This window comes from Schistocerca cancellata, chromosome 8 (genome assembly GCF_023864275.1).
Source record: "Schistocerca cancellata isolate TAMUIC-IGC-003103 chromosome 8, iqSchCanc2.1, whole genome shotgun sequence".
Taxonomy (NCBI): Eukaryota; Metazoa; Arthropoda; class Insecta; order Orthoptera; family Acrididae; genus Schistocerca; species Schistocerca cancellata.
Window position 1 is genome coordinate 111369020 of NC_064633.1, and position 271629 is coordinate 111640648.

Genomic DNA, 271629 nt, shown 5'->3' on the forward strand with positions numbered 1-271629 from the left:
TGCATTACACTATTTACATCTTTGTTGTACTTTAAACTCTTTGTCTGTCAGAGTACTGAGACCTTTATTCATCGCCAAGTTTACCTCGTTTACTCCTGGAACGTGTCATTGAGTAAAATATATATCTAATTTTGTTTAATGTGCACTTCACAAATCAAACAATGCAAACTCCAGGTAGGAAAATCTACAACGTAGGAAACGGCAGATTGCTACTTACCGCAAAGAAGACACGTCAAGTTACAGACAGGAACAATTAAACGACACTCACGTCAAACTTTCGGCCACAGCCCTGGTCAGTAAAAGAGGAACACACACACACCATTTACACATACACACAATTAAGCACACCTCATACACACACGTGACCATCCCCATTCCTTTACCTCCTGTATCCCAACTTATCGCTGTTGACGGCACCTCATTCCACATTCCTCATGCACCTTACTACCTTTATCCTAAGTCACAGCTACTTCTCATTTGAAGGGAAGCTATACAAACAAATCCGCAGCACAGCCATAGGCACCTGCATAGCACCCTGTTGTGCCAATCTTTTTATGGGTCATCTAGAGGACACCTTCCTAGCCTCCGAAAACATCAAAATCCTAGTCTGGTTCAGGTACACTGATGATAGCTTCATAATCTGGACTCAGGGCCAAGACACCCTACCTTCTTTCCTTCACAACCTCAACACATTGTCACCCATCTGCTTCACATGGTCCTCCTCAACCCAGTGCGCCACCTTCCTAAATGTTGACCTTTTCCTCTCTAATGGCTCCATCTGCACCCATGTCCATATTAAACCCATCAACCACCAACAGTACCTGCATTTTGACATCTTTCATCCCTTTCACACCAAGAAATTTCTCCCATATAGACTGACTACAAGGGGACAACATATCTGCAGTGACAAAAACTCCATTGCTCAGAATACAGAGAGTCTCCTCAAGGCATTCACAGACAGGCACTGTCCTTCAGAAACAGTCCACAAACAGATCTCCTGCACCATTTTCCCTCACTCCCCCCATCCTCCCCCCCCTCAAGAACCAGCCACAAAGGAATGTTGCCTTCATCACCCAATACCACCCCAGACTGGAAAAAATGAACCACATCCTTCACCAGGGCTTTGATTACCTATAATCGTATCGTGAAATAAAGGACATCCTACCTGACATACTTCCCATGTCTTCTAAAGTCACCCACCCAATCTTCACAACGTCCTAGTCCATCCCTATGCCACTTCAAATCCCAACCCCTTGCCACAAAGATCATATCTCTGTGGAAGACCCAGATACAAAACCTGCCCAATCCACCCACCCAACACTTTCTCGTCCAGTCACGTCCCAAATTTATTGTGCCCCATCAGAGGCCAGGCCATATGAGAAGCCAGCCATGTCATTTATCAGCTGTGCTGCAATCATTATACAGCTTTTTATATAGGTATGACTACCAACCATCTGTCCACCAGGTTGAACAGCCACTGCCAAATTTTGGCCAAGAGCAAAGTAAACCACCCTGTGGCACAACATGCACCTGAATGTAACACACTTGATTTCAACCTGAGGCATCTGGATCCTTCCTTCCACCACCAGCTTCTCTGAGCTGTGCATTTGGGATATATCCTTACAACACATTCTTCATTCCCATAATTATCTCAGCCTCAACCTGTGGTAACATATGACCCCCCCCCCCCACATGCTCCCCCCAACAGTTTCCACCCCCCCCCGTCCTATCATCTCCTTCCCTTTTACATCTCCCATCCTGTTTATTTGCAGCCCTTTAACGACGCATCTGCCCCTCTTTCCCCACTCCTCTCCTTTTCTATTCCTTTCTTCCCCACTCCATTGCCACACAACGTCCTGATGCTGCGCCTGTTGGCAGTCTAGTCCCTGAACATCCCACCAGACAGCGTTCACATCCCCCCCCCCCACCTACATGACTATCCCTTCCCCTTTCTCTTTCCTGTTCCCTTCCCCATTCTCTGCACATTGCTGCTTGCATCCCAAGTGATGCTGCATTCTGGCCCGAGATGCTGGAGTTCGTAGTCGTGTGTGCATGAGGTGTGTGTGTGTGTGTGTGTGTGTGTGTGTCCTTTACTGACGAAGGCTGTGGCTGAAAGCTTTATGTGGGTGTCTAGTAATTGTGCCTGTCTGCAACTTGACTGCAGGCTGTCGTAGCCGAGCAGTTCTAGGCACTTCAGTCCGGAACTGTGCTGCTGCTATAGTCGGAGGTTCGAATCCTGCCTCGGGCATTGGTGTGTGTGATGTCCTTAGGTTAGTTACGTTTAAGTAGTTCTAAGTCTAGGGGACTGATGACCTCAGATGTTAAGTCCCACAGTGCTTAGAGAGCCATTTTTTGTGACTTGAAAAAAAAAATGGTTCAAATGGCTCTGAGCACTATGGGACTTAACATCTGAGGTCATCAGTCCCCTAGAACTTAGAACTACTTAAACCTAACTAACCTATGGACATCACACACATCCATGCCCGAGGCAGGATTCGAACCTGTAACCGTAGTGGTCGCGCCCTTCCAGACTGAAGCGCCTAGAACCGCTCGGTCACGACGGCCGGCTTTGCAACTTGAGTTTACAAATTTATACTGCTGCTATTTATAATTTTTTTAAGGGTTTGATTATTGGAATCTAACCTCTGCTACTGCGCCGTTGTCCAGCGTGCTGCACCTCACGTGACGTATGCTGCACGAGTTTGTTAACTGTAGTTAAGCTGGGCTGTCCATGAGTGTGCTACAATTTCACTTATTTACCCAAAGTCACAAAAGTGTTCATGCCATTGCTGCAATGTTGTGTACTGAGGCCATTGATGCTGTGGCAAGGCTGTTTATCATCTACGGCCCAGACATTTGTTCCTGTCGTAATAAATGTGTTTTAGTGGTTGGACCTGGCTCACACTACCAGAATCCCGAAGACACTTGAATGGATTCAAAGTAAGTCTCCAGTGCCTTTATTCGTTTCCATACCCTCTCTAAGGTAGAATGCCTTGTCGATACCCCATCCCACAGAGGATATAAATATTCGTTATTGCCCAGCACTGGCACATGTAGGTTTTTTTTTATGGGAACACATAGAGTTATGGGTTTTAAACCTTCGCAAAATGTTTGTAGCACAGTTACAGTTATTAGTTCACTTATGCAGTCCTGGAAAACATATTCAACCTTACACTGAGTTATGTTCGTAGTTTATACATTTATACATCATTGTTACATTTTAAAATATATTGACACGCCGGTTTTGTGTATTTCTTACTCCGTAGATATATATTTTCATAAGGCATTTACATTTCTTTACATAAATATAGTAAAAAAATTTACAAAAACACTGTAAAGAAATTATACATATAAGACGTACATTTCTTGTGATTTTGTGTCACGTAACATCTTTCAGTTTTTACATTATAATTTTTATCACATTTTGCTCGCTGGCATTATCCTTTTCAGTGTTCATTTGTGAACAATCTGTATTCATATCTTTAACATTAGACATGTTGTCATTTTTTCAGTCACATATTCCAGTACTGACAAAATATTTGCATACAATATTACCACATGATGTGCATGGGTTTTCTGTCCATACATCGCACCTGACGCGAGTACCAATCGTTACAGATGATGAGGAAAGAAAGCTTCATAACATGAAATCGCGATAAGCCTACTTAACTAAGTTTAGCTACCACGCATGTGACAAGTTTACTAGGATGTGCCTACTGGTCTACAGGAAATTCATTTCTGCTCTACTACTGCAATCCTTCGTTCGTCACGAGAGAACTATCGAGTACATCATTTCATGACTATATACTAGTGTTAATCTCCGTACTTCGTGTTTTGCTATCTACTGATATATTCTGGGAGTACAGTATTATGTTATACAAGTGTCTTCATCGACTGGAAACAGTGTACTTCAGTGTCGGAGATTTATATTTCCTCTTGCTACGTGATATCACTGTTGTGTATTCTGTCGTGCATGAAAATGCCTCTTCGAGAATTATGCCAATGAGCAAGTGTAAAACAATGTTGCAACAAGTTGTTTTCGTGTGCAAATTTGCTGTCATAACTCTTGTTTGGTGCTGTTCTATCACAAGAATTTGTTCTGACCCCTTTCATTTGGTAACACAAGACCTAAGTTCAGCCTTTTTATATGTCGTAGCTTTTTCATGCACACATTCAAACCATCATGCTCACAAATATTTTTATACAAACAATTGTTTATTGTCGGTGCAGCGCTTATGCTTTGGTAACAAACACCTAACTACTGCGTTCCCTACTGCATCCAAGACGGGACTCCGCATCCCTCCTGGAAGGGCACTTAAATACTAACTTAATACTAAAAGCATAGTTGCTCGCTGGCTACTAATGCATCTCACTTTCAGTGTTAATATATTCAATTTCTACCAGTATGCATTTAATTCTTAATCAGGTTTTTATGAGTTGTAAGAGCGCACATGTTCGTATTGCGATTGTCATTCTGACTTACGTTTTTGCGCTTGCAATGAAAAGTGTGGGCGGGGCACAATCCTATCTCTCCTAGTATATTCAAGACGTATTTCATATTGCTTCATTCCTCATGTAGATATACCCTTTCGTGTAGTGTGTAAACAGCTACTTGTATAAATGTGAATGGCTTATACACAGTTCTTGTATCATAGTGGGTAGCTAGTTTCCTGTAGATAGCGTTTATTTCGTCCTTTGTATATACAGGGTGTCCCATTAATCTTGACCACCCTAAATAACTGTTTGTCCAGATACAAAATGGAAATTGTTTCAAGCAAATTTTCTTTAGCCGTCAGGGGGACATCAATGAGCATGATTGCCTTCGTTGTAGTTTTGTTTTTTACAAAGATATGAACAGCGGTATGACTTTTTTAAATGGAACCTTGTATTTTTTATTCGGTTATTCATTTCCTCTCCTAAAGACCCATTCAAAAATGTATCACAGTGTACGATTCTGAAACACAACGTTATTAATTACATAACACAACATTGACGTTGACGCTGGCTGGTTCAAATGGCTCTGAGCACTATGGGACTCAACATCTTAGGTCATAAGTCCCCTAGAACTTAGAACTACTTAAACCTAACTAACCTAAGGACATCACACACACCCATGCCCGAGGCAGGATTCGAACCTGCGACCGTAGCAGTCCTGCGGTTCCGGACTGCAGCGCCAGAATCGCTAGACCACCGCGGCCGGCACGTTGACGCACGCAGCGCTTAGTGCAGGTACTCGGGGTAATGGAACACATCCACGTGCTGACGTTGACAGAGGACAAATGTAAACATAAGTAGAATGTACACCCGTCATTCCGTCAAACATCGTCAGTAGAAGAGTTGTATGAGTAGGATGTACACCAACGGAGAGAAGGTAGATATGCTACTTATCTCTGGGGAATGTAAGTTACGGCTCAATTTAGGACAGTAGTTTAGTCCTTCACTGTTGTGTAGAGTAGACATACAGTAAACGCTATCCTTCCTACAAACTGCATCGACATAACGTTTCTTTTATTGTTGTTGTTGGAGGTAGATGAAATGCTATGCAGGCAGCAGAACTGTACAGATAGCGAAATCCTGACATGAACTCACCTTGCCGAAGGATGTTTTCTCGTTGCGACGCTTTAGGAAACCCACGACAACGCAATCGTCGTAGCACTAGCACAGACAAAGCTGCCGAAGTTACTGTTCCCGCTTCCGTTGCTATGAATTCACGTTTGAGCACACGACAGCTTGAACACGAGATTGGCATTCCTAAAACTAGTGTGCATCGTATTCTTACACGTCACCGGTTCCATCCTTACCACGTACACTTACATCAAGAACTGCATGGGAATGATTTCCAGAATCATGTACAGTTCTGTCAGTGGGCAGAGCAGCAAATCCACGCCAATCCGAACTTTTCGACTTCTCAAACAAAGGACAGGTAAACACAAGGAACATGCATAATTGGTCCAGCGACAACCCACTATGGCTTAGACAGGTGGTACATCAGCGTCAATGGAGAGTTAACGTCTGGTGTGGGGTGCTTGCTACTACAATTATTGGCCCTTATTTCATCAATGGTAGTCTAAAGGGCACAGCGTATGTCAAGTTCCTCAGACGAATTCTTCCTCCTCTCCTGGATGAAGTACAGCTAAGAACCAAGAATGCTTATGTGGTGTCAACACGATGGACGTCCAGAACATAATGCCTTGCGTGCACGTCGTGTTCTGAACCGAAGGTATCCCGCCAGATGGATTGGTCGAGGAGGAACAGTTACTTGGCCTCCTAGGTATCCTGATTTAAATCCTCTGGACTCTTTTCTTTGGGGATTGATTAAAGACGTTGTCTATTGCGATATTCCAACAACTCCAGACGACATACAGGAATGTATCGTGCTCGCTTGTAATTATCTTCAGCACGAAACACTGGAAGCAGTAAATAATTCTTTCATTCAACGAGTGCACCAGTATATCGGTGTCCAGGGCCACCACTTTGAGCAATTTGAATGTTCTACTCCTACGGAATGGTACAGCAGAGTCAAAATCAATTTTGTATTATGTTTTTACTTGGTTTTCATTTGTTTTCTGACAACTCCAGCAAGTGGACGAGATTGTAATCCCGGGCTCAAAGTCAATGTTGTGTTATATGATTAATAACGTTCTGTTTCAGCGAATGGTACACTGTGATACATTTTTGAATAGGTCCTTAGGAGAGGAAATGAATTACCAAATAAAAAAATACAGGGTGCCATTTAAAAAAGTCACAAAGCTACAACGAAGGCAATCATGCTGATTGATGTCTCCCTGACTGATAAAAACATTTTCTTGAAACATTTTGTAATTTGCATCTGGACAAAGAGTTATTTAGGGTGGTCAAGATAAATGAGACACCCTGTATATTCCTTAGGTTAGTTCTCCCTAATTTCTTACCCTTAATTTAATTTTATAATGTAGGCGTTTTATTTCCTTAGTAGTCAACTCATATTATAACGTTTTCTCTAAGTGTATATCGCTTGGCGTTTCTGATGGCCATCAGTCGGCTTACGTTATGCAGAGCGCATGCGCGGATATTGTCAACCTAAAAGCTAGCTATTGCGCTTGCTTCGTTCTGTCCTCACTCCACTTCGCCTCTTCCATACGCTGCATCTCAATCGCACGCCTGATTGTGTGTTTAAACAGTACAGTTTCAGATTGAATACTTTCCCGCACTCTGCAAGGGTAATGTTTTATGAGCTTCTCTGGTTCGTAAACATACAATGAAAATTTTGCATATCTAAAACTTACATCCAAATAAGGCAACGCACATGAAAAAATCAAAATGAAATCTTTCCTTGACACTAGTTATCAATTGTAATAAGTATATCCGAGTGGACAGTGCGACATCTCTTATACAAACTTATATACATTATTGATCAGTATCAAATTCTGTTTAGTGCACAAATTCACTTAAATCTTTGTGTGGGTAGAGTCCATTTTCCTTACTACTGTTTAAGTATACTAACTTATAAATTCCTGGGTTAGGGACTTTTATATAACCAATGGCCCTGCGTACAGCAGTTGCCACTTCCAGTTCAATTTACCCTACTTTGTCGATTTTGGATGAGTCCTGAGGAGTGCTAGTTGTCCCACCTTGTACTCACCAGTAATACGTCACCAACATACACAGTGACTCTACTTAACAATTCATGTCCTAAGACCAATCTAAAGCAGAAATAAATACGCCTGCACTGACGTTTAAACCAAAAGGGAGAACACTGAACTCGTAGCTTCTGCCCCCACGTAAAAGGCTATCTCCATGCAGTGCAATTTGCCAGTACGTCTCGGAGATCTATTATGGTGAGGTACTAAACGTTACGGAGTTTTAGAAGCTGTTCTTCCAGGTTGTCGGGCCACGTCCTGACCGCCACAATAATTTTATTTATTCCTCATGCATCGAGAACGAGGCGGACACTATGTCTGACTTGCTAACTGTAAAATGGAGCTACAGTTTGAAGATAAGAAGTATTATTTCCAAGTTTAGCATTCTATTGATCTCTTTCCTCACAACCTAATTCTAGACCCGTGGGATGGGGGACCAAAAGCATAAGTTTTTGAGTGGGTACACCTCCCATCGTATTTACACCCTTCGATTAAGCCAGGGCGTCGTTCAAAAATGTATTAGAAGCTCATGCAGTTCTTCCTTCCGTTCTTCTGTAAGACACGCTGACCCATTTACCTTGGCGTGCACTTTCTCATGACCTATTTCCTCTTCCTGTGATTGCTCAGTTCCCTCTGTGTTTACAAACGTGAAGAAGATAGAAGAATTGTTTTCGAACGTCAGCAGTGTGTTTTCGTTTGCTGCGTTTGACATAACTAGGTCCACTGAATATTGTTGGTCGTTCACAACAAAATGATACTTCCTCTTACCAAAGTCAATTTGTGATTGGTACTTCCGAAAGGTGTCCATGCCGAGGCAGTTAACTATTAGCCTTTCAACCAAAAGAGAAAAGCGTTGTAAAGAGAAGCTGTCAGTTTGGGTAGGAATCCATGCCTGCAATTTTATGCCTTTTGACTTACGTCCTACAGCTGTTCGAATTTTACAGTTTTCAACTGGAAGCGTCGGTATGTGTCCTCGTTTTTGTGATTGATGAAACAGACCCTGTGAAATTACACTCCTGGAAATTGAAATAAGAACACCGTGAATTCATTGTCCCAGGAAGGGGAAACTTTATTGACACATTCCTGGGGTCAGATACATCACATGATCACACTGACAGAACCACAGGCACATAGACACAGGCAACAGAGCATGCACAATGTCGGCACTAGTACAGTGTATATCCACCTTTCGCAGCAATGCAGGCTGCTATTCTCCCATGGAGACGATAGTAGAGATGCTGGATGTAGTCCTGTGAAACGGTTTGCCATGCCATTTCCACCTGGCGCCTCAGTTGGACCAGCGTTCGTGCTGGACGTGCAGACCGCGTGAGACGACGCTTCATCCAGTCCCAAACATGCTCAATGGGGGACAGATCCGGAGATCTTGCTGGCCAGGGTAGTTGACTTACACCTTCTAGAGCATGTTGGGTGGCACGGGATACATGCGGACGTGCATTGTCCTGTTGGAACAGCAAGTTCCCTTGCCGGTCTAGGAATGGTAGAACGATGGGTTCGATGACGGTTTGGATGTACCGTGCACTATTCAGTGTCCCCTCGACGATCACCAGTGGTGTACGGCCAGTGTAGGAGATCGCTCCCCACACCATGATGCCGGGTGTTGGCCCTGTGTGCCTCGGTCGTATGCAGTCCTGATTGTGGCGCTCACCTGCACGGCGCCAAACACGCATACGACCATCATTGGCACCAAGGCAGAAGCGACTCTCATCGCTGAAGACGACACGTCTCCATTCGTCCCTCCATTCACGCCTGTCGCGACACCACTGGAGGCGGGCTGCACGATGTTGGGGCGTGAGCGGAAGATGGCCTAACGGTGTGCGGGACCGTAGCCCAGCTTCATGGAGACGGTTGCGAATGGTCCTCGCCGATACCCCAGGAGCAACAGTGTCCCTAATTTGCTGGGAAGTGGCGGTGCGGTCCCCTACGGCACTGCGTAGGATCCTACGGTCTTGGCGTGCATCCGTGCGTCGCTGCGGTCCGGTCCCAGGTCGACGGGCACGTGCACCTTCCGCCGACCACTGGCGACAACATCGATGTACTGTGGAGACCTCACGCCCCACGTGTTGAGCAATTCGGCAGTACGTCCACCCGGCCTCCCGCATGCCCACTATACGCCCTCGCTCAAAGTCCGTCAACTGCACATACGGTTCACGTCCACGCTGTCGCGGCATGCTACCAGTGTCAAAGACTGCGATGGAGCTCCGTATGCCACGGCAAACTGGCTGACACTGACGGCGGCGGTGCACAAATGCTGCGCAGCTAGCGCCATTCGACGGCCAACACCGCGGTTCCTGGTGTGTCCGCTGTGCCGTGCGTGTGATCATTGCTTGTACAGCCCTCTCGCAGTGTCCGGAGCAAGTATGGTGGGTCTGACACACCGGTGTCAATGTGTTCTTTTTTCCATTTCCAGGAGTGTATATACGTGGTACCTCCAGTATCCAGTATTATTTGTACCCTTAAACAAAAATGGTTCAAATGGCTCTGAGCGCTATGGGACTTAACATCTATGGTCATCAGTCCCCTAGAACTTAGAACTACTTAAACCTAACTAACCTAAGGACATCACACAACATCCAGTCATCACGAGGCAGAGAAAATCCCTGACCCCGCAGGGAATCGAACCCGGGAACCCGGGCGCGGGAAGCGAGAACGCTACCGCACGACCACGAGCTGCGGACGTACCCTTGAACCAAATAGTTGTGCACTGGGTACTGCCTGTACTGTGTCTTCATTTTCATCCACGCACTTGGTAATGTCTTTGATATCACCACCGCTGTCGTATCTAAAAGTCAGCTTTTCATTAGTTCAGTTCCACCACCCCTCATCGAACGGGCTGCTATCGAGACCGGTTCGAGTTTTCCGAATTACCCTGGGCACTGACACCCTTTTTAGGGGTAACCTCAACTATGTGCACATTATGTGTCTGGTTTCGCCAGTTAGTATCTTGCGCAGCTCTCGATTCACAATTTAGTTGACCCTGGCCGCTGTTCGATACATAATTTTAATTGTACTGATAATAGTCAAGCGGCTGATTATTTTTTGGCCCGTTTGCGCTCTGCCCTTGCCAGTGGCCGTTCGGGTCATTGTCCCCGGTCGGCGGCGCATTGTACGATTGCTGACGATAGCCTCCCTGGCCATTAAATTCTCTCCGATTGAGATTGTGTCCTTGTTTGTTCTCATATCCTCGCTTGAACTTTTGTTCCATTTTGTAACCAAATTGGTTCCTGCTGGTACTGCTGTAAGGGGATATGGCTGCCAACCGTGTTGGTTGTTATTGTCATTCCCGCCTTGTTGTTCGTAGTTCGTGTGGGGTCTGCTTGTGCGCTATTACTTTGTGCTTGAGCAGGTCTCTCTTCGTAGATAAGACCATGGAATCAAGAACTGAGGGGAAATTCTCTGTATCGTGCTGGGGAGTGATTAATTTCTCACGTACGTTAGCCGGTAGTCGGCTTTTCAAAATTTTTACGTCATCTAAGTGTGATATCTGTTTGTCCAGTAACGGGTTTTATTTAGAAGCTTCTCGAAGTATCTTCCGATCCCTCCGTGTTTACTGCTGAGTAGCGCCGAGTTAAATACTTGGCGCCTCCCTCTCTTTTGTACTGCGATCGACCAGAAATTCTCTAGGTATGCCCTATCAAACTGTTCGTAGGTGTGACATTTTTCCGCGATGGCAGTGGCTTCGTATAACCTATCACAAAGCGTATCTTTTGCGCTTCGGTCCAATTCCTTGGCGAAATGTTCAGGAAGGCTATTACGAACACGACTGAGTTAACTTTGGAAGAACATAATCGAAAACTATGTCGTATCAAATAATGTAGTTCATGAAATAAGTTCGTGGCTTGTGGAAAATAATTTGATGCTAAATCACAGTAAGACTCAGTTTTTACAGTTTCTAACTCACAATTCAACAAGAATGTGGCTCTGAGCACTATGGGACTTAACATCTATGGTCATCAGTCCCCTAGAACTTAGAACTACTTAAACCTAACTAACCTAAGGACATCACACACATCCATGCCCGAGGCAGGATTCGAACCTGCGACCGTAGCAGTCGCGCGGTTTCGGACTGCGCGCCTAGAACCGCTAGACCACCGCGGCCGGCAATTCAACAAGAACCGATATTTTGACCAGACAGAATGGGCATATTATAAGCGAGACGGAAGAGTTCAAGTTCCTGTGCGTTCGTGTAGGTAGTAAGCTGTTGTGGAAAACCACGTCCAGGATCTTGTTCAGAAACTAAATGCTGCTTTATTTACCATTAGAACAGTATCCGAAATAAGTGACAGTTCAACACGAAAAGTAGTCTACTTCGCATATTTTCATACACTTACGTCGTATGGTATTATTTTTTGGGGTAATTCTTCTGATTCAAAAAGGGTATTTTTGGCTCAAAAACGGGCTGTTCGAGCTATATGTGGTGTTAAGTTCGAGAACCTCTTGTCGACCCCTATTCAATAGTCTGGGAATTCTGACATTGCCCTCACAGTATATATTTTCTTTGATGTCGTTTGCTGTTAGCAATATTAGCCTATTCCCAAGAGTTAGCAGATTTCACTCAGTCAATACTAGGCAGAAATCAAATTTGCATGTGGAATGAACTTCCTTGACTCTTGTGCAGAAAGGAGTGCAGTATTTTGCTGCATCCATTTTCAATAAGGTACTACAAGAACTCAAAAATCTTAGCAATAGCCCAAACTCTTTTAAGTCTAAACTGAAGAGTTTCCTCATGGCTCACTCCTTCTATTCCGTCGAGGAGCTCCTGGAAGAGCTAAAAAATTAAGCAAATTCAAGTGTTACATTGTTGATTTTCTTTATTTAAACTTAAGACTTATCGCCTGAATATGTTTTTTATATTTCATTTTATCTGTTTCTACTATCGTGTTATAATTCCATGTATTGACTCGTTCCATGACCATGGAGACTTCTTTTTAATTTGGTCCCACCGAACAATAAATAAATAAATAAATAGTAAGCCTTCATCCGCGAGCAAAGTAGGAAGCATGCAACCCTGTCCGTTGCCGGCGTGACATTGTTTTTATGTATCGGATCGTGTTGCGAATACCTTTGCGCGGCAGGGACACAAGTCGGCCGCACCTGCTGCATGCTATAGTTGTGATCTGTTTCACCTGACAGGTTAGCGTTCAAGTGCGGATAGTTCTTCGGATTATCTGTCCTGTCTGTTGACACCTGATAGCTTGGGGTTGAGTGTTCCCATCCCTTTTCAGTGTTACTAATGATACCAGTCCGCGACTTTTCCTACACAGCTTTTAGCGTCTGAGCCATTCCCGCTCTTAGTTCTGTCTTCTGTACCTTCATCGCTTCCTCGATCACGTCTACAGAACCTTCGTGTTCCTGGACTACCTTCTGTGCCAGGGTACTGCGTTGGTCTAGCGTACTAGCGTTGGCTCTGTCCTTTCTTCTTTATTGTCTTTATCTACACTTTCTTGCTCCTTTCTCATAAACTATTTAATCTTACGCTACCTAGTTGCAATGACGGGTCTTACACCTCTTCAGGTGTACTTTCGTAAGCTATTTGGAACTCGTCAACGATATCTGCGAGTGTATTAGTATTCTTGCACACTTGTGACTGCTCCTGCTGCATTTTTGTCCGAGCCTCTGATGCTTGCTTCACCTTTTCTGCGAACTGTTCTTGTGTCTCATCTACTGATTACACTTTTTGACTCAAATTATTTACCAGGTGATCAAAAAGTCAGTATAAATTTGAAGAGTGAATAAATCACGGAATAATGTAGATAGAGAGCTACAAATTGGCACACATGCTTGGAATGACATGGGGTTTTATTAGAACCAAAAAATACAAACGTTCAAAAAATGTCCGACGGATAGCGCTTCATCTGATCAGAATAGCAATAATTAGCATAACACAGTAAGACAAAGCAAAGATGGTGTTCTTTACAGGAAATGCTCAATATTGCCACCATCATTCCTCAACAATAGCTGTAGTCGGGGAATAATGTTATGAACAGCACTGTAAAGCATGTCCGGAGTTATCGTGAGGCATTGGCGTCGGATGTTGTCTTTAAGCATCCCTAGAGATGTCGGTCGATCACGATACACTTGCGACTTCAGGTAACCCCGAAGCCAATAATCGCACGGACTGAGGTCTGGGGGCCTGGGAGGTCAAGCATGACGAAAATGGCGGCTGAGCACACGGTCATCACCAAACGACGCGCAAGAGATCTTTCACGCGTCCGCGTCTAGCATATGAGGGTTTTTTTTTTTTGTTCTAATAAAACCCCATGTCATTACAAGCATGTGTGCCAATGTTTACCTCACTATCTACATTATTCCGTGATTTATTAAGTTTTCAAATTTATACTGACTTTTTGATGACCTGGTATATCTTGTGAGAAATCAGTGAGCAATTTTTTTTATATCTTTCCCCTTAGTTACAAGTTTACCCGAAAGTTCATTTGAAAAATCAGAATGTAAATCTTTTGCCAAGTCATTGAACTGTTGTGTTTTGTCAGTTTTGAAAGCATCAAGAGTTTGCTTTTGCTATTCAAGTAACTCCTTTTGTGTGTCGTCTGTTGTTTTGTAAAATCATCAAATTTTTCTTCGCTGGTTTGTTTAAGTGCTTGATTTTGCTCATTGTTATTACTAAATGTTTGTTTTTGCTCTTCCTTAAACTCGTTCTTGAAATCATTGAAGCTTTGTTTAAATAAGTGTTATAACACTTACATCGTGATAGGGGTTTCCGGTGTGCGCAATTCGCCCTGTGCAATCACGTTTACATTAGGCGTAAGTGTGGCAGGCAACGCGCGTTCCATTTTCAGCAGAGGAAAAAATACTCCCTGGAGAAAATTGTGACCTTGTTTTAGTTACTTTCATCATCGCATTATTTTGAATGATAATGTTACTATCATCTGTGTCCACGTAATTCAAAAATGAAATTGATCGTCGTCATTGCGAGCGACATGTTCAGTTACGATTTCATTTGTTACCACATCCATGTCGGCGGGGTGACATCTTGTGCCTGGCTATCCGGCAATGGGCTTGCAACGATGTGCCTATCTTGTGTACTCATTTTTTGATAATATTACAAAAGAACAAAATAAATGAATACTTTTTAAATGAAATATTACGTTTGTAATAGTGAAGATACCACTACGAAATCTGTTCAGTGCTGCCTTACTAAAATGTATCAAAATACATCGTCGGTGTAACTCAATTGCATGCACGCATTTCTCTCCCTAAAATCAACTTTCTGTCCAAATGTCTACGTATTTTACGAGGATTCTTCAATTTGGGAACTGGTTTAGGAAAGGTACTACGACCAGTATTGGCAGAGCCCAGTCATGCACGCAATGCATCGTGAATTTTCCTATCTTTTCGTTGGCTTTTTCGCTCCTTCCGGAATTAATTCTCCAATTGATTATGTTTAATCTTTTGCGCATCGTGTGATTTCCATCCTCGTTGCGATAATATAATATTCCATTCATGAAACAGAGAAAGACAACAAATAATATAATAGAAAATTTACAAAATGGTGTAATTATTTTAAATTATATCAAACTACATAGGAAAACACAATCCCTCGATAACTCGCTGCAGTCGTGTCGACTGACGAAAGAAACGAACGAATAACGAGTGGGGTGACTGGCGTGGTCGGCGCGGTTGGCGTTGCGGGCGACCCAGCAAGCAGCGGGGGGGGGGGGGGCGCCCCCCCTCCCCCCCTCCATATGTATCCGCCACTGACCGAGCTACGTGCTAATCTCCACATCCCAATGCAACGAGGACTTTCATTTTGAAATGGATCTCTTCCGAGAAGAAGTCAAGACGAAGAAAGAATAGCAGACGCAACCACGCCGGCATTGTTGTACATCTTTGAGAAGACGAGGTAAATATCAAGCCACACACCGAAACTCAAAGGAATTAATCTTCAAATAATGAGCCAGAGTGGCCAATCGTTTCTTAATCCGCACGCATCCATACCTGCGTACATTTCTGGACTTACAACTTCTGGTGCGGATAAATGTGCATTAGCATATCTACATTTGCTCTGAACAATTCACATTATTTCTCTGCCTAACCGCTCTATTTAGCGAGCTATACTAGAAAGTCGCCAGCGAGAGAAGCAAGTGGACATAATGATATGCTTCGTCAGTGTAAGTCTGTCTACCTGTCCATTCCACCCTCACCCTCCCCCACAACTTTGTTACTACACGGTTGTGCTGTAGCGAAAAATGCAAATAGTTGTATCCTGCAAAGGCAAAAATACAATAATAAAATTCAGTCATGAGTAACGCATTTCGAACAAGGAGCTGTTTAACTCCATAATGATTATTGACGTTTCCGGTGCTTATAAAATCTGTACTCTTCAGAGGAAGTTGATAACACGGAGTGAAAAACTGCTCAGACGATTTATGAACAGCTTAAGTACCGGAAACATAAGCCCACGGTTGTGAAATATTATCAGCTGCCGTAAACGATGGTGTACTTTCTGATAAGGTTATCTGAAGACCAGGTGGCTTTCCGATGTTGTATAGCCCTCTGATCACGTAATTAAATATAATGTGTTTGAACTGTCATCATAGCTTCAAGGCAAAGATAACTGATTTGCTTTATATGCGTGCGTTGGAGACACAGCAGTCACTGACACCTTCTCCTGTCTTCAACCCACTTGGCACTCATCCAGCCATGATCGGATACGCTGCAGTGTTCGGACTTTTGACAGCCCTCTGCGTTTATGCGGTGAGCCAGAGAATGTTTATGTATTTACAAAATAAGATATCTGTACAAGTATGCGGTGAAATTTTTCGTTCAATCTCACAGAAACTATGTTTCATTGTTGTGTTTTACTTTGATGTATCTAAGGGTACGTTCTTTCACTACAGCCAGACTGTAAAGGTTAACGAAAAGTGTTCCAGAGAATAGTGCTACAGGTACCGCATTATCTGAACACTGTGTTACCAGGCCCGAAGTCTGTATCACTTATACTGGACCGATCACACAACTGCGGTCTGATAAAAGTTGTCAGCGTTTGTCCATGTATTACAGAAATTTAAAATGTATTTTGTGTCCAGCCTGAAGATAAATCCGTAGAATCATTGTATTCTAATTTTTTGTTTATCACAGTGGTGTCATTCTCCACAGGTATTTCATGTAAGAGTTCAAGGATTATGGAACTGGCAATGGACGCTCGTGTGCGACACATACTTGACGTTAGTATTTAAGTGCACTTCACTGCTGCCTGTGAACAACACTATCATGGCTACGTGCAGCTCAACTACCACTTTGACCCAAAGTCGTCATTTATATGTTGAATATTTTCAGCATCTGTCTTATCCTGCAGTTTTTAACCTCTACAGTTCCCTCTACTACAAAAGAAGTAATTCATTGACGTCTTAGCACCTCCTACCATACTGTCTATTCTTCTTGTCATTGTTTTCCACTTTTCTTCCATGACGATTCTCGTTCCTCATCTTACCAATCCATCTAACTTTGAACATCGTTCTATAGCACCACATCCCAAATGCTTCGATTATTTTCTCTTCTGCATTTTCCACAATTCATGATTCACTTACATCCAGTTTTGTGTCTTAAACATGTATTCCTAGAAATTTCTCCTTCAAACGAAGGCCTCTTATTGGTCCTAGCAGACTTTTTCTAGCGAGTAATGTCCCACAATGTTAATCTGCTTCTTATATTCTCCTTGATCAGTCCGTCACACGTAATTTATTTTCCCAGGTAGCAGAATTCCTTCAATTCATCCACTTCATGTTCCTCAATTTTGATGTTAAGTTTAAGGCTGATTTTATTTATGCATTTCCTCACTACTTTCGTCTTTCCTTAGTTTGCTCTCAGTCTGTATTTTGTGCTCATAAGACTATTCGTATCGTTCAACAGGTCCTGCAATTCTTCCTCCCACTCACTGAGAACAGCAAGTCTTATCATTAATTTCCTTTCATCCTGGGTTCTAAATCAACTCCTGCAATTTACTTTTATTACCGTCACTGTTTTTTCGATGTACAAGCTCAACAAGAGGGGCCAAAGATACAGTGTATTGCATACTTTTTCGTCCGCGCACTTCTTTCTTGGCCTTCTATCATTATTTTTTCATCTTGGTTCCCATAGATACTCGTATCGTACATGAACGGTCTTTCTCTGTAGCTTATCTTTATTTTTATGAAGACAAATACGTGGCACCATTATACATAGTGAAAAGCTTTCTCTAAGCCCACAAATTATACGAACGTGTCTTAACTTTTCTCAAGACACTAAGCCAAACTGAAGCCAGAACTGCCGGCTAGTGCATTTGTCTTTTCTAAAGTCAAACGTATCGTCATTGATAGATTCTCATATTTCTTTTCCATTCTTATGTATACTCTTTCTTCCAGAGTCTTGAAAGCATGATCTGTGAAGCTAATTGTACGACTGCTCGCTATCTTCGAGATCGAGTGATTGATGGTATGTCACTAATGTCTTCACACGCATATTAATCTATTCGTTCTGCTTGATTTGATCGCACGCCTGCCAAAGCTCTGTCAATATCTGATTCTCATACTGTAAAGGGTTGCTTTTGTCACTCAGATAATGTATCGTGGAAGTGTCAGCCAAATAAACGGTTCCTGTTATCTGTAAACCCTACAATACTGGGAAGTGGACACAATAAAAGTAAACAGTTACGATTAAAAAGCTATGATTCTGGCAAAAGTCACTAACCGATGCGCATCTACTCTGCAATGTGGTCATATATAACAACTAGTTTACTCTACTTTCATTAAGGTTCTTAAATTTCTTACTTACTTATTTGGTGTTCTGGCCCATGTAAGATTTGTCTCACAATGGCTCTTCAGAAAGAAAATGCAACAGATAACTTTGGTTTAATCAATTCATTCAACCAAAGAATCAAAATATGATGCACAATTTTGCTGGCAAATTTGTTTAGGGAACATGTCTGTAATATAAGAAACCATGATTCTTTTAAACCCTCGGTCCAAATGATTTTTAGATCAAGCAAGTTAGTTCGGACCCAACATACACAACGAAATGTTGTTGTTGTTGTGGTCTTCAGTCCTGAGACTGGTTTGATGCAGCTCTCCATGCTCCTCTCTCCTGTGCAAGCCTCTTCATCTCCCAGTACCTACTGCAGCCTACATCCTTCTGAATCTGCTTAGTGTATTCATCTCTTGGTCTCCCTCTACGATTTTTACCCTCCACGCTGTCCTCCAGTACTAAATTGGTGATCCCTTGATGCCTCAGAACATGTCCTACCAACCGATCCCTTCTTCTAGTCAAGTTGTTCCACAAACTCATCTTCTCCCCAATTATATTCAATACCTCCTCATTAGTTATGTGATCTACCCATCTAATCTACAGCATTCTTCTGCAGCACCACATTTCGAAAGCTTCTATTCTCTTCTTGTCTAAACTATTTATAGTCCATGTTTCACTTCCATACATGGCTACACTCCATACAAATACTTTCAGAAACGACTTCCTGAGACTGAAATCAATACTCTATGTTAACAAATTTCTCTTCTTCAGAAACGCTTTCCTTGCCATTGCCAGTCTACATTTTATATCCTCTCTACTTCGACCATCATCAGTTATTTTGCCCCCCAAATAGCAAAACTCCTTTACTACTTTAAGTGTCTCGTTTCCTAATCTAATTCACGCAGCATCACCCGACTTAATTCGACTACATTCCATTATCCTCGTTTTGCTTTTGTTGATGTTCATCTTATACACTCCTTTCAAGACACTGTCCATTCCGTTCAACTGCTCTTCCAAGTCCTTTGCTGTCTCTGACAGAATTACAATGTCATCGGCGAACCTCAAGGTTTTTATTTCTTCTCCATAGATTTTAATACCTACTCCGAACTTTTCTTTCATTTCCTTTACTGATTGCTCAATATACAGATTGAATAGCATCGGGGAGAGCCTACAGCCCTGTCTCACTCCCTTCCCAACCACTGCTTGCCTTTCATGTTCCTCGAATCTTATAACTGCCATCTGCTTTCTGTACAAATGGTAAATAGCCTATCGCTCCCTGTATTTTACCCCTGCCACCTTCAGAAATTGAAAGAGAGTATTCCATTCAATATTGTCAAAAGCTTTCTCTAAGTCTACAAATGCTAGAAACGTAGGTTTGCCTTCCCTTAATCTTTCTTTTAAGATAAGTCGTAGGGTCAGTATTGCCTCACGTGTTCCGACATTTCTACGGAATCCAAACTGATCTTTCCCGAGGTCGGCTTCTACCAGTTTTTCCATTCGTCTGTAAAGAATTCGCGTTTGTATTTTGCAGCTGTGACTTATTAAACTGATAATTCGGTAATTATCACATCTGTCAACACCTGCTTTCTTTGGGATTGGATATTCTCCTTGAGGTGTGTCTCATACATCTTGGTCACCAGATGGTAGAGTTTTGTCAGGACTGGCTCTCCCAAGGTCGTCAGTAGTTCTAATGGAATGTTGTCTAGTCCCTGGGCCTTGTTTCGACTTCGGTCTTTCAATGCTCTGTCAAACTCTTCACGCAGTATCATACTTCCCATTTCATCTACCTCCTCTTCCATTTCCATTATATTGTCCTCAAGAACATCGCCCCTGTGTAGACCCTCTATATACTCCTTCCACCTTTCTGCTTTCCCTTCTTTGCTTAGAATTGGGTTTCCATCTGAGCTCTTGATATTCATGCAAGTGGTTCTCTTTTCTCCAAAGGTCTCTTTAATTTTCCTGTAGGCAGTATCTATCTTACCCCTCATGAGATAAGCCTCTACATCCTTACATTTGTCCTCTAGCCATCCCTGCTTAGCCATTTTGCGATTCCTGTCGATCTCATTTTTGAGACGTTTGTACTCCTTTTTGCCTGCTTCACTTGCTGCATTTTTGTATTTTCTCCTTTCATCAATTAAATTCAGTATCTCTTCTGTTACCCATGGATTTCTACTAGCCCTCGTCTTTTTACCTACTTGATCCTCTGCTGCCTTCACTATTTCATTCCTCAAAGCTACCCTTTCTTCTTCTACTGTATTTCTTTCCCCCATTCCTGTCAATTGTTCCCTTATGCTCTCCCTGAAACTCTGCACAACCTCTGGTTCTTTCAGTTAATCCAGGCCCCACCTTTCTGCAGTTTCTTCAGTTTTAATCTACAGTTCATAACCAATAGACTGTGGTCAGAGTCCACATCTGCCCCTGGAAATGTCTTACAATTTAAAATCTGGTTCCTAAATCTCTGTCTTACCATTATATAATCTATCTGAAACCTTTTAGTACGGGGTTCTTCCATGTATACAACCTTCTTTCATGATTCTTGAACCAAGTGTTAGCTATGATTAAGTTATGCTCTGTGCAAAATTCTACCAGGCGGCTTCCTCTTTCATTTCTTAGCCCCAATCCATATTCACCTACTACGTTTCCTTCTCTTCCTTTTCCTACTGTCGAATTCCAGTCACCCATGACTATCAAAGTTTCATCTCCCTTCACTACCTGAATAATTTCTTTTATTCCATCATACATTTGATCAACTTCATCGTCTGCAGAGCTAGTTGGCATATAAACTGGTACTACTGTAGTAGGCGTGGGCTTCGTGTCTATCTTAGCCACAATAATGCGTTCACTACGCTGTTTGTAGTAGCTTACCCGCACTCCTATTTTTTTATTCATTATTAAACCTACTCCTACATTACCCCTATTTGATTTTGTATTCATAACCCTGTATTCACCTGACCAAAAGTCTTGTTCCTCCTGCCACCGAACTTCACTAATTCCCACTATATCTAACTTTAACCTATCCATTTAGCTTTTTAAATTTTCTAAACTACCTTCCCGATTAAGGGATCTGCCATTCTACGCTCCGATCCGTAGAATGCCAGTTTTCTTTCTCCTGATAACGATATCCTCTTGAGTAGTCCCCGCCCGGAGATCCGAATGGGGGACTATTTTACCTCCGGAATATTTTACCCAAGAGGACGCCATCATCATTTAATCATACACAACGAAAGCACACTCATAAACATACTATATTGGGTCAGTCCGTACTTCATATGAACATTAAATAAAATTTATCAGAGCACCAAACTGAGTAGTGATAGGGTTCAGCTGGGATAAAGAAAGCACGCTTGAATAAGGATGACAATCTCGTAATACGCAGTCGTTCATACCTGAAAAACCAGAAATAAACATCGTTTACCACCACTGACAACTACTACGAAGCCCAGAACATAATACAGGAGAGAAATATAGCACAACACTGAGCAGGTCGCGAACCACAGAAAAATTAATGAAATTCCACAAAGTAACCGTGATGAAACATAAACCCTTCCATGTCGTCATTCGTTGTGTTTCGGGAAAGAAACAACAGAGGACTGCAACTCTTTGTACCCTGCTCTGAGAGACACGTAGTCGAACACACTTCTATGCATACAAAGATGCCCTGTCGTTTCCTTTTCTTTTTGTCCCCAAGCCCCAAAATATCTATTAAGTTGCACAACTAGAATAGGATGAAATGATGATTCGGCCATGTAAGTGTACATTCCACTCCGCAAATTGAGACCTATCCAATGATTCATAAGGAACTGCAATACACTGTGCTATGAGTAACATGTGGTTGAGAACGCTGTGATTCACACGAAGAAAATCCATCTCTTTCCGAGAGAAAAATCACCTTACAGTTGGAAACTTCCCTAGACACCACTGTGCACTGAAGGTGCAAGCATTTACTGGAAGCTAATAAGGAATGGACATGAGCCTGCTATCGTCCAAGTGGCCTTGTACCTGAGCAAAGTCATGTGCTTATAACTCCATAAAACTCAGGAAAAACATAAAATTCTTCCTCATTCTTAAAGCAATTGTATTTATTGAATTTATCTTGCACATTGGGAAAGATTCTGTATCACTAACTATGTGGGAGAGTAAAATTTCTTTATACTGTGCCATACATGGTCCCAACTCACACAAACAGAAGGTGAAAATGGTGATCAATCCACACATGAAATTTCTCCTAGACTGATTAATATTGTTCCACCTTAACTTCTAAAAGACTGAAATAAAATAGTTACATGTTACACAACTAAATAGCTCCAATATCTCCACCCACAGACTGTCTCTTCTTACCCAGTTCTTACGGCAAAGTAATATCTAGCGCAGCCCCGGCGCTAACTAATTCTACTAATCCTATGTGTGTGTGTGTGTGTGTGTGTGTGTGTGTGTGTGTGCGTGCGTGCGTGTTTGAGGGGAGGAGGGGATCACTTCAGAAATGCGTATGTTACTCACTTGCCAACATAACTCTGCCTATCTGTTATATACCTGCTCTGATGGACATATGAAAAGGATAACAGGCGTCTGTAATTCATGTACATATAACTATTTTTCCGCGGCCCACATTGCTCACTCAAGACTACTACAATGAATGATAATTTGACTTTAAAAAGAAATTAAAATTAATCACAGGAAAGAAAATGTTAAAATTAACTGGAGCAGACGATCATTGTTGATAATGGATGCATCTTTGTTAGAGGCCCGATTTCTAGAAAAGAGCTATAAAACCTGCAACATATTACATATTTTAATAGCACCATCACTTTTGTGGAGCCGGTATCTGTTATTTATGAGCGAAACGGAATCATAGCTTGGAGACTGTGGTCAGATCATTTAAAGTTCCGCGACTACAGTCAAGTTTGCAAAACACTTTGCGATGACCGGCAGTTCATCTCAGGGACGCTGTAGCAACCTGCAAATGAGTAAATGGCTGAATACTTATTGTATACGGCCATTGCATCTTCACGTCACGACCCGTTAAGCTCGTATTGGTCGGTGGCTGTAACAATGATGGATTAAAACATTCCGCGTATCATACGTCTATTAGGAGAGCTGTTCAAATGAGAACTCACGTCACTTAACTAATTTATTATAATATTAATACATGATTATTATAATATTAATGCATGAAAATTACATCACATTTGCCTGCAGAAAACAAAGATTAATCAATGATAGACATGGAACGCAGCTGTAGTGCTTTCTATCAGTATAAGGTCTAACAGACCAAAGAGAGAGATCCGAGCACGACCGCTCTTCGATTACTTTCTAAAACAAAAAAATGTATTAGTCGATCGCAGTCAGCCAAAGGCTGGTTGCCGCTACGTCTTTGAAATATTATTTATGAAATAGTAATTATATTTCACAAAATTCATTTATGTAAGTTATTCAGGTTTGAAGTTATTTACAGTAAATAAATACATATGCACGTTTTTGTGTTTTCTGTCGTTTTTGCGACGTTAAATTTACATGATATTACGTGGTTCTGTCCATGTAATGCTTCAGACACTTATAAAATCATTTGTTGGACTATGGGTATGGTACTGTCTTTACTTCTGTAGCAGCACCAAATGCTGTGACTTAGCAGACATGTTATTTATTTCTTCACAGTTCTAAAAAGCACAACACACATACACATTATAATTGCGACATCAAAATAGATACTGTCAACCAAGAATATAACGGATCAGAAATCATGTCCAGCTGAGTTCAGTGAAACACCACTCAAATGTTGTACAGAACACATTATCAATCCTGTTCTGATGACCGCAAACAAATCTTTAATCACTAAGTTGACATTGCAGTGACAGTACATTGGTTGTTGTTGTTGTTGTTGTTGTTGTAGTCTTCAGTCCTGAGACTGGTTTGATGCAGCTCTCCATGCTACTCAATCCTGTGCAAGCTTCTTCATCTCCCAGTATCTACTGCAACCTACATCCTTCTGAATCTGCTTAGTGTATTCATCTCTTGGTCTCCCTCTACGATTGTTACCCTCCACGCTGCCCTCCAATACTAAATTGGCGATCCCTCGATGTCTCAGAACATGTCCTAACAATCGATCCTTTCTTCTAGTCAAGTTGTGCCACAAGCTCCTCTTCTTCCTAATTCTATTCAATGCCTCCTCATTAGTTATGTGATCTACCCATCTAATCTTCAGCATTCTTCTGTAGCACCACATTTCGAAAGCTTCTATTCTCTTCTTGTCTAAACTATTTATCGTCCACGTTTCACATCCATACATGGCTACACTCCATACAAATACTTTCAGAAACGAGTTCCTGACATTTAAATCTATACTCGATGTTAACAAATTTTTCTTCTACAGAAACGCTTTCCTTGCCATTGCCAGTCTACATTTTATATCCTCTCTACTTCGACCATCATCAGTTATTTTGCTCCCCAAATTGCAAAACTCCTTTACTGTTTTAAGTGTCTCATTTCCTAATCTAATTCCCTCAGCATTACCCGACTTAATTCGACTACATTCCATTATCCTCGTTTTGCTTTTGTTGATGTTCATCTTATACTCTCCTTTCAAGACACTGTACATTCCGTTCAACTGCTCTTCCAAGTCCTTTGCTGTCTCTAGGCAGACAACAAAGGACGAAATGGGAATGGCAGCAGGCAGTAAGGTATTTAAGCCTCAGAGCTGATAAAGATTGGTCAGAGCAACCAAAGTATGGCACAATTAAAGATGTTGATCAATGTGGAGAGAAATCGGTATATTCGGGTTCCTAACTAGCTGAGAACGACTCTAGTACCAAAACTGAAGCATTAAAAATGACAGCAGAAAAAATATTTGTTGAGAATTGGTCTCCAGGAATTTTTGACCATGTTAATTACTTATTTCATTTAAACATTGCAGAAGTCAAAACGATGAGTTTTGTATGGCGAAAACATCGAACTCATTACGAAACGTTTTCTGATGTATAACTGCTTCATTTGTTGATACTCTACTTTTCATAATTCAGTGTCAAAAATAAATATCACCTTCAGTACTGTCATGTTTGTCTGAAGACGCAAAATTAAGGGCTTTCTGTTTTCCAGAAGCGCGGAGAACCATTTGCGGAGCGCATTGAAGTTCATTTCGACAGATTTTCGACGTATATTCTTTCTTCTACGTTTTGAACAGTCGAATATTTCTCCAAATTATTTTTGAGACAACGCAACGATTTCATGTTTGGATAGGAATTGATGCCTTACTTTCCAATCAGTTATCGAATTTTTAAGAATGTAATCATATCCAGTCGATGTCTCGAGATCTATTGTCCGGCTCTACGATGGAACGAACACACTTAATTTTTTAAAGATTTTTGCAGATTGACAGAAATCAACTGCAATTTGCTACACAGTTGACTTTTAAGCAACACGGCAGTCACTTTCGTTGTGACCTTGACTGTGGTAGCAGATAAACAGGATTAATATACGTCACTATGTATGTTTATCTGTTGCTCTTCGTTTTCTCATTACTTCTTTTTGCTTTGGTTTAGTATTTATAGATAACAAAACACATGAAAAAGCCGTTCTCGTTTGCGTATTTACACTGTAGATATCTATTAACGCCGTAACTGTATAAATATAAATCAAATTTTACACTACTTGAGCTTAACGACATACTGTAGCTGCCATGCAAGTGTGGCGAATCACCATAATAATGACTAGAGGTTAAATTTTACAGGTTTTCACGAAACAAATTGGATCTACTTTATCAGATTGTTCGAAACATAACACTGAGAAAAGAGGGTGGTGATAAGACACTGAACTCGCGTTCGAGAGGATGGTTGTTCATATTCGCGTTCAGTCATGCAAATTAAGGTTCTCCGTGATTTCCCTAACTAGCCTGAATTATATCCTACGACGGTTGCTTTCAGGATTGCCAGACGATTTCTTTCTCCTTTCTTCCAATTTCCGAACGTGTTCGCAAGCTCTAATAGACACGTCGTCAGCGGGACACTTATCTCTAATATTCCTTCCTTCGAAACATATTGCTCTATCGTAAATAAGTCTTTCATTGTGCTCTTTAATTTTCTTATTCATTTTTCGATAAGTGCATTGATTAAAACAACAATAGTTAAGATTTGATTAAATAGTACTACAGGATTTGTATTCAGGTAGAGGAGGCCAGGGCAGTTATCGGTAAACCATTTTTAATAAATTCTTTTTGGAGACAGTTTGATATTCTTTGCATGTATTAAAATGATCTCTTATTGTATGATACATAGTTGAAAATTTTTTTGGCATAATAGAATCACAATTATTTTGATAATATTAGAAGGTAATATGAAAACGTCACCAAGTCCACTACCGAGGCAAGATTACTATAACTTCAGGGCAGGAAAACAACAGTACTTGTAAAAGTTCTGTTGTGTACATAGTTCCGCATAGTCAGCGCGTACACAACTTTCCCACTAGAGCGCGCCCCGCTAAACACAACAGCGCAGGTGCAGCGCTCGTCCGTCTCTGCACTATGAGATGGAGCTGTCTTAGAGACGGACCACATTCTGCTTCCGCCGATCCGCGTATTAATATGTAACGCAGCCAATGAGATTGCTGCTAACGTAGAACCTTTTCTCTCTGCAGATCACACTCGCGCAGTGATACCTGAATGCTCGAGGTATTATAACGAGTGTACAGACTTCCGATTAGTTAGTCTGCATTAGTCTGCATTTGCCTGTACCAGTCTATTGTCAAGTTTCAGTCTGCGCCTAATAAGATTACCATATTCCTGTACATAGCCATGAAGACATATGAATAGACACTTTGTCAAGCATCAGAGATATGTGAGAATAAGATTAATGTACCAAGATCAAAGGAACTTCAGATTGTCAGTTGTAAACAGCATCCAGAATCAAGTTACCTAATGTCTATATTTTTTATTATTTTAATAAATGTGTGTGAAAACTCATCAAGTTCTGTTTAAAGTGGGTCACCGTCAATCTGCTACTCTAAGTGTGCAAGTGGCATTTCTATCGTCTGACCTAACGGCAGAAGATACACACGCCACGATAAGACCACGATACATATTGCTGTCACTCGCCTACTTCGTTGGAGCGACAAGTCTAATAATCTGATGGTGTGTGTACCGAAGGTCTTACAGTATGCACACCACGAGTTCTATAATCTTTTATTGATGGAAAGTGTAAGACAGCATTTTAATTAATTAAGCATTGCTATATTTATTTTATTGAACAGTAAATATTGAAAGAATGATGAAAACTGATTTAACTCTACATCACTGTCTGCATCAACAGAGATCATACACAAAATTTCCTCCCTCATTTTCTCAGCCTTTCTCATCCCAACATGCGTGGTATTTTCACTCAATTCAGTCTTCTTGTTAAGGATCACAGAGCACTGAAGTACACTGTCTATGGATGTTTTAGTTGTTGTTTCAAGAGTTTTTGTTTCACATTGTGTGCCTCCTTATCATCCCACATCACGTTGTGAAAACATTTACATTCTGTGTTCTATGACTTTTTCGTTTTTTCACACATGGACTTTCTGCAGGTAATAACTTAAAATCTAAAATACTTCTGCAACGTTTTGCCTTAATGGAAGCAGGATTTGTTGGTTACGGTTCTTGATGTTGCTCTACCTGATGTTCACCAGAAGATCAATGAAAAGTTTCTGCGGGCTGGCCTTTAGTTGCTGCAGAATGTTGAAGGTCGTGGTTATTCAAATTGTTCCGACAAATTTTCATTAGAAGCTTAATCAGGACTTTCTGTGGGTTGGCCTTTAGGTGTTGCAATCTGAGGAGGAGCATTTTCAGTTTTGGCATTGTCGTAACCAGAACATGATCCGAGGTTTTCACTGCAACAAATAATTCCCATTAAACACAAAGCAATCATAGCGTTCGATTTCGCATTCGTTGCATTAGCGATCGTAGCTGCTTTGCAATAGTCAACTTTCCTATCGGCTACGTTAAAAGTAATTTTTGTAATAGGATTAACAGGAATAGACATAAATAAGCAGTGACTATGAAACACATATTGTCTGCTTTGTCATGTACAACAAAGAATAACCCAATACATTATTAGTTATTTCGCGAAATGTTATGTAGAATGTCTTCAAAGCCATAATACGTCCTGCAGTGTACACAAAAATTACTAAACGCACACTGAACTGATGACAGTAGTTTCTCTAAGCGAGTTTCTACTGCCTGACAGTGAAGCATTTGTATTGTCTGTACGATAGCGTTACATACGAGGGTCACTCCAAAAGAAATGCACACTATTTTTGTAAAAATAAAGTTTTCCTTCTGCATGTGTGAAAGTTCTACCGTGTGTAGATACATCCTTCCCGTTTGTTTTCAAACTTAGTTCAACCTGTTCTCGTGAGTGGCGCCGTCACAGCATTTCTTCAAGATGGTTGCTACACTTGACGTTCGTCAGAAGCAACGTGCTGGCATAGAATTCCGATGCTGTGAAAACGAGACAGTGAGAAACATCCACTAGAGGTTGAAAGAGGTGTATGGAGATGCTGCTGTCGATCCCAGTACGGTTAGTCAGTGGGCAAGCAGGTTACGTGATGAAAGTGGGCACGGCAATATTGAGGATTGTCCTCGCAGCGACAGGCCTAGTACTGCGCAATCTCCAGACAATGTGCAGAGAGTTAACGAATTGGTGACTGCTGACAGACGCATCACAGTGAACGAATTCTCATGCTACGATGGGATAGGGGAAGGAAGTATTTGCAGAATACTGAAAGTGTTGACGTTAAAAAAGGTTTGTGCCAGGTGGGTTCCCAGGATGTTGACAGTGGCTTCCAAGGAAACAAGAAAAACGGTATGCAGCAAACTTTTGGAACAATACGAGAATGGTGAAAATGAATTTCTTGGAAGAATTGTGACAGATGATGAAACATGGTCCATCATTTTTCACCAGAGGCGAAGAGGCAATCAATGGAGTGGCATCATGCAAATTCACCCAAGAAAAAATATTCAAAACCGCACCTTCTGCTGGAAAAGTTATGGCTTCAGTGTTTTTCGATTCCGAAGGACTATTGCTTGTGGACATCATGCCAAGTGAACCACCATAAATTCTGATGCATATGTGACGACACTGAAGAAACTCCAAGCACGACTGAGTCGTGTTGGACCACATCGGCAAAAGCAGGATGTTTTGCTGTTGCACGACAATGGACGGCCACATGTCAGTCAAAAAACCATGGAAGCGATCTCAAAACTCGGATGGACAACACTGAAACACCCGCCTTACAGTCCTGATCTGGCTCCATGTGACAATCATCTCTTTGGGAAACTGAAACACTCTCTTCGTGGAACAAGGTCTGAAGATGATGACTCCCTTGTGCACGCTGCCAAACAGTGGCTCCAACAGGTTGGTCCAGAATTTTACCATGCGGGTATACAGGCGCTGGTTCCAAGTTGAGAGGGATGGAAATTATGTGGTGAAATGAAAATATTGTTCCTAAAGGATGTATCTACACACTGTAAAACTTTCAAACATGTAGAATAAAAGATGGATTAAAAAAAATAGTGTGCATTTATTTTGGAGTGGCCCTCGTAAAGTACGAATTTAAACTGAGTGATCAGTCATCCCTCACGCTTGTTAACTTCCCCCGGTATTACGTACATACTTTTGCTGCACTTTCCGTTTCAGAATTTCATTACGTGCGCAAATTAAACATACTTCACGTAAAAAGAGAACTCTCTCCTCTCGCGACTAAGCGGGAACGGTAAGTTGGGCGTGAAGTACAACCCTCTATGAGCGGAACGTAAGAGTCCGAGCATTACTATAGCCAACCTACTAGCTCAAATTTGATGACTAGGTAACTTTTCTATTTTTTCCATTGCTTTGAAATTATGATCCACAGTACACTGGTGTATCTGACGTACGGAATTTCTTATCCATACATCCGCAGAGTTACCCAGATCGCTTTCCGCCCGGGTCATCACACAACGTCGCATAAATAGGTTTTAGGACACTTCCCATGGCCTGCCACGTAACAGACGTCGCTGATACATTTCACAACCTGAACAAGCATCAGAGCGTATACAGGCGCCCGAACCGAAAATGTTAATTCTTGTGGTTCACATATTTTACTCATGCCCCAGCTACTAGTCGGGTGAATAGGTGTCCTGAGAGAGTCAGCAGAACGACATTGTTTGCTGTCCTGGGTAGGTACCCATTGGTTGTACTTCACCAAGTTCGACACCGAACACTGTTCTCAAAATACACCCATACCGTGACTCAACATTTTAAACTTGTTTTAAATTTTTAGAAATTTAAAAATGTGCAGTTCACAAAGTGAAGAAACATAATATCCTACGACTGTCAATGAGTCACAGTTGGAATCGGTCAATTCATACACTACTGACCATTAAAATTGCTACACCACGAAGATGACGTGCTACAGACGCGAAATTTAACTGACAGGAAGAAGATGCTGTGATATGCAAATGATTAGTTTTTCAGAGCATTCACAACAAGGTTGGCGCCGGTGGCGACACCTACAACGTGCTGACATGAGGAAAGTTTCCAACCGATTTCTCATACACGAACAGCAGTTGGCGGGCGTTTCCTGGTGAAACGTTGTTGTGATGCCTCGTGTAAGGAGGAGAAATTCGTACCATCACTTTTCCGACTTCGATAAAGGTCGGATTGTAGCCTATCGCGATTTCGGTTTATCGTATCGCGACACTGCTGCTCGCGTTGGTCGAGATCCAATGACTGTTAGCATAATATGGAATCGGTGGGGTCAGGAGGGTAATGCGGAACGCCGTGCTGGATCCCAACGGCCTCGTATCACTAGCAGTCGAGATGACAGGCATCTTATCCGCATGGCTGTAACGGATCGTGCAGCCACGTCTCGATCCCTGAGTCAACATATGGGGACGTTTGCAAGACAACAACCATCTGCACGAACAGTTCGATGACGTTTGCAGCCACATGAACTATCAGCTCGGATAGATAGATGCGGCTACCCTTGACGCTGCATCACAGACAGGAGCGCCTGCTATGGTGTACTCAACGACGAACCTGGGTGCACGAATGGCAAAACGTCATTTTTTCAGATGAATCCAGGTTCTGTTTACAGCATCATGGTGGTCGCATCCGTGTTTGGCGACATTGCGGTGAACGCACATTGGAAGCGTGTATTCGTCATCGCCATACTGGCGTATCACCCGGCGTGATGGTATGGGGAGCCATTGGTTACACGTCTCGGTCACCTCTTGTTCACATTGACGGCACTTTGAACAGTGGACGTTACATTTCAGATGTGTTACGACCCGTGGCTCTAGCCTTCATTCGATCCATGTGAAACCCTACATTTCAGCACGTAATGCACGACCGCATGTTGCAGGTCCTATACGGGCCTTTCTGGATACAGAAAATGTTCGACTGCTGTCCTGGTAATCACATTCTCGAGATCTCTCACCATTTGAAAACGTCTGGTCAATGGTGGCCGAGCAACTGGCTCGTCACAATACGCCAGTCATTACTCTTGATGAACTGTGGTATTGTGTTGAAGCTGCATGGGCAGCTGTACCTGTATACGCCGTCCAAGCTCTGTTTGACTTAATGTCCAGGCGTATCAAGGCCGTTATTAAGGCCAGAGGTGGTAATTCTGGGTACTGATTTCTCAGGATCTATGCTCCCAAATTGCGTGAAAATGTAATCGCATGTCAGTTCTAGTATAATATAATTGTCTATGTAGAGATACGAAATGGAACGATCACATATCCTTAGTCGTAGGTATATCAGATGAGAGACTGCGGTTCATTGGTAGAATACTGGGGAAATGCAGTCAGTCTAAAAAGGAGATGCATATAAAACACTCGTGCGGAACACCCTGGAATGTTGCTCTAGTCTGGAGGCCCATATCAGGTAGGATTAACCAAGGATATTAAACAGATACCGAGAAGTACGGAACGAATAATGGCAGGTTTGTCCGACTCATGAGAGCGTGTCTCGATGACGTTGAGAGAAATGGACTGGCAGACGCTTGTAGGTAGACGCGGACTATCCGCTGAAAACATGAAGTTTCAGCAACTACCTTCAGGTGAATAATCTAGGAGCATATTACTCCCGCACGTATCTCTTTCACAAAAATCTTTAAGATAAAGTTTGACGAATTACGTTGTGCGTAGCAGTATTTAAACAATGCACAGCAGTATTTAAACAATCAGTCTTCCCGTTCCCCATACGTGGGTGTAAATGAAAAAAAAGCCTTATAATTGTTATTATGGGAAACACCCTCTGCGATGTAGCTGACTGTGGTTTTCAGAGTAAATGAAGATGCAGAAACGCTTATCTTTTGACTTTGAATTCACACGACTGAATCGACCAAGTTTGTGAGATGGCCGAAACTGGCCACGTGACAGCTATGATATATATTTGCAGAAGTAGATAATTATACTCGAACTGGGATACAAAAAGGGTCGTTGGGCCCACCGGTAGCAAGACTGCCCCAATTAAAGAAAACAGTGGAACAGTCTTCAAAGATCGTAACTGACAAATGCAGTGATGTGTGGAACACTATTTCAGCCTCTACTCACATCCGGTCAACATCAGCCTAAAAACAATGTATGGGCCATTCCCGTCTTCCACGACGCACACTACTTAGTGGGATAGCATAGGCCATGAGATCCCCTAGAAAACCTGTTTTGTGCTTTAGAGACGGCGTCAAGCGAGGTATGAAGGTATTTAATATTGACTGCTGCAATGAAAAATGGCAAAGCGATAGGTACAGATACAATACCGGGAGAAATACTAAAATGCTTGAACCACGATGGAATAAGAGAAATATTGAGGTTATGTAATAAAATGTATGACAGTGCTGAATGGCCTGAGGACTTTCTGACAACAGTAATGATTCCATTAACGAAAAAACTAGGAACCAAGGAATGCATCGAGCACAGGACAATCAGCCTCATTTCACATGCAGCCAAAATGATCTACATCTACATCCATACTCCGCAAGCCACCTGACGGTGTGTGGCCGAGGGTACCTCGAGTACCTCTATCAGTTCTCCCTTCTATTCCAGTCTCGTTAAGAATAATTAATAAAAGACTTGAAAAAGTAATGGAGGAGAATCTTGGCGAGGAGCACTTTGGCTTTAGACGGAATACGGGCACCAGAGATGCAATAGGGCTCCTACGAATCTTGGGAGAAAGGTTTATTGAAAAAGGAAGAGACCTATATATGTGCTTCATCGATCTAGAAAAGGCATTTGACAATGTGGTTTGGGACAAGCAGGCGACTATAATGAGGGAAAAGAGAGTGGACTGGAAAACCAGAAGACTTATAAACTCATTATATCTTAATCCAACAGTTTCAGTTAAAGTGACAGGAGAAAGTACAAACTGGATCAGACTAGGAAAAGGAGTAAGACAAGGATGCTGTTTATCACCTACTCTTTTCAACCTCTACTTGGAAAATATGATTGACCAATGCGCATTAGATGACAAAGGAGTAGAAATTGGAGGAAGAAGAGTAGGGTGTTTGAGATTTGCTGATGATATGGTCCTTCTAGCCACAGGGGAGAAAGAATTACAGGGTTTGGTGGACACCATTGCAACTAACGGAAAAAAATATGGAATGAAAATTAACACAAATAAAACAAAAGTATTGGCGCTAGGAGGAAATAAGGAAATAAAAATTGAGAAACACTAGAACAGGTGCAAAATTTTAAGTATCTTGGAAGCAGGATAGACACCGACTGGAAGTGCACCACAGAAATTAAAACAAGGATAGAAATGGCAAAAGAGGCGTTTTATAAGAAAAGAAGAATCTTCTGCAGCGGTCTGGACAGAGAACTCAGAAAGATTTTATGTCTTGTATGGAGGGTTCTTCTATATGGCGCTGGAACATGGACTATGAGGAAAAAAGACAGAGAAAGGCTGGAGGCTTTTGAGATCTGGACATGGCGGAAGATGGAAAGAATAAGTTGGATGGACAGAGTAAAAAATGAAGAGGTACTGAGAAGAGTGGGAGAGAAAAGACAGTTACTAGATGTAATAAAGAGAAGAAAAAGAAATTGGATTGGGCATATATTAAGAAAGAATGACGGACTGATAAAAACAGTTTTAGAAGGTTATGTAGAAGGGAAAAGGAAGCGAGGAAGGAAGAGATTCCAGATATTGGATGACATGATGGACGGTACAGCATACAGCATCCTTAAGAAGGAAGCAATGGACCGCAGAAAACGGAGAGGCAAAGGACCTGCTAATACATCAGATAACTGATGATGATGAATATTGACTGCGGCAAATGCCAGGAGCTCACCCAAGACCGCAGTAGATGGAAGAAACTCCTCGAGGACGGGAGCAAGTTGCACGACGCCAGCTTCCTCAACAACTTAGCTACGAAATGAACATATACACAAGCGCCTCTGACATGCCCCTGTGTGGTATACTATTGCCCTCCCTTTGGGCGCCAAGTGGGTCCTCGCATTGGACTCCTGAGTCACAAAAGAAAGTACCTGCATTACGCTACTTGAATTATTGCCAACTGATGAAGAGAATTGCAAAAATTATTTATACATCTAATGCTCTTCTACGCTATATATTATAGAAATTAAACTGAATATGCACTAGAATGTTTTTGAGGATCATATGACACTACACGCACCTAAAAGCTAAAGGCTATCTACTCCAGTTATCATCACTCATTTTGCTGCCCAAATAGTTTACATTGTCTACAACATTTAGTGTCTCATTTCCTAATCTAATTCCCTCAGCTACACAACATTTATGTCGATGACATCCATTACTTTTGTTTTACTTTTAAAGATGCTTTCCATACTGTTCAGTATTGCGCTTCCAAGCCCTTTTGCCGTCTCTGACAAAATTACAGTGTCAACAACATACCTCAAAATTTTATTTGTTGTGGTTGAACTTTCTATTTGGAAATATCTTCTTGATTTTCTTTATTGCTTGCTCAATCTTCTGTTTGAATAACATCGGGGACACACGACCACTTCTTTCACTACTAACACCTTTCATGCGCGACTCTTATAAGTACATTCCCGTTTCTGTGAAAATTGCAGATAACGTTTCGTTCCCTCTTGTATGTCGGCTACTTTCAAAATTTCGAAGACTCTAGTCAGTTAACAATGTCAAAAGCTTTCACTAAATCTATAGTTACCATTAAGGTAGGGATGGTTTCTTTTTTTACCAACCTGTCTTCTAAGGCGTAGGGTTAGTATTGCCCCGCGTGTTCCTATTTCTCTCTGGGATCCATAGCTGATCTTCCCCCGAAGCCACCGTATACCAGTTTTTCGATTTTTCTGTAAATAATTAGTTTTATTATTCGCAACCATCACGAATTAAATTAGAAAAATGTCATTATAAAAACGATATGGATAAAAATTTACGTCATGAACGAATTCTTAAACAATCCTGTGTCGTTGCTGTTATTATCATTTTTAAATTTCGAAACAGAAATTACGTTGTTGGACACAATCAGGTCCAATCCATGTTATTTTCAGCTCTCTCAAGAGTAGACCTTGTGAGTTAAGTGGTTTTACACTACTTTACGTATGTTAAGACCGGTTCCGAACAGTGTCATACTTGCAGTTCACTGAGTTTACTATACACTAAGGTGACATCGAGTATAGATTTAAGTGTCAGGAAGTCGTTTCTGAAAGTATTGGTATGGAGTGTAGTGAAACATTGACGATAAATAGTTTGGAAAAGAAGAGAATAGAAGCTTTCGAAATGTGATGCTACAGAAGAATGCTGAAGATTAGATGGGTAGATCACATAACTAATGAGGAGGTATTGAATAGGATTGGGGAGGAGTTTGTGGCACAACTTGACTAGAAGAAGGGATCGGTTGGTAGGACATGTTCTGAGGCATCAAGGGATCAACAATTTAGTATTGGACGGCAGCGTGGAGGGTAAAAATCGTAGAGGGAGACCAAGAGATGAATACACTAAGCAGATTCAGAAGGATGTAGGCTGCAGTAGGTACTGGGAGATGAAGCAGCTTGCAGAGGATAGAGTAGCATGGAGAGCTGCATCAAACAAGTCTCAGGACTGAAGAGCACAAAAATCATGGGATAGCGATATGTACATATACAGATGGCGGAAGTATCGCGTACACTAGGTATAAAAGTGCAGTGCATTGGCGGAGCAGCCATTTCTACTGAGATGCTTCGCTTGGAAAGGTTTCCGACTTGATTATGGCCTCACGACGGGAATTAAGAGACTTTGAACGCAGAATGGTACTTGGGTCTAGACGCATGAGACATTCAATTTCGTAAATCGTTAAGAGGACCCAGTGTTCCACGATTCGCAGTGTCAAGATTGTGCAGAGAATACCAGATTTCAGTCTTTGCTTCTCACAACAGTGACCTTCGGCCTTCACTTAACGACACGCAGCAGCGACGTTTGCGTAGAACTGTCAGTGCTAACATACAGGTACCACTGCGTGAAATAACCGAAGAAATTCATGTGGCGAAACGTCCCCTTAGAAAATTTATTAAATGACTGTGCTGGTAAACCTCTACGTTATTTGATTTTCAAAGAGCTGAGCAAAACTGAACGTACTCAGACAATTCTCTCTTTACTTATTCTGACTAAACTGACACACAATATTTTTCGCACCACGCAATCTGACTTTCAATAATCCCCACAAAAGAATGGCCCTAACTAACAATAATCTATACCTTTCATGAATCGCTTACCTCACAAAAATCTTCGTTACTCCAACTACTGCAATACAGCGAGCGCCAATACGAGTACCAGCTATATAAAAGGTTCTAACTACTCTAGGCATAGTTAGCAAATGAAAGATTTTGGTAGAGAACAAACAATGCATTTACCTTAATAGTGTTCAAAAGTCATTATATATATCAGTTCATGACATCCAGTCTTGCTCTCGTTATTCTTCCATCTCTCTCTCCCTTGCTCTCGTTATTCTTCCATCTCTCTCTCCCTCCCTACATCCACCAATGCTGGAGGCTCACCTCCAGCTGCGCAACGCTACGGGCTGTTCCCATCCAACTTTCCAACACTAAATAGCGAACATTCCAACAATGCCAACCAGTCACAGACTGCACACAGCACAGCCAGTGATTTTCATACAGAGTGCTACGTGGCGTTACCAACATAAAAACCTAAACAGCCTACTTACAGTGGGACTTACGACGAACGAATCCATTTGGACAGTGCGGCGAAATTTTGCGTTAACACCTGTGGCAGCAGACGACAGACGCGAGAGCCTTTGATAACAACACGACATTGCATGCAGCGTTCACCTTGGCTCGACACCATATCGACTGGACCATAGACGACTGAAAAACAGTGGCCTGGTGGGATGAGGCCCTAATTCTGTTAGTAAGAGCTGATAGTAGGTTTCGAGTGCGGCGCAGATCTTACGAAGCCATGGAACTAAATTGTGAACAAGACAGTGTGCAAGCTGCTGGTGGCCCCATAATGATGTGGGCTGTGCTTACAAGGAATGGACTGTATGCTCGGGTCCAGCAGCTGAACGCATCGTTAACTAGAAATGGTTATGTTCGGCTACTTGGAGACCATTTGCAGTTATATATATATACAGGGTGATTCAAAAAGAATACCACAACTTTAAAAATGTGTATTTAATGAAAGAAACATAATATAACCTTCTGTTATAAATCATTACAAAGAGTATTTAAAAAAAGTTTTTTTTCACTCAAAAACAAGTTCAGAGATGTTCAATATGGCCCCCTCCAGACACACGAGCAATATCAACCCGATACTCCAACTCGTTCCACACTCTCTGTAGCATATCAGGCGTAACAGTTTGGATAACCGCTGTTATTTCTCTTTTCAAATCATCAATGGTGGCTGGGAAAGGTGGCCGAAACACCATATCCTTAACATACCCACATAAGAAAAAATCGCAGGGGGTAAGATCAGGGCTTCTTGGAGGCCAGTGATGAAGTGCTCTGTCACGGGCTGCCTGGCGGCTGATCCATCGTCTCGGGTAGTTGACGTTCAGGTAGTTACGGACAGATAAGTGCCAATGTGGTGGCGCTCCATCCTGCTGAAATATGAATTGTTGTGCTTCTTGTTCGAGCTGAGGGAACAGCCAATTCTCTAACATCTCCAGATACTGTAGTCCAGTTACAGTAGCACCTTCGAAGAAAAAGGGACCAAAAACTTTATTGGCTGAAATGGCACAGAAAACGTTCACCTTAGGCGAGTCACGTTCATACTGAGTTGTTTCCCGCGGATTCTCGTCGATTCACTTCTGCTGTACTCAATAACACAAAAAGCTTTCTGTTGAGCGGTCTCCATCTTAGCATCAACTGACGCTGACGCCTAGTCAACAGCGCCTCAAGCGAACAAATGTACAACTAAATGAAACTTTATAGCTCCCTTAATTCGCCGACTGATAGTGCTTAGCTCTGCCTTTTGTCGTTGCAGTGTTTTAAATTCCTAAAGTTGTGGTATTCTTTTTGAATCACGCTGTATATATATATATATATATATATATATATATATATATATATATATATATATATATATATATGTATGAGTTTCATGGATGACAATGCGCCATGTGTCTGGGCCACAACTGTTCGCGATTGGTTTGTAGAACATTCTTAACATTTCGGGTGAATGATTTCGCTAAACGGCTCGCCCGACGCGAATCACATCGAACATTTATGGGACTAATCGAGAGGTCAGTTTGTGCACAAACTCCTGCACCGGCAGCACTTTCACAATTACGGACGGCTGTATAGGCAGCATGGCCCCAACGACTTGTTGAGTGCGTGCTACGTCGAGTTGCTGCACTCCGTCGGCTAAAGAAGGTCCGACACGATATCAGGATGTATTCCATGAATTTTGTCACCTCAGTTATCTTGAGATTGTAGAAAGAGCGCTCTTCGTGTTCTGCGATATTGTGCCCAGGGCACGGCAGATGCGGGATAGTATACCTAAACACACATGATGTTTCATGGTCGGTGTTGCAGTCTAGTGACCGATTTTAGAGTCACATGTACGAACGTGCAATACAGACAGCCATAAGCTGTTTCCGGCATTTTCTACAGTTTTTGTTGTTGTGAGGCATGAATTTGTCTTTTGTTGAGCATTTGTAAATATTATGAATACTGCATACTGAATTTAATACAGGGTGATTCAAAAAGAATACCACAACTTTAAAAATGTGTATTTAATGAAAGAAACATAATATAACCTTCTGTTATAAATCATTACAAAGAGTATTTAAAAAGGTTTTTTTTTCACTCAAAAACAAGTTCAGAGATGTTCAATATGGCCCCCTCCAGACACACGAGCAATATCAACCCGATACTCCAACTCGTTCCACACTCTCTGTAGCATATCAGGCGTAACAGTTTGGATAACCGCTGTTATTTCTCGTTTCAAATCATCAATGGTGGCTGGGAAAGGTGGCCGAAACACCATATCCTTAACATACCCACATAAGAAAAAATCGCAGGGGGTAAGATCAGGGCTTCTTGGAGGCCAGTGATGAAGTGCTCTGTCACGGGCTGCCTGGCGGCTGATCCATCGTCTCGGGTAGTTGACGTTCAGGTAGTTACGGACAGATAAGTGCCAATGTGGTGGCGCTCCATCCTGCTGAAATATGAATTGTTGTGCTTCTTGTTCGAGCTGAGGGAACAGCCAATTCTCTAACATCTCCAGATACTGTAGTCCAGTTACAGTAGCACCTTCGAAGAAAAAGGGACCAAATACTTTATTGGCTGAAATGGCACAGAAAACGTTCACCTTAGGCGAGTCACGTTCATACTGAGTTGTTTCCCGCGGATTCTCGTCGATTCACTTCTGCTGTACTCAATAACACAAAAAGCTTTCTGTTGAGCGGTCTCCATCTTAGCATCAACTGACGCTGACGCCTAGTCAACAGCGCCTCAAGCGAACAAATGTACAACTAAATGAAACTTTATAGCTCCCTTAATTCGCCGACTGATAGTGCTTAGCTCTGCCTTTTGTCGTTGCAGTGTTTTAAATTCCTAAAGTTGTGGTATTCTTTTTGAATCACGCTGTATATATATATATATATATATATATATATATATATATATATATATATATATGTATGAGTTTCATGGATGACAATGCGCCATGTGTCTGGGCCACAACTGTTCGCGATTGGTTTGTAGAACATTCTTACATTTCGGGTGAATGATTTCGCTAAACGGCTCGCCCGACGCGAATCACATCGAACATTTATGGGACTAATCGAGAGGTCAGTTTGTGCACAAACTCCTGCACCGGCAGCACTTTCACAATTACGGACGGCTGTATAGGCAGCATGGCCCCAACGACTTGTTGAGTGCGTGCTACGTCGAGTTGCTGCACTCCGTCGGCTAAAGAAGGTCCGACACGATATCAGGATGTATTCCATGAATTTTGTCACCTCAGTTATCTTGAGATTGTAGAAAGAGCGCTCTTCGTGTTCTGCGATATTGTGCCCAGGGCACGGCAGATGCGGGATAGTATACCTAAACACACATGATGTTTCATGGTCGGTGTTGCAGTCTAGTGACCGATTTTAGAGTCACATGTACGAACGTGCAATACAGACAGCCATAAGCTGTTTCCGGCATTTTCTACAGTTTTTGTTGTTGTGAGGCATGAATTTGTCTTTTGTTGAGCATTTGTAAATATTATGAATACTGCATACTGAATTTAATACAGGGTGATTCAAAAAGAATACCACAACTTTAAAAATGTGTATTTAATGAAAGAAACATAATATAACCTTCTGTTATAAATCATTACAAAGAGTATTTAAAAAGGTTTTTTTTCACTCAAAAACAAGTTCAGAGATGTTCAATATGGCCCCCTCCAGACACACGAGCAATATCAACCCGATACTCCAACTCGTTCCACACTCTCTGTAGCATATCAGGCGTAACAGTTTGGATAACCGCTGTTATTTCTCGTTTCAAATCATCAATGGTGGCTGGGAAAGGTGGCCGAAACACCATATCCTTAACATACCCACATAAGAAAAAATCGCAGGGGGTAAGATCAGGGCTTCTTGGAGGCCAGTGATGAAGTGCTCTGTCACGGGCTGCCTGGCGGCTGATCCATCGTCTCGGGTAGTTGACGTTCAGGTAGTTACGGACAGATAAGTGCCAATGTGGTGGCGCTCCATCCTGCTGAAATATGAATTGTTGTGCTTCTTGTTCGAGCTGAGGGAACAGCCAATTCTCTAACATCTCCAGATACTGTAGTCCAGTTACAGTAGCACCTTCGAAGAAAAAGGGACCAAATACTTTATTGGCTGAAATGGCACAGAAAACGTTCACCTTAGGCGAGTCACGTTCATACTGAGTTGTTTCCCGCGGATTCTCGTCGATTCACTTCTGCTGTACTCAATAACACAAAAAGCTTTCTGTTGAGCGGTCTCCATCTTAGCATCAACTGACGCTGACGCCTAGTCAACAGCGCCTCAAGCGAACAAATGTACAACTAAATGAAACTTTATAGCTCCCTTAATTCGCCGACTGATAGTGCTTAGCTCTGCCTTTTGTCGTTGCAGTGTTTTAAATTCCTAAAGTTGTGGTATTCTTTTTGAATCACGCTGTATATATATATATATATATATATATATATATATATATATATATATATATATATATGTATGAGTTTCATGGATGACAATGCGCCATGTGTCTGGGCCACAACTGTTCGCGATTGGTTTGTAGAACATTCTTAACATTTCGGGTGAATGATTTCGCTAAACGGCTCGCCCGACGCGAATCACATCGAACATTTATGGGACTAATCGAGAGGTCAGTTTGTGCACAAACTCCTGCACCGGCAGCACTTTCACAATTACGGACGGCTGTATAGGCAGCATGGCCCCAACGACTTGTTGAGTGCGTGCTACGTCGAGTTGCTGCACTCCGTCGGCTAAAGAAGGTCCGACACGATATCAGGATGTATTCCATGAATTTTGTCACCTCAGTTATCTTGAGATTGTAGAAAGAGCGCTCTTCGTGTTCTGCGATATTGTGCCCGGGGAACGGGAGATGCGGGATAGGATACCTAAACACACATGATGTTTCATGGTCGGTGTTGCAGTCTGGTGACCGATTTTAGAGTCACATGTACGAACGTGCAATACAGACAGCCATAAGCTATTTCCGGCATTTTCTACAGTTTTTGTTGTTGTGAGGCATGAATTTGTCTTTTGTTGAGCATTTGTAAATATTATGAATACTGCATATTGAATATAATACAGGGTGATTCAAAAAGAATACCACAACTTTAAAAATGTGTATTTAATGAAAGAAACATAATATAACCTTCTGTTATACATCATTACAAAGAGTATTTAAAAAGGTTTTTTTTTCACTCAAAAACAAGTTCAGAGATGTTCAATATGGCCCCCTCCAGACACTCGAGCAATATCAACCCGATACTCCAACTCGTTCCACACTCTCTGTAGCATATCAGGCGTAACAGTTTGGATAGCTGCTGTTATTTCTCGTTTTAAATCATCAATGGTGGCTGGGAGAGGTGGCCGAAACACCATATCCTTAACATATCCCCATAAGAAAAAATTGCAGGGGGTAAGATCAGGGCTTCTTGGAGGCCAGTGATGAAGTGCTCTGTCACGGGCTGCCTGGCGCCGATCCATCGCCTCGGGTAGTTGACGTTCAGGTTTCATAACTAACCTTTTTCGTAGGACTCTCCATACAGTTGATTGTGGAATTTGCAGCTCTCTGCTAGCTCTGCGAGTCGATTTTCCTGGGCTGCGAACAAATGCTTGCTGGATGCGTGCTACATTTTCATCACTCGTTCTCGGCCGTCCAGAACTTTTCCCTTTGCACAAACACCCATTCTCTGTGAACTGTTTATACCAACGTTTAATACACCACCTATCAGGAGGTTTAACACCATACTTCGTTCGAAATGCACGCTGAACAACTGACGTCGATTCACTTCTGCCGTACTCAATAACACAAAAAGCTTTCTGTTGAGCGGTCGCCATCTTAGCATCAACTGACGCTGACGCCTAGTCATCAGCGCCTCAAGCGAACAAATGTACAACTAAATGAAACTTTATAGCTCCCTTAATTCGCCGACAGATAGTGCTTAGCCCTGCCTTTAGTCGTTGCAGAGTTTTAAATTCCTAAAGTTGTGGTATTCTTTTTGAATCACCCTGTATATTACAGCTGCTTGGTGGATATGGTTAATGCTCCAAGTTCAGCTTTTAATCGTGAGTAAAATTCTGTATATTTTTAAATTCCGTTACATAACGTATGGACTCCTAAGGGACCACACTCTGCCTATCTAACACATGTTAATTTAGGCAAGTATTTGACCCATTTGTGAAAAAACTATTTGATGCAGGACCATAATGGTTCAAATGGATCTGAGCACTATGGGACTTAACATCTGAGGTCATCAGTCCCCTAGAACTTAGAACTACTTAAACCTAACTAACCTAGGGACATCACACACACCCACGCCCGAGGCAGGATTCTAACTTGCGACTGTAGCGGTCGCGTAGTTCCAGACTGAAGCGCCCAGAACCGCTCAGGAAACTGACTTTAAAAAAAAAATTGTAATTTGTTGCTTACAGTTAATTAAAACTGTCCTGCTGCATATGATGGCCCTTCTGTGGCCTCTAGCAGGTCTTACAGCTTCTTTTTCACCTTCCTGGATGTTTGTCTTGCTTTCTTGGCCATATTAGATGCAGACCTGTCTGCATCGGCTATCGACATTTTATCGCAATGTTGCAGCCCAGTGATCATATTTTCAACACGATTAATTCCCAGCTTTTTCAGTACCCAACACTCTCCAATATTACCACAACTGAATGTAATAACAGCATCATAAACTTCTAGTTTCATTGTATTCATGCCTACAAATACAGTTTTAGTAAGGCCGTTACAAATTATGTTGCTGAAACATTCATTTGGGTTCTGTGTCTGCCCATGCAGACATTTCCTTAGAAGGTCAGGATGAGCTAACTCTCTGAAAATAGGTTTAATTGCTGTAATAACAGCATCAGGAAGAGAATGCTGGTGAGAATAAGATTCTCCAATTGCCTATTGTATTTGCACCACAAATTTTGTCCTGATGGACACAATCCATGACATGGCTTATCATCAGTAGTGGACTTATGGAAGAATATGACCCAAACATCTCTCTTTATTACCTCCAGATTTTCTTTATTTCTCCTAATTGTCTGCCCATAGTATACCTGCAAGTTTTTTATTTCAGTTTTAGTTAACCGACCCTGTACAGTCAACAATTTTCCATCTTTTAATTTGTTTCCCTCTCATATCAACAGTTTGTTTTCTCAGCCTTGTTCCTAAACGCTTTTGAACATGGCCTACACATTCTATTTTGCTAATAACGCCATCTCCATATGGCTTAGAGTTGACAGTGGGATGGGTTGACAATGGGTGACAGAAAAGTGGGCGTGGCACATAAACACACGTGGTAGGAAAATGCACTTTAAATGCTCGAAAAAAATTTTTTTGAGCAAAATCTTTTTCAGAGTAAAATAAAACCTTCATGGAAATATGATGAAAGCCGAAAATCGATTTTTTTCGACCTGAACCATGGTGTCGTCCCCTTAAGCGATATTCCATCCATCGAACAACATGCTGTACACGGAAGATCTTGTACCATGGAAAGCGAAATATTCGCAAACGAATTAACAATTTTTTTTCTGTTAAAAATGGAAATTTGTTTTATTGGCCAATAGCTTCTGTTTCAATCATTTTTAAATGTTTAACTGGTTTTTCATAATACCTCCCCTTCATTTGACTTCGTTTACTTACGATTGGTGTGTAGTAGAGTAGTAATATAATATATAGGCTATTAAATACAGTACTAATAATAATTATTGTCCGCAACACTTTTAAATTTGAATAGAATATTAGGTTCTATTTACATGACTATGTTATACCTTGGAATAATTCATCTGGGAAAACTTACTTATTCGGAGCAATTTTTTTATTTCAGAAAAATACTACAGAACGGATAAAGTGAATGCTGTTACTTCAAAATGTAATAAGAAATTGTAACAAACTTCCGTTACAAAGTTGACTTGAGGAGAAAATCTGAAAAGGTTTTCAAGGTGCAGCCCTCTCCCCTACCAATGTTAATGGGGATGACATCAATTTTTAAATTCCATTCTTTACTGACATCGGTGCTCAGATTTATTCCTTATACAAAACGCTAATATTATTAATACTTTTTGCTCGTATTTGTGATATTATATTCATAACTTCAGCAGTGGCGACATTCCACGGCTTGCTTGTGCACCTAACCGCGCGCGCTTAACATACGTACAGGTATCGCATATAATGGAAATATATTTTTGCTATTTCCTGAGCTTCGATGTCAGTCGAATGTGGAATATAAAAGCTGATACTATCCTCGCCGTCACTTGTGTGCTGGGAAAACGCGTTCGTTCTAAAACCCCAGGGTACAGCAAACGCAGTGAAACACGAGATATAGTACTGCTACTGTTATTATTATTTGTATTTTTAAGTTATTGATACAATATTTTATACACTGTAATGGTACCGATAACTACTAATTCTAAGACAACAGTTTGTGAGATGTAAGTGCCTGCCTAAAGGCTCTGAACTATGACCGAGCGAGGTGGCGCAGCGGTTAGCACAATGGACTCGCATTCGGGAGGACGATGGTTCAATCCCGCGTCCGGCCATCCTGATCTAGGTTTTCCGTGATTTCAGTAAATCGCTCCAGGCAAATGCCGGGATGGTTCCTTTGAAAGGGCACGGCCGACTTTTTTTCCCATCCTTCCCTAATCCGATGAGACCAATGACCTCGCTGTTCGGTCTCTTCCCCCAAAACAACCCAACCCAAGTAAACTATGCAGGTGAAATAAAGGCATAAATAAACTTTTGCTGAGGTTCCTAACAGGTGGAATAATGACGTACCTCGACAGAGTATAAGTAGCTACCAGAGACGAATCACTTTATTTAGCCACCTTAATACTTCACGTACTAAAATATCCTCTGACGTTTATGTTTCAGCAGGACAGCCGCGTCACCATCTCGCTGTCACCGGAGTCGGCGTTGATCGGCCTGAATACGACAACAGTGAGGGGGATCCCCTACTACAGCTTCCGCGGGATTCCTTACGCAGTTCCTCCCGTGGGGCAGCTACGATACAAGGTAAGACTTGTAACACATGTATTACCAAGGACACTACAACCATTTCTTTATCGCTTCGACTGAATAACTATATCAGTTCTTTTGCATATTTTAGACACAGACTAATTCGGACTAGGCTTTTCTTTCCTAGCTGGGGCTTGAATATTGTAACATAAAGATTATTAGGGCATAAAGAGTATTACGGTACTTTCTGATCGTCTAGTTCTTGTCGAGCACTGTTAACCGTCATTATTGAGTTATTTATTTCTTCCCATTTAACTGTTCCAAGCAGGGGTGATTTGAAACTGGGACAGAGTATCCTAAACGAGTCTTGTGTGGGAACTTCTAGCTGCTCGTGAAAACATGAAAATGAGTACACGTCTTAAGTACTAAAATATACTCAATATAAACTTAACGTAAGGGTGGTATAATGGGGTGTAAGGGACTAGTATTTAATCTTCAGTCGGTCTGCGAATTTTGTCTGTCACATATCACTTCTCGCAACTCTGTGAAAAATTTGTATATATTTTAAGAGCTCCAAGTTTCAGTGTGGTTCAGAGTGCCTATATACCTTGCTGGGTAGGACATTTCTAAGGTAAATTTAGGTACAAGGGCATCCCATTTCCAGTAGAACCATATCTAGTAAGAAACCAACCATCGAACTGAGGACAGGTAGAAAAATTAGTGGAATAAATGAAGTGCACGGCTTGAATTTTATTAGTTTGCTCTGAGATCAGTGGCAACCCCACTATCATATTTTGTTCTTTCTAAGATTCAGCAAATAATTATAGAACGAAACACCCGTTTCCGGTTGATCAATGGAACTGCGTCTCTCCCCCTTTCACCACATCAATCCGCCCTCACTTACTTCAATGTCGATTTGATACCCGTAGGATCCGTTTTCGATCAGTCCCTCTAAACGCTCGAATGTCGTGCATTCCACCATGCATACTGCTGCCGCCTACCCAACTCTGCTGGAATGATTTAACAAAAAGACGAACACCGTCCAAACAGGTCTTGAAGCCCCAAAGTGTAATTCCTCAAATTCCTTATAGTTTTATCAACTGTAACGAATTTGAAGAATTACACGTTTGCAGTCAGCTGTACAACGAATATAAAATAAATGATCGTATGGGATTGATGGCTGAGAGTCCCCAACTAGAGAAGTTTGCAGCCGAGTTGCAAGTCATTTCAGTTGACGCCACGCTGGGCAGTTTAGTGTGAGGACAACACATAACCTAGTCCCTTAGCGGAGAAATCTCCGACCCGTCCGGAAATCGAACCCGGGTCCGCTGTATGACAGTCAGACTCCTGACTACTCAGCTAAGAAGGCGGACCACCTGAAAAAGTTTATTATTTAGTTTCTAAATGAGTTAGTGGTAGCGACCATTTTCATAGGAGGTACTATCAGTACGAGGTGTGTTAAAAAATTCCTGAACTTTGTCCACATAATATTTTTGCGCTTACCTTTTATCTATTGTGCGTTGTGTCCTTGGAAATACTCTCCTCCACAACTGATACACCGCTCCTAACGTAGTTTTCACTTCCGAAGGAAGTCTCGGTACGCCTTTTGCTGGATAGCGCGAACCGTCGCCTGCCAATTATCTTTTATCTCATCTATCGTTGTAAACATTCGTCTTTTCAACGGGGTTTGGAAATAAAAAATGTCATCCGGGGCCAGGCCTGGAGAGTACGGAGGATGAAGCGGCACAGTGATTTCGTTCTTTGTGCAATAGTCACACACAAGCAGGGATGAATGGGCGGATGCGTTATTGTGATGCAAGAGCCATAAACTGTCTCGCCACATTGCAGGCCGTTCCCTTCTCAGATTTTCTCGCAGGCTTCGCAACACGTCTCGATAGTGCCTTCAATTAGGAGTTTGTCCCTGTGGCACGAATTTTGGATGAACTAATCCTCCAAAGTCAAAGAAAACTATCAGCATCGTTTTATATTTGACCTGAACTGACGAGCTTTGTCTTGGAGAACCTTTACCGACTATTGTGTAGACTGAACTATGAGCCCAACATCGTAACAGTATACCCACATTTCATCACCAGTTGTGATTCTCTTAAGGAACATCTCATTCTCATTTGCACGATCTAAAAGCTCTTTACAGATTGTGAAGGTCTTTCTGTTCTTGACTCATGAGCCGTGGCACGAACTTGGCGGCAACGTGATGCATTCCAAGATGCTGTACTGGGATTTCATGACACCATCCAACTGAAATGTTACATTCTTCTGATTGGCACCTACAATTCCGTTGAAGTTCTTGACATGACCGTCGTCGTTAGACGTCGAGGGGGATCCTGCACGGGAGTCGTCTTTAACTACCGTCTGGCCATTTTTAATCCGTGTGAACATACTCGTAACGCCAGTATGGCTTAAGCCCTCATCAGCGTAGGTTTTCTGCGTCATTTGTAGTGTCTCTGTAAAATTTTTCTTGAGTTTCATGCAAAATTTAATACAGACGCGTTGCTGCTCTAACTCTGCATCTCGAAATTCACAAACCGTGCAATGCAACCAGGAACGTACCTACAGCTTTTGCATGGGGGTAGGAGGGGGGAGGGGGCCAAACACTATCATTTAGGAAGCTAAACCTGTCTTCGCCCACCACGTAAAAAAGTTTTGCTGTTAACGCCAATAGAGTCAATCAAGCAGAAATTAAAAAATCCACAAATACGTTAGCATCCATATTACATGCGGGTAAAACTGTAGAGAAACACTAATCGATCCAAGTGTCTTTAAATAAAACATATGTATTGTAACTATTGAGGTATTTATTTATGAAAAAGCAGCTAATTGTAAGCTAACATCGGAGGTAATCATATATTTTTCAATATCATTATTAATCATTTATATTAAGCAATATTATTATTATATTAGTCTTTGTATTTAAAATGTGACACTTCGGCATTTTGCTGTAACTTCAGGTCGTAAGTTAATTTAAAAATAAACATCAATTACTTAAATTTAAAGTATTATATTTAGCCTTTTACGTCTTGCTGCTAACGTACTAATAACTTCTTCACAATCTAGTTGCAAGGCCAGATCACGATGAACACGCATTAGAGCAAGACCAGTAAGTCTTTCACCTCCCATTTTATTTCTTATGTAAGTTTTTAGCCTCTCCATAGCCGAGAAACATCTTTCAGGGGTCGCCGTTGACGCTGGGAGAGTGGCTAATATGATAAGCTTTTTTATCGAAGAGAAAAGCAGTTCATCACACTGAGCAATAACTTCTATTGCAGTGACAGGTTTTTCCTCTAAAGATTTCCAGTGACTGTCCCATATCTCGTATTCACTCAAAATTGTTGTGCCTACATTATCATCAAGAAATATTTGCGCTATCTTCTTAAGATTTTCTTTTGTCCTGGAGTCATTATTAGTTTTCTCAGGCAGAAGCATCTGAATTCCTCCGATTTATTCTTCATGTGGTTTAAAACATCAAGTTCTGTGATCATATGTTCAATAAAAGGGTAAAATACAATTCGACGATAATATATTTCCGCAGTTTCTCCTGGTACATTGTTGCGCTGTGTTTGCCTTCCAGTCGTTCTTGTAACAGTAATGTCACTTGAGCTCATCTGCTTTGACTGCTCGAAAAGGACTGAGAAATCACTATCATTCGGAATATTTTAAGAGTAGTTTTCACTATTTTCCCATAACTGCAAGTGTTCATCAGGTCAACATTGACCTTCTGCATTGCTTTATTCAGGTTCGCTGTATATGAAAAAACTTTTCGTAATATAACAAGCGACATGATATATTGGCTATTTTCCATGGCAGTCTGCAGTTGGTATGCTTCAGCGACGACATCCCTACTAGCAGCGTCTTGAAGGGCCTGAAGTGTCGCGCGTACTACAGGAGGCATTTCTGCAAATCTCTCAACAGCCACATGCTTCTTGGTCCAGCGCGTCAGCGTTGAATGAGATGAGTCAGTTTGATCTGAAATTTTCTTCAAAAGGTTGTCCCAAAGTGGAGATTGTCGAAAAAAGTTTGCTATACTTTTTACTGTTCCAATGCAGTTCCATATCATAGGTATTTCACACGAATGAGCAAGAACTAAATTAAGAAAATGTGCCACGCAGTATACAAATTGCGCTCTCGGATATTGTTCTGCAATTATTGTTCTCACGCAATGTTCTACTCAATACAGCACTGAGCAATAACTAACAGACACGGAACAATGAGACTTCCCACAGTTTCATATCAAACACTGGCTTGTGCAGGGGTGCCAACGGTATTTCGCTCCAATACATTGTTGGCGCGAAATCACAAATGTTACGGTATTGTTTGAAAAGACGTCGTAGACACAGTAAACAAAAAAGCTGTCAAGTTGATCAACCTAAACCTGTTGAAGCACTTACAAAGAAGCTGTACCTTAGATGGTCATGCAGTTCAACATCCCATTGGGTATAATGAAAACGATCAGAGTCATAATGTGTTTATAGAGCAACGTATAACAGGTCGTGATTTCGATTATAACACAAACTTAACATTCTACATCTTTATTCTTCATGTATACATATTCATCTCTCAACATAGTCACTCTGGCGGCGAACACATTTCTCCCAACGAGAGAACAGATTGTTGATACCGTCACTGTAGAACGTCTGACTTTCTTGACGAAGCCACTCTTTCTGCGGTTGGAAACACGATTACAACACACTGTTTCTCACGCACCAGTATGGTTACTTTACACATCGCCATGCTGCACGGTACTACAAGGGTTGTAACTTAAGTAGTGGCAACTATTTATTCACAAGCGATACAAAAGAGTTACGTGCTTGCACCTGTTCCTGTCCACCAAACTAGTCGCCTGCGTTGTGTAGAACCCGTTGCCAGCGATGTGCAAGGCGTAGTATACCGTTAGCAGAGCCTGTCCTGTTGGTGCGAATGGAGCGGTCTAATGCCAGTCGAATCTCTGGAACAGTTCTGAAGCGAATGCCACGAAGTGGTTCCTTCATCTTCGGAATCAGATCAAAGTCACAAGGACTTAAGTCCGGGGAATATGATGGATGGTACAGTACTTCTCAGTCCCATCGGCAGTACAGAGCAACCAAAGCTTGCGCTGTATGCGCCCTCGCACTGTCGTGCAAACTCATGAGTGAGTTGCGCAGAAAGTGTCACCGCTTCTTTCGCAAAGCTGGTCGCAGGTGATGCTCCAAAAACGAACAGTAATACTATGCATTGACGGTCTGCCTTAATACATTATGATAACACCATCACAGTCGTACACGAGAATCACCATAACTTAAGACCGCTCCATCTACACCATCAACAAAACAGGCTCTGCTGACGGTATACTACGCCTTCCACATCACTGGCAACGGGTTCTACACAACGCTGGTGACTACTTTGAAGGACAGCAACAGGTGCAAACGTGTAACTCTTTTGTACCGGTTGTGAATAAATAGTTGCCACTATTTAAGTTCCAACCCTCTAACGTCAGAGGGTAGCAATTTGCGTCAGCCAAGCAGGAAAGTCGACAAAATAATATGCACGACATGTAATACCTCAAGAGAATAAAAGAATCGTAGGCATTACTTTTCAGAACACCCTCGTATTTACATTGCGTCTTTGTTGTTTACAATATGAAGTCATACAGTAACCATAAAAAACGATACAATGAAAATCTCTAATATGAATTGTCTCTTACATGTAATTATTTCATGTAGATACAAAAGATACATTTACCTATAGTCCAGAATTACGTGGGTCATAGAAACATCTCCATCAACATTTTCTGTTACAGTTGTCTATAGAAACGATTTTGTGGTTAGAACTTGTTACAATGTCTCGTTTAATTCGCTAATATAAAATAGGACAAATGACCGATCTCTCCTGATACGAGCACGTCACAGTACTTATGTCGACGGTCGTGCCGCGACGGATACATGAGTTCCAGTCAGATCAAAGTGTCTGCAATTAGGCATTGTCCGTCATGGCCGTGCTTGGATGGGTGACCATCCGGGTACGTCGCCACCTGTTGGTAATTTTTCCTTTGTCTTCACGGTAGAGGGCAGAGGAGGGATGGTGGCGTCAAGTCTGTGATCACCAGATTTTACACCCAGTGTCCTGGAATAAAGTCCAAAGCTCTCGACAGTCTCATGAGGTACGCACATGCGACAGTGTTAATGGCGATCTGTCCATCGGAAGGGGACCCTTAGGGCTGTTCGAGACGAGTACATTATGTACCGGCACCATCTTTCGCTCTATCCATTCTATTGTTAAACAACACGAACGTGGCACCAGATTACATAAGCACATTCATTAGTCACCATTATTAAATACTACACACTTCGCGAAGGAAAGGTGCATATTGATGCAAAGAATAGCAAATACCTTCCCAGTTCTGGAGGCGGGACCTGCCCTTAGAGGTATCCCAGCCATGCATGCCACCCGACTTTACTACACAGTACTTATTTATTTGTGTGAATTCTAGATACATCACATTGCGGAGATCATTTCCCAGTAAATGATTTGTGTTATACACAAAGGTAATATACTACTGGCCTTTAACATTGCTACACCACGAAGATAACGTGCTACAGACGCGAAATTTAACCGACTGGAAGAAGATGCTGTGATATGCAAATGATTAGCTTTTCAGAGCATTCACACAAGGTTGGCGCCGGTGACGACACCTACGACGTGCTGACATGAGGAAAGTTTCCAACCGATTTCTCATACACGAACAACAGTTGGCCGGCGTTGCACGGTGAAACATTGTTGTGATGCCTCGTGTAAGGAAGAGAAATGCATACCATTACGTTTCCGACTTTGATAAAGGTCGGATTGTAGCCTATCGCGATTGCGGTTTGTCGTATCGCTACATTGTTGCTCGCGTTGGTCGAACGCCGTGCTCGATCTCAATAGCCTCGTATCAATAGCATTCGAGATGACAGGCATCTTATCCGCATGGCTGTAACGGATCGTGCAGCCACGTCTCGATCCCTGAGTCAACAGATGGGGACGTATGCAAGACAACAACCATCTGCACGAACAGTTCGATGACGTTTGCAGCCACATGGACTATCAGCTCGGAGATCATAGCTGCAGTTACCCTTGACGCTGCATCAAAGACAGGAGCGCCTGCGATGGTGTACTCAATGACGAACCTGGGTGCACGAATGGCAAAACGTCATTTTTTCAGATGAATCCAGGTTCTGTTTACAGCATCACAATGGTCGCATCCGTGTTTGGCGACATGGCGGGGAACGCACATTGGAAACGTGTATTCGTCATCGCCATACTGGCGTATCACCTGGCGTGATGGTATGCGGTGCCATTGGTTACACATCTCGGTCACCTCTTGTTAGCATTGACGGCACTTTGAACAGTGGACGTTACATTTCATACGTGTTACGACCCGTGACTCTACCCTTCATTCGATCCCTGCGAAACCCTACATTTCAGCAGGATAACACACGACTGCCTTTCTGGATACAGAAAATGTTCGACTGCTGTCCTGGCCAGCACATTCTCCAGATCTCTCACCAATTGAAAACGTCTGGTCAATGGTGGCCGAGCAACTGGCTCGTCACAATACGCCAGTCACTACTATTGATGAACTGTGGTATCATGTTGAAGCTGCATGGGTAGCTGTATCTGTACATGCCATCCAATCTCTGTTTGACTCAATGCCCAGGCCTATCAAGGCCGTTATTACGGCCAGAGGTGGTTGTTCTGGGTACTGCTTTCTCAGGATCTATACACCCAAATTGCGTGAAAATGTAATCACATGTCAGTTCTAGTATAATATATTTGTCCAATGAATAACCGTTTATTATCTGCATTTCTTCTTGGTGTAGCAATTTTAATGGCCAGTAGTGTATCTTGTCACATCGATAACATGTAGACTATGAAGTTATGTCAAGAGTAAACTGTATTAGCCATCTAGCTGAATACAAGAAATTTTATCTATGTTTATATGAAACGAGATTGATGTAAAAAAATTGCAAGAGCTCTGAGTCCGCCATCTCGCTTAATATAGGATATCTATCTATACAGGTAAAACGGGATAAATTTATAAAAAATACAAGAAATCTATGTGAGCTCGAGTTATAGGACGTGTAATGCTTGGAGTGTATGCCATTTTGGAACTAGATGTCTGTGTAATATGTTACTTGGGGTGTAGGTGACCATTGCCTCAGGCCTTGTTGTGCGACAGCGGATGTCTAGATTGTGTGCTGTAGTATTTAGGGTACATTCAGAGATGGATATAATAATATAATTCTTGTAATTTTTATGCTTCTATGTTGTTTTTTTACATGTTTAGATAAAATGTCCTACAATCAGCGGGATGGCTGATGCAATTTGCTCTCGACGTAACTGCAAAGTTCACTTTTTACTGATGAGACATATTATCGTTGTATATAACACAAATCATTATTAAGAGATAATTACAATATAATGTATCTATATTTACCATTTATACATAGGTACTGTGACGTACACATATTAGTGTAAGTCAAGTATTTGTCCTATCTTATATTAGTAAATTAAATGTGCCATTGTAACAAGTCTCTCACATAATATTTTCTACAGACAGCTGTTAACAACAAACGTTAATGAAGAGTTACCATGACCTGCGTAAGTCTGGAGTGTAGGCGGGTGTATTCCTGTCTTTAGTATCTAAGTAAGATGATTATACATAAGAGGCGATCTTTGGTAGACATTTTCATTGTACTGCTTCTGATGGTTGCTATAAGTCTTTGTACTGTTAACAACATAAACTCAGTGTGAATGTTACGTACTTTCAGAGATTTTTTTAGTCTACATTTTATTGTTTATTGACAATATATATCTACGAATATAACATAAATCGATATATACACACATCAAAAAAAGTTTTGCATTGCCCAGCCCCAGGACTACTGAAGACAGACTTTGACTGTGGATTTTGTATAACAGACACAGTCCCTTTGACTGTTCATAGATGTCACTAAACTCGCCCAAAGATATAAACAACCATGCATGAACAGCACCTTTCAGATGGAGGGGTTCCGACAGCCGATCAGTTCCAGTCATTCCACCAGGAAGGTGGAACATGGCTCGTGTTGTCTGCAACTCAGTCATGCCTGGATGATCAATACCACGGTTCGATCGTGTCCGCATTGTACCAGGAAGGGCTCTCAACAAGGAAAGTGTCCAGGCATCTCGGAGTGAACCAAAGCGATGTTGTTCGGACATGGAGGAGATACTGAGAGACAGGTACTGTTGATGACATGCCTCGTTCAGGCTGCCCAAGGGTTACTACTGCAGTGGATGACCTCTACCTGCGGATTGTGGTTCAGAGGAACACTAACAACAACGCCACCATGTTGAATAATGCTTTTCGTGCAGCCACAGGACATCGTGTTACCAAACTGTGTGCAATAGACTGCCTGATGCGCAACTTTACTCCCGACGTCCGTGGCGAGGTTCATCATTGTAACCACGACACCATGCAGCACAATACAGATGGGCCCAATAACATTTCGAATGGACCGCTCAGGATTGGCATCACGTTCTCTTCACTGATGAGTGTCACGTATGCCATCAACCAGACAATTGTCGGAGACGTGTTTGGAGGCAACCCGGTCAGGCTGAATGCCTTAGACACACTGTCCAGCGAGCGCATAAAGGTGGAGGTTCCCTGATGTTTTGGGGTGGCATTATGTGGAGCTGACGTACCCCTCTTGTGGTCATGGAAGGCGTCGTAATAGCTGTACGATACGTGAATGCCATCCTCCGACTGATAGTGCAACCATTTCGGCAGCATATTGGCGAGGCATTCGTCTTCATGGACGGTAATTCGCGCCCCCATCATGCACATCTTGTGAATGATTTCCTTCAGGATAATGACATCGCTCGACTAGAGTGGCCAAAATGTTCTCCAGACGTGAACCCTATCGAACATCCCTCAGCTAGATTGAATAGGACTGTTTATGAACGACGTGACCCTCCAACCACTTGTAACCTCCCCCAGTTTCGCACTGAACTATATTATTCACATACATTGTAGGTGAAGTTATAATTCAATTATTTTAGCATATGTTGAGTCGTAAATCGCACGCAAACACGCAGGTTCACTACGCACTGGGCTGTGGCATCGATGACGCTGGGGATATACCACCACAATAACAATAACACTTTCACTGGTTACTCTGCTTTTTCACTGCGGCTCTCAACACATGTATTCGTAGCTTTTTATGAATTAAAGGGCTGTGGCATCGAAGCCGCCGGGGACTGTAGACTCGTCCCCTGCAAATTGGTGGAATTGTAGTAACAGCGTCATAACAGCGACTCCCGCGCCGTGAAGCTTGTTGTTGTTGTTGATCAACTGGCCGCTGACGACAGCATCCCATGGTTCCGCGTTCCACACAGCTCGCCAACCTGACAGGCTAGCACAGTGCTGGAACAGGCGACAGTCGCGCTGCGTGCTAGGTCCTCGTAGGGGTTGGTACATCCCTTCGACCATAGATACTAGTAGACTGGCCTTGCTGTGTAGAAGGTATAGGGCTGGTGTGGCTCCAACATAAACCACGTGACTGTTGGCAAAACGTGGCGGGATTTCAAATCAGCGGTCTGCCATCCTATGTTTGTATCGTATTTTACCCACATTTCTCAATTGACTGTCAAACGCTTCCAACAAAAATTACTTTTTTACTTGAGAAAAATTATGTCAGAACTACATTTGACCTGGATTTGCCCACAGTATCATTTATAAAATCTAACAAATACATCGAACGCCCCTCTGGTGGGCAGTGGGACGAAATTACTATAAACTATCAATTAAAGTAAAATGTCGTTAAAATTCTTTTAAACAGTTAAGAGTGGACTCGTTTCAAAACTTTAAACATTGGATTCGCCGCGTTTTGAGCTCTAGTTACTTATAAAAGGAAATGGGATATGGGAATTACGTCAACTACAAGTGCCAAAATTGTAGACTTAAGGAGCAGGTCCATTTTAGAGTATCAATTTTAGGTGCACTTCAAAGGTTCAGTTCCTAATATTTTTACAAAAGTTTAAACTATCAGTTTTAAAAAAAAAGATATTTTAGATGAAAGGTGAGACTTTGAAGTTTCAGAAAATAATTTTGGAGCCTACATTTATTTAATAGTATTAGAAGGTAGAAAAAAATTCTCTTCAAGTGTCGACTATAGGTGCTCTTACCTTATTATAATCTCACTTGTATATACAAAAAGGCGATGCCGATGGCTTAAAGTTTTTCCGTTTCAGGGCCTGTATCCAAAGCTGCCTTCGGTTTTCATCCTTAGGGAAACATATGAGTAGGAACGAGAAACAGTTATATTTACTTCTGTAACCGAATTATCACAGATAGTTTCCAAAATTTAATATGAGTCTGACTTTACAGGCATCACTTTCAACACTTTAATTTACGTGATACTCTATTTCAAGTGTAAAAAACGTATAAAAGTCACTTCAGCAGATTTCAATAAACACATCTGCACTGTCATAGAAACACACGTGAAATGTAATGCCATTTTCCCCTGAGTACAGCCATAAGCGCAACACGAAACAACGGTGTTTTGCCAACATTCACATGACTTTAGCCCAGAGATGTTGGAGCCACGAAAATGACGTCAGGGCCAGTCTATTATATTTATGGTCGAAGGTACATCCTCTACTGCAGTTGTAACATGTGACGACCGCGCTGCCCGCGCATCGCTTATTGCTAACAGACGTGTCTCTGACTCAAGGACTGCACAGTGTTTACGTGACGGCATAAAATGCTTAGAACTGATTGCATCTAGCTCACAGTAGCTACCTACTACTGTCCACTATAACTAACTCACAATAGCTACCGACTATTGTCCATTTATTTTCACACAGGCAAAATGATATGTACACAAATAACACAATTTTTTTTCCGAGGGTCTCTTGTCTTGCAACACTTCTTATAGATGATACGGTTTAATGTTTTCCACATGTTGTAGGCTATGGTACTGACCGGGCTGCACCATTTCAATTTCAACCGAATTAGGGTGAACAAGTTTTCTAATTTTGAATGGTCCTCTGTAGTAGTGATGAAACTTTTTTATCTCTTCATTTACACTTGATGATTTCGTATGAGTTCGAATAAGTACTAAATCACCGACTTTGTACGTAATGGGCTTCACTGTCTTGTCATGTGCCACCTTCCGTTCTTCTGCTCGTTTCTTCATCGTCTCCAACGCGATTTTAAAGCGCTCCTCTTGCGTAATTTCCTTTTCTTGCGGAAAGGAAATGTATTCATGAAAGATACTGTCAGGTTTCTTTCCAAAGAGAACTATACATGGCGGCAATCTCGTTGAATCATGCGACAAACTATGTATTACTGTTTCAAAATCAGTCCATCGTTCTATCCATCTTCTATATTTCTTCCGACAATGTGCACGAAATAAACGTCCAAGTTCACGCATTTGACGTTCAGTCGGGTTGGACGCGGGTCTGAAAGGCGAAATTGCAATGTGCCGAATACCTTCATCATTAATCAAATCTTTCCATAAGTGTGACCGAAATTGTGGAGCACTGTCCGATACAATGCACTCTGGTTTGACAGTATTTACGAAGTATTCTTCCCTGAGTTTCTCGATTATGATCTTACTGTTAGCTTTCCTGAGTGGGTAAAGGGGTACAAATTTCGAAAAGACACCCATCACAACCAAAATTTGAGTAAAATTCCCTTTTGATCTGGGTAGCGGTCCATAGAGATCGAGAGCTGAAATTTTAACCAGGATTTTGAGGTATAATGCTATGCATGAAACCTTTGTGCTGAATCGTAGACACATTAGTTTTTTGACAGAGATCGTAAGATTTTAGAATTGATCGTACTTTTCGTGCCGTGTTATCGAAGATGACGTTCTCTTGCAATTTTAGCATACATTTACGTGGCCCAAAATGAGCATAGCTCACGTGAACGTACAGGGTTATTACAAATGATTGGAGCGATTTCACAGCTCTACAACAACTTTATTATTTGAGATATTTTCACGATGCTTTGCACACACATACAGAAACTCAAAAAGTTTTTTTAGGCATTCACAAATGTTCGATATGTGCCCCTTTAGTGATTCGGCAGACATCAAGCCGATAATCAAGTTCCTCCCACACTCGGCGCAGCATGTCCCCATCAATGAGTTCGAAAGCATCGTTGATGCGAGCTCGCAGTTCTGGCACGTTTCTTGGTAGAGGAGGTTTAAACACTGAATCTTTCACATAACCCCACCGAAAGGAATCGCATGGGGTTAAGTCGGGAGAGCGTGGAGGTTATGACATGAATTGCTGATCATGGTCTCCACCACGACCGATCCATCGGTTTTCCAATCTCCTGTTTAAGAAATGCCGAACATCATGATGGAAGTGCGGTGGAGCACTATTCTGTTGAAAGATGAAGTCGGCACTGTCGGTCTCCAGTTGTGGCATGAGCCACACGTGACACTTGCCCACACACGTTCAACCGTTTCTTCGCTCACTGCAGGCCGACCCGTTGATTTCCCCTTACAGAGGCATCCAGAAGCTTTAAACTGCTCATACCATCGCCGAATGGAGTTAGCAGTTGGTGGATTTTTGTTGAACTTCGTCCTGAAGTGTCTTTGCACTGTTATGACTGATTGATGTGAGTGCATCTCAAGCACGACATACGCTTTCTCGGCTCCTGTCGCCATTTTGTCTCACTGCACTCTCGAGCGCTCTGGCGGCAGAAACCTGAAGTGCGGCTTCAGCGAACTAAACTTTATGAGTTTTTCTACGTATCTGTAGTGTGTCGTGACCATATGTCAATGAATGGAGCTACAGTGAATTTATGAAATCGCTTCAATCATTTGTAATAGCCCTGTATTTTATTAATTCATCCACTACATGTTTGGGTATACATAGCCTCCAATGATCAGAAATCAAGTTGCTTCGCCGGTAAAGGATACCATCTTGTTTTAAATAATATTGACGTATCTTGCCACTACTCTCGGCATTCGGATCATCATATTTTTGTTTAACCATCTTCAATATTTCGTCTGCGTCCTGTTCCTGTTTGACGTTCCGCTGAATCTTGCGTATATGACGCTCGCCTTCGACACCTCGCATAAAATGAATCCTTACATCTTTCTGGCGTGGATGCGCAACATTAACTGAATCTTGACCTTCTGGTAGCCTTGACAGCGCATCCGGTACGACGTTCTGCTTTCCTGATATGTACTGAATCTCAAAACTGTATTGCTGAAGCATTAACGACCGCTGGGTTAACCTATTGTGCATCAATTTGCAATTCATCAAGAATGATAATGCTTTGTGATCTGTCATTACGACAGTATGTAACCTCCCCCCAGTTTCGCACCGAACTATATTATTCACATACGCTGTAGGTGAAGTTATATTTTATTTATTTTAGCATAATGTATATCTTTCCTCCTTGTCATGAAGACTCGTTGTTGTCCACTTTCGTTATTGTGAAAACTACTAAATGATAACATCTCTTTTCTTAAATACTGGAATTTATTGATTAAATCACTCAATTTATAAACACTGTGTGCCATTCTGCCACTCATCTACGGCCTCGCTACCGAGCAACCTCTCTCTCTAGCCTCTCACACCCGACTTCCACCCACGGACCCCAACACTCGACGACTGCTTACCCACTCACACATTGCTGAATGCTGCAGTCTTTGCTTAAACCATGTATGATCTCTGCATAGTGCACTGTACCCTTACACACTCTGGGGAATCTACGCGGAATCGCCGTTGAGGAGTGATACAATCTGGACCAACAGTGCCTTGATGAACTTGTGGATAGTATGCCACACCGAATATGGGCATGCATCAATGCAACAGGACGTGCTACTGGATATTAGAGGTACCGGTGCGTACAGCAATCTAGACCACCACGTCCGAAGACCTCGCTGTATGGTGGTACAAGATGCAATGTGTAGTTTTCATGAGCAATAAAAATGGCGGAAATGATGTTTATGTTGATCTCTATTCCAATTTTTTGTACCGGTTCTGGGACTCTCGGAACCGAGGTGATGCAAAACATTTTTGATGTGTGCATCTTCGTATATAATATAAATTGATTACTAAAAGACGGTCTTTCCATCGTAAAGTATATAGGTTTCTCATAAATGCATTAGTTCTTTGATGCACTCGTATTAACAGAAGTCAGTCGCGTGTAACCACGTTAATGGTCCTACTGTTTAATCACAGTGAAGTCAGTTTTGAGTTGATATCGAAATTGTGGCCTGTTGTACATGGTTCTGTGAATCTATAAATGTTTTATGACCCTAAAGGTTATCAACTTATCCAGTAGAAAGCTGTCTTGCATGCCCATCTAAAGGACAGCTTTTAATAACCACTTCCACATGTTTACCTTAATCAACTTGACAACACATTTGTTTATCCTGTGTGTGTGTGTGTGTGTGTGTGTGTGTGTGTGTGTGATTGAGTGTTTGTGTGGTCTTCCTATGAAGATAGTCTCTAACCTGCAGAAAATAAATGATAAATTTGTCCAGATAATGACAAATATACAGTTTTTCAAAGTCTGAGCGTATTTAAGGATCTATATACAAAATTTTATCTCGAATACTTCAGTAGTGTCTTTCATTCACCCAGCGAAGTTCCCATAGTACCTACCGCCTGACGCGCTGGTGGCAGTCTCCCACGGCTGCGTGTTGAACTAAGCAAGCACAGCAACTGCTTGTGAAACTAACGTATCTAAATCACTGACGGTGGTTTCCGCTAACGGGTCCGCCCCTCAAACTACTCTGATTAACAGCTGTTGTCCGCTAAATTTCTTGGCTTAAGGCAGCTTGTCACCTTGGCATCAGCACCCTAACACACTTTCCGCCTTTGCTGACAAAACTGGCTATACATACCACCCTGGGAATCAATAGGGGACTTGAGAAATCGGTTACATGTGTGTTTGCTCCTGCGTCTTGAAGGGAAAAGCACACAGCATAGGCGCTCTCTGGTACTTCAACCTAAAGACACGACAGATAGCTTCACGCCATCTGCCTCTGTCCCGCTTGTCTCCCCTCTTTCCAACAGAGTAAGACGACTTAGACTCCATGTCGATGTCCCTGCTCTTCGGCACGGCCGCCAGCCAACTCGAACTTGAAACGCCTCGTCTCACATTTCTTATTTCTTTTATGTTATTCGACCTCCTAGAATGGCAGTCGTCCTTTAGTCCCGCCCAGGTGAGCCGAGCTATACTCCATATTGTCAGAATGCATTACAAAATTCAGTGTATTTCTCTCTTTTATTTCGAGACTCCCTCCCGGCGCCCATTCCCAACCATTCCGACCAGGCTCCGCTTCTTACGTTTGTGTTGTTGTGGGCTTCAGTCCGAAGTAGCATTACTAATGCATTGATTGACACAGACGCGTCGTTTAAATACACGGCCGTGACGTTGCAAAGTATTATGAAATGGAATGAGCATGTGAGGATTGTGGTAGGAAAAGCAAGTGGTCGATTTCGGTTTATTGGGAGAATTCCAGGGAAATGTGGTTCATTTGTAAAGGAGACCGCATATAGGACTAGTGCGATCTATTCTCGAGTACTGCTCGAGTGTCTGGGATCCGTACCCTGCCAGTTTAGAAGAAGACATGGAATCAATTCAGACCGTGGTTGTTACTGGTAAGTTCGAACAACACGAAAGTGTTCCGAAGATGCTTCGGAAACCCAAATGGGAATGACAGGAGGGAAGGTGACATTCTTTCATGGAACGCTATTGAGAAAATGTAGACAGCCGGCATTTGCAGCTGACTGCACAACGATTCTATTGCCTCCAACATACATTGCACGTAAGAACAACGAAGATAAGATACGAGAAATTAGGGTTTATATGGAGACATACAGACAGTCGTTTTTCCATCGTTCTATTTGTGAGTGGAACAGGAAAGAAAACAACCAGTAGTGGTATAGGGTATCGTACGCCACGCGGCATAAGGTGGATTGCGGGGTACCGATGTAGATGTAGATGTGAAGCCTGGTTTGATGCAGCTCTCCACGCTATCCCGCACGAGCCTCTTCTTCTTCGAATAACTACTGCAACTTCCATACTTCTGAATCTGCTTGCTCTATTTATCTCTTGGTCTCACTCTACGATTTTATACTCCACACTTCCTTCCAACACTAAATCAGTGATCCCTTGATGTCTCAGAATGAGTCTTATCAACCGATCCCTTCTTCTAGTCAAATTGTGCCACAAATTTCTTTTCGCCCTAGTTATATTCATTACATCCCATCAGTTGTGTAATCTATCCACATAATCTTCAACATCCTTCTCTAGAACCAGATTTCAAAAACATCTATTATCTTCTTGTCTAAACTTTTTATCGTTCATGTTTCACTTCCATACGTGGCTACACATACAAAAACTTTCGGAAAAGATTTCCTAATACATTATCTATACTTGATGTTAACAAATTTTTCTTCTTCAGAAACACTCTTCTTGCCATTGTCAGTCTACATTTTTATATCCTCTCTACTTCGGCCATTGTCAGTTATTTTACTGCCCGTATAGTAAAGCTCATGTACTACTTTAAGTATTAATTAATCTAACTCAATCAGCATCAACTGATATAATTCAAATTCATCTCATTATCCTTGTTTTGTTTTAGTTGAGGTTCATCTTATACCCATCTTTCAAGACACTGTCAATTCCATTTAATTGCTCTTCCAAGTCCTTTGCCGTTTCTGACGGAATTACAATTTCATCGCCAAACCTCAAAATTTTTATTTCTCCTCCCTGATCTTTTTCTCCAAATTTTTCTTTGGTTTACTTCACTGCTTTCTCAACGTACAGATCATGTAACATCGGGGATAGGCTACTGTCCTGTTTCACTCCTTTCTCAATCACTGCTTCCTTCTGTATAAGTCGTACATGGCCTTTCGCTTGCTGTATTTTACCCCTGCCACATTAAGAATTTTAAAGAGATTGTTGCAGTCCACAACACCAAAAGCTTTCTCTAAACCTGCCAATGCTATAAACGTATGTTTGCCTTCGCTTGACCTCTCCTCTAAGATAAGTAGCAGGGTGAGTACTGGCTCATCTGTGCTCAGATTGCTCCGGAATCCAAACTGGTCTTCCTCGAGATTGGATTCTACCAGTTTTTCCATTCTTCTGTAAATAATTTGTGTTAGGATTTTGCAACCATAACTTATTAAACTGATAGTTCGGTAATTTTAACAACTGTCAGCACTTGTTTTCTTTGGAATTGGAATTACTACATTCTTCTTGAAGTCTACGGTATTTCGCCTGTCTCATATATCTTGCGCGCCAGATGGAAGAGTTTTGACATGTCAGGTTTCCAAAGGTATCAGAAGTCTTGACTGTATCTGTACAGACGCAAAATTTGCTAACGGCATTCATGTAAATGATACAGGCGATGCAAATATCATAAAACTCAACATATATTTTTCAAATACCTGTACAGACACGACTGAGCTTTCAGATTTGCTTCCGCTCTACGTGACTCCCATAGGACGAGAGTGAGTGCTGCATTCATTTTTTTCTTTATATCACCTTTTATCAGTGACTAGTGGAAATTACTCGGACCCAGAGGTGTGTGTTGCTCAGCTGCGTCTCTAATGAAGTACAAAAGACACGAAATGTGGAAATGAAAGCGCAGAATTACTTTTGAAACGTCCCCTTAGAAAAATTATGAATTACTGTGCTGGTAAACTTCTTACGTTATTTGATTTTCAAACAGCTGAGCAAAACTGAACGTACTCAGACATTTCTCTCTTTACTTATTCTGATCAACATTAAACTGACACACAATATTTTTAGTGCAACGCAGTCTGACTTTCGATAAATCCCACAAAAGAAAGGCCCCGACTAACAATAATCTATACCTTTCATGAATCACTTACCTCACAAAAATCTTCGTTACTCTTAACTACTGCAATACAGAGAGCGCCAATACTGCCAGCTAAACAAAAGATTCTAATTACTGAAGGCATTAACTACTGATAGGTACAGTTAGCAAACGAAAGATTTTGATAGAGAATAAACAATTTATTTACCGTAATAATGTTCAAAAGGGTATAATATATGTAGCAGCTCATGACATCCAGTCTTACAAATTTCCTTTCTCCGACGAACACACGTCCAGATTGTCCGCTCTCAAAATTCTGCCATCTCTCTCCCCACATCCACCACTGCTGGCGGCTCACCTCCAATTGCACAATGCTAGGAGCTGTTCCCATCCAACTTCCCAACGCTACAATAGCGAATACTCCAACAATGCCAACCAGCCACAGACTGCACACAGCACAGTGATTTTCATACAGAGCGCTACGTGGCATTACCAACATAAAAACCTAAACAGCCTACTTACACTTTTAACCATGAAGCTAAATCGACTGTATAATGTGACAGCCAAGAAAGCTGAGTGATTACCATGTTCCCCATAGTTACCAATACTGGCACGCTGTTATGTCAATACCAACGCACCTAAACACCCTCCATAAACTTTCCCGATTCGGCTTCCACACCCTACCCCTAACAGAAGACGAAATTCACTCTGATATTTATACTTGCTTTCAGAAATCACTCGTTTCGTCGTATCGTATCGTATGTTTCCCACTCAGTCAGTTTCTTTAGTTTCCATAACTATGGCCTGACTTCCATCCAAGCCACCATCGCTATATCTCCTAACACCCACGGTCCCATCGTACATATCCCCATGTGACAACTTAACCTTCCGATGGTTCCATTGTCACCCAATAATCACATCACACAATTCTCTTCTTACTAATTTAACATTTACCGATATATGTCCCATAAGATAGTGCACAGTGAAGCAGAAGCAAAGACGTTCGTTTGAACTACTGACAAAAATCGATTAAAGTTTTAATATAAAAAAAACATACATTTGAAAAAATTCGTTTCTGCTGAAGACTATAAATGTTCCGCAGCGAGCCCAGTGGATGGAAAAAGAGGGAACTAGTGAACATGTGTTAAGACTACGTACTATGTCCCTCACCTGGTACCACGTCTGTATTATCACTTACCATCTTCCTGGCAACTCCAAACATTCCATATCCTTCGCACAGACAGTATAAACCGCCTTCCACTTCCAAAAATTGAGCGCTACATCCCACATTCTCTGCATATAATCTTTTCTCCATATGACACCCACTCGAAAATTTCCCTCGTCCAAACACCATCTTTCCATAAGTTCATCCGGTTCTAGGCGCTGCAGTCTGGAACCACATCCATCCTCGGATGTGCGTGATGTCCTTAGGTTAGTTTACAGTTTAAGTAGTTGTAAGCTCTAGAGGACTGATGACCTCAGATGTTAAGTCCCATAGTGGTCGGAGCCATTTGAACCATAAGTTCATAGCTATTTTATCGTACTAAAATTTCTTCTGCATTGTTTCTATTGTTAAGGAAAATGCTTAAGAGTTGTAGCTGAGCCACTGGCAACCCATTCCCTAAAGCGGGATCCAAATAATGAACAAATAGAGAGAAGCCACTCTTCTCCGTCCGTACCAGGAGACACTCGTTACCAGCAATTATAGACTCATCCCTGAACAATAATACGCTAGTACTTGCAACAGAAAAACACCAAACTCAGTACAACACTACTCTTAAGCTGAAGTAGGTACTAGACGCATTGCAGTTTTACGATATTTCTCCACGCTGTCCACTGTTTCGAACAAAACAAGCATCCCTCGCTTACTCCCAAATAAAGGGTACTATTAGCCAACTCCAAAGCACTTTCGTCAATTCTCATAACCATAATTTTTTCCACAAAATATCCCCATAGTCTAAAAGTGCATCAGCCGCTCCACCACTAACACATTTAAACTCACCAGTCACAACGCATGGAATAAATTCCGTGGTTGCAAAGAAGTAACAACACAACAGTAATGAATCAAACATTCATCATCGTTATCTTAAGAAATGTCTATAGTTTTTCTTCCAAAAATCGTAGATCATGTATAACATAGGGTAAGGTCGGGTAAGAGTACATGTCTGGTAAGATTTCGCTATGGCATTTTATGTACACTGCCATCACTGACCAACAGTGAAAAACTACATTTAATTGTTGCTTCTACAGCGACATCATAACACGTAATCTTGAAGAGCTCCGCCACATTCGTCGGTTAATGCAAGTAAATATAAGTTTTTATTCCAAATTATGTAATATTTATGTTGTATATCGTAAGCAATAAGCACTGTCTAAATGCACTCCGTCTTCAGTCCACGAGTGGCCTACCGGGACCATCCGACCGCCGTGTCATCCTCAAGGAGGATGCGGATAGGAGGGGCGTGGGGTCAGCACACCGTTCTCCCAGTCATATGATGGTATTCTTGACCGTAGCCGCTACTATTCGGCCGAGTAGCTCCTCAATTGGCATCACGAGGCTGAGTGCACCCCGAAAAATGGCAACAGTGTGTGGCGGCTGGATGGTCACCCATCCAAGGGCCGGCCACACCCAACAGCGCTTAACTTCGGTGATCTCACGGGAACCGGTAATCCACTGCGGCCAGACCGTTGCCTACTGTCTAAATACTCACTTGAAAATAAAATTATTTGCCAAAAGAATCACAGTTGTGTGAGGAACAAACCACGGCACGACAAACAGCGGAACCAAGCAGAGACTGTCATTTGTGATATTTTTTTGAACTGTTCGGCGCATAGTTTAAGAGTACTCTGTAAGACAGCGGAAAAGATAATGCGCGTACTCTGTGCTAACCACTACCTCCCTCTTTGTTTCTAACGGTTACTAATACAGGAACATCCATTAGGCACACAGATGTGAGTGTTCTATTTCGAGCTGCTTATTCTAGAGTAGCCGCAATCCAAACAGCTGAGAAATCCTTCGAATCAACGGGAATATTCGCGTTGAATCCGGATGTCTTCACAGCAGAAGACGTTGGTCTCTCAGAAATCAATGAGAGAGCCGAATTTCCAACAACCGAAGAAGGCAAAGGAGTTCAACAAGAGGCAAAGGAGTTCAACAGTAGCCCATGGACAAAAGTTGCTCGTATGTGACAGATGATTTGTCCGTGCAGTCATCAGAAAAAAAACCAAGAACGTGACACAAATGAAGTTCAGAGTGCTGATGTGTGAACAGGTGTAGAACAATCCAGTATTTATTCATTGCCAAAATATGATGGACCCATAACAAAACCGACAATGGCAAAAAAAACGAAATTTTGTCTGGGTGTCCGTACAAAAGTTAATTGTTGGGAGAACAAGATAAACCAGAGACAAACAAGAGACAAAATACCAGTACCGAACAATGTCAGAATCTCTAGGGCTCATCTGGACTCAACCGCTCCATCCTCCTCAGGAACAACCAGGTCCAAATCCAAGGAGGGGCCTGATGTTTTGAACTGCCCAGAGTATGGTGAAGCCTACAAGGAGCATACCATAGGAGACTGGTTTTCTTTCCCCTAACGCTTTGCACTGGCTGATACACCAAGCTGCAGGCCATCTGAAAAATTCTTCCTTTCTAAAACCTAACCTACTCTCTAACGATACGTTTTCCTTCTGATCCATTTGAACCCCATTCTTCAGAAATGCCATATAATTTGTCCTCTCTAAGCACATACACAAACATCTCGAATGCCACTTGCCTCTTCCCACCGGCCAGTATGACTTCCGTTCGAATTTTTCAGCAGACGATCATCATCTACCCGTGGTTTACCTCGTATGTCTACAGTGTCTTTCTGCACACTGCCACCAATCGCCCATTTTTTCCCCTTCATTGTGATTTTGACACCTTATACGAAGATAGGCCGGTAGCGGCAACACTACGCCGCTTTTCAGCTACAGATAATACATTTATTAAAAGTGGAGACGAAAAAAGAAACAACACAGTGGATAGACAACATTAGACACACAATTTTAAAATACATGAAGTCGTTAACAAGTGCAGCGTCCAAAGAAAAACGTTCAGCACTCGGGCACTAACAGAGACGATAGAAACGGCACAGGTGAACGAAGAAGGACAAATGACGAAACACTGAATCACTAACACGATGCCACACACAAAACACTGTCGACGATCTCCGGCGCCCGAATGTTCACTTTTCGTGTACAAGTCCGGGGACATGCCAAAAGGGGGAAAAGGTGGGGGAGGAGGGAGAGGGGAGGGTGTCGATGAAAGTGGCAGAGGAGATGGGAGGGGGGGAAATAAGGTAGGAAGGTAGGGGAGTAGGGGAAGCCTCGGGGGAGAGAGAAGGGATAGAAGAATGCCTTTGGGAAAAAACACGGGGTGTGGTAGGGGAGGACCAAAGTTGCTAGGAGGGGTAGATGGAGGGGATGAGGGCATCATCATGGAGAGGGAGTTGGTGGAAACCACCTTGCGCGAGGGTATCTCCATGGAGAGCAGGTGGGACGCGGGAATACAGGTGTGGCAGAGGACAGGGGTGGTAGAGGATGGGAGAGGCAAGCGGGTGAGAGAGATCAAGTTTACGAGAGGTTTACAGGATATGTATCCATTCGAGGAAAAGGAGGATGTGCAGGAACGAAATAAGGTCATACAGGATCCGTGTGGGGGAGGGGAGATGGATGCGATAGGTGAGGCAGAGCGCATGGCGTTCTAGGATGAGAAGGGATTTGTAAAATGTAGGAGGGGCGGAGATCCAGGCAGGGTGGGCGTAGCAGAGGATAGGGCGGATGAGGGGTTTATAGGTGTGGAGGATGGTGGAGGATTCCAGACCCCATGTGCAGCCAGAAAGGAGCTTGAGGAGATGGAGTCGGGAGCGTGCCTTGGCTTGGATTGTCCGGAGATGGGGGGTCCAGGGGAGGCGACGGTCAAGGGTGACGCCAAGGTACTTGAGGGTGGGGGTGAGGTCGATCCCAATCGCCCATGAATATCTGTAGTATTTAGATCCTCCTTCCACAAAACTCAAATCGTCCAGCGCTGCCCTTAATAATCACACTCAATGTCGTCTGCTCACATAATGACAGCAGTAATATCAATAACACAGCAAAAGTCTATCGTCTCCTGAAACACTCCGTGTATGTGGTTCCACTATGGTATTATTTCCCGTCTCCAGTAGAATGCGCGTTTCTAGTCACAGAACTGAAGCATAGATTTTCACAAGTTTTTAACTGTTCTTATATCTTTCCAATTTAGGTTTCTCGCCTGCTAATATTAGCGCTACTATCACGACAACGGATGAAATACTACCACTAGGATCGTTACGTATTGATTTACGCTTTAATTTTTCCCATCATTTATTGTACCCCATTCATTACAACTGCAAGTATGTACTGCTTTTAACAATAGGTGGCAGGACAATTACTAGAAGTGTAATCCCGGCATAGTACAGCCGAATTTTCCAACTGTTATCATGGAGTGTGATCAGAAATGACTGTGCTGGACGACAGGGTTTCCATCAAGGAGGGTGTTGTGGATTGGCAAAACAGCCAACCCACTATGAGGAAGCCGAAAGGCACGCGTTTAAGCTCACGCTGGCTGGCGTGAGGTCTGTAACAGGTCAAGGAATTTAGACCTCAGAAAAAAGGAGGTAACTGGTAGAATACTTAACTTTAATCCATTATTGGTGAACATCGCTCTTGACGGTACATGTGTTACAGCATCAATAGTAACTGGTAATGGCGCCTTGCTAGGTCGTAGCAAATGACGTAGTTGAAGGCTATGCTAACTATCGTCTCGGCAAATGAGAGCGTATTTTTTCAGTGAACCATCGCTAGCAAAGTCGGCTGTACAACTGGGGCGAGTGCTAGGAAGTCTCTCTAGACCTGCCGTGTGGCGGCGCTCGGTCTGCAATCACTGATAGTGGCGACACGCGGGACCGACGTATACTAACAGACCGCGGCCGATTTAAAGGCTACCACCTAGCAAGTGTGGTGTCTGGCGGTGACACCACAGAGGGTGTAAACACCGCAGATATTTACAGGTGACTGGTGGTAGTATGAGGAGAATGTGCACCGTGACGAAAAGTGCTTTTGCAGCAACAACGCTCATCCAGTTACGAATCTGAAAACACGGGTGACATTGCTGAAATGTAATGCCACATCCACCGTATTCTCCTGACTTGGCCCCTTTTAACTTCCGTAGGCCCTCTGAGAACCACTCTTCTGGTGTCTGTCGGACACACCGCTGTTCCTGGAAGTCTACGGAATGATATCCGTGCAGAGGAGTCTTCATAGCGCCAAATAGTTGATAATCAGACGGGGGCCACGTCAGGAGGACAGCATGGCTGTCACAGTACCTGGAATCCCATTTCAGCGATGGCAGCCGTGGTTTCCCGTCTCGTATGGAGAACATTGGCGTACTGCAAGAGGACTTTTCGTGACGACCCTCACTTTCTACACACGGCTACCAACCTCCTGTGAATATCCGCCGTGTGGACATCCTCCATTCTCAGAAGCCAATTCGTCCAGCGCTGACTTTGATGATCACAATCCATATTGTCCGCTCTCGTAATGACAGCAGCTGGGAAACCGGGCTCTACTGTGCAGAGATTACACTTATAGTAATTGTCCTGCCAGCTACGATTAGAGCAATGTAGTACATACTTGCAGCAGTAATGATGCGTCAAGTAGTGCACCAAGAGTAATGGGGAAAAACAAAGTGTAACACAATGTGGAAAATTCCTCGTATTGCCACTGCTGCTACTGCTGTTTATATCATTAGAGTTTATTCTGTCTTCGATCACTGGCCCTGGTATCACTATTGAGCGGCGTATTTACCTTCTCTTAGTTCTGCTGTTTGCTGATGACTTTACCCCGAGAAAAGGAACGTAACAGAACTGTTGCTTGTTTTCTGCATAATGGCCTTCGATTTATGCTGAAGACATCTACCAACTGCTGTAACAGCAGGTACGATTCAACTACTTTCGTCAGTAGATCATCATAAACCAGCAGTATTGGATCAAGTAAATGAGTAAAAATTATCTTAACCAATTTGACATCTATTAACATATAATAAGGTATTATGACGAAATATTTAGGGTTATTTGTCGTTGTATACGGTATAGATCAGAATTCAAAATATCATACTGGATGTTGTTGTACTCTTGACAGCTACAGTTCCAGCTTACAAGCCTGAATCACTCTTTCTAACGGACGAATGTACTTCCACACATGGAATAGTGCACTGTAACAAAGTGCCACGGAGTCTCAAATCACAAAAAACTTACGAATACATTGTAACGTACCATATCTTAACAGTGCTTATTACTGAGTAGATGATTTTTTCTTATTTTGCCAATCGTGTATAACAAATTAACGGGATGAAGTAGTGCATAACAGTACATGTAACACGCTGCCACATGGACTTCGCTTTGGTTCATGGTGCTGTGTATAATGTCTATTATATTTAATGATCATACACTATGTGATCGAAGATATCAGGATACTAGAGTGAAAATGACTTACAAGTTCGTGGGGCCCTCCGTCGGTAATGCTGGAATTCAATATGGTGTTAGCCCACCCTTAGCCTTGCCACTCTCACAGGGATACGTTCAATCAGGTGCTGGAAGGTTTCTTGGGAAATGGCAGCCCATTATTCACGGAGTGATTCACTGAGGAGAGGCATCGATGTCGGTCGGTGAGGCCTGGCACGAAGTCGGCGTTCCAAAACATCCCAGAAGTGTTCTATACGATTCAGGTCAGGACTCTACGCAGGCCATTTCATTACAGGGATGTTATTGTCGTGTAACCACTCCGCCACAGGCGGTGTATTATGAACAGGAGCTCGATCTCATTGAAAGATGCAGTCGCCATCACCGAATTGCTCTTCAACAGTGGGAACAAGAAGATGCTTAAAACATCAGTGTAGGCCTGTGCTGTGGTAATGCCATGCGAAACAACAAGGGTTGCAAGCCCATTCCATGAAAACATGACCACACCATAACACCACCGCCTCCCAATTTTACAGTTGACACTACACACGCTGGCAGATGACGTTCACCTGGCATTCGCCATACCCACATCCTGCCATCGGAGCGCCACATTGTGTACCGTGATTCGTCACTCCACACAACGTTTTTCCATTGTTCAATCGTCCAAGGTTTACGCTCCTTACACCAAGCGAGACGTCGTTTGGCAATTACCGGAGTGATGTGTGGCTTATGAGCAGCTGCTCGAACATGAAAACCAAGTTTTCTCACATTCCGTCTACTATTACAGTACTTCCAGTGGATCCTGATGCAATATGGAATTCCTGTGTGATAGTCTGGATAGATGTCTGCCTATTACCCATTACGAGCCTCTTCAACTGTCGGCAATCTCTCAGTCAACAGACGAGGTCGTCCTGTACGCTTTTGTGATGTACGTGTCCCTTGACATTTCCACTTCACTATCACATCGGAAACAGTGGACCTAGGGATGTTTAGGACTGTGGAACTAACGCCTACAGACGTAATATACAAGTGGTACCCAATCACCTGACCACGTTCGAAGTCCATGAGTTCCACGGAGCGATCCTTCTGCTCCCTCGCGATGTCTAATGACTACAGGTCGCTGATATGGAGTAACTGGCAGTAGGTGGCAGCACAATGCACCTAATATGAAAAACTTATGTTTTTGGGGCTGTCCGGATTCTTTTGATCACACAGTGTATTTGTTAACTATTGTGTGGGTTGGACCACTGTACAGTCAGAATTTTTTGGGTCACTATATTAGCGAAGTTCAGTCACTAACAAAAAGACGTATTTCCTCAAGAGCTAACGCAACCTACAGATATACTATAACAATTCTCTATCGCTGAAAGATCAATAGTAATTTTCATGAAACTTCCTGGCAGATTAAAACTGTGTGCCCGGCCGAGACTCGAACTCGGGACCTTTGCCTTGCGCGGGCAAGTGCTCTACCATCTGAGTTACCGAAGCACGACTCACGCCCGGTCCTCACAGCTTTACTTCTGCCAGTACCTCGTCTCCGATCTTCCAGACTTTACAGAAGCTCTCCTGCGAACCTTGCAGAACTAGCACTCCTGAAAGAAAGGATACTGCGGAGACATGGCTTAGCCACAGCCTGGAGGATGTTTCCAGAATGAGATTTTCACTCTGCAGCGGAGTGTGCGCTGATATGAAACTTCCTGGCAGATTAAAACTGTGTGCCCGACCGAGACTAGAACTCGGGACCTTTGCCTTTCGCGGGCAAGTGCAATACCATCTGAGCTACCGAAGCACGACTCACGCCCGGTCGTCACAGCTTTACTTCTGCCAGTATCTCGTCTCCTACCTTCCAAACTTTACAGAAGCTCTCCTGCGAACCTTGCAGAACTAGCACTCCTGAAAGAAAGGATACTGCGGAGACATGGCTGAGCTACAGCCTGGGGGATGTTTCCAGAATGAAATTTTCACTCTGCATCGGAGTGTGCGCTGATATGAAACTTCCTGGCAGATTAAAACAGTGTGCCCGACCGAGACTCGAACTCGCTAGTTCTGCAAGGTTCGCAGGAGAGCTTCTGTAAAGTTTGGAAGGTAGGAGACGAGATACTGGCAGAAGTAAAGCTGCGAGGACCTCACGTGAGTCGTGCTTCGGTAGCTCAGATGGCAGAGCACTTGCCCGCGCAAGGCAAAGGTCCCGAGTTCCAGTCTCGGTCGGGCACACAGTTTTAATCTGCCAGGAAGTTTCATATCAGCGCACACTCCGCTGCAGAGTGAAAATCTCATTCTAGTAATTTTCATGTTTACTGGATCTGACTGCAAATTCTTTCGGCCGTTTACTTCTGCACCGGTGGTAGGGGTTGTTCTAAGCAGAACTTAACTTTCTCCAGTCTGCAGTTACATATTACGCCTTAAGCCTCCAAAACGTATGGTGACGAGTTAGAGTGTATCACTTCACTTTCCACATTCTTTTGGATCGTGTTGAAATTTGTGCCCTCCACCCTCAACTGTTTCATTACTGGATCAAGCGTTCGTAGAAACAGACTGCTTTTTCCTTGCCCCTTACGATCGTCAACAACATCGTTTTTTTTATTTATACATCAAAACATCATTCACACACCCACGGGAGTACTAATCCTGTTACTTCTTTCGAGCCTGGACTTAATATTGTCCTCATGCGACTGCAGGCACATGCAAATTACGTAAGAACTTATATAATCTGTGATATTTTCTGTAAACAATAATTACTCAGTTTACTAACGTCATTTTGTGTTCTTTTTTTGTCGTTCAGGACCCGGTGCCGTACACGTGGAACGGCAGCGTGGAGGCGGTGGCTGACGCGCCGATGTGTTCGCAGGCGAGCGGCGGTCAAGAGGACTGCCTCTACCTCAACGTCTACTCGCGGCAGGTAGGCCACGGACTGCCGACGCTCCACTTCCCACTGCGTCCGATTCTACCGACAAATCTGACGCGAACTCCGTGCCATGCACTACTAATATGTTGATAGACAATATCTGTGCTCCTCAAGCCAACCGATGTATGTAACTCCCCTTTGCGGCGGCGCGGTTCCTTCCGTCCCTTTTACGACGAACGAACCTGCACCTACCTGCTAGCATTGTCTCAGCAGATCATCGGTAGGGATGCCGAGCGAAACACACTGTGCTTCGACGTGAACCAGGCTGTAATTTAAGTCACTAATCTACGTTTCGGGAGAAAGTTCTAACACGAAATGAGGAGTTGGAAATTTTGTCCTTAATTAATATATTCTGAAACTTAGGTGAACACGTATCACTGCCAAGCCCGTGCTAGTCCTTACACAGTCACTCACAATACCTTTCACTCACGTTAGCATGTTTATGTTGTTGCATTTCCCGAAAACGCAACAGCAACAAAAATACAGATTGTTTGTGATTGAGAATGCTCGCCAAATATTAAGTCTGTCGATATCTAATCCAGTCACAGTTTTTAGCCACCGACCTGCTCAATACGCCACGCGGGATTTATGTCTTTTCTCGTCACAAAATTCCGAAATTTCTACACACCCATCGGAATAATTATGCCGTCACTTTACAACACTTTTGATGTATGAAACACTGCTAGATCCGGCAACTTATCATTTCCATCGGAACTACTACTACACACGTTCGAACTGTTTCATGGCCAGGCTCCAACTCCTCTCTCGAATACTCTAAGTCTTCTCTACCAGCAGAGAAAGGCGTGCGAAGAATATTGCCTTGCCATTGGTCAGTTTACTCAACAGCCAACAGCAAAACAAGATTCTGCCGCGTCAGTCCGCGCTTTTCATCAATAACCAATCGCAAAATGGTAAACCTAACGACTGCACTTTTTACCGACGTAATTGCCTAATATGCTGAAGTTTTGCTTATGTATAAAGTTGTTTACTATTGTTATTTATACCTGAATTAACTTTCCCTTTACCATAAACTTACTTTACAAATATATTCTACAAAAATCCCCTTTGTCCACATCCACACTTCTTCGAAATGTTCCCACACTAAATCCCACTACATAACTAGTTAAACAATTATCTTCATATTAACCTTAAACCACACTCACGCATCTTTCTTATCTTCATATTACTTAAACCACACTCACGCATCTTTCATACTGCTAAAACACATTTATAACATTTTACATACACAAAAAGACATAACACTTTACGAAAATACTAGAACAGTTTATGAAAAACATTCTATTACTTTAGAGCACTCTAGTGGGCACAATCGAAACTAAATCACAGTCCCCTATCCAATACTGTCCTCTATCGGCTGGTACATAAACTACATGCGCGCCCAGTCTCGCATCACCAGTTGTCACTATCCAGCTGTGAGGTACATCTCCCACTTAACCGTCTCCAAGGCAGCATCGGTATACAGCGCTACGCCTTGTCATGGGAGGGGTATGGTGATTGTTGCTAAGCGTCACTGTGAGACTGAATCCAGCTCATTCTACTTTCATGGTCTTTTCTAGAGATAGCCGTAGAAGGAACCAATACATCGGTTCACCCCTCTAGAAACGTCCGATCTCACAATTTTAAAAGTAAAGCACTCCTTCGTGTACAACGCCCCCCTTGTAGTACCTGGCATTGGCGCTGAACGAACATCTCCGCCGGGCCTTTGCACCTACTGAACAAACGAATGTGAACCGTGAATTTACTCACCAAGGAAGCAAGTAGAATTTAACAAGTAAATGAAACAATCACTTAAATTCTAATAAACTGCCATTTCTGGCGAAGACCTGGCGTAGCACCCCCAACGCTCACCCGAACAGTCCGCTGCCAGCCGCTTCAACGGACGCAGGAAGGCGCGCCGATCTCCCGTCTCACGGCGTCACAGCTCGCCCCGGCCAGCCCGATGTCGTGGTTTCGCTCCTGTTGCTCTCGTGTGAACCGCGAAGCCACTATCCCTTTCTATACGGCGCTGCCCACTGGACTCATGTGGGGACCTGACATCCGCCGACGCTCAAGGAGGACAAGTCACCTCGTGTCTCCGTGCGCGACCGACCAATCGACCGTTGCCCGAGCAACTCGAGCAGACTGGCGGCGTAACGCGCAGACTCAGATGCAGGAACTCAGCCCCGACCGGGCGACCACTAGCTGAGTTCTGTTACTGGCGGAGTGGCAAGACTCTCATTTTCTGGCTTAAAGTTTGATCCAAACGACAGACATACTCGCACTCCGACGACAGACAGACACTAACTGCCGCACAAATGCGAACAAACCAGCAACTGGTGACGCGAGACTGACCTAGCCTCACTCCGACTGACCAACTGCTGAGCTGATAGCGCCCCTTACATGCACGTGAATAGGCAACCTTTCCGCTTTCCCACCAGAGGGAGACACCAAAACTGAAATTGCCCCAGCGGCGCCACCGCCAGAAACGGAGGGGCGACTGCTTCAAACAACTCGCTGCGGCGCACTCTTCAAAACAGCAATTTTTTTCCACGGCTCAGAATGTACTACACGTTTTTGGAACCTTTACATCTCCCGTAAGGAATTGCAGTTATGCCTATGTCTTTCATACGATTAGCTTTATGATGTTTCACTTTAAAGCTCTGAGTACGTGCACTCCACACGTTCAATGAATGTGGTTGCTTCCAGTGATTGGTGGTCAGTGGTGTAATACACAATAATGGGTCATCCCAACTATTTGCGTGCGAATCAGCAAAAATTTATATTTTTATATGTCAAACGTCGACTGCCAATCCCTGCACGAAGCGTCGATCCTCTGAAGGTCTTCCTGCATCTCACTACAGTTTTCTTGTGACAGTGACGTCTCTACGAATAACAGCGTCATCCGCGAACTGGCTCTAGGAGCTATTAACATTGAAACTTGCTGGCAGATTAAAACCTTTTACTGGACCGAAACGCGAACGCCGGACCTTTGCCTTTCGTGGCCAAGTGCTCTACAGACTGAGCTATCTAAGCACGAATCACGACTTTACTTCCGTCCGTGCCTCATCTCCAACCTTCAAACCGAAACTTCACAGAACATCTGCTGTGAAATTTGAAAGAATAGCCCTCCTGGAAGGAAAGATATTGCGGAGACATATATTAGCCTAAAAAAATGGCTCTGAGCACTATGGGACTCAACTGCTGAGGTCATTAGTCCCCTAGAACTTAGAACTAGTTAAACCTAACTAACCTAAGGACATCACAAACATCCATGCCTGAGGCAGGATTCGAACCTGCGACCGTAGCGGTCTTGCGGTTCCAGACTGCAGCGCCTTTAACCGCACGGCCACTTCGGCCGACCTATATGAGCCTCAGCCTGAGGAATATTCCAGTGTATTTGCCAGCGAAAGGCACAGTTCCCGTGTTCGAGTCTTGGTCAGGAACACAGTTTTAACCTGTCGCTAAGTTAGATATCAGCACGTTATCTGCAGCAGAGTGAAAATTTTATTTTGGGAACTTTTAACACTATTCGCTAGACCATTTACTTTTATTTATTAATTTTTTTAGTTATCTCCTATGCCAATCTTTTCATCTTAGAGTAGCACTTTTAACCTATGTGCTCAATTATTTGCGGGGCGTATCCTAATCTCTATTCACCTCTACAGTTTTTACCCTCTACAACTCCCTCTGGTACCATGGAAGTTACTCCCTGGTATCGTAATTGATATCATGCCATCCTGTCCCTTCTTCGTTCAGTGTTTCCCATATATTCTTTTCCTCGTCGATTCTGCGGAGACTCTCACCATTCCGTTCTTTATCCACATAATTTTCAACATTCTTCTGTGGCACCAAACCTTTCTTCTGTAGCACCACACCTTGAATGCTTCTATTCTCATGAAGAAACAAGTAATCTTTGTTGCAGTGGTAAATTTTTTAAAAATTATTTCCCAATGACGCGTTTCACCTTTACTTAGGCATCATCGGACTGACCGACAGAAGAAATACAAAATGTCATAACAGTGCCGTGACCCCATTTAGTGAGACTGGATTACCAAGAACATATAAGATATCTTACTAATATTTGGAAGCAATCGGTACATAGGATATCCCAGCAGGTAAATGCCCCTTGTCAAATGTTTAAAAACAATCCACGCTATCCTATAAAATAGAATAAAACAGAAGATAACCGAAAAGCATTTTGTAAAAAAAGTATGTTACCTGCTTTGTCCCTGAATTCACAACCCAAATTATAAATAGGAAGGAGGCAACAGATTACCTAATTACGGCATGTGGTGAAGTCCAATGCAGACCAAACGCCATCACACCTACAGTAAATCTTTACATCATAAACATGCCGGAAGTGTGCATATTTTGGCTGCTCACATTATACCGGATATGAAAACATACAAGGCTCCTAAGACTAGTGGACGCAACTCTCGGCAAATGATGCTTGCAGTCTGTGAGCTACTACAGTGTTCATTACAACAAACTATGACAATTATTATAGACGACTGGTGTTCTAAAAATTACTTATAAAATGCTTACATTAATATCTAGAATACAGGGTGAAGAAAAATGAAAAACTAAAGTACATAAAAATATATTGCTGTAATGGGGAAGCGGAACTCTGAATATCAGTTTTGAGTGTCCCAAATACTAATTATAGCCAACAACATTGCGCATACCCGAATCTCCCCAAAATCAGCATTTACGCCCCTTCCTACTTCTCGCCAATGCTCGAGATGTACCTGTCACTGCTGACAAACAATGCAATGTGTTGTTGTTGTTGTTGTTGTGGTCTTCAGTCCTGACACTGGTTTGGTGCAGCTCTCCATGCTACTCTATCCTGTGCAAGCTTCTTCATCTCCCAGTACTTACTGCAACCTACATCCTTCTGAAGCTGCTTAGTGTATTCATCTCTTGTCTCCCTCTACGATTTTTACCCTCCACGCTGCCCTCCAATGCTAAATTTGTGATCCCTTGATGCCTCAGAACATGTCCTACCAACCGGTCCCTTCTTCTTGTCAAGTTGTGCCACAAACTCCTCTTCTCCCCTATTCTATTCAATACCTCCTCATTAGGTATGTGATCTACCCATCTAATACTTCTGTAGCACCACATTTCGAAAGCTTCTATTCTCTTCTTGTCCTCCTGACAACTATGCCCTCTTGAGTAGTCCCCACCCGGAGAACCAAATGGGGGACTATTTTACCTCCGGAATATTTTACCCAAGAGGACGCCATCATCATTTAACCATACAGTAAAGCTGCATGCCCTGGGGAAAAATTACGACTGTAGTTTCCCATACCTTTCAGCCGTTCACAGTACCAGCACAGCAAGGCCGTTTTGGTTAGTGTTACAAGGCCAGATCAGTCAATCATCCAGCCTGTTGCCCCTGCAACTACTGAAAGGGTTGCTGCCCCTCTTCAGGAACCACACGTTTGTCTGGCCTCTCAACAGATACCCCTCCGTTGTCGTTGCACCTACGGTACGGCCATCTGTATCGCTGAGGCACGCAAGCCTCCCCACCAACGGCAAGTTCCATGGTTCATGTGGGATGCTGAAAAATGCAAAAACAAAAATTAAATATAATAATAGTTACATCAACGATAAAAACTGTCACGATTAGCTATATTTCACCCTATACGGAACACAGAGTCCCTCAATGCAAAAGCTGATAGCAAAAGTCAATCCCAAAAATCCCCCTTCCAGACGATAATGAACCTTCTTGTTAAAAACAGATTTACAACAGCGCAAGAGCGGCAGTGGCAGCTACATGTCACAGTGTGCGCAATATAGAGCACCCACAAATGAAAATCAGCAAACTCTAAAAATAAGAAATCGGAAAGATAACTGGCTCGATTCAGTTACTTAGCATCCAGGGCTTAGCTATTAACGTTAAACAATTGTCTCATAGTGTCAAAATACACTTGGTAAATTCTTGGTACATTCCAGCAGCTGGTCTTTTAGGAGCCGCCAATCTGCTTTCCGTGAGCACTTAGCTATTTCCATTTCTTCTACGATGTTGCGTTCTTTCCCTTCTGAGCATAGTGGAGGATTCTTAAATTTTGATCATGGGAGGGCGATGGCCACTGGACTTTATATATTCCGCGGAGGCCGAGTAAGGTTTAACTTCACTTCTTTTATTTAACTTCTTCAAATCTAGCTTTCAGTGTTCTGCCAGTTTGGCCAGTGCACTGAGCGTGATATTCGTCACATTCGAGCAAGTACACGCCTGAACTTAGGTGTTTATCACTGGCTCATTTCGTATTTACATATACAGAATATTAGTACCTCCAGAGAAACCTACATGAACGCCTATTCCCGGAAGACATTCGACTAGTTTTTGCGTCCCTATACTGAAATCTGAAACTTCTGTTGTCTCTGGACTTTGAAATTTCACGTAATGATCAATGTACCATCAGTCCAACCTGTAGCAGGCGGAGACGTCGACATTCAGAGGCCCACCACACTCAGTGCGTATAACGTCTACGACAGCCGGCCGCGGTGGTCTAGCGGTTCTAGGCGCTCCAGTCCGGAGCCGCGCTGCTGCTACGGTCGCAGGTTCGAATCCTGCCTCGGGCATGGGTGTGTGTGATGTCCTTAGGTTAGTTAGGTTTAAGTAGTTCTAAGTTCCAGGGGACTGATGACCATAGCAGTTGAGTCCCATAGTGCTCAGAGCCGTTTTGAACGTCTACGACAAAGAGAATTAAGCAGATAGTATCCGGCTTCAAGATTAAGGATGAACGTCTTGAAATTATATTGAATGACACGACCCCTTGCAGTCAGTACCATGGATGGACACTTGGATGATTAACATTTGGTTTAAGGTTTCTGACTAAGTGGAGAGCATCTGTAAAGGATATTGCAGGTGAGAAGCTACTGTGACCCGTTCTAGAGTAGTATTCCAGCTTTCGTAGTCCTAATCATGTAGAGATGATATGAGATATCGAATTCAGAAACATACGCTGCTAGGATTGGGCTGTCGCTACAGTCCAAATGGCTGTGTAACAGAGATATTGGGGAAATTTAAATGAGGATGACCAAGCCGGGACGTGAGGTAGCCGACACATTTGGCTAATGTGCGGGAGGACGTCTGCTCAAATCCCCGTCACGTTATCGAGATTTAGGATTTCTGTGGCTTCCCTTAATCACTGAAAGCAAATGCCCGGATGATTCCTTCGTTAAGGAGACGGCCAATTTCCTTCATCAACGTTCCCCTTGCCCGACCTAGTCCTCCGCCACTAACGACTTCGTCGTCAATGGGGAAGCAAACCAAAATCTTCTAGTACGGCAATATATATGTAAGGAAGTAGGTGTAGTTCTCCCGTAACACAGCCCACACCACTATGGAGCCATCACCAACCTGCACCGTGCCTTGTTGACGACTTGTGTCCGTAGCTTCTTGGGGACTGCGGCGCACTCCAGCCGTATGGTCAGCTCTTACCAACAGAAATCTGGACTCATCTGACCAGGCTACGGTTTTCCAGTCGTCTAGGGTCTTACCGATATGGTCAAGAGCCAAGGAGAGTCGCTGCAGGCAATAAGGAACTCGTGTCTGTCGTCTGCTGCTATAGCCCATTAACGCCACATTTCGCCCCACTGTACTTACGGAGACGTTCGTCGTACGTCCCACGTTGATTTTTGCTCTTACTTCACGCAGTGTTGCTTGTCTGTTAGTACTGACAAATCTACGCAAACGTCGCTGCTCTCGATCGTTACGTGAAGGCCATCGGCAACTGCGTTGTCCGCGTAAATGCCTGGCATTTGGTTATCTCAGCACTCTCTTGACACTGTGGAGCTCGGAATTTTTATTTCTCTAACGCCTTCAGAAATGAAACGTCCCATCCGTCTGGTTCCAACAGCCATTCCGCGATGAATGTCTGTTAATCCCGTCGGCGGCCATAATGACGTCGGAAACCTTTCCGTATGATAGCTTCAAATGGCTCTGAGCACTATGGGACTTAACGGCTGTGGTCATCAGTCCCCTAGAACTTAGAACTAATTAAACCTAACTAACCTAAGGACATCACAAACATCCATGCCCGAGGCAGGATTCGAACCTGCGACCGTAGCAGCAGCGCGGCTCCGGACTGGAGCGCCTAGAACCGCACGACCACCGCGGTCGACTTTCCGTATGAGTCACCTGAATACAGTTCACTGCTCCACTTATCAACTGTCCTTTTATAACCTGTGTACGCGGTACTACCGCCATATGTACACTACTGACCATTAAAATTGCTACACCAAGAAGAAATGCAGATGATAAACGGGTATTCATTGGACAAATACATTATACTAGAACTGACATGTGATTACATTTTCACGCAGTTTGGGTGCATAGATCCTGAGAAGTCAGTACCCAGAACAACCACCTCTGCCCGTAATAACGGCCTTGATACGCCTGGGCATTCGGTCACACACAGCTTGGATGGCGTGTATAGGTACAGGTGCCCATGCTTCTTCAACACGATACCACAGTTCATCAAGAGTAGTGACTGGCGTATTGTGACGAGCCAGTTGCTCGGCCACCATTGACGAGACGCTTTCAGTTGGTGAGAGCTCTGGAGAATGTGCTGGCCAGGGCAGAGGTCGAACATTTTCTGTATCCAGAAAGGCCCGTACAGGACCTGCAACATGCGGTCGTGCATTATCCTGCTGAAACATAGGGTTTCGCAGGGATCGAATGAAGGGTAGAGCCACGGATCGTAACACATCTGAAATGTAACGTCCACTATTCAAAGTGCCATCAATGCGAACAACAGATGACCGAGACGTGTAACCAGTGGCACCACATACCATCACGGTGGGTGATACGCCAGTATGGCGACAACGAATACACGCTTTTAATGTGCGTTCACCGTTATGTCGCCAAACACGGATGCGACCGTCATGATGCTGTAAACAGAACCTGGATTCATCCGGAAAAAAAGACGTTTAGCTATTCGTGCACCCAGGTTCGTCGTTGAGTACACCATCGCTGGCGCTCCTGTCTGTGATGCAGCGTCAAGGGTAACCGCAGCCATGGTCTCCGAGCTGATAGTGCATGCTGCTGCAAACGTCGTCGAACTGTTCGTGCGGATGGTTGTTGTCTTGCAAACGTCCCCATCCTTTGACTCAGGGATCGAGATGTGGCTGCACGATCCGTTACAGCCATGCCGATAATATACCTGTCATCTCGACTGCTAGTGATACGAGGCCGTTGGGATCCAGCACAGCGTTCCGTATTACCCTCCGGAACCCACCGATTCCATATTCTGCTAACAATCATTGGATCTCGACCAACGCGAGCAGCAATGTTGCGTTACGATAAACCGCAATCGCGATAGGCTACAGTCCGACCATTATCAAAGTTGGAAACTTGGTGGTACGCATTTCTCCTCCTTACACGAAGCATCACAACAACGTTTCACCAGACAACGCCAGTCAACTGCTGTTTGTGTATGAGAAATGGGATGGAAACTTTGCTCATGTCAGCACGTTGTAGGTGTCGCCACCGGCGCCAACCTTGTGTGAATGCTCTGAAAAGCCAATCATTTGCATATCACAGCATCTTCTTCCTGTCGCTTAAATTTCGCGTCTGTAGCACGTCACCTTCGTAGTGTAGCAATTTTAATGGCCAGTAGTGTATATGTGCATATCGCTATCCCATGACGTTAGTCACCTTAGCGTATACGTTAACGCCGTCAAATCGAGGTGTATTATTCATTTGATGTTTCATCCAATACTTGATGGTAATGAATCACGCTGAAAACGGCTGTAAATACTGAGTAACTTTACATGAAGGAACTGTTCGGCAGCTTCACCTTTTCTATTGACTTCTATGTCGGAGTGAATATCAAACTTACCTTCCGCCGTTATCTTCAGGTTCTTATCTTCAGGTGTTTGTATTCCCCTCGACATCTCAAGTGAGTGTTATCGCAAACGTTACAAGTCATGCCGCATCTGTGCATGCTTCATCTGTGCCTAACGCAACGATATCACGGCTGCAATTGTGATTATTATCGGCAAGAACACTCTCTATTATACTAAACGAATTACAATATTTCCTTACTTAAATATTAAATACATGCTACAGGTATATAAATTTTACATACACAGTTTTCAGAAATCATTTAAACTAAGTAGGTACTGAGCTCGGAAACCAAGTTACAGATGACGTCCCACACTAAGACAACTGCAAAGAATTGTGCTTCGTCAGAACAGAGTACATATTCTCGGTTTCCTACACACACAGTTTTCCTGTGGTATGGATAACAGGTGTGTCACAATGTCAGAGGGAAACGGAGCATTAACTCGAACGGTACTCTAAAGTTAAAACAGTCTTATGGCCAAAATCTATAAATTACACACAGATCCGCCGTGAAATGCTGGTGGTATGTGGACCACATGCCATGTCGCATCCAGCCGCAGTGGCACGGTGCAACAACTTCACCAAGGCCGCACAGACGTGGGTGACGCTGATCAACATCGACCACAGCTACAGTGTCAGGCAATCGAGGAACTGATTCGCAGTAATCGCTGGTTCACCGTCGATGAGGACTTTCACACAGCGGTTCTCCAACGGCTCCGCGACCAAGGAGAAGATTTCTACTGTCGAAGAATTGAGCGACTGGTACAACATTCCGACTGCTACAGAGACTTGGTGACTACGTCGCAAAATAGTGTCATATACAGGATGAGTAAGGAGGAAAGATACATGATTCGAGTGGTGGTTGTAATACGGAAGCTGAACATAAATCGTCATGTGGACATGTTCCCTATTCCGAATGATTTTTGAGTTAGAACATTTTTTTTTCTACAGTTTTTATCCCGCATTGCGCGCAGGGTTAAGTACGGATTTGGCAAGGTGAATCTTAAGGGGTGGCTGGATGCCCTTCCTGTCGCCACCCCATACCGCCCAGGACAGAATTAGTGTAGCCCAGCTGTCTGCGTCTAGTGTAAATCGTGAAATAGTGTGAATGTGTTTCAAATGTCTGCGAGTCGTGTAACTGAGGCGCGGGGCATGGGGACCAGCCCGGTATTCACCTAGCAGGATGTGAAAAACCGCCTAAAAACCACATCCAGGCTGGCCGGCACATCGGTCGTCGTCGTTAATCCGCCGGGTGGATTCGATCCGGGACCGGCACACCTACCCGAGTCCAGGAAGCAGCGCGTTAGCGCTGTTTTTTTTTTTTTTCTCTCTTTTGTTCGTTGAATCTGCTCGGGGCGGACGTCGTAAGACATCCGTTTGAGTTCGTTGTTGATCGATTAACTCAGTTTTTTTGTTACAGAGGGCTGCTAACCCTCTGACCGAACACGCTGAGCTACCATGCCGGCTGAGTTTTAAATTTTTTGCGGTCACTGAACGTAGTCACTTGACGTTTTGAGTTGTAGTCTAGGATGATACCCCTAGACTACGAGCTCAGACTGCTCTCGGCTATCCTGGCGGGTCTTAGAGCATATTTAATGTGATTATTCATTTTATGTGTTATTCAAACGCTATCATTGTTCACAGCGTACCACAGTAGTGTATAGGAGGACGAGACGAAGAATTTGATGCAGGACACTTGTGGCCTATGTGTCAAGAAACTACCTGAGATTGGCCTATAAAAAATGAATAGGACCTTTTTCGTAGGAAATTTAATGTACAGGGTGGTTATAATTTAAAATTAAACTTTCAAAACGCTGTAGAAATAACACCACTGGTTAGAATTTCGTAGGAAATTTAATGTACAGGGTGATTATAATTTAAAATTAAACTTTCAAAACGCTGTAGAAATAACACCACTGGTTAGAATTGCAACGGAATATTATCGGAGAAGGGGGAAAATGTATGGCAGAAAAAAAGAAATAGTGTGAAGATTCATCAAAAGATGGCGCTCTATGTGTCATAATACGTAAATGAAACACCTGTCATGCGCACGGCCCGTTGAAGTTGGTATAAACACGTCGGGTACACGACTTTTCCTCCTTTCGCGTCTGCGACGTTCCACTCGCGCATCGAACGAGGGAAAAACGACTACCTGAACGCCTCAGTACGAGCTCTAATTTCCATTATCTTTGAATGGATAACAGTGGCGACACGTTGTGGCATGGAAGCAATGAGGTCTCGATAGGTCGGTGGACGGAGTTGGCACCACATCTGCACACAAAAGTCAGCTAATTCCCGTAAATGCCGAGGAGTGGGGCGATGAGCTCTGATGCCACGTTAAATCACGTCCCAGATGTGTTCAATCGAGTTCATATCTGGTGAGCTGAGGAACCAGCATATCAACTAGGGCTCGCCACTGTGTTCCCCGAACCTCTCCACCACACTCATGGCCCTGTGACATGGTGCATTATCTTGTTGAAAGATGCCAGTGCCTTCGGGAAATATTATCGCTATGAAGGGGTGTACGATAATATTTGGCCGTCATGGTGCCTTGCACGACCTCCATTGGACCCATGGATACCCACGTGAATGTTCCCCAGAGCACAATGGAGCCCACAGTACAGTTGAAACTTCCTGGCAGATTAAAACTGTATACCGGATCGAGACTCGAACTCGGGACCCTTGACTTTCGCTGGCAAGTGCTCTACCAACTGAGCTACCCAATCGCGACTCACGCCCCGTCCTCACAGCTTTACTTCTGCCAGTACCTCGTTTCCTACCTTGCAAACTGTACAGATGCTCTCCTGCAAACGTTGCAGGACTAGCACTCCTGAAAGAAAGGATATTGCAGAGACATGGCTTAGCCACAGCCTGGGGGATGTTTCCAGAATGAGAATTTCCAATCAGTTGCGCGCGAAATGCAAAGGTCCCGAGTTCGAGTCTCGGTCCGGTGCACAGTTTTAATCTGCCAGGAAGTTTCGTATCAGCGCACACTCCGCTGCAGAATGAAAATTTCATTCTTTCCATAGTACAATTGTTAATGAGCTGTTCCCCTGGAAGAATACGGATTCGCGCCCTCCGATGGGCACGATGAAGAAGGTATCGTGATTCATCAGACCATGCAACGCTCTGCCACTGCGTGCCGACGGTCACGTGCCAATTTCAGTCGCAGTGCCATGTCGTCTGTTAACATTGGCTTACACATTGGTCGTCGGCTGCGGAGGCTCATCGTTAGGAGTTTTCGGTGCACTGTGTGTTCAGGGACACTTGCGCTCCGCTCAGGATTAAAGTTTGATGTTAGTTCCGTCACAGTTTTCCACCTGGCCTGTTTTACCGCTCTACGCAGACTATGACGTCCGACATCTGTAATGAGGGGTAGTCGCCCAACCCCATGACGTCTGGACATGGTTTCACCTTCGTTTCGCCACGTTTTGAAGACACTCACCAGAGTACACCTCGAACACTCGACAAGTCGTGCAGTTTCCGAAATGCTCGTGCCGAGCCTCCGGGCCATTAGAATGTGCCCTCGATCGCGCGCACTCCCCACTATGCACCGGCAGAACACACCCACTGATACTACGCGTTCCGTGCGCGTGTCTGGCTATCAGTCATTCCTCTCCAGATGACGTTGCTTTCGTCCGGACTTATTTACGTCGATAGGAAGTCGCTGATCATAATGTTCTGGTTGGTCAGTGAATTTCCAGTGCAAGCACAACAGACAACCCCATATCAGATAAGTGGGTCCACAGCTTTGTGAAACTTTTACACGAGATTACTTCCGCTTTTGGCTGTCAAAACATTATTTATTGCGATTGCAATTTCGACCTATTGTCATTTTCAAGCATTGTGGGATGTTGTAACCCACGCAGTAATACAAGACTAAGCCACGCTGTGTAAAAGTATTTGCATAAGGTGTTGTAAATTTATCAGCTGTTCCGCGAACAGTATGTGTTACATAGCTGGTGAAGTAGTCATATAAGCACTGAAGTTTAAATTTCGTGAAGTAAGGGTGCTAACTGGATCAGAAAAGCCTATTACTCGAAACTTAAACTTCAGTGTTTACATCATTAGTTCAAATGGGTCAAATGGCTCTGAGCACTACGGGACTTAACATCTATCTATGGTCATCAGTCCCCTAGAACTTAGGACTACTTAAACCTAACCAACCTAAGGACATCACACACATCCATGCCCGAGGCAGGATTCGAACCTGCAACCGTAGCAGTCGCGCGGCTCCGGACTGAGCGCCTAGAACCGCTAGACCACCGCGGCCGGCTACATCATTAGTTCGCCAGCTCTAATACGTATATGGCACTTGGAACAGATGATTAATTTACAACTCATCGTGTAAATGCTATTACATAGTATGGCACAGCTTCATATTATTAGGTTGCAACATACCACAATGACGAAAATGACAACATGTCGAAATTTAAAGCGTAATAAACAATGGTTTAACAGCCAAAAGTACAAATGAATTCATTTAAATAAAGTCCAATATCACGTCATTTAGTTCAAATGGTTCTGAGTGCTATGGGATTTAACTTCTGAGGTCATGAGTCCCCTAGAACTTTGAACTACTTGAACCTAACTAACCTAAGGACATCACACATCCATGCTCGAGGCAGGATTCGAACCTGCGAACGTAGCGGTCGCGCTTTTCCATCTGCAGCGCCTAGAACCGCTCGGCCACCGCTGCCGGCCGTCGTTTAGTGCTGTAACGCAGTTCATTTACGTTTTTTGCTCTTGCTGCATACGATGCATCTGCGTGTTGTTTTATTGACAATTCAACGGTGCCTGAGAAGTGCATTTCTTCATCTGGTCGACGATCTACTGATGCTTTCATGACTCGCATTCGGGAGGACGAGGGTTCAATCCCGTCTCCGGCCATCCTGATTTAGGTTTTCCGTGATTTCCCTAAATCGCTTCAGGCAAATGCCGGGATGGTTCCTTTGAAAGGGCATGGCCGATTTCCTTCCCCATCCTTCCCTCACCCGAGCTTGCGCTCCGTCTCTAATGACCTCGTTGTCGACGGGACTTTAAACACCAATACCCTCCTCCTCCTCCTGATGCTTTCTTTCCTTGGTCGTACGTCTCTGAAATTTCACGAATTAGGCTGAGATGAAATTCGGTGACTGAAGTACCTTTCAGGTGAACTTTGCAAATAACCTGACGATTTAGGAAACACATTTCTAAGGAGTGAAAAAAGAGTTTTGGGTGCCATTTCAATGTTTTATTAACATATTTCGTTGTGCAAGTAGCACGTCGTATTTATCCACATGTAACATGTATCTTACGAAATATTGTGAGATTCGCCTTACCACGAGTGTTGGCCAGAGATTATATAACGCTAGAGAGAAATCTCAGGTGCAGAGTATGAATCCTTACCAATACCGACAAGATTCGCTAGTCACTAAAGAACAACATAAAATTAATTACAGCCATTGTAAAAATCCATTCATTCGTAGTTTTTGGAGGAGTGAGTCGTCTTAACATAAAAATATCCATATAATTCATAGTAATGAAAATGATTATGAATTTAAATGAGAAATAGAGTACCGCTTTCTTATTAAATTACTTTCACTGTAGAGAATATGGCTAAATATGGGAAGTCACGGTCATTAACAGGAGTTCAGAATAAATTCAAAAGTAATGGTATATAATCAAATTACGCCTTATCTGGAACAGCAGTTATATGAGACGGAATTTAATGTTCATGTTAATTACTGCTCATTTATTTTATTCCAAAGATTAATTTTCATTGTGAAGGCATTCAAATTCCTGATCAGCTGTGTGCCACCAGACAGGGCGAGCGAAAGTTCTTTGGCAAGTGAATATTGTCGCTAGGAATTCGAAAGAATTCTGGAATTAACAAAAAGTCTGTATCCAGATTCCAGAAGTGTGCAAGAGGTCCCTTTTGTCTCCCTCGCGGACACCATGTCTCAATTCATAGGACTATGTGCAGTTATAATCAGATATAACGGAGTCAAGTGGAAGAGAACTAAAACGTCCTGGCAGGCTGAATCCGTGTGTCGGGCCGGGACTCGAACCTAGAATATTTGAAATTCTCAGGCTGCTGCTCTACCATTGAGTTACGCACGCATAAACCACCACACTTTTATGAAAGGAAAGCCATGAGGGCGGCGGTTCGCGAATCGTGCCTGGATAGTTCAGTCGGTGGAACGTTTGCCCGAGCAAAGCGGTCCGGCACACACTTTTAAATGTCAGGAAATTTCACGTTAGCGAACATTCTGTTTCAGAGACTGTTCATAAAGAGCATTCTTTAGCCTCGATTAATGTGTTCATTGAAGCAGCAAATTTTTCGGAGCGTTCGTTGCAGCACCCAAGACGTCGATATGGACTGTGTTCCAGATTCCTCAGCTTGACGGATCCACTGGAGGCGCTGCCGTGATGGTGTACATCCATGGAGGCTCGCTGACAAGTGGCTCTGGTGCTTCCAGCTCGTTAGGTCCGGACTTCTTCCTGGAGGTTGATGACATCGTATTCGTCACCATGAACTACAGGCTCGGTGCCCTTGGTAAGACCATCAGCATTCAGTCATTAAATACTGTCACACACAACTTCATCGCATATTCTGATATTTAACTCTCAAAAGTGCTTAGAAAACTCTCGATAAAGATAACATAGTGGCATGCTAAAAACCTTTTCGAAAATTGTGACCTCTCTACGTTACCCATCCTCGATGAACAGCTTCTCTGAGTTACAGAGACTTTGCAGATCCAATTTCAAGTCATATTTTCGCAACTCAGCGACGAGAAAAAGCGAATTGCATAACCGGACAACCGAATGGAGTGTCAATGGGTTATACTCGAAACCTCGATGTGCTTTCTAGGAAATTTTGGCTAGAGACACTGTTCATGCATGTATTTATCCTGGAGGATTAGTTTGGGCAAAAATCGGCGCTTTGCTATCATTTCTTCTATCATGTCTGTACTTCCAGATTAAACCTTAAAATATAGGATGTGCGAATACTGACGACTTACTTTGAATGGAACGCATAACTTTCGTTTCCTGGAAAATTATGTAATATCTGTGAAAGAGACCACCTATGAGACAATCGCATGAGTAATTTTAAAGTTTTGTTCGAATGCTCAGGATCCTCATGCAATTGCCCTAAAGGGATTCAGATTTTCGCTGCGTTCTAACCGATCTGAGTCCTCAGTACTTCACCCAGATGCTCAGTGATTTGTAATCTTTTAGTCTATTGGGTAAATTCAAAGAATTCTCTCTTAGCAGAACATGTAACATCAGTTTATAAACTCCATCGTCTATTCGGGATTAAAATCATTAGGAGACCGTAATGGAAATTAGTACGCATAACAGAGGTATGTGTTGCACTCACTTCGTTTGAGAGCATTAATGGAAATACACTCCTGGAAATGGAAAAAAGAACACATTGACACCGGTGTGTCAGACCCACCATACTTGCTCCGGACACTGCGAGAGGGCTGTACAAGCAATGATCACACGCACGGCACAGCGGACACACCAGGAACCGCGGTGTTGGCCGTCGAATGGCGCTAGCTGCGCAGCATTTGTGCACCGCCGCCGTCAGTGTCAGCCAGTTTGCCATGGCATACGGAGCTCCATCGCAGTCTTTAACACTGGTAGCATGCCGCGACAGCGTGGACGTGAACCGTATGTGCAGTTGACGGACTTTGAGCGAGGGCGTATAGTGGGCATGCGGGAGGCCGGGTGGACGTACCACCGAATTGCTCAACACGTAGGGCGTGAGGTCTCCACAGTACATCGATGTTGTTGCCAGTGGTCGGCGGAAGACGCACGTGCCCGTCGACCTGGGACCGGACCGCAGCGACGCACGGATGCACGCCAAGACCGTAGGATCCTACGCAGTGCCGTAGGGGACCGCACCGCCACTTCCCAGCAAATTAGGGACACTGTTGCTCCTGGGGTATCGGCGAGGACCATTCGCAACCGTCTCCATGAAGCTGGGCTACGGTCCCGCACACCGTTAGGCCGTCTTCCGCTCACGCCCCAACATCGTGCAGCCCGCCTCCAGTGGTGTCGCGACAGGCGTGAATGGAGGGACGAATGGAGACGTGTCGTCTTCAGCGATGAGAGTCGCTTCTGCCTTGGTGCCAATGATGGTCGTATGCGTGTTTGGCGCCGTGCAGGTGAGCGCCACAATCAGGACTGCATACGACCGAGGCACACAGGGCCAACATCCGGCATCATGGTGTGGGGAGCGATCTCCTACACTGGCCGTACACCACTGGTGATCGTCGAGGGGACACTGAATAGTGCACGGTACATCCAAACCGTCATCGAACCCATCGTTCTACCATTCCTAGACCGGCAAGGGAACTTGCTGTTCCAACAGGACAATGCACGTCCGCATGTATCCCGTGCCACCCAACGTGCTCTAGAAGGTGTAAGTCAACTACCCTGGCCAGCAAGATCCCCGGATCTGTCCCCCATTGAGCATGTTTGGGACTGGATGAAGCGTCGTCTCACGCGGTCTGCACGTCCAGCACGAACGCTGGTCCAACTGAGGCGCCAGGTGGAAATGGCATGGCAAGCCGTTCCACAGGACTAAATCCATCATCTCTACGATCGTCTCCATGGGAGAATAGCAGCCTGCATTGCTGCGAAAGGTGGATATACACTGTACTAGTGCCGACATTGTGCATGCTCTGTTGCCTGTGTCTATGTGCCTGTGGTTCTGTCAGTGTGATCATGTGATGTATCTGACCCCAGGAATGTGTCAATAAAGTTTCCCCTTCCTGGGACAATGAATTCACGGTGTTCTTATTTCAATTTCCAGGAGTGTAGAATGACTAATATACGCTTCATTATCTTGTGAAATCGTCACGAAATACGCAGTACGCATTTGCATGTGTTCCCTGCGTTATTCTCTTTTTGATAATCGTGTGTAAGAGATATCTCCCGTCCTCGATGTAGCTTTAGTACTCTTAAACAGTATGTAACAGAAAGGTATGATCAAACCTTCAGGAAGCATTCCTCACAGGTACAGGAAGGTAATATGTTGTATGGACATGGTTCCCCAAACGCTTTATTTCTGCATTAGAGGTCTGTTTCTACATATAGTACGGCTGTTGCAGGTTCTCATGTAGCAGTCTGCAGCGAACCATGTGGTCACCATTAATTGTTGCAGCTAATTGTCTTACGCTGTCTCTAGATTTGCTGTCGACTTACCCAAGAAGTGTCTCCTCCGACTGAGGTTTTCTCGTTCTTCGAGTGGTAATGTTCAAACGTCCCATGCACCCTAAAACGACGATCAGTTGCTTCAAACATTCTCCGGTCTGGTCGCTATCAGTCTAGAAATTTGCGAACGTTGAAATCCACGACCATAGCCAACGGCCAATCCGTACACCAAGGGAGCATTGGCATTTGAGTACACATCCCCTTCACTGAACCGGAAACCAAGTCCGCGATTAACACTAAACAATTGAGCCTACGTGCTTTTGGTGTCAGAGCTTTTGACATAGTCGCATGTCAACACAACAAATGAAGTGAGCAACATGTCAACATTATCTTTGTTCAATAGGAACAACTAACACTGGCGGTGAAGCTACGAATTAAAACTTACTGTAAATTTCAACAAAACGTAACCAAGAACGTCTTTTGAACGTTTCATGTAGTAAAACGTTTCTTGTAATGCTGATACGTTCTGTTTTTGTATGTTACCCATGATTAAGATGATTATGAAGAGGAGTAGAAAATGAGCTCTATCATGGAAGTAAGAGTTTCCGGACAGATGTCTACGTAACACTTTTTATTCCCGGACGTGTAATGAATGTTCCCTGAAAGTTTGGCCACACCGTTTTGTTTCACAGTTTATCAAAGGCCGGATGCAAGAAATAAGCATTAGGAGTGCCAAGGCTTCAATTGAGTAATTCCCAAACACAAAGTTATTTTGAAGAGGCTTCCGAAGGGTGTTCCAGATCGAAGGTCATGTACAATTAACATGCTTGTGTATTCTCAAAATACTCCTCTCCATGTGAGTCGAGTTTCCTCAAAAAAAATTTGCGGTAGTCAATAAAATATACAGAATAAACTAGTTGGTTCACTTCTAAATTACCTATAGCAGTAGGGATCAGTACGACAAACGTAGCTGCACGAAGGCGCATTGTTAATTTTAGGCACTAGATTTTACCAATTAAGTTTGTGATCTATGCGTAGTACCAAACTGTTAACCCTCCGTTACTCGCGCGAAAATTCGTGACATGGTCACACGCGCGGATAATAGCTGTCATCCACAAAGCAAGCGATCTATTTGAATATTTTGAACGGTCTTGATGACTGATTTTATGTTTTTTTTATTAAATATAAATATAATACATTTAATATTCGTACACAGTATAATATATTCTAACGTTTGAAACAGTTCGACCATTCGAAGAACAATATCTTCAGCTGAATTACTGGTATTACATGGTCCCTCTTGTTGCTTACCGACGTACGGTTCTAAATTCAAAGTGTAAGCTGTCTTTACATCTACCAAAGCAAGCACTTTTAACCCATACTTTGCTGGTTTGCTAGGGATTTATTGCCTGAACGGAATGGGCAGTTTCCTCTAAATGCCAAAAGCTATTCCTCAACAGTAAGATATTCACCAGGTGAAAAATATTTTTGGCAATTGTTCGTGAGTAGTTCAAGTACCTCCGTGATAGGACCCAACTTGTCAGTCTCTCTGCGAACAGCTCTGTCACGGATATTATCAAACCTAAGACATCTCAACAGAAACCTGAATCGGTTTTCACTTATGCATAAATAACATGATTCGAGTCCGTTTCCCTTTGAGGTATCCCACAATTTCGATATACTCTTCCTAGAACATCTCAAAGATCCACACAGATATAACAAACCAATGAAAGCTCTGATCTCTATCGCATCTGTATCTTTAGCATCCCTTTCCCTAGAGAAACTACCACGAACTTCACTGATGGATATATTAGCGCATGTTGCGATAATGCTTATTATGTTTTCATCCAAGAACAAATTCAGAATTTCTATTTCTGTCTTTTTTATACGAGCCTGATTTTTTTGTCCAGGCAAATGCGTAATAATATTACAAGATCTGCTTCTAACAATGGTAGGATATTTATTTTTCTTCCGTTTAGTTTTTCCATCTTTCCCTAAAAGAAATGCATCCTCTTGAGTTACTTCTTCCTGTGACTCATATTCATCATTCTCTGGCACTTCTTGTTCTGTTCCTGAATCATGACCGCTTTCATGAACACAGTCCTCAGTCTCTGAGTCAGCGCAATCGCTGTGAGCATCTTCATCACTCAGTTCATTGAACCATTCCAACCATACATTAGGATCTCTACTAAACTCTGTACGAGGTTTTTTTGCTTTTGACATTTCTTCCACTATCTAAAAATAAAGAGAATACTAGGTACCACGGAAGAAGTCGAAATTTACGCAGATATGAAAGATCGACTGAATCTAGGAAAGCAATAACGTAATACAGACTTACTTTGTTTCAGATTGAGGCAGCAGAGTTCGCGCTGATAACTGGTGTCCTCCAGACTATAATAATTTGAAAGTCTACCCCTAGTTTGTTATGCTGATTATTTTTCATATAAGAAGTATCTCTCTTTAATATAAGCGGACGCAGTGCTCCATGGTTCCCATTTCTGTCGCTATGTGTCTAATTCTTTCAATTAGGCCAGATAAATTGAGATATGGATAATCAAACCCGCTAGAAAAGATAGTATTCTAATTTAAAATGAAGCAACGGATAACACAACATCGATGAATGGCCATGGAACAATACGTGCACATCAGGGACTGAAAGACTTTCTTTTTTTGATACTATGAATTCAGTTAGTCGCATGAAGTGCATAATGCATACAATGGATTTTCCTGGATTGAAAATTCATAGAATATAGTCATTATCTCAGTGGTATGGATGAAGGATACTAAATAACGCTAAGAGAGAATTTCCCGATTTATTTCGATAATATTTAAGAAAACTATTACTCTCTGTGACAAAACATACATGAAATCTATTATATTTAAGAAAACTACCACTCTCAGTGACAAAACCTTCATGAAGCACTCACTATCTCTTGCATCTCGTCATACCGGAAACATAGACAACACTTCGTCGCCAGTTACATCTACTAATGATTAAAATGGGTAAAAATGAATGTTACTGAATGGTGGCCTCTTAACATCATTTAGTTATTGTCACACCTATTTAACGCGCGGAGTAGGGAAGGATACTACCTTTCACTCTCTCAGACATTACTTGTGTTACTACACATGCAGTACCATGCGGATAAGTTCATGTTGAAACCGCGTATTATGCAACCGCAATGCAACGTGAGCAAACCAGCCCAGGCGTCATGCCTCCACATCATTCATGCTATGATTAACGAAAGGCAAATCCAGTGACTACCGTTATGAATGCTGGCAGCACGTGGCCAAGTTCAACAACAAAGAAACGAGTAAAATAAATCGTTGAATCATGGAAAATTTATATTGCTTGTATCCGGAACTAAATTATGCAACAAATGAAACATTAATGAACCTATCTGCTACTGACCTAAGAACGAGAACCGTTTGTTCATGCCCTCAATCACCTCGCGCCCAAGTCCGCTAGTTGAAACACATTAATCTGAAAAATGTCTACAAATACAATATCGCTGAACGTTTCCCGGTATTAATTCACACCCGAACATGTTTCATAATCAATGTTACCCCAAAAAACGTACAGTATGGATAACTTTTCTCACCATCCATGACGAACACCGCACCCCTGCGTCCGTCTGTTCAATCGGCGGCCCCGGAGTGTGCTAACATGGCGCGTTCCAGGACCAACCACCAACCGTTCAGAAAAACTGGTGGTGGGGGTAGGACCTCAGTGAGAACCAACCTCACAAACTCTGCCCTGCTCATCCCTACTATCTTTGGAATCACGAACTCTCAGCCGAATCTGCTCACATTGTTATGTTGGTGCTAAACTACCCTACTGCTACCATGTTTGACTAACCCAGATTATTATATATTCCATGCATAATTACGTTTATCCATCCACATACATCACGGAATCAAAGGACGAGAGAGGAGGTGTGTCACCAACAGAAGAAAAAATATACACGGAAGCATTCTTGAATCCAGAGGTTAATTAGCTAGACGAAACATTGAAAGGACGCTCTCGGCGTAAAATGAATTATTAAACATGTAGAAATTAATCAGTTAGTTAAATGAAGCGTAAACCTTGAAAGTTTACAATCTAACCTCCTTGCCTAGGGACGCCAGATGAAAGTTGATGTCGTCAAGCCCTGAATCAAAATTGCGCAACGGATAACTGGGGAGGGGAGCTTGAGAGCGCTACCTAGAGAGCGTGCCCTTTCTGTACGATACTAGGCAAGGGGCTGGAGGGCTCACACGCTGATGTGTGGGTCCCTGCATCCTATATCTTTTATTTTAAATGAATTCCTTTAACTTGACTTCTTTGTGATTTTTTAAGGTATGTTAAAAGATTGATAACAATTGATTACCCATTTATTTTAAACATTATCACTCGATTTTACAGCGATTGCAGCAATTGTTCCAGTTTACAGATATTACAATTTTACAACTTATAGCTCGGGTATATTATATACTAATCTGCACGCACATTTCTACGGGCAAGACGGAATTGCGATGGCCAAATGTATACCACCAAAGTCTCCCAATATTTTACATAGGACATCCACTATGTGAGGAGGATAACGGACAAACTGGGGACCAGATACATTAGCACAGGGGGTCAAATTTCCTTACACAATCCGAAGCTGGAAATAAAACAATTAGTACAAATATTCATATACCTCTCTTGCACGCATGAACATTGAGACAGACGCACTGAGGGCACGTCTGCTGTTACGTCTTCTGTAACACTCCCAGAATATGGTGGGCACCCGGAGGTCTTCCTGGGCCCCGGCAGAGGGGGTGGTCGAACCACTTGGGAGTGACCAACCTCTCCACCCCAAATCTTGTGACACTGGAAAGTCTTCGACTTTTACCTGCCTGTGCTGTCTCTCTGATCCCCTACCCAGAAGTAAGGTTGGCACTACTATACTACAGAACTACTTCCCAACAAAGATTTGGCCACGCTTTACGGAAAGGTGTGAGGAGGATTAAGAAAGTTCATGTGCAGATTCACATTCACGTACAAGAAATGCATAATACACGACACATTTAAATACGTATTATGAAGCCTGACACATTTCTTTCCACCCGTCCACATGGGTTCTGTTGCACCCGCGGCCGGCCGCGTCGTGTAATAAAATTGGCTGCGGAGCCGCCTCTGTTTCTATTTCCCGGTGCGAGCGAGCAGCGAAACCTGCTGCTTATAGAGCGGAAACTACTGTACCGTTTCAACCTGTGACGTTTCAAATGTTTCATAAACAATGTATCTTCCGTAACTGAAAGCCAATGATGATTGGAGCTAACTGCTAGAGAGCTAACAGAGAGACACTGAAAATGGCGCGATCCCAGTCTCGCCCTGTCAGACAAAATTGAGCGGGAAAGTCATGTGGATGACGAGTGCCATCCGCGCGAGCGACGGAGGGTTAACTGTACATCTCCCATTTCATTGTTAGAGAACACTGTTTCTGCAGATTGTGGAGTTCTATGGCAAGTGCTGAATTGTATGTCAGAATTCTCTTACGTAACCGGCAGGATTCCTGAGCACGGAAGACGACGTCATCAGGGGCAACTACGGCTTCAAGGACCAGAACCTGGCCCTGCGCTGGGTGCGGAGCAACATCGCCGTCTTCGGGGGAGACGCCGGCAGGGTGACGCTGTTCGGGGAGAGCGCGGGCAGCGTCTCCACCTCCTACCACCTGCTGTCGCCGCTCTCTGCAGGTCACTCTGCTCTCCGTCTTGTCGTCTTTCCAAACTGCAGCAACTGTCTTGGGAAAGAGCACTGGCTTTCTTCACCTCCGATCGATCAGTTACCGGGTGCCTAAGTAGTCTGAATAAAGCTTAACGTGTGCGCTTACCGCTTTGCTGTAAGATGCAATTTCTAAATGGTGGCTCCACACTGACGTGGCAGAAATCATGGGATACCTCCTACTATGGTGTCTGACCTCCTTTTATCCGGCGTGGTGCAGCAACTCCATATGGTGTGGACTCAACAAGTTCCCTGCACAAATATTGAGCCATGCCGCCTCTACAGGGTGAAAAGTATTTAAGCCGACAAACTCTGGGAGGTTGTAGGGGACATCAAAACAAATATTTTTCCCTAATGTCATTTTTTTCCTATGAGGATTATTTAAACCGATGGAGGCCGTATTACGCTCTCAAATTGCTTTCTGTTGTCTGTGGTGGTATCATATGGGAGGCCAAACCTGAAGAAGCATGTGTGTACCAGTTCTTTCACCACTGACTCTGCCCATATATCGGCGAGTATTGTGACTTATAAAGTGATTCAACCATCATTAATAAATACCTTTGTCCTTTTGAGCTCCGCAACCGACCGACAGTGTCCATGTCGAGATGTGAAAACCTGCCAGCAGGTGCCAGAAATTGAGCAATCTGTGCGAATACATACCTTCCAATCTCGTTTTGTTGGCATTTTAAACATGCGCATGCCCATGCCTGACAATCTCTTTGAACCCACGACCACACCATTTTGGCAGTGACCATCTTAGCTGTAGCTCTCCGATCTGACTGTGTAAGATTGTGTAGTGCTTCAAAAACTTGCTAGTGATATGATTCTGGAATACAGGGCCATTGTTCACCTCTTGCCATGTCTCACCAAATTTCTTGTGAGACCTTTGGAAATGATACTCATATGAGTTGTCATCCCGTGCGTCCATCCTAGAGAAGGTTGCTTAGAAAAGGATCAACATGCTGCTCTACTGGTAACTTGTCCCAATGAACAGATCATAGATTGGCCCAATTGAGGTCCTGGAATACTGATTTGGCCTGAGTATCGAGAGATTGCAACAATGAAAAATTGTAATGAAATGCAGGAGGATCTGCAGCGAACTGACGCATGGTGCAGGGAATGGCATTTGAATCTCGATGTAGACAAGTGTAATGTGCTGTGAATACATAGAAAGAAAGATCCCTTGTCATTTAGCTACAATATAGCAGGTCATCAACTGGAAGCAGTTAATTCCATAAATTATCTGGGAGTACGCATTAGGAGTGATTTAAAATGGAATGATCATATAAAGTTGATCGTCGGTAAAGCAGATGCCAGACTGAGATTCATTGGAAGAATCCTAAGGAAATGCAATCCGAAAACAAAGGAAGTAGGTTACAGTACACTTGTTCGCCCACTGCTCGAATACTGCTCACCAGAGTGGGATCCGTACCAGATAGGGTTGATAGAAGAGATAGAGAAGGTCCAATGGAGAGCAGCGCGCTTCGTTACAGGATCATTTAGTAATCGCGAAAGCGTTACAGAGATGATAGATAAACTCCAGTGGAAGACTCTGCTGGAGAGACGCTCAGTAGCTCGGTACGGGCTTTTGTTGAAGTTTCGAGCACATACCTTCACCGAGGAGTCAAGCAGTACATTGCTCCCTTCCTTGTATATCTCGCGAAGAGACCATGAGGATAAAATCAGAGAGATTAGAGCCCACACAGAGGCATACCGACAATCCTTCTTTCCACGAACTATATGAGACTGGAATAGAAGGGAGAACCGAACGAGGTACTCAAGGTACCCTCCGCCACACACCGTCAGGTGGCTTGCAGAGTATGGATGTAGATGTAGATGTAGATTCAGTTGTTAAAGGCCGTATTACGATATTCAGTTGTTAGAGGGTGTATTACGCTCTTCAGTTGTGGGCAACTTCTGTCCACCAGTGTAGTAGTGCATTGACTCTAATGGAGCGATACACCTGGAGTGAGTACACTTACATGGTTGGTGCGTACTACATAGCGCACCACAACGGACGAGCTGCACAGCGGGTTTATCACCAACAATATCCTAAGACCTTTGCTGCAGTGTACCAACGTCTGCGTGAGACCGGGTCATTATCAGATTACCTGGACAGGGACGCCGTCGCACGGTAAGAACGCCGCAGTTTGAGGAAGCTGTCTTGCAGCATATGGAGCGGGATCCTTCAATCAGCACTCGTGCAACTGCACGTAACATGCGGACAAATCAGACGAATGTAAGAACAGTCCTTCGAGAGCAATTGTTACGTCCTTTACTTACAGCGTGTCCACAACCTGGAACCAGTTGATTATCCACCCAGAGCACAGTTTTCGCAGTGGTACCTGGAACAGTGTGAAATGCATCCTACATTTCCATCCTCTGTGTTGTTTACCGATGAAGCAACGTTCGGGCGTGATGGAGTCTTCAACATGCACAATTCGCATGTTTGGAGTGAGGATAATCCACATCCCACAGTTACTAGCGCTCATCAAGTGCGATGTTGTTGGGGACTGTTTAATTGGGCCGTATCTGCTACCTAGGCCATTAAATGGCAGGCAAAATTATAATTTTCTCGCCAGAGCATTGCCAGAATTGCTGGAAGACGTCCCGCTCCCTACAAGACAACGCATGTGGTTCCAACATGATGGGCGGCCCGCACATTTCAGTCGTCGTGTGCATCGATTCCCAGCAACGTGGATAGGCAGAGGTGGTTCTGTAACATGGCCTGCTTGATCCCCAGCTATGTCTCCTCTTTACTTTTTGTGTGGAGAGAGATGCGCAACCTTGTTTACGCAACATCTGTTGCCTCAGAAGAGGATCTGGTTGCCGCGATAGTAGCAGCAGCAGCATCAATTCAGGGTACTCCTAGATGTTTTGCCCGTGTCAGACAGAACATCATCCGACGGTGTAAGCTTTGTTTAAGTGTCAATGGAGGCATTATTGAAAATCTACTGTAATTGAAATTGGGTTGTTTTAATGTGTTGTGTTTTGGTCATACAAAAATGGAAAAGTGTTTCCTGGTTTAATTAATTTGCTGCCAGAGAAATCTTCCTCCACCGGTTTAAATACTCCTCATAGGAAAAAATGACATTGGGGAAAAATATTTGTTTTTATGTCCCCTACAACCTCCCAGAGTTTGTCGATTTAAATACTTTTCACCCTGTATAGTCGTCCATGAGTGAGCAAGTGCTGCCAGCGCATGCTTTTGTGCACCAACCGACCTCTCGATTATGCCCATAAATGTTCGATGGGCGGCCGAATTATTGGCTCGAATTGTCCACAATGTTTTTCAAACTAATCGTGAACAATGGTGACCCACTGACATGATGAAATTTCATCCATGAAAATTCAGTCGTTGGCTGAAAACGGTCTCCAGATAGCCGAACATAACCATTTCCAGCCTATGATCGGTTCGCTTGGACTCGAGGGCCCAGTCCATTTCGTGTAAACACAGCCCACATCATTACGGAGCTTCTACCAACATCCACAGTGCCTTGCTGAGAACTTGGGTGCAGGGCTTCGTGAGGTCTGCACCACACTCGAACCATACCATCAGCTCTTACCAACTTAAAACGGGACTCGTCCGACCGGGCTACGGTTTGCCAGTCGTCTGGTGTCCATTGGATATTGTCACGAGCCCAGAAGAGGCTCTACAGGCGGTGTCGTGCTGTTAGCAAACGCATTCGCGGCGGTTGTCTGCTACCATAGCGCATTAACATCAAATTTTGCCGCTCTATCCTAACGGATGCGCTCGCCTCAGTCCCATGTTGATTTCTGCGGTTATTTCGCGCTGTGTTGCTTGCCTGTGAGGCACTGACAACTTGTGTGGCGTCCAACTGATACTGTCGACGCCGTAGAGCTGCTACTGCCACAGCTCTCGCAGTGGAGTTGAGACACGATGCGCGATGACGTGGGTCCCCGTTGGTGAACAGGAGACAGAAATGCGAACTCGTACGATGGATGCTTGTTCTGATTTAAGATTGAATGATTCATTGCCTGGATATGCAGTAGTTGTTAAATCTTATCTCATCCGCATCGTACACGCCACCAATTGCGAGGAAATATTGTAATTATGTCTTCTCGTACGTTGTTGGCTCGTTGCTATGTACTAGTTGAACCTGTACGTAGCGAGATCCACAGATACTCTTTGATCACGTCTGAGTGAACCTACGCCGTAATCTTAAAAAAATATTCAAAAGTTCTCTTTTCAATTAATGAAGTAGGTATTTTGATATTCAGATTAAATTGTCCCTGCTCAATAGTCGTTGGTCAACTATCATTGATTAAATCACTTAATAATGTAGTCCACGATTGATATTTCACTTGGAACGAGCAGTTTATTGTTCCTTGGCCACTAAATACTTTATAACTTTCGCACCACACGCACACGCAGTTGGTTGGTAAAGTCAGTTCTATTAAAATTAAGTTTCTTGACAATTACGACAACTTTACTCTTCAGCGTAATTGTATTATCTTCGTGAAGTCATGTAATTGTGTCCTACTCGAGATTAATTGAGTGTAGTTCTTTGATATACTATCCACTCTTCTTTTAGTTCCAATTATTTGAAAGTTAAGTCCAATATTCACTAATTTCGTCAATAAAGTTCAATTAACACGTTATGCACGGTTAAACGCGTCTATCAGTTCCTGTCTCTGCTTAGAAAATCAGTTTCAGAACTTCGTGAATCACGTCGCGTTCCGTACTATCAATAACTAAGACAAGAATTGTTCTCGCACGTCTTTACAGGACGAGAGCCAGCAAGCGGCTTCTTCTGTGAAAGAGTATTGTAGGCGCATTGAATTACTTCGTTGCGCTGACAAATCTCTTCCACATAAAAGTTATCTCTGACTAACATCACCTTGAACTTAGCTTTCAAGATATTAATTTGCAATTATCACTTGGCAATTCGTCCATTAATTAAGTCTGAGGTTTCTTCCTCCTCTTTTCATAACAAAAACTCTCAGTGATGTATAATGTTGTTGTTATCAAAACTTCTTGGTGTTAGCTTATCGGCAAAGATGTCGTATAACTCCTCCCTACTTCATATTATGGTATTCTGTCTTAATTGACTTTAAGAGGGTCGTTTGGGTGTTATAAACTCTAGTCAAAAACCCCTGCGCTCGGTTGTTAAGTGAAGGCCGTCGGTCACTGCATTGCCCGTGGTGAGACGCAGTGCCTGAAATTTGGTATTCCCGGCACACTCTTCACACAGTGGATTTCGGAATATTGAATTTCCTAACGAGTTCCGAAATGAAATGTCCCATGCGTCTTGCTCCAATTACCATTCCAGTCGTACTGCCATAATGACGTCGGAAACCTTTTCATACAAATCAGCTGAGTACAAATGACACTTCCTCTAATGCTCTTGCCTTTCACGCCATGTACGAGGTACTACCGCCAGCTGTACATAGGCACATCGATATCTCACGAATTTAGTTGCCTCAATGTAGGAGGAACGTTTCAAGTGTGTGCTTGTGATAACAAAATATGCCGTCAGACTTATGGGTAACGCACTACCCATCAGTTTCTTGGTCATCCTCTGGCAATGGTGACATCGGATGTCATTGTGAATGGAGAATACTATTACTTCTCTCAGCCAGTGTGGCCAGCTTTCCCAACACGGAACCGTTACTTGCCTTTCAAATAGGTCGTCGAGCATTCTCACCGGTTTGAGTACACATCATTCCATTCCTCTAAAGAGGGAAGTCCTTGGCCGTACTGAGCATTGCAGATTTTCACGTGGCAGTTAGCGATGATAACCTTAAAGCTGCACGAGAAAACGTGTTTGTTTTTAGCACCATGTTCAGTCTTACAGTTGATTTTACCCAAACAAACTATTTATATAATTTTTCAGTTTCAAGAATTTGTTGACAGGAAACCAAAAACTTTATTAAATTTCTGAAAACAGTCAACAGTTACAGTATTTATATTATGCGACAATTTTCAAACCTTACAGGTTCATTTTCGAACCTGGTCAACTGAAGCTAAAAAAATAAAAAATAAAAAAATTTTTTGGCAGTGAACAGTGAATACAAAAGCGGAATTACGATAAACTACTAAAATGTAACAGAAATTAATTATCTGAAGGTGCGCGGAGTGGCCACGCGGTTAGAGGCGCCATGTCAAGGATTGTGAGGCCCCTCCCGCCGGAGACTCGCTTCCTCCCTCAGTCATGGGTGTGTGCTTTGTTCTTAGCATAAGTTAGTTTAAGTAATATGTGAGTGTAGGGACCGATGACCTCAGTAGTTTGGTCCCTTAAGAATTCACACACATTTGAACACAAACATTACCTAAACTTATTAATAAACATATAAAATGGCAACGCATGCTTGCCAAAATCTTCGCAGAATGACTCTCACAATCCACCCGTGCCTCTTACCAAGGTTGAATGAAACTGGAGGTCAACACAGCCAACAGCACCAGGAAACTTCTGATGGCTCTAGTGTCGCACCTCATACACATGCGCACGTCACGTTTTAAGTCTGGATGCGTCTAAGCTCTTTTATTGTACTTGGCATCAATACAGCGAATGACAACACCAAATCTACAATTATTACACAAATACAAATACTAGTGCTGCGTGTACACGTTACATATTCGAGCGTACGACACGCGTTTCATCTTCAGGTGGATGTCCACAGCCAATGGGCGCGGCGGATTAAAATAGGAGGCATCGTAGCGTCTTTATTAACCACTCACATTTAATATAAAACACAGTGGAACAAAAAAAATCACGTTGCAATACATATGTTCTTTTACAATTAATGGAGGCGTTTTCTAATCTCTGCTGTAATTAAAGTAATTGTGTTACTTTAATATTGTTGCGTCTTGGTAATACAGAATCAAAAATTGTTTGTGTTACGTTTTGTGTACTTAACATCTGATGTCCTCATAAAATGGTACCTCACAGAAAAACACATTATAAAAGTGTTTTCGATGCCCCATACATCCTCCCACAGTTTTTGGTGTAACTAATTTTCATCCAGAAGATACTACTTCTACAGATTCAAAAATACTCATTGAAAAACATGACATCAGATAAAAATATTTGTTTTGATGTCGCGTGCAAACTTCTAGAGTTTGTCAATTTAAATAATTTTCACCCTATATGCACCAGTCGGTTGCATAAGACTAGTGCAATAACGTGGGTCGACGTGGACACATGGTGTAATGACAGGAAGAAGCTATCGTGTTTGGACGTGTCCATGAGCTCACTTTGAATATAGCCACGTTATGTGTTGTTGTATGAACGTGGACTGTCCAACTTCACTATAAGAAATGATCCAATGCCGGTCCATCCTTCAATAATTTTTTAGTGAACGTTGCGGAAACAACTGAATGCAGTGGACATTTGGAGTCGATCACATCTAAGAAGTCATTTCTCACGGCGGGTCATAAATTTGCACGTCTTCAGTGGGCCAAACGACACAGAACCTGAACAGTAGCTGATTGTAGTCATGTGGTGTGGTCTAAGGAACTGACTGCTCCGACGACTCAATGATGCGTTTTTCGATAATATGTGTAGGGTGAAGTTCAGGCTGTGGGTAATTTTATCAAGTTTATGAAGTTTTGGGAACGTTTTTCGCAGCAAATGGTTCAAATGGCTCTGAGCACTATGGGACTCAACATCTGAGGTCATCAGTCCCCTAGAACTTAGAACTACTTAAACCTAACTAACCTAAGGACATCACACACATCCATGCCCGAGGCAGGATTCGAACCTGCGACCGTAGCGGTCGCGCGGTTCCAGACTGGAGCGCCTAGAACCGCTCGGCCACACCGGCCGGCTTTTCGCAGCATGACTTTTGCCCATTTATTCAAGTTATCATTAACATGAACTAGGATGTTCATTTCAACATTCTCGGTGACAAAGGGCTCCCCTTCCTCCTATGTCTTCATGGTGAATATATTTTGGTCTTTTCCTCCTCCCAAGGTGACCAAATCAGTGTTCACAGGGCTGCACACATTCGTCTCTGGTTTGACGAACACACCCCATCGTACTTTGGGCTACCCACCAAATAAAGCAGTCTTAATCCAATGTCGAGAACCTGGCGAAACACAGCAATCAACATACGCTCACTTTAATAGTTCTATGTGGCCTAATCATTAATGACTGTCTTCAGTTGGATATGACAGACCATTAAAAACTTGTGGAATCTCTTCGTTGCTGATGTGAGGCCATTTTCATGGATAGAGGTGATGTTATACGGTATTATCGAGCTGACTCCTCTTAGCTTAAGTAAGAAGCTGCACAGACGATGTCACACATCAACCCAAAACATACAGAGAAGCCAACAGGTCATAGCAATACGTGTATTGGTGCTTAGCTGATGTTAGTCGACAATGGAGTGGATAGTGGACTCAGATTCAGGAGCACTACACGCTGTCATTCTCTCTTTGTTGCATCCCCGGATATGACCACCTATGACTCACTGGACCAGGCAGCTTTGGACATGCCCCTTAAGGCCAGTGGTCTACCTGAAGAATTCAGGGGCTGCTATGAGGTGGATCCAACGGTTTTCTCAGGGTCCGGAATTCGTTGCATTTACTGACGTCAACCTGTGGGATTAGGCAGGGGACCCTCTCTCCCTTATCCTTCTTAATATTCTTTTGTCGTCGTTGACAGTTTAGAGTCTTGTTCCAGGGGAAAACCAGGGACAAATGGTTCAAATGGCTCTGAGCACTATGGGACTCAACTGCTGAGGTCATTAGTCCCCTAGAACTTAGAACTAGTTAAACCGAACTAACCTAAGGACATCACAAACATCCATGCCCGAGGCAGGATTCGAACCTGCGACCGTAGCGGTCTTGCGGTTCCAGACTGCAGCGCCTTTAACCGCGCGGCCACTTCGGCCTGCAAAACCAGGGACAGGGGGTTGTTTGGTGGATGGCATCCTCTTTCTACAACACAAGCTGCACTCGTGTATTAACAGGGTTCTTAAGCAGAACAGAAAGCTACTTATCTTTAAGCTGGTATATGTTTGTGGTACAAGTTCTTCCGTAATAGTCCACGTTAGCCTCACTGCTGGTGAAGTACAATTCCCGCTATGTACGCTGCTATGTACTGACTGACTCTGAGCTACAAACTGTGCTGACTGCGGCTGCGACTGCAACTACGACTGCCTGGGACTGACTGTCAGTGACGGGACTGTGCCCGTGACTCGACTGGACCCTCCAATCCACGGCGGCAATCTAAATACTGGCGGTCGAGAGGGCGTTGGCGGCACGTTGCTTGCGAATTTGTCTTTGGCCTCTCTCCTGATAGACGCACTTGATTCAGCGCCTATTATCGATCTTCTTGCAACCTCTTTGCCGACCAGTGTGCTGGTTAAAGGTTACGCCAGCACAAATATGTCCCTTGACTTTGTGGTTCCTAGGCTTCCAGACCACATTGGTGCATATATTGGTGGTCATCAGATGAATGAAGCCATCTTCATGAATGACACTCTCTTGTTTCCTGAGACAAAAGCTGGGTTGCAGGAACTAGGAGGTGTGGCAGCTTCTGCACTTCCATTTCAATGGAAGGAAATCTTTCTTCTTTGGTTGCTCTGGGTGGGGAGAAGACGGTGAAGGTTGATGGGGACATCGCATTTACTGCAGGCTATTCCACCATGCCAGCCTTGAATTGTGGGGAGCTGTTTCACGACCTGGGCCTGCAGTTGAACGCCAGTGAATGAAATTTGTTTAATCTATGTGAGGAGACAGCACTTCGCTTGGGCACCCTGATGTGGGCACCATCGAAGCCACAACAAAGGCTGTACACTCTTATGACTGGGTGCAGGTGGCTGATCACACCTGCAGATGCCAACAGATGCACCCTGTGATACTGTCATGCTCCTGTTAGTCGGGGCGGGGGGGGGGGGGGGGGGACTTGGGTGTGCTGGCAGTCTGCTGGCCTGGGCCCCATATTAGAAGGAACCACTTGTTCTGTTTGAGAGAGGGGGACTTGAAGTATGTAGAGTGTGAGATGCAGGGATGAACGAACAACTCCTGTATAATTAGTAAATCTTTGTCTTCTTTTTCATAACTGGGCAGAATGTGGGTCAGCTGCCTCGACTTGCCTGTGGATGGAGTGGCCATCAGACAGTGAACCAGAACACGAGGGCAGCATGGATGGGTATTGGAGCCTACCTGCTTCCTTGCCCTAAGTTTATCTTGGATTCCTTAGCTCTATTAAGTCGGATTTTGAGATGATTTCCGAGGAAACAACTTGGGTGATTCCCTTTCCCATTATGTCAGAACTTGTACTCGAACTGTATTGGGCTTGTCGTCGACGAGGCATTAAGAGTCCCCTCTGTCATTCCTATGTCTGGAGATGTTCTTAAAATATTGTAAATGCAGAGTCCTCTGCCATGTCGCCCACTTTTGGATGGGGGATAGGGGATGTGCACAGTCTTACAGTCGGGTTTGTCCCTGATCCATACACGAATGAAACAGAGCAGAGAATATTAGCATGCACTTCCTAATGGTGTGTGCAGTATTTGTAGATTCATACTGGTGTCACTGCTTGTCCAAGCAGTTCTGAATATGGTACTCAGCTGCGACGTTGACATTACTGCAGATATCATCGCCAAAACATCACATCAGCAGAGTGCATCTCAACAAACCACGTGCGGAGTTCTGTGCTACACGTGCTACGAAGTCATTCGTAGTGGAAAGCCACCATAACCTTTCTTTTGGCTAGATCACACTCACAAGAAATGCAGTAGTTCACTGATATGTTTGTGAAATGATTACTATTCAGCCATCAGTGCATTCCAAGTTGAATTAAGAAACATGCCAGTAAAGGTGATCCTTCCCTGTCCCAATCCGACTTTGCTTCTGAGCAATTAAGTCTATGTAAATACCTTTGTGTCACTAGTGCATTTCGCAGCAGAGAGCATCACATCTCTGACGCAGACTGTCCATAACTGAGACGTGGTCCACCACTGAGCCAGCACTGTAGATGAGTCTGTGCAATATGTTTCGACCATGAGTTTAAGATAGCAGGCTGCGATCATATTTAATAACCCTGTGACTTCCTGTCGCTTGTGACAGCGTTCACACGGCCATTGGTGTCATACATACGTCTCTGTTGAAACACCTCTATTGAAGCACCTACATTTCCTGTAGGTATTCAGAATGTCAGCGTACAACACACCATTGCTGCAGGTACAGGTCATTCTACCTTCCCCAAACTTACTGTCATTTTGTATTTCTTTTTATATTTATAATGCTTGGTACTTGATTACAACGTTTCCATTTTCTCTGATGTCTCTCCATTTATTCATTTTAGGTTGCCAGAATTATAACTACATTTGAGTGAAACTAGTGTAGACGCATTGCACTTCATTACTCAACACTTTGGTGACTGCATTTATGTATCCATTTATGGTTTCTGGACAATGCATGCCCACACAGAGGCATGTGAACCATTGTAGACTGCATCAGACTTCCAATGTAGATAGTTGAGTCCACATCAATTGCTGTGCTCCAGTGTTGAACGGACGATATGTATGAAGCTATAAGATTCTTATTGTGGTAGTCAAGGATTTTGGGGTCTTTCCCTTGGTTTAATCAAAATGCTGGAGCTGGGAATCCCCACCCAAGTATTCTCAATTGAGACTCCCTCTACCACACTGCCAGCTTGCCTGAAGTTTCAGAACTCCCTGACTCTACAATGCATCATTATTCGAGAAACCTGTTCTACCTACTGTACAGTCCATTTGTGAGACAGACTGTCACTTCGTGCTGTGGTTAAATTGCACGACCCACTGCGCATATGTCGCTACAGAAGATTCTCTTTTATTAGCTACCGGTACACAGGCAGCATTGTAGCGGGAGCATGTGCTATATGAGTCGAAGTTGTTGTTGTGGTCTTCAGTTCTGAGACTGGTTTGATGCATCTCTCCATGCTACTCTATCCTGTGCAAGCTTCTTCATCTCCCAGTACCTACTGCAACCTACATCCTTCTGAATCTGTTTAGTGTACTCATCTCTTGGTCTCCCTCTACGGTTTTTACGCTCCACGCTGCCCTCCAATACTAAATTGGTGATCCCTTGATGCCTCAGAATATGCCCTACCAACCGATCCCTTCTTCTAGTCACATTGTGCCACAAATTTCTCATCTCTCCATTTCTATTCAATACCTCCTCATTAGTTAGGTAATCTACCTACCCAATCTTCAGCATTCTTCTGTAGCACCACATCTCGAAACCTTCTATTCTCTTCTTGTCCAAACTATTTATCGTCCATGTTTCACTTCCATATATGGCTACACTCCATACAAATACTTTCAGAAACGACTTCCCGACACTTAAATCTATACTCGATGTTAACAAATTTATCTTCTTCAGAAACTCTTTCCTTGCCATTGCCAGTCTACATTTTATATCCTCTCTACTTCGACCATCATCAGTTATTTTGCTCCCCAAAGAGCAAAACTGATTTACTGCTTTAAGCGTCTCATTTCCTAATGTAATTCCCGCAGCATCACCTGATTTAATTCGACTACATTCCATTATCCTCGTTTTGCTTTTGCTGATGTACGTCTTATATCCTCCTTTCAAGACACTGACAATTTCGTTCAGCTGCTCTTCCAGGTCCTTTGCTCTCTCTGACACAATTCCAATGTCATCAGCGAACCTCAAAGTTTTTATTTCTTCTCCATGAATTTTAATACCTACTCCGAATTTTTCTTTTGTTTCCCTTACTGCTTGCTGAATATACAGATTGAATAACATAGGCTACAACCCTGTCTGACTCCCTTCCCAACTACAGCTTCCCTTTCATGCCCCTCGACTCTTATAACTACCATCTGGTTTTTGTGCAAATTGTAAATAGCCTTTCGCTCCCTGATTCGAAGTATAATGGTGTAAAAAACCCGTTTCTCACAGACTGATTATCTTCATCGATTGAGTTTGGCGTGAGGTTGATCTTCTCTGTCACACACCAGCAGGTCCTGTTGGTATCACACCTGAGACATATTCCCGAAATAATCCTAACACGTTTTTCCACAAGGTGTAGACAAAACTGCTAATTGTTAAATGAATCTTATCCATAGTGGATGCTGTCGAACTCCGTGACTGTTCCTTTATGGGGTTGTAGAAAAATATCCGCTATCAGTCACAATAAAAGGTTGCTTATTCGTCACACGCCCGGTTTCGGGCTTGCGCCCATCTTAAGGTGTTTATACATTCGTTTACATGTTTGTACTGTTGGAGATCACTGTATAAATACAAAAATTATTTTCTGGTGACTACACGAATACAAGTGGGACAATTGTAAGTGGCAAGGCAGCATTTGACGAAAATATATCTGTACTTACAACTTATACCATCGCTAGTCTCACTGTAATAATGGTGCTTCATCTTTTCGTAAGTACAGATATATCGTCGTGTGACGAATAAACAACCTTTTATTGTGACTGATAGCGGATATTTTTCTACAACCCCTGCTAATTATTATCTCTAAGAAAAGTTATGGTATTAATATTTTGTTTGTTTGCAGGTAAATGTCTATGACCCTGTTTACATTGGGAGCCACGTGCCACAGTACCGTAGCATGTAGCTAGAGCAGGCGAAAGAAAATGGCACAGTCAATCTCTACTTTGTCAACGTGCTGCGCCATTTTCTTTTGCCTCCTCTAACTACGCGCTACGGTACTGTGGCGCGAGGTTTCCAATCTATACGAGGGTTTTAAACGTGTACCTACAAACGAACAAAAAATTAATCATGTAACTTTTCTTCCATGTGATGATTAACACTTAATGACTGCCCCGCGTAAGATACGCTCGTAGTTTCGAGTCACTGACTGCGGGTGACGCAGCTTTTCACAAACAGACGCCACAGTGCGCCACTAACAGCAGGGCGGTGTGTGTGTGTGTGTGGGCAGGTCTGTTCCAGCAGGCCATCATGCAGTCGGGCAGCGCGCTCAGCCCCCGCGGCATGGCGTTCACGGCCCGTGACCGCGCCTTCCGGCTGGCGCGCTCCCTCGGCTACCAGGGCGGCGACGACTCGGCGGAGCTGCTGGACTTCCTGGCCGCCGCCGACGCGGCAGACCTCGTCAGCGACGACTCCCGCGCCCTCTCCGACCAGGTGAGTGAGTTCAGTCGCCTGCTAGAGGTATCGGGAAACCTATTCTGACTTCCCGCTCACTTATCGAGGAGAGAATGAAATAAAATCCGGCTGTAACAAAGTCGCATTCGGGAGGACGACGGTTCAGTCCCGTCTCCAGCCATCCTGATTTAGGTTTTCCGTGATTTCCCTAAATCGTTTCAGGCAAATGCCGGGATGGCCGATTTCCTTACCCATCCTTCCCTAACCCGAGCTAGCGCTCCGTCTCTAATGACCTCGTTGTCGACGGGACGTTAAACAACACTAACCTGTAACAAAGTCGCCTCTGCAGATTCTTAAACTATCGAATTTTGACTGTCAGTGTTCTTAAAAATTTAACTCGGAAACGTTCTAACATTCTGCGTGGTGTCTGTTTGTTCTAAGTCGTGTCTCCCTATCACTTTCGCGCAACGACGCTCTGAGCGTGTTTTTTAGGGATTTGACTACTTTGAACCTGGGACCTGTTGCTGGTAAGGAGACGCCAGACCACACATGACATGTAGAGTTCAGAATAGTTCAGTGAGACCAGCAATGATATAATCAAATACTTAATTACGAGGGCAGTTCAATAAGTAATGCAACACATTTTTTTTCTGAAACAGGGGTTGTTTTATTCAGCATTGAAATACACCAGGTTATTCCCCAATAGACACCACTTGTGTGAGGTCTATTTTTCAACGTAATCTCCATTCAATACTACGGCCTTACGCCACCTTGAAATGAGGGCCTGTATGCCTGCACGGTACCATTCCACTGGTCGATGTCGGAGCCAACGTCGTACTGCATCAATAACTTCATCATCCGCGTAGTGCCTCCCACGGATTGCGTCCTTCATTGGGCCAAACATATGGAAATCCGACGGTGCGAGATCGGGGCTGTAGGGTGCATGAGGAAGAACAGTCCACTGAAGTTTTGTGAGCTCCTCTCGGGTGCGAAGACTTGTGTGAGGTCTTGCGTTGTCATGGAGAAGGAGAAGTTCGTTCAGATTTTTGTGCCTACGAACACGCTGAAGTCGTTTCTTCAATTTCTAAAGAGTAGCACAATACACTTCAGAGCTGATCGTTTGACCATGGGGAAGGACATCGAACAGAATAACCCATTCAGCGTCCCAGAAGACTGTAACCATGACTTTACCGGCTGAGGGTATGGCTTTAAACTTTTTCTTGGTAGGGGAGTGGGTGTGGCGCCACTCCATTGATTGCCGTTTTGTTTCAGGTTCGAAGTGATGAACCCATGTTTCATCGCCTGTAACAATCTTTGACAAGAAATTGTCACCCTCAGCCACATGAGGAGCAAGCAATTCCGCACAGATGGTTCTCCTTTGCTCTTTATGGTGTTCTGTTAGACAACGAGGGACCCAGCGGGAACAAACCTTTGAATATCCCAACTGGTGAACGATTGTGACAGCACTACCAACAGAGATGTCAAGTTGAGCACTGAGTTGTTTGATGGTGATCCGTCGAACATCTCGAACGAGAGTGTTCGCACGCTCCGCCATTGCAGGAGTCACAGCTGTGCACGGCCGGCCCGCACGCGGGAGATCAGACAGTCTTGCTTGACCTTGCGGCGATGATGACACACGCTTTGCCCAACGACTCACCGTGCTTTTGTCCACTGCCAGATCACCGTAGACATTCTGCAAGCGCCTATGAATATCTGAGATGCCCTGGTTTTCCGCCAAAAGAAACTCGATCACTGCCCGTTGTTTGCAACGCACATCCGTTACAGAGGCCATTTTAACAGCTCCGTACAGCGCTGCCACCTGTCGGAAGTCAATGAAACTATACGAGACGAAGCGGGAATGTGTGAAAATATTCCACAAGAAATTTTCGGTTTTTTCAACCAAAACTGGCCGAGAAAAAAAATGTGTTGCATTACTTATTGAACTGCCCTCGTATTTCAGCGTCAGCTCCACTGCACTCCCTATAAAAGATTCTTAATACTAACTAAATTTAGTGGAGGGGGTTCAAGGCTTTCCTATTTTTAATTAGCTGGGAAAAAGCAGTTAAGTTTACCACTGGAGTTTTTATTCTACTCACAAAACATTGTTTATGAATTGCACTACTGATAAAAGGAAATATTTTGATACATAATGATATAAACCAACTAAGTTCAACAAAAATGTGAACGAATATTCCCTGAATGGGTTTCCAAGTTCTACAATGGATCGAACAATGATCTATGCCATATCACATCTATAATCTAGATTTAAGTTAAGTTTCATAAAGGAGAAAACTATCAAAATGGTATACAGTGACCCTCAATTATCTTTAATTACTTATTTAACTTGTCGTAAATTACTGTGGCTGATGTGGCTTCTCAATACTTATGTAACAGAAAAATGATCGCGTTTCAGATTTTAACTTCAAGTAGCAAATGTGAATACCATACCATGAGCTTTAATTGACGATCGACACTAGTATTACGCAAAAAGAGGGTGTAACAGATGAGACTTCTGCAGTTCTGAGTGAAGCCTTATGCGCTCTCATGCGGCAACACGTGCGTTCATTACCTTGTCGGTGGTTATTCAGCGTCAGGGGGCGGCGGGCGACGCAGCTCCACACACCTCGCCGTCTCGGAAGCAACTCTCCTCTAACTTCTCTTTACTACAATTTACCGAAGTTGGTTTAAGTAAAGCTATCAGGCTGTGTTTTCAACTGACCAATCAGGGTCTCAATGTTAACCCTAAGCTCCGCCTACAGAAATTCTGTTTATCCAATGAGAAACGTTATGCTTTTCGTGGTGGGTCAATGTTTTTAACGTTTGCAACGTAAGAGAGACGCGTATAGTCTCACGCTAAAACGTGCAGCTGGTGTGGCCCTTTTAGTGTTATCGTAAGATCTATACTGTTCTTCTGGAGGGCTCTATCTTTTATCATGGGCTGGGGGGTGGTCTTGGCGGTCGGCCGGCGATGTGGGTGTCCGTCCCTTATCGTAGGGCCTTCTAGCTTAACATTGTTCTGCTCTCGGCTTCTGTTCTCGTTTCTCCCCTCGAAACTGCGTCTGTTTCACGGTGGGAAGGTATGACATGCATTTAGGCGTTCTTGTGTTAGTCTGTGGTATTCCATTTGCTCACTCGCTGATCGTATTACTTTGGTTAATTTAATGTCAGGATTTATTCGGAGCTATGTGACATACTGCCGGATTTGCCATCATGTCAGGGTTTTCATGGAAGGTGTTGGATTTGCCTGACACCTTACAACGTAATGCAGTAAAATTTAATGATTTTGGAACTGGAAGAACCCGCTTGGATACCAAAGTTTCTGCAAAGACTTTTAGTTAGCATTTAGTGACCAAAACCCCAAAAGAGTACAAATTGTACAAACACTTTTGTACTAACGAGTCAAACAAATTTTGTAATTGCCCAGAGATAATTATACAAGTAATAAACACACTCACGACTTCGAGAATGCAAAATTATGACCTTTCGCAGAACAAAAACGTAAGTTACTGTCTTCATACAAGAGATGGGCAAAGCTGTTCTTTTCAGAGATAGAATCAGAACTGGTCACTCACTGAAAGGAACCAGTTGGTTTTCATGACTCATGACTCACCGTTCATTCACAAAAATAATAAAAACAAGGCACATTCCCCTTTTGATTCAGGACACTAAACCTGTATTTCTATCAGAATTGGTCCTATTCTGAATGATCGTACAAAGAGGACAAATAATGTTGTGTTATGTCCCTAGTAGTTTTGAGAGACAAAATTTAAATCTCGTTTGCTGTAAAAGTCCTAAATATTTTTTATCAAGTGTAAAAATTCTAGAAATGAAGACTGATTCTTGTTATATTTTGATACTTTTATTGGTAAAAATATAGTACAATATAAGAATTATGACTGTAACTAAAGTGTATCTGCAGTCATCATTTAAAGTCAGCATTACCATATATGTACCAAAAAAAGCAAAATTAATCAATATTGTCATTTATAAGTAAAATTTGACCCTTTTAGTCAGTGTTAGTCTCTTTCTCTTCTCAATGTGTATTTGTCCCACCTTTGGAAATATTTATTCACAGGGCAATGATTTGTTGTGGTACATAATACAGGGTCTGTCAAAAAGAATCATCCGATTTCGCATGTCTGAAACTAGCAAACATGTACAACGAATTTTGTTTTTTGATGAACAGGAAACTCAAAGTTTTTTTCATACCTTTTCATAGGTGTTCAACATGTCCTTCTTGAGATGAACGGCATATGTCACTGCGGTATTCAGACTGTTCCCACACTGCAGCGAGCATGTCTTGACTTACAGCTTCCACATCTGTTGTTACGTGATGTCTCGTTTCATTCATTGTTGCTGGCAACGGAGGCACACAAACAGAGTCTTTCATAAATCCCCACAAGAAATAACCACATACAGCCAGGTCCAAGGCCAGTAATGTAAGGCTGAATCTTTTGGTCTAGTGCGACCGATCCATTGGTCAGTAATCCTTTGATTTAAAAATTCGTGCACTTTCAGATGCCAGTGCGGCGGTGCCCCATCCTCTTGTTAAATGAAATCGTGCGAATGAGTCTCCAACTGTGGGAAAAGGAAGTTTTCAGACATATCAAGATATGAGCTTCTTGTAACAGTGTTCTCGGCAAAGAAACATGAACCATACACCTATTCCCATGAAACTGCATAAACCCCTTTAAATTTTGGAGAGTCCCTCTCATGTTGTACAGTTTCATATGGTTGTTCCGTTCCCCATATTCTCACATTGTGACGGTTCACCTTTTCATTTAAATGGAGTATTGACTCGTCTAAATACTAAGCGTGGAAGAAAACTGTCACCCCCCCCCCCCCCTTACCTGCCGCGCGGAGCAGCCGCGCTGTATTGGGCGCCTTGTCACGGTCGCGCGGCTCCCCCCCCCCCCCCCCCCCCCCGTCGGAGGTTCGAGTCCTCCCTCGGGCATCGGTATGTGTGTTGTACTTAGAGCGAGTTAGTTTAAGTTAGGTTAATTAGTGTGTAAGTCTAGGCACCGATGACCTCAGCATTTTGGTCTCATAGGAGCTTACCACAATTTTTTTTTTTTTAACAAAGTCATCCTCCATCTTATCAAGAATTTACAAAACTGCACTCATTGTTGTTTGTCATCTTCACGAAGAGCTTGCAGTAGCTGACTTTTGGGTGGTTCCATATGGAAACGTCGACACAACACTCGCCAAACGGATATCGAGGGCATGTTGAGCTGTAGAGCTGCACGGCGAACGTATTTCTGCGGACTCCTTGCGAAACTATGGCGGATGGTTTCGACGGCTGTTATCAGCACTCAGGGACGGCCCAGCGATTTGTCTTCACACAAACAACTCGTTTCTCGGAATTGTTCATGACATCATCTAATGCTCTGTGCTGTAGGAGGATCCACCTCATACCTAGAACGAAAGTCACGCTGAACAGTTATTACTGACCCGCACTGCGCAAAATGTAGAACACAAACGCTTTCTGTTCTCCCGACACCATTTATATTAGAACTCACCTGCTGCTACCTAGCGGGAACCATGTAAAACTCGAGAATTTGCTCTTTCCAACAGTATGTTGTTCACAGACGTATCTGAAATAACATAACAGTTATGTCTTTTTTTTAAATTGGATGATTCTTTATGATATATCCTGTACTTTTAGAGCCAAATTTTACGGCATTGCCCACAGAAATTTTCTTGTTTCCCACGTCTTTAAGCAATCGCTGTTTCTTGGAAAATATCCTTCCGCTGAATATTTGTTCAATTCGATAATTGCAGCAATTACCGGATCACGACTTGCTTAAAGCTGACTAACAGTTTCATCGAACCCCTCCCAGGTTGAAGAAGTCTCATGCATTATGGTGGTAACTGCTTGAGAAATGAGTTGTTCTTTTTTTCGTTGAACAACAAATGCTTTCATTTCTGCAGTGGCCTTCATGCAGCAGCTCTGAAATGGCTTGTCGAGTGAAAATCTTTGCCTTTTGAATCGAGGGTCCAGTGACATTGCCTGACCGATCAATTCGTTTCTGGTGATAACACCAAACCGTTCTGATAACCGTTTAAGCAAATTATCAGCCAATGACTATTTCTTGGCAAGATTTCCATTTTTGAAAGTGAGGGTGTTTTTGCAGAGAACACCTCTTTGGTTACGTTATCCAAACATTTCAAAATGTTACATTATCTTCCAGTATGTATCTTTCAAGTTTTGATACGTCCCCTTAGAAAAATTTATGAATTACTGTGCTGATAAACCTCTTACGTTATTTGACTTTCAAACAGCTGAGCAAAACTGAACGTACTCAGACATTTCTCTCTTTACTTATTCTGATAATCACTAAACTGACACACAATATTTTTAGCGCAACGCAATCTGACTTTCAATAATCCCTACAAAAGAATGGCCCTAACTAACAGTAACCAATACTGCCAGCTAAATAAAAGATTCTAACTACTGAAGTCACTAACTACTGATAGGCATAGTTAGCAAATGAAAGATTTTGATAGAGAACAAACAATGCATTTACCTTAATAGTGTTCAAAAGTCATCAGTTCATGACATCCAATCTTACAAATTTACTCTTTCTGATGGACACACATCCAGATCATCCGCTCTCAAAACTCCGCCATCTCCCTCCCCACATCCACCATTGCAGGTGGCTCACCTTCAACTGCGCAACGCTACTCGCTGTTCACATCCAACTGTCCAACACTACAATAGCAAATTTTCCAACAATGCAAACCAGCCACAGACTTCACACAGCACAGCCAGTGATTTTCATATAGAGCGCTACGTCGCGTTACCAACATAAAAACCTAAACAGCCTACTTAACAGTTTAAGATGATCGATTTTCCAGCTAAAACAGTGAGGCAAGAAATTATGGGATCTTTATTTAAAGTAAATATTTGCAACAATTCGTAAGTAGAGTTTGATCTAGTTGGGACATCTTGTTTCAGTTTCACTTGGTTTCTTACTTTGTCAAATCTTCTTGTTTTTCAGCAAGTTTGCTTAAAGCAAAGGGTCTCTCCTTAGAAAACGTAACAACTCCTTTAACCTCGTCAACAGTTTTCTGTGTGTGCTTCTGAATTGCGTGCTGCACAGCAAGGTTTAAAGAATACGCAAAGCATGGGATATGTGGAAGTTTCAGAAACGTGGTAGTTAATTTCACACTTGTTGCATTATCTGTTATTATGGAAGTGATTTTGAAATTGATATTGCATTTGGCGATAAAAGACTTTACCTATTTGAGACGTTTTCTGCAGTTTGTTTGTCTCCGAATTGTGAACACTAGAAAAGGTATGATTTTACTTCACTCTATTCATCCATAAAATCTGCAGTGAATGCATAGAAAGCAATGTTATTTAGGCTGGTCCACGCATCAAATCTGTGGCAGACTGCCTTTGCGGTGGCCAAATTGTTTTTAATTTTATCAAATGACTCATGATACAAACTGGGCATCAGCAAGTTTGACAACGTTTTTCGACTTGGTAAATTATAATTGGGCAAAGCATACAGTAAATAACTTTTTTTTTAATTCTGAGTCTTCAACTATAGAGAAAGGATGGTGTTCTCTGCACATCTTTTTTAAAAGCTGTACATCTAATGTCATACTTGTATTTAATGTGAACGGCTTTATAATATTAAAAAATTAACTTACTTGGTGTTGCCAATGAAAAGCAGTTGGTGGTGGGGGCATCACAAAAGGAAATAAAGCGGAACTTGGTCCAGATGGGTTGGATACAGTTTGAGACTCAATTTGCTTTTCTGAGTGGATACCTTCACAGCGGCGAAAGCAGGCGGCAGTGAGGACTGATGACGAGAAATGATTTCTCGACTTTCTATATCGATTGATGGCGATCTCGATCGGCCTGCTGACCCACATCGCTCAAGAGGTACTGTAAGACACTTCGATTTTAGATGCCTCTTCAGTTTTGATGATGAGCCAGAGGCCATGGAAATTATTTGCTGACGGCAGCGGCATTTTCGTTTTTCTTCCTTTTTGGTAAAATGGTACCACACATCGCTCGTAATTCTTCTAGGCAAAAACAATGTGGCTGACATATTGTTGTGCAGCCGTAAAAAGTACACTGGAAAAATTAAAATATTTACTTTTAACATAGACATTTTAAATTTTAAAAGCTTCAAGTGATAATAAATATGCATGCAACACATTCTGTAATCAGAAGTTATAAAATAGGATGTAGGACGTTATAATATGGGAAACCTAGCTCCACAATCGTGAAGTCTGTATAAATTCGAAAACTCCTGGAGCAGTCTTAGTGATTAAGAAACTCGCGAAGACAAGTCTCCTTTTTACTTCCCGCTTCCTTCGTCTGTCACACGTTATTTTGCTTCGAAGGCAGCAGATTTCCTTAATTTCATCTACTTCATGGTTACCAGTTTTTATATTAATTTTATCACTAATCTCATTTCTGCTACTCCTTATTATATTTGTCTTTCTTCGGCTTATCCTTAATCGATATTCTGTACTCCTCCATTTAATAGGCCCTGTAATCATACTTCAGTTTCACTGAGGATAGCTGTTTCAGTGATATTCTTTCCCTCTCAATTTTAATCTCGCTCGTGAACGTTTCTTTTATTTCCATGATTAGTTCTTCTATGTATAAACTGAACAGCAGGGGCGAAAGACTACATCCTTGTCTTACACCGCTTTTAATCCCAGCACTTCGTCCTTGCCCTTTCATTCCTATTGTTCCCCCTGTCTGCTCGTAAATATTGTATATTATTCGTCTCTTCGTGTACCTTACTTCAATTTTTTTCAGAATTTCAAACATCTTGCAGCATTTTACATTGTGGAACACTTTTTACAGGTCAACAAATCCTATAAATCTGTCTTGGTTTTTCTTGCTTCCATTCTCAATCACATCGTCAGAACAACCTCTTTGGTGTCCTTACATTTCCGGAAGCCACATTGGTCGTCATTTAACAGTTCCACAGTTTTCTTTTCCATTTGTTTCCATTATACTCGCCAGAAACTAAGAAGCATGAACTATTAACCTGATGGTACGTGGTATGGGTTAAGGATCTAAATTGAGTGGTAAGCATCTGGCCCATGAAGATTTTTAACAAAACTAAACAGTCTTTTTATTGATCCATGAGAATATTTAACCCGCCCAGCACAACTGAAGCAATGACCAAAGAGCGGAAAATCTCGTTACCAAATTTAGCATTTCACAACAGAAAGACCACGTCAAATATAATTTTACAGTGATGGAGTTCCGACCCACAGCGAACTAATTCACAGCTAGGCCCCTTGGACCGTTAAGGCACAACTAAAACAGAGAGAAGCTACATTGTAAAAGATGCAAAACATAAAATCTTAAAACATGCCAGAATCTACCACAAAGAACCTAGACACTGAAATTCGAAGGATTCCTTTTAACAGGTGAGGAAAAATACCTTAAATAATGAAACCTTCAAGGTCTTGATAATAAAAAAAAACTTTAAAACAAAGAACCTTAAAAAAAAGCAAGAAGTGAAATTTAAGAGTTTTAATCTTAACTGTATGTAATGAATTCTTCAAGACCATTTAAGTAACAGTGACCTGGGAACTTCAACTTCCTAAATTTAACTAACAAGAGGAGTACCAGGGTTGGGAAATGAAGTTCGGATGCGCGGCTACCTCTTCGCTCTCCAAGTTTGTCAAATGCCCCTCGTTTATAGAGGTCTCATGACACTGAAGTCGATCGTGTACCTGAACTAGTCGGATAGAAGCCGTACGCTCCTGTTCGACGGATGTTATGTATAATATACATGATATAAAATGAAATATTGTCAGTATACAATACAAACAAATATTTGAAGGAAATAATTTGGTTGGAAAAGTTTAAAAATGTTGAAAGAACATAAGTTTTGAATTTGAACGTCATTTTATTTTTTTAATAAGGAAAAGCAAATAGATACTTTGAAAATACGAAGCACGAATTGTTACCAATATTACATCGGCCACCTCGCCATTCGGTTCACTGAGCGGACGCATGGGTATTATATACTGTAGGACTGAAAGTTTAGGAGTGTTTTTCTCGTGAATGGCTGACCATCTGGCCGTATGGCTGGGGCATTGTAACTCTATGGGTTAGTGCTGCAAACACGCGCCGTCCCACTCCGAACTTCATTTCCCAACCCTGGCACTCCCCTTGTAAGCCAGACTTTACAGCAAACTCAATAACTCTCTTGCTGGACCACTGCAGACAAATGATTCATAGCAAACAGCCTACGTACTTGTGGCCGTAGACAACAGTTCACAATGATGAAAACAAGAAATTCGAGTTCCACAAGTTACAGTTGAAACGTCTCCTTAGAAAAATTTATACACGACTGTGCTTAAACTGACACACAATATTTTTTAGCGCAACGCAGTCTGACTTTCAAAAATCCCTACAAAAGAATGGCCCTGACTAACATTAACCTATACCTTTCAAAAATCACTTACCTCACAAAAATCTTCGTTACTCGAACTACCGCAATACGGCGAGCGCCACTACTGCCAGCTAAATAAAAGATTCAAACTACTGAAGACACTTAACTACTGATAGGCATAGATAGCAAATGAAAGATTTTAATAGAGAACAAACAATGTATTTACCTTAATAGTCATCAAAAGTCATAATATATACAGCAGCTCATGACATCCATTTTTACAAATTTCAAAACTCCGCCATCTCTCTCCCCACATCCACCACTGCTGGCGGCTCACCTCCAACTGCGCAACGCTACGCGCTGTTCACATCCAGCTGCCGCTGCCCAACACTACAATGGCAGACAACAATGCAAACTAGCCACAGACTGCACACAGCACAGCCAGTGATTTTCATACAGAGCGCTACGTAACGTTGCCAATAAGAAAACGTAAACAGCCTACTTACACAGTTCGTGGTAAGATTGATATTCAACAACTTAGAAGTTAATCAGAGAGGATATCGACATCATAAACTGGTAATGAAAACCACAATATAATATACAAATGGCATTCAAGGTGAATCCTTAGGACAATAACACACCCGCGAAAGTGGCCTAGCAGGCAAACGGCTAGTCTCCAAGGTATCTGCTCATACATCAAATACACGCGATTCTCACCTTTTTCAAACAGCACTCTGCCAAACTATGCGTCCAGCAGTTTAGGTTAACGCATTTCGCGAGCGGCCCCATCATCTGCATCCACCGTATTGCAGAATGTACCAGGTGATACCCCGTCCAAAAATAAGCAAGCCAACGAGTGATTCAGCTCCGCGAAGGCACCATCGCGTCACGTAGTTCACACGTGACAGCGGACACGAGGATACACAGGCTGCCGAAAGCTGAGTGAGAACGAGGTTTGGCCCTTGCACCTAGCAGACGGACATGAGCGTTACCGTGGCTGCGCCTACACTCCTTATAGACTCTGAGGCAACTGCGTAGATAAACATTAGCTGATGCCGATAACAAATGACACCCATGAGGCTGAACTTCACTGTTTCACCTCTCGTGAGCGCCCCACCTCGTCGCCAGAGGAAGCCTCGACAAAACCCGCAGCGGCCCCATAAGTACGACCATTGCCGACTTTAGGCGAATGACAGCACCCGTAAAATCTAATGGAGCTATCGCACTCGAGATACACTGGTAGCAGTTACTGCTGTAAAATATCTGGGAGTATGCGTACGGAACGATTTGAAGTGGAATGATCATACAAAATTAATTGTTGGTAAGGCGAGTAACAGGTTGAGATTCATTGGGAGAGTCCTTAGAAAATGTAGTCCATCAACAAAGGAGGTGGCTCACAAAACACTCGTTCGACCTATACTTGAGTATGGCCCATCAGTGTGGGATCCGTACCAGATCGAGTTGACGGGAGGACGACGGTTCAATCCCGTCTCCAGCCATCCTGATTTAGATTTTCCGTGATTTCCCTAAATCGCTTCAGGCAAATGCTGGGATGGTTCCTTTGAAAGGGCACGGCCGATTTCCTTCCCCATCCTTCCCTCACCCGAGCTTGTGCTCCGTCTCTAATGACCTCGTTGTCGACGGGACGTTAAACACTAATCTCCTCCTCCTCCTCCTCGAGTTGACGGAGGAGATAGAGAAGATCCAGAGAAGAGCGGCGCGTTTCGTCACAGGGTTATTTGGTAACCGTGATGGCGTTACGGAGATGTTTAACAAACTCAAGTGGCAGACTCTGCAAGAGAGGCGCTCTGCATCGCGGCGTAGCTTGCTCGCCAGGTTTCGAGAGGGTGCGTTTCTGGATGTGGTATCGAATATATTGCTTCCCCCTACTTATACCTCCCGAGGTGATCACGCATGTAAAATTAGAGAGATTCGAGCGCGCACGGAGGCTTTCCGACAGTCGTTCTTCCCGCTAACGATACGCGACTGGAACAGAAAAGGGAGGTAATGACAGTGGCACGTAAAGTGCCCTCCGCCGCACACCGTTGGGTGGCTTGCGTAGTATAAATGTAGATGTAGATGTAGAGATCGAGCCAGCACCAAGCTGGCTCAGTACGATACTTTTCCGAGCGGCTCAAGGCGCTTCAGTCTGGAACCGCGCGACCGCTACGGTTGCAGGTTCGAATCCTGCCTCGGGCATGGATGTGTGTGATGGCCTTAGGTTTAAGTAGTTCTAAGTTCTAGGGGACTGATGACCTCAGATGTTAAGTCCCATAGTGCTCAGAGCCATTGAACGATAGTTTTCGCACTTACGTACCGTCAGCTTCCACACTTTATATACAAGAGAACGAACCTTTCCCTTTCATTATGACACTTAACAACTGAAAGACAAAATGATATCGGTATGCATAAATAGGCAGTGACTTATATTTCAACTTTGGTCCAGGACATCGGTGATGTACCAGAACAATTACTTATATTCTCATAGACACTGTTAGGTCAATGTTGCCATACTTCTTCAAATGAGATACTTATAATTCCTGAGTACTGATGATCATGGGGATTGTAGTATAATACTTAGGAATTTTATGTACGATACTTAGATGCTATTCTGATATTTGCCAATATAAGGCACTTATGGTCAATACTACATTTTTTTCCCCTCCCGTGGAAGATGTCCACTGCCATAACTTACAAATTTGTACATCATTTTCTAACCCTTTTGGATTACTGTACTGTTCAACTAGCGTTGCACTCTTGAGTTGCCACTTAACCAGCTTTATAATTGATGCAACATTGCAATCCCTGACACTCGGCTAATGGGTATAAATACGTTATTGTCTGACTTTAACTAGCCAAATAGTTTGACCAGTTTTTAGGTCCCGTGACATTTCCACCCATGCAGATAGTTTCTGACTCATTAAGGTCATTACACAGAATATGATGACACTGGATGATGTACTTAAGATCCGGATAATCATCTCATATGCTACTAGACCTGCCCTTAATGCAACCTCAGAATGATTTGACATGGTTATACGTCATACCCTTAGTCTTAGGGACTGTACACATTTCATTTTGAGATTTATCTTCAAACATATAGGCGGCCTTCTATAGTTCTCTTTTTCTTCCTTTCCTTTTTATTCAATCGATTCCACTTGGTATAATCCTGCATAATTGTGTAGGACTTATATGTAGGGAGGTAGACATTTCTTGATGTACAGAGATTGAGAAACTTCTTTGTAACCATGACTACATAGGCAGCTACTGGCATTGCATTAATCCACTCAGCGCAATGTGGGGTTGTCTTATATAAGGGTCCTAATGAAGTGTCTACGATGACCAGGTGTTTGATGATTTGATAGTACAATTGCATTGTTTTACATTGGGGATGCAACTGGTTTTTAAGACAAACTATTTTATGCTTTTTACCGTTAATATTGCGGCAGCTGTTTGTCGTACTACACATAATGCTACCTAGACTACACATAAGTAACTATGTATTCTGACATGGTTGTCACATTTTCTTGTATTTTAATTTATTTTATTGCTTTTTATACTAGTTAATTTTTATTAAAAAGCTTCTTCCACTGTTCCACTGGACATACGATTGTATGCAGTACATTTGATGTGTTGCATGGCCTATTACAACTGTGTGTTACGGTTATATGAATAATAGCGCACACATATATTCATATATCATGCGTTATTTGAGTAAAACAGGGAAAACTATTAACAACAGCTTGACATAGGCAGAAGCATATGTGCCCTAATGTTACATATAGTTTTAATGATATACAATATATCTCTTTGAGCCACTTACATAGTTAACATGATACCTGTCAATTGTTAACGTATGTTCTATATTTTTTATAATTTTTTTATAATAGTACATTTCTTCTACTCATTGTACAGGGGTCTGAAGATGGCATCAATGTAATCCAGAAACTGGTAGCACATACACTCCTGGAAATTGAAATAAGAACACCGTGAATTCATTGTCCCAGGAAGGGGAAACTTTATTGACACATTCCTGGGGTCAGATACATCACATGATCACACTGACAGAACCACAGGCACATAGACACAGGCAACAGAGCATGCACAATGTCGGCACTAGTACAGTGTATATCCACCTTTCGCAGCAATGCAGGCTGCTATTCTCCCATGGAGACGATCGTAGAGATGCTGGATGTAGTCCTGTGGAACGGCTTGCCATGCCATTTCCACCTGGCGCCTCAGTTGGACCAGCGTTCGTGCTGGACGTGCAGACCGCGTGAGACGACGCTTCATCCAGTCCCAAACATGCTCAATGGGGGACAGATCCGGAGATTTTGCTGGCCAGGGTAGTTGACTTACACCTTCTAGAGCACGTTGGGTGGCACGGGATACATGCGGACGTGCATTGTCCTGTTGGAACAGCAAGTTCCCTTGCCGGTCTAGGAATGGTAGAACGATGGGTTCGATGACGGTTTGGATGTACCGTGCACTATTCAGTGTCCCCTCGACGATCACCAGTGGTGTACGGCCAGTGTAGGAGATCGCTCCCCACACCATGATGCCGGGTGTTGGCCCTGTGTGCCTCGGTCGTATGCAGTCCTGATTGTGGCGCTCACCTGCACGGCGCCAAACACGCATACGACCATCATTGGCACCAAGGCAGAAGCGACTCTCATCGCTGAAGACGACACGTCTCCATTCGTCCCTCCATTCACGCCCGTCGCGACACCACTGGAGGCGGGCTGCACCATGTTGGGGCGTGAGCGGAAGACGGCCTAACGGTGTGCGGGACCGTAGCCCAGCTTCATGGAGACGGTTGCGAATGGTCCTCGCCGATACCCCAGGAGCAACAGTGTCCCTAATTTGCTGGGAAGTGGCGGTGCGGTCCCCTACGGCACTGCGTAGGATCCTACGGTCTTGGCGTGCATCCGTGCGTCGCTGCGGTCCGGTCCCAGGTCGACGGGCACGTGCACCTTCCGCCGACCACTGGCGACAACATCGATGTACTGTGGAGACCTCACGCCCCACGTGTTGAGCAATTCGGCGGTACGTCCACCCGGCCTCCCGCATGCCCACTATACGCCCTCGCTCAAAGTCCGTCAACTGCACATACGGTTCACGTCCACGCGGTTCCTGGTGTGTCCGCTGTGCCGTGCGTGTGATCATTGCTTGTACAGCCCTCCCGCAGTGTCCGGAGCAAGTATGGTGGGTCTGACACACCGGTGTCAATGTGTTCTTTTTTCCATTTCCAGGAGTGTAGAAGGTTCATAAAATAAAATAAATTTCTACAATACATACAGCTATGGTAAATTATTGCATCAAGAAAATCACACAATCTGTATCTTTCATTGTACTGGTGTCTATCGCCTGTTTGTCTGCATCTACTGTCCACTTGCGAGTACTTTATTCAGCCTCAGTTATATCTAGTATTTTGATAGTGATTGTGAGAGTCTCTTTTCCCATACTGTCTACTCTTTACGAGGGGGGACGTGTACTGAGTTTGCGGTGCGACTGTTGCAGGACAAGCTCCGCTTCGAGACGTTCGTGTTCCTGCCTGTGGTGGAGCAGCCGTACGAGGGCGCCTTCCTCAACGAGACGCCGTACACCATCCTGGCAGAGGCGCGTGCCAACCGGGTGCCGCTCGTCGCTGGCGACACCTCCGCCGAGTGTCTGCTCACTGTGCTAGGTCAGTCACCCAGTGACGTCACTCTCGCCTTCACAGTGAGAGTCGCGATGGGAGCTATTGGCTTCGGATATAGTGTAAGGCTGCTCCATTCTACGAGGGCAGTTCGACAAGTAATGCAACACTTTTTTTTTCTCGGCCAATTTTGGTTGAAAAAACCGGAAATTTCTTGTGGAATATTTTCAAACATTCCCGCTTCGTCTCGTATAGTTTCATTGACTTCCGACAGGTGGCAGCGCTGTACGGAGCTGTTAAAATGGCGTCTGTAACGGATGTGCGTTGCAAACAACGGGCAGTGATCGAGTTTCTTTTGGCGGAAAACCAGGGCATCTCAGATATTCATAGGCGCTTGCAGAATGTCTACGGTGATCTGGCAGTGGACAAAAGCACGGTGAGTCGTTGGGCAAAGCGTGTGTCATCATCGCCGCGAGGTCAAGCAAGACTGTCTGATCTCCCGCGTGCGGGCCGGCCGTGCACAGCTGTGACTCCTGCAATGGCGGAGCGTGCGAACACACTCGTTTGAGATGATCGACGGATCACCATCAAACAACTCCGTGCTCAACTTGACATCTCTGTTGGTAGTGCTGTCACAATTGTTCACCAGTTGGGATATTCAAAGGTTTGTTCCCGCTGGGTCCCTCGATGTCTAACCGAACACCATAAAGAGCAAAGGAGAACCATCTGTGCGGAATTGCTTGCTCGTCATGTGGCTGAGGGTGACAATTTCTTGTCAAAGATTGTTACAGGCGATGAAACATGGATTCATCACTTCGAACCTGAAACAAAACGGCAATCAATGGAGTGGCGCCACACCCACTCCCCTACCAAGAAAAAGTTTAAAGCCATACCCTCAGCCGGTAAAGTCATGGTTACAGTCTTCTGGGATGCTGAAGGGGTTATTCTGTTCGATGTCCTTCCCCATGGTCAAACGATCAACTCTGAAGTGTATTGTGCTACTCTTCGGAAATTGAAGAAACGACTTCAGCGTGTTCGTAGGCACAAAAATCTGAACGAACTTCTTCTTCTTCATGACAACGCAAGACCTCACACAAGTCTTCGCACCCGAGAGGAGCTCACAAAACTTCAGTGGACTGTTCTTCCTCATGCACCCTACAGCCCCGATCTCGCACCGTCGGATTTCCATATGTTTGGCCCAGTGAAGGACGCAATCCGTGGGAGGCACTACGCGGATGATGAAGAAGTTATTGTTGCAGTACGGCGTTGGCTCCGACATCGGCCAGTGGAATGGTACCGTGCAGGCATACAGGCCCTCATTTCAAGGTGACGTAAGGCCGTAGCATTGAATGGACATTACGTTGAAAAATAGTGTTATGTAGCTAAAAGATTGGGGAATAACCTGGTGTATTTCAATGCTGAATAAAACAACCCCTGTTTCAGAAAAAAAATGTGTTGCATTACTTTTTGAACTGCCCTCGTACAACTTCTGCTGACAGACCTCCTTGTGTTAGACTGTGTTAGTCCTCAGTCCGAAGAATGGTTTGATTTAACTCTACACACTGGTCTGTCCGTTCATCTCTGTATACCTACTGCATATTAGCCTTGGTCTCCCTCTACAATTCTTACCGCCACACTTCCTCAGTTACCAAACTGGCGATTCCTGGATGCTGCAGAATGAATCCTAGCAACAGGTTCCTTCTCTTAGTCTACTTATACCACGCATTTTTCTCTCTGACTCGATTCGGAGGCCCTACGTCAGTTACCGATCTAACCTTCCAATTTTCAGCATTCTTCTGTAGCATCACATTTCAGAAATGCCGCCCAAGAAAAGGTTGGTAGTGATAAGTGTCTGGGGGCGTATATACTTATCAAGTTTAAAAAGCACTTAACAACACAGTGCAGCGAATCAGAGCATATGAGCATAACAAAACTTAAGTAAATATTATTTGTAATAAAATCGAACAAACGGACATGAACTTACCATCCAGCATTAAATGTCAAATCGGCAAAATTCCGGTTCCAAAAAGTAAACGTGGCTTCATAAGTACAGGAAAGTCAAAAATTAACCAAGTAGCCTACAACTAATGAACTATTCAAACTGGAAAAAACAGTAATGGAATAGGGTAGCTGGGCTCAAGTACAGGACACAATTCACAAATAAAATAGCCGACCGCGGTGGCCGAGGAGTTCTAGGCACTTCAGTCCGGAACCGCGCGACTGCTACAGTTGCAGGTTCAAATCCTGCCTCGGGCATGGATGTGTGTGATGTCCTTAGGTTGGTTAGGTTTAAGTAGTTCTAAGTTCTAGGGGACTGATGACCTCATATGTTAAGTCCCACAGGGCTCGGAGCCATTTGAACAAATAAAATATAAATGATGAACGACACAAAAACATTTAGAGGTAAGATTAATTTTGCCAATTAACTGAAGACAGCAGGATATAGACAGCTTAACAACACAGAAAAGGCTTAAGCTACGTAGGAATGTAGACAAGTTAGACGAAACAGCAAAATCAAACACTATGCCAACTGATTATACATACTAAGATCACTCACTTAAACATATCTTAAAATAATGAAAGCGGACACAGGCAGCGTCTAATTGACATAAATCTTCAGCGACTGAAACATACGTCAGTCAAACACCTTGAACTGCCGTTCCGTTAGGACAACAGTAAACAAGAAAGCACTGAACCCTCAAACTGCTAGCACAACTTTAAAGTGAATGCCAGATAGAATGCAAGTGACTGCACAACCAATTTCTTCTTCAGGCGCCACGGCCACGACACACCCTTTGTGCACCACTGCTGAGGAGCACTTGCTGTAGTCAGTACAGACTTCTCTGAGGCCAACACGCCATCCACCACCTGAGCACCCAGAAGAGGAGGCAATGGCCGTGCGTCGACAACAACTTCTATTGTCTGCTAGCTCAGGCCCAGCATCCACCAAGGTGCCGCATTGCTGGCCACGCCAACTTGCAGCCCTGTCTGTACAACTCAGACCCATTTTTCTTGCTCCCTAGTTATCCATCCTTAGCAGCTCCCCGCAGACTTGCTCTGTCTCTGGTCTTTCGTTCAGATTCCAGTCCCCAAGAAAACATCGGCTGTCCCGTTCTCCATACACATGCATCGTCTACCTCCGGCTGTCAGCTGCCAACCACAATTCGTTTTCCCAGGTGCCACTACCAAATGCGTCTCCGCTGTTGCCCGACTAACTGCCAGACCGCCAAGCAACACTGGCCCATGTTCCATGCATATGGGGCCCCTCGCTTGTGTTGTCAGTTTGTCACCATGACTCGTATCGCCAGGCTCCTGGTATGAGAGTGAAAGTGGGAATGCTCGCTGGCCAGTTCCAGGAGCCAATCAGTCCAGGGCGCAAACAAGATTGGTTGACGCGCTTTCCATGGAGTGACGCAGCTCCCTAAGTGTTGTCCAGTCGTTGCTGCCTACATCCCCGCTGTGAGACTCTGACACTCAGGTCAACTCGTGGACTGAGGTGGCGCTGCCCTCGGCTACTTTGAGCTTCATCCCTCTCTTTTGCTGCAGGATCACACCAGCAGCGCTGGCGCCAACTGCTGAGTGGGGTGGGACTATAAATGTGACGTGAGCTGCTAAATCGTGGCACAAAAGCTTATATTCTCTTCTTATCTATGATACATATTTTGCTTTCGTACAAGTCTACGCCCCACATTAACACCTTCATAAAAACCTTAAATTTACATTGAACAATGGAAAATCCAGGAAGGAATGTAACAATACCAAAGAAGGAAAGTTGCCACTCTCCATATAATGGAGATGCTGAGTCGCGATAGGCACAACAAAAAGATTCACACAATTAAAGCTTTTGGCCATTAAGGCCTTTGACATCAATAGACACACATACACACACTCACATACACACACACACACACACACACACACACACACCTAAACGCAACTTGCACACGTGTCTGCAGTCTCAGAGAGCTGAAACCACACTGCAAACAGCAGCACCAGTGCATGATGGGAGTGGCGACTGTATGGGGGTAAGGAGGAGGCTGGGGTAGGGAGGAGGAGGGATAGTATGGTGGGAGTGTTGGACAGTGAAGTGTTTTTCAGTTCAGACGGAGGGCAGGAGAGAAAGTGCGGAGGTGGGAGGGGGTAAGTAGTGGAAAGAAGAGAAATAAAAAGAAATTAAAAGAATGGGTGTGGTGGTGAAATGACGGCTGTGTAGTGCCGGAATGGGAACATGGAGGGAGCTGGATGGGTGAGGACAGTGACTAACGAAGGTTGAGGCCAGGATGGTTATGGGAACGCAGGATGTGATGCAGAGAAAGTTCCCACCTGCACAATTCAGAAAATCTGGTGTTGTTGGGAGGGATCCATATAGTACAGGCTGTAAAGAAGTCATTAAGATGAGGGATATCATGTTCAGCTGTGTGTTCAGCAGCAGGGTGGTCCACTTGTTTTTTGGCCACAGTTTGTCGGTGGTCATTCGTGCGGCCAGACAGCTTGTTGGTTGCCATGCCTACATAGAATGCAGCACAGAGGTTGCAGCTTAGCTCGTAAATCACGTAACTGGCTTCACAGGTAGCCCTGCCTTTGATGGGGTAGGTGATAGTAGTGACTGGACTGGGGTGGGTGGTGGTAGGAGGATGGATGGGACAGGTCTTGCGTCTAGGTCTATTACAGGGGTATGAGCCATGTGGTAAGGGTTTGGGAGCAGGGGTTGTGTAAGGATGGACGAGTATATTGTGTAGGTTCGGTGGACGGCGGAATACCACGGTAGGAGGGGTGGGAAGGATAGTGGGCAGGACATTCCTCATTTCAGGGCACGACGAGAGGAAATCGAAACCCTGGATGAGAATGTAATTCAGCTCCTCCAGTCGTGGATGGTACTGAGTTACGACGGGGATGCTCTTCTGTGGCTGGACTGTGGGACTTTGGGAGGTGGTGAGAGACTGGAAAGACAAGGCATGGGAGATTTGTTTTTGTACAAGGATGGGAGGATAGTTACGGTCAGTGAAGGCTTCAGTGAGACCCTCAGTATATTTTCAGAGGGACTGCTCATCACTGCAGTTGCGACGACCGCGGGTGGCTAGGCTGTACGGAAGGGACTTCTTGGTATGGAATGGGTGGCAGCTGTCGAAGTGGAGGTGTTGCTGGTGGTTAGTAGGTTTGATATGGACGGAGGTACTGATGTAGCCATCTCTGAGGTGGTCAACATCTAGGAAGGTGGATTGTTGGGTTGAGTAGGACCATGCGAACCAAATAAGGGAGAATTTGTTGAGGTTCTGGAAGAATGTGAATAAGGTGTCCCTACCTTCAATCCACATAACTAAGATATCAATGAATCTGAACCAGGTGAGGGATTTAGGATTCTAGGTTTTTAGGAAGGATTCCTAAAAATGTGTGAATCTTTTTGTTGTGCCTACCGCGACTCAGTATCTCCGCTATATGGTGAGTAGTAACTTTCCTTGTTTGGTATTGTTAAATTTACATTGGGTGTTAAAGCATTTCTCTTTGTCTGAAACTCTTTTCTTGCTACTGTCTTCCTTTTCTGCTGACAAGGTTTTCCCCTATTTGTCGGTCCTATTTCGTGGATGTATTGGATCGAAATTTTGTCCCACCTCTTTGCTGGTCGTCTGGGTAGTTGTTTCTTCAGCAGTCGCCCATGTTCACAAATTTGATCTGTGCAGTTCGTTTTTCTTCTCTGCATCCATTTATTTATACCCTGTATTCCACACAGATTCCTTATCGGTGCATCTGTCGGGGGTTTAAGGTCCCGTCGACATAGAGGTCATTAGAGATCGATAATTTGTTCTCTTGTTACTTCTTGTGCTCACTTCTTGAGTCTGTCTTATTATTTTCATTTCTATTGCCGTTAACTTTTGCATTATCTTTTTCGTTTTCACACTAGTTTCTGTTGCCTTTGTTGTAACAGGCCGCACTATTGTGATGTTTTTCTTTCTCCTCGGTTGTCACACGGTATATTGCAGGCATCTGGTTGTCCTTTTGTCCTTAGTGTTTCTGTCACTTGGTTTTTCACTTCCATCCTCAACCCTTTTATTGATGGTGATAACAGTCCCTACATAATTAAAGCTCATTACTTATTCAAGTGACACATCATTTATTTCTAACTCACATCTTATAGGTGTTTCTGATATTTCGATACTCTTTGGCTTTTTAGGTGAAATTTCCAGGTTATACTGCTTACCTGTTTTATTGAGTTGGTGAAGTGATCTTTGTAAATTATCTTCATTATTTGCATGCGGTACAGCATCATCACGATAACATATATTGTTTAACATTTTATTTTCTATTTTATACCCTGATTCCCTTCTTACAGTATCAACGATTCGGTCCATTATTAAGTTTGACAGGAATGGGCTTAATGAGTCTCCTTGTCTAGATCCTTCATATATTATAATTTCATTTGTCAATCCTTTGTGTGTTTTTATTGTCGTTTTGATACCTGCATGTATAGCTTCTACCATTTTTACGAAACCCATTGGCAGTTTCTTGTTGAGTAAGTTTTGAGTTATAATCCTTTGAGTTACAATCCTTTTAATCAGTTTTTTCAAACGTCTCTTACAAGTTTACACAACACAGGTAGGCTGCGTTATAAAACTCAGTCGTTACACCACAATTTGTCTAAAACAGCATCTATTGTCCCCGTGTTTTTTCCATAATTCTTGCTGTTCTTCTGCTATTTGCATATCATTCTGTAGTCTGTCACTAATTACTGCTGTTAACATTTTAAAGCGCCATCAATCAGCACAATTCCCCTGCAATTATCTAATAATTATTTCCGTTTTTTTTATACTGGGAATGTATTACTTTCTTTCCAGTTTCTTGGTATCCTACCTCCCTTCATAGTACCGTTAAATACAGTACCAAGCTGTTTATATAAGACTTTCCCCCCCCCCCCCCCCAACCATATTTTATTATTCATTATGGATGCCAATATACCACATGAACTTTGAAATTTTAAATTTTTAAGCCTTTTTGTTGTAGTGCACATTTATTCCATCGAGAAGCCATTTTGTGCATTGGTGTTCAGTGTCGATTTCCACATTGGTTACGTCCTTATATTGCAATTTAAATCAATTTTCTCAGAGAATTTTGTACAAATTCCATACCCGAATGTGTTCATTAATGTCCTAAATGTACTTAATTATGCTTTTGTATCATCCGCCATACTTTCCTTTCTGTTCCATAAAGGTCTCGTTTCATTCCTTTCATACATCGCTCCCATCGGTGCTCCTTTAATTTCTAATATTCTAATTCAGCCTATCACGAATGATGCTAAACTGTATCATCGTTTTGACTTTGACTAGTTTTACGTTTTAGGAACGGTTCCCACTTTAAATAGCTAATTCCTTAATGTCCTGGTAAAACCACAGTGTGCCGGCCGCGGTGGTCGTGCGGTTCTAGGCGCTCCAGTCCGGAGCCGCGCTGCTGCTACGGTCGCAGGTTCGAATCCTGCCTCGGGCATGGATGTGTGTGATGTCCTTAGGTTAGGTAGGTTTAATTAGTTCTAAGTTCTAGGGGACTGATGACCACAGAAGTTGAGTCCCATAGTGCTCAGAGCCAGCCAAAACCACAGTGTTCTGCATGTAGTGCTACCTCCTGTCACACTTACTCTTTTCGAATTTAAAGCTTCTCGTGCTGCCTCTTGTACTCGTATATTCGATCCAAGAGTAGTCCATCTAGCTTCTGCATCTTGTTCGTCTAGAAATGAGTTACTGAGGATTTTTTTCCTTTAATCTAATTTAATACAGAATCTTAGTGCTCTCATCGTCTATAACTCCAATTTAATCCCTTCAGCAGTCAGCCCCTTAATTTTATTTTATTTTGCATTTCATTTTGTCAGTCTAATTCCGGGTTCAATTTATACATCACCAGCCCATGATCCGATCCAGCCCATTGTCCGATGTTAACCTTCTCAATCTAATATTTGACTCGGATGAACGGCTTTATTGGTTACGATGTAATCAATAGCCGAGCGCTGACCTCTTGTATTACTCCAGGTGTATATGTGCCACGTCTTATGCTCGTTGTATGTGTTAGTAGTACGTAGGTCGTTCAGTGCCCAAAAATGAATGAGGTTTTTTCCCCTTCCAGTAGTTTCTATTTCATAAAATGGTTGCTTAATGGCTGGAAACGCCCGCATCTCGTGGTCGTGCGGTAGCGTTCTCGCTTCCCACGCCCGGGTTCCCGGGTTCGATTCCCGGCGGTGTCAGGGATTTTCTCTGCCTCGTGATGGCTGGGTGTTGTGTAATGTCCTTAGGTTAGTTAGGTTTAAGTAGTTCTAAGTTCTAGGGGACTGATAACCATAGATGTAAAAGTCCCATAGTGCTCAGAGCCATTTTTGAATGCCTGGAATAATCAAATCGCTTATACGTCCATTGAAATCTCCCACGAGCTAGATTTTTTTTACCGTTTTTGGAACAGTGCCACTTACAGCTTTAAATTAATATAAACATTTTCCTCTCTTGTTTAGGTCTCCCTACATCAGCTGCGTATATATTAAGCTTATAAATCGTAGATTCATCTTCTTCTATTGTCATCTTCACTATTCTTCCGTTTCTTGTGAATTATGAGGTGCATTCAAGTTGTAAGGCCTCCGATTTTTTTTCTAATTAACTACTCACCCGAAATCGATGAAACTGGCGTTACTTCTCGACGTAATTGCCCTGCAGACGTACACATTTTTCACAACGCTGACGCCATGATTCCATGGCAGCGGCGAATCCTTCTTTAGGAGTCTGTTTTGACCACTGGAAAATCGCTGAGGCAATAGCAGCACAGCTGGTGAATGTGCGGCCACGGAGAGTGTCTTTCATTGTTGGAAAAAGCCAAAAGTCACTAGGAGCCAGGTCAGGTGAGTAGGGAGCATGAGGAATCACTTCAAAGTTGTTATCACGGAGAAACTGTTGCGTAACGTTAGCTCGATGTGCGGGTGCGTTGTCTTGGTGAAACAGCACACACGCAGCCCTTCCCGGACGTTTTTGTTGCAGTGCAGGAAGTAATTTGTTGTTCAAAACATTTTCGTAGGATGCCCTTTGGAACGCAATGGGTAAGGATTACGCCCTCGCTGTCCCAGAACATGGACACCATCATTTTTTCAGCACTGGCGGTTACCCGAAATTTTTTTGGTGGCGGTGAATCTGTGTGCTTCCATTGAGCTGACTGGCGCTTTGTTTCTGGATTGAAAAATGGCATCCACGTCTCATCCATTGTCACAACCGATGAATAGAAAGTCCCATTCATGCTGTTGTTGCGCGTCAACATTGCTTGGCAACATGCCACATGGTCAGCCATGTGGTCGTCCGTCAGCATTTGTGGCACCCACCTGGATGACACTTTCCGCATTTTCAGGTCGTCATGCAGGATTGTGTGCACAGAACCCACAGAAATGCCAACTCTGGAGGCGATCTGTTCAACTGTCATTTGGCGATCCCCCAAAAAATTCTCTCCACTTTCTCGATCATGTCGTCAGACCGGCTTGTGCGAGCCCGAGGTTGTTTTGGTTTGTTGTCACACAATGTTCTGCCTTCATTAAACTGTCGCACCCACGAACGCACTTTCGACACATCCATAACTCCATCACCAGATGTCTTCTTCAACTGTCGATGAATTTCAATTGGTTTCACACCACGCAAATTCAGAAAACGAATGATTGCACGCTGTTCAAGTAAGGAAAACGTCGCCATTTTAAGTATTTAAAACAGTTCTTATTCTCGCCGCTGGCGGTAAAATTCCATCTGCCGTACGGAGCTGCCATCTCTGGGACGTATTGACAATGAATGCGGCCTCATTTTGCAACAGTGCGCATGTTTGTATCTCTTTCCAGTCCGGAGAAAAAAAATCGGAGGCCTTAGAACTTGAATGCACCTCGTAGCAACGCCACTCCTGCTTTGTGCTCGGAGACCTTTATCAACAGCACAGTAGAACAGTGCGTAGCTTCCTCTTACGATTCAACCTTTCCCTATCCTTCTTTCTTTGTTACTGCACATGTGCTTATATTATGCTCTTCCATTTACACAATGATTCCCTGCTCTTTCTTATTCCATGATGCTGTACTCCATGTGGCAGCTTTTAAGTACATTATTTTCCTATTATTTGTCTTTTTCTGATGTGTGATGGTCAAGATTTTATGCGTCCTGTTCCGAGGCTTAAACGCTTTTCTTTCCCAGGGAGGGTGCTTTCTCACCCAGGAACTCTCGACATAGAAGACGAGGGTTTTATTCTTCGGAGTCTTTTTACCCCTTGACAGGCTGCCTTCACTAGAGTCTCAGAACCCAGCCATCGCTGTAGCATCATATGATTTAACTCTGATGTTAATGATTAATGCGATCCACCGGTGTTGTGTTGATACTCGTTTATCGTGCCGCGATCTACTTCCTTTGTTAGAACATAATCAGATTGCCTGCGATAAACAAAACAGGGAATTAGTCTGATATCTGTAGTACCTTAACGAATTATATAAGTAACTCACACTGCTGACGACTACATTCAACTATACTTTTTCACTTCTGTTGATATTCATCTTACAAGGTTTAGTCAAGACATTATTCACTCCTTGCAATTGATTCGCAAGTTAGTAGCCGTCTTTAGTTTTTATAAGACTTTCCATTCTTATGTAGTTAATTCGTGTCATTATTAAACTGATGATTCTGTAAGATTCATATATCCGCACCTGTCTTCTTTGTAATAGGACCGTTGAATATACCCTACAAAATGTGTGGCGAATCTTTTCTTTCTCAATTATCCGTGTTCAGTCTATGGATGGAGACTGTTAGTACACCAGTTTTGTGAAAGTCCTACAAGCTACGGTTCATCCAATTACATTGTTATCCAAGTTGTTTATATTGTGTACAGCAACACTTATTGCTCCTCCTTTTCAGCTGAATTTCCTTCCTTAACTTCACAAGTTCAGCCGAACTTCAGTAATCGTATACATGAGTTCACTGGGTGTTACGTTTCCCGTTCTTGATTCTAAATAACGAAGTTGCCTCTTGTACACGTCTACACTAAATTACACTTTGCACTTAAGTTTTGCTGCAAGTTATTTATGGGAACATGGTAAGAGACAGCCAATCCATTATCGGTGCTTAAAGCAATCGTAGGAACATGTCTTCTTAAGAAACAAACTTGAATTTCGAAAGACGACTAATAAACACCATTGACCTTGCAACTGAGCATAAATGTTCGAAGTTAATCACAATGTTTTATTTTTGGTCTCTATTACATAGTCTGTCATAAAGCATGAGTTATGGAATAGTACTAGAGCCGCGCGGGATTAGCCGAGTGGTCTGGCGCTGCAGTCATGGACTGTGCGGCTGGTCCCGGAGGATGTTCGAGTCCTCCCTCGGGCACGGGTGTGTGTGTTTGTCCTTAGGATAATTTAGGTTAAGTAGTGTGTAAGCTTAGGGACTGATGACCTTAGCAGTTGAGTCCCATAAGATTTCACACACATTTGAACATTTTTTGTGTACTAGAATAATCCCCTAAGCCCCATCCTTTCGTATCACATACCCTGACTGAACGAATGTCAGTGTTCTTCCGAATAACTGGCCGATGCTTGAAGATAAAAGCGTTCGATCCCGTGAAAGCATACTTACAGATTCAAACAGCCAGCTTTATGTGATGAATGTACAAATATGGTACAACCCTACGTAACGCTGCCGTAGCGAACGCGAAAAAAAAAGATGAAACTAATTACAGTGGCCACACAGTCGTTACAGCACTCGTTCCGGCCGCGCTCAATGAATGGAAGCGGAAAAAGCCGTAACAAGTAGCAGACTGGGAAGTACCTCCTACTATGCATTTCACAGAGGTTTGCAGAGTATGGGCTAGCGGTAGATAAGCGCGAATATGTAAATCTACTGGCTTTCGTGGCCGCTGTCATTGAAGGTAAAAATCTTATAGTTTCCTCTTTTCAATCGACGTTTCGACCCCTCTACTGGTATCTTCTTCAGAATTACACTCCTGGAAATTGAAATAAGAACACCGTGAATTCATTGTCCCAGGAAGGGGAAACTTTATTGACACATTCCTGGGGTCAGATACATCACATGATCACACTGACAGAACCACAGGCACATAGACACAGGCAACAGAGCATGCACAATGTCGGCACTAGTACAGTGTATATCCACCTTTCGCAGCAATGCAGGCTGCTATTCTCCCATGGAGACGATCGTAGAGATGCTGGATGTAGTCCTGTGGAACGGCTTGCCATGCCATTTCCACCTGGCGCCTCAGTTGGACCAGCGTTCGTGCTGGACGTGCAGACCGCGTGAGACGACGCTTCATCCAGTCCCAAACATGCTCAATGGGGGACAGATCCGGAGATCTTGCTGGCCAGGGTAGTTGACTTACACCTTCTAGAGCACGTTGGGTGGCACGCGATACATGTGGACGTGCATTGTCCTGTTGGAACAGCAACGATCACCAGCGGTGTACGGCCAGTGTAGGAGATCGCTCCCCATACCATGATGCCGGGTGTTGGCCCTGTGTGCCTCGGTCGTATGCAGTCCTGATTGTGGCGCTCACCTGCACGGCGCCAAACACGCATACGACCATCATTGGCACCAAGGCAGAAGCGACTCTCATCGCTGAAGACGACACGTCTCCATTCGTCCCTCCATTCACGCCCGTCGCGACACCACTGGAGGCGGGCTGCACGATGTTGGGGCGTGAGCGGAAGACGGCCTAACGGTGTGCGGGACCGTAGCCCAGCTTCATGGAGACGGTTGCGAATGGTCCTCGCCGATACCCCAGGAGCAACAGTGTCCCTAATTTGCTGGGAAGTGGCGGTGCGGTCCCCTACGGCACTGCGTAGGATCCTACGGTCTTGGCGTGCATCCGTGCGTCGCTGCGGTCCGGTCCCAGGTCGACGGGCACGTGCACCTTCCGCCGACCACTGGCGACAACATCGATGTACTGTGGAGACCTCACGCCCCACGTGTTGAGCAATTCGGCGGTACGTCCACCCGGCCTCCCGCATGCCCACTATACGCCCTCGCTCAAAGTCCGTCAACTGCACATACGGTTCACGTCCACGCTGTCGCGGCATGCTACCAGTGTTAAAGACTGCGATGGAGCTCCGTATGCCACGGCAAACTGGCTGACACTGACGGCGGCGGTGCACAAATGCTGCGCAGCTAGCGCCATTCGACGGCCAACACCGCGGTTCCTGGTGTGTCCGCTGTGCCGTGCGTGTGATCATTGCTTGTACAGCCCTTTCGCAGTGTCCGGAGCAAGTATGGTGGGTCTGACACACCGGTGTCAATGTGTTCTTTTTTCCATTTCCAGGAGTGTAGAATACATTCAAAGGACAGTGCCGCGTACGCTTATAACAGAGATGTTTGAAGAAGTAGGGTTACTAAGTGAATTTTTTTCGGTTGCTATTTGTGAGTCTTCATCACTGTTTACGTGTGATAACAGGTAAAGAAAGAGAGGGGGAATTCGTCAGGCAGTAAAGGTCTTAACAGAGTTTATCCTTGCATGTCCCACATTAAAATATCAAAATTTGCGGTCATTCTCGAATGTTTGCGATTACTCAAAAAACGAAGTGATAAATTTGGGGAGTAGGTTGCTATGAGGTAATTGCCACTGTCGTTTCGGCACATTTCAGTCCTTGTTCTTCACTACACAAACATGTGATCACCCGCACTTTCCCTCGTCGGATACGACCCGTTGCTTTTAACGATTTTTGCAAAGACGGTAGTTGTTTATTAAGAAAGAGAAATTAATATTCATTGTGTTATGATGGGTATTGCAATAAACATTAGGACTTCAACTCTGGAATATTTGACAGGCGGGTAATTTTCAACTGATTGTCGTCTCCTACTCTGTCCTGGCGCTCAAAAGGGTGAACGCAGTTCATTCCAGATTTAAACTGTCAAACATCAGCGCTGTATTCCCTGAGGCAGGAGAAGCAGCCTTGTGCGTAGAAACAGCCAGGCAGTCTGAAATGAGCTCGCTGCGGGGCTAGCAACTTATCAGCAGGTACGGAAATGGTCGTGCTTGAACGTTACACTGCCATCACAAAAAAAAGTGTTATCTTGGAATACTGACTCGGCTGCAACAACAGGAAATTGTTGATGAGTGGACGATGAAAAAATCTCAGAAAGATGGAAAGTAAGATAAGTGCAGTGCCGTTGTGGGAGAGATAGCAGATGGATTGCTAACGATTCAGGTGTACAGTGAATGTACAGGATGCTTCTCACATCAACCTCTAGGCCATTCAGGATGTTTATGCTGTATTAAATCTCCAATGAGACTGCTTTGTCTTTTGATAGACTGTGATACTATGAACCCATTACCGTTCTCATTTTGTTTTAATCATACGTTCTCATGGCACTGAATTAACCTTTCACTATGTGGGGGACGATAAGATTCATCACAAGAGTTTTGAGGATCCGTAAACGGAGAAACAAATAACAAAGAAGCACAAAGAACAGAATTTTCTAAGGTTTACGTGCAGGACAACGCAACATGAAGGGAAGATGAAATCGAATAGTGTTAGTAGACATCAGGTTCGTGGGCGTATCGTGTAAGGAGAGAAAAGACTCCTCCCTTTCTACTCCCCTCACCCTTCCCACAAGAAAAATAAAATATGATGTTCGCAAACTGAATCCTGATCCTGCCCCACTACTCAATCACCCACACCATTTTATGACCAGTTGGATAAATACTAGAACATGTAACAAAGATTGACTAGCACCAAGTGTTTGTTAAATCTCAAAATTATTTCGCAGCTCGCTGCTATTCTGTTTACAACTGAAGATGTCAGATGTCGCTGGGTTGCAAAACATTCCAGTAGCGTGTACAATCAGTTTCTGGCGTTGTTTCTCGTGTTAATAGTCAATGACAAAAACTAATAAAACTTTAAAATTATGAACGTTACGTATCAGACACCAAAATACATACAAAACTCATACAAAATATCAGTTAAGCACATCGCAGGGAGGTCCGTTGAGTGGTCAACGTGGCTGTCTGCCATGCGGGGGACCCTGATTCGATTCCCTGCACTGTCAGGGTTTTTCCTTGGTGGGAGAACTGGAACGGATAGCGCCGGCCGTGGTGGCCAAGCGGTTAAAGGCGCTACAGTCTGGAACCGCGCGACCGCTACGGTCGCAGGTTCGAATCTTGTCTCGGACATGGATGTGTGTGATGTCCTTAGGTTAGTTAGGTTTAAGTAGTTCTAAGATCTAGGGGACTGATGACCTTAGAAGTTAAGTCCCATAGTGCTCAGAGCCATTTGAACCTTTTTTTTTTTTTTTTTTGAACGGAAAGCACTCAGCCACGTGATGCTAACTGAGGAGTCACTTCACAGTTTAGTAGCAGTTCCAGGGTTAAGAAACACGACAGAGACGCGGAGAGCAGCGTGCTCACCACATGTTCCTCCATATCGCATCCAATGACGTCATTGGCAAAGGATGACATGGTGGTCGGTCGGATCCGGCTGGCCCGTCTAGGACCGGACCATGGAACAAGATCTTCACATTTTTTCACGTAGTACTTAGTAGTTACTTATTATAATGTAGTAACAGTCTTATGCCTAGTGGTTAATAGACACGTTTTCGCACGTATAAGAATTCAGAGTCTTGAGGCAATAGCACTGAATAAAAAGTTCTCGGATCTCCAGCCGGATCAAGAAAAAGGCCAGAACTGCAGGCCACCGTCTCCACTTAGGGTGTTGTTGGTGACTTAATTCAGTCGCTTCCTGAATTACACACAACTAGAAACCGTTAGTGCGAACCACGGCAAAAGTTTCGCTACATTGAAACCTTGCCGTCTCCTCTATACCTCTTTTGTTAATGATAACCTTCCCTTTTACAATAAACTATGAAACCTTTCCTTAGGATTTCTATCTCTTGCTTAATAATAACAAATGAAATCTTCCCTTTGAAATTTATTCTGTTTCTCAATCTTCGCATACAAATTTAATTGCTGCTTTTTAAAAGTGATTTTCGGATTATTTAGACGAAACATAGAATGTGTCGTCGTCGTGTGGCCCTCAGTCGTTATCTGCAATAAGCCAAAACTGTTCCTTACCTTTTTTACTGTTACTGGATCGGCATCTGACTGCTACATCGAACTGCAACATGAATATACTTACTCTGTTTTACTATACTCTATTAGTTGCTGGTGGGCTTTCATAATAAGTAGCTGTATTTATTACCAAAGCTGACGTTATTCTTTAACAGCAAAGCTGACGTTATTCTTTAATTAATTTGACTGAAGTTACGTAATTCATAGTTAAACTTTTTCTTGACAACAATAAAATTTTGCAAAGTTTTACGTTGATGGTTTTTGGGATGGATTATAATTAGAAATGCAATATTGCTGGCAAAAGTTAATTATATTCTGAATGAAATGATTTTACAAACGTTCAAATGGGGGACTTACTTTTTACAATAATCTTACAACTAGCAATGCGCAAACATACCTTCAGCAGTCTTGAGTTTCTCAAAAAATTAATTCAATAATATTAGTTCCTCTTATTATAATAGTTAGCTAATGTCTTTGTACATCCGTTTATAATCTCTTGTAAACCATAGCTAGTGGCTGGCAGGCACACCGCTCCTCTCAACCTCTCGCTTCAGACCTGCTACCGACTCGCTTCACTTCTCGCTTACTACTGACTTCCTACGAACGCAAAAGTGCGGTCTCTCCTGCCAACAATGCTTTCTGGTGCAGACACTCCCTGCTACCACTACAAAATGTATCAATGCGTGGTCTTTCCCGCTGTTTTCTTAAAATGTATCCATACGCGGTCTCTCCCACCCTTTTTAAAATTATATCAATTTGCGGTCTCTCTTGTCAACAATACTTTGGTGCAGACATTCCCTGCTACCACAATTATTTCCAAAATTCAAATATTAATTATTCCTACTTAATCCTATTAATAAAATATAAACATCTTTCATAAATTGTGATTTGACAATGGACAATAGAAATATACACGTCTTACAACATTTGACCCTGTGGGCTTTTCCTAAACCATAATCAGTTAAATCGGATTTCTCGACACAGCGTACACGATAAAATCTCTCATGGTCCCTGCGTTTTTCCGCAGTGCGTACTGTTTGTCCGACGTAAGACTGGCCACGCTTGCGCTGCTGAGTTTATAACTGGTCTCAGTAACTGACAATTTTTTGTCAGAGGCCTGAAGATCGATATGATTTCGCATCTTTTCGCCAGACAGAGTGTCCAAGAAGTGCTTGGCCGAAAATTTGTGTAATTTTAATCACTTGACGCCGGCCAGACCTGACAGCTTTTTATTCAATATTATCGCTGCGACCCTCTGCATCCTTACATTACGTAACTTTACGGGGAGAAAACGTGGCGCCGTGTTATAGGTCTAGAGAGGTTGCGTGTCAAGAAGGCTAATTTAGTGAGTTCGCTGGCCGTCCAGCTGTGCTACCATGACCAGAAGACTATTTCACGATTTTCTATGGTGTCCCATCATATCAGCACCACCTTTGTAGGAGGACATTTTGTTGTGGGTTGGCAGGAGAGCCAACACCGTGATATTAGAGGAAGCCGAAAGGCACGCGTTTTAGTTCACGCAGGCTGGCGTGAGGTCTGGAACAGGACAAGGAAATTAGACTTTAGCAAAAAACGGACGTAGCTGGTGGAAACTTTAATCCATAAATGGTGAACATCGCTCTTGACGGTACATGTTCTACAGTATCAATAGTAACTGGTAATGGCGCCTTGCTAGGTCGTAGCAAATGACGTAGCTGAAGGCTATGCTAACTATCGTCTCGGCAAATGAGAGCGTATTTTGTCAGTGAACCATCGCTAGCAAAGTCGGTTGTACAACTGGGGCGAGTGCTAGGAAGTCACTCTAGACCTGCCGTGTGGCGGCGCTCGGTCTGCAATCACTGATAGTGGCGACACGCGGGTCCGACGTATACTAACGGACCGCGGCCGATTTAAAGGCTACCACCTAGCAAGTGTGGTGTCTGGCGGTGACACCACACATTTCGTCGTGCCAACTCTGCACGACAACGAGAAAGGATATACAACACCAGACAACAGCTGAATGCAAATGGCTCTTATGGCGTTGCACCTGCAGTTATCAAGGGCACCCACAGCTTTGGACATGGAATGGATCGATGAAGCTGGGTTTCCAAACAATCGTCACCACGAAAAGGAACTTCAGAGAGGCGGGAAAGGAAGTTCAGCCGCCTTCCGCAACAACAACAACAACACGGTGCAGATCACAGATCCTCAGAATGGCCTACCAACAACTTGACGGCGAGAGACAGACACGGCTGCATTGTCAGCGTTTAAAGAAGGAATTAATTTCGCACTTTCGGACATTCCTGTCTATGAAATAATAAATAGGGTCGAACAGACAGTCCTCATGGTCCCAAATGAAAGGCCGGGCGAAATACGGCGTGAAACGAGCCGTGCATTCACTAAAGCAATGTTACCAGCACCCAACATAACCAAGCCCGATCGCAGTGGCCTTCCAGCACTACGTAATGTCGAAAGCATCGTGGTCCTTCCGGCTGCAAGGGCAGTGCAGCCGTAATTATGGAATACGCAGACTGTGATACGAAGATATGCGTGCTAGTGGATGAAGATAATTGTTGACAACTTCCACGTGACCCATCATGGAGAATAATAAGAAAGATATGTGAACTTCTCAAGCGCTCTTCGATGGTAGACACTGTGTCAAGAAATCTTTCATAAACACCTAGATCACCTACTTCTTATGCTTAAAGGAAAATTTGCAAGGATGGGACGCCATTCCGGCTGATTCTATTCACTAGTGGTTAACCAACGTACAAGCTGGCGAATTACTTGCACTCTCCTCACTCCACATGCGGGAGACTGTGAGCATCATATTAAAAACGTGGCTGATATTATCAGCCGAATTAACAGTATGCGACTTAGTAAGGGTGATATTATGATCTTTTGATGTGGTGGGGCTGTTTACGAATGCGCCTATCAAAGACTCTTAGGATTTGTTATCCTAGTTCTTCGTAAGTGAAGTGGTCGAACTATGTAGGCCTTCGTATTTTCTGTACAACAGGCAGTATGACGATTAGACGGACGGCATTCCAGTGGGTATCCCGTTAGCTCCAGCTGTTGTAAACATCTTCATGGAGAATTCTGGGGATATTGCCTTAGACGCGGTGCCATTAAAGCCTAGTTGTTTTTTTAGACACGTTCGTCACTTGGCCCTACAGACGATAGAAACTTGAAGAGCTCTTGGAACACCTCAGCGACATTAATAGTAACATCCAGTTCACAGTGGAGGGAGAAAAACACAATATATTGCCCTTGCTCGACGTCCTTCTCCATCGCATACGAAATGGATGCCTTGACCACTGCGTCTATCGAAAGCCTACCCACATCGATCTATACTTTCACGACGTCTGCCATCATTACCCACCACAGAAGCGCACTATGTTACAAGCATTGAGCTGAGTCTTCGGCTATCGCGTTCATCAAATGAATGAAGTGATTGCAAGCGAGAAACAGAACAAAACCACCGACAAGCAGTAGGAAAATAAACCTCCTAGCTTACCTTTCTGTGGTTCTGTGTCGGGGAAGATAAGCCGGCTGTTGAAAAGACACAAGATTTTCAGACCTCCGACAAAAATCCATCACTTACTGAGACCAGTTACAAACGCAGAAGGTCTAAGAACACCTCTGGTCTACAAGAAATCTTGCGGGCGTGGCCAGTCTTAAGTCGGACGATCAGTAACGCACTGTGGAACAACGCAGGATGGAGTAAGAGATATTTTGTCGTCAACGCTACAGCGATAAATTCGTTTTAACTGACCATGCTTTAGAAAACGGCCACCGAATTAAATTTGACGGAACTTCTAACAAAAAATCACGGATACCATCTTAATTACAGACGGTGACATGCAACTCAGCGACTTGGGGGCTCCAGCGATCGCGCAGTTGAAGCGGGCACATTGATTGCCAAGTCAACGTGTGCTCGCATATGTCGATGCCTCGAGCAGCACTGACGTCACAGGCGACAGCTGTTGTGTGTTAAGTTTTAATCAGTTGACGCAGCTGCAAACCCTTGAACCATTTATTCATGTTTTTGTATGGTTTCAAGTATGGATAATTCCTGGCTGACTAAAATATACTAAGAAGATGCAAACTGTATAAAAACGTACAAAGAAAACCTGGGCATCTGCTGTTCATAAAAATCAGCACAGTGCATATATATTTCGCCCGTACATGCCCCTCTTTAAGACAAAAAGAATATGACGCAGCACGAAGCAAATATCGGAAAAGGGACGGTAATCGGTCCATGTAATGTACAAACAAATGAAAGTAATTTCAGAAAAATTGGATGATTTATTGAAGAGAAAGACCTGCAGAAATTGAGCAAGTAAATAACCTCTTGCCCTTATACAAGCGATTATTCGGCTTGGCATTGACTGATAGAGTTATTAGATGTCCTCATGAAGGATATGGTGCCAAATTCTGTCCAATTGGCGCTTTAGATCGTCAAAACTCCAAGATGGCTGGAGGGCCTGGAATCTCATTGACCGGAGTAGAATGTTCTTCAATGATGAGTCCTTCTTAGAAATGAGCCCCGATGACCAGCGATGACGTCTCTGAAGACACCCCAGACAGCAGTGGGACACCAACCTCTCTGTCGGTCGAGATACGGCCTGACAACCAAAAATGATGATCTGGGGAGCCATTTATTTTCATGCAGGGTGTTTCAAAAATGACCGGTATATTTGAAACGGCAATAAAAACTAAACGAGCAGCGATAGAAATACACCGTTTGTTGCAATATGCTTGGGACAACAGTACATTTTCAGGCAGACAAACTTTCGAAATTACAGTAGTTACAATTTTCAACAACAGATGGCGCTGCGGTCAGGGAAACTCTATAGTACGATATTTTCCACATATCCACCATTCGTAGCAATAATATGGCGTAGTCTCTGAATGAAATTACCCGAAACCTTTGACAACGTGTCTGGCGGAATGGCTTCACATGCAGATGAGTTGTACTGCTTCAGCTGTTCAATTGTTTCTGGATTCTGGCGGTACACCTGGTCTTTCAAGTGTCCCCACAGAAAGAAGTCACAGGGGTTCATGTCTGGCGAATAGGGAGGCCAATCCACGCCGCCTCCTGTATGTTTCGGATAGCCCAAAGCAATCACACGATCATCGAAATATTCATTCAGGAAATTAAAGACGTCGGCCATGCGATGTGGCCGGGCACCATCTTGCATAAACCACGAGGTGTTCGCAGTGTCGTCTAAGGCAGTTTGTACCGCCACAAATTCACGAAGAATGTCCAGATAGCGTGATGCAGTAATCGTTTCGGATCTGAAAAATGGGCCAATGATTCCTTTGGAAGAAATGGCGGCCCAGACCAGTACTTTTTGAGGATGCAGGGACGATGGGACTGCAACATGGGGCTTTTCGGTTCCCCATATGCGCCAGTTCTGTTTATTGACGAAGCCGTCCAGGTAAAAATAAGCTTCGTCCGTAAACCAAATGCTGCCCACATGCATATCGCCGTCATCAATCCTGTGCACTATATAGTTAGCGAATGTCTCTCGTGCAGCAATGGTAGCGGCGCTGAGGGGTTGCCGCGTTTGAATTTTGTATGGATAGAGTTGTAAACTCTGGCGCATGAGACGATACGTGGACGTTGGCGTCATTTGGACCGCAGCTGCAACACGGTGAACGGAAACCCGAGGCCGCTGTTGGATCACCTGCTGCACTAGCTGCGCGTTGCCCTCTGTGGTTGCTGTACGCGGTCGCCCTACCTTTCCAGCACGTTCATCCGTCACGTTCCCAGTCCGTTGAAATTTTTCAAACAGATCCTTTATTGTATCGCTTTTCGGTCCTTTGGTTACATTAAACCTCCGTTGAAAACTTCGTCTTGTTGCAACAACACTGTGTTCTAGGCGGTGGAATTCCAACACCAGAAAAATCCTCTGTTCTAAGGAATAAACCATGTTGTCTACAGCACACTTGCACGTTGTGAACAGCACACGCTTACAGCAGAAAGACGACGTACAGAATGGCGCACCCACAGACTGCGTTGTCTTCTATATCTTTCACATCACTTGCAGCGCCATCTGTTGTTGAAAATTGTAACTACTGTAATTTCGAAAGTTTGTCCGCCTGAAAATGTATTGTTGTCCCAAGCATATTGCAACAAACGGTGTATTTCTATCGCTGCTCGTTTAGTTTTTATTGCCGTTTCAAATATACCGGTCATTTTTGAAACACCCTGTAGCATTACCACTTCGGTTGTCATCCTCAGTACCCTTACAGTGCAGCAATATGTCGACGAAATTCCACCTCGTGTTTTGTTGCCCTTCACGGAAAGCCATCTTGGGCTTCAACATTTTAGCAAACAGTGCACGCCCGCACACGGCTAGAGATTCTATTGCTTGTTTTCCAACTTGCCAAACCCTACCTTGACCAGCGAGCTCACCAAAGACGTCTCTAATTGAGAACGTTTGGAACATCATGGGCAGGGCTCTCCAATCACCTAGGGGTTCTGACTATCTAGCGTGCCAATTGCACAAAATATTGCACGATATCCCTCTGGAGTACATCCAAGAACTCTGTCAATCAGTGGCAAGCCGAATAACTGCTTGCATAAGGGCTACAGTGGGACCAACGCGTTACTGACTTCTTCAATTTGTGAAGTACTTTCTCTTGACTAAATTGCCAAATTCTTACGAAATTGTAATCATTTGTTTGTTTGCACATGTGCAACACATTAACCTATTTCCGTCATTTCGCATAATTTCTTCGTGGTACGTGTTTTTAATCTGATCTTTTTTGTCTCAGAGTGTGAAATAAATATTTGAATAATGTTTAATGTTTTTTAGGGTACTCCCACATTTAAATTACTCCTACACCTGCATTCCAAGAACAAAGTGGCATTTATGAGTGTGACGCGCAATTTCTTTGGAATGTCGCCCACAGTTTTTTTAATATGGGTTATAATCCGTAATCGCGACTGTGTTTCAACTACTAAGAAAAGATTACTCATTTATTGCAACTTTCAGCAACATTCTTTGGGTCATAACATACAAATAAATTCCATTTACGGTATTGCGACATACTGTTGATAGTCTTCAGAGAGCAACTAACCACAGTCTGGTTTTGCTTGACTTTACTGAAAAAGAAAGAGTATTAACAGTTTCAGATCTACACTTTCATCGTCAGACGGCCTGCATGCTATTATCAAAATACCAAGACGTTGATTTACAGGCGAGTTGCCGTATGGTAAACAGAAATTCAAATGGTTCAAATGGCTCTAAGCACTATGGGACTTAACATCTGAGGTCATCAGTCCCCTGGACTTAGAACTACTTAAAGCTAACTAACCTAAGGACATCACACACATCCATGCCCGAGGCAGGATTCGAACCTGCCACCATAGCAGCAGCGTGGTTCCGGACTGAAGCGCCCAGAACCGCTCGGCCACAGCAGCCGGCTAAACAGAAATTCACAGTTTAAAAAATGGATAGTGATGATTGCGCTAAAAACTCGTCTTAGAACACAACTTAACGTATACGACCGCCTAGAACATTTGTTTTCATCTCTGTTATCCAACAAATAACATTTACTTTCTTCTTCCTGTTTTCACATGCTTAGACAGCGGTCTTTATTTGTATTCAGACGGGTGCATAAGTTTTGTATACGCACCCCACGCTTTGATTCACTTATATCAGATAACGTGAAATACTGAATAGTCACAAGGTACATGAGCTTGAAAGATGCTGTGACACATTCGTACTCCACAAAGATACGATACTTCAGGGAAAGGAAGTGTGTCTTACTTCTCGATTAAGTTCAAATAGGTATTTTAGATTGAAAAGGGCTCTGAAGCGAGATAAATATAATGGTATTTAGGTATTTACAACATTATCAGCCTACTTTAGCAAATAGCTGAGAAATTAATAGTGCCGTTAGCAGCGCATTAGGAATTTGTTACACATTTATACCAGAAAAGTTATGGACGGCAGTAAATACTTAAAAAATATTATAAGTTTAGTGACTTGATCTGTAGATACGTGGAGAAATATTGTAATGGAGTGAGAATATTTTCTGGAAGTTTTTGTCGAAAGATGTATTAGCCAATTACGTCAGAACGTTGAAGATTTGGTCAGGGAAATTATTTACAGGTATTTCTGCAACATATTTGTAGTGAATCCCTTACCTGCCAAGCGCGATGTGCTCATCTTGTTCTCGCTATTTCACACTCAGTGATTTTCTTCAAGAGCGTGTCTTGAAAATGAATATTTCCTTAAGTTCTCAAGTCTTAAAGCGTCAAGGTGTTATTTGTATCTTATCTCAAAACGGTTACCTGTCTGACCAGTGGAAATAGTGGAGTATGAATCAAATTGGCGCTTTTATATTCCTGTTTTACTGTAGGGAGCATTATTTCTCTATGTCCAACGCCGTGCTTTTAATCTAAGTTACCTGCTTCAGCTTATTTTAGCAATAATACCAACTCCTTTTCCTGAAGTGCTGTTACTTTGTACTGTATCGCAGAATCTTTGACGCTCATGTACCTTGTAAGCATTCTGTATTTATTTTCATCGCTATTTTCATACAAGTGAATCAAAACGCAAGGTGCGTCTACGTAAAAATGGTTCAAATGGCTCTGAGCACTATGGGACTCAACTGCTGTGGTCATAAGTCCCCTAGAACTTAGAACTACTTAAACCTAACTAACCTAAGGACAACACACAACACCCAGCCATCACGAGGCAGAGAAAATCCCTGACCCCGCCGGGAATCGAACCCGGGAACCCGGGCGTGGGAAGCGAGAACGCTACCGCACGACCACGAGATGCGGGCACGCGACTACGTAATATTTGTTGTTACTTGATTACTAGTGAAGACATTGTGAGTGACTGTGAAAACATGAAGAACAGTATAGTTGTTTTGAATAGACGATGAAAGTAAATATTACACGCTGTCTTATCGAGTAAGTTAAATTATGAGACTGAAACAGTGAATTATCGTTTATCGGACTTCAGTTCACCATTCACCATTAAATATTCGTCCACGTCTTTTCAAAAGAGCGTGCAAGCCATCTGACGATGAATATAAATATTTGAAAACAGTAACGGTAGTTTTGGTAAAATATTGGACCGCAGCGAAAACAATACTGTCTAAAAATTACGCAATGGGGTTTTGTCAGAATTTTCATAGGCAAGCGAAGAGTGGTAAATGGTCAAATGGGATGTCAATTTGACGATCGAGAGATCTAGTTTATACAAAAGGGGTTTATTTGCTTGAACGTTTTCGGATTAATTAACAAAAATTTAATTAATGATTTGAGTTAAAATTTTTGTCTGAATTTTTATAAGCAAATGAAAAGTGGAAAATGGAGAAATTTGGTATCAAATTGACGAGCTTGAGATCCAGGTTTTCGAAATTATATTTAATTGCTTTAAAGTAATCATAGTAATTAAGAAAAACGTAACTAGCGATTTGAGGAGAAACTGAAATATTTCAAGGACACCTCCTCCTTGCTATATAAACGAAGTGTCAAAAAGTTCGTTTTTCAATGCGAAGCTATTTAGTGTGATAATTAACAGTCATGTTGGTGTGACATTTACATGTCAAAATGATTTTCTTGGAATCAAGTACCAAGTTCAGGACATTTCGATAACAGAGGACTAGGAAAACATATGAGGTGTCAGTAACGTCATGCTTTCTAAACAAAACTTGAAAATAAAAAGTTGAAGAAATTTCTGTCAAATGTTTTGCGAAATGATTTTTGTAATGCTAAGAAATGTAACAGATTAGAGAAACGTTTGATGCGCCATAGAATGAAGCTTGAAGTATGTACAGTAAATGAGATGGGTCAGTTGTCTCCCTATAATGCGTTTTATTTATTACTTTTAGACAAATCACTTCAGAAAATCATTGACAGACATTTTTTTCCACTTTTTTTATTTCAATAAAGTCATCCAAACGAAATTGGCTGGTTGATGACGTACAATATCCACATATTTTATCACATATACAGATACTATTCTCGAATAACGCGATTGTTTCATAAATAGCACTCTGTTTTATATCTAGCAGCATTATCCTTTCATAAACTTATAGCCCAAAACGGCATCAGTAAATTACTTCATCTCAGTATCCCGCACATCCTCAGATCATTAATGATCCCGTTCTTAGCCACTGCGGAAGGTGCATTTGCCATCGTAATACGTAAACAGATACTTCTTTGACTGTACTGATCTTCATTCACACAGTAAAGGAGTCTGGTACACGAAAACTGGTCGAAAGGCTTACTTTTAATGTACTGAAGAATGAAATTTTTTCTATCTCTCATAACTTTTTTTCTTGGCCGATGCTCTTTAAAATCTCTGAGTTCGCCTCGCTTTAAAACTGATCACTGACACACTTGTGATATGCGTTTGATTGAGCTTGATATTTTGAAGAAAGAAAGTCCATAGCAACGTTGTGCTGATAGTTTCACTGACTCTACCCGTGACCTCTTTACTTTTAGATATTTTCTTACGCCATCCCTTATTACATGAAGCAATTTCCCAGCTCACATCACTAAACCGCTTCATTCTTAGACACGACGTTCATGAGAATTTCTAGGAATTGTGTGAGTAGAGCTTACGAATACATTTCGAACAAGTTTTTTCACTTTGAGGTCGGATTTCACGTGCCATTATTTTTTTCACTAATTCGTCAAAATCCTAACCTATTCGTATCTCGACTAAATCCGACTGTTAAGAAAATCAACGTCAAAAACCTGAATTGGCCTTCACAGTGTCCAAACATCCAATAAAATATTGCAAACAACGCACATTGTATTTGCAGTTCAACAGTCGTTTCCAAAATGCCGTCTTGTCAGAGATACATAATTAAACATACGACAGAGCGGCGGGGTAAGATCAGGATTTAATGTCTTGCCGACGAGGTGGTGAGTGTCCATTTCAAGGGAACCGTCCCGGAATATGCCTTCCACTGTTAAAGGAAAACACGAAACACTGCCTGATGAGAGTTTCAATTGTCTGAATACAAGTGCAGTGATAACCGCCCCACCACCGTCGCTAATATAAATTGTTCACGTCTGAAATGACCGGGTTTTGAATACCCAACCAGCAATTTACTTTTAGGTTTTTCATGGAGTCCCTAAATTTCTTTACGCAAATTCCAGGATGATCCCATTGAAATCTACACGACCGGCATTCCCTTCCTTTGTTACCCAATCCGTATCTAATGTACTCTTCACTGACGAGACGTGAAACCGAAATCTTTGATTTCTGCAACAAAAATGAGCAAATAATGTTCCATATCTCTTACGTGTGAAACACGAACCGATGGTGATGAATACCGACCGTGGAGATAAAGCTTTTTTCCCATCATCTGGGAGAATTTCAATGATGACTGACGGTCTCCTGTTCCACCCCCTGCAATCTCTTTCACCCATATCCTCTGTCAAGACATGGTTCTATTGTCTCATGAATGTAACTGAGTATGTAAGGCAAACCTTTTGCTGGCCGCGGTGGCCGAGCGGTTCTAGGCGCTTCAGTCAGGAACCACGCGGCTGTTACGGTCGCAGGTTCGAATCCTGCCTCGGGCATGGAAGCATGTGATGTCCTTAGGTTAGTTAGGTTTAAGTAATTGTAAGTCTAGGGGACTGATGACCTCAGATGTTAAGTCACATAGTGCTTAGAGCCATTTGAATTCGAGCAAACTTTTCAAAATAGGAGATGTACTGATGGAAGTAAAGCTGTGAGAAGGGGTCGTTAGTCGTGCTTGGGCAGCTCAATCGGTAGAGAACTTGACTGCGAAAGGCAGAGGTCCCGAGCTGGAGTCTCTGTCTAGCAAACAGTTTTAACCTGCTAGGATGTTTCAAATTTTTCATAATTGTGATGGTTTCCAGAACGAAATTTTCACTCTGCAGCGGAGTGTGCGCTAATTTTGAAACTTCCTGGAAGATTAAAACTGTGTGCCGGACCGAGACTCGAACTCGGAACCTTTGCCTTTCGCGGTCAAGTGCCCTACCAACTGAGCTACCCAAGCACTACTCACCACCCGACCTCACAATTGTACTTCCGCCAGTACCTCGTCTCCTACCTTCTAAACTTCACAGAACATCTCCTACGAAACTTGCAGGACTAGCACTACTGGAAGAAAGAATATTGTGGAGACATGGCTTAGCCACAGCCTTGGGGATGTTTCCAGAATGAAATTTTCGCTCTGCAGCGGAGCGTGCGGATTTTGAAACTTCCTGGCAGATTAAAACTGTGTGCCGGACCGAGACTCGAACTCGAGACCTGCAAGTTTCGAAGGAGAACTTTTGTGAAGTTTGGAAGGTAGGAGACGAGGTACCGGCGGAAGCAAAATTGTGAGGACGGGTTGTGAGTCGTGCTCAGTTGGTAGAGCACTTGCCCGCGAAAGGCAAAGGTCCCGAGTTCGAGTCTCGGTCCGGCACACAGTTTTAATCTTCCAGGAAGTTTCAATTGTGGTGGTGTTTTCGCCTAGCCAGCTATATTTCCCTAGTTCAATGGTTCTGTGTTTTTGTTTGAATGAAGCGACTACCAGGGAAACTTGCCACGTCAATAATGTTGACCGTGTCCTGGTCTGCCGGCCGTTGGTGGCCGAGCGGTTATAGGCGCTTCAGTCTGGAACCGCGCTGCTGCTACGGTCCCAGATTCGAATCCTGCCGCGGACATGGATGTGTGTGATGTCCTCAGGTTAGTTAGTTTTAAGTAGTTCTAAGTTCTAGGGGACTGATGACCTCAGAAGTTAAGTCCCATAGTGCTCAGAGCCATTTGAACCATTTGTGTCCTGGTCTCAACTGTGCAGGTAAGAACATTTTCGGAAGCAACGAGTCGATGGCAGCTTTCGACGCCGGCTTCGTCGACTCCATCAGCCTCGACATCCGTGTGGGCGATGAACAGTACCGCCGGGAGGCCGCCCAGAAGATACGCAGCTTCTACTTCGGCGACGAACCCATCGATAGCGAGGACTTCTACCCCCTCGTGGCGGTGAGAGACTCGAAACATCTCTATAATTATACTACCGTCTTTCATAAAATCTTATTACTTAATGTTTAGCTGCATAAATTCACGTTCCCTCTACTAGCAATATCATATTCTGAATAGCTGTCTGTCTAAAATTGAGAACGAATGTCTCACGCCCGAAACATGTGACTGCGTTTCTGTAGTGTACAGTTAGTTCGAGATATTCTGTAGCCATTAGTGTTACGAATGGGTAGTCGAATCTTTCCCGAGTAAAATCCATTTCAGTCCAACCACTAAGGAGAAACTGTGACTGGTGCAGCGTACATCGTCTGTAATCTGCGAGACATTGTAGGAATATCGCTCAGATTCAAAATTGTAGTTGAGAAGATGGACATAAATAAATGGTATAAAACAAAAAATTTTCAGTCAAATAATTATTACAGTTAGAGTCACTAAAATTCAATATTTTTTTATTTTACATAGGGAAGTTTTTGGTATCTTGTACCGATTTCGTTACATAATTTACATAACTCTGACGAGTTGAGCAACGCTTAACGGAAATCACAAACGTTTTGTTGGATAATGTGTGAGACTAAAAATTAGTTCGTAACGTTAAAATGAGAAATAAAGTTGTATGTTCCATTTTGAGTTTTAGGCGATAATGTTTATGACTCTCTTAATAGTACAAACATTCCAAACTGTTTGAATAGGAATATTGTTTAGAAATTATTCTCAGAGGATATTTTTTCCCTGGAAAATGCCGGAGACGCTTTCCGCCGTGTTGTAATATAGTTAGGCATACGACATCTTGGAGTACTCTGGCTACCGACACTCTCAAGGGCCTCTAGCTGGCTAAAGGCACTAGGATTTTCAAATTCGGTCTTCCCTTGCATTTCTTATTGCAGAACACTACACTATTTGTCACAGATAGCGTTGCTGCCAACCCCGTCTACCAAAAATAAATAAACAAATAAATCGAATTAGTTGTGGTGAACCTAGAGACGCAATCACTCTTCGCCGTCCTAGACGCGGGCAGGAACAATTTGATTTTAAATATCCTTGCTCTTAAGACAAACATAAACCTGACTTATATAGCGTGATTACGTGTATCTGCAAACAATCCCACCAGTATGCGTAGCTGAACTTCAGAATACAGTCTGCTGTTTGATTAAAATTGTGTGAGAAAATAAAATCGAAGAATGAAACGGATGTGTTGAAGCATATCCATTACCTTAAAACACTGTTTCCTTCCTAAAGCATTGTTCGACTGTTCAGAGCCAGGAAGTATTTCTTGAGGATTTCGTCGGATCGTTGGAACAGAAGAAAAAAAAACACAAAAAATACACTCCTACTGCACTGTGCAATCCACGCATTCGGTCTCTACTAACATTACTGCTACATTAATAATCGCTTAAGTGCTTTTTGAAAGTGTTATTACTCTTATATTCAAAAAGTCGATACTATTACTAATTTTCGAATAAAGTGAATTGTGATATGTGGTATAACAATCGAAATAACTCAGACAACGTTGTAAGTAGTCTCAATCAGGGTATCGTTTGCCATAGCAGCGAAACATTGGAAAATTTTACAGCGTAACGTGGCAACAACACAGACGAACTTTACTGAAACTGAAGCCGGCCGCGGAAGTCTACACACATAAAACAAATGTGAGGGTTAATCTTTTTTCCAATAACGTCATGCTCCTTTTAAGCAGCAACTTGTCTAGCAATAGTGAAAGTCATATCATAGGCATCTGCGACTTCTAAATCATAGTGCTCCATTCTATCCTTGCAGACGAAACGTATGCCCACCTTTCATTTGGCAGCCACACTAGAGATGAAGACGAAAGCTCATACGAAAAAGCATCTTGCAGTACAGAAGCGTTGCTGTCTTACATTTTAATTCAGAGAAACAATTATTTATTGCTTCGAAGTTTTAAGAAGTAATTGCTTTGTTTTCTCTCTTAAGGCGACTACTTTCAAGTTAACATTCACTGCAGGCCTTTCTCTCGATTAACGGCAATCAGAAGATTTCATTTTTAATATATTTCGTGGATAGAGTGGTAATTATATTATCACTTCTATCCTCAAATTTTGATAAGTTATCGTCTTATGCACAGCTACTAGGAAAGAAAATGCCCAGAAGATAACAGCAAGGGCTGTTTGCTGATGCAGACTTTTTATTCCTGTCAAGAGCATCAAAGTCTACGAACGACTGTCCACAATGGGATCCTTAAGGATTATTATTTCGGCCGGTCGTAAAACTCTGGCATAAGAGTGTTACCGTGGAGCAATCGAGATAATATAGGACGTGTCTTGCTATAATGCTTCCAAATAGTCATACGTAGTTAGATGCAAACAATGCATTTTCATGTTAGATGCTGTACGTTCGCATGCAATACACGACCAAAGGTCTCTGTCGCGTTAAACTCTGATATATGACGCTTGTACTCTTACTGTTGTGGTAGTGGGTTTGTAGAAGAAATTTCGGATGCGCCTTGCAATCCTATTTCAATGTAGGTGACAGTAACTAGCTGTAAACGATACTTCAGCAGTGCAGATCGTGCACAGACACAATTGAACGCGCTCTGTGTGGCGTAAGGGTAACGGATCTAGAGGTACGACGAGTCTTCTTTATGGACGTGTTATATTGGAGATGTAAGGGAAAGCTGAAAGGTGGAAGTAGTGTATAGAGGGTCTATACAAGGGCGATGTACTTGAGGACAATATTATGGAAATGGAAGAGGAGGTAGATGAAGATGAAATGGGAGATATGATACTGCGTGAAGAGTTTGACAGAGCGCTGAAAGACCTGAGTCGAAACAAGGCCCCGGGAGTAGACAACATTCCATTAGAACTACTGACAGCCTTGGGAGAGACAGTCCTGACGAAACTCTACCATCTGGTGAGCAAGATGTATGAAACAGGCGAAATACCCTCAGACTTCAAGAAGAATATATTAATTCCAATCCCAAAGAAAGCAGGTGTTGACAAATGTGAAAATTACCGAACTATCAGTTTAGTAAGTCACGGCTGCAAAATACTAACGCGAATTCTTTACAGCCGAATGGAAAATCTGGTAGAAGCCGACCTCGGGGAAGATCAGTTTGGATTCCGTAGAAATGTTGGAACACGTGAGGCAATACTGACCCTACGGCTTATCTTAGAAGCTATATTAAGGAAAGGCAAACCTACGTTTCTAGCATTTGTAGACTTACAGAAAGCTTTTGACAATGTTGACTGGCATACGCTCTTTCAAATTCTGAAGGTGGCTGGGGTAAAATACAGGGAGTGAAAGGCTACTTACAATTTGTACAGAAACCAGATGGCAGTTATAACAGTCGAGGGGCATGAAAGGGAAGCAGCGGTTGGGAAGGGAGTGAGACAGGGTTGTAGTCTCTCCCCTATGTTATTCAATCTGTATATTGAGCAAGCAGTGAAGGAAACAAAAGAAAAATTCGGAGTAGGTATTAAAATCCATGGAGAAGAAATAAAAACTTTGAGGTTAGCCGATGACATTGTAATTCTGTCAGAGACAGCGAAGGACTTGGAAGAGCAGTTGAATGGAATGGATAGTGTCTTGAAAGGAGGGTATAAGATGAACATCAACAAAAGCAAAACGAGGATAATGGAATGTAATCGAATTAAGTCGGGTGATGCTGAGGGAATTAGATTAGGAAATGAGACACTGAAAGTAGTAAAGGAATATTGCTATTTGGGGAGCAAAATAACTGATGATGATCGAAGTAGAGACGATATAAAATGTAGACTGGCAATGGCAAGGAAAGCGTTTCTGAAGCAGAGAAATTTGTTAACACCAATTATAGATTTAAGTGTCAGGAAGTCATTTCTGAAAGTATTTGTATGGAGTGTAGCCATGTATGGAAGTGGAACATGGACGATAAATAGTTTGGACAAGAAGAGAATAGAAGCTTTTGAAATGTGGTGCTACAGAAGAATGCTGAAGATTAGATGGGTAGATGACGTAACTAATCAGGAAGTATTGAATAGGACTGGGGAGAAGAGAAGTTTGTGGCACAACTTGACTAGAAGAAGGGATCGGTTGGTAGGACGTGTTGAGGCATCAAGGGATCACAAATTTAGTATTGGAGATCAGCGTGGAGAGTAAAAACCGTAGAGGGAGACCAAGAGATGAATACACTAAGCAGATTCAGAAGGATGTAGGTTGCAGTAGGTACTGGGAGATGAAGAAGCTTGCACAGGTTACAGTAGCATGGAGAGCTGCATCAAACCAGTCTCAGGACTGAAGACCACAACAACAACAGTTACTGATGTGAGTCGATGGAAAGTATTATCCAAATACAAGTGGATTGTGATTCTGAGTGTGTAAAATTTATGACTATCCGGACGGATCCCACCGGAGAGTATTTTAGTATTTTGAAATGTTATAATCGTCCTTGTTCACTGTTTTCCAATTAGTTATATCGTTCTGAAGTATAATGTAAGAGAACCTTTTCTATTCCAAAGGAGTTTTTTCGATGCTCACCTCCGAACACTTAAGCTCAGTTCAAGAACGTGGTTATTCTACACGACGTAAACAGCAGCTCAGGCACATAGATCACAGCTCACAGTCTTCGCCATTGTGCCCTCGGCCACTGATGATAACCCAAAACATTATGATCCTCCGCTTTATAGCGTGTTGATCAGCCTTTGGAACGCAATACAGCACCGATTTTGAATGGCATGGATTCGACAATTCCTTGTAAAGTCTCTGAGGTATGCGATACTGGATGATCACATACGGGTAAATTGTGGACCGGTGATTTGTTTGCGGAGCTGGTGCCCGATAACGTCCCGATAACATCCCACCTGGTTCACATCAGGCTAATCTGGTGGCCAAGACTTGAGTTCACTATCGATCCCCTCCAACCACTGCTGAACGACTTAGGCCTCGTGACACGGATAGGTAAGCCGGCAGGTGTGGCCGAGCGGTTCTAGGCGCTTCAGTCTGGAACCGCTCGACCGCTACGGTCGCAGGTTGGAATCCTGCCTCGGGCATGGAGATGTGTGATGTCCTTAGGTTAGTTAGGTTTAAGTAGTTCTAAGTTCTAGGGGACTGATGACCTCAGATGTTAAGTCCCATGGTGCTCAGAGCCATTTGAACCATTTTGAACAGATAGGTAAGTATACCCCATAAGAATGTTTCCAGAATGGGAGTTTCACTCTGCAGCGGAGTGTGCGCTGATATGAAACTTCCTAGCAGATTTAAACCTGTGTGCCGGACCGAGACTCGAACTCGGCACCTTCGCCTTTCGCGGGCAAGTGCTTTACCAACTGAGCTATCCAAGCATAATACTGCTCCCACTGGCCTTTGTCCGAGGGACGGTCCATATTCCGAGCAGCTGCTAGCCTAGAAGAAGGCGTATCCTGATACGACCATCGACCTTATGTAACAAAAATGTGATTTATCCGACCAGGCTGTAAATTTCCTTTGATCTAATCTCGATGATCGCGTACCCACTGCAATGACAGTAATCGACGATGTCGTTGGGTCAGCCTGACAATATGCAGGAGTCGTCTGCTGCACTGTCCCATTTTTAAGAACCTGCGCCTGCTGATCATCATCTGAGCCACTTTATAGAGCGGTCAAGCCTTTGATTTCCCTGTGCTATGATGAGGCGTAAACATCTAACACCTTATGGGCAGGGTCCTCCAACCAGTTTGGGATTATTACTATCTAACGCGCCAGTTGGACAGAATATGGCATGATATCCCTAAGGATGTCATCCAACAACTCTGACAATCAATGCCGAGTAACTGCCTGCGTAACAACCAGAGTTGAACCAATACGTTACTGACTTGCTCCGTTTGTGGAGCTATTTGACATGAATAAATCAGGTGCTAAACACATAAGTAAAATCTTTTCCAAAAGTGAAAAGTTTCCGTTGGCGTTTTTGGGGTGAGCTTGACAAACACGGAACTATTAAGCACCTACTTTCTTCATATGCAAAGGCAAGGTTAGCTCAAGGACATGTTTGACGCAAGCGACTTATTATTTGGCGCTCTCTTCCTCCCTCCTTTTCCCTCGTACTCTTTCACCCGTTTCAGTTCCCGCTACTAATTCTGATACACACTACAAACATATCTTGTACTCTGGAGCTGCCTCTCAGCCTTGGTATACCACGCGGTGTCTAATAAGCGGCGGCTTGCTTCGCTTGGTACGCAAACCGACAATGTGCATAGTTTTCCTGAAGATACTACGCACCTGTTCACATTTGACGCCTAAGGCTCTTAATGCGATGGTATTTTCTGTCATTACACTGCAAACGCCTAGCATAATGCCACAGACTGGCAACTGGAATATGAAAAACCTGCAGCGCCCCTACGACCAAGTAAAACTTCGTGTGTCCCGTAACACCCACAAATGATTTTGTGCGCTGGTACATCTTTCAACATGGGCTGCACTTGGACTCCAGACCACTTGCCCAAATAAAAAGATTTTATCACTACTCTATTGAAGTCTTTACCCATTTCCTCTAAATACTATGCACTGTTATCCGACAATGAGAGCGACACGATCAAACATTAGCCCATTGCATCTGTAAGTTGTAGCTAAACTAGTACAAGAGTCCATCTTACCAGCAGTCATGCCCCTTGTCAAAATTTCACAGTGTCTTGTAGAAATTCACCAGACGTCTCAATCCGTACTTACGCACTGCACCTTCTCCCATCAATTTGAAGGCCTTATACTGATAAATACATGAAATTCCATAACAGGCAGAAAAATGATAGCTGAAAACCACTTCTTCTAGGACCTTGTCGAGGACACATATATGGGATTCCTGTATCATCCCCAATGTTATTTGCTTGAGTATGGCACATATGTCTTCGACGCACGCGTGTGAAAGCGAAGCACAGTTGAATTTCAAACAAAATATTAGTCAAGACTGTCTGTCTTATTTGAGCCCATGTTCTTTTCTTGTTGTTGTTGTTGTTGCGGTCTTCAGTCCTGAGACTGGTTTGATGCAGCTCCCCATGCTACTCTATGCTGTGCAAGCTGCTTCATCTCCCAGTACGTACCCAGCCATGCTTTTCTTATTATTTGTTAATGTGCAACGTAAGTGTATGCTGCCACAATGTGGCCTTCCGTTTAACGGAAGGATAACGATCCCATAGTTCTATTTTAGTCGTAGACTAATTACTCTATATTAAACAGTACACGTTTTTATATTCCAGCTAATCAGCGACCTTTACTACATTGAGCCTGTGGACATGGTGGTCCGAACTTGGGTGAACCAGTCGTCAGAAATACCTGTTTATGAGTACCAGTTTGATTATAAAGATGAGAACAGTCTTCTCGGGAGGTTCGAAGGTATGATACTAATATTATTTGTGTTAGTGTTTTGCATTACATAAATTTTCCCTAAATTGTTAACGTTATTAGGAAACAATCTTAAGAATCAAGCACATTTCTTGTGCAACAGTAAAAGGGAACTTCTTTTGGCTGCACCCGATCTTTAAAGTACCATCACCTGCGTAAGCTAATGAGACTAGTATTTTATCATGGGAGAATGGATAAGTATTGGATGACATGTCTTTCAATGTGAATAAAAGCTAGATATAGCTCTTAGTAATTAAGCATTCAACGTTAAGCAATTAATTATGCATGACTGAGGAGCATATTCAGAAAAACTAGTAAACTTCTTTAATTGCCTAGTTTGTTGACGCCGGTAGTAGATACAGTATAATTTAAGGACGAAATCAGCGATTTTCAGTTTGCAGTTCTCCCTGCAAGCAACGAGGTTGGCCACAACCAGCACTTAGCTGGAAGAACACCGTATTTGCCAGTGCAGCAGCAACCTTTCCGTTGCTGCAGTCTCCAGCAATTCATTGCTGCCAGTGTATCGAGAAACCTGCCGTTGTTATATGCCGCGCAATAATGAGGGAAGCGTAATGTCGAGGGCATTTTCTCCACGGCACACCCGTTTGCGTTGGTCACCAACGTCGGTTGGTGAAAGAGATACTGAACGGAAATTTTTGAAAGCAGGCTGTAAATAAACTCACGAATAGTTGTCCGCCCACACTCACTGACACATACTCATCGAGAACGAACAGCAACTACATGAGAACCCAACTCCATGTGAAAGTAATCCCCGACGGATCGTTAGATTCCGCATTGACAAATACTCCACTGTAAAAATCATGAAAGCGCGAGAGTTTAAAGGATAAATAGCTGTTTTGAGGTATGGGTATTTGTAAAACTGATGTGTGGCTCTGCGCATGTGGGTCTGTGTGTGTCTTAATGTTATTAAAACATATTGTATTTTAAATCAATGCACCCATTTTCCATAGTTACGTGGCAACCATTTATCTGTTATAAATGGGTCTGTTATATTAATTTGTCCACTCAATATGCTCGTTACTAAACTTTGAAACAGATATGCTCATGTCTGTAATCATGACAATAAATGTAATTATTACTTAGGCGTAGGAGGTGGATTTCCAAAAATCTGATAAAAGTGGAATGTAGAAAGTCTTAAGAGATCAAAGTAGCACTTATTAATCTGTCAACTAATATCCCTTTGCCATTAATTTCATTAAATAGCTCTCCTACCAGCCACGTAACAGGAAATGCATCATCTCCATTAAAATCTTATTCTATGAACCGATATCGAGTACGCTGTCGCATTCTCAGCTCGATCTACGAATGAACGTCTATAACTGTGATATCCACCTATCACCTTTAAACCTCTTGGAGAAATTTCTGTAGTAAATTTTCGGTTTAATGACCTTAGAGTCACTAATTAGGACTGCCAGGCTATTACGGGATGACAGATTACAGATATCGACCACATATTTCAGCAAGGTACAAAAACATTTTTGCTTAACAAGAACGATAGGAAAATAATCAGAAAACATCTGAGCATTCATCAGCAAACATAAGTAGCGCGGCAAGAAGTCTTATGTGCCATTTTTGATATCAAATTGATATGTTGATTAATTAACTTGATGACATAATCCCTTAACCTATTTTTATGCTGGATGGGGTACCTATTATTATGCTAATAGATTTATTACTCCCCCAGGGGACAATCTGTCTTTCTGAGAACCCCAAACCCTCTAATCCCTCTCCTCCTCTGGAAAAAGGGATTGTCATCTCCCTCCCCCCCCCCCCCCCCCGCCCAAATTCAGTTCTGAGCACCTGCTCCCTCCCCTCCCAAAAACCCTGCTCCGCTTTTGATGTAAAAACTTGGTGGAAAATACTTCAATTGCAGTACCTCTACTCTTATGACGTCACCTTACATTCTATTGGTGGGTACTGGTGCAATTAGACGAAAATCTTTGCTGCATTACCCCGACAACCCATCAGTTCCTCAGAAATATTGAGGCACTTTTCATTAATTGCTACACCCCATTTGCATTAATGGTGGGAAATATCTCATCAAATTGATTGACTACACAGAATATTGCAATTTTTGCAAAAAAAAAAAAAGCTCTCTTAAAACTCTCTGGCAATCCCTGTCTGCACCTTCCACTGACTACAGGCATGGCAGGAAACATGCAATCCAGGACATCGTGTCTACATGCGTTCGACGGTTGGGAGAAGCCCAGACACGCATCGACTATGCTAAGAGATGCATGTCCACCTCTCACATGCTTGGTGTGCCATTGCTGCTGGCTGGCAGAGATTTGAACACAACATTCCTCATGCACTGGACTGTGGAAATTATCCTACAGAATCTGCTATACACCCTGAAAGTTTCTCTCTGGCGCAGTATGGCGACAGACTTTAAGCTGATAATCCAAGTACCTTAGACACAAAAGAAAACATCGATTCACTTTTATGAGGTGTTGCTGTAAGCTCATAGTTCACAACACTACTCAAAACTGTCCTACAACCACCGCTGTGAAACCAAACTGATAATTATCGTACAGCCTTGGCACTTGAACCATTCACAGATGATGGTTCAATACACACACCCTTACCACAACTCATGGAAAATAACTCATTGCTCTAATTACACACAGAAATAGTAGTTAAGAAGCCACCAGTCATAAACAGTGGATTCTAATACACTACTGACCATTAAAATTGCTACACCAAGAAGAAATGTATATGATAAACGGGTATTCATTGGACAGATACATTATACTAGAACTGACATGTGATTACATTTTCACACAGTTTGGCTACATAGCTCCTGAGAAATCAGTACCCAGAAAAACCACCTCTGGCCGTAATAACGGCCTTCATACGCCTGGGCATTGAGTCAGACAGACTTGGATGGCGTGTACAGGTACAGCTGTCCATTCAGCTTCAACACAATACCTCAGTTCATCAAGAGTAGTGACTGGCGTATTGTGACGAACCAGTTGCTCGGCCACCATTGACCAGTCGTTTTCAATTGGTGAGAGATCTGGAGAACGCGCTGGTCAGGGCAGCACTCGAACATTTTCTGTATCCAGAAACGCCCATACATGACGTGCAACATGAGGTCGGGAATTGTCCTGCTGAAATGCAGGGTTTCGCAGGGATCGAATGAAGGGTAGAGACACGGGTCGTAACACATCTGAAATGTAACGTACAGTGTTCAAAGTGCCGTCAATGCGAACAAGAGGTGACCGAGACGTGTAACCAATGGCACCCCATACCATCACGCCGGGTGATACGCCAGTATGGCGATGACGAATACACGCTTCCAATGTGCGTTCACCGCATTGTCGCCAAACACGGATGCGGCCATCATGATGCTGCAAACAGAACCTGGATTCATCCGAAAAAATGACGAGTTTCCATTCGTGCACCCAGGTTCGTCGTTGAGTACACAATTGCTGGCGCTCCTGTCTGTGATGCAGCGTCAAGGGTAACCGCAGCCATGGTCTCCGAGCTGATAGTCCATGCTGCTGCAAACGTCGTCGAACTGTTCGTGCAGATGGTTGTTGTTTTGCAAACGTCCCCATCTGCTGAGTCAGGGATCGAGACGTGGCTGCACGATCCGTTACAGCCATGCGGATAAGATGCCTCTCATCTCGACTGCTACTTATACGAGGCCGTTGGGATGCAGCACGGCGTTCCGTATTACCCTCCTGAACCCACCGATTCCATATTCTACTAACAGTCATTGGATCTCGACCAACGGGAGCGGCAAATTCGCGATACGATAAACCGCAATCGCGATAGGCTACAATCCGACCTTTATCAAAGTCTGAAACGTGATGGTACCCATTTCTCCTCCTTACAAGAAACATCACAACAACGTTTCACCAGGCAACGGCGGTCAACTGCTGTTTGTGTATGAGAAATCGGTTGGAAACTTTCCTCATGTCAGCACGTTGTAGGTGTCGCCCCCGGCGCTAACTTTGTGTGAATGCTCTGAAAAGCTAATCATTTGCATATCACAGCATCTTCTTCCTGTCGGTTAAATTTCGCGTCTTTAGCACGTCACCTTCGTGGTGTAGCAATTTTAATGGCCAGTAGTGTACAACACACACACACACACACACACACACACACACACACACACACACACACATGAGAATCACACATCCATTTTGCAAATGAAGTACTTAAATTTCTGCTACAATTAGATCATAACACTAAACCTATCCAAGGTGTTAGACACACCATTGTTTGAGAGCACAAGCGCCCCCAGGGGCTCAGCATTCCTTTGCTGAGTACGGGCTTGGCGACCCCGGGGTCCTGAGCTGGGGACTGGTCAGCGCTGCCAGTCTCCTGTCACCGTAACCCCCGGACTGCTTCAGCGACCACCGTATGACGCGGCGGTGGAATGTTGTGTGCTGCGGGTAATGGTAATCTTGGCTTGACCGCCTGGATTGCGAGGAAGGACAACCTCTATAAAAACCCCTCAATCTTCCGGTGTGCTCCGCGCCTATGAGATGCATGGCTGTAGGGGTGGAACAGTCGCAAGCGGGCAACCTCTGGGGCACCTGCCGCACCCCAGTTGTATAAGGCTTACTCAGGCACGCGGGGCTCTGTCTGAGCGGACCTTTAGTTCCTAGCTGCTCGTGGGACCGCAATGGACCCTTCGACCTCTACATTTCCCCCTACCAGTGGCTTTGGTGGGCCACTGGTAGGAAAACACACCCAATCGAAGAAGCGACTTCGTGCTGCGAGTCCTCTAGCGCCTGGTGTTGATCGAGATTTATCAGACTGTCGTAACAGAGCACATGCTGATAATCAGAATGTGTTTTTGACTATTAAACGGAAGGAGGGTAGCTTTGAAAGGGTTTCTCCATTTTACATCCACAAGGGTCTTGAGGGAATTGCAGGAACAATGAAATCTGTGAAGCGACTGCGCAATGGGACTCTGTTAGTAGAGACTTCTAGTTCCCGTCAAGTCACTTCTCTTCAGAAAGCAACCTGTCGCGGAGAGTACGCTATCGAGACCGAGCTCCACTCCACTCTGAACTATAGTAAGGGTGTTGTGACATGCAGGGACTTGGTGGATATCCCCACAGACGAGTTAAAATCTGAGTGGGCTGATGAAGGTATTGTTGACGTGCAGCATATTATGAAACGAGTCGATGGGGACCTCGTCAAATCCGACTCGTTTATTCTCACGTTCAGTTGCCCGAGACTCCCAGAGCATGTCAAAGCGGGGTTCTTACGTTTACCAGTAAGGCCATATTTCCCCAACCCAATGCGTTGTTTTAAATGTCAGCGCTTTGGGCATACTACGTTGCGGTGCAATGGGATAGCCACTTGTGGTAAATGTGGTCAGCCTGCCCATGAAGGAGCCGATTGTTCATCGCCTGTGAAGTGCGTGAATTGCTCTGGGAGTCACCCTGTCTGGAGCCGGGTTTGCCCCATCTATCTCGAAGAACGGAAGATACAGGAGATTAAAACATCTAAGCGCATCCCCTATGGTGAGGCCAAGAAGCTCTTTAAGGCCATGCAACCTCCTGTGTTTACAACATCTTTCGCTTCCGCTCTGAAAAACACTGTACAATTGGCCACTGTTGCTACGCAAACAGAGGTTGCTAGTGTTAGCACTAATACCTGCGTTTGCCAGTGCACTTGTGCTGCTGCGGTTGTTTTGGAACCTGCGGCTCTCCCCGCAACGTCGGACAAGGCTGTGGTTGCTGACATTGGGGTACTTCCTGCCTCTTCTCCTATGGCGCCTTCTGCCCAGGCGAGCAAAGCTCCACCTGTTGACAAAGCTCTGCATTCTAAGCCCTCCAAGACAAAGACGCCGAAGGTGAAAGTTTTGACACCTGAGGAGACTAGTCAGGGTCGGTCCGATGACGAGGCCATCGTACTGTCTGACATCTCCCGTGGGTCGTCATCGGAGCTGATGGACATTGATATCGACCGGGGGCGACCTTCTCGCCCCAGGAATAAATCTCCGGCCAGTACAGGCTCTCCTCCAAAGCCCAGAGGCAGGGTGAAAGTTCAGCCACTCTGATCACTGGCTCCCATATTACAGTGGAACCTGAATGGGTTCAGGACGCATGTGGCCGAATTACAACTCCTTGTACGAGAGTGCCCTTTGTGCTTATGTCTCCAAGAGACACATTTTCGGGCCACTGATGCTCCTTCTTTACGGGGCTATACCGTATTTCGAAAAGATGATCAGACGGGGCAAAGGGCAAAGGGTGGTGTTGCGGTTTTTGTCCGTGACGTGCACCCCTCATCTGATCTCCCTCTCGTTACAGACTTGCAAGCAGTTGCAGTTACCGAGCGGGGTGGCGCAGTGGTTAGACACTGGACTCGCATTCGGGAGGACGACGGTTCAATCCCGCGTCCGGCCATCCTGATTTAGGTTTTCCGTGATTTCCCTAAATCACTCCAGGCAAATGCCGAGATGGTTCCTCTGAAAGGGCACGGCCGACTTCCTTCCCAATCCTTCCCTAATCCGATGAGACCGATGACCACGCTGTCTGGTCTCCTTCCCCAAACCAACCAACCAACCAACCAGCAGTTGCAGTTGACCTTCTTGTGGGTCGGAGGCTCACAGTCTGTTCAGTTTACTTACCACCTCAGGATGTGATAGACTCTGAGGCTCTCACAGACCTTATTAGCCAACTCCCCCGCCCATTTCTTCTGCTGGGGGACTTCAATGCTCATAATGTCTTATGGGGCTCTCCGACTACTTGCCCCAGGGGTCGCATTCTGGAAAGCCTCATGATGTCTGCAGAACTGTGCATCATCAACTCTGGTGCTCCCACTCATTTCTGTACTGCTTCCGGGTCGTCATCGGCTATTGACCTTTCCTTTTGGTCTCCAGCACTCGCGGATTCTGCTCTGTGGGAGGTTGTTGCTGACCTCCATTCTAGTGACCACTTCCCCCTTTGGATTCGCCTCCTGGATGAGGCTGTGGCATTATCAGTGCCGCCTCAGAGGCACCTCTGCAGAGCTGACTGGACACTTTTCAGCCAACTGGGTGTTTTGGAACACCGTGCCAGCGTCCACGAATGGGTAGACCATGTTACAGCCGTGATCTCCCATGCTGCTGAATTGTCCATTCCACGGTCATCCGGTAATCCCAAGAGGCGTCCTGTCCCTTGGTGGACCACTGAGTGCCGCTCCGCCATCCGAGCCCGCCGTGCAGCTCTGCGCTGCTTCAAGTGCCGTCCCTCAGCTGACAATCTTGCGGCCTTTCGGGTGGCGAGGGCCAAAGCGCGGCGAGTGATTAAAGAGAGCAAACGACGGTCATGGCAATTGTTCTTGAACTCCATCTCCCGCTCCACTAATTCTACGAAAGTATGGGAAGCCATCAGGAGGATTTCCGGGAAACGCAGCCAACTACCTGTCACGGCATTGCTGCATCAGGGATGTCTCCTCACGGCGCCGAGAGATATTGCCCAGACACTGGCCATGCATTTTGCGGAATCTACCGCCACTATTAACTGTGATCCAGATTTCTGCCGCTACCGAACTGCCATTGAGAGGGGTCACTTGGACTTCCGGTCTCTAAATTCTGAACCCTACAACTGCCCCTTCACAATGTGGGAACTGGATTTGGCGCTGTCTGTGGCTCATGATACTGCGCCTGGTCATGATCAAATTCGGTACAGCATGCTGCAGCACTTGTTGCTGCCATCCAAGGAAGTTCTCCTGAATTGTTTTAATATGATATGGTTATCCGGCACATACCCTGACTCGTGGAGGGAGGCGATTTTGATTCGTCTCCTCAAACCGGGGAAGGACCGAACGCATCCCAGCAGTTATCGAAGTATTGCTTTGACGAGCTGTGTCGAGAAGACGTTGGAACGCATGGTCAACCGTCGCCTGGTTTGGCTGCTCGAGACCAGGCAGCTCCTTAGCCACTCTCAGTGTGGCTTTCGGGGATGTCTTTCAACTATAGACAACTTGACCCTGCTTGAGGCGGCCATCCAGCAGGCTTTCCTACGTAACCAGCATTGTCTTGGTGTCTTCTTTGACATTCATAAGGCGTATGACACTACTTGGCGCCGCCATATCCTCAATCAACTCCATGAGTGGGGCTTTCATGGCCGTCTCCCCATCTTCATTCGGTCCTTTCTTTCCCACCGCCTCTTTCGTTATAGGGTTCGTAATGTGCTATCTGATTTGTATGTGCAGGAGAATGGTGTTCCTCAGGGAAGCGTTTTAAGTGTCACCCTCTTTGCCGTCGCCATTAACAGTATCACGTCCACTATCCGGAGTCCTGCCCAATGCTCCTTGTTTGTGGACGATTTTGCTGTTTTCTGTTCTTCCTCCAGTCTTGTCACTGCTAGTCGGCAGTTGCAGCTTACGATACAGCGATTAGAGGCATGGACTGCGAAGACCGGTTTTACCTTTTCTGCAGACAAATGTGTGTGTGTTCATTTTAATCGTTCTCGATGTCTTTTTACCTCCCCTGAATTGCGTCTGAGGGACACCATTCTTCCTTTTAGCGACACTGTGCGGTTCCTGGGCCTCACTTTTGATTCCAAGTTGTCGTGGTTGCCTCACCTTAAAGACCTCAAGGCACTGAATATTTTGAAGTGTCTGAGCCATCGGTCCTGGGGAGCAGATCGGGCGCGTCTGCTGCAATTTTATAGGGCTTTCGTCCGATCGCGTCTTGACTATGGTTGTACCGTGTATGGGTCAGCAAGGCCTTCGTATCTGAAGATTCTTGACGCAGTACACCATGAGGGTATCAGGCTGGCCACTGGTGCCTTCCGTACCAGTCCCATCCCCAGCCTGTGCGCTGAGGCAGGGGAACCGCCGCTCGCCATCCGGCGAAACCTCCTTATTGTGCGACGGGTGTGTCAATTCCTTGCCTGTCCTACCTCCCCTGCGTACCCTACTGTTGCCCGACCGCCTATGGAACGTCTCTTTTCCAGTCGTCCCAGGGCAACGAGACCATTTGGGATTCGTGCCAAGCATTTGCTTGAGTCCCTTGGTGTGGAGCGTGTGGCACCCCAACTCCAGGGTTTTACCCGCCTGCCTCCCTGGTTGCTCCAGAGGTCCAGCGTCCTTTTAGACTTGTCGGAGTACCGGAGGCGCTGCACTCCTGCGTTTGTTTTTACCTCCTTATTTTCTGATATTTTAAACCAGCATCCCGACCATGTACCAGTATTTACGGATGGCTCTAAACAGGGGGACTCTGTTGGTTGTGCTGTTTTTTTCCCTGATCGAGTCGTCAAGTTACGGCTTCCTGCAGCGTTTACCATCTTTGATGCCGAATTGTTTGCGATCTTGCGGGCATTGGAGCAGATGAGGTGTGTTCCCAGTCTTAAGTTCCTCATCTGTTCTGACTCCCTGAGTGCCCTTCAGATCATGCAACACTTGTACCCAGCGGATACGGTCGTCCAGAACATCCATGATGCCCTCCTCCACCTGCAACGGCAAGGGAAGGAGGTTTCCTTCTGCTGGGTGCCAGGGCACGTGGGTATTAGGGGAAACGAACTGGCGGATGTGGCTGCCAAAGATGCATGTTCCCTCCCTCACGTTGTTGAATGTGCCGTCCCCCTCCATGCTGTTACCTCCCTCCTGCGTTTTCGCGTTATGCGTCAGTGGGAAGAGGAGTGGCTGGCAGTCAGTGAAAATAAGCTGCGTCTGGTCAAGGCTACCACGCGGCCATGGCGTACGTCCTACCAGTCATGCAGGCGGGATGAGGTTCTCCTCACTCGCCTCCGCATCGGGCACAGTCCCTTAACGCATGGTTTTTTACTCCGGCGGGAGGACCCCCCAATCTGCAGTTCTTGTGGCGTCCAGATTATTGTCCGCCACATTTTACTTGACTGTCTTTTATTCTCTGACCAGAGGGCGGTGGTTTCTTTGCCACCGGATTTGCCCTCTATTTTACAAGATGACGCAACGACTGTAGTTAAGGTCTTACGGTTTTGTGTCCTATCCAATTTGTTGCCTCGGATTTTAGGGAGAGGGTTTTAATGTGCTGCTGGGTGACTGGCTCACCCATGTTTTAGGCAAGAGGTCAGCCAGTCACGATTACCTCCTTGTTTCCCTTCGGTTTCTGTTCTCTTTTCCTTGTGTTTCCTTTCCTTTTTAGTGTGTTCCTTCTCCTCTTGTTTTGCCTCTGTATGTGGGGATTCGGAACTGCGTCAGGTCTGTGTCTTTTAGCCGTTCTCCTTGTTCGCTGTTTGTCTTAGTCCCTTCACTGCTTGTGTTCCTGTTTTTATGCGTTTGGGCGCTGTTGACCACGCTGTTTAGCGCCCGTAAACCTCAAACACACACACACACACACACACACACACACACACACACACACACACGAGAGCACAAGCACCCTCCTCCATGCGCTGTCCGTAACGCACGCATCATCGATGGTAAGCGCTGACTGTTAGCTTCAGTCACCACTCAGCTAACATGTTGGTTAGTTCACTATTCAGCCATCCAGAGAGCATCACGAGTTCTACCACACGATCAGCAAGTAGCTGCAGTGCAGCAGCTCCTCTTGATCTCACATTTCAGTGACCTCCATTTCTCTCTCAAGTAGCTGCTTCCAGTTGTAAAATCTGCACCTCAAAGATGCACACAAAGGTGTTCTCCCCTCCCCTCTCTCTCTTTCTGTCCTCTTACCCAGTTGTGAATTGGTAGGAAGATTCAGTCTGTGCTGAGCTGCTGGAGACGAAGAGTGAAAGGTATTTATTTACTTTATTTATTGTTGAGAGTGTTATCCTACTGGATTGTCCTACAGCTACCTCCACCACCCCCTTAACCCTGCCTTCCATTGTTCAGCGCCGTCACCCCTTTTTCCAATTACGAAAGTGTGATTAAATGTTCGCCTTGTGTATCCTAGTCTACAACACCACTCGAAATTGACAGAGAAATGTCCTACAGCCGCCCCCAGGTTTTCTGATTACAAATACTACAAGCTGTGGCGGTTCTCAGACAGGCATTTGGTTACAGGGTAACGACTCGCAACGTGGGTGGTCCACAGCCGACTTGTTATTGATGATAACGATCTAGGGGGCCTCACACAATACCTGCTGGTCCTTCTGCTGCTTGGCCAGAGGGCTCGCGTTGGTTTATGGGGCTCAATTGACCTAGTACACAGAGGAAATTGGAAATTGGTTGGAAAGTTGCATTAAGCCCTCATCCACATGTACTGGTCTGTGGGTAGGTGATCTGGCGTCTTTATCTATTTTCGAGGGTATTATCCTACAGTGGCCACCTCAAGTGTCCTACATACATACACCTTGCAAATTTCTCTCTGACACATTGTGGCGACAAATTTTAAGGTGATAAAACAACTACCTTGTACACTAAAGAAAATATATATTCTTTGTAACACACCCAAGAAGATAGCATTGCTGTATGCCCTACACAACAATACCACTTAACAAACATACTACTTTCGAGTTTGTTATTATACAGTTGTCTTCAAGCTCCACCATTTCCAGCCACTACCGCCGCCACTCCCCCCCCCCTCCTTCAAATACATGTCTTCTACATGTCTACCATGAGTGTAAAATAACACATCCTTAAATAAACGAAAACTTCCGCTGGTTTCAAGGAAATAAATGTCGTGTGACTAGGAACTCCCGTTAGGGAGACCATTTGCTGGGTGCAAGTCTTTCGATTTGACGACTTCGGCAACCTGGGCGTCGATGGGGATGAAATGATGATCATTAGGACAACACATCGCCCAGTCCCTGAGCAGAGAAAAATCTTCGACCTAGCCGGGAATTGAGCCCGGGACCTTAGGATTGACATTCTGTCAAACTATCTAACCTGCCTGTCATAAGCGACCAGCTATTGAAAAACACAACCGCAGTGATAATAAACCAGTCAAAGTTCCAAGGGAACAGATACAATAGATTTCTTTCAATTTTCATCGACAAATTGCTATAGTATGAGAGCAATCCTCACATTCAAAATTAGTGCCTGTGGGTGTCTCGTAAATAAATTGTCATGCATGAGGGTGTTATATGCATTTTAGACACATGAAATATCATCACCGAACAGTGTCTTTCATGCATATCAAAGGAGAACACAGTCATTTGTATGTTCGACAGCATGCTACAATGCACATCTATCTCTCTCCTCGTTATAATGTAGCTCCCAATGGAGTGAAACTATGAACTATATTAGCAGCACTCCACCTTCTATTTTGAAACGAACTACCCATTCGTTGAACCTACTGGCTAAGGATCCTGAGCAAAACACAAAACTATCGCTTTCGCTTTGTATTTTGTAACTGTTCCTCTATCTTCGGCCAACCCTCTCTGCAAGCATTTGTCTCTGATTTCATTTGGAACTGACCAAAAGTAGCCTCATGTGTCAGTGGAGCGAGGGAGAAAGTGTGTGGGAGGCCACAGCTTGGGTATCCATCACACTAAATAGCATAATGTGCGCTGCTGTGTGTGTGTGTGTGTGTGTGTGTGTCTGTGCTTTGTGTTTACAACATAGTAATGTCAACACCAAACCTCAACGCGGTAATCCGTTTATGTGCATAATGAGATTTTCACTCTGCCGATTAAAACTGCCACAATGAAATTCGCGGTTCAAAATAGTAACTTTTGAATCCTTGACCTACACGGAAGGATTCTAATGGGAAAAAAGAGAAAGCTTTAGAAAGTATGAGGTCAACAGATCTCTACTCAGTCAATCAGTGAAACGCAGAATAAAGACATAGGATTTATTCTTAGTTTATCCAACGTGGTCCTCCATAAGCACCTTCAAGGTGTCAGCATACTGAGATGCAGTAAAATGTCGTAGCAGAAAGACACCCTATGTCGCTGTTTTGCAAAGGAAGAGAGCGCGACGTGGAATCGCTACAGCTACTCGGCCTTTCAGCGATGATCGAAGTGTTTGGAAACAACGAAGTACTGTACAGGGAGATGACTTCATAAGACAACTATTACGAAATTCAAAGCGATTAGCGCATGATCAGTACCTGGTGGAACGATTGGCAAACGACAGAAATTTAGTGTGATGCTAGCACACAGACAAAATAATCCAATATCATTAGACTTTGCGATCGTGGAATAGTAACAAGAATGTTACAACTTTCAAGTATCTAGGAGTTCTTGTGTAGGGAGATTTAAGGGGAAAAAGAAGCGGAAGGTTCGCGAGAGGCTCCCATTTGCTGAAAGCATCTGAGGAAGTATGACTGAAGTACACAAGTGGACGGTTATACACCTGTCGTTCAATTATTTGTTCAGAAGCGGTCTATTCCTGTGGCATCCTATGCGCATGCTATACTCCCCGCGCTGTCATGGCCCCCACAGCCGCACTGCCCAGTATATCGGGGAAAAGGTAACGGTTGGCAGTTTTGTTTAGGATTATATACGCACGAGTATCCATTATCTGTAAAGCTACATGTCACTGTCACAAATATGTGTGTTTGATACCATTTGAGGAATAGAGTCATGGTAATTTGTTTTTACTAAACCACGTTTTGCTGCTACAAATTTGGACAAGAATTTAATTTACATGCCCTGTTACCCTCTGGTCTGCCATGCATCATTACGAATTTGCGCCATATTTCTGACAAGAGACGTTTCGTTTTATTTATTGAAACCAAGAGGGCGGACTCCCTAAGCCATATGGTCATTTCCAGAGTGTTCACGACCAAAGATGCTAGTTGTCAAAAAGTTTTATTTGGATTTTATAGAAAGTGAGCAAAAACGGTGGTTTTCTGTAACACTTACGAGAGGACACTGTAAGTCATAAAAACAATGATGAATATTTGCAATTATTACAAAGTCTGTCGCATGAGTCACCATAATAATCTTCCACTAGTATAAATTGTCTCGAGAATGACGTGGAAAGTTGTTCGAAATATGGTTTTAAAAATTTAAACGTTGACTTCAGGAAGGGATTCGGGAGAGCGGTGGCAGAATGTGGTATTGCATAAAAGAATGGAGGAACAAGATAATTCCTTTATGACAGCACTGAGAAGTGCAGAATCCAGTATACACATTTTCTTAAAAAAAAAATTCTTCTGTAGATGTTTGGTCAAAACAGAATGACTACCTGCTAAAGCCACAGGTGGATGTACGAGTGTAGAAATTTATCTACGTATTAGTGCTCAAATTTTTCGTATTCTTCCTCTTTGTATAAACTGGGTAATCGTCCGAAAAACCACGATGAGGCCAACCACCAGAACCGACCCGGAATAATCTGGAGTCGAATCGAGGCTGGCTCGCCACCACCGCCTGATTGTATTGAAATATTACTGCATAGCTGCCTCATCGGGTTAACAGTTTTCTTATCAGGAAGGACCATAAAACTGAGGATACCGTTCAGCCACATACTTGTCAAAAACAGTCTTTTTTCCTTTGCTTTGTCAATGAACCTGATAAATGTAAAATGTGTTGTATTGGCGAGTGTTTATATTATTGGTCTGGCAATGGTTGAAAAATCAGCCTACATGGCATATGTTGGTAATTAAATTACTGAAGTTATGTTCTAATAATTTACGGGAATGCAGCCAGATGACATCTTTGACAACTGCCTAAATTTCGGTAGATGCATACCGTGTCATTTTTCAGGGGTCCTATTCTGTATCCTTCATACCGATCGGTGTAGTAGGTTAGTCTCGGTAGTGACGTCATTTTCGGTTCTTTATCGAAATATCCTATTCAGTAAGCTTCTGAGACCTGTTACCGAACGGTCCTCCCACTGATTTTACGACAATTGTACCGAGAGGTTTTGGATTTCGGTGTGGCCCTGTCGATCGGTAAACTGTGGTTTATGTACACCTATAATTTGTTACTTTAAACATATTTAGCGGCTTTAGCTTTGGATTTAGTGATTGTGTTACTAAAGAAACACCAGAGGACGCATCCAGTTGGAAAGTGAGTTCATAGAAGACTATTTTCGTTTGTTAGAAACATGGTTAGATTAGGTTGTTACTGTGAATGATTACATCCAAAAATAAAACGTTTTCGGTCAATATTCTTTCGAAATACGTGTTATTTTTATGCAAATAAGAGTTTGAAGATAATTAAATATCAAGACATCGGCTCTGCTAACATATATTACATGAGTGTGAACTGAAGTTACTGGTGACTTTGTGTACTTTTTCTCACATTGGTGTAGTTAGTAATTATCTAAACGTGTTTACAACTTTCAAGTAACAATGGAAAGCAGTTAGCCTGATATTGGAAACCTTCCGAACTATTACGCATTTCAGACTTACGCAACATCGTTTGGCAACGAAGTCAGCCTACATTCCTCTCTGCAATAGTAAAACAATTGAGGAATGTGTAGATGCTGTTTAGCGAGGCCAAGTGATTAGCGCGTGGGAGTGTTACGCGCAAGGACACTGGTTCGCCCACGGATGGGTGCAAAAAATTTTTCTTTCCTCTTCATATATGCAAAACGTTCTGAGACGTTGTTATTCGTGTTAAGTTAAGATTTTTCTGCAATATTCGTTATTACTTACAAGTAAGAGCGCACTTCCTCAGTAATGATTTTGTGATTACTGTGTGATCAAAAAACGAAATATGAAATTGCTGTGAGTGAAACAACCGATACTGACCTTCATATTTTTCCTTGTCAGAAATAATTCACCATTTTTCCGAATATGTAGCGATTTCCGAGTATGCTGTTAGACAGGAATCTAAGAGCACAACTTAGATTACTGAGAATGTAACTAGCAGCAGTCATCTTCATAATCTTGCATGTCACAAGTATTTATCTGCGATCGAATCCTCAACAACAGTAGACAGAGATGAACGATCTCCGCCGTAATATTTTTAGACTGTAGGGCCAAATACGAAACATTTTCATTCATGAGATGCATGTTATAAACTTTGACGAACTGCAGGAGCTCTCGAAATGCGTTTTTCAATTTTGTTTTTAAGACCCAAATCTTTGACGTATCGTATAGGAAAGTGGGCTACTTAATCATCTGGATCTCTAGGAGCGAGTTATAATCACATTCTGTTTATATTCTTATTCTTTGAAACTCTCAGAATCAATTTTTCGGGTGTTTTTATAGCTGTATTAGTACAATGCGGTACTACATATTATTCCTAACTCATTTTCCGAAACGTAAAATCCAAAACACGATGTCAGTGTGAATGAGAATAAGATGACATAATGTGGCATTTACGAAATCTGCAGAATACAATCAAATACGCTATTATGCATCCGTGGAAACATGCGGTCAGGGAAACTGTAAAAATTGCCATGCATTTCAGCTGAGAATCATGAAAATGAATATACTGCGCCTGATACTGTTAAGGAGGAGGCAACAGCGATGAAGGCGGGCACGTCAGCTCGATGGAATGCGGCGTCATGCGTTATGGCATCGTAAATGCAATTTTCGGTACTTGGAAGAATAGCGCGCCTGTCTCTTCTGCTAGCCGCTTTGTGTTTGTGGTGCTGTACGCGCTGCAGTGCGCATGCGCGGATCTGTGGCCGCTTGCTTTTGATTGGCTTGTGCGACGCAAACCGACAACAACGCTTTGGTTCTCTAGATCCGAACGGTATCGCTACCGAAATGCATACTGAATAATGCAGGGGCTCTAATTCGAGTACTAGACCGTTCGGTGCTCTTGAGTACCGAAACGATCGGCACAATGGCGGAAAGGTAGAGAATAGGCACCCATGCATGATGCGGACCTGTCGAAATAACGCTGGTTGTCGAATACTTCACTCGGCTGCGTTCTCGTAACTATTTGAACATTTCGTACACCGGGAGAAACTCAAGTGTGCTATTGAAACAATATTTTATTAGATGTTACTGCACATGTTACATGTAAGCAAAACAATATGCTTAAAAAATAGTTCACGTTGCTGATTAGTGTCCCACAATTCACCAGTATTACGAACCCCTCCGTCTGCGCCATGGCAGCCTCTTCATTCGTTTGAGCGTTGTGTCTGCTTTAATCACATCAGTTTGCACTACATAAGGCTGACTGACCTGTTAGATCAACTTTCAAGAGGTACAGAAAACTGTACGTTCTCCGTCACTGGATGTGTACGTACTATCTGCCTACATCACAAGTTTCGTTAGGCCAAATTACACTGGAGCGTCTTCACAGAATTTCCGTCACATACTATCACGCAGACTTTCCATAAGCCAGTCAGTTCGTACGAACAGCGATGTTCCTCAATAGGACAAACATGACCAGCATGTGGACAAATGTTGCCAAGACAAGGTAAATTAACACTTCTTTTACCTTCTATATACTGTCTTCTTGCATTTTCGTTTACGGTATGCTAGTCGTTTCTACTTCACTTTCCATGAAACTCTCCAGATTTGTCTCACAGTCCAGTCCATGACACAGATTTCTCCAACCTGCCGTACCACACCTGTAACAATATGTGCAAGTTTTTTTTCAGGTGAAATGAATTTTTCATTTACTATATTAACACTAGTCTGCAATTTAACACCGACGTATTTTCGATGAAAGTGATACACTTTCAAGCACCTTTACATTCTAAGTGTAAATATAGTGCAGGCCCTGCACATTCACAGCAGATTACGTGCATTAATGACAACCATCCAAAGTTCACATTTAGGTAATACAAAATTCGCAGTAAGGCCTGTGCGATATCTTATACGGTAATGGGTTTCAGTAATATGTAATGACACCCTTTTTTCTCATTTTGTCACTGTTACTCTACCATTATACTACTCTCATATTTCATGATAAAATAAAGGGTCAGCAATCAACATGTTACAAAATTACTTGTTCTATTCAGGACGCGACTGTTTTTGTGCACCTACATCCACCTGCAACGGGTACTTGACGTGTTTTCCTATGCACAGTGTATGACGCAAAGCACGGAGTTTGCAAAGTGCACCTAATTCCCATTACGTACTGCCAGATAATAACTTTGCATATACAGGGTGAAAATTATTTTAACAAAAAAACTCTGAGGTGTTATACGGGACACCAAAACAAATATTCTTCTCTAATGCTAAACTTTTCTGTGAGTGTTTTTTTAAACCGGTGGAGGGAGTTTTCTCAGGATGAAAATTAATAAAGCTAACAAACTATAGGAGGTTACGTGAAACAATAAAAACACTTTTTCTGATAGGTTATCCGTGACGAAAAAAGTAACACAAACAAGTTTTAATTCTTTACTGCCAATAGACAACAACATTAAGTCAAATAATTACTTCAGTTACACTAGAAGTTTAACATGCCTCTATTGACTTGTAAACAAAGGTTGCACCTGTGGGTCATGTACGGTCTAACTCGGTCAAAGGCTGCAGGAATGTCCTTAAATCATACTGCTATTATTACTATCCGGGAAACCTGATCTTCTTAGTCAACATGTCTTTTTTAAACATGGTTGCTCATCCCTCCTCACACAAAAAAGTCCAGAGCGGTCGAATCAGGGGATCGAGCAGGCCATGGTACAGGACCACAATTCCCAATCCGCTTTTCTGGGAACTACTGGTTCAAAAATCGACGCACTGAACGACTGAAATGTGCCAGCGCCCCGCCATGCTCGAACCGTAAGGTTTTGTAGCGAGTGACACTCCGTCCAGCAACTTTGGCAATTCTCTGGCGAAGAAATTCTAATAATGCCTGTTATTTAACGGCCTATGTGGGAGGTATGTCTCAGTTACACAGTCACCAACATCTGCCCACACATTCACGTAGAACGGCAACTGACGAGAGCAAGTAAATGTAGATCGTGGATTAACCTCACCCAAACACGCGAACTGTGGATGTTATAGAGCCTATCACTCCCGAATGCGGCTTCATCAGCAAACAGCACAGAGGACGAAAGTGTAGGATGCGTTTGTCTCTGTTCCAATAACTAATGTGGATATTGCGCTCCGAGTGGATGATCATCTGGTTCCGTTCGCACGTTGTGAGTCAAATGGATTAAAATTGCTCATGAAGGATGTTCCTTAAATTCGTCTGATTCCTCTTCATGTTATGAGCAATTGCACGAATGCTGAGAGCGATTACCCCCTATACAGGATTAAAAAATGCTCATAGGTAATCATGCTGATAAAGGAAAAGGTTTGTTTTGGTGTCCCGTGCAACCTCTTACAGTTTGTCGATTTAAATAATTTTCAAGCTATATAGCATACTTCTAGGTTGTAATCAGTTTTCCTCCTTACAAACCGAAATCGTATTCTAAAGTAGTCAACAAAAACAGGAATTTTATAAGAATACGTTATTCAATTCATTTAACTTTATGAACTGTAGGTATCTCAATATTTCCGTCTAGAAACCCAGATACGACGACGAACCTCTATTGGGAAATTTCTCGGCGACGTCAGTAAAACTCATTACGTGTATCACCAGTAGAATCCCGTTGATTAACTATCAAGATGTGATTATCACACATAAGATAAAACTTACTCATCCAGTCTACCATGTTCAGGCCGACAGACTGAACGCACAGACTTCACGAAGCCCAAATTTCGAACTACGTCACGTCGGTTTATCGGTTCCTTCTGCCTTTATAGTTGTCGAATTTCACGAAATAATTAAGGCTACTGCTGATTATTATAGTGAAAATTAAGAATGCTAAGGAAGAATTTTATCATGTTCATCTCCGAATGAAAGTTTTGAATCAGACATATAGTTTACATACAAATACTCTTCTCTGTCTCCCACTGCAGAACTTCCTCCGATTACACTTGTATCTTTTCCGCTACTATCCAACAACAGTTACCAGCCTTATCTGAAAACTGTGTTCAACGATCTCGTCGTCGACGGGACGTTCGATGTTACTCTCCCTTTCCTCCTTAACCTTAAATGTCAGAGCTCTTAACACAGTTATTGATAAGTTGCCGCCGGCCGCGGTGGTCTAGTGGTTCTAGGCGCGCAGTCCGGAACCGCGGGACTGCTACGGTCGCAGGTTCGAATCCTGCCTCGGGCATGGATGTGTGTGATGTCCTTAGTTAGGTTTAAGTAGTTCTAAGTTCTAGGGGACTGATGAGCACAGAAGTTAAGTCCCATAGTGCTCAGCGTCATTTGAACCATTTGATAAGTTGCCCATTCACTAACTGATGCCGTTAATTCTTTTCTAATCTATTCCCACTTACTTTGCTGTCTTCTTCAGCCAGTCTACTGTTTCTCCCACAAGTTAATACTGCTTCCATCATATATAGATTTTATTCCTGCTTTTATTGTAAAAATGTCGTCTCTTCTTTTCAGGTGTAAGTCATGCCATGGAATTGGGGCTAATATTCTACCAGCCGTATCGTAACCCTAATCTGAACAAGACATCTGACGAAGACATCACTAGGACAAACATGATCAACATGTGGACAAATTTTGCCAAGACAGGGTAAATTAACAATTCTTTTTCCTTCTATGTACTGACTGTCTTCTTGCATTTTGGTTTATTATAGGTTAGTCATTTTTACTTCGTATAATATACCGTATGTCTCCCGTGCATTATGCTTGTTTTTATGCGATTGTCGAGAAAAGCATTAGGCATTTTTACTTAGTATAACATACCGTATGTCTCCCGTACATAATGCTTGTTTTTGTGCGATTGTCGAGAAAAGCATTGGGCAGAAATGTCTGCAGAGGTGTAAACTGAAACCTTGGTAGCGCCGAAAAGCAACGGCGGAAATCTTAATCGCCAAACGAGTCAAAGTAGTGGGTGGTATTCCGTTTTCTTTCTTTTTTTTTAACATATGCAACCCACTGAGTTCCATGTACCCCATAATGTCTAAAGTGACAATACTACATTCTTTGGATTTCCACATTGCCTAACCCAATGCATCCTGCGTAAACGCGTCTCGAAATCTCGGGATTTTAAGTTTTCTCAGAAGTGTAAGCAGATCTAAATTTCTAAACGATCTGTCCGTTAGTATCGCTATGGTCTCTTTTTCTGTTGCTGTTTATGAACAACCAAAGCACTATCCTGTACCGTGTAAAATGAATGGTGGCGCAAAAGTCACTGGCCAGTTGGTTAAAAGACAACAAAAGTAACAGCAAGACGTAGTACTGTGAGACACCCTGCTAAACCTGCAGGACAGGACAAGTAGTTTAAACTGTGGAAAGGGGCCAAAATAAGCGGGTGGCAGTTCCACTCGAACATACAGCTTTATTTATCTGACCAAACATTACAAGAGCCGAGAAATAAAAAAGAAGCAATAATTTTCACATAATCTCATGCCTTAAGGGCAAGACCACTTAAATTTAAAATTGGCTGAAAGCCAATAACTTAAAACTCAAGCCAAAATCAGAAATTTAAAAGGCAGAAGGCCTTATCTTAAATTAGTTCTTTCAATTAGGCTGAAGGCCCAAACAGTCTTACACCTTAAGAGCAAAACAACACTGATTTTAAAAAGATCGGCTGAAGGCCCATCACTTAAGACTCAAACAAAAATAAATTTTTAAAAGGCCAAAGGCCTTACCTTTAAACAGTTCTTTAATTAGGCTGAAGGCTCAAACAATCTGACACCTTGAGAACAAAATAACTTTAATTCAAAATCGGCTGAAGGCTCATCACATAAGACTCAACAAAATTAAATTAAAAAAAAGCCAAAGGCCTTACTTAAAACAGTTTTTTAAATTAGGGTGAAGGCCTAGACAACCTTACGCCTTAAGGGCAAAACAACCTTAATTTAAAAATCGTCTAGGAGCCATACAAATACAAACAACAAGAACAAATAAGAAAAGGCAGTACATCCAACGGCGCTCAGAAGTTTCCGAGGGTCGGCCTGGAATTCAAACACTAACGCTCGCTTAGGTGAGACAGGCAGGCAGCCCAACCATTCTCGATCCGACGACAACCCAACGGACAGACAGTCAACGGACCCACCGACAAGATAACTTCCGCTCCACCCGACCAGCACACAACAGGGAGTTCAATGAAACAATGTAGAAAGTATGGGCGCCCACAACCAATTATACATTGAGCTGTCAAACTACACACGGGCTGGACAGCGAAAACACGATGAGGAAAATACACAGCCTGAACTTACGTCAACGGCCAGGGCAGGTAACCGGAACGTTAACGGCCACAAGGCAGAAGATTCTGCTGGTTCACTTCAGTTTAAAATAACCAAGTGCAGTTAAACTTCACCGGAGGGTGGCTAAAATTTGCCAACTTGAAAACACATGTTGTTGCTTGCGAGAATGTCCCAACAGTCGACAACGAAATCCAAACGACACAATGTGAACAGTCGTGACTTGCTGGTAGATTAAGTCAAAACTCAACTTTCATGTCCAGCATTGGTGAGGTACGGACCTCGTAGCAATGGGAACAGCACTACACACTCTGACCACACGTAGACGCCGCCAACGGCCCCGACCAAACTACGCGCCACGGAGATTTCCTCGTTGCTCCACGCCAGCCGACCAACTGGTCGCACACAACACAGCTGTAAACAATAAGCGCCAGGCCAAAGATATTACAAGGTGCGAATATCGATACACACTGCTGGTACCACTCGTGGAGAGAGAGGATAACAGCATAAGCAGACTAAACACAGGATAGCAACCTAGATTTAATCCAATGCGTAACATGAGCCAGCCACTGCTCATACTGTAGGAAGTTTTAACCCGTTAAACTGTTATTGCCAAATTGTGATAACTATCCGTTGTCAAGTTGGTATACAATGCAATGACAAACAAAACAAACACAATAATCAAAATAGTGAATTGTAGAAAGCGACATTTGTGAGACGTGTTTACAGCTGTACTTCTCCGAAATCTCACGATGTTAACAAAAGAAGACAGAATTTTTCGCTTTAAAACATTTTGTAAAAGTGTTGCTACTACGGGTGTTAACGAAAGGGGAAGACACTTAAGATCAAAACCTCCGTCTAGTCAAACAGAGTACGACTTACGAGATAGATTTGAAAAACATGTATTTGTTATCGATGCACCAAAAGCCCGCATCTCGTGGTCGTGCGGTAGCGTTCTCGCTTCCCACGCCCGGGATCCCGGGTTCGATTCCCGGCGGGGTCAGGGATTTTCTCTGCCTCGTGATGGCTGGGTGTTGTGTGCTGTCCTTAGGTTAGTTAGGTTTAAGTAGTTCTAAGTTCTAGGGGACTTAAGACCACAGCAGTTGAGTCCCATAGTGCTCAGAGCCATTTGAACCATTTGATGCACCAAGATCTGGCCTCCCAATAACATTCACAACTGAAGAAAATAAATTTCAGGTATGTTTAGCTGTACCACAAAGTGCACAAAAATCAACCAGTCTATTACCAACTGCGTTGGATTTGTCACCAAGGTCAGTGCAAAAATATTGCACAAACAGAAGTTTAAAGCTTGCATTCCACATTCACGATATGGGTTACTTGAAGAGGATCCTTATCGACGGCTTCAGTTTTGTGGACTGATATTTGGCCAACAGAAACACGATCCTAACATGTTCAATAAAATTGTGAGGTCTTATGACGCCATTTTTAAGTTAAGTGAACAAGTCAACAGACATAACTGCACTTACTGGTATGCTGATAATAATCTTTTGCTAGAACAACCACTGAATCAACCTGGTGTGTTTGGGGGGCGATATCATCGTCTGTCATATTTGGGCCATATTTTCTGTAGGTATTGTGAGAGGAGATAACTATTTGATTATGCTTCAGATTTATGTGGTGCCAGGACTTATGACGTACGCTGAAAACTTTCAAGAAGTTTACTTTCAGCACGATGGTCCTCGACCACATTATGTCACTGCCGTCCCCGATTATTTAAACGAAATTTTCCAAAGAAAAGTGATTGATTGAAGGACAGATATTGACATGACTCCACGATCACCAGATATCACGCCCATGGATTTTTTCCTATGGGGTGTTGTCACGGTCTCTCTTTATTCTCAAAAGCTTCAGATCATTGCTTAACTAAAGGACTACATAAATGACATATTTCATGATTTGGGCAGTGATACCGCACTATGCCGTAGAGTATGTAGCAGTGCTGCAAAATGACTTCGAAGATGCGTTAATGAAGACAAAATCGTTTGAATATAAAAAATAATTGTTAGCATTGTTTGTATTTGTAGTGAAACATACACTCCTGGAAATTGAAATAAGAACACCGTGAATTCATTGTCCCAGGAAGGGGAAACTTTATTGACACATTCCTGGGGTCAGATACATCACATGATCACACTGACAGAACCACAGGCACATAGACACAGGCAACAGAGCATGCACAATGTCGGCACTAGTACAGTGTATATCCACCTTTCGCAGCAATGGAGGCTGCTATTCTCCCATGGAGACGATCGTAGAGATGCTGGATGTAGTCCTGTGGAACGGCTTGCCATGCCATTTCCACCTGGCGCCTCAGTTGTACCAGCGTTCGTGCTGGACGTGCAGACCGCGTGAGACGACGCTTCATCCAGTCCCAAACATGCTCAATGGGGGACAGATCCGGAGATCTTACTGGCCAGGGTAGTTGAATTACACCTTCTAGAGCACGTTGGGTGGCACGGGATACATGCGGACGTGCATTGTCCTGTTGGAACAGCAAGTTCCCTTGCCGGTCTAGGAATGGTAGAACGATGGGTTCGATGACGGTTTGGATGTACCATGCACTATTCAGTGTCCCCTCGACGATCACCAGTGGTGTACGGCCAGTGTAGGAGATCGCTCCCCACACCATGATGCCGGGTGTTGGCCCTGTGTGCCTCGGTCGTATGCAGTCCTGATTGTGGCGCTCACCTGCACGGCGCCAAACACGCATACGACCATCATTGGCACCAAGGCAGAAGCGACTCTCATCGCTGAAGACGACACGTCTCCATTCGTCCCTCCATTCACGCCTGTCGCGACACCACTGGAGGCGGGCTGCACGATGTTGGGGCGTGAGCGGAAGACGGCCTAACGGTGTGCGGGACCGTAGCCCAGCTTCATGGAGACGGTTGCGAATGGTCCTCGCCGATACCCCAGGAGCAACAGTGTCCCTAATTTGCTGGGAAGTGGCGGTGCGGTCCCCTACGGCACTGCGTAGGATCCTACGGTCTTGGCGTGCATCCGTGCGTCGCTGCGGTCCGGTCCCAGGTCGACGGGCACGTGCACCTTCCGCCGACCACTGGCGACAACATCGATGTACTGTGGAGACCTCACGCCCCACGTGTTGAGCAATTCGGCGGTACGTCCACCCGGCCTCCCGCATGCCCACTATACGCCCTCGCTCAAAGTCCATCAACTGCACATACGGTTCACGTCCACGCTGTCGCGGCGTGCTACCAGTGTTAAAGACTGCGATGGAGCTCCGTATGCCACGGCAAACTGGCTGACACTGACGGCGGCGGTGCACAAATGCTGCGCAGCTAGCGCCATTCGACGGCCAACACCGCGGTTCCTGGTGTGTCCGCTGTGCCGTGCGTGTGATCATTGCTTGTACAGCCCTCTCGCAGTGTCCGGAGCAAGTATGGTGGGTCTGACACACCGGTGTCAATGTGTTCTTTTTTCCATTTCCAGGAGTGTATTTGATTATGCTTCAGAATTATGTGGTGCCAGGACTTATGACGTACGCTGAAAACTTTCAAGGAGTTTACTTTCAGCACGATGGTCCTCGACCACATTATGTCACTGCCGTTCCCGATTATTTAAACGAAACTTTCCAAAGAAAAGTGATTGATTGAAGGACAGAATTGACATGACTCCACGATCACCAGATATCACGCCCACGGATTTTTTCCTGTGGGGTGTTGTCACGGTCTCTCTTTATTCTCAAAAGCTTCAGACCATTGCTTAACTAAAGGACTACATAAACGACATATTTCATGATTTGGGCAGTGATACCGCACTATGCCGTAGAGTATGTAGCAGTGCTGCAAAATGACTTCGAAGATGTGTTAATGAAGACAAAATCGTTTGAATATAAAAAATAATTGTAAGCATTGTTTGTATTTGTAGTGAAACATATATTCAATCTTTTATTGAAATCAGAGCCCAGCGTCCATTGACTTCTTCGCCACCCTGTATAGGCCTTTAACGATAGCAATTGCCTACATGGCCATATTATGCTATTTAGCTTCTTGCCAGAACCATTGCCGTTTAAGAACATCTTTTCTTTCCTCCTTTCTGGCACAGTGTACCTTTCACCTCTGTCACCACTGATTCGATGAACTTTTTTAAACATCCCATAGGTTTTTCTTCTTCTTTAGTGTGCGACGAGTTGCATTCATTATTTGCTTCAACGTTATTCCAGCACCCAGTTTAAGTTTGGCATGCATTGCCTTATCAACCACAAATGCAGCAATGTGTAGTTCTATACCAGTGTTTTTCTTCGACGTATCTGTCTAGCATTATCAGCTAGATGTTTGCCTAAAATATGACGATCTTTACATGTAGTGTAATAAAGTGGTCGTTCTTGCATACGTTGTGCAGGACATTCCTCAGCCTCCGTTGATATGTTTCCCAGCAGTCATGTCAAACTACTGTATAGTTCGAGGTTTGCGTTTCCTATTATATAGCAAATTGCGAGTGTTCCCGCAACTGTTGTGCTTTGTGTGCTTTGATGAGAAGCTGGGCCATTTCATGAGAACCTTGCATTCAATGTCTTATGATCTTCTCACTGAGGACCACATTCGGTTAAGAGCTTTTCTGTAACTCCACTATGTAAAAAACTCCCACCGGTTTCTTCACCATCACTGTCCTTCAAGATGCATGCTCTTGGATCTGTGTGCTGCACCTTTAAAACTATAAATATATCTGTTGACCAGCTCAATAGGACTTCTCTGTTTTTATCATGAATGAAACAACAACATTCTCCCATTCAAAAGCAAGTATTGTCGAACAGTTGAACAATATGATCAAAAACTGGATGTAGAAACGATTTAATTTTCACAGAATGTACAAATTGCTAAACATCCTACCACAAATCACTGACGCCTATAATCACACTACTCGGTACACAATTAAGAAGAGACCTATTGATGTCAATGATAATGGACTTCTAAATACAGAATACAACCAAATGAAAATGGTGACTCCGCGAAAGCAGAAGTTCAATATAGCTGATTTTGTAAGTATTTAGAAATAAAAAACTAATGAAACTTCCTGGCAGATTGTTTATCCCATATCGTTTCAATACTGCATTCAAATTCCTGCTGTAAAATTCACCTCCATGGTTGGCCCGAAGATTGTTGGGGCTGCGATTCATTCCAGTCTGCGACATTCGTTCAAAAACCACTGAAACATCCTTCCTCATCTTTACTTTCACAGGCAGGATCAAAGTAAATTTGGAATATGTGTCTATGACCATTAGAATGTACTTGAAACCGTTATTCGATTGTGAGGAATCTTGTATATCTATGAGTTCAGCCTGCCATAAATCATCCAGTCCTCGTATGCAGTGATGCTTCTTTCTTGGAGATCAGATATCATTGATAATATTTCTTTTGTGTTACCTGTATTACCAGTGACAGGTCATGAGGTAAGCAGGCGTAATCAGCCTATCAGTCTATGATTTTATTCAACTCATATATTACTCATAGCCTGCATCTCGTGGTCGTGCGGTAGCGTTCTAACTTCCCACGCCCGGGTTCCCGGGTTCGATTCCCGGCGGGGTCAGGGATTTTCTCTGCCTCGTGATGGCTGGGTGTTGTGTGCTGTCCTTAGGTTAGTTAGGTATAAGTAGTTCTAAGTTCTAGGGGACTGATGACCATAGCTGTGAAGTCCCATAGTGCTCAGAGCCATTTTTTTATTACTCATAATGAGTCTATGATTTCATTCAGATGATATATATATACACAGGGTGGTCCATTGATAGTGACGGGGCCAAATATTTCACGAAATAAGCATCAAACGAAAAAACTACAAACAACGAAACTCGTCTAGCTTGAAGGGGGAAACCAGATAGCGCTATGGTTGGCCCGCTAGATGGCGCTGCGTTTTTTAAAATGGGAACCCCCATTTTTATTACATATTCGTGTAGTACGTAAAGAAATATGAATGTTTTAGTTGGAACGCTTTTTTCGCTTTGTGATAGATGGCGCTGTAATAGTCACAAACGTATAAGCACGTGGTATCACGTAACATTCCGCCAGTGCGGACGGTATTTGCTTCGTGATACATTACCCGTGTTAAAATGGACCGATTACCAATTGCACAAAATATCGATATCGTGTTGTTGTATGGCTATTGTGATCAAAATACCCAACGGACGTGTGCTATGTATGCTGCTCGGTATCCTGGACGACATCAAGTGTCTGGACCGTTCGCCGGATAGTTACGTTGTTTAAGGAAACAGGAAGTGTTCAGTCACATGTGAAACGTCAACCACGACCTGCAGCAAATGATGATGCCCGAGTAGGTGTTTTAGCTGCTGTCGCAGCTAATCCGCACATCAGTAGCACACAAACTGCACGAGAATCGGGAATCTCAGAAACGTCGGTGTTGAGAATGTACATCAACATCGATTGCAACCGTACCATATTTCTATGCACATGGCGACGACTTTGAACATCGTGTACAGTTCTGCCACTGGGCACAAGACAAATAACGGGACGATGACAGATTTTTTGCACGCGTTCTATTTATCGACGAAGCGTCATTCACCAACAGCGGTAACATAAACCGGCATAATATGCACTATTGGGCAACGGAAAATCCACGATGGCTGCAATAAGTGGAACATCAGTGACCTTAATGTATGGTGTGGGATTATGGGAGGAAGGATAATTGGCCCCCATTTTATCGATGGCAATCTAAATGGTGCAATGTATGCTGATTTCCTACGTAATGTTCTACCGATGTTGCTGCAAGATGTTTCACTGCATGACAGAATGGCGATGTACTTCCAACATGATGGATGTCCAGCACATAGCTCACGTGCAGTTGAAACGCTATTGAATAGCATATTTCATGACAGGTGGATTGGTCGTCGAAGCACCATACCATGGCCCGAACGTTCACCGGATCTGACGTTCCCGGATTTCTTTCTGTGGAGAAAGTTGAAGGATATTTGCTATCGTGATACACCGACAACGCCTGACAGCATGCGTCAGCGCATTGTCAATGCATGTCCGAACATTACGAAAGGCGAACTACTCGCTGTTGAGAGAAATGTCGTTACACGAATTGCCAAATGCACTGAGGTTGGCGGACATAATTTTGAGCATTTATTGCATTAATGTGGTATTTACAGGTAATCCCGCTGTAACAGCATGCGTTCTCAGAAATGATAAGTTCCCAAAGATACATGTATCACATTGGAACAACCGAAATAAAATGTTCGAACGTACCTACGTTCTGTATTTTAAGAAACCTACCTGTTTCCAACTGTTCCTCTAAAATTGTGAGCCATATGTTTGTGACTATTATAGCGCTGTCTACCACAAAGCGAAAAAAGTGGTCCAACTTAAGCATTCATATTTCTCTACGTATTACACGAAAATGCAATAAAAATGGGGGTTCCTATTTAAAAAAACGCAGTTGATATCCGTTTGACCTACGGCAGTACCACCTAGCGGGCCAACCATAGCGCCATCTGGTTTCCCCCTTCAAGCTAGACAAGTTTCGTTCTTTGTAGTGTTTTCGTTTGACGCTTATTTCGTGAGATATTTGGCCCGGTCACGATCAATGGACCACCGCGTATTTATTGTCCAATCTTACCTTCACCCACTCTACGTGCAGCTGCTACTATTGGTTTCATGTTTTAATTGTACTCTTGTATTTCTCATCCACTGAGGCTTTCATTCATCCTTTCGGGGTTATATGTGCATCGATCATGTATAATACACTCCTGGAAATTGAAATAAGAACACCGTGAATTCATTGTCCCAGGAAGGGGAAACTTTATTGACACATTCCTGGGGTCAGATACATCACATGATCACACTGACAGAACCACAGGCACATAGACACAGGCAACAGAGCATGCACAATGTCGGCACTAGTACAGTGTATATCCACCTTTCGCAGCAATACAGGCTGCTATTCTCCCATGGAGACGATCGTAGAGATGCTGGATGTAGTCCTGTGGAACGGCTTGCCATGCCATTTCCACCTGGCGCCTCAGTTGGACCAGCGTTCGTGCTGGACGTGCAGACCGCGTGAGACGACGCTTCATCCAGTCCCAAACATGCTCAATGGGGGACAGATCCGGAGATCTTGCTGGCCAGGGTAGTTGACTTACACCTTCTAGAGCACGTTGGGTGGCACGGGATACATGCGGACGTGCATTGTCCTGTTGGAACAGCAAGTTCCCTTGCCGGTCTAGGAATGGTAGAACGATGGGTTCGATGACGGTTTGGATGTACCGTGCACTATTCAGTGTCCCCTCGATGATCACCAGTGGTGTACGGCCAGTGTAGGAGATCGCTCCCCACACCATGATGCCGGGTGTTGGCCCTGTGTGCCTCGGTCGTATGCAGTCCTGATTGTGGCGCTCACCTGCACGACGCCAAACACGCATACGACCATCATTGGCACCAAGGCAGAAGTGACTCTCATCGCTGAAGACGACACGTCTCCATTCGTCCCTCCATTCACGCCTGTCGCGACACCACTGGAGGCGGGCTGCACGATGTTGGGTTGTGAGCGGAAGACGGCCTAATGGTGTGCGGGACCGTAGCCCAGCTTAATGGAGACGGTTGCGAATGGTCCTCGCCGATACCCCAGGAGCAACAGTGTCCCTAATTTGCTGGGAAGTGGCGGTGCGGTCCCCTACGGCACTGCGTAGGATCCTACGGTCTTGGCGTGCATCCGTGCGTCGCTGCGGTCCGGTCCCAGGTCGACGGGCACGTGCACCTTCCGCCGACCACTGGCGACAACATCGATGTACTGTGGAGACCTCACGCCCCACGTGTTGAGCAATTCGGCGGTACGTCCACCCGGCCTCCCGCCTGCCCACAATACGCCCTCGCTCAAAGTCCGTCAACTGCACATACGGTTCACGTCCACGCTGTCGCGGCATGCTACCAGTGTTAAAGACTGCGATGGAGCTCCGTATGCCACGGCAAACTGGCTGACTCTGACGGCGGCGGTGCACAAATGCTGCGCAGCTAGCGCCATTCGACGGCCAACACCGCGGTTCCTGGTGTGTCCGCTGTGCCGTGCGTGTGATCATTGCTTGTACAGCCCTCTCGCAGTGTCCGGAGCAAGTATGGTGGGTCTGACACACCGGTGTCAATGTGTTCTTTTTTCCATTTCCAGGAGTGTATTTGACCATACGCTTTCAGTATGCTTTCGTATCCTTCAGGGTATACTTTTGTATACTAAGATTTTTTTAAGTATATTAGCTCTAATAAACTACACATTCTTTGAAATTCTTCATCCACAGCCCATATTGCATTCTTGACTAGAAGTATTGGTGCTTACCTAGCACATATGGTTTCATCCTGCTAACACCGTATGTTCTGTCTAATTGTACATTACTGATACGACTGATTGAGTCATTTGCTCCATCATCTCCTTCTTCTACTTGTTATGCTTTTCTACCTCCGTCAGTAGGCTCTAGCAGTCCCTTCAAACTCTAGGTTACTGACTTAAACATTTCTGATAGATGTTGATCTCATTGCACCTCCCCTAACTTCGTATCTTCCGTTGAATAGCCTTCCACACCTCAGTAACTTTACACATTGTTGACGACATGCTGCCGTATATGAAGCTTTTTTTTTGAGACAGTTTACAATTTACATATACTTTGAGACTACTGTTCATGATGGGAGTCAAGTGCTTGAGCTATCGCCTTGATACATCCATGCATATCAGTCAGTTTTGTGTTGAATTCTTGAATTTCTTCATTGACACATAGTTCACATTGCCGTATTCTAGCATTCCAAGCATTTACAGCACTAACTCGATAAGACTTTTCACTTCTGAAGTGCCTCCCTTTTTCCGTCAAACAGATGCATGTGCTTTACACTCTCTGGAGGTCTGTGCGACAAAACTGCAAATCTTCCCGTAGTCTACAGTATATGGATATAGTTATATCCTGATACAATGCTTTTTATGCAGAGTCTCATTGAAGATTTGTCTACATCGATCCTGATGCAATTTCTTAGTTTTATGTATAACCAAAAAGCCATACTGCAAGTTATTCCAGCAATCCCCATGTACTGCAACGATTCATTGAGTGACATGTCAATTCCTAAATGTACCTGGTAAATATGGTTTGAATCCAGACTGTTCTGCTAGAAACCGATAATAACGTTCGCATTATCCTGAACCAACTGCTTCAGGATCCTTGACTATGCCTGGCTCAAGTAAAATATATTGACTTTCGAATGGCGACCTATGCAGAAATATCTGCAGATCTCATCCTGATTTTGCGCTGCGACATCTTCAGTCACGAGTGCACTGTTTGGCTTTACTTTTCCAGATGGCAGAACATCACTGCTTTTGGTATGTTACTCCCTCAGTTCTGTGCAAAATCTCCTGCAATATCTGATATTTTGACTGAAACAGAGTTTCCGAAAAAAAATATGTACTTGCTCGAAGCAGATTCCATTAGGATATGTTAGTAGTGGAAGAACAAGTTTTGTTTTCCCGCAGCTCGAATGCCTAGTAACCAAAGCACGTGTAATATCAGGAAGTAATGATCCATTCGTCTTGTTCTGGTTTCCAGCTTCATCAAAGCAGGACCAGTCGCTACTATAATACCCTTGTTGTGAGGTTGTTTCATCCACTCGGTTACGGTGGTAACTGTTCATTTACATTAAATGCAGGAGATGTGATAAACACTTGCATACAGATAGGTATATAAATACTATTGTATTTCAGTGTTCACAGCTGGTAGTGTTGCATCATACGCTTCCACCTACATCGATGCACAAAATGCATTGTAGTGTTGAGCTATAGTTTCTTCTGGTGGGTGTATAGTTTGACGCTCTAACTCCACTAGATTACTCTACAGTGTGTCATAGAATCTGTAGTCATACGACTGCTACTTTCTATTGCATATCTGAGATTCATTAAACTCTTAAAAGATGTATGCATTCTCTGTTGTTAAATATTGCACCCGTACAGGGGGAGCCTTCTACAGAGATTTTATGTTCACTCAGTATAGTCAAGAGAGAGTAAACGTTTCCGTGAAGTAATTACTCTGATGTCACTAAATCGAGGTTTTTCAAATACTACCGCTGGGTAGAGCTCCCCGTTAGATATTATACCGACACTGACACATTTACACCCACTGGTGTTAAAAAAGTAGGTTTGGTCGAACAGCATCATGTTCACATCAAGAGGCTGCCGCTGCAACGACTTCCCCTAGCCTTATTAGTTAAAGTTACTTGCCTTTTTTTTCTATTCATCACCGCCGGCATTTCTATCACAAGTGGGTGAACTACTTACCACTCGCCGTAAATATATTTTCGCTACCTCTACTAACATTGTTATTATTATCGTATGTATGTCTGTGCTTGCATGGTTAGGACTTTAACGTAGTGTGGCTTATAAGCACATCAGGGCCAGAGGTGACACGCCGACGCTATTCTCATCACAATTTCTAGAATAACACAGAGACAGCAGCAAGTAGCTTCAATATCTTCATCAGCAGCACTCCCGTCGCATCATACTGTGAATAAAAACAATTTAATTTTATATAGAAAACTGATTGTTTATCAATGCGATATAAGAATGTCGAACTTTTTTAAAAATACTTACAATCGACGTCTTAGTCAGTCTATTTCATTCTTAAGACGCAAATGCTGCGAGAGAATGCTGTGCATAGATAGTTAAAAAAAATCTAAAACCTGCTGCTGCTGTTATAGTAGCAAAACATAATGACAATGACAAGTAGATCAATAATTATTCGCTTCTTGCGTGGACAGGCATTTTTAAACAGTTATAAAATATGCAGCACTTCGTACATATTAGCTATAGTACCGTGGCATCAAGGGCATGGAAGAATGAGACGAGCAGAAGCACGGGCGCTCGAAACGTGGGCTACAAGCTGCTTCATGCAAGTTGCTAAGAGAAGGCCACGGGGGAATAGGGCTCCTTGTGGCTGGATACTGCTATCAGCAAAATACGAATACGTGTACAAATGTCTCAACTGTAGAATGACACCATAGACAAGGTAGCTCTGAAACTGACGTTAGCGAATTCTCGACCAATACCGACAGTGCCCTGCTATTTATATATGCTAGTTGAGTACCTGGCGTTGTGCGGCTACATATTTATTTCAATCTTCTATTAGCCCCTCCACCCTCTCTCCGTCCACCTCCATTGACCCCTCACCTTTTACTTCTACTTCTACATTTATACTCCGCAAGCCACTCAACGGTGTGTGGCGGAGGGCACTTTACGTGCCTCCCTTTCTTGTTCCAGTCGCGTATGGTTCGCGGGAAGAACGACTGCCGGAATACCTCCGTGCGCGCTCGAATCTCTCTAATTTTACATTCGTGATCTCCTCGGGAGGTATAAGTAGGGGGAAGCAATATATTCGATTCCTCGTCCAGAAACGCACCCTCTCGAAACCTGCACAGCAAGCTACACCGCGATGCAGAGTGCCTCTCTTGCAGAATCTGCCACTTGAGTTTGCTATCACGCTTATCAAATAACCCTGTGACGAAACGCGCCGCTCTTCTTTGAATCTTCTCTGTCTCCTCTGTCAACCCGATCTGGTACGGATCCCACACTGATGAGCAATACTCAAGTATAGGTCGAACGAGTGTTTTGTAAGCCACCTCCTTTGTTCATGGACTACATTTTCTAAGGACTTTCCCAATTAATCTCAACCTGGCACCCGCCTTACTAACAATTAATTTTATATGATCATTCCACTTCAAACCGTTCCGTACGCATACACCCAGACATTTTTCAGAAGTAATTGCTACCAGTGTTTGTTCCGCTATCATATAATCATCCACTCCCTGCACCAAGTGCTTATCCGCTGCAGATCTTCCTGTATTTCTCTGAAATTTTCTAATGCTGTAACTTTTCTGTATACTACAGCATCATCCGCGAAAAGCCACATGGAACTTCCGACACTACCTACTAGGTCATTTATATATATTGTGAAAAGCAATGGTCGCATAACACTCCCCTGTGGCACGCCACTGGTTACTTTAACGTTTGTAGACGTCTCTACAATCCAGCCACACAGCTGGTCTTATATTCCGTAGGCTCTTACTTTGTTCATCATGCGACAGTGCGGAACTGTATCGAACGCCTTCCGGAAGTCAAGGAAAATGGCATCTACCTGGGAGCCTGTATCTAATATTTTCTGGATCTCCTGAACAAATAAAGCGAGTTGGGTCTCACACGATCGCTGTTTCCGGAATCCATGTTGATTCCTAAAGAGTAGATTCTGGGTTTCCAGAAATGACATGATACACGAGCAAAAAACATGTTCTAAAATTCTACAACAGATCGATGTCAGAGATATAGGCCTATAGTTTTGCGCATCTGTTCGACGACCCTTCTTGAAAACTGGAAGTACCTGAGCTCTTTTACAAAAATTTGGAACCTTCCGTTCCTCTAGAGACTTGCGGTACACGGCTGTTAGAAGGGGGCCAAGTTCTGACCACCTCCTCTCCCCACTCTTTGTCCATCACCTCCAGCCCCTCTCACTGTCCATCTCGTCATCTTCCCATTCTCTGTCCCTTTCATTTTCCCCACCTCTCTGTCCATCTCTTCCACCCCCTGTCTCTGCCCTACTCTTCCTCTTTCTTTTTTCTGTCTGTCTCCTCCTCTCTCTCTCTCCTTCCCCCTCTCCCTCCCTCCCCCCTCACTCTCTCCCTCCCCCCCCCCTTCTCTCTCTCCATTTTCCTCTTTCCTATCTCTGCCATCTCCTCCTTCTCCTCTTATATATGCCTATCTTCTCCTTCCCCTCACTGTCTGTTTGTTTCCTCATCCTCGTTTCTCTCTCCCCATTGTCACACTCACAATAGGAGGCCAACGGTTCTCACCATTACAGTATTTCTTTCCAGAGTGTAGCTAATATGTCTACCATGTTTGACTGAAACTATTCCAGGGGTTTATGATGAGATTTTTACTTGTGGCATTCCCCACATATGCACATGTCAAGTCTTCCATGCGTATTGTAAACTTTTCCACCTATATATCTAGCTAATTTCACCGTGCTATTTCATTTACATGCAGCTCAATGCTTATGACGACTTACCTTCTGAATTATGTGCTGTACAATGACATACCTTTGCTGTTACATCCAGTGGTATATGTGTCTGCTGTATGTGAAATGTGTTGTGGATAGTATTAGTAGTAAGGAAGCAATAAATTAAAATGTCATGCTTGGTGCAGCAGCGGGCACACTACAATGAATACTATAAATGGCGTGCCAGCACTACCAACAGAGATGTCCCGTTGTTTGGCGATGCTTTTGTTACCTGTCGATGATCTCAAACGAGAGCGTCGGCACAACACTGAAGGAGCCACAGCTGTGTACGGCCAGCTACCATAAGGGAGAGCGGACAGGTTGGCGCGATCTTGTTGTCACGATGGCAGACACCTCGTCCAACGACTCACCGTGTTTTCGTTCACTGCCAAGTCTCATCAGCCAAAAGAACTCTATAGCAGCCTCTGCCTGGAACACGCATTCGTTACAGACACTAGACGCCATTTTGAAGGTTGCATATCACGCCACCATCTATCGGAACTTCATGAAACTGTAGGCGCAGAAACGTGAATATTCCGCGATGTCACACAACAAATTCCGCATTTTTTCAACCGTAATTGGCCGAGAAAAAAAAGTGATGCATTACTTATTGAACACTTCTCGTATTTTCCTAGTTAGATTCAGCGGCAGATGTGGTTATTGTCTGCCAAAAGTGTTGCAAATAGAAGTAGTAGCAAGGAAGTAATAAATTTAAACATTTTGCTAGATGCAGTAACCTTTCACGTATCTGAGTGTTTCTGATGTCATATCTCCTGAACTAAGTGTCGTATAATGATGTTATTTTTCTGGTACATTCAGTGATATATGTTAATCCTGTCCTGTCACGAATACAGTTTGCAGTAAAGGAGCAACAAATGAAGACGCCGTGCTTCATTTGGAAGTTTTACTGCATGAATAGCGAAAATGTAGTAAGTGATTAACTTTTTTCCTTTTGTCATTTGGTGGGGATCGTCAGCGAGAAAAAGTTACGTAAAGATTTGAAATTATATGTAAAGTTGGAAGTTTCTAAATGCTCTCATTCTCAGATATTGGGTCACTAATGCATGGGTATCTCGCGTCGTGGCATACATTGCCCTTTCATCCCCCACCCTCACCTCTTTGACGGATGGATGGTTCTATCCCCCACAGTGATTCTTTTCAGACAGTAAATGATATTTGTACGAAGTTGGGTTGAGACTGGTCCAGTGGTTCAGTTCTTCTAATCCTCTAATAGTCCATCTCATGCTCCACCCCCCTCTCTGTCTATGACCTGCTTCCCCCTTCTCTGTCCTTCCCCCTCTTCATCCCCCACTGTCCATATACTCCACTCCCTCTTTCTGTCCACCTCCTCCATGCTTCACCCCTGTCGGTTTCCATCACCTCCTCTCTCTGTCCATTTCCTCCTGCCCCTCCGTCTGTCTGTCTGTTCCTACTCCTTTCGTCAATCTGCTTCTGCCCCATCTGTCCATGTCCTACTCCCTTGTAAGCCCATCCCCTCTACCTCTATGTCCATCTCCTCTTCCTTCTTCTCTCCATCCAGTTTCCTGCTGTTTCCTTTCTCTGGCCACCTGCTCCTCTCCTCTTCGTTCGTCTGTTCCTTCCCCCTCTGTCCCTCTCCTCCTCCCCTCTCTCTTTGCCCAGGTCCTCTCGCCTCTCTGTCCATATACTCCTCCATACTATCCACCTCTTCCCTTTCTCTGTTCATTACCACATTCTCCTGTCTCTGCCGCTCTCTTCCTCTCTTTCCTCATCTGTGTCCATCTCTTCCTCTTTTCAAGTTATAACCCCCACACGAACAGTAGGAAGTTGCTGGCTCTTGTTGTTGTTGTGGTCTTCAGTCCTGAGACTAGTTTGATGCAGCTCTCCATGCTACCCTATCCTGTGCAAGCTTCTTCATCTCCCAGTACTTACTGCAACCTACATCCTTCTGAATCTGCTTAGTGTATTCATCTCTTGATCTCCCTCTACCATTTTTACCCTCCACACTGCCCTCCAATGCTAAATTTGTGATACCTTGATGCCTCAGAACATGTCCTACCAACCGGTCCCTTCTTCTTGTCAAGTTGTGCCACAAACTCCTCTTCTCCCCAATTCTGTTTAATACCTCCCCTTCAGTTACGTGATCTACCCATCTAATCTCCAGCATTCTTCTGTAGCACCACATTTCGAACCTTCTATTCTCTTCTTGTCCAAACTATTTATCGTCCACCTTTCACTTCCATACATGGCTACACTCCATACAAACACTTTCAGAAACGACTTCCTCATACTTAAATCTATATTTGATGTTAACAAATTTCTCGTCTTCAGAAACGCTTTCCTTGCCATTGCCAGTCTACATTTTATATCCTCTCTACTTCGACCATCATCAGCTTTTTTGCTCCCCAAATAGCAAAACTCATTTACTACTTTAAGTGTCTTATTTCTCATCTGATTCCCTCAGCATTACCCGACTTAATTCGACTACATTCCATTATCCTCATTTTGCTTTTGTTGATGTTTGTCTTACAGCCTCCTTTCAAGATGCTGTCTATTCCATTCAACTGCTCTTCCAAGTCCTTTGCTGTCTCTGACAGAATTAAAATATCATCGGCGAACCTCAAAGTTTTTATTTCTTCTCCATGGATTTTAATACCTGCTCCGAATTTTTCTTTTGTTTCCTTTACTGCTTGCTCAATATACGGATTGAATAACATCGGGGATAGGCTACAATCCTGTCTGACTCCCTTCCCAACCACTGCTTCCCTTTCATGCCCCTCGAATCGTGTAACTGCCATCTGGTTTCTGTACAAATTGTAAATAGCCTTTCGCTCCCTGTGTTTTACCCCTGCCACCTTTATAATTCGAAAGAGAGTATTCCAGTCGGTTCTTACCCCCACAGTATTCCTTTCCATACAGTAAGTGACATGTGTATCAAGTTTGGCTGAAATCGGTCCACTGGTTTAGGATGAGACGTGGAACACACATACATACATATGTACATACACTCAGTTTTGTGATATGGATGAATATATATGAGGGGCTGAACAGCAAGGTTATCAGTTCCCATACTTGCACCAAATTTACACGATTGTGGTAAAAATCTATTCAACTAACAATAGACTGGAAAATCAAATTGTATGCACACACAAGGACTGAAAAGACCGCCCTGAGATGGTGAGATTAATAAAAGAGCAACAATGTAGGTCAGAAAAAATACAGCAGAAGAACTAGATAAAATTAAGTATATAACACCAGCACGAACATGTTTAAAAAGGGGACAGATGACAGTGACAGTGATTTCAAAATAATTTGTGGACGAGCCACTCAGTGAGACATCGAAATCCAACACACTTTATTCTGTGAAGAAGTCTGGAAATGACACGAAATCTTAAAACATGAACCATGCTCGCCCCAGTGTCAGTTAAAACAGAGGGGTGAGCGCATGGGAGACGCCCACAGGCCATCAGCATATAAAACATTCATTTGAAATATGTCGTATAGACAGCTACGTCCCACTTAAGTGGAGGATGCTCGTGACGTGAGAGAAAGCAGTGGGCAGTGTCCCACTCTGAGCATTGTAAGAGCTGCTTCTTCAACTCATCGTGGTCGGGTGGAGGTAAGCCATATCCGCACTGAAGGTTTCGGTGACCGCATACTATTGCTCCACATTGGCTGGCTGCCACCAACGCATCGTCTTCCGGGTCATATGTACGGTGACCTCCTGCAGGGGGACCGAACACCGAGCAGGAGGAGGAAGGGAGCAAGCCTCCTTGGCAGCCGCGTCAGTGAGTTCATTTCTCAAGGTCCCTGTGTGCCCTGGAACCCAGCTAAACATTACATCTTTTTCTTGCCTTTGTAAAAGGAGGAGAGCGTCCTGCAATTACTGCACCATTCCATCCGCTGGATACATCTCACCAATAGCAAGAAGGGCACTTTGGTAATCGGAGTAGATGAAGAACTTCTTGCCACGCAGATAACTCATTTGCACCAGTGCCCTCAGGACAGCAAACAATTCCGCATAATAAACTGAAGATTGCTCTGGGGGTCATATCCTGATTACAAAGTCACAGAACAAGACCGACATCTACATCTAGATGGTTTCTCTGCAATTCACACTTAAGTGCCTGGCAGAGGGTTCATCGAACCATTTTCATACTACTTCTCTACCATTCCACTCTCGAATGGCGCTTGGGAAAAAGGAACACCTAAATCTTTCCGTTCGAGCTCTGATTTATCTTATTTTATTATGATGATCATTTCTCCCAACGTAGGTGGGTGTCAACAAAATATTTTCGCATTCGGAAGAGGAAGTTGGTGATTGAAATTTCGTAAATTGATCTCGCCTCACAGAAAACCGCTTTTGTTTCAGTTACTGCCACCTCAACTCGCGTATCATATCAGTGACACTCTCACCCCTATTGCTCGATAACACGAAACGAGCAGCCCTTCTTTGCATTTTTTTATGTCCTCCGTCAATCCTACCTGGCAAGAATCCCATACCGTGCAGCAATATTCCAGCAGAGGACGGACAAGTGTAATGTAGGCAGTCTCTTTAGTGGGTTTGTCGCATCTTCTAAGTGTTCTGCCAACAAAGCGCAGTCTTAGTTTCATCTTCCCCACAATATTATGTGTGTGGTCTTTCCAATTTAAATTGCTCTTAATTGTAATTCCTAGGTATTCAGCCGAATTGACAGCTCGATTTATCGTATACCCCAAATTTATCAGATTTCAAAAAATGGCTCTGAGCACTATGGGATTTAACATCTGAGGTCATCAGTCCCCTAGAACTTAGAACTAGTTAAACCTAACTAACCTAAGGACGTCACACACAGCCACCCCAAAGCAGGATTCGAACCTACGACCGTAGTAGACGCGTCTAGAACCACTCGGCCACCTCGGCCGGCTATCAGATTTCTTTTAGTGCCCATGTGGATGACCACGCACTTGTCTTTGTTCAGTGCCAACTGCCACTTTTCTCTCCATACCGAAATTTCTCTCTAGATCATTTTGTAATTTCAATTGATCGTTTGATGATTTTACTAGACGGTAAATTACAGCATCATCTGCAAACAATCTAAGGGGGCTGCTCAGATTATCACCTAGATCATTTATGTAAATCAGGAACAGCAGAGGTCCTATGACCGTCTATCACTACGAACTGTGATCTCTCTGAGAGGAAATCACGAATCCAGTCACACAACTAAGACGATACTCCATATGCACGCAATTTGATTAATAATCACTTGTGAGGAACTGTGTCAAAAGCCTTCTGGAAACCTAAGAATTTGGAATCGATCTGAGATCCCTTGTCAACAGCACTAATTACTTCATGGGAATAAAGAGCTAGCTTTTTTGCACAAGAACGATATTTTCTGAATCCTTGTTGGCTATGAGTCAATAAGTCATTTTCTTCAAGTTGATTGATAACGTTCGAGTACATTATATGCTCTAAAATCCTACTGCAAATTGAGGTCAGTGATATGGGTCTGTAATTCAATGGGTTACTCCTATTTCCTTCCTTGGTGTGACCTGTGCTACTTTCTAGTCTTTAGGAACAGACCTTTCGTCAAGTGAGCGGTTGTATATGATTGATAAGAAAGGCGTTATTGCATCTGCATACTCTGAAAGGAACCTGATTGGTATACCATCTGGACCGGAAGAAGAGATGAAATTCCCCTGCTTAGATCTATCCATATAAACAGTAACAAAATCCAAGTACCGGTGTAAAATCTAGTTAATCTAGTGCACAGGTATTCCAAATTTTGAGGTACAAAGATATTCCACATCCATAAATCTGGCGTCCACATTCCAGGCTGGGTCGTATGAAGCCTTTATGGAGTTGTAGAAGTCGTACCCTATCGGCTAACGCATTTAAGGATGTTCAAAGCTTTGAGGCATCTTCTCCTCAGTTCTTTAAGTTGTCGGAACCACTTCAGAATCTCATCAAAAGTAAGTCCCAGGTGTTTCATCGCTTCCCTAAAACTAAGAATCGTACCTCAAATGTAAAACAGATGAATTAAAAAGAGTGCGGGAGCGATTAAAAGCACACATAGTTTTCCCCAAAGAGAATTTGAAACCTAATGTGTAACACCATACCTCGAGCCACGGGATTAACAAACTCAGTTGCCGTGGATCCGTTGCAAGATTTTAAGGGGCACAGAATATGGAGAGTCATCTACAAAAAAAGAACATTGCACAGGACGCCTTACTGTGGACGTAATACGTTAATGCCAATGGCGAACGCTGTTGCACTCAAAGCACTTCCTTGAAGGACGTCGTTCTCCTAGTTATACCGGTCTGACAGGACATTCCCAACCCCGTATCGAAAATACCTTTCTGACAGAGAATTCTGTATGTATGTTAGGAGACATCATTCGTACAATTGCAACAAAATATTGTCTTCAGGTAGCATCGTAGGTCTTTTCCGAATCAAAGAATACACCGAAAAGCTGTTGCTTACGGAGGAAAGCTTCTTGAATCGCCGCTGTGGCAGGGTCAGGCTATTGAGCGTAGAGCGATTCCTCCTGAAGCCACATTGGGAGCGACTGAGTAGTGATCTGGTTTCAAGAACCCACACTAGTCGCTGGTTGACCTTATGTTCCCGTCTTCTTCCTGTGTAGTTTGTCCGGCTAATACTACGATGAATAACTGAGTCAGTCCGATCCTTCCCTTATTTAAAAATCGGGAGTTGGGAGAGTCTACTGTTATCCCCATTTCATTAAAGAATTGAGGGAGCGCTGATGCGTGCCACTGCGCGCTTACTAAGTTTGAACGAGGAAGGACTGGGTGATAGGGGATTGAAAATCATTCATTACAAGAATACTGATTAGCCAATTATTTCAAAATACATCTTTCATTCAAACACAGATACGCATAAGATTCAAGACAATAATTACTTTTTTATACTAGAGATAACAGCAACTAGTTTGATTAAGAAGCAATAAGAGTATAGGAGCAGCCAGTTGAAACTTAAATTGAACAGAAAATCTCAAGAACTGCGCAACGGCTGACTAATAGACAAGTTCATTTTGGGAAGGCGCAAAACTGACCAAACAGGAATTATTATTAAATACTTCGAATAAGGCATTAAATTTTGAAAACAGTAAATGTCGTTCATTCGGGCATTAAATTCCTGTAGTAGCTCCGGAAGTGGTCGTGCCTAAACAACATCGGCTCTTACGTCACTGCGAATTGGGACACTTCACAACAGCCCGCCCCAGCTACTCAGATTATCTGCCTCTAAAATACACATAAAATACAATTTTAAAAACAAGGGGAAAGGTACACATAATCATGCAACAGTGGTATGCCAGTAAAGGAATCTATCGCTTCCAAAAAAAAAAAAAAAAAAATCGGAACTGTTAAGAGTACTAAATGACAGTCACAAACAGAACACTTCCTTTATTTAAGAAAAGCACGGCTACAGGCAATTACTCAGTAAATACTTCCCGTGCAAACAGTGACAGACAAGTAGTGAAATTCAGAAGCTAGTTACGAAGCCCATCAATAACCCAAGTTAAATTTATAAACCATCAAGTATATTAATAAAAACATATATCAAGATGAGGCATTAAACAAACAAAAAATAAACACATCAGAGGGACCTTCCACATGGGAGACTGAGCTTAGCCAAAACGATACGACAGGTTGTAGTCACAATAGTGACAGTTTGGCTCAGAAAAGTTCACGCAATAAATGCGATAAGTAGGCAAGCACGCTCTAGGCACACACAGCCTGATACACACAGGCGGAATTACGTGACGTGATAACAGCGCTGGGAGAGACATGACATGGTAACTGAATTCTAGCGCATCATTCCAAAATTTTTCAAACGTCGGGACGTTGCTTGTTTTTTTTTCCCTGTATTTAACACTATTCCTTCAAACACATCACAAACTTTACGACCTGATGTTTTCTGCCCATTCGTAATCTGCACCACTAAGTGGACTCCACCTGTCGGTGTAGAGTAACCATTTTGCTTCCATGCATCCACATCTCAACAACTGACCTGCTGCCCAAAGTAAAATGAGCATTAGTGGGTTGCTGTTGCCACATGGAGGTACTACCCAACCTAAAAACATATGACCTGTAATATGTATAATTATCAGTTTGCAAAAGACGTAAATGCTGATTTCACGGGTTGTCCAGAACACCGTCCTCAGTTACCAACAGAAGTATCTGCAGTTTACCCTTTACGCCCTGCATACACTGTACATAGGATATCCCAGAAACAATCGCCAATATTAACGAAGATGACGTCCGCCGCCCATAGATGAGTTGTCAGCGCGACAGACTGTCAATCCTAAGGGCCCATGTTCGATTCCCGGCTGGGTCGGAGATTTTCTCCGTTCAGGGACTAGGTATTGTGTTGTTTTAATTATCATCATTTCATCCCCATCGACGCGTACGTCGCCGACGTGGCGTCAAATCGAAAGACATGCACCCGGCGAACTGTCTACGTGTCGGGAGGCGCTAGTCACATGACATTTACATTTTACGGATATGACAGGAACGGTCATTCTAAGCAAAAGAAGTTCAGTAAACATGCGCTCTAAAAGGCCTTAAGAACTATGAGCACCCCTTCAACTTTGTTGCTGGGAAACAAATCTCTCCTATTCCAAGCTCTTTGCATTCCATATTTTGTGGGGGTAGTACGGGTTGAAACATAAAATACTGTTTGTTAAACATTGTCTCTAAGACCCATACCTTCAGAGCTATGAATACTGGTTGAGCGGAAGAGATGTTCCACAGTAGCGAAGATGAGCAATTGATCATAGCTCTTAAGATATACGTCTTGTTTTGGTCCGTACTATCTCGTAGCTGTCAGTAGAAAAGATTTGTTTCACAGTATTGAAGATGAACAAGTGCTCATAGCTCCTCAGGAGTGTATTTTCGAGCCCGTGTAAACTAGCCTTTTTCGCTTCGAATGATCATACCTGTCTTATCCCTAAATGTTTCCCATTACTCCTGGTACGCCATATATACGGTGGCCTTTCTAAATGTGTAGAAAATTATATAGAGATGCTGATTTCCACAGATACCAAGACGAACAGAGCTGTCCCTATTTTATTTTAACTCACAAACGATAATTCGGAACGTAAAACTAATTTGGAGGAAAAGTAATCACATTATTAATATATCACGGAGCTACTTAATCTAAACGAAACAGACTGGTCGCAAAATGAATAAAAATTTCGTCAACGGAACAAGTACAAAACAGTCAGAAATTATGCAAACACCGCACTTGCTGTGGGCTTGGCTGGTAGCCTTTCTCAATGAATGTCTTTCTAGCTCAAGTGGCATACCCTTGGACGTATTCACTGCATACTACCCACAGGAAACAGAAATATGACCATGCAGCAGATTGTTTTGACATCGCGATGCTGTTGCCTGTCTGGTCACTGGCGCTTTCTGAATGTCATACTTACAAAGAAAAACATTGATGTTAGTTCTTGACTAAACTGTTGACGAAACAAAAAATTCTTTGTCTGCATATTAGTTTGGCTTCCAGCAGGTGACCATTTCTGCACACATAAAAAGTTACAATATAAAACGCCAGATCGGCGATATCAATTAAACAATCATCATGAAATTTATTGTTTCCATATTGGCGTGATGGTACAGCAACCTTATTATTAGTATTACTTAGAAAAAAACAGTCATAGGCTGCACAATGTTCTTTATTAACTTAACAACGACTTTCTTCGCCCAGACAGGGCATCATCAGCTTATGTTACAAAAATCCAAAATATTCTACCAAAAAGCAAGTGTCAAAGAAGGTATAATACCGAATAAAATGTACTAAAAACAACCTCATTGAGATGACGAGAGCCATCGCGGCACAGAACAGGACCTCGTGTGCAATCTGTAAACACAGCCGTGCGCTAGAAAGGCACTGGAAGCACGTTCACATGCGCTTCCTTAATACAGACGCGCCTCTGGCGCTGTTCAAGTGCACGGCTGTGTTTATAGTTTGTGTGCAAGGTCTTATTATGTGCTGCATTGCTTGTCATTTCCATCAGGTTACCTTATAGTACGTTTTATTTAGTATCATACCTTCTTTAACCGGTGTGTTTTTTATTTTTTAACGAAACCTGATGACGCATTATTTAAGCGAAACCTGTCGTTCTTCAGTTAATAAAAAAAATTGTGCACCTATGAATGTTTTTTTCTTAAATACACTACTGGCCATTAAAATTGCTACACCAAGAAGAAATGCAGATGATAAACGGGTATTCATTGGACAAATATAGTATACTAGAACTGACGTCTGATTACATTTTCACGCAATTTAGGGGCATAGATCCTGAGAAATGAGTACCCAGAACAACCACGTCTGGCCGTAATTGCGGCCTTGATACGGCTGGGCATTGAGTCAAACAGAGCTTGGATGGCGTGTACAGGTACAGCTGCCCATGCAGCTTCAACTCGGTACCACAGTTCATCAAGAGTAGTGACTGGCGTGTTGTGACGAGCCAGTTCCTCGGCCACCATTGACCAGACGTTTTCAATTGGTGAGAGATCTGGAGAATGCGCTGGCCAGGCTCGTACAGGACCTCAAACATGCGGTCGTGCATTATCCTGCTGAAATGTAGGGTTTCGCAGGGATCGAATGAAAGGTACAGCCACGGGTCGTAACACATCTCAAATTTAACGTCCACTGTTCAAAGTGCCGTCAATGCGAACAAGAGGTGACCAGGACGTGTAACCAATGGCACCCCATACCATCACGCCGGGTGATACATCAGTATGGCGATGACGAATACACGCTTCCAATGTGCGTTCACCGCGATGTCGCTAAACACGTATGCGACCATCATGATGCTGTAAACAGAACCTGAATTCATACGAAAAAATGACGTTTTGCCATTTGTGCACCCAGGTTCGTCGTTGGGTACACCATTGCATGCGCTCCTGTCTGTGAAGCAGCGTAAAGGGTAACCGCAGCCATGGTCTCCGAGCTGATAGTCCATGCTGCTGCAAACGTCGTCGAACTGTTCGTGCAGATGGTTGTTGTCTTGCAGACGTCCCAATCTGTTGGCTCAGGGATCGTGACGTGGCTGCACGATCCGTTACAGCCTTGCGGTTAAGATGCCTGTCATCTAGACTGCTAGTGATACGAGCCCGTTAGGATGCAGCACGGCGTTCCGTATTACCCTCCTGAACCCACCGATTCCATATTCTGCTAACAGTCATTGGATCTCGACCAAAACGAGCAGCAATGTCGCGATACAATAAACCACAATCGCGATAGGCTACAATCCGATCTTTATCAAAGTCGGAAACGTGATGGTACGCATTTCTCCTCCTTACACGAGGCATCACAACAACGTTTCACCATGCAACGCCGGTCAACTGCTGTTTGTGTATGAGAAATCGGTTGGAAACTTTCCTCATGTCGGCACGTTGTAGGTGCCGCCACCGGCGCCAACTTTGTGTGAATGCTCTGAAAAGCTATTCATTTGCATATCACAGCATCTTCTTCTCGTCTGTAGCACGTCATCTTCGTGGTGTAGCAATTTTAATGGCCAGTAGTGTACATACATTCGAAGTGTTTTGAATGTTTTCTGGCGCATAAAGATGTGGGAGCCGTCTTCAGATTTGCTTCAAGTTGCAACAGTGTAATTAAGGATGTTAAAACAGGCATAAAATTTCTGTTGTTCCTGTTGTCGGTGGAGGTACCTCTCTCAACAGCTCAGTAACACTTCTGGCCGTGTGTCTACTTCAGGAACCCGACGCCGACGCCGGTGGGCGGCGTGACGTGGCAGCCGTACAGCAGCGACGCCGAGCGCAACTACCTGGTCATCGACGCGCCCATGGCGGCCGCCCGGGACGTTTACGGCAGCAGGATGGACTTCATGCACTCGCTGCTGCCTCTCACCTGGCCCTGACGCCGCGTGGGGCACTGTTGCTCCGGGACTGATCGACTTAGAGCTCTTTCTCTCTGTCTTTCAGCAACACTGTGCAAAACTGTTTTTCTTTCCAGATAAATAAATAATGTGTTGCCTCACTTGTCTATCACACAGCAATCTTAGATTTCCACACACCAGTTTGTTCGTTTTTATGGTACCTTATCTGAAACAGTAAAAAGGGAACCTTTATGGGATCACTTTGTTCTCTGTCTCCCTGTCTGTCAGAATGTTAAGACTCCGTTCCCTCAGACACGAGTACAGGTATCAAGTTGAAATTTATGGTTCATACTACGGTCTACAGTGCCAAGGCAATGTAAAAAATTAAACTTCTAGGTCAAGACAATCAGCAAACACTACCATTTTTTTCATATTCGCAGACTGACTCGTCAAAACCACTAGGATACTTCCCATTGACCTAGAATTATGAAATTTAACATGAAGCAAGGTTTCACGGTACAAGTAAACGGAAAAATACCAAAAGTGTTGATTTGTAATTATGTCGCATAAGAAATAATTTTTTGCCGTTACAAAGTTACATTGGATTCGTAACCCGTCAAAAATCTCAGGAACGACTCGAGGGATTGTTATCAGGTTTCCAGTAATAAGCTGAGTGATTCACAAGGAAGGTTTTTGTGTACAATTTATAAATATTTCGTGATAATTGGCTGAGCTACGATGAACTAAAGTCTCGTGCCGCTGTGGAAACGATGCATTTGCCATCTAGCGGTGACAGGGGTAGAGCCATCCGACTACTATGCATCACAGATCTATTACGAATATCTCATTTTACCTAAGAACTGTCTCTGACGGTATATGCTTACCATATATACAGCATCTGTAATGTTTCAGATCAAAGTAATGTTGGTAGTTGATGAAGGATTGCACTTCAACTGTTTGGAATGAGATTTCGATATCGAGTAAAATATCGGCAGAAGCTTCTCACAGAACAATTGGACATTTGCGCGCCAACAATAACCCTATTGCAAATTATACCGTCTTCCTCTTTGGAGATTTACGTCAGATCTTATCAGCAATTGCAACAGGGACAAGAGAGAAATCCGTAATTTCCAAGTAGCATATCAAGTTAATATAACTCCAAAATTAATAAAGTAAATAAAAAATTACAGTCGTGGATGCGAAATGACACACAATATTTAATTTCAAAATTAAAACCTTCTTGAAAGGCTTGGAAACCCTAGGACCAAAATCTTTACGGTACCAACGTAACAGGCAAAAATTGCCGAGATTCACGATTCCAGGGAGGGATGAACTATCTATCTACTTGGATACGTTTGTACGGAATCCTCTGAGCGTGGTTCTTACTTGCATTGTATAACATTGAAATGTACATTCTGTTTTGAGGCTTAAAATTTACATAACGTGTAATAACGTTTATTGTAGTAAAAGAGTGAAACAAATAGTAATGAATCTCAGAATCCTGTTACTCCACTAAACAAAACAAGTAACTTCACTGGACAAAATATCAATCGTCCTGTTGCAAGGTGAAGAGTGCCCACATGTTGCCAACGTTGTTTCGACAACGTTGAATCACACAGCCTTCGTCCCGAACTCTCTCCACGTAATTTACACATTTTTTGGAGCCCTGGAGAACGACATTCGGAGCCGTCGAGCTGCCTTCGGAAGAACAGGAGCACACCTGGGTACAATTATGATTCCATAGCTAACCGCAAACATTTCCCCATGAAGAAATTGACCGTCTTGCCTCACAGTGGGATAAATGTATTATCGGCTACGACGATTACTTTTGAAATACTAAATAGTTTACGTACTTTTTCCCATCTATATCGTTTTCATTTGACTCCCCCTTATAGCTTTAGTGCATTATTAATTCGGTGGGAACTTACCTCGCAGTCAACAAATATTTGTTACACCGATGAAAACTGCCTAGATTACTGTGTTTGGGCACGTCTTCATAGCTTTGGTAGGCAGTACATGTTGAGAAAGTCGTCGACTTTTTACTTTGATACGCATAAATATTTGCACGTACACACACACACACACACACACACACACACACACACACACACACACACACACACACACCTGTCGCAATACATGTTTGGTTCTGATAGTGTTATCGGAGGAACCAATTAACATTGTTCAAATCTTATGTTTATAGCCAAGAATTTCAAAAAAGTTTCCCCGGTTATAAATCAAATGTCGGAATTGAACGTAAGGCGATTGGCCATGTCATTCATAAAGAAACCGTTGTAATGTTTGTCTTGACTGATGTAGGGAAATTACAGAAAATTTTAAATTGGGTGGTTCAAATGGCTCTGAGCATTATGGGACTTAACTTCTGAGATCATCAGTCCCCTAGAACTTAGAACTACTTAAACCTAACTAACCTAAGGACATCGCCCACATCCATGCCCGAGGCAGGATTAGAATCTGCGACCGTAACGGCCACGCGTTCCAGACTGTAGCGCCTAGAACCGCTCGGCCACACCGGCCGGCTAAACTGGATGTTTGGGATAATATCGTCACAAACGAGAATCGGGTGCTTTGGCTATTGGAAACTTCGATTGATACCAGTAGAAGAAATAAAATACCTGAAAGTTGCTTACAAGCATGATACTTACCAAGTTGCAGCGTCATGGAAAATATTATCATTAATGAAAATATAAATAAAAACGGGAAGTTGTGATGGGATCCTTGTGAAGCCAGAAATAAACTCGACAAAATCAATTTTTTTTTCATTTCACAAACTTAATATTATTCGAAAGAACGAAGAAAGATGTGACCTAAATGTCCCGTTGACAACTAGAACGTTCGCCCCAAGTTCGGACTGGACAAGAATGACGTAGGGCACTGAGAATGTCCTTTCTGAAATAATCGTCCCAGTTTCTGCTATTATTTACACTGACAGTATACGAAGAGCATACAGTCTACATCCACTATGAGTACAGAGTTAACCACTGCGCCACCTACATCTGAAAATATTAAAATTTTACTCAGTAAAAGTTAGTGGCTATTTTTCTAGACTCCAAAGAGCTTCTGGATAGCTTCTGATTGTTTATAAAAAAGTTAAATCTATCTCATATCATACTTAATATAAAGGATTCGTGACTAACATTACTCGTTAGCAGATCAGTGAAATATGGGACTGAAATAGACGTGAATCAAAACTAGAATAAATGTCTTATATGCCCGGAAACAAATACAAAACAGACATTCTGCCCTTTGACAACTATCAGTCAGCTTTGATTGGAGGAGGCGCTCAGTGTAATTATCAATCACTGTACTCCATCGCCCTCCTCCCGAAAGAAACAATCGTAAATAACCATGGCACACTATAATAAAGTTTTGACCTATGTAATAAATTAATGAACACAGTCTAACTGTAGTAAGACGAATGAATTTTAGTTGAGCAGAACGCACTTTAATAGAGCAATGAAAAAATAGAGGCATAACGTAGAAGAATTAAACACTGGTGAACCTGAAACACACCTCTAATATTTCAGGAATGGTGAGTACATGTTAGCGATACGACTTGTAGTCAGTTCCGATGCAATGGGGGTTTCAAGTCAGTTTCTATGATTAAAGCAGTCAAGTATGTAACTGATCAAATACACGTCCACAGAATCCCGCACAGCGTCTCTTCAAGTAGCGACAGCGTGATGAGCTGGCTCATTTCCTTCGAAATTCATACAACGAACGGGAAAACGTAATGTTCAAAATAGGGTATAATATTTGTGAGAGGGAAATTTAACTAAATTTAGCAAGCGCAACTGTTAGATGAGTCAAAGGTAGCGTCTCTTAACACGCGACCATTTAATATTGGCAAGATAAAGGATGTGTCAAATTTTACTCAGCTATCATATACAGGGTGAATGACCTAAAACTAGCACACAGATATTACAGAAATGGAAAATGCTACTGTTGTACGGTTTTCATAGAATGAATTAGTTGTCAGAGGCTCGTGTTGTTAACCAATCAACAGATTGCAGTAATAGTTCGAATGTATAAATGGCTCTGAGCACTATGGGACTCAACTGCGGTGGTCATTAGTCCCCTAGAACTTAGAACTACTTAAACCTAACTAACCTAAGGACATCACACACACCCATGCCCGAGGCAGGATTCGAACCTGCGACCGTAGCAGCAGCGCGGCTCCGGACTGGAGCGCCTAGAACCGCACGGCCACCGCGGCCGGCTTCGAATGTATACTTTTTGTGCAAACATGCAATTCGTAAATGGAACAATGCCTATTAAAGCTAAAAATTAAAAATTTGGTGAATTACAATGTTAGTGGTGTTTGTTGCAGGGTTCTAGTGCGAGTCGTTTACTGGATATCGTATTTTGACACTTGTTCGCGTCGTTCGACCAGCGTAGTTGCAAGGTACAATGTTGTCATGTTAGCTTATAGTGTGCTTGTGTGTGCTTTAAGTGCACTGCGATTTGCTAGTCAGTTAGTGTGTGACGGTCTAAGCAGTATGTTGTGAGTGGACGATGAGATTTACGAAAGCAGAAAAAGCCGAAGTGTTCATGGTGCATGGAGAGTGTAGGAATGTTGCAGTTCGTTCTTGTACGATGTATACAGCAAGACATCCCAATAGACGTCAACTATCTCGGCAGTTATTTATCAACCTCTTCAACCAGTTACGTGAACGTGGTAGCATAACACCTAGACAACTAACAGAAGGAAACAAGAAACTTCAAAACAGGGGGAATGTAACGCTCTTGTTACTGATGCAGTTGATCGGCACGTTAGCTCCCACGCAATCGCACGAGGAAGTGGCATGAGTCTGCCAGGTGTACTACACATTCTCAATTGACAGAGTTTCCATCACTATCACATCTCTCTCCATCAAGAGCTGCATGGAAACGGTGGTGAGAATCGTGTTAACTTCTGTACATGGGCATTGAGACAGGATACTCCAGACGTATCATGTATCTTGTATAGTGATGAAGCCACATTTACCAACAATGGGCAGGTAAACCGCCGAAACAAGCACTGTTGGTCTGTTGACTATCCCCCTTGGTTTCGTCAGGAGGAACGTCATCGTCCATCGAGTGTAAACGTGTGGTGTGGGATAGTGAACCACCAGCTCATAGGACGCTTTTCATAGACGGAACACTGAATGCGTACAAGTTCTACAGCCTCCTAAGAGACCATCTTTCACGGATGCTACAGGTCGTTCCTCTGCACACTAGGGTGAACCTGGGGTATGAACAAGATGGCTGTCCAGCCCATAGTGCAAGAAGTACTACGTCTTCACAAATTGTTTCCAAATCGTTGGATTGGAACTCAGCGGACCTGTACCTTCGCCAGCCCATTCTCCGCATTTGACTCCTGTAGAGGTTTTTTCTTTTTTTTTCTTTTTGTGACGATGGCTGAAAGACGTTCTGTACAAGGACACACCAGTTACTCCGATGATATGAAGCGACGTATTACTGCAGCCTCTCGGACATCACCGCCGAAATGTTACTACGTTTGAAGTAGTCGTTTCATACCAGACTGGAAGCATGTATTGCCGCTGACAGTGGTCATTCCCAACACAACCAGTGACGATCAGTTGTCTCGTTACTGGTCAGGCTCCACATGACTTGTTCTTTATTGCGTCTGCCACAGGTATTTTACATGGGTCAGTGTGGGAACTTTTCAAATTACGATATCTCATAGACGACTCGCACTAGAATCCTGCAACAAACACCACTGACATTCTAATATACCCTACTTTTAGTTTTTTGATGTCAACAGGTCTTTTTCATTTGAAAAAGTATTTTGGCACAAAAATACATTTTCTAAGTACTATTACAATATGTTGATTGGTTGACAATACGAGCCCATGACTAACAATCCATTCTGTGAAAACCGCTCATTAATAGCACTTTCCATTTCTGCAGTATTTACAGCGAAAGTTTTAGGTGATTACCCCATATATCATCAGACAAGTTAAATGAGGACTACTTAAGCTTGTAAATAATACAGTATCAAGTGAACAGAGAAACACATGACTTCATACCAGTATAAATACATGTGATGTAAGACATCATATAAATCCTGTTCAATTTACAATACAAAATATTTAAAGAGCTAAACTGAATGGAAGAGTGAATGAATTTGTTATCTGTACTACCCTGTTGCCAACTGATCTCATAAGACGAAGACTTACCAGCAACACGAAGAGTATAAGGAACTGATACCAATTTCGCTGCATAAATCAGTAAAACTTCACACATGAAATTCAAATCCCTCATGAGCGCTTAACAAACTCACTTTGCTGATAGGCGATAGTGGTTTCGTTGATCTGTTTGCTAGATTGCCATACTTCTCCCCTCCTCTTTCCTTATGACATTATCAATGACATCATGCATTGTTATCAGATTCCCCCTCCCTCTTCTCTCTGCCGCCACAGAAAAATTTCCTTGAGTGTAAAACGGTGGGAAATTACAAAATTCGTGGAATATTCAAATCAGTCCGATAGTGCTAGACAGAGGATTTTCTGCCAAGTGTATGATGTCACTAAATTATCCTAAGTGTAAAATGACAGGGAATTCAAAAAATCCAAGATGAAGCATTGTCCTGTTAGTCCAGAATACGACAGATTCAAGATGGTGATCGCCAGCCGGAGTGGCCGAGCGGTTCTAGGCGCTACAGTCCAGAACCGTGCGACCACTACGGTAGCAGGTTCGAATCCTGCCTCGGGCATGGATGTGTGTGATGTCCTTAGGTTAGTTAGGTTTTAAGTAGCTCTAAGTTCTAAGAGACTTATGACCTCAGCAATTGAGTCCCATAGTGCTCAGAGCCATTAGAACCAAGATGGTGATCCAAGATAGCTGACCTGAAGATACTGTCAGATTTTTGGGATTTGTCCAGCTCTATGATGTCACATCCCAAGGTGGTAGACCTGAGGATACTGGCACAGCCTACATGGTTGTGATATTTTACAGTTCAGTGGCACAACCTACATGGTTGCTACGTCACCTGTTTTCGAAATTTAGAATCCAATTCTAAGAATAAATTGGTAAGATATTCAAAAATCATACGTTTTCCCTGATGCTACAGTTCAGTTATGTTAAGTTGAAAACAGTATAGCCTGCGTGTTTAAATGATTCCCCCGTCCGTCTTACACGTTTAAACACCCTGTTACAAGCCCACTCATGCAATTTAAATCATTTTCACAGAATTATGGAACAACAGACCTTACTTCTTCTAATTGAAGTCCAGTTATCCTATGCTCATGCATAATGTGTAAGCACTTACAACACTGTAGGAATATTAGGCCTTTATTTAAACAAAAATGCTAGAGAGTCTAATCCACAGATACTGAAGGCACATATCGGCACCTATTTGCCACCTGTGAGGTCCATGTTACCAGCCACATCATACCGCTGCATCAGCCGCTGCCTATACTGCTGGCAGAGAGGACCCCTCACATTTTGCCCTGATTATACATTTTTGGAAAACAGTTTGCAGCTGATGTACTTTAACCACAGTTAACATAGGATATTTACATATTCTTGTGAGGCATAATAGCAAAACAAAATACAATCTTCTGGATATTTCCATCAGCAGAGAAACTAAACCTTGCGTGGAGACAATGTATGTAATCTGACTCACAAACATAATGTGCAGTCTAACCAGCATAAATAGTATGCTCTCACACACAAAGTGTGTACACAATATAACTTGCTCATATAATATGCAAAACAAACTAGCTCACACAGATAGTGTACAATCTATCTTAGGTAGACAATATGACATCTGTCACGCAAACACACATGCTCTGTCATACACACTTACAAATACAGAAATATATACCCCTAAACACATGCTGTGATAAGCTGGCCGTACAGTTCCACAAACATACACACATTTCCACTACATATACAACACCAACATACATGCTTATGCCATGGCACTCAAGTGGTTCCAATACCAGCTACGCAAATGACACACTTCTCATCATGTCTCGAAGACAGAATCTTAAATGTGATACAGTATGCACTTCATGTCTTTGGTATTGACTACTTACTTGATGCACCACACATGGAGGGAGCTAAGGCACTTCAAGCGATTTTCAACCAGAGCTGCCACTCAGATTGCACACCACACATCCTTAGCCTGTCTAAGGGTGTCACCTGCATCCATGCATTATACATATAACCCATCTGCATTGTCATTCATCAAGCCAGTAACATTGTTGTTAGTCATCTTTATGCCATAAGGATTAACAGATTCATATCTAGATGTGTTGAAGACATCAGAGTGTGAAGTTATTACTTCATATGGATTGCAACCTTTCACCCAATACAAAAATCTGTGTGCGACCCTATGAAATGACTTTGGGTCTGCAAAAGAAATTTTTATGAGCGCGTAATGGAACAGGTATACGTAGATTTTAGATGGGTCTAATGTATATATACCTACATAAACAAGTATTGGGAACTCTACTACATGACGTCCAGAATGACGAATTATTTATTTAATACTGTGACTCATTTAAAATTTGACCTATTGACGCCAAAAGCCTAAAATTAGGTTAAATTAGAATGTCAGTGGTGTTTTGCAGGATTATGGTGCGAGTCGTCTATGAGATATTGTATTCTGAAAAGTTCCCACACTGACCCTTGTACAACACCTGTGGCAGACGCAATAACACAAGTGCATATACAACACAAGTGCATATACTAGTCATGTGGAGCCTGATCAGTAACGAGACAACTGACCGTCACTGGTTGTGTTAAAAATGACCACTGTCAGCAGCAATACACGCTTCCAGTCTGGTATCCTGAGGGATAAAGCTCCTTCCAGTGGGTGACTAAGCGTATTTCGCAGTGGCCTCTAACATTCTACATAGTTTACCTGAAATATGCATTACTCATATTTATAAAAAAAATTCTAAAATAAACACATCAGGAAACTTAACATTTGGTGTTTACATCAATGTATTCTTCAACCACGGATGCTGATTGATTGAAACAGTGTGGGTGACTCTATGCAGTTTCAACGCTAACTTGAGGCACCGCTGAATATTTCGAAATATACTAACGCAAAAAAAAGGTCGTAACACGAAGAAGATATTGCACAACATAAACGAAAGTCGGTCGTCGTCCTACTATGAGGATGCAAATCTGGTTTTCTTAAATCCACGTTCGTGAGCGTTAGTTACCTTTGAGACTGCACATTGTGAATTGATGTTAGAGGATGCGTTTAAGGCTACAAAGACGCCATTGTCGACGCCTCACTGAGTTTAAACGAGGTCGTGTAATAGGGCTATGAGAAGCTGTATGTTGCTTCTGCGATATTGCAGAGAAACTTGACAAGAATGTAGCCACTGTACATGACTGCTGGCACCAGTTGTCACGAAAGTCTATGGCCGCAAGAAGACTAGGCTCTGGATGGCCACGTGGCACTCACTACCTAGAAAGAAGGCCACGTAGCACTACCTAAAAGTAAGACCATCGTGTTCGGTGTATGGCTCTGGCGGATTGTACTTCACCTGCATCAGCAATCTGAGCAGCAGTTGGCACCAGACTGACACAACGAATTGTTAAAAATCGTTTAATTCAAGGACAGTTCAGAGCCAGATACCCTGTAGCATGCATTCCATTGACCCCAAACCACCACCGTTTTCGACTTCGGTAGTGTCAAGCGAGAGTTCACTGGAGGTCAGTGTGGAGGCCTGTTGTGTTTTCTGATGAAAGCTGGTTCTGCCTCTGTGCCAGTGATGTCCATGTGCCGGTTAGGCGGAGGCCAGCTGAGGACCTGCAACCGACCTGGACTTATGCTCTGGGAATCGATTTCGTACAACAGCAGGAGCACTCTCGTGGTTATAACTTGGACAGGATTTGTGATTGGTGTACAGAATGGCAGCTAACTCTAAATATAGATAAATGTAAATTAATGTAGATGAATAGGAAAAAGAATCCTGTAATGTCTGAATACGCCATTAGTAGTGTAGCGCTTGACGCAGTCACGTCGATTAAATATTTGGGCGTAACACTGCAGAGCGATATGAAGTGGGACAAGCATGTAATGGCAGTTGTGGGGAAGGCGGATAGTCGTCTTCGGTTCATTGGTAGAATTTTGGGAAGATGTGGTTCATCTGTAAACGAGACCGCTTATAGAACGTTGGTGCGACCTATTCTTGAGTACTGATCGAGCGTTCGGGATCCCTATCAGGTCGGATTGAGGGAGGACATAGAAGCAATTCAGAGGCGGGCTGCTAGATTTGTTACTGGTAGGTTTGATCATCACGCGAGCGTTACGCAAATGCTTCAGGAACTCGGGTGGGAGTCTCTAGAGGAAAGGAGTCTTTCTTTTCGTGAATCACTACTGAGGAAATTTAGAGAACCAGCATTTGATGCTGACTGCAGTACAATTTTACTGCCGCCAACTTGTATTTCGCGGAAAGACCACAAAGATAAGATAACAGAGATTAGGGCTCGTACAGAGGCATATAGGCAGTCATTTTTCCCTCGTTCTGTTTGGGAGTGGAACACTGAGAGAAGATGCTAGTTGTGGTACGAGGTACCGTCCGCCACGCACCGTATGGTGGATTGCGGAGTATGTATGTAGGTGTAGATGTAGATAACATGTACCCTGACTGAAAATGTGTTCGTCAGTCTGCTGATTCGACCTGTTGTGCTGCCATTCATGTATAGACTGTGTGATCAAAAGTATCCGGACGCCTGTCTGAAATGACTTACAAGTTCGTGGTACCCTCCATCGGTAATGCTGGAATTCAATATGGTGTTGGCACACCCTTAGCCTTGATGACAGCTTCCACTCTCGCTGGCAGGTACTGGAAGGTTTCTTGGCGAATGGCAACCCATTCTTCACAGAGTGCTACAGTGAGGAGAGGTATCTATGTCAGTCGGTGAGGCCTGGCACGAAGTCGGTGTTCCGAAACATACCAAAGGTGTTCTACAGGATTCAGGCCAGGACTCTGTGGAGGCCATTCCATTACAGAGTTGTTGTCGTCGTGTAACCACTTCGCCACAGACCGTGCATTACGAACAGGTGCTCGATCGTGATGAAAGATTCAATCGCTATCCCCAAATTGCTCTTCAACAGTGGGAAGTAAGAAGGTGCTTAAACCATCAGTGTAGGCCTGTGCTGTGATAGCGCCACGCAAAACAACAAGGGGTGCAAGCCCCCTCAATGAAAAACACGACCACACCGTAACACCACCACCTCCGAATTTTACTGTTGGCGCTACACACGCTGGCAGATGACGTTCACCGAGCATTCGCCATTCCCACACACTGCCACCGGATCGCCACATTGTGTACCGTGATTCGTCACTTCACACAACGTTTTTCCATTGTTCAATCGTCCAATTTTTACGCTCATTACACCAAGCGAGGCGTCGTTTGGCAATTACCAGAGTGATGTGTGGCTTATTAGCATCCGCTGGACCATGAAATCCAAGTTTTCTCTCCTCCTGCCTAACTATCATAGTATTTGCAATGGATCCTGATGCAGTTTGGAATTCCTGTGTGATGGCCTGGATAGATATCTGCCTGTTAAACATTACGACCCTCTTCAACTGTCGACGGTCTCTGTCAGTCAACAGACGAGGCCGGCCTGTACGCTTTTGTGCTGTACGTGTAACTTCACGTTTCCACTTCACTATAACATCGGAAACAGTGGACCTAGGAGTGTGGATATCTCACTGACAAACGTATGACACAAGTGACAACCAATCACCTGACCACGTTCGAAGTCTGTGAATTCCGCGGAGAGCTCCATTCTGCTCCTTCACGATGTCTAATGACTACTGAGGTCGCTTATGTGGAGTAGCTGGCAATAGGTGGCAGCACAATGCACCTAATACGAACACCGTATGTTTTTGGGGATGTCCGAATCCCAGAGGGTATTTTCCAACGGGAAAACGCTAGCCTGTATAACGCTGTAGTAACCCAATATCACAAGTAGCCTTGACCTGCTCGATCACCAAATTTGTCTTCAGTGGAGCACATATGGGATATCATCGGGCCACAACTCCAGCTTCATCCAGAGGGAGCATTAACGGTTCCTGTATTGACCGACCAGTAGTAACAGGTATGGAACTCCATTCCACAAACTGACACCCGGCACCTGTGCACGTATGCGTGCTTGCATTGAACATTCTGGTGGTTAAACTGATTATTAATGTACCATCATTTTACATTTACAATGGTTTATCTCACGATTACATTATCACGTGATCTTGGCATGTTAATGACCTAAATATGTTACCCAGAGAAATGTATTTCTAAAGTGTCATTACTCTCCATAAATCAATTTTTGTGTTGTGATTTTTCCGTCAGTGTAATATAATGCACCTTGCTTTTCCCTCCATTGTTGTCAGGAGTTTGGGGTGGGAAGTGTTTTGCAGATTTTTGTACTCTGGACATAATTTTAAATCACTGTGCACATTACGCAAACTATGAGAATACATTAAAATTACCCCTGAAACGTATCCCACTTCATAGTCGCCTCCACAGATAATAAATCACACTATATGACGATGTCATCACCAGACAGCCTTCAAATTTCTCCAGTAGGTACAGATTGTCGTATGGCATGTCCATATAATTTTTGTTCAGCTAAGTGCGTCATTTAACTTAAATATCTGGGAGCTGAATCGAATTGGTTATGCATTTGTGTTATTTCCCTTTACGTGCCTATGGTCAGATTGACAAAATCCCCCACGAATTCCTTTCTTGAAGAACAATAGCATATAGACACCAGTTAAGATTTCAATATTGACACATGTGAGTTTCAACATGGCATCCCGCCATGTAAGACCTGGCAGTGTCTAGTAAAGTGCAAATTCCAGAGAGAATATATTTTCAGGCTTACACTCTGCAGCCGTTCAAAAATGTGACCAAGTATGCATACGTCTCTTTCCATGTGCTACTATGCATGTTCCCCTAAGTGAGAGACGTTAAACTATTGCCAAACACCGACTTTATGCCATCACTCCGCATCCAATGTGGCCGTTTCTCTAACTTTATTGGGGAATGTGAGTATGCTGGGCAATTTGGTTTTGTTGAGCTTCTCCACTGAATCCAGATATACGTATTGGAACACCCCATTATTCATCATAAGCTGAAACATCACAGGGAAACGCAGCTTGAGTGTGATGTTGTGGTGTCACCGCCAGACACCACACTTGCTAGGTGGTAGCCTTTAAATCGGCCGCGGTCCGCTAGTATACGTCGGACCCGCGTGTCGCCACTGTCAGTGATTGCAGACCGAGCGCCGCCACACGGCAGGTCTAGAGAGACTTCCTAGCACTCGCCCAGTTGTACAGACGACTTTGCTAGCGATGCTATACTGACAACTACGCTCTCATTTGCCGAGACGATAGTTAGCATAGCCTTCAGCTACGTCATTTGCTACGACCTAGCAAGGCGCCATGACCTGTTCATATTGAGATTGTATAAGTATCAACAAGAGCGATGTTCACCAATTGTGGATTAAAGTTAAGTATTCTACCAGTTACTCTTGTTTGGCTAGTCTTATTTCTCTGACCTGTTCCAGACCTCACGCCAGCCTGCGTGAGCTTAATCGCGTGCTATTCGGCTACCAGTCATAGTGGATTGGCTGGCGGGTCAGTCCACTACAGATGTAAATCCTCCTGATGCGTTATTCGAGCAATTTTCTGTAGTGGCGTCTGCATAAATCTCATCAAGTCCAATACGTTCAGCGTAACTTTTCTTGGTGATTCTCTTCGAAAACGAAATATATTTCTCTGTGCTGTCAGGCTGGAACAAACCTGGCTATTGGGTAGAGTGAAATCAGCAAGGGCTCTACACGGAAATGAGTCCCATACCCACATAAAGTGTGGATGAAAATAAGTGTGTTTCGATAGCGTTTGTAATTCACATTGTATTAATTGTGTGTAGCAGGATCGAATTTGCTGATTAGATGGCAACGATCACTATACAGTGTTTCAGCTGTATTCGATAATGTCTGCCCACAGACATGGCAATCAACTGCATTCGTGTAGAGTGTACTGTTTTCTTGCGTGTAAATCGTAGGAATGCATGTTCAGTAAACTTTCCTTCCAAGCTCTTCATACACAGAGATAACCATCTCGCACGATCATTTCAAATATAGGACCCAAAATGTGTACGACTCGTTTACTGCCACAAAACATATGTGCCGTTCTGTAAAAGTAATCTGTGAGACAGTGTCGTCACCCCTACATCCCACCACAGAAGCGAGAAGGCACTCAAATTTGGTGTGCAGAGCAAAGGGTGCTCGCTCCTTATAGAGAAATTTCTTAAACTTTAAGAATTTGGTCAGTGGACATTTATACATATACCAGGACTTGGGAAGTGCGTCCTAGCTGATACTGTACTAATTGAGTCCAGGCATCTAGGACAAATATTTCGTTTGTGTGGTGTGCGTACTGTAAGACCTTCGGTACACATACCATCAGATTATTTGACTCGTCGCTCTAACGAAGTAGGCGAGTGTCAGCAATATGTCTCGTGGTCTTATCGTGGCGTGTTTATCCTCTGCCGTTAGGTCAGACTATAGAAATGCCACTTTCACACTTAGAGTAGCAGATTGACGGTGACCAACTTTGACAGAACTTGATTAATTTTCACACACATTTATTAAAATAATAAAGACATAGATATTACGTAACTTGATTCTGGAAGCTGTTTACAATTGACAATCTGAAGTTCCTTTGGTCTTGGTACGTTAATCTTATTCTCACATATCTCTGATACTTGACAAAGTGTCTATACATTTCTCTTCATGGCTATGTACAGGAATATGATAATCTTATTAGGCGCAGACTGAAACTTGATTATAAACTAATGCAGATTAACGTAGACTGACTAATCGGAGGTCTGTACACTCGTTATAATACATCGAGCGTTCAGGTATCACTGCGCGAGTGTGATCCGCGAGGAGAAAAGGTTCTACGTTAGCAGCAATCTCATTGGCTGCGTTACATATTAATACGCAGATCGGAGGAAGCATAATTTGGTCCGTCTCTAAGACAGCGCCATCTCATAGTGCAGAGACGGACGAGCGCTGCGTTGTGCTTAGCGCGTCGCGCTCTGCTGGGAAAGTTGTGTACGCGCTGACTACGCGGAACTATGTACACAACAGTTTGTAACATGTTTTAATCATTATGTGGAAAAGAAGGATGCTCATGTTTCTGACCCAGCAGTAGCGTTGTTTCTCATCCCTGGATATTAACAACAAATCTGCCTGTGACACAATCTGTCTAGCAAATATGAAGAAGTGAAAAGATCCAGTAACTTTATACAAAACATTTCCAGCATTTTACTTGCATTCCTTCAGGCTGTCTGTATGAAATGATACATAGGAATTCTCCCTCTCAAATTTACCTATGTCCTTAAGGCTCGTGGGGAATTCAACACCATCATATTTTTAATACTAATGAATATCCACTTAGTATTCATTGTAAGCTTTGTACGAGGGCAGTTCAATAAGTAAAGCAACACATTTTTTTTCTGAAACAGGGGTTGTTTTATTCAGCATTGAAATACACCAGGTTATTCCCCAATCTTTTAGCTACACAACAATATTTTTCAACGTAATCTCCATTCAATGCTACGGCCTTACGCCACCTTGAAATGAGGGCCTATATGCCTGCACGGTACCATTCCACTGGTCGATGTCGGAGCCAACGTCGTACTACATCAATACGAGATCGGGGCTGTAGGGTGCATGAGGAAGAACAGTCCACTGAAGTTTTGTGAGCTCCTCTCGGGTGCGAAGACTTGTGTGAGGTCTTGCGTTGTCATGAAGAAGGAGAAGTTCGTTCAGATTTTTGTGCCTACGAACACGCTGAAGTCGTTTCTTCACTTTCTGAAGAGTAGCACACTACACTTCAGAGTTGATCGTTTGACCATGGGGAAGGACATCGAACAGAATAACCCCTTCAGCGTCCCAGAAGACTGTAACCATGACTTTACCGGCTGAGGGTATGGCTTTAAACTTTTTCTTGGTAGGGGAGTGGGTGTGGCGCCACTCCATTGATTGCTGTTTTGTTTCAGGTTCTAAGTGATGAACCCATGTTTCATCGCCTGTAACAATCTTTGACAAGAAATTGTCACCCTCAGCCACATGACGAGCAAGAAATTCCGCACAGATGGTTCTCCTTTGCTCTTTATGGTGTTCGGTTAGACAACGAGGGACCCAGCGGGAACAAACCTTTGAATATCCCAACTGGTGAACAATTGTGACAGCACTACCAACAGAGATGTCAAGTTGAGCACTGAGTTGTTTGATGGTGATCTGTCGATCATCTCGAACGAATGTGTTCGCACGCTCCGCCATTGCAGGAGTCACAGCTGCGCACGGCCGGCCCGCACGCGGGAGATCAGACAGTCTTGCTTGACCTTGCGGCGATGATGACACACGCTTTGCCCAACGACTCACCGTGCTTTTGTCCACTGCCAGATCACCGTAGACATTCTGCAAGCGCCTATGAATATCTGAGATGCCCCGGTTTTCCGCCAAAAGAAACTCGATCACTGCCCGTTGTTTGCAACGCACATCCGTTACAGACGCCATTTTAACAGCTCCGTACAGCGCTGCCACCTGTCGGAAGTCAATGAAACTATACGAGACGAAGCGGGAATGTTTGAAAATATTCCACAAGAAATTTCCGGTTTTTTCAACCAAAATTGGCCGAGACAAAAAATGTGTTGCATTACTTATTGAACTGCCCTCGTATCTTAGCCGACAAAGCAATATTGTTTATATTTTGGACATTAATAACGCTCTTCCTTGCCGCTACATGCTTTGGGAGAGGGATATCGGAAGACCGCCCATGTATTGGACCAAACACAAGCACATAAACGTCCAAATACAGGACTCTCGTAAGATCATTTCCAGCATCACTTTCTTGGCATTCTGAGTCAGGCGTGTGATGGTTTCAGGATGGAGTCCTGACTCTCTCGGTAACTAAGCTGCCCCATAATTATTTCGGAATTATCATCTGCTTAACGCAACGGCGGCTTGGAGACACACTCCTTTGGTGGGAGAACAAACACGCAGCATGGTGTTGTACTACACTTAAATATAAGGCATACCGCAGATTGTTTAAGATCTTGGATATTTCCCTCTCCAAAATGGGCAGGCATGCACTTAGGAAAAGCGTAACGTCATGATGCCAAACCATATTACAGATGTAAGGAAAGAATATCCTTTCCACAAGTACACCGAAACATTTAGTATGGCAATTATGCATGGCATAAACGATCACCTTCCTCCTATCAGGACAGGCAGAGGCGCCTGCATCTGACCGATAGTTAATCATCACTAAAGCTATGGAGACTCCACCAGATTGTCCGAGTGTCAGTAATGGTGCTGCTGCTCGCAGTGGTCCAAGCGCTGGCGATGATGCCACAGGCGTTCACATCTCTCACGCTTGCTGCAAACCAGGCCTCGGCTCCAAAGCTGACAGCTGCCGTAGTTCGGGCACGTCATGTGCTGCAGCCGCTGGCGATACCGATGGTATTGTCGACAGTGAACACCAAAGTGATGGTGTAGGCAATGGAAATAGCAGTTCCAATTCGTCCAACATTTCTGAAACAGCACAACAGTCTATTAGTATCGTGAGAAAAAAGTTACACATGAGTAGAGAGATAGACATATACATACTTACATAAAAATGCTAACTCGCGAAAATCAGTCATGCGTGCACATTCCTACTATTCCTTCTCTGGTATATTCGTTCATCATCTGTGACATTCGGTTGCCGATCATCAGCATCCAATAAACCACCATGACATGGTGTCAATTGATACTCTGGGATGCAGCGATCCATAACGAAGAGCCTGCCCCGTGTTGGAGGTTTCTGGCTCAATAGAAGAAACAAAGTAACAACTGGCACACATATATAGAGAGGCAAAGACATATATTACTTGCCATCCTCATCATTAGGCGCTGGAATGGTGCGGCCAACACCAGTGTATACGTTAAGACATCATTCCTCTGATACTGGAGAAGGCAAGAGCGGAGCTGTTCACACAACAACAACGATACAGGGCAAATGAAATGTGATAAATAGTCATTAACACAGATATGTATATATGACATCTTGAAAGGGTGTTGCGAACATCTCTACGCGTAGATTAATATTGGTGAAGCAGCGTATGGTGTGGGCGGAAAAACCTTGAGATTTTGTGGCCATATCCGCAGGGTTTTCCATAAAAGTTATCACTATCTAATGTTTCTGAAACAGTAGTAGCCTATAAGTATCAAAAATTGACACTCACACGCACATACATATAATAAATAACTGCTACTTACGTACAAGATCCTTATCTGCACACATTCCGTATGTGTATTCATCTAAGAGGAGTGATTGGTTGTTATTATCAACGTCCCCCTTGATAAGACAACACTAGTTCTCACTGATGCTGCTGCTGCTCCCGTCTACCTTCATAATTATGCTGTATCTGATGCTAACGACATACATGAATGCTATGAAGAAACTGAAGTGCAACATGCCCTACTGGCTGGCCATACAAAGCCGATGCAGACAATCAGCTGTGTGAGTTGGTTCAAATGGTTCAAATGGCTCTGAGCACTATGGGACGCAACATCTGAGGCCATCAGTCCCCTAGAACTTAGAGCTACTTAAACCTAACTAACCTAAGGACATCACACACATCCATGCCCGAGGCAGGATTCGAACCTGCGACTGTAGCGGTCGCGCGGTTCCAGACAGTAGCGCCTAGAACCGCTCGGCCACAACGGCAGGGTGTGTGAGTTGTTTTCAATCAGTAGCAGTGTAGTTTTTAGTGGGGACGGACTGAAGTTGCTGCTGCCGCAGGCGAGGTGAAAGCATGTAATGCACATTTGTGAAATGGTAAGATAATGAAGGTTGTTTTTATAACAAAAATTATTTATTTGTCATATAATTTAATAGTAGTTTTATATTATGTAATACCTTTTTCATCCTAAAGAGATGCAGAGAAGATATCCACATCTAGATACCTAACTCTGGCATTCTCGTAAATCTCATATATCCATAAGGTTGGTTATTTGATTTGACAGTGAAGTCGTCGGTTTCATCGGATTAGGGAAAGATGGGGAAGGAAGTCGGCCGTGCCCATTCAAAGCAGTCATCCCGACATTTGCCTGAGGCGATTTAGGGAAATCACGGAAAACCTAAATCAGGATGGCCAGACGCGAGTTTGAACCCTCGTCCTCCCGAATGCGAGTCCAGTGTGCTAACCATTGCACCGCCTCATTCGGTATATCCATAAGGATTTATCACTACCTTTCAACGTAAACTGGCGATTCAGTACGATCAAATCTTCTTAGTGGTGGCATCACATCTTCAAAAGCTAGTCCAGTCATCGTCCCAGTGAAATCCATGAAAATTTCGACATAACCAACATGTACGTTTATGCGCTTTGATGTGTTTAACGTCTCCGAAAGGTTGTCTCGAAACGACTGTTGTAGAGAAAGTCATGGCAGCTTGCTCATCGTCTGTAAAAGCGATGAAGGTGACTGACTTAAATACACTCCTGGAAATTGAAATAAGAACACCGTGAATTCATTGTCCCAGGAAGGGGAAACTTTATTGACACATTCCTGGGGTCAGATACATCACATGATCACACTGACAGAACCACAGGCACATAGACACAGGCAACAGAGCATGCACAATGTCGGCACTAGTACAGTGTATATCCACCTTTCGCAGCAATGCAGGCTGCTATTCTCCCATGGAGACGATCGTAGAGATGCTGGATGTAGTCCTGTGGAACGGCTTGCCATGCCATTTCCACCTGGCGCCTCAGTTGGACCAGCGTTCGTGCTGGACGTGCAGACCGCGTGAGACGACGCTTCATCCAGTCCCAAACATGCTCAATGGGGGACAGATCCGGAGATCTTGCTGGCCAGGGTAGTTGACTTACACCTTCTAGAGCACGTTGGGTAGCACGGGATACATGCGGACGTGCATTGTCCTGTTGGAACAGCAAGTTCCCTTGCCGGTCTAGGAATGGTAGAACGATGGGTTCGATGACGGTTTAGATGTACCGTGCACTATTCAGTGTCCCCTCGACGATCACCAGTGGTGTACGGCCAGTGTAGGAGATCGCTCCCCACACCATGATGCCGGGTGTTGGCCCTGTGTGCCTCAGTCGTATGCAGTCCTGATTGTGGCTGCACGGCGCCAAACACGCATACGACCATCATTGGCACCAAGGCAGAAGCGACTCTCATCGCTGAAGACGACACGTCTCCATTCGTCCCTCCATTCACGCCTGTCGCGAAACCACTGGAGGCGGGCTGCACGATGTTGGGGCGTGAGCGGAAGACGGCCTAACGGTGTGCGGGACCGTAGCCCAGCTTCATGGAGACGGTTGCGAATGGTCCTCGCCGATACCCCAGGCGCAACAGTGTCCCTAATTTGCTGGGAAGTGGCGGTGCGGTCCCCTACGGCACTGCGTAGGATCCTACGGTCTTGGCGTGCATCCGTGCGTCGCTGCGGTCCGGTCCCAGGTCGACGGGCACGTGCACCTTCCGCCGACCACTGGCGACAACATCGATGTACTGTGGAGACCTCACGCCCCACGTGTTGAGTAATTCGGCGGTACGTCCACCCGGCCTCCCGCATGCCCACTATACGCCCTCGCTCAAAGTCCGTCAACTGCACATACGGTTCACGTCCACGCTGTCGCGGCATGCTACCAGTGTTAAAGACTGCGATGGAGCTCCGTATGCCACGGAAAACTGGCTGACACTGACGGCGGCGGTGCACAAATGCTGCGCAGCTAGCGCCATTCGAGGGCCAACACCGCGGTTCCTGGTGTGTCCGCTGTGCCGTGCGTGTGATCATTGCTTGTACAGCCCTCTCGCAGTGTCCGGAGCAAGTATGGTGGGTCTGACACACCGGTGTCAATGTGTTCTTTTTTCCATTTCCAGGAGTGTACATATTGCCCATATTCATCGAGGAAGGTCCGGACATCAGTTACAATGTGCACAGTCTGAGGTGCCATTGTGAAATAGTTTAGTTATTATACTGCACCTGTTTATCTATACATACCTGTGAACAGCTCTAACAAGTAGCCTGTAGTTAATGATCATTTAGTGTCACTAATTTGATTGATGCTGTGCTTTCTGAGAAGTTTTTAGAGGCTTCAAAGTCAATATGGACGTCAAGCACCCCAGTCTTCATACTTTCATTCTAGTTTAAGCAATCTTTAACGACAGTTGTAGCTAACTACATAAATTCCTTTCGATTGACCTGGCAATCTCATAGTATGCCAGAAAATCGAGCTGTAAACATTATTAGCTCAATCTTACTGCAACTTGTCATATTGCTAGAACTCCGATTTAAGGGAAACTTTTGTCTTTGTTAAATTACAGTATCCAGTTCACTCAAAGCACATTTCAGAATCATGTTCCGAGCAGCTCAAAATGCGAGTGTGATAAGCCATGCGTATCTAATTGAACTGATGTGTTAATAATCCATAACTGTAGGGATGAACTTGAACGTAGGGGATATTCATATTTAAGGGTAACTGAAGGCGAGAGACAAATATTTTTAAAAGTTGTAAGCATCCTTTGTCAGTTACAGTAACAAAAGGTATTTTTCATAGCAATTAATTTTGTACTCTTCTGGAATGACACCAACTCCCTCGTTATATGTATTAACATCCATTCCACATGTTACTGAAATAAGTTCCTGCATAATATTGTTACGTAGAAGAAGGTGTAACTAGATGAATGACGGACACTAACTTCACTTAACGAAGGCTTATTCAGCACTTGCACATACAAGGGCGCGGAGCGAACTGCCTCCGGTAAGAACACATACGGTACATATACGGCTACAGAACATTCCAGTACAATGATTCTTGAGATTCGTGGATACTTCTAGAATGTACTCGAACCGAATATAGAAATTAAGATTGTACAATCTAGGTGAGTTTTGAGCTCACGACCCTCCATGCAACAGTTTAGTATCATAACCACTACACCACGGTGCTGTTCAGCTTCTTCTGCGACATTGCTCCCTCCTTAAGAGAACAACGTCTCGGTGTTCCGTCCTCCTAGTCCGGGAACGAATCATCGGTTCTGCCTTCTCCGATGACTGATTCTCGCCCTGGCGGTGATCTACTTACAACTTCTTTTGCCGCTACACCCTTCGTCACCTTTCCGCTTGTTGCCTATCGCTGAAGCTTCGAATTTACCCTGGATGGCAGGATCCTTATAGGGCTTCATTCGAAGGACGTGGACTGTATCTCTGATCTTTCTTCGTCTTGTGTCGGGGTCGAAATCTTCATAAGTAACATCAGACAACTGTCATACAACCTTATAAGGTTCAAAGTAGCGCCTGAGGAGCTTCTCAGAGAGACCAACCTTCCGAACAGGAGTGAAGAACCATACGTGGTAACCAGGCTCGTAAACAACAGGGGGGGGGGGGGGGGGGGTGGCTCACATCATACCTTCGGCGATTGTTTCCTTGTGCCTGTAGCGTGCGGAGTCGAGCTAACTGCCGAGTATCCTCAGCTCTGGTTAACACCTGGCCGATGTAGTCGTCGTCCACATCAGGAAGTAACGGAAACAGAGTGTCCATCATCGTAGTCACCTCAGGAAAACTGGCGTAAATCCTGTGGTGTCTTGTTTCGCCGTGTTGTAGGCAAACGTCACGAAAGGTAGCATCTCATCCCAGTTGCTCTGCTCAACATTGACGAACATTGATAGCATGTCGGCCAAGGTCTGAATAAAGCGTTCACTAAGCCCGTTAGTTTGCGGATGGTAGATAGTCGTCATGAGATGAGTAATGTTGCACCGACGCTTTACCTCTGTCACAAGATTCGATTGAAAAACTTTCCCTCGATCCATAATTAACGACCTTGGGGCACCGTGTTTTAATACAATGTCTTCCAAAATGAATTTGGCCACCTCGGATGCTTCGGCTGTTTTCACGGGTTTTGTAATGGTATAGCGTGTCAGATAATCAGTGCAAACAATAATCCACCTATTGCCACTAGCAGACGTTGGAAATCGTCTGAGGAGATCAATCCCAAAACTCTGGAAAGGCGTTGCGGCTGGTGGAATTGGTGTGAGTCGGCCAGGTGGTTTCTGAGGAACTGCCTTTCTCCTCTGGCACTCTCGACAGTGCGACACATAGTGACGGACACTCCTAAATAAACCTGGCCAGAAAAATCTCTTGCGGGTTCTATCGTATGCCTTAATAAATACTAAATGTCTGGCCTCAGTTGTGTCATGGAATTTCTTTAGAATTTCTAAGCGCGTGTGTTTAGGAACCATAACCACCTCTTTCCAAACGGATCAAAGTATTTCTTGCATAGTAATCCATTAACTACCTTAAATTGTCTTTTCATATTCTCCGATTTAAGGGAAGTATATTTTGCCGTCCTTCTTCTGCTCATCAGAGAGGTCTTCGAGTGCAGCGAGACAGTCACAATCTTCATCAAAGTCTTGATGGTCGTGTACAGAGTTTCTTGAGAGACAGTTGGCATCTTGGTGTTTTCTTCCACTTTTGTTGTACACTATTGTAATGTCATACTCTTGAAGAAGTAGTGCCCAACTGGCAAGTCGTCCTGTTGGATCCTTAAGAACTGTCAGCCAGCAAAGTGGATGATGGTCTGTAACAACTGTGAATCGCCTTCCATAAAGATACTGTCGAAATCTGCACATGGCCCAGATCACAGCAAGACATTCTCTTTCTGTAGTTGAGTAGTTTCTCTCGGATTTTGTAAGTGTCCTAGAAGTATGGGCTATAACCTTCTCTTTTCCATCCGAAATTTGCACCAGAACATCACCGATCCCATACCCACTGGCATCTGTGTGTAGTTCTGTAGGTGTTCTGTCATCATACAGACCAAGTACAGGGTCAGTCGTCAGAGATTTTCACGGTGCATCGAAAGAATCTTGTTGAGCACCACCCCAGACAAATTTAGCATCAGCTTTTAACAACTCTTGGAGTGGTCTGACTTTGACACAAAAGTCTTTGATAAAACGACACTAATAAGAACATAATCCGAGGAGGCTTCTCACATCTCTAATAGTTTTAGGAATAGGAAATTCTGTTATAAATCTCACCTTTTCTGGGTCTGGCCGCACACATTCGTTTGACACAAGGTGTTGATTTCTTTTGCTCAAAGAGACACTTTCCTGGATTAAGTTTCAATCCGAGACAAGAACGGCCCTCAGTCTTCTAAATAACAAAGACACATCGTCCACTTCAGGTGATGTAGAAGATTATCCATCATCCGTTCAAAAGTTGCTGGTGCATTACACAAACCAAACATCATTACCTTAAACCCATATAGGCCCTCAGGGGTGACGAATGCAGTTTTCTCACGACCAGCCTCATCTACTTTGATTTGTCAGTATCCCGAGTATATGTCCATGGTTGAGAAAGACTTAGCCCCCCTCAGACAATCTAGTGTATCGTCAATTCATGGAAGAGGGTAAACGTCCTTTTTAATTATATTATTAAGCTTCCTGTAATCAACACAAAAGCGACATCCTTATTCCTGACGAGGACCACTAGTGACGACCATGGGCTCTGCGAAGGCTGAATGATGTCATTCTTCATCATTTTCTCTACCTCGTCGCGAATTATTCGACGTTCCATTGCTGACACATGGTATGCTCTCGGGCTTACTGGTTGATGGTCTCCAGTGCTAATCCGGTGCTCCACCGTCGATTTGTATAATTTGCTCTTGGTTGGTTGGTTGGTTGTTTTGGGGAAGGAGACCAGACGGTGAGGTCATCGGTCTCATCGGATTAGGGAAGGACGGGGAAGGAAGTCGGCCGTGCCCTTTGAAAGGAACCATCCCGGCATTTGCCTGGAGCGATTTAGGGAAATCACGGAAAACTTAAATCAGGATGGCCGGACGCGGGATTGAACCGTCGTCCTCCCGAATGCGTGTCCAGTGTCTAACCACTGCGCCACCTCGCTCGGTCTAATTTGCTCTTCACCTGTGGATTGAAGCATTCAGAGAACTCTTCAAGGATGGCAAGTAGCTTCTTTTGTTGTTCCTTAGTGAGATCTGGTGATTGTCGAGCAAGAAGATCTTGTCTCATAGTGGTAGGGCTAATTTCACCCACAGATTCGGCATGGTTGGTTTCTAAGATGATCAGCAGTTCTTTAGTTGACGGCTCAGCGTTTGCTACGAACATGCGTCTTAGAAGGATCCGCGGTTCTTGGCGACAGTTGACAGTCCACAATTCACCGAATCCGTTCTTCAATGAGACGACAGAGGCTGGGATGACCAAGTTATTCTTCAGTGGTATGCTTCTCTTACATTCCACTATAAGATCCATGGGTTTATGCATGGCACGACACGTGACACTTACCTTTCTGGCGCTGGGTTGATCACTTCATCCAGCACACATAGTCTCCACACACCCGGATGCTCATCTTCCTGTCCACAGTATCTCATCTCGTCTAGCATAATCTTCGAGCGACCGCAATCTATAATTGCCTGAGAAGCTTTCAAAAAGTCCCATCCGAGAATGACGTCATGACTACACTCTTGTAAGACGATGAAATCTAAGGGCTGTGTATGGCCACTTATATCCATACGAATGGTACATCTTCCTGTAGGTTCTACATATTTACCACTAGTCACCTTCAGCAGAGATGTTTTGCTGTCGACGAATACGGTTTTCTGCAACTGGCCACTTGTTTGGATCTTGGCCATCGTCACCAGAGAACCCGGGTCTCATGTGGTGGCACACATTTGCTGTCATCGTAATGTCCTCTACTTCTGTCTCCCGTAGACTGCGATGTGTTGAATATGGCTCGAACTCGAGTTTCTCGCCAAGTAAAAGGTGGCTCTGTCGTGGCCTGATGGAAACCACTGTGTTGTCGATAATGCGCGCTATCACAATTCCAATACCCAGCGTCTCCACCAGAATAATGTCATGTAGAAGGTGTAATTAGATGAATGACGAACACATACTTCATTTAGCGAAGGTTTATTCAGCACTTGTACATACAAAGGCGCGGAGTGAACTGCCTCTGGCGAGAACACATACAGTATATGTACGGCTACAGAACATTCCAGTACAATGATTCTTGACATTTGTGGATACTTCTAGAATGTACTCGAACCGAATATAGAAATTAAAATGGTACAGTCCCGTTGAGTTTTGAACTCACGACCCTCCATGCAACAATTTAGTATCATAGCCACTACAGCACGGTGGTACTCAGCTTCTTATGCGACAATATTAACTAGAATACGCTTCATTTTCTTGCAGCATCCCATCAGCACCTTGAAAGGCACGCAAGCACTAAATCCCTTCTATTTGCCAGCTGATGCTGATTTCTCCATAAATGATGCTGCACTTTCCAAACCGTTAGGTCCGATTTTGACATTGAAACTTACGTTTTTATGTTTGATGTGGTACCTACACTCTTAGTGTAATTAGCTGCAACATCATTCAGTTCACATTTCCTAAATCAGGTTTAAAAATGTGTTGTATTTAATATGAGATGTTGCTGTAGGAACATCATCCTCTTTGATGAATTTCCTTCCAAATATAGGTAACTGTTGCTTGCGATATTCAAAACATCTTGGTGTTAGATCAGCACCTAGATCTCATCATTGTTCTCAAAGTTCAGTGAAGTGTAAAAACTATCTGTGAGACGTATTCTTGATTGGTATTTTGTTCATCATATTGGACTTGAGGGACGAAATTGTTCTTGGGTGGTTTCAAGCCTAATGATTGTTAACGCTACATGTTTCGGTTGTAAAGTAATGTGATGTTGGCTGTGTGTGCTGGTTTTATCTCATACACCCATCCTTCTTCAAATGTAGCTATACAACGATTCCTCATGACAGTCGATAAGACGATCGTTTTAATGCACAATCTTCAACTTGAGTTGATCTAGTGTCTAACAGTTAATAGGAGGTGATCGACGTTGCTTGACATCTCTACTACTTTATATCCTGGTGAGAATGCAGGGAGGAATCCATACATTGTTTGAATCCATTTCTCTTTGAGAAATAAATTTGACACATAACTGCACTTGTCTCGAAGTGTGCTAGCTGGAGGTGACTCGTAAAATTTATGCTGATCCTTTTGCAGAATTTGATCCGTTGAGAACCCTAACAGCTATCTTAATGAATTTTCCTTTATAAAAGCTGCGATCTTCTTAGCCCATTCTCATTTCCGTTTTAAGTGTATTGTCAGTCGCATGTAATTCAAAACCTGGTACACCCTATTTCACATTTAAATCATCAAAGTCATATGGCCTATGGGGTTCTTGCACAACTTCACAGCTTCCCCGGTGACCATTGTAGTATTATCTACTGATATTACGAATAGTGTTGTACATTTCTAATTCAGTCATTTCAAAACTCCAGTCCCCTATGCTCTTTCGATTGGTGGAATGTAAGCAACATTTGGCAGTGTGATCGACCTTTTAAAATCAAAGCATTTGACATTGGTGCTCAAGCCCAATTGATGAACTGAAGCGCTTGATTGATTTCTTGTATATCTTCTGCTTGCTTCTAGCTTTCAGGGTGGTTGTCCACAGAGGTAAGTACTGAAGTTTTAGCAGCACTGGAAATTGTAGAATACATAGTTACTGGTACATTAGCATTGCAATTCTGCTAATAGCTGCAAGAGTCCAATTGAATCAAAGTAGTTGACGCTGCACTGACAGAAAAACTATTGAAACCCCAAAAAATTATTTAATGTAGTGTAATGAAATTTCGGACATATTTTTGTTTGGGTAGATATTTAAGCGGTTAACATTGCAAGATCTCAGGTTAATGCTTGAGATAAAGTATTGTGAATTTGAAATCCTGGTACATTACTAACCAGTGTAACCGCCGAATGTTCACTGCGACAATGCAAATGGGCATGGATTGTATTGTACAGGTGCTGGATGTCAGTTTTTGGGATGGAGTTCATTGCCTATTGCGCTTGGTCGGTCTGTATAGTGGCGGTTAATGCATTAGCTGGATGTGGATGATTCTGGAGTTGTCTTTCGGCGGTTTCACATATACGCTTGATTGCAGACAGATCTAGTGATCGAGCAGGTGAAGACTACATGCTTACGTTCTCTACAGCACGTTGGGTTACAAAAGCGCTATGTAGGCGAGCGTTATTCTGTTCGAAAACATCCCATGGAATATTATTCATGAATGACAGAACAACGGGTCGAGTCACCAGACTGGCGTACACATTTGCAGTTGGGCGTGTAGGATAACCACGAGAGTGTGAAAGTATCTAACCAAAATTGTTTCCTTTTTAATTGGCTCTGAACACTACGGGACTTAACATCTATGGTCATCAGTCCCCTAGAACTTAGAACTACTTAAACCTGACCCCTTTTTAATTCATGGAAGTATCAATGATAAAATTGTTTCAGTTTAATTATTCAACAAACCTACATCTGACTGTGTCCGGCTCGTGGTCGTGCGGTAGCGTTCTCGCTTCCCGCGCCCGGGTTCCCGGGTTCGATTCCCGGTGGGGTCAGGGATTTTCTCTGCCGCGTGATGACTGGGTGTTGTGTGATGTCCTTAGGTTAGGTAGGTTTAAGTAGTTCTAAGTTCTAGGGGAATGATGACCATAGCTGTTAAGTCCCATAGTGCTCAGAGCCATTTGAACCATTTTTTGACTGTGTCCGCGAACTTGTTTCTTGCACTCCTCCATTTTGCCAGTAATGAAACATATATTTGACTCAGCAATCAAGTTTAAGAGAATAATGCCGTTTGTGCAATGGCATTAAGATGGTACTGAAAAATTAACTTTTGGCCCTGATGTTTACTTAATGAAATCATATCTTTCCTTGAATAATGCCAGTTGTGCAATGGCATGAAATTTGTTATTTGAAATAACTTTGCTCTGATAACTTCAGTTATACCAAAATCGACTTCAAACCATGAACTGCACATATAGAGCCCTCATTTTCTTAATGTTCTTTCATTTGGTGGGTAACTTTACTTTACTACTCATTTTCATATTCAATACAAGCAAATGATGTGTATTATGATTCAGGCTGTTAGATTTAAACACAATGTTGATCTCAATACATATATTGTTGAAATTTTAAGTCATACACAAAACCTAACATTTCCAACATTTTTGTAGCATGAATCACTCTTACAAAAAATTTTACAAAACGCTTACTGCGTCAAACCTTGGACATACAAATCCTAACTCTGAACATTATCTAAAAAAAACCATTTTGAAATCATTATACCGGGTGATCAAAAGTCTGTATAAATTTGAAAGCTGAATAAATCACGGAATAATGTAGATAGAGAGGTACAAATTGACACACATGCTTGGAATGACATGGGGTTTTATTAGAACCAAAAAAAGACAAGTTCAAAAAATGTCCGACAGGTGGCACTTCATCTGATCAGAATAGCGATAATTAGCATAACAAAGTAAGACAAAGCAAAGATGATGTTCTTTACAGGAAATGCACAATATTGCCACCATCATTCTTCAACAATAGCTGTACTCGAGGAATAATGTTGTGAACAGCACTGTAAAGCATGTCCGGAGTTATGGTGAGGCATTGGCGTCGGATGCTGCCTTTCAGCATCCCTAGAGATGTCGGTCGATCACGATACACTTGCGACTTCAGGTAACCCCAAAACCAATAATCGCACGGACCTGGGGACCTGGGAGGCCAAGCATGAAGAAAGTGGCGGCTGAGCACACGAACGTCACCAAACGACGCGCGCAAGAGATCTTTCACGCGTCTAGCAATATGGGGTGTTTTTTTTGTTCTAATAAAACCCCATGTCATTCCAAGCACGTGTGTCAATTTTTACCTCTCTACCTACATTATTCTGTGGTTTATTAAGTTTTCAAATTTATACTGACTTTTTGATCACTCTGTGTATCTTCTCTCATTTACGTGCTAAAGTTTGCTCAAGGTAACAGTGCAGCGAGCACGAGTCCTATCTTAAAGTTGTCACCACACGCCTGCTTCCTCTGGGCAACTAGCTGCGACTCACGAGTTTTTTACTACGCGCGCCTGGCTCTCTTAACCATCAAAGATCCTTTGCAAAAACAGACATAATGTCTTATGGGATAACAGCAATCAGCGATTTTATAATGTTACTTAAAATCCGTCTTGACTGCAATTTTTTTTTTTTTTTGTTATTCATATGACCAGTTTCGGTTCATTCAGAACCATCTTCAGATCTGATATTTCAGTTACAGGAGTAACCCGTCCAAATCCAGCAACTTTCACATGCTACGTCACATGTGCATGACATGTGCGTGACGTAGCATGTGAAAGTTGCTGGATTTGGACGGGTTACTCCTGTAACTGAAATATCAGATCTGAAGATGGTTCTGAATGAACCGAAACTGGTCATATGAATAATAAAAAAAAATTTTTGCAATCAAGACGGATTTTAAGTAACATCATCAAAGATCCTCCTACTCAAAGATATTATATTCATTCCACCTTGCGGTTGGCAACTACCGACTTTATTTTCTGGATCCACCCTGATCAGACCTTAGCAAGTGACCCAGCTGTCATACGAAATCGAACCCCAGACCATAACTCCATTGTGTTCAGCAAACAGACAGGCTGGTTTCAGGCCAAAAAGTGGTCAACTTCTAACTAGCACATGGTAATCACTGGGACCAAGGCACAAGCAGGTTTCATGAGAAAAAACAACAGACCTACACCATGCCCTCCAATAAGCTCTCACTTGGCATCACTGAAGTCCCATGTGGCAGGGGTTTGGTGTCAGTGGACTGCGCGCCACAGGGCGTCTGATTCGGAGCTCTCCTTCAAGTAACCCACTTTTAACAGTTTGTTGTGTGACTGTGGTATTAACTGCTGCCCAGATTGCTGCTGAAAATGAAGTATGATCCGTCAGAGCCATCCGCTGAACATGATGGTTTTACCTCTAGGTAGTGCCGTGTGGGCATCCAGGGCCCAGTCTTCTAGCGACCGTACGTTCTCATGACCACCACTGCCAGCTGTTGTGAACAGTGGCTATATTCCTGCCAAGTATTTTTTACAATATTGCAGGATAAATATCCAGCTCCTCGTACCCCTGTTACACAGTCTCGTTCAAACTCAGTGTTTATAATGGGTCTTTCTCGCCTTAAAGGCAATTCTTACTACCGTCAACTTACTACGTCCAGTCTCGAAGATAAATAACGCTCAAATTGTTACAGCATGTATTTTAAGCTTTCTAATAGTGGTGCTACTAGCACCACTCTTATGCAACAGGTGCAAAATTGAATAGATATCATTCTCACATGTAGAAACAGGCCTACTTTCGTTCATGTTGCACACATCCTTCTTCATGCTGCGATTTTTTTCTCTCACTGTATTTTGGGCTCGCTTTCTTTTGACATATGCGATCCAGCGAGTTCCAGGTTCTTCCTGAATTTCTAAATAAATCTCTTCAGTGCAGATACACATCAGTCTCGATGTCTTACTAGAATAGGCGTGATGTCGCGAGTAATGAAGATAATAGAGAGGGGCACTTCAACAGTAGTGCGTGGATGAACTGACAATTTGGGTCTATCGGCCGGCGCTAGGATAGTCCATGCAATGACCACTGCGTCCAGATCGCTTAGTGGTCAGAGCAACTGCCTAGTAAGAACGAGACCCAGGTTCGAATCCCAGTCTGGCATCAATTTCCAACTTTCTCCATTGATTTCATTCAATACCCACTTGCTGCCAATGTCTCTAAATCCTTTGCGTCTTAATTCTTAATGGCGGCTAGATCAAGATCTGAAAGAACAGACACTGGGTATCTACAGGGTGGTCCACGGATAGTGACCGGGCCAAATATCTCATGAAATAAGCATCAAATGAAAAAACTACAAAGAACGAAACTCGTATAGCTTGAAGGGGCAAAGCAGATGGCGCTATGGTTGGCCCGCTAGATGGCGCTGTCATAGATCAAACGGATATCAACTCCGTTTTGTTCTAAATACGAACCCCCATTTTTATTACATATTCGTGTAGTACGTAAAGAAATATGAAGGTTTTAGTTGGACCACTTTTTTCGCTTGTGATACATGGCGCTGTATCAGTCACAAACGTATAAGTACGTAGTATCACGTAACATTCCGCCAGTGCGGACGGCATTAGCTTCGTGATACATTACCCGTGTTAAAATGGACCGTTCCCAAATGCGGAAAAAGTCGATATCGTGTTAATGTATGGCTATTGTGATCAAAATGCCCAACGGGCGTGTGCTATGTATGCTGCTCGGTATCCTGGACGACATCATCCAAGTGTCCGGACCCTTCGCCGGATAGTTACGTTATTTAAGGAAACAGGAAGTGATCAGCCACATGTAAAACGTCAACCACGACCTGCAACGAATGATGATGCCCAAGTAGGTGTTCTAGTTGCTGTCGCGGCTAATCCGCGCATCAGTAGCAGACAAATTGCACGAGAATCGGGAATCTCAAAAACGTCAGTGTTGAGAATGCTACATCAACATCGATTGCACCCGTGCCATATTTCTATGCACCAGGAATTGCATGGCGACGACTTTGAACGCCGTGTACAGTTCTGCCACTGGGCATAAGAGAAATTACGGGACGATGACAGATTTTTTGCACACGTTCTATTTAGTGACGAAGCGTCATTCACCAACAACGGTAACGTAAACCGGCATAATATGCACTATTGGGCAACGGAAAATCCACGATGGCTGCAACAAGTGGAACATCAGCGACCTTGGCGGGTTAATGTATGGTGCGGCATTATGGGAGGAAGGATAATTGGCCCCCATTTTTATCGATGGCAATCTAAATGGTGCTATGTATGCTGATTTCCTACGTCATGTTCTATCGATGTTAGTACTTGATGTTTCACTGCACGACAGAATGGCGATGTACTTCCAACATGATGGATGTCCGCCACGTAGCTCGCGTGAGGTTGAAGCGGTATTGAATAGCGTATATCATGACAGGTGGATTGGTCGTCGAAGTACCATACCATGGCCCGCACGTTCACCGGTTCTGACGTCCCCGGATTTCTTTCTGTGGGGTAAGTTGAAGGATATTTGCTATCGTGATCCACCGACAACGCCTGACAACATGCGTCAGCGCATTGTCAATGCATGTGCGAACATTACGGTAGGCGAATTACTCACTGTTGAGAGAAAAGTCGTTACACGTATTGCCAAATGCATTGAGGTTGACGGACATCATTTTGAGCATTTATTGCATTATTGTGTTATTTACAGGTAATCGCCCTGTAACAGTATGCGGTCTCAGAAATGATAAGTTCACAAAGGTAAATGTATCACATTGCACCAACAGAAATAAAATGTTCAAACGTACCTACGTTCTGTATTTTAATTTTAAAAAAACCTACCTGTTACCAGCTGTTCGTCTAAAATTGTGTCATATGTTTGTGACTATTACAACGCCAGCCATCACAAAGCGAAAAAAGTGGTCCAACTAAAACATTCATATGCCTACGTACTACACGAATATGTAATAAAAAATGGGGGTTCCTATTTAAGAAAAACGCAGTTGATATCTGTTGGACCTATGGCAGCACCATCTAGCGGGCCAACCATAGCGCCGTCTGGTTTCCCCCTTGAAGCTAGACAAGTTTCGTTCTTTGTAGTTTTTTCGTTTGACGCTTATTTCGTGAGATATTTGGCCCAGTCACGATCAATGGACCACCCTGTATAAATCACCCAAATTAAATTTCTGTTTGCATAGATCTATCATTTCAGTACGACTGTGTACTACGTTTAAGAACTCATTATCATGAAAGTCAACTGGTTTCATTTGTATTTTTCGGTGCACAGTCCAGTTTCAGGCCAGTGATTTGCAGGAGGATAACAGTCCACTTATAATAACTGAAAAGGTTAAAATACACTCCTGGAAACTGAAATAAGAACACCGTGAATTCATTGTCCCAGGAAGGGGAAACTTTATTGACACATTCCTGGGGTCAGATACATCACATGATCACACTGACAGAACCACAGGCACATAGACACAGGCAACAGAGCATGCACAATGTCGGCACTAGTACAGTGTATATCCACCTTTCGCAGCAATGCAGGCTGCTATTCTCCCATGGAGACGATCGTAGAGATGCTGGATGTAGTCCTGTGGAACGGCTTGCCATGCCATTTCCACCCGGCGCCTCAGTTGGACCAGCGTTCGTGCTGGACGTGCAGACCGCGTGAGACGACGCTTCATCCAGTCCCAAACATGCTCAATGGGGGACAGATCCGGAGATCTTGCTGGCCAGGGTAGTTGACTTACACCTTCTAGAGCACGTTGGGTGGCACGGGATACATGCGGACGTGCATTGTCCTGTTGGAACAGCAAGTTCCCTTGCCGGTCTAGGAATGGTAGAACGATGGGTTCGATGACGGTTTGGATGTACCGTGCACTATTCAATGTCCCCTCGACGATCACCAGTGGTGTACGGCCAGTGTAGGAGATCGCTCCCCACACCATGATGCCGGGTGTTGGCCCTGTGTGCCTCGGTTCAATGCAGTCCTGATTGTGGCGCTCACCTGCACGGCGCCAAACACGCATACGACCATCATTGGCACCAAGGCAGAAGCGACTCTCATCGCTGAAGACGACACGTCTCCATTCGTCCCTCCATTCACGCCTGTCGCGACACCACTGGAGGCGGGCTGCACGATGTTGGGGCGTGAGCGGAAGACGGCCTAACGGTGTGCGGGACCGTAGCCCAGCTTCATGGAGACGGTTGCGAATGGTCCTCGCCGATACCCCAGGAGCAACAGTGTCCCTAATTTGCTGGGAAGTGGCGGTGCGGTCCCCTACGGCACTGCGTAGGATCCTACGGTCTTGGCGTGCATCCGTGCGTCGCTGCGGTCCGGTCCCAGGTCGACGGGCACGTGCACCTTCCGCCGACCACTTGTGACAACATCGATGTACTGTGGAGACCTCACGCCCCACGTGTTGAGCAATTCGGCGGTACGTCCACCCGGCCTCCCGCATGCCCACTATACGCCCTCGCTCAAAGTCCGTCAACTGCACATACGGTTCACGTCCACGCTGTCGCGGCGTGCTACCAGTGTTAAAGACTGCGATGGAGCTCCGTATGCCACGGCAAACTGGCTGACACTGACGGCGGCGGTGAACAAATGCTGCGCAGCTAGCGCCATTCGACGGCCAACACCGCAGTTCCTGGTGTGTCCGCTGTGCCGTGTGTGTGATCATTGCTTGTACAGCCCTCTCGCAGTGTCCGGAGCAAGTATGGTGGGTCTGACACACCGGTGTCAATGTGTTCTTTTTTCCATTTCCAGGAGTGTACATCCACATTTCAGTTTTTATGTTTCAGTTCAAACATTCCAGTATATCTGCCTACATCTGAGAGACTGTGATGTATTCCATATCGTTTCATTACCATCTTGAAATATCTATGATAAACCTCGCCGTCACTATCTGTGTGAAGATTGTCTGGGTTGGAACTGGTTGCTGTCTGCAGTAATTGATCAAACACCTATGCTGCTGCCATCACCATCTTTGTTTTCACAAATAGCACCCACACAAATTACATTTAGCTCTCAGAGTACTGCTATTCTTTCTTTCTTATACACTTCTGTCTTACGTATATTTGTACATTCTTTGGTGAACAGTCGTCGAGTTTGTAGTTTATAAAAATATCAGATTCGGTAAACCAGGTGTTCTTTCAAATTCTCCATCACTGATATGTATTGCATTAGTAGCTGAAGTTAGAGTACCCGGCATATGTAGTTTCTCCCTACATTGTTTTATCTGAATATTACTGTAATTTTTAATGAAATCTCCAATAGCTTCTTCAGAGTCGTTTGCCTTCGAGAGTTAGTTAATATATTCTGTAACTGGCCAAAAATTTTCCCTGAGTGACTTGTCTCTTTCCAAAGACTCTAGCACCAGCAATCATAATTTCTCTTGGGTAGCCTTGCTTGCTTTAAGAACTTTGTTGACATGTTGTTGTGTAATAAGCAAACTTTGGATCAGTATCAACTTATACACTCTCTAATTTTCTTCTTCTCAATCATATCAATCCTTGCATTCTATTCACATATTAATCTCAGAATGGCCTGAAGACGAGTATTTGCTTCCTTGATATTTTTGCTGAGTGCTTCAAGTCTAGCAGTATGGCATTTAATACTATAGTCGAAAGTGTGAATTTTTGCGTCAATGTACAGACAAATCTGCCTAGTGCTCTCTGACTAATTGTGGGTGGATTTACACACAAATTTGTCCAGAACATGTTGTATAATGATATTATTACCAACTTTTGGATCCTTGAGTGCTTGACCTCCTCTGTGTTAGCATAAACATAAGTATTTTCATATTTGATCTTGATTTACACTACCATATCATCAAATATAAACACAATATCTATGTCGACATCCACATGCATACTTCACAAGCCACTGTATGGTACATAGCGAAAGGTACTCCGTATCACTTCTACTCATTTTCTTCCCTGTTCCAATGGCAAATAGAATGAGAGAAAAATGACTGCTACATGCCTCCAGCTTATGATTTCAGGCAGGAGGACACAGTAACTTTCAGAGAATGTTTCCTATGTAATAGCAATATCTGGAAGTATGTATGTATGTCCTGTAGTGACTGGTACTTGGACTCTAATAGTGTTTTTGAAGATACATATAGATTCTCAAAGAGAACACCTTCTCGCCGTTTTTTTATGGCATTCTCAGACAAGTCAGTTACCAAAACGTTTTGTGACGTGGATGTTTCGCCTATCCACTTATATTGAGGGCTATACAACAACTATGGCCTACATTGCCTTATATAGGATCAAAAATGGAACATAGATGTGACACAAAAAATTCATTTATTTTTACATGAAGCTGGGGACACATACATACACACTAAGAATGCAATTCCGTACCTACATCAAGTATTGGAAACTCATACATAATTCCATGTATTGACTGGCAACGCACATCGAAATATTGGATTAAATCTTCTTCCATGGAATTTGGTACTTACTGCTGAAACGGTAAGAAGTATGGAGGTAGGGCAGTTGAAGGTGCTGGTGGTTTTGCTGAACAAATGTAACTTCATCACTTATTAATAGAAACTAAAACTGAACTTTACACTTCACTGCATGAACAAATTCACGCTGACTGATCACAACAATTAGATCACAGAATATGTTTATGACACTAGGCTGCAAGACAGCAAATCTTTACACCTATAACATATATGAAAACATATGCCTGTAATCTTTCATACACATTATATTAAAACAACGAATAACAAACTCAGGTATACACATATTTTCAAAACACAGTTATAGAGGAAACAAGATAACTAAGTCCAAATGAGCAATATTAAACCCCAAAGAATTAAGACAAATGTTTCAGCAAATTCTTTAAAGTGATTATCCACACAGAACTTTACATCAGAAGAGACATGGCATGTACGTCAGTGCACTTTGGACATCTCAAGATACTTGCACACTCCGGCACAAATGGCGCACTAAAATTAACATGTTCACAGGAAAAGTCTACCTAAGAACATACATAGTATGCACACTAATTAATTTGAGACACATAGAAGTCTTCGCATCTAACCTAAGCAGGATAGTTCCTTGCAGCAATTAAACGCCTGGTTACAGGGAACATACATGACAGCTTGCACCTAACACGAATTTTAATAAACAGGAGCAAACGAGAGCGAAACTTAATATGCTATAACACGCCCCCCTGGCTTACATGAGAGACCAACAAACTGACATATTCAGTTTAACAAGACACAGACTCACGTGCAGCAGGCAACACCAACACAACTCAGTGAACATGACATAGAAGATTGCTAACCCCCTTCCCCCCCCCCCCCCAAAAAAAAACATACTTGCAAAGCATAATGAGCGACAGCACAAGGTTTCTCATATACATGATCGACCAGTAACAGTCTCAGCTGAGCACCGTTATATGTCCCCAGTGTTCTGTGCTCCATACACAAAGCAGCTAGAAAATGGGAAGGCCACAGCTTATAGCTATTGCTGATGAATCCATAGCGTCCATCCAGACACAATATTCAGTACACGGCATTGAGATAACGATAGGCCAACAGCATGCTCCCGATGCCTATTACTCCACGACATCCACGCTCGGCCTGTCCTCCGTGCGTGACACCAAGAAGTGGCAGACAGACAAACAGCCTGCACTCGATGAGCAGAGCACAAAAATCTCCAGCATGCTCAGCGATCGCGGCCACAAATTCAATAAACAGGCCAGCCGCTACTTAAGGCACTGCCGCTTACCATGTGCTTCCTCCCTCATTCCCAGGCACGCTCGTGAATGAGGCCGCTCACCAGCCAACGCTACTCGACTTCCACCTCGGCCACAGATCGCCAGCGGCACGCCACACTCGCAGCAAACCACTGTCAGAGAAGCGCTGGTCCGTTCAGCCATAAAAGGTCTAGGAAGACATAAACATAAGGCTTCCAGAGCGGTCTCTGTTCCAGTGCATGCTGTAGGTGTAACTGCTTTAAACAACCCTGTTCGAAGAACATCCGCAACTGAGCATTATAGCAAAATACCGCTTCAGTTGTAAATTACTTTATTTTTACACGACCGGTTTCGGACTGTTATGAGCCCATCATCGGGTGTCGTAGCTGTGCTGTGGTCCCCGAGCGCTGCGTGTACCAGGTGCGGTGTGCTGCCAATGAGCATAGAACTGTTCTGCGCTCATAGGCAGCACACAAGCTTCCAAGTGCATTCACCGCGATGTCGCCAAACACGGATGCGACCATCATGATGCGTAAACAGAACCTGGATTCATCCGAAAAAATGACGTTTTGCCATTCGTGCACCCAGGTTCGTCGTTGAGTACACCATCGCAGGCGCTCCTGTCTGTGATGCAGCGTCAAGGGTAAACGCAGTCATGGTCTCCGACTGATAGTCCATGCTGCTGCAAACGTCGTCGAAGTGTCCGTGCAGATGGTTGCTGTCTTCCAAACGTCCCCATCTGTTGATTCAGGGATCGAGATGTGGCTGCACTATCCGTTACAGCCATGCGGATAAGATGCATGTCATCTCGACTGCTAGTGATACGAGGCCATTGGGATCCAGCACGATGTTCCGTATTACCTTCTTGAAACCACCGATTCCATATTCTACTAACAGTCATTGGATCTCGACCAACGCAAGCAGTAATGTCGCGATACGATAAACCGAAATCGCCATAGGCTACAATCCGATTTTTATCAAAGTCGGAAACGTGATGGTACGCATTTCTCCTCCTTACACGAGGCAACACAACAACGTTTCACCAGGCAACGCCGGTCAACTGCTGTTTGTATATCAGAAATCGGTTGGGAACTTTCCTCATGTCAGCACGTTGTAGGTGTCGCCACCGGCGCCAACCTTGTGTGAATGCTCTGAAAAGCTAATCATTTGCATATCACAGCATCTTCTTCCTGTCGGCTAAATTTCGCGTCTTTAGCACGTCATCTTCGTGGTGTAGCAATTTTAATGGCCAGTAGTGTATTTGTTACCCAGGTAACATCCAACGACTAGTCCATGTTCGATGTCACTGAGCTCTCCCGACTGACCCATTCTGCTGATACTGCTGACAATGGTAGTCAGCACGTTTCATACTGGAACATCCGCTTTTTGTGACATCTAGTGGTCAATTACACACTACATAGGAGTTTCTGGATACTTATGATCAGACAGTGTAATAACAGTCCTTCTTGGTTCTGTAGACAGTCCAAACGGAGGGTACAATGAGCACTTAAGTTCTCGGGCACATACAGTCACTTACCTGTTATGTCCTGAAGCCTTTGGATCACGCCACTTGATACAGTATCTGACTGCAGCTTGTTGTACGGTTTCTCCCTTTTAGTACTCGCTCTGGATTGATCTTGTACGCTTATGGTGACGTTGCTCTGCTTTGGACTCCTTTTTCTAGCTAGCAACTCATGGCGTGAACTTGCTCGTTAGCAACCACTTACAACTGCCACCTGTTCCGCCATTTCGTGCTGTGTCATAGTGAACTTCTGCTACATATGATTAGCAGAATAGTAAATTAGTGAGAGAATAGAATGAATTCATTAGTCATCGTTTTTTTTATCGTCTTGGAGATGTCGTTAACTGGGACTCCTGAATAGAACAGCTACCATTGCACACCGTTTGAAGTTCACTAAAGGCCAACATCTTGCGACGTACTCCGCAGCTTTGTGATCTCTGGTATGCCTGACGCGCTGTAGGAAATAATGCATATGTAGTGTGTGCTAATCTGTCGTAAAGGCACAAATTCGTCGTGATACTCTGTACGAAGCTCACTGACTGATAGTATGTCCATTGGCTGATTCCACTCTCAATTTTATCAGTTTTATGCGTCAGCTTTTGTTCTCAAGAAACCTAGTAGTGAGCCTATTGAACCTTTGAAGTTCACTGTCTCTTCTGTTGTTCTCATCTCTGTTTCAAACTATTAACAGTTGCATGTAGCTCAAATCCTTTTCCAAATCCTTTTATGTCTGCACTTGAATCGTCAATGTTGCCTAGGAGCCGGGACGTATTACCACAACTTCCTCACTCCCTAGATTCTGTCTATTATTTACCTGAGTGACATATAGCTATGCTGTTGTATGTTTCCAGACCGATCAGTGCTGTACTCCGCCTCCACGTGCTCAGGTCTACTGGTAGAAAGTAGTCTGCTTTTAATTTAGATGAATGTTCTTTTAGAGTTAGAGTGAAAAACATAACATCTCAACTTCAGATGATGCAGTGATGTGCATCCTGTTTATTCATGCGCAATTGTCAGGAGAAAAATTAGACAGATATGGACATAGAGGAATGACCTGGACTCCTGATAGCGTCGAAAATTGTACAACAATCTGTAAAACGACTTAGTCAGTGAAATAACAACACAATTCTTAAGGAGGTCTTAAGTCGCTGAATGAGTCAAAGTAGTAAATGGTATTCCGTTTTTTTTTTTGTGACATATGCAATCGAATGAATTGCCTACTCCCCAGAACATCTAAACTGACAATCTCACATTCTTTCGATTTTTGGATTTCCAAATTGCCTCAGACAATGTATCCCACATAAACACGCCGCTAAATCTAGGATTTTGTATTTTCTGACTAGTTTAAACAGATCTATTTTTGTAAATGGTCCATCTGATAGTATCGTTATGAGCTTTTTTCTGTTTTTGTACCATATTGTGTTTTGAACTTCTTTTAATTGCTTCTCAGCATTTTGGGCATTCTTTACTTCTTGAGTTATGGCAGCAGCTGGCCTCGCTAATGAACTAACGACCAAGAGCTCAGAAAATGCAGGGATCATAAAAGGAGCTATTCCGCCGGTTGTCTGTGGTACTCGCAAAATCCTGGGTGTTTAAACACATTTTTCCTTCTTCTTTTCTGCCTCAAGGTACTTTTCGCCACTGTCACTACTGATTCAGTGCAATCTTTTGAATATATCATAGGTTTTTTCCTTCTTCTTTAGTGTGCGATGACCTGCATTCATTATTTGCTTGAGGGTTAATTCAAAACCCTGTTTAAGCGTGACATGCATTGCCTTTTCGAGCACAAATGCAGCATTACGTTTTCAGATACCAATATCCCTTCTTCAATGTATCTGTCTAGCCTTATCAGCTAATATTTGGTCTGCAGTGCCGTGAGCTTTATTTGTAATGTAAGCGATGTTGTTCTTCTTGTGCACTTTATCTAGGATATTAATTCCCCTTATCACCACGAGCTAGGCACTGTTTCTGTTTCGTTACAGGTCCACAAAAATTGTATCCAGGGCTATGAAGTCTGAAAGATAGATTCTCAAGAACAACGCCTCCACGTCTGCTGATATATTTCCTAGCACTCATGCCATGTTACTGCGTAGTTTGAGGTTTGTGATTCTGATTATATAGCAAATTGTGAGTGTTCGCGCTTTCATGAGAAGTCCAGCCATTTTATCAGTCCCCTGTTCCCTGAATGTGGTATGACGCGTTCTACAAGGAACGCAATAGTTTCAGAGCTTTCCCGTAATTCCTCAATAAAAAAAAACTTGCTGCAATTTCTTCAGAGCCACTGTCTTTAAAAGTGTTCTCAGGTTTGTGTGCTGCATCTTGAAAACAGTGAATATATCTGTTGACCAGTTCGGTAGCACCTAATCTTCGTGGTTTAGCAATTTTAATGGCCAGTAGTGTAGATGTTAATCCTGAACCCGCGGGTCCACATGGTTCAAATGATAACAGTTTCTGTAGAACATCCTAATGTACATGTCCTATGAATGTGAACGCCCTGTCTATAGTGTTTTAAGGTACTCTGTTTTTCCTGGACAAATTTCTTCCTCAGATTAAGACCTATGTTTGATAGTACCAGAACAGGAATGTTGTTTCTTCCTGTGTTAGTCTGCTTTTCATGCCGTCCTTGCTTCGTCCGCCAGTGGCTTTTTGCTTTCAAGGCAGCAGATTCTTAATTTTACCAATTTCATGATCACCACTTTTGATGTTAAGTTCTAGGTATTCTGTTTTCTTCGGCTTCTAATTAATTTCGTCTTTCTTTTGTTTACTGTCAATCCATATTCTGTACTTATCAAACTGATCATTCTAATCAACAGATCCTTTAATTCTTCTTTACCTTCACTGAGAATAGCAAATGTCAACAGCGAATCTTGTCACTGGTATCTTTTCATCCCAAATTTTACTCCCACCCTTGAATATTGCTTATATTTCGTTTCTTGCTTCTTCGATGTATAGATTGAAAAAAAAAACACCCCTGTCTTATGCTCTTTTTAATCCGAACGCTTATTTGTTAGTCTTACTGTGCAGTTGTTTACTCTCGGTTCTTTCCCTGGAGCTCACTCCAATTTTTTCTCAGAACTCCCCAGGCAACGTTAAATAATGGTCACAGAGTTAGGTGCCAACAGGAAAGTTAACCATAGCACATTTCGCATAGAATAATGACTTAAGTACTAAGTTTGAATCATACTACTGGATATTCATACTTGTATTTGCATACCCACTCTGCACACCGAGAAAAAATAATGCGATTCATGTTTCTAAAGAGTTTGTTGCGCAACATTCTAGAGTAACTCTTGAAGTGCTCTTGCTGCGTTATACACAACACAATCACATATACGGCACGCTATTCTTCATCGCATTTTGAGAGGAGAGATAACGAACTTCGGCCCAAATGCGAGTTATCTGCGGTACTCGTCCAGAGAAGCGCGTGACCGCAGGGACTGTGCAAAGATAGTCCGACATGTTCGCACGCTTCGCATTATCCTGTCTCTTGGCTGTATTTTCCGTCTGTGCGGTAAGTGCCAGATCCATTAGAGATGACTTTGCTGCAATAAGTATATCCAGGAGAGGAAGGTTTTGCATTAAATTTGCGTCTTAAATCAAATTACTGACATACAAAATACATTCCACGCGTAACTGGTTGAAGTATCACTTTGAAAGGTAGAATTTTTGAGTTTCGTACTTCGTCGGGCATTTGGATACCGCAATGGAACGTGGTTTTGTGAGGTGTTAGGTGTAACTCTGTTCTTCTTTCAGTCAAGTAGCCTCTTCATCAGCAGATATGGCCCCAAATTTTGTGTATTCTATAAAAAAAAGTCTTTTCTTGAAGTCTTGTCTATGGTTTCAATACTTTGTTTGAAAATTGATCGAATTATCACATTTAAATAATTGATAAGGGAATAGTTGTGCCGCTTCTTTTCTGAAAACTATGTAGCCCTTTGAGGTACAACTGTAGACTTGGACGACCCCTACCAGAATACGATGGATCAAATATGAACCCGACGATGATCGTGATTTGGTGGTTAAAGCGACCGTGCATTTATAACCCCCTTACGAGTATGACCAAAATAAGTAAAATATTTCTGATAGAAAAGTAAATTTCAGTTGAGCTATTAATACACAAAGTGTTGCACGATTTTTAGAAACGTTGTAAATAAAAACCTAAAGAAATTGGTAAAATTTAAGGGGCTCCGGAAAGGCTCAAAATCATGAAAAGTTCATTTTTTACTTTTTTGCGTTTTCTGAATCTGCAGACTGTTACCTTTTAATAGATATATGATTTATTCAATTCCGAAGACTACAACTATTTTTAAATTTTTTTTTTGAAATGTGTTCTACATGGGAGTGACCCACTGTGGCGCTGTTAAACTGCTGTCAAATGGTGTTATTATTAACGTCCGTGTTCATCAGGTACATTTTAGTGATGTGAGATAAAGTATGTGTTGTGGCTAACCTGTGATGGTTCAATATATATCGCTGGTGTGATTGTCGATTGTTTCATGTTTATTTACTCTGTCGTTATCTCGAAAATATTCGTAATTAATTCTGTTTCTTGAGTCTCTGTTTTGTTGAAGTATAATAATGAGTAAAAGTAAAGTTATTAGAAATCCTCTGAAGGCTTTTAAGAAAAGGAGAAATGTTGGAAAGCCAAAGGTATGTGTTATTACTGTAAACAATAAAGACGATAACCAAGTGGGTGAACCTAACCTCTCAAGTACACCTGCCCATAGCAGTCAAAGTGGGAAAGAAAATACTTCACGGAAGAAGCTTGGTTCAATGAGTGAAAACTATGAATGTTTTATGGGCGAATCGGGTGTGAATGAAATATTTGATATGTCGGTTCTCAAAGGAATTTTTTCAAACTGTGTAAGATGTATTCTTTGTAGTGAAGTTGGTCTGGAACTCTCCATAATAAAGCACGTAGGACTTGCTAGTGAAATACAACTGAAATGTGATAAGTGTTCATACATGACCACCTTTTGGAACAGTGTTGCAGTAACTGCAACTGAAGAAAATGGTAGCAAAATCTACGAACACAACATTAGATTTGTTTATTCCTTGCGTTCAGTTGGTAAGGGTGCTACTGCAGGTGCAATTTTCTGTGGCATCATGAATCTTCCAAATCCCCCAACCAAGTTTACGACCTATAATAAATTAATAGGGTCTAAAGTAGAAGATATCTGTATAGAATCTATGAAGAACGCTGTGGAAGAGGCAGTAATGGAAAATAATGGTAACAGAGATTTGACTGCAGCGTTCGATGGTACCTGGCATAAACGGGGACACACATCTCTTCATGGTGTAGTATCTGCCACCAGTATGTATACAGGGGAAGTTTTAGATGTAGCAGTAATATCAAAGTATTGTAGATGTCCACAAAAATATAAAGGTACACACGAAAATAATTACAAAGCTAACTATAGTGGCAGTAGTGGAGGAATGGAAGTGGCTGGTGTTGCCAGTATATTCCAGCGTTCTGAGGCGTGTGATAAAGTGCGATATGTTAATTACCTTGGTGACGGTGATTCCAAAAGTTTCAAACATGTTCAAGGACTGAAGCCCTATGGTGATGATGTTGTAGTGCAGAAATTTGAGTGTATTGGACACGTACAGAAGCGAATGGGAACAAGACTTCGGCGACTGAAAGCTTCGTACAAAAAACAAAAACTCAGTGATGGTAAAGGGTTGGATGGGATGGGAAGGTTAACTGACAGTGTAATTGACAAAATACAGAACTATTATGGAATGGCTATTAGGCAAAATACACAAAGTGTCGACGAAATGAAGAAGGCTGTTTGGGCTCTTTTTTTTTTCATACTTCTTCAACCGATGAAAATCCCCAACATAGCTTGTGTCCCAAAGAAGAAGACAGTTGGTGTAAATATAACAAAAGATTGCTAACTGGTGAAGTGTACACTCATAAGTATAGTCTGCCTCATGCAATAATTGAGGTGATAAAACCTATTTTCAGAGACTTAGCAGCACCTGAACTGTTGAAAAAGTGTATTCACGGAAAAACTCAAAACCCCAATGAAAGTGTAAATAGTGTTATATGGTCGAGAATCCCCAAGACTGTATTTGTTGGAATAGAAACACTTCACTTTGGTGTGTATGATGCTGTTGCGACTTTCAATGATGGCAACATTGTAAGGTGCAAGGTATTTAGAAATATGGGAATGAAGATAGGTTCTAACATGGTACGAGCGATGTTTGCTTTAGACAAGGAACGCCTTCGGGCTGCCGACAGGGCTATAAAGAGTCTAGAAATACAAGCAAGAGTAAACAGGAGGAGGAACAAGAGGAAGCTGGAGGAGGAGTTTGCAGAGGATGAAGATAATCCGTCCTATGGACCTGGAATGCACTAAAAAGTTAATCCAATCTTTGTCGCTCGATTCCCAAAACTTTTATTTTCTCATACTAATTACATGTTTTCTAAGGATCTTCCAAACATATTTGTTTCAAACTTTCAGTAAATGTTACACAGTACCTTCTGCATAATTTAACACAGCCTTTTTTCAAAAAACTGTATATTTTTGAATATGTAAATAAAAAATTGCAAAAAAATGTTGTGAATTTTCATTACAATTGAAAAAAAATCATCTTTAATAACTGAACTAAAATTTTGTAAAATCCCTGTGTTAAGTTGTAGCCCATATTCCAATAAATAATCTGTAAAAAGTTCAACTTCCTACCTCAAATACTTTGTGAGGAAAGATGTAATTTATAAGCGTTATTTTAACATTGCAAGTATAGGGCGTTCCGGAGCCCCTTAAAACAAAAGTAAAATGATGAAAGGGTAAAAATTGTAAGGCAGTGATGTGATTCTTCAATTCCTCCAGGCGTATTTTATGACGAAATAAATCTCGGGTGAACAGCCTGGTATGAGTGTGCATAGGACACAATATTTCTGCAATCGACCACGTTGCCATCATCAGGTGCGCTGATGTACTGACCGGCGGTAAAAGCGGGAGGGGGATTGTCCTATATATATACACTCCTGGAAATTGAAATAAGAACACCGTGAATTCATTGTCCCAGGAAGGGGAAACTTTATTGACACATTCCCGGGGTCAGATACATCACATGATCACACTGACAGAACCACAGGCACATAGACACAGGCAACAGAGCATGCACAATGTCGGCACTAGTACAGTGTATATCCACCTTTCGCAGCAATGCAGGCTGCTATTCTCCCATGGAGACGATCGTAGAGATGCTGGATGTAGTCCTGTGGAACGGCTTGCCATGCCATTTCCACCTGGCGCCTCAGTTGGACCAGCGTCCGTGCTGGACGTGCAGACCGCGTGAGACGACGCTTCATCCAGTCCCAAACATGCTCAATGGGGGACAGATCCGGAGATCTTGCTGGCCAGGGTAGTTGACTTACACCTTCTAGAGCACGTTGGGTGGCACGGGATACATGCGGACGTGCATTGTCCTGTTGGAACAGCAAGTTCCCTTGCCGGTCTAGGAAAGGTAGAACGATGGGTTCGATGACGGTTTGGATGTACCGTGCACTATTCAGTGTCCCCTCGATGATCACCATTGGTGTACGGCCAGTGTAGGAGATCGCTCCCCACACCATGATGCCGGGTGTTGGCCCTGTGTGCCTCGGTCTTATGCAGTCCTGATTGTGGCGCTCACCTGCACGGCGCCAAACACGCATACGACCATCATTGGCACCAAGGCAGAAGCGACTCTCATCGCTGAAGACGACACGTCTCCATTCGTCCCTCCATTCACGCCTGTCGCGACACCACTGGAGGCGGGCTGCACGATGTTGGGGCGTGAGCGGAAGACGGCCTAACGGTGTGCGGGACCGTAGCCCAGCTTCATGGAGACGGTTGCGAATGGTCCTCGCCGATACCCCAGGAGCAACAGTGTCCCTAATTTGCTGGGAAGTGGCGGTGCGGTCCCCTACGGCACTGCGTAGGATCCTACGGTCTTGGCGTGCATCCGTGCGTCGCTGCGGTCCGGTCCCAGGTCGACGGGCACGTGCACCTTCCGCCGACCACTAGCGACAACATCGATGTACTGTGGAGACCTCACGCCCCACGTGTTGAGCAATTCGGCGGTACGTCCACCCGGCCTCCCACATGCCCACTATACGCCCTCGCTCAAAGTCCGTCAACTGCACATACGGTTCACGTCCACGCTGTCGCGGCATGCTACCAGTGTCAAAGACTGCGATGGAGCTCCGTGTGCCACGGCAAACTGGCTGACACTGACGGCGGCGGTGCACAAATGCTGCGCAGCTAGCGCCATTCGACGGCCAACACCGCGGTTCCTGGTGTGTCCGCTGTGCCGTGCGTGTGATCATTGCTTGTACAGCCCTCTCGCAGTGTCCGGAGCAAGTATGGTGGGCCTGACACACCGGTGTCAATGTGTTCTTTTTTCCATTTCCAGGAGTGTACATGGCGCCGGCCCACCGCCGGTCAGTACCATGGCGCACCAGATGATGGCAACGTGGTCGATTGCCGAAATATTGTGTCCTATGCACACTCATGCCAGGCTGTTCACCCTAGATTCATTTCGTTGTAAGGCAGTGATTTGATAGTTATGGACTGTTGATCAGTGACTGAAAAAAGTGTGTAGCAGCCGCAGTGATGCGGATTATAGTATCCTGTCTAAGAATTTGGATGAGAGCCTAAGCCGCGCACTACATATACCGGGGTGTTCCACAGTTTCTATTGCAGGCCTCTAGGGGCAGTTGAGTGGATTTAGTAGATAAAGTTTTGACCAGATATCCATGGTTGGAAATGTACCATATGGGTAAAAAATAATATGCTGCTTTAAGGTCCACAAACAGCAGAGACAACGAGATGAGACAAGTGTGCTCTACAGGAGCCCATGGCATTGTCAACGTTTCGAGTAATCGTCATTGGATTTTATTCAACTTTTCGTAGCCCCCGGCTGCTGTGGCCGAGCGGCTCTAGGCGCTTCAGTCTGGAACCGCGCTCCTGCTCCGGTCACAGGCTCGAATCCTGCCTCGCGCAAGGATGTGTGTGATGTCGTTAGGTTAGTTAGGTTTAACTAGTTTTAAGTCTACGGGACTGATGACCTCAGATATTAAGTCCAATAGTGCTTAGACCCATTTGATTTTTTTTTTCGGAGCCTTCTAGTTGCGAACGTGCTGGTTTCTCACTGCTGTTGTTGTAGTCGGACGAGGATGGTGCGTGATGCCATAAGCAGACAGAGACTGACGAAGGTGACTTCTTCTCAGTTTGAGTTTGTACTGTGAAGCGGAATTCTCGAAAGTGATCTAGTTTTCAAAATTATTTTATTTCCAGTTAATACGTTTCCGGTTATGGATGCTTAACTTTTATCTACAATCGCTAGAAGCCTGTAACAGAGTTTGTGAAACACGCTAAATACACTACTGGCCATTAAAATTGCTACACCAAGAAGAAATACAGATGATAAACGGGTATTCATTGGACAAATATATTATGCTAGAACTGACATGAGATTACATTTTCACTCAGTTTGGGTGCATAGATCCTGAGAAATCAGTACCCAGAACAACCACCTCTGGCCGTAATAACGGCCTTGATACGCCTGGGCATTGAGTCAAACAGAGTTTGGATGGCGTGTGCAGGTCCATGCAGCTTCAACATGATACCACAGTTCACCAAGAGTAGTGACTGGCGTCTTGTGACGAACCAGTTGCTCAACCACCATTGACCAGACGTTTTCAATTGGTGAGAGATCTGGAGAATGTGCTGGCCAGGGCAGCAGTCGAACATTTTCTCTATCCAGAAAGGCCCGTACTGGAGCTGCAACATGCGGTCGTGGAATATCCTGTGAAATGTAGGGTTTCGCAGGGATCGAATGAAGGGTAGAGCCACGGGTCGTAACACATCTGATGTAACGTCCACTGTTTAAAGTGCCGTCAATGCGAACAACAGGTGACCGAGACGTGTAACCAGTGGCACCCCATACCATCACGCCGGATGATACGACAGTATGGCGATGACGAATACGCGGTTCCAATGTGCGTTCACCGCGATGTCGCCAAACACGGATGCGACCATCATGATGCTGTAAACAGAACCTGGATTCATCCGAAACAATGACGTTTTGCCATTCGTGCACCCAGGTTCGTCGTTGAGTACACCATCGCAGGCGCTCCTGTCTGAGATGCAGTGTCAAGGGTAACCGCAGCCATGGTCTCCGAGCTGATAGTCCATGCTGCTGTCGTCGAAGTGTTGGTGCAGATGTTTGTTGTCTTGCAAACGTCCCCATCTGTTGACTCATGAATCGAGACGTGGCTGCACGATTCGTTACAGCCATGCGAATAAGATGCCTTTCATCTCGGCTATTAGTGATACGAGGCCGTTGGTATCCAGACCGGCGTTCCGTATTATCCTCCTTAACCCACCGATTCCATATTCTGCTAACAGACATTTGATCTCGACCAACGCGAGCAGCAATGTCGCGATACGATAAACCGCAATCGCGATAGGCTACAATCCGACCTTTATCAAAGTCGGAAACGTGATGGTACGTATTTCTCCTCCTAACACGTGGCATCACAATAACGTTTCACCAGGCAACTCCCGTTAACTGCTGTTTGTGTATGAAAAATCGGTTGGAAACTTTCGTCATGTCAACACGTTGTAGGTGTCGCCACCGGCGCAACCTTGTGTGAATGTTCTGAAAAGCTAATCATTTGCATATCACAGCATCTTCTTTCTGTCGGTTAAATTTCGCGTCTGTAGCACGTCATCTTCTTGGTGCAGCAATTTTAATGGCCAGTAGTGTATATTATATCCCCATACTTAACTTGCACGTTGTTGTCCTCATAAGAAACTTCTCTATATTCTTACCTAAAATGGGTGGAAGTTCGTTTCCAAGCGAAAATACTGTCCGGGGTTCGGGATATATTGAATCGGCTAAAATTTTGCGTGCCGAGAGTAGACCTACGCAACCTGCAGTGCCATCGACTAATGAAATTCAAAGCAAGAGGATGACAACCGCAAAGAGGCTGTAAACCAGAGCAGCAATCCGTGCAGGCCTCACGCCACACCCCTCGGATTTCCCAGGCGCCACAGCCGAGCAGAATTCTAATGAGAAAGGCGGCAGTGGACAAGTAGTTCTTGTGTACTGCTACGTAAGGTAACGTGAGCTATAGATAGGTGCTACAGCTAATGTGGTAGGAAGCTGGACAGGAGCAGAAATGATCAGCGAACAAGTAAATACATGAAACAGAAGCGTTACTGGTAGCTTTCTCCAAGCGTACGAAGACCTTTTACAAATGAACACGTAGCAGGTAAGTCCAGGAATGCAATAGCAACAAGGACGAACGATGCTGCAACTAGGTAACGTCTGTGTAGCATCAGGCAATGAAGTGGCTCCGAGTGTGAGTGACCTGTGGGGCTGCCACCAACCGCCCTACACCAAAACAGTAGGGGCTAATGGTACAGAGCCATTGGGGGACGTGGGTTCAGCGGGCGTGCTCCATCGGGTCTGCCAGATCCCGCAAGACTGCTATGGCCGTCTGATGGAAACTTGCGGTTCCATTGCCAACTTTAAGATATCGGTAGGGTCGTATCAATCTGTGATACCACAGTTATAGTGTATTGGGAATTCACCTCACTATGGTATTATGTGTTGAACGCTAGTGTGTGTCTCGAGTGTCGTCAGTTAGTTAGCATCGTCGAGCCAGTTTCAGAGTACTGTTCTCAGGCTGACGAATGGAATAGGTTCTTGCTGTGCATCGAAAGTAAAGTGTTCAGTGAAACTAAAGTGTTACAGTACTGGCTTCAAAGTATTCGTATTTACTGATTCTGAACTGTTCATCCACAGCAGTGGGGTGGACTTGTCTTACCATCCTTACATCGCAGCAAGGTCATTTGGGGCTTGAAACCGCTTCCAGCAACTTTGGACATGCTATTGTTCTTTGGCTAAAGAGCTTTACGGACAGTTCTCCGACGATGTTTTTCCCCTCCTGTAACTTTATTCGTTGAGTTCAACGGCTGTTATTCCTACTATATTACACTACTGGCCATCAAAATTGCTACACCACGAAGGTGAGGTGCTACAGACACGAAATTTAACCGACAGGAAGAAGACGCTGCGATATGCAAATGATTAGCTTTTCAGAGCATTCTCACAAGGTTGTCGCCGGTGGCGACACCTACAACGTGCTGACATGAGGAAAATTTCCAACTAATTTCTCATACACAAACAGCAGTTGACCGGCGTTGCCTGGTGAAATGTTGTTGTGATGCCTCGTGTAAGGAGGAGAAATGCGTACCATCACGTTTCCGACTTTGATAGAGGTCTGATTGTAGCCTATCGCGATTGTGGTTTATCGTATCGCGACATTGCTGCGCGCGATGGTCGAGATCCAATTACTGTTAGCAGAATATGGAATCGGTGGGTTCAGGAGGGTAATACGGAACGCCGTGCTGGATCCCAACGGCCTCGTATCGCTAGAAGTCGAGATGACAGGCATCTTATCCGCATGGCTGTAACGGACCGTGCAGCCACGTCTCGATTCCTGAATGAACAGGCGGGGACGTTTGCAAGACAACAACAATCTGCACGAACAGTTCAACGACGTTTGCATAAACATGGACTATGAGGTCGGAGACCATGGCTGCGGTTACCCTTGACGCTGCATCACAGACAGGAGCGCCGGTGATTGTGTACTCAACGACGTACCTCGATGCACGAATGGCAAAACATCATTTTTACGGATGAATCCAGGTTCTGTTTACAGCATCGTGATGGTCGCATCAGTGTTTGGCGACATCGCGGTGAACGCACATTCGAAGCGTGTATTCGTCATCGCCATACTGGCGTATCACCCGGCGTGATGGTATGGGGTGCCATTGGTTACACGTCTCGGTCACCTATTGTTCGCATTGACGGCACTTTGAACAGTGGACGTTACATTTCAGATGTGTTACGACCCGTGACTCTACCCTTCATTCGATCCCTGCGAAACCCTACATTTCAGCAAGACAATTCACGACCGCATGTTGCGGATCCTGTACGGGCCTTTCTGGATACAGAAAATGTTCGACTACTGCCCTGGCCAGCACATTCTCCAGATCTCTCACCAATTGAAAACGTCTGATCAATGGTGGCCGAGCAACTGGCTCGTCACAATACGCCAGTCACTACACTTGATCAACTGTGGTATCGTGTTGAAACTGTACACGCCATCCAAGCTCTCTTTGACTCAATGCCCAGGCGTATCAAGGCCGGTATGACGGCCAAAGGTGGTTGTTCAGCGTACTGATTTCTCAGGATCTATGCGTGAAAATGTAATCTCATGGCAGTTCTAGTATATTTGTGCAATGAAAATCCGTTCATCATCTGCATTTCTTCTTGGTGTAGCAATTTTAATGGCCAGTAGTGTAATTCCGTTCATTTTCGGCACTTTAATGCTACTGTATTTGCACTTGACAGATGGTATGTATCAACTGCTGTATCAGTTCTTAGCATTTCCTGTGTATTTCATTTATTACCTGTTTATACCTCTGTAATTAAGCTTAGTCTCTTGTTATAGGAATTTTCATTTAACTGTTTTATTTTGCGCTGTGCTACGGGCCCCTTGGGTGGTGACCGCTGCGCTGTTTGCACGTAGCGGTGTAATCACTTGACGAGTGTTGCCTTTACAAGACAACTTTTATTTATTTGACTTGAGCACTGCGGCTCATACAGTTTTGTTACCTCTCCATGCAATGTGAACCTATGTAAGTACTAGCAGTTTGCTTTTAATACTTCTTGTGCTACTTAAGGTTTCTGAAACGTTTGTTTTTCCCCTATGTTGATAATTTTTTCATAGGTAACTATACTTATTCTGATGCAGATATCCTTAGTCAGTATCGAAACCAGGTGAATGCAGTAAACTTCGTGCAACGGGTTGGCTGTTTTTGCCCGTTGAAACTTAAATACGGTTACTGAGCGCCAGACATGTTCAAGGCTGATTATATTTACGACCATAACTGACTGATTAGGATAACTGCGTTACATGTTGATGCAGAAGACGTAAACCTTCCGACAAAAATTGGGTCTCATGCCTCTACTCCAGGGACAGATGAGATGAGCCCCATGCCACACTGTATGAATTGAAATCTCGACACATGATGCATAATCGAACTAAATCTACTATGATGTCGACTAGAGCACCCAAATCTACAGTTCGGTGAGAGCGCAGATAGAGGGAACATACTGCATACCGTTAGCTCGTAAAGGGAAAGAGTAGAAGAACCGTATGTAGCTTTTAAAAATATGGCAGTACCTTTAGCTTTCACCACTGATGATGTCCTTTCTACGTTTATTTGTCCATGTTGATCTTCCACTAAAGGAATCATTTGATCGGTGAGGTTCTCCTGCCCTTCCGCCTAGGAGGGATCCTGCGACGGTGATGGCTTAGTTGAGGGTCTGGATGGTTCTGGCAGGAATACTTGCTTTCCCTGGTCTTTGCAACGTAACAGTTAGAACCGTAAAACATAAATGGATCTAACTCTTATGACAGTTTTTGAGATATTTTATTCTGCGTCTGCGTCTTCTCCGAAGGAGACAGTGGAACTTTCCCGACACTGGCAATGCTTGCGTGTTTCCTCGAGTCCGTGTGTTAGCTGTCAGAAGCTCTATTATGCTGTTGCCCACGATCTCTACGCTCTTCTAGATGTAGAGAGGTGATTCTTTTCGAAGCTGCGGACTTCTCTTTCTATGTTTGAGTATAGTAACAAATCACACACCGGCAATTTTTGGTTTATGTCATTGAAAAATAGATATGAAATTCCTCAACGTGCACGAAAACCGCCACATCTGTATATAGCAATATTGTCCACGTCAGGGCAGTTTGTTGTAGGCTACTTCATGATTCGCCACGGCGAGAACAGTATCACTACTATCTGCTCCTGGCAAGTGTGCGTCGGTCATTCAAGAATAGCGGCGCATTCTAAATTGGACACTTTTCTATACAGTGTTTGTATCGTACATTACAGTGTCCTGCTGTTCTGTAGATTACAGTTATTGTAGATATTACGAATTCCATGCCTTGTAGCATACAAGAAAAAGAACTATCAATTTCTACTATAAAGATAGTTCATCCAGACTTCAGTCTCTCGGCGAAAAGCATTCCTACATTATATAAGCACATTTATGATTCTATGTTTTCGTAAATTGTGTTCTTTAAATTGTATCTAATTGATGGTCCTTATTAAATTATAATTTTGCATCTTGCGTTTTTCTAATAAAACAGTATCAACTTATTTTTTCATTTTCAGTGCTGACTTAAGTACTAAATTTTGCCTGATGGAGGTTCGAATGTCGTACTGTATTACACTAAACATATATATATATATATATATATATATATATATATATATATATATATATATATATATATATATATATATATATATATATATATATATGGTTGGCCCGCTGGATGCGGCTGCCATAGGTCATAGGTCAAACGGATATCAACTAGGTTTTTTTTAAATAGGAACCCTCATTTTTTATTACATATTCGAAAAGTACGTAAAGAAATATGAATGCTTTAGTTGGACCACTTTTTTCGCTTTGTGATATATGGCGCTGTAACAGTCACAAGTATATGGCTCACAAATTAAGACGAACAGATGGTAACAGGTAGGTTTTTCAAATTAAAATACAGAACGTAGGTACGTTTCAACATTTTATTTCGCGTGTTCCAATGTGATAGATGTACCTTTGTGAACTTATCATTTCTGAGAACGCTTGCTGTTACAGCGTGATTACCTGTAAATACCACATTAATGCAATAAATACTCAAAATGATGTCCGTCAACCTCAATGCATTTGGCAATACGTGTAACGACATTCCTTTCAGCAGCGAGTAGTTCGCCTTCCGTAATGTTCGCACATGCATTGACAATGCGCTGACGCGTGTTGTTAGGCGTCGTCGGTGGATCACGACAGCAAATATCCTCCAACTTTCCCCACAGAAAGAAATCCGGGGACGTCAGATCCGGTGAACGTGCGGGCCATGGTATGGTGCTTCGACGACCAATCCACCTGTCATGAAATATGCTATTCAATACTGCTTCAACCGCACGCAAACTATGTGGCGGACATCCATCATGTTTGAAGTACATCGCCATTCTGTTATACAGTGAAACATCTTGCAGTAACATCGGTAGAACATTACCTAGGAAATCAGCATACATTGCACCATTTACATTGCCACCGATAAAATGGGGGCAATAATCCTTCCTCCCATAATGCAGCACCATACATTAACCCGCCAAGGTCGCTGATGTTCCACTTGTCGCAGCCATCGTGGTTTTTCCGTTGCCCAATAGTGCATGCTATGCCAGTTTACGTTACCGTTGTTGGTGAATGACGCTTCGTCGCTAAATAGAACGCGTGCAAAAAACCTGTCATCGTCCCGTAATTTCTCTTGTGCTCAGTGGCAGAACTGTACACGACGTTCAAAGTCGTCGCCATGCAATTCCTGGTGCATAGAAACGTGGTACTGGTGGAATAGATGTTTATGTAGCATTCTCAACACCGACGTTTTAGAGATTCCCGATTCTCGCGCAATTTGTCTGCTACTGATGTGCGCATTAGCCATGACAGCAGCTAGAACACCTACTTGGGCATCATTATTCGTTGAAGGTCGTGGTTCTGTTTCACATGTGGCTGAAAATTTCCTGTTTCCTTAAATAACGTAACTATCCGGCGAGCGGTCCGGACACTTGAATGATGTCGTCCAGGATACCGAGCATCATACATAGCACACGCCCGTTGGTCAATTTGATCACAATAGCCATACATCAACACGATATCGACATTTTCCGCAATTGGTAAACGGTCCATTTAACACGGGTAATGTAGTACGAATCAAATACCGTCCGCACTGGCAGAATGTTACGTGATGCCACGTACTTATACGTTTGTGACTATTAGGCGGCATCTATCACAAAGCGAAAATAGTGGTACAACTAAAACATTCATATTTCTTTACGTACTACACGAATATGTAAATAAAATTGGGGTTCATATTTAGAACAAAACGCCTTTGATATCCGTTTGACCTATGGCAGTACCATCTAGCGAGCCAAACATAGCGCCATCTGGTTTCCCCCTTCAAGCTAGACGAGTTGGTCACTATCAAATCAACTTAAAGAACTAATTAGTTAGTACCTAATAATGCTGCACATTCGACGAGAAAAGAACTAT

The 271629-nt window shown here is 43.4% G+C and overlaps 1 protein-coding gene across 2 annotated transcripts; it reads left to right on the forward strand.

Annotated features, from left to right (window-relative positions):
- Window positions 1–16242: 16242 nt before the first annotated feature.
- On the forward strand, window positions 16243–214806 carry LOC126094805 (cholinesterase 1-like). Of its 2 annotated transcripts, none has more exons than XM_049909374.1 (11): window positions 16243–16352; window positions 46399–46539; window positions 75618–75734; window positions 91966–92131; window positions 100276–100461; window positions 114367–114569; window positions 130433–130598; window positions 159378–159559; window positions 166732–166867; window positions 187018–187150; window positions 214556–214806. In XM_049909374.1, the coding sequence occupies exons 1-11, from the start codon at window positions 16299–16301 to the stop codon at window positions 214716–214718; spliced, it is 1647 nt and encodes a 548-aa protein (XP_049765331.1). In that variant the 5' UTR covers window positions 16243–16298; the 3' UTR covers window positions 214719–214806. The 2 variants fall into 2 exon arrangements, with proteins under 2 accessions (XP_049765331.1, XP_049765332.1); XM_049909375.1 differs by having other exon boundaries at window positions 16267–16352; window positions 46402–46539.
- The last annotated feature ends 56823 nt before the right edge of the window (window positions 214807–271629 follow it).

Bases quoted from the DNA above. Each gene is read 5' to 3' on its own strand.
- LOC126094805 (XM_049909374.1), top strand. From the start codon at position 16,299: ATGATCGGATACGCTGCAGTGTTCGGACTTTTGACAGCCCTCTGCGTT. The intron at 46,540-75,617 runs GTAAGACTTGTA...TTTGTCGTTCAG, and splicing joins TGGGGCAGCTACGATACAAG to GACCCGGTGCCGTACACGTG. The intron at 92,132-100,275 runs GTAAGACCATCA...CGTAACCGGCAG, and splicing joins CTACAGGCTCGGTGCCCTTG to GATTCCTGAGCACGGAAGAC.